Source organism: Amia ocellicauda, chromosome 22 (assembly GCF_036373705.1).
Source record: "Amia ocellicauda isolate fAmiCal2 chromosome 22, fAmiCal2.hap1, whole genome shotgun sequence".
Lineage (NCBI taxonomy): Eukaryota > Metazoa > Chordata > Actinopteri > Amiiformes > Amiidae > Amia > Amia ocellicauda.
The window spans coordinates 2,337,394-2,620,626 of NC_089871.1; the positions used below are offsets into that span (position 1 = coordinate 2,337,394).

The 283,233-nt window shown below is 45.5% G+C and overlaps 15 protein-coding genes across 19 annotated transcripts in view; 11 read left to right on the top strand and 4 right to left on the bottom strand.

Annotated features, from left to right (window-relative positions):
• Nucleotides 1–699: 699 nt before the first annotated feature.
• Nucleotides 700–18,322, bottom strand: LOC136718505 (multidrug and toxin extrusion protein 1-like). The gene is made up of 17 exons (XM_066696261.1): nt 18,164–18,322; nt 15,512–15,613; nt 10,544–10,612; nt 10,042–10,190; nt 9,658–9,700; nt 8,582–8,626; nt 7,917–8,014; nt 7,273–7,370; nt 7,037–7,150; nt 6,758–6,825; nt 5,633–5,741; nt 4,885–4,960; nt 3,585–3,654; nt 2,981–3,113; nt 2,590–2,684; nt 1,973–2,057; nt 700–1,373 (listed from the first exon to the last, which is right to left on the bottom strand). The coding sequence occupies exons 1-17, from the start codon at nt 18,320–18,322 to the stop codon at nt 1,144–1,146; spliced, it is 1,743 nt and encodes a 580-aa protein (XP_066552358.1). The 3' UTR covers nt 700–1,143.
• Nucleotides 18,323–23,622: 5,300 nt separating this feature from the next.
• LOC136718286 (multidrug and toxin extrusion protein 1-like) lies at nt 23,623–40,302 on the bottom strand. Its single transcript, XM_066695971.1, has 17 exons — nt 40,077–40,302; nt 38,889–38,990; nt 37,968–38,036; nt 37,469–37,617; nt 37,098–37,140; nt 36,023–36,067; nt 34,948–35,045; nt 34,304–34,401; nt 34,068–34,181; nt 33,801–33,868; nt 32,805–32,913; nt 32,034–32,109; nt 27,641–27,710; nt 27,036–27,168; nt 26,649–26,743; nt 24,744–24,828; nt 23,623–24,138 (listed from the first exon to the last, which is right to left on the bottom strand). Exons 1-17 carry the CDS (start codon nt 40,245–40,247, stop codon nt 23,909–23,911), a joined length of 1,755 nt encoding a protein of 584 aa, XP_066552068.1. The 5' UTR covers nt 40,248–40,302; the 3' UTR covers nt 23,623–23,908.
• Nucleotides 40,303–45,781: 5,479 nt separating this feature from the next.
• LOC136718340 (multidrug and toxin extrusion protein 1-like) lies at nt 45,782–57,994 on the bottom strand. Its single transcript, XM_066696042.1, has 17 exons — nt 57,760–57,994; nt 55,064–55,165; nt 54,712–54,780; nt 54,188–54,336; nt 53,797–53,839; nt 53,070–53,114; nt 52,681–52,778; nt 52,348–52,445; nt 52,112–52,225; nt 51,845–51,912; nt 50,849–50,957; nt 49,699–49,774; nt 48,632–48,701; nt 48,047–48,179; nt 47,660–47,754; nt 47,035–47,119; nt 45,782–46,435 (listed from the first exon to the last, which is right to left on the bottom strand). The coding sequence occupies exons 1-17, from the start codon at nt 57,928–57,930 to the stop codon at nt 46,206–46,208; spliced, it is 1,755 nt and encodes a 584-aa protein (XP_066552139.1). The 5' UTR covers nt 57,931–57,994; the 3' UTR covers nt 45,782–46,205.
• Nucleotides 57,995–65,836: 7,842 nt separating this feature from the next.
• nxn (nucleoredoxin) lies at nt 65,837–128,218 on the top strand. Its single transcript, XM_066696368.1, has 8 exons — nt 65,837–66,288; nt 111,660–111,777; nt 113,931–114,064; nt 116,378–116,478; nt 116,679–116,785; nt 118,547–118,726; nt 119,675–119,799; nt 125,337–128,218. The coding sequence occupies exons 1-8, from the start codon at nt 65,980–65,982 to the stop codon at nt 125,517–125,519; spliced, it is 1,257 nt and encodes a 418-aa protein (XP_066552465.1). The 5' UTR covers nt 65,837–65,979; the 3' UTR covers nt 125,520–128,218.
• An 89-nt stretch (nt 128,219–128,307) lies between these two features.
• Nucleotides 128,308–130,899, bottom strand: mrm3a (mitochondrial rRNA methyltransferase 3a). Its single transcript, XM_066696367.1, has 4 exons — nt 130,436–130,899; nt 129,542–129,786; nt 129,262–129,423; nt 128,308–129,017 (listed from the first exon to the last, which is right to left on the bottom strand). Exons 1-4 carry the CDS (start codon nt 130,873–130,875, stop codon nt 128,425–128,427), a joined length of 1,440 nt encoding a protein of 479 aa, XP_066552464.1. The 5' UTR covers nt 130,876–130,899; the 3' UTR covers nt 128,308–128,424.
• Nucleotides 130,900–131,300: 401 nt separating this feature from the next.
• On the top strand, nt 131,301–136,344 carry glod4 (glyoxalase domain containing 4). The gene is made up of 9 exons (XM_066696369.1): nt 131,301–131,457; nt 131,843–131,892; nt 132,371–132,491; nt 132,641–132,785; nt 133,536–133,672; nt 133,991–134,077; nt 134,656–134,769; nt 135,031–135,117; nt 135,828–136,344. The coding sequence occupies exons 1-9, from the start codon at nt 131,368–131,370 to the stop codon at nt 135,891–135,893; spliced, it is 897 nt and encodes a 298-aa protein (XP_066552466.1). The 5' UTR covers nt 131,301–131,367; the 3' UTR covers nt 135,894–136,344.
• A 1,156-nt stretch (nt 136,345–137,500) lies between these two features.
• On the top strand, nt 137,501–165,846 carry LOC136718452 (bridge-like lipid transfer protein family member 2). Of its 2 annotated transcripts, none has more exons than XM_066696199.1 (39): nt 137,501–138,983; nt 141,525–141,651; nt 142,189–142,238; nt 142,804–142,945; nt 143,149–143,267; nt 143,715–143,775; nt 144,173–144,365; nt 144,934–145,057; nt 145,257–145,381; nt 145,496–145,563; nt 145,746–145,882; nt 146,177–146,295; nt 146,998–147,191; nt 147,731–148,154; nt 148,378–148,583; nt 148,901–150,011; nt 150,193–150,384; nt 151,700–151,902; nt 152,352–152,470; nt 152,715–152,935; nt 153,062–153,252; nt 153,371–153,470; nt 153,636–153,835; nt 154,093–154,396; nt 155,558–155,715; nt 155,900–156,106; nt 156,270–156,369; nt 156,711–156,893; nt 157,044–157,165; nt 157,400–157,555; nt 157,792–157,913; nt 158,067–158,247; nt 158,777–158,863; nt 159,972–160,082; nt 160,175–160,310; nt 160,738–160,865; nt 161,500–161,601; nt 162,370–162,504; nt 162,908–165,846. In XM_066696199.1, exons 1-39 carry the CDS (start codon nt 138,919–138,921, stop codon nt 163,091–163,093), a joined length of 6,909 nt encoding a protein of 2,302 aa, XP_066552296.1. In that variant the 5' UTR covers nt 137,501–138,918; the 3' UTR covers nt 163,094–165,846. The 2 variants fall into 2 exon arrangements, with proteins under 2 accessions (XP_066552296.1, XP_066552297.1); XM_066696200.1 differs by having other exon boundaries at nt 147,836–148,154.
• A 2,264-nt stretch (nt 165,847–168,110) lies between these two features.
• Nucleotides 168,111–178,354, top strand: LOC136718178 (ribosomal protein S6 kinase-related protein). The gene is made up of 12 exons (XM_066695820.1): nt 168,111–168,334; nt 169,269–169,544; nt 170,178–170,261; nt 170,710–170,778; nt 171,473–171,542; nt 173,313–173,420; nt 173,605–173,645; nt 174,031–174,058; nt 174,420–174,509; nt 174,897–174,985; nt 175,344–175,454; nt 175,595–178,354. Exons 1-12 carry the CDS (start codon nt 168,308–168,310, stop codon nt 175,886–175,888), a joined length of 1,287 nt encoding a protein of 428 aa, XP_066551917.1. The 5' UTR covers nt 168,111–168,307; the 3' UTR covers nt 175,889–178,354.
• A 2,575-nt stretch (nt 178,355–180,929) lies between these two features.
• Nucleotides 180,930–192,612, top strand: spag5 (sperm associated antigen 5). 2 transcript variants are annotated; one of them, XM_066695704.1, is made up of 24 exons: nt 180,930–180,994; nt 181,433–181,503; nt 181,641–181,772; nt 182,096–184,341; nt 184,483–184,672; nt 184,824–184,943; nt 185,088–185,180; nt 185,376–185,510; nt 185,682–185,801; nt 186,063–186,155; nt 186,342–186,476; nt 186,630–186,723; nt 186,847–187,019; nt 187,254–187,387; nt 187,537–187,684; nt 187,931–188,075; nt 188,250–188,336; nt 188,426–188,552; nt 189,075–189,207; nt 189,652–189,732; nt 191,261–191,410; nt 191,890–191,964; nt 192,053–192,133; nt 192,462–192,612. In XM_066695704.1, the coding sequence occupies exons 2-24, from the start codon at nt 181,450–181,452 to the stop codon at nt 192,531–192,533; spliced, it is 4,818 nt and encodes a 1,605-aa protein (XP_066551801.1). In that variant the 5' UTR covers nt 180,930–180,994; nt 181,433–181,449; the 3' UTR covers nt 192,534–192,612. The 2 variants fall into 2 exon arrangements, with proteins under 2 accessions (XP_066551801.1, XP_066551800.1); XM_066695703.1 differs by lacking the exon at nt 180,930–180,994 and adding an exon at nt 181,003–181,098.
• Nucleotides 192,613–195,003: 2,391 nt separating this feature from the next.
• Nucleotides 195,004–206,341, top strand: LOC136717958 (fructose-bisphosphate aldolase C). The gene is made up of 9 exons (XM_066695539.1): nt 195,004–195,102; nt 201,669–201,802; nt 201,952–202,163; nt 203,151–203,205; nt 203,744–203,904; nt 204,173–204,256; nt 204,379–204,553; nt 204,738–204,937; nt 205,165–206,341. The coding sequence occupies exons 2-9, from the start codon at nt 201,691–201,693 to the stop codon at nt 205,258–205,260; spliced, it is 1,095 nt and encodes a 364-aa protein (XP_066551636.1). The 5' UTR covers nt 195,004–195,102; nt 201,669–201,690; the 3' UTR covers nt 205,261–206,341.
• A 1,771-nt stretch (nt 206,342–208,112) lies between these two features.
• pigs (phosphatidylinositol glycan anchor biosynthesis, class S) lies at nt 208,113–216,436 on the top strand. Its single transcript, XM_066695984.1, has 12 exons — nt 208,113–208,212; nt 210,604–210,743; nt 210,916–211,027; nt 211,250–211,339; nt 211,517–211,608; nt 211,838–212,072; nt 212,282–212,424; nt 212,841–212,955; nt 213,280–213,425; nt 213,657–213,757; nt 213,958–214,168; nt 214,296–216,436. The coding sequence occupies exons 1-12, from the start codon at nt 208,194–208,196 to the stop codon at nt 214,569–214,571; spliced, it is 1,680 nt and encodes a 559-aa protein (XP_066552081.1). The 5' UTR covers nt 208,113–208,193; the 3' UTR covers nt 214,572–216,436.
• A 362-nt stretch (nt 216,437–216,798) lies between these two features.
• srsf1a (serine and arginine rich splicing factor 1a) lies at nt 216,799–220,592 on the top strand. Its single transcript, XM_066695985.1, has 4 exons — nt 216,799–217,418; nt 218,282–218,463; nt 218,699–218,871; nt 219,816–220,592. Exons 1-4 carry the CDS (start codon nt 217,225–217,227, stop codon nt 220,008–220,010), a joined length of 744 nt encoding a protein of 247 aa, XP_066552082.1. The 5' UTR covers nt 216,799–217,224; the 3' UTR covers nt 220,011–220,592.
• Nucleotides 220,593–224,302: 3,710 nt separating this feature from the next.
• Nucleotides 224,303–229,946, top strand: dynll2a (dynein, light chain, LC8-type 2a). Its single transcript, XM_066695531.1, has 3 exons — nt 224,303–224,457; nt 227,825–227,961; nt 228,250–229,946. The coding sequence occupies exons 2-3, from the start codon at nt 227,830–227,832 to the stop codon at nt 228,385–228,387; spliced, it is 270 nt and encodes an 89-aa protein (XP_066551628.1). The 5' UTR covers nt 224,303–224,457; nt 227,825–227,829; the 3' UTR covers nt 228,388–229,946.
• A 1,557-nt stretch (nt 229,947–231,503) lies between these two features.
• Nucleotides 231,504–239,739, top strand: heatr6 (HEAT repeat containing 6). The gene is made up of 19 exons (XM_066695701.1): nt 231,504–231,774; nt 232,010–232,117; nt 232,657–232,797; nt 232,972–233,087; nt 233,349–233,463; nt 233,572–233,673; nt 234,078–234,221; nt 234,379–234,855; nt 234,965–235,171; nt 235,373–235,472; nt 235,642–236,000; nt 236,120–236,242; nt 236,371–236,457; nt 236,730–236,864; nt 236,972–237,094; nt 237,501–237,625; nt 238,001–238,097; nt 238,517–238,721; nt 238,808–239,739. Exons 1-19 carry the CDS (start codon nt 231,520–231,522, stop codon nt 239,350–239,352), a joined length of 3,564 nt encoding a protein of 1,187 aa, XP_066551798.1. The 5' UTR covers nt 231,504–231,519; the 3' UTR covers nt 239,353–239,739.
• Nucleotides 239,740–265,661: 25,922 nt separating this feature from the next.
• Nucleotides 265,662–283,233, top strand: part of LOC136718061 (hepatocyte nuclear factor 1-beta-A) — a 23,509-nt gene continuing 5,937 nt past the window's right edge. For 2 of the 3 annotated variants that reach the window (XM_066695681.1, XM_066695683.1), the window contains exons 1-7: nt 265,662–266,284; nt 270,102–270,301; nt 271,094–271,367; nt 271,623–271,861; nt 279,715–279,875; nt 282,144–282,285; nt 282,788–282,979. In XM_066695681.1, coding sequence (XP_066551778.1) covers nt 265,911–266,284; nt 270,102–270,301; nt 271,094–271,367; nt 271,623–271,861; nt 279,715–279,875; nt 282,144–282,285; nt 282,788–282,979 — 1,582 coding nt within the window. In that variant the 5' untranslated portion in view covers nt 265,662–265,910. The remainder of the gene's footprint in view (nt 266,285–270,101; nt 270,302–271,093; nt 271,368–271,622; nt 271,862–279,714; nt 279,876–282,143; nt 282,286–282,787; nt 282,980–283,233) is intronic. The other variant, XM_066695682.1, reaches the window with a different exon arrangement.

Sequence of the window (283,233 nt, forward strand, 5' to 3'; positions counted from 1 at the left end):
GGCTAGAAATTGCACACCACACTGAATTTTAATAATATAATTTTTGTATTGAAAATATGAAATATGAATGTTTATCAAATTCAAAATGTTCAATACAAAAAGAAACGGAAAATTGAACTGATAAGCGTTGCACGGGACCGCCTGGCGATGATCGTAAAGCAGCCCCACCGCAGTCATTTTATCCCCTAGCTGTATCAGTTCACTCCTTGGCCCCAAGGGACAGCAGTGTGACAGGGACTTTGTCTTCTGGGTCCTCAGCACAGTCCTGAAGGACCGATAAGTGGCTCATCTTCTGCTCCGTCTCCTCTGACATCTCCGGTTTCCCGAGGTCAATCTCAAGGAAGACGTCGGGATCCTGGCCAGCACTGACCGAGGCCTTCTGGTCTCCAGCCGCCGGGACCTCTTCCTCCCTCCCATTTCAACACACTCGCTAAGTAAACACATCCTAACAAGTTCGTGTTAACAGCTGAAGAGTTAGTGGTTGACAGGCCTGGCCTGCTGCAGGCATTTTATGGGCTGAGGGGGATGACGTCAGCATTGATGCGTAGTTACGTCATCATACAGTCATGATATTGGAATTATAGTTAAAATGTATCGCCTACTACTACCTATAGTTATAATATATGCAAATTATTATGCACATTAATCCTTTGGTTCAGAAACTTATTTCACATTGAACACATTACTCGTCTTTCTTGGGATAAATTGTTTATTCAAATATAGATTAATTAGACTTCAGTTGCTATCTTTATTTGATATGAAAAATATCTCTTCACATTTTTCTGCCCCAACTCCTGTTTACTTTCCTTAAAATCCTCCTAAATTAGAAACTCAGTTGTGATTGGAGTGTTCAGTCACACTGTGCTTATTTATTATAATCTCTCCGGGGCGGACAGAGTTCCATGTCATACTAAACTGTCCGAGATGTTTGCTTGTGCTTTTCAGTTCTGGTTTGCCTGCAGACTGAGCAGGTCCTTATGACTCTACAGGCTGAAGATGCTGCATCTGAGGACTTAGGGAAGTCAGGATATGAAGAGCTCAGCTGAGGCAGTGTGCCCCCCCTACTCTGCACCTGAAAGAGGTGGGACAAGCTGCTGGGGGTCTGATGGAGTGGCCCAATATGTCCATTTATCTGTCAGTCTCTCAGCCGAGGATGTTGGTCAACACAACGTTGATGATAACTCCGGCTGCCAGGATGAAGAGAGCGCAGCCCAGAGCCAACCCCCGGCGCAGGACCAGCGACCTGAAGGGCAGTGCCTCCCCCACGGTGCTGACAGATGTTCCTGCTGCCTGTCCCCTCTCATTCAGGCCCTCCAGCTCAGTGTGGCCCTTCAGTGGGTTGCGGTCCTCCACCTGCATCTGCTGCAAAGTGTCTGAACACACACAGACAAGCACAGCGTTACTCACCTCAACACACAGTCAGAGCTACACACATGGATTCTCACACTGATCTAAGCACACACTTGCACACAGTTTGTCCCTTATCACCCCTGAGCTCACCGTGAGACACGAAGGGAGTTTGTACTTGACCATGAATTCTGCATTTTGCTACGTCTGTCTTTTAATCACAAATTACTCACGCTAAGCTTTCAGATTGAAAGAGGAAGGAATCACATCTCTGTCCTCATGATAGTGAGGTTCAATAGTTTCCAGTGTACAAGACTAAGAAGCTCAACTTCAAATATATATAATATAGGAGTACCTAGCTTGTAAAATTAAAGGGGACGAGTGGTTTGGAATTATTCTCCACATCTTGTGGCACAAACTTGTATATCTACCATATTCATGATGTCACAGTCAAAACATTGAAGTGATTATGGCCTCTTTTTGACAATGTATCAGCCACGTTTATAAATCATGAATGTTCAGATTATTTTTATGTTGCTGTTTTATACCTGAGCAGACAACTGCATTTATTGACTGCAGTACACAGTGTGTGCAGTGTGTGGAGACACAGGTGAACGGTCTTTACCCTGTGAGGCGCTGGGGGTCTCGAGGCCATTCTCCATGCCGTGGTCTCTGTGGGGTGCGTTCTGTACCCCGGCTCTCAACAGCGCCTGCAAAACACACAGGTCAGCTCTGCTGCAACACCTGTCCCTCTGGGTTTTCTTACTACCTGAATTCCAGGTTTGTGTGAAGAGCATCCCTATTCATAGCTGACTGAGTGACCCAGCTTGGTCCTCCTGCACTTCACTGTTCTTTGGTATACACCCATGAGCCAGGTTTAAAATAGGTTTGCTTGTACTTTCTCCTTTGTTATCCTATACAGAGTGCAATATCAAATTCATGGGGGGAGGTGTATTACAATCCTTGTGAAATTGCATTCTTGGATTTTATAATTAAATCGTATACATTATACAGTCATTGTGTATTTAATCAAGTTGACTGAACTACAATCTCGTTCTTGTTTTTGAATTCTGAAGGCTCTGCTTTTAATACAGAACGTAAAAAGGCCCTGTTTGGTACCTCAGAGCCCATTTTGTTCCAACACTGTAAACTTTCTGCATATTGAAATGAAAAATAAATCCATTAAAAAAACTACTTATCTGAGTGGGCAAGCCCGTGTGAGCAAGAGGCCCAGGGACTCACCTCATCTGTGGCCTTGTTCCAGTTCATTTTGATGATGAAGACGATTAAGAAGCAGGACTGGAGCGCCACACAGATTAATAAACCTGTCCACAGCCCTGTGGAGAGGAAAAAAGTTTCAGAGAGTAAAATTGAGGGGGTGCTGCAGTCGGAGAGTGGATGAGGTAAACAGAGCCTTCACAACAGCACTTTCCGACCATTTCACCCTAATCCACCACATGTATCCACTACAACATCGATAATGAAAATGGCATGAGGTACACACAGTGTTGAAGTTGTACTTTGATAGTGATTAGTAACGGTCGCTGGCAGTCACAACAGCAGCCTGCGGTGATGAGCAATCGTGACATTATGGTAACTGGGCGTGTTGCTTCTGTCTTGGATCTTTCCTTACCAATGATTCCCATGTGCGCAGCAAACATTAGGGAAATTCCAATGGGAAGGCCGATAAAATAGTATCCCACCAGAACACCCATCGCTCCGATCTTCTGCTTGCCAGCCCCCCTCACCACTCCCGCGGTCACACACTGGAGAGAGGAGACGCACAATCACAACACTGACACTGTCACCCTGAGTACTGGGACACTGGGGAGATCTTTACATTCACCCTCTAAACTGAATGTAATTAGTGTATCAGTTTAACCTCAAACCTTTGACAAAGGGCTATTGCTGCTGTGTTGCTATGAGATATCGTGACAGAACAATCTTTAAAAACACAATGTATGTGGATTTTGTTTCCCAATATTTGTTTCTTTGTCTTGTTCGGTCCTTTGTTGTTGTTTTTTTTAAGGCAATTCGTCTTTGTCATCTATCACCCTGATGTACATAGATATAGTAAAGACCTGTGTTTTATTACATAGAGTTTTTCAATTTGTCAAGGATTTTATTAGGAAATGGCCCCAAGAAAATGGAGCTGATTTTACAGAGGACCTCTGTGAGATGTGAGGAAGCATAGAATCATGGATTAAAAACAACAAACAAGAACAAAGTTTCCTAACCGCTGTCCCGTCGAAGAAGTGGAACAGAGCGAACAGAACCATCACCTGCGAAACCCTCTCTCGAATCTCCCTGTGGACAGACAGACAGGCCCAGATTCAACCCAAACTGAGAGACATGCATCAAATACAAATTGTAAAGCTGGTATTTGTGGTCTGCTTCTTGTGTGCTAAAGCCTTCTTGCCTTGTCCCATTGGAACTCAGCCAACAAATACTGTACTGCACAAAGGAGTGGGTGGGTTAACAATTTAATGGAATCGGAGCGCTGTCACTGAGGCTGGGGAAAGGCTGGCCCTGCTTGTTCACCATCACATGGCCCAGATCAGACTCATTCGCATCATGTGGACTGAAGTTTCGGGCTCAGACCCCTGAACTGACTTCCTCAGTGGCAGAAGTTGAGCTCTAGCCTAGGGCCGAAAAGCTGGGAAGACTACAGACTATATACTGTAACAATGTATACACTGTTAGGAAAATGCTGATGTTTTTTAACAGAGCTCTTAATGCTAGATACACTATGGCACAAACCACAATTGTATGTCTCAAAAACAATAAAAAAGATCCCGTGCACTAAGAGTATGTTAACAAATACAGCCACAAAATACTGATTTAATTATTTTTATCTTGCATCTTCGCGTGCAAAGCATTGCTGTAGCGCTGCATTTTAAGTACCAAATTGGTACCACATTTTAGCGCCTTTTTGCAGAAACATTAAATGTTCATCAATGGCTTCAACGCCAAAATCAGTTAATTCAGATAAACAGTACCTTACACCACACACAAGTCATTACACTTGTTTAATTCATGTTTACTGACATTTCTGACTTCTTTGTGAGACTCTGAACACATGTGCAATCCTTTAGTCCATCTAGCCCAGAGTGTTTGTGTCTGTTCTTTTTTGGCGGATTAGCAGTTAGGGATCTGCACTCTGGATTAGAGTACTTTAGGTTCAAATTATAGGTGGGTAGACACAGTACTGATGTACCCTTTTGCAAGGTATTTTAATAATGAAAGGTACTGCTCTAACAAGTGGTTTGACAAATAAAATCAGTGAATATATACTGTTGTGCATTGCTGGTTGGGGCACAAAATAGCCACACAGAAGGTCACTGTAAATTATCACTTGGGAGCACCTGAGCTACAGGACTTCCCTGATTGGCCTCTGCAGCACTCCACAGTGCATAATAAATATCACTTCCCTTCAGTTTCCTAGACTCCGCCCAACCCTGAACAGTGCCACAAATATAATCTGGGTTAATCTGCTCTGCAGCTCCATGGAGAAGAGATGGCAATAAAATGACTCACAGGTCGTAAGTGAAGACATAGGCGATGACATCCTTTGTCCCCCCGATTATAGCAGCTACAAACACTGAGACCAGAACTGCAAGGCAAGGAGAACACTGACACGTAACAAACAGTCTATAACATGCAATGAGTAGGAATGTACAGCTTCTGGGGCTACAGTTCAGGTCCTTCTGAGATTATTAATTTGACCCTACAGATCCCATTGCTTTTCTCATTTTGATCTTAGAAACTTCATAGCATTGTACACCAATAAACCACTGGGAGATTTAGACATTAGAAACGAGTGACTTGTTTTGTACCAGTAGTGTCCTGCTGAAGAATATGCAGGCGTGTTTACTGTCTACAGTAAAGACCTGTATTCTTCAAGATCCAGTTGTGTCTGTCTGGAGAAAGTAGCGTTATTCATTGTGTGTTGTCACCACTGTAACCTCCCTGTGATTTCCATTGTTGCTGGTCACATCCTGATAAGCTTTTATGTACTGCATTATAATAGTTGGTGATTCTCTCACAGATGCAGGAGACCTCTGAAAAGACAGACCCAGTGTGTGAACACAAGCTGACATCTTGAGTGTGTGCTAAACACAGATGTGTAAAACAATACAGAAAATCACAACTAGTAGCAACACCTGGTGACAGATAAACCCTTGTCCACTAAACCCACAACTCGCTGTTTTCCCCTCTGTGTGTGTCTAAGGTTTGGACACCTAGTAGTGGATAATAAAGGAGTCCAGTAGCTCCACTCACTCACTTGCAGAAGCAATGCCTATTTTGGCCGACAGTTTTGCGTTCTCTTTGTTTCCAGCCCCCAGGGCATTGCCCACTCGCACGCTGACAGCCACACTGAAACCAAGAGGGAACTGCCAGGGGAACAGAAACACCAGTCAAGGTTAGGGTTTGGGCAGGTGATAAAAAATGCAACTTCATAAAACTGTGGAGTCAACCTTGCAGGCAGCAGGAAAATCCTCCCTGTCTGTAAAGGCTTGAAGTGTGAAAGAATGTGTTCTCTATGACTTCAGTGCATCATGTCTGCACTAATTAGAAGTAGGATGCATGACTTGTATTTTATATTAACTGTATATTTTACCTATGCACTTCTGTAATTGTTAAGCTGTAATTGTATTATGATTGATGTGTAATTTTGTAGTATTATTGACCTTTAGTATTAGGAAGTTTCCCTAGAAGACTAGAATGAGATGATCTGAGGTGACGGAGCACTGACGATGCACACTGTGGAACCATCACTGTCATGGAAATGGAAAACCTCTCCAAGGAAAGGGCCTTTAGCTGAGATCTGCTCCAATCTAGGTTAAAGTGCTCAGTGAGGCGTAATTAAAACTGAAACAAGTACCATCCAGACATATAGATCTTCATAATCTGTTTTCAGACTCGCTGCCCTTGTTTACACTTACTTTGTTCAATTTAAAACAAGGCTACAGAGTTCGATATACTAAACAATGTAGTAATCTGTGGCATCAATCCATATTAAGCTTAACTATGACCACGTACTGGATGCTTGGCAAAGCCTGAATGACCTGAAAGTGATATTTGTCTTCAGATTTGTATTTTGTATCACTGTGTGTTTGTCTTTGGGTCCTGGGATCACCAATACATTGACACAGATATGACCTTCCCCTGCAGGCAGCTGCCAAGGAACCAAGGCTTGTTTAAAGTGAGTATCGCTTTTATGTGCGTTTCTTGGGCTCTTGGCACATCTACACTTTTCATTTGGTTTTGCAATATAAGCACCCTGCTTAACACTAGCCTTGTCTGGTTTAAGAAAATGAGGAAAAAAAGCTAAGGTGAGCTCAGACAAAATCCTGTTCATTCCCAGTGTGATAGCGTACAGTTGAACCAAACATTCAAACTCACTTACTATGTATGCAGTGGTGGACAGATGGTGAAGGACAGACTGTGATCCCAACTCCACTTCGCTCACTAGTCCTGTGAAAGAGAAGGAATGATCAGAAAGCTCACAGACTGATGTACAGACCAGAAACCATGTATGGTCATGTGTCACAGAGTAGCTCAGTGATGTTATGCCATTTGCAAATACCTGCAATTGCACAGATGGGGTGGATGTTTTCTTTTAATTGTTTATTATTCAACAACAATCAAGAGAGACTATCAGCCTCAGTGAAGCATGCCTCCTGACCTGCCAGGAATCCTCCGAGCTCAAAGGTCCACCACTCCAGGCACATCATGAGCATACTGGGAATGGCCAGGTGGATGAAGGGACCCCATTCCTGCAAACACTCGGTGGACCAGCCTGCAGGGGGAGCCAGAGAGTCAGGGCCTCACAGAGCATGCAGAAAATGAGGGCTTTGGTTTTGAGTTAGATGCAGTACTGCCTTCACGCCAGTGTCTTTTCTAGATATGCATTTTCCTCACCGCCCCATGTTGCCTTGTGCAGTTTCTTCCAGATGATGTACGCATGCAGCAGGATTGTGAGGGAGTACTGGGAGAGAGTGTTGGCCGCCGCCGATCCGCTGCACAAAGGAAAAGTACTATTTAAATACAGCCGGATCTGTAATCCATTACATGTATGGTATATTAACACACCACTCCTATAAATAGACATTTGCAAATGGTTAAAATAAAGTTTTCCATTGTTTTTCATAAGAGCAGCAAATGCTCAAGCTACACAATATTTTGGGTTCTGTTAATATAATTTAATCTTGTTCTTGTACACAAGCCCCAGTGAGTATTCCAACGCCAAATGCCATCCAGACACTATCACCTCACGAATGGAAAAATCGGTCTTTGTCCAAATCTATACCAAGTTTGTATGCCCTTCTTAATAGTGTGCCTTGCGCAAATACTCACTGGAGGCATTTCTCACAGGGCTACAGAGTGTCTATGGAGCACGGTTTCCGAATCCTAGTACCGGAGACCCACTAACTTGCCTGGGGCTTTTACAAACTTCTCAAAATGAATCTGAACCTATATATTGTTTTGGGGGCGCACTGCTGTAGATTCCCAGTATCAATGAGAACAGAAACACAGATTCTGTCAAGCAGCTCGACAAAACTTACGGCACTCCCAGATCCAGCACATACAGAAAGACGTAATTTATAAGCGCGTTTAAAACATTGCCCACCACACCAGTGATAACCTGAGGCCAGATTATACCCTGGAAAATAAGAAAGAAAAGACATTCAATAGTCAAAAGACACATTTAGGTGTTACAATAGATGTTATGAGAATTAGCAATTTACTCAATTGTTACTCCACCTGTGTTGCCTACTACTGTTATAACTCTGCCTGTTACAAAAACATCACTGAGTGAAATAGCTGGCGTTGTTTGAGAACTAGCAGTAGGCACTGGTATCATTGCCCGGGCATCCACAGTATAAAGGTTACTGGGATCTAACTGAAGATTAGAAATTAGAATTATACAGTGCCCAGCTTGGAGCCAACAGTTAAGCATGGAGGAGGTTCAGGTCTGATAGCACATATGCTGTTTGAAAACTGACAGTGTCATGCTTTCTGCCCACAATACCCCAGTCTACCAGCAGAAGTCTTCGTCGTCTGAGTACTAACCAGTCAATCAACATTCCTCTACACTCCGTGCACTCGCTCTTCACCCTCTGCTCTCATTTGTCAATCAACCCCAGCCACTGTTATCTGCTTAATTTTCACCAAGTGGTTTGCTCGTTATTATACAGTGTAAAATCTCAAAATACCAAGTCCTTCTGACCTGATTCTGCAGGTATCTTGCTTGCAGTTGACTGAGAAATGCTGCCTGCAAAACAAATGTAAACATAAGGACAAATGGTGAGTTGAAATGGGTTTCCACACCCCCAGGCAAGAGCAGGTATACTGTATACTTGCTTAAGTCAACGAGTTAATTATCAAATGTGACATGCCAAAGTGCAGGGTTCCCTGGAGGCTCAGCTACTATGCTAGTGCACTATTGCACTAGTCTTTATAATAAATCAGTTACTCAAGTTTTTTAATACGCCCCGCCTGCCAGTTATGTTGTTTTGTGTGTAAACCAGTTCATTGTAATGAAGCTTTTAGATGATCATGACAAAACATCTTTCAACAACTTCTGCCTTCTGAGCAACAAGCTCTCTGACCAGTTCATAACTCTATTTTAATGTTAACATTAATTGTCTTGTAAAGTAATTATTAACAATGTTTATGACCAATATTTCTAGTAAGGTTGTCTCCCAGTGTAAATCAACAAATCTCCATTCCTAACAAGATTAGAAAATCTGTAAGGTTTAACTTTATACCAGGGCCATGGTCCTGAGTTGAAATGTTGTGATTGGGTGCACAGTACATGTTACTTTCAGAGCTTGATCAGTAACCAAATCAACAACAGTCCTTAAAATGAGTTAAACTGCATATTTTGGTAAATATGCATACTTGTATTGTAAATTACAAATGGCACTGTTAGTGTGTCATGGTGTTGATACAGATTGACAGCACCCTGCTGACATCTATTATTTGATCATCTATACCCAAGTGCTACTCAATGTTAATGTGAAGATTAAAACATCAGTATAAACAAAGCAATTACTTGTTTTTTTGTTTTAGTATTTTTAATCTTTAATACCGGTTTATTGTCATCAGTCAAATTGTCTTGAACTGTCAGAACTAATGACTCAGAATTAATTGAGCCAAATAGGTGACTCGAGCTGGGTGTGTCAAAGTCCCGATTTTGTATGACTCCTTACAACTCTGCTTGGTGAGTACCAAAAAGTGTCTAAAGAGCCCACAAGTCTGAACACAGTGTTTAGGGAATAGAGATTTCAGTATAGTACTCACTGGAAGAGCGGGCATAAATATCTTCACATAGAGCTGCGACAATCTGCAAGAGAAAAGATCAAAGGGCTTCAAGAGCAGATCAGATCCCATGAGAAGCTTTAATGTGTAACTAAGGCATGGGCTGTCCTGAAAGGCCTAAAGACGTCCGTGTGCTTCAGGAAAACTCAACAACTCTGTCTCTCGCTTTAGCTGTTCACGTTAAGTGCCTGTAATGGCTCTTTCCATTTGTCGCTTGCTGATGGGTGTTGAGGGGTTTTGGGAGATTGAAGTCTGAATCATTATTTCCCAGGCAATGTAATGGAGCCCGATGGTGATCTGAGCTAACTGATATAGATGGTGTGCACAGAGAGGGTCCCTCGAGCCCCAGCCCTGGCCTGAGCTGACCTGGCCACCTCGGGGCTCTGTTTCACAGCCAGCAGGATGGGCTCGGTGTTGATGAGAAGAGCCCAGCAAGGGAAGCAGGCCAGCAGCAAGATCAGCACCCCTCTCTGCAGGATGACCCCCACACGCTTCAGGTTACAGCCGCCGAAGGTCTGCAACACAAACAGGTCAAAGCAAGGGGTCAGGGGTGCCGTGTGATGCCGGTACACTCATGTGATCCATGGAGGTTTGTGCTTTTCATTAGTGGATCAGAGAAAAACGCATGCTATCTGTCTGTCTGTGCAGACGTATCCATTAATAATTGGAGGCGCTTGCAGAGGTGAGCTCAGAGCAGGCAGGATAGTTTTCTTGGTGGACAGGACAGGAACAATATATGTAAATAGGTAGCAGTACAGAGAGATAATTCAGTAATTCACATTTCTGGGTGGTAAACATTTTTTTAAAGATGATGGAAGAAATAATCGAATTTGATCAAAACACATTAAAGACATTAAAAGCCCCTTACCTGAGATATCAGTGTGTCACAGGCAGACGACAAGCCTGATCCAATGGAGATCCCTGTAACATTTATAACCTGGAAGACAGGATGAGGAGAGAAACGAGATGGCATTGTCCGCCAGACACAATACAGAATAGTCATTCACATGTGAATGTGTCTATACACCTCTACCCCGATATAATGCGAATTGGGAAGTAAGGCAGTAAAGCAAGAGTAGTTGATCCAAGCAAATGTATAGCATTTTTAATATTCCGATCTTCAATGCATTCAAAATTGGTTTGTCTGTAAGTCTTAAAAGTTATATTGTTGAGTTTAAATCAGTTGATTTGAAAATTTTAGCTTCACTTTTCTAAAAGTTTAAAGTCCCATCTCTAAAATGTTACAAACTATTAAATCAGTTAACAGTTCACATTACTTAATGTACATGTAACATAAGTGACAAGCAATATTGTTCACAGCAATTTGTGTAATTTATTAAAAGCGTTTTCTCATATTTTGTGAATTTTACATTTTACTAAGCATTGCACACAGACCTAACAATGAATGAACAACGAACATGAATGAAGCCTACCCCCCTTGCTTGCATTTGCCACTGTTTAGTATGTTGTTAATACACTGTACATTTTAAATACGCTCATACAATTAGTGTTGTAATTTAACAACCATTGTAGAACAGATTTATTTACTGCATACACCGTGTTAGCTCTATCAAAAATGATTTTCTGACTCTTATTAACGGAAAAGTTCGATATAACGCTGTTTCACCGATAACAGTAAGAGATTGGGCTCCAGAGCAGCGCGTTATATCAGAGCAGAGAGATTCTACACATTTCTGCTCAGTTTCATGTGACTGATATGTGTGGAAGCAGAGGCATGGAAGCGCTCTGTTACAGGTGGACTGTCTGCAAGTCATCCATTGTTATTGTTAACCTACTGTAACCCTGCTCCAAGCATAATCTATTTCACTGTTGACTTTCAAATCAAAAGACAGCCATTGCCGAATAGGAAGAGCCTTCTGACATGCCAATCAGTGAAAACATGTACCAAAGCTGCCCAATAGGGGCCCTGCTGGCAGGAGGAAGACAAGCCCCCGGCGTCTGTGAAAAGTCACCTCCTGACTGCAGCTGCCTACCGTTTCTTCTTTCACCTTGCCAGTGATACAGCTTTCAGTCTCGTTAGCTTGCATGCATACTAAAAGTTGGAGAAGTGTGCTCTCTTGCTCTTCGGAGTCTGATAACTATCTACTTGTGCTCTTCGGAGTTTATATCTTGGAGCTTTTCTTTTCTTCAGAGGTAAGTGTACAGCAGGAGTCTTGCTCGGAGACGGCTTCAGTCCCTCTATTGAAATCTGCCATTGCGATCATTACTTCCTGTACCATTTTTTTCCAGATTTGAGTGAAGGAAGGAGAAAGGAGTGAGAAAGCGAGGCTACTCCGGCTGGAGCAGTCTCCTGCAGTTTTGGTCGGCTGACCATCCTGACCGCTTCTCTTCCAATCTCCCGGTTGGGGAATCCACACATTGACTCGATCTCTGCCAGAGTTTAAACAGTTTGGGACATTGAGAGCAACACGACCGACCTCCCTTGACATCATCTGTCGACCTCTCGACCATTCTGTCAACATCTCGACCAGGCTGTCGAAACTCTCAACCAAACGCGTAAACCTTCTTGACCATTCCTCATCGACCTCGACCACCACTGTCAACCTCTCGACCATCCCTTGTCGACCTCGACCACTGCTGTCGACCTTCATCGACGTTTCGACCTTCCATAGACCTCCCGACGATTCTGTTGATGTCTCGACCCTCGACATTGACAACTTTGACCTTAATTTTGCTTAAACGGGTGTTTCCACTGGCTAAGCGTCTGGACGCATCCGTGTTTTGTGGATGGTTAACAATCTGGTGCTAGACGTGTCCGTCTCCGTCCCCACTGAGGACATGATTCGCTTTCAGAATTGGAGGTGTGTGTTTGACTTGCAGACACAGGGAAGAGATCAGATACATTGTGTCGGAAGATATAATCTCAAGTGCCGTGTGCGATCACGAAGAAATTGCAGTTTTATTAGCAGCATGGAGTGAAATCCACGTACAGAAACAATGACTGATTACAGTTAATATCCGAGTGTATTAAAAACGTGGATTTCACAGGACCGGTGCAGTGCCGTGATTAGTTAAAATAAACTGAAGGATAATAATTGGATCGGTAGCAGACGATGTTATTAATATTTTATGATTCAGCCACATCGCTGGGGAGTTTGTTCCAGATTGTGACAACCCTGTGTGAAGAAGTGTCTTCTGTTTTCTGTCTTGAATGCCTTGAAGCCCAAATTTGTGTCCCTGGGCGTGTGCGTCCCTGCTGATCTGTGGGAGATGTGGAGGAGCTGGAGCTTGTGTCTGCATATATGATGGATTTGTTGCGCGAGGGAGGGAAGCCATGGGGAGATCCCTCACAGCCATCTCAGGCTTCAGGCGGAGGAACATACAGCAGAGGTGATACGTCACATGACTGCACTAGGTCTCACAGTTCACATAGAGAAAAGCTCCCTTGAACCCGCACAGATGGTGGGCTTCTTGGGAATGAAGCTAGACTCTCGGGACATGCTTGCCTACCTGTCCAAAGATGAAGTGCCTCGCATCATTCAGAAGGGCATCGACTCTCCAACTGGTCAAGTTTCAAAAACTGTTGGGGCTGATGGCGGCCGCCTTGAATATTCTCCCCCTGGGACTCATGCACATGCGTTCATTACAACGCTGTGTAAATGCCCACAGGCTACACCCAGCGAGAGACAAAAGCCCCCCAGTGATCTCAACATGCTGGCAGGCACTGTCATGGTGGAGAGATGAAAACAATCTGTGCCTCGACTCCCCCCTCGGATGCCCACACAGATGGGAAGTCATCACCACAGACACCTCAGGTACAAAATGGGGTGCTGTCTGGAATGGGATGGGAGTCAGAGGGATGTGCAGCAGTCTCTGGTCATCCGCTCACATCAACGCACAGGAGCTGCAAGCAGTACGGCTGGCACTGCACCACTTTCGCCATGTTCTGACAGACAGGTATGTCCTGGTTTGGACAGACAACACGTCGGTGGTTGCCTACATCAACCACCAGGGGGGCCTACACTCTCTGCTCCGTGTCCAATACAGCAGCGGACATTCTCTCCAGGGGAGGTCCAGACTGCTCAGAGTGGAAACTGAATCCTCAGGTGGTGGGACAAATCTGGGGACAACCTCTTTGCCACATGGACAACGACCCACTGCCCTCTGTGGTTCTCCCTGGAAACAGGAGGTGGTCCCCTGGGCATGGATGCTTTTGCTCACCCATAGCCGCAGGAACTGACACTGGAGAGGATTCGCCAGGACGGAGCCCTAGTCCTCCTTATCACCCCAAGTCCTCCTGATCACAACTGTCTCGACCACTGGGGGGTGGTTTGCAACGCTGGCACAGATGATCAGCGTGGATTCATAGCAGCTTCCACTTCGACAGGACTTGCTGAGTCAAGCAGAAGGATTGCTATGGCACCCCAACCCAGCGGTTGTGGGTTTGGCCCCTGAAAGGCACCGCCTTTCTAGGGCTGCTTGATAATGTCGTGGAAACGCTGCAGTCGGCAAGGGCCCAATATACTTATAACAATATACTTTCTTATAAGTGGACAGCCTTCCAGCACTGGTGTCTAGCCAGACATGTGGATCTGGTGTTGTGCCCCATGTCGACCATTGTGTGCTTCCTGCAACAGCTGCTAGAAGACAGGAAATCTGCATTCACATTGAAGGTATATCTGGCTGCCATCTTGGCATGCCATGATAAGATTGACAATGTCTCCCCTGGAAACCCAATTTCTGAAGGGTATGAGACCACCAATAAAGGACACAATTCCAGCCTGGAACTTGGAATTAGTTCTGCAAGGACTTAGTGGTGCTCCCTTTGAGCCAATTTCCACAATAGAGTTTCACTTTCTCTCATGCAAGGCAGCCTTCCTTGTAGCAATAACAGGAGGATTAGGCAAGGAGGATGAGTGAAATTCACGCCTTGTTTTTGGTTAAAGCCCATCTGATCTTCTCAGGAAGCAATAACAGTGTTACTCTGAGGACGAACCCGGCCTTCCTACCTATCGTCATGTCGGCATTCCACATTAATCAACCGATTGTCCTGGAGTCTTTCCATCCCCCTCCATATACATTGGATGAGGATGAGACTACACACACTCTGCCCTGTCCGGACTTTGAATGCAATATGCAGAGGACTGTGCACAGCCACATATCCAACCAGCTGTTTGTCTACTACTGTTCCACCACCAGAGAGCGAGGGCGGTTTCAAAACAACAACTGGCACACTGAGTGGCGGACGTGATCTGGCTCACCTATGAGACTGCTAACGTTCCCATGCCTGAACACATCTCAGTGCACTCAACAAGGGGACAGGCCACATCATGGGCTCTCTTTCATGGAGACTTCAATGCTGCGACCTGGTCCAGTCAACAGACCTTCACGAGGTTCTACCGCCTCAGCGTGGTGGACTGGCTGTGCCCAAACTTGGGCACCCAGGTACTTCAAACAGCTGGTCCTCAGGTGCCGTGAGGCTCTGCTATGCTTGCCATGATGGGATTGGGACTTAAATCAGGTGTCAGGACTCAGGACTCTGTTATAGTCTTCCCATTCGGTAATGGCTGTCTTTTGATTTGAAAGGGAGGGATAGGTTATTATCATAACCCCGGTTCCCTGAAAAAGAAAGACAGCCATTACCCTTCAGGGGTCGCTCGGCCAGAAGACCTTCCTGATGAAGAAATGGCAGGGAGCTGCAGTCAGGATGAGACTTTTCACAGATGCCGTGGTGGGTTTTCTTCCTGCTAGCAGGGCCCCTATAGGGCAGCTTTGGTACATGCTTTCAATGACTGGCAGGTCAGAAGGTTCTTCCCATTCGATAATGTCTGTCTTCTTTTTCAGGGAACTGTGGTTATGATAATAATCTACTTACTGCAGTGGCCAGCGCAACAGCAGCTAGCTCGGTCTTGCCCAGATGGCCACAAAACACGGTGCTAACGAAGCTTATCATATAGACCATAAGCTGGGAGATGAACTGGGAAAAGGAGAAGGTTGTGAGACACCATACAACATCCATTTACAATACTTACAGCGAGTGCTTACCTAACTAAGGAGCAGTTCCCCTGAACTATAACTACTGGTCTACATTTTAAAATGCCTCTATGTAGGGAAACAGCCCGTGTTGGGATTGCTCCATAACCGTGGATGTAAATTGTAGCCTAGATATTTATGAATGCAAAATACATAAATTACACCCATACATAAATACAATCCAAATCTAGATCTTTGTAATAGTGCACAGAAGTGTCCTCTGGTCTGCAGATCGTGATTGTTACAGATTAAATCAAATGAAATCTTGAGTATTAAAATCCAATCTTGGAACAAGCTGTCAGCAAAATGTAACCAGCCGCTCTCGTAGAGTTTCAGTGGGAAAACATCATGATCCATAAGGCAGAGGTCAAAGTATTCACTGCCCAGCGTGAATCCCACAAAACATTTCTGCCGTTGGAGAAGAAACAATTCAATTGTTCAATTTCTTCTCATTTTTAACTAGACAATCTTCTTGTCTCCTCTGAGCAGCGCTACACTGGAGCCGGTAGATGTGACAGTAAATGTTGCGCTCCTGTCCTGTGTGCTGACTGTAGCTGTAGTTGGGATTTATGTAGAGCCACCATAACTGGATACTTCAACACAAACTGCATGCTTTCACGATAGTGAGATTTTATTTTAGGACACGAAGACCCACCATTTTAAGCTCAGCTATAGGTTGATATGTGATCTAAATAAATGTGGAGAGTGTTCAGTCTTACCACAGGTCCTGCTAATTTTACAATGTGGAGCAGCTCCTCTCTGTAGTTGATCGGTATTAAAGCTCGCAGATGACACAGGCAGCTGCTGGAAACCGTCCCAGCACTTGATCTCGATTTGGTTGAGGTTTTCTCAAAATGAAAACTGCCGTCTGAATCCATATTCTCGTCCATTTTCACAACCCGGTGTGGTGGAAAAATCTCTCCTCAAGACAAACGACAAGTGTCTCCTGACTTACTGCCATGAGATGAACCAGTTTGTCTGACCTCATGTGCTTATGAAGGGTACTTTATACTCAGGATCAAAAAGTTAATAGTTAATGGTGATGGCTCTTCTTGGCTTGGTGTATCCTCATGAGAAAGTGTCAGTTATTCCATGTAGGATTAATCATGTAGCCTTTATAGTGATCTGTGTGATTTTATACCATAGCCTTGGAGATATCTTGGTCTGATAGCAAAAATTTAACAAGTTAAAAAGTGGTCAGTGATGGTAAATGAAAAAGGAAAACCCATGCAGGAATAACATTTAAACTGTCCTGAATTGAAATTACACAGTAACAGAGTTAGGTAAGTAGTTTAAACAGAGTCATACTGGCCCAGTGACAGACAGACAGACAGACAGACAGACACGCATGGTTCACTTTCACTCACAAACTCTCAAAACAGTTACTCATTCTTCAGGTACCAGCAAAACTGGTTCCAAACAATTTGATGCAATGACAAAGTCATATTCAGCCCCTCGTCCCTGTCTCGGTCTCTCTCTCTCTCTCTGCCTTTATAGCAGAAAGTTGCTTTGATGCAAATGTCCAGTCTTGGATCAGCTTCTAGGTAATTCTGTGGGCACCTTGGTGAGATGAGGTCAGAACCAGAGGAAACCAGAGAATCTGCTTAGATGAACATGTGAATGAATGAATACACTATGTAACACAATTTTTGTTCCTGAGTAGTAAGTGTTATTTCCTAATTGCTTATGCCTCAAAAGTATAGAAAATGGCTATTATTCCACAATCTTTGCTTTTGTGACCTATTTCCAATGAGAAAATGGGTGAATTTGTGTCTTTTCGTTCACATAACGTCAGAAAGAAAATACATATGAATTCAAATTAACATGTATTTATACTAAAGTAATACAAAAATGACTACAAAAGATTTAGAAGTGAGTAGTTTTTCGAGATTTACGATTATACTGTAAATCACTTTCACGAATCAGCTCCCAAATGTAGTCTCCCATCATGTTCTCGTTACATGATAGCAGGCATTCAAAGTCCAGTATATCCTGATGGAAGTGCTCGCCTTGCTCCTCCGAGTACACTCCCATGTTCTCCTTGAATTTATCAAGATGAGCATCAAGGATATGGACTTTGAGGGACATCCTACAGCCCATTGTGTGAGCTTCTTGGGGAATTCATTGCACTCCAGGATCTTCTTTATCTGTGGTCCGACGAAGACAATGGCTTTGACATTTGCCTCAGACAGCTTAGGGAAGAAGTCTTGAAGGTACTTGAAGGCTGCCGACTCCTTATCTAGAGCTCTGACAAATTGTTTCATAAGGCCCAATTTGATGTGCAGTGGTGGCATCAGCACCTTCCGGGTGACCACCAGTGGCTCCCACTTGACGTTGTTCATCCCCACAGAGAACTAGGTCCGCTGTGGCCAGTCCCGCCTGTGGTAGTGAGCATGGTGTCCCTGCTGTCTCAAAGGCAAAGATAGCAGGGAAACTTGGTAAAACCGCCTTGGAGATCCATCAGGAATGCCACCATTTTTAAGTCTCCTATGACCTCCCAGCCGTACTCATCATACTTCAAGGCGTCCAGCAAGGTCTTGATGCTGTTGTCATCCTCTTTGAGGTGCACCAAGTGAGCCAGGGGAAGAGACGGGTACTTGTTACCATTATGGGGCAGCACGGCTTTGAAGCTCCTGGATGAGGTGCCACTCATTCTGGTTACAGGCGATTCTGATTGCCTTGAACAGACTGGTCACATTGAGGCAGAAGGAGAGCCCATCTTGACGTGTGAAGAAGCTGGGAAAAGGTTGGTGACACTTCCTCTGATCTGCGACTTGCACACTTTCATCCGACAAGATCCACTGCTTGAGCCTAGAGATCAAAAGCTTGGCATTGGACTTGGTCTTTTTGGTTGGGGTAGTATGGGTTTCTCTCCTCAGCTCCACCTTTGAAATTGTCATCTGGATTTACAACGTCTTCCTCGCTCTCTGACTTGCTGCTCTCTTCTAAAGATGGCTACTCTCTCCGGAGGCATGGGTACGGGGAGCCCATGGCAGTGTGGCACTGGGGCGATGGATGAAGGAAGGTCTGGATACGTGATAGCAGGGGCATTCTTGCCAGTCCGACGTTTGGAAGGGTCCACCATGCAGAAGTAGCAGTTGCTTGAGGTCAGTGGGTTCCCAAATTCTTGGGATAGTGAACTTCATGGCTCTCTTTTCCCCTCGCATTTTTTTCAATAACATTTTAAAATTGTAAAACATTTACAATTTTAAAAATTAACCAATTTTATAACATAAAATTCCATCCATCTTATTGTCCATCTTACACTCCAGAGTTTTTTTGCAGTGCTCGCAGGTGAAATGAGGTGCCCAGGGTTTGTCTTGATCCCTGACAGTCATGCCAAATATGCCTTGTAGGCCTCACACGTCTTAGCAGATGCTTCCACGGAGTACTTTTTTGCTCTTGTCTTGATAAATTGGCCGCAGACATAGCAAAATGCGTCTGCCAGATGCTTGCAGCCTCTTGATGCCATCTCAGAAAAATGCAGATATGTATCCACTTAGGCAGCAGGAACTAAACTGAACTGGTTGGCTTAAGGCCCCTGTATTTATACTACTATTTATATTACTGGAAAGTTCTAGAAAGTTCTAGAAGTACTCCAAGTTTTCTCAGCACTGAATCTATCTGGAATGTTCTGGAAAATGGGTACATTTCAAAATATCCCCGTCCTGGTCATAAAAGCAAAGTTTGTGGGGAATAATAGCCATAAGCAATTAGGAAATAACACTTACTACCCAGGAACCAAAAAAAAATTGTAGCATGGTGATATCATATCATATATCAATTTCATGAGTTTTTACCAATAAAAAATAATTGTTCGCCTTTCCCTAAAATGTATTTTTTAAATTGTTATGCGTTGTATACTAGTCTTTGCATCAGGCCACACTACCAAATACTACTGTGTTGGTGCGTTCTCTATTTTGTATGTGATAATGTGTCAAGTGGTATATTATCTCCCCACCATGTGTAATGGTTTCTTTTCTTGTATTGATTACACTTTTTGTTTGTCTGTTTTCAATCTGTAAAGCTCTGTTGCTATCCTGCATAGGACGGTATACGAAATACATTTTGATTTGATTTAATTGATTGATTAATTGATTTCTAGTCACAAATTTGTATATCTACCATATTAATGATGTCATTATCAATATTAAGTAAGCTTGTACTAGACTAAGAGGGTCAACTTAAAATATATATAATATAGGCCCTAGGTATTTCTTATTTTAACCTGGAAAAATAAAGGGGACAAGTGGTTTGGAATTATTCTCAAAACTTTGTACATCTACCATTACTTTTGTGCCGATCAACAATATTATCATATATGATGACAATGATCAGCATAATCTGTTTAATTTGCACTTTGCCTCTGTGATGGGGGAAGCACATTTTCCACCCAAATACTGCTTTTAAGTGCATTATGCATGCATACTACTTTCAGCTGAAGTTGATTTGAATACATAGCTATTAAAAACATTCATAGCAAAACCATGTAATTTATCAATTACAATGTAAAAGTCTCTCTTTCTCTGTCCTTTGTGTTCTGAGCAGTGCGCTCTGGAGCAGCGCGTCATCTGAAACCTGCCTTATCAGCTGAGAGTTCCAGGGCTTTCAGAGGGTCTTTGCATTGGCTAGATATCTGTAGAATCACGGTCTGTGATTGGGTAAAGAAATATAAGAATCAGAAAAAAATAAAATAATGTATTTTCCGGTTTAATGGGCTACAAGGACTCAAACTCAGAATGACACTTTATTGTCACAGTTCTTGCTCATGGAAGACCGTAATCTCAATTAGTGTATTTGACAGAAAATCCTTTACCCACATACGTTTTATAAATGTTTCAATATGTTGAAAAGTAAGAAGTAGCCTCACATAGTTTAACTGTCCACAGGTGATAGTGTTGCAGTGAGCTTCGTTCAGAGACAACCGAAACTAAATAAAAAACTAAATTGTTAGGATACTAAAACATGCACATTGTATATAATGTAAAAAAAAACTAATGTGTAAGCAGTGGATTTTACTTCCTCTTTTGTTAAATATACAGGCCTGGTCTAATTATGGTGAGTAAATCCGATACATGGTTGAGAATTGGGGTACATGTGATGTATCGAACGTTGTTGCTCATACACAAAATATCAATACTGTACAAAATAAAATAAATTCTCCTGGCAATAATACTATGATGACTAATTATTATTAACATTAACCAATGGTGTTAAGTAGCCTCCCCTGCTGCTTTGGTCCAGCCTGTTTCTGAGCCTTTTATTTCTCGGGTGGGACAGTGGGTGAAGTGTTTCTCATAATTTCAGTAGAAGTGAAAACATTGAAAGAATAGGCTAGAAATTGCACACCACACACTGCATTTTATTATAATTTAAATATGAATGTTTATTAAATTCAAAATGTTCAATTAAAAAAGAAACGGAAAAATGAAAATATGACCACCGCTTTTGCCATTTTTAAATTTTCCAGAACTTTATAAGAATTTAATTGATAAGCGTTGCAAGGATTTAACTGCCACGCCTGCAGGGAACCGCCTGGTGATATAAGGTAGATGTCTATGTTTTGTATGTATTGTATTTTTAATATTGTCCATAGCCCAGAATAAGACTAAGAACAGAAGTAACCAATAATTTCAGAATTATATTGAAAAATGTAACAGATTTATCAGACTCATGAGGATCTAACCATGAGGATCTTTAACTGTATACAGAGTGCCTCAGGCATCAGAAATAAGAAAGAAAGAATATGATTCTATTATAAGACAAATGTTAAAGTAATACAAAATATACATTGAATAAACAGATCAATACTAACAATAATAAATAAATAGTCATGGTGTCCCCACAGAAGAAAAATAATTTGTTTGTTAAACATCATGTTATGGACAAGTTCTGTAAAGTCAAATTAAAGGAAATGAAAGGCTAGAAGAGAGCCTAGTGCAGCCCTGACAGTCTGTGAAAACAGGAAATATGAGACAGACAGCCTGATGTAAAATCCAGACAGGAGAATGTTAACAGTTTAGTGACATATTATAGTCTTTCAGAAAATGTTTTTTTTTATTGGTACATAGCATATAACCACTTCTTAAGATTGCAGATGTGTGCCGACCTGAAGTATATAGCCACTTCCTTTTAAACTTTCAGGTGTTCTACTTGATGTTGGGTGTTTCCTATGGCTGTCCACATCAGACAGTCAAACCAACAGCACGCCCCGGATGATCTTGATCTACACGATAAACACAGATCACAGGATGAAAGGAACTTTCCATCAGATCACTGCAGCATATGGACAAGCATTAAATGTGTCAAAATGTTGGGTTTGTATGTATGTACCTACAGCGGTTGACAATGGTACCCCATTAATAGCACAACCTGTTGAGTGTGGCTTTACGCGGGTCATGACAGCATTTGGTGGACTTAGAGATAATCTTACCAAAGCCACCGGATATAAAACCACAAGAAATTCAACTTGGCCCATCCGCCTAACCAGCACTAGGACGGATAGGGGAGACGGTACACTCCCAAAGAGGAGAAGTACTCTTTGAAGCTAGCATATTCTCTCCCCTCTGATACCTGTATATGTCAGAATGCTTCCTGTAAGTGTATGCTAGGCTTTAGGTGGTGGCTATACGTACTGTCAGACCAATGAACCAGAAGTATGTGAAGATAGAAGTTTATTGCTATACAAGCAGCTGTTGGAAGAATGTGATCACGGAGGCGGTCTCTATGACAGCAGATTCTTAAATGCACTTTACACACACACACATATTTATATTTATATGATATAGTACATGACGTGACGGACTCTCTGCCAATCTCTTCAGACATGTCAATCTCTCTAGGACATATTACAGTATTACAGATCTAGTTGCTGGGCAGACAGGGAATTTGTCTCATAACACAAAGAGCAGTCCGAGAATGTTTTTGACAGTTTCTCTTGAGAACCACAGACAAAAACAACTCCTTGTATGGTACAGACAGTCTGGATACAGGCTCCATGAGGGTGGCATGAGGGACCGACGTCCTCTAGTGGAACCTGTGCTCACAGCCCTGCTCTGTGCAGCTCGATTGGCATTCGCCAGAGAACACCAGAATTGGCAGGTCCGCCATTGGCGCCCCGTTCTCTTCACAGATGAGAGCAGGTTCACACTGAGCACATGTGACAGACGTGAAAGAGGCTGGAGATGCCATGGTGAACGTTATGCTGCCTGCAACATCATCCAGCATGACCGGTTTGGCGGTGGGTCAGTGATGGTCTGGGGAGGCATATCCTTGGAGGGTCGCACAGACCTCCACATGCTAGCCAACTGTACCCTGACTGCTGTTAGGTACCGGGATGAAATCTTCAGACCCATTGTCAGACTATACACTGGTGCAGTGGGCCCTGGGTTCCACAATGTACAGTAAATATTTTGATCTTTAATATATTTTGTTCATCGAGATCCGATGTGTGATTTAAGTGAGGGATCGGAGATCGTGCGCATTCAGAAGTGGTTTTCGGCATTGCCCTTTATGCACTGAGATTTGACTGGATACCTTTAATCTTTTAGTTATATTGTGCACTGTAGAAGGTGAAATGCCCAAAATCCTACCAATTTGTCTTTGGGGAATGTTGTTCTCAAAGTGTTGGATTATTCGCTGACGTATCTGTTGGCAGATTGGCAACCCTTGACCCATCCTTGCTCTTGAAGGACTAGGCCTTTTTTGGAGGGTCCTTATATCCAATGATTACATGATTGCCTCACCTGTTTCACATTACCTTCTTATTTCAACTTGTCACATCGCTATTAGTCCTAAATTGCCCCTGTCCCAACTTTTTTAGAATGTGTTGCATGCATCAATTTCAAAATAAACGTTTACCTTCAAAAAACTATGCAGTTGATTAGGTAAAACATCAAATACCTTGTCTTTATATGTTTTTTGTTTAAATACAAGTCAAAGTACATTTACAAATTACTCCTCTTTGTTTTTATTAGCATTTTCCATACTGTCCCAACTTTTTCGGAATTGGGGTTGTACTAAACTGTTGGAGATTTTTGCTTGTGCTTTTCAGTTCTGGTTTGCCTGCAGACTGAGCAGCTCCTTATGACTCTACAGGCTGAAGATGCTGCATCTGAGGACTTAGGGAAGTCAGGATATGAAGAGCTCAGCTGAGGCAGTGTGCCCCCCCTACTCTGCCCCTGAAAGAGGTGGGACAAGCTGCTGGGGGTCTGATGGAGTGGCCCAACATGTCCGTGTCTCAGCCGAGGATGTTGGTCAACACCACGTTGATGATGACTCCGGCTGCCAGGATGAAGAGCGCACCACACAGAGCCAACCCCCGGCGCAGGACCAGCGACCTGAAGGGCAGCACCTCCCCCACAGTGCTGACAGACGTTCCTGCTGCCTGTCTCCCTTCGCCCAGGCCCTCCAGGTCAGTGTGGCCACCCAGAGGGTTGGGGTCCTCCACCTGCATCTGCTGCAAAGTGTCTGAACACACACAGATGAGCACAGCGTTACTCACCTCAACACACAGTCAGAGCTACACACATGGATTCTCACACTGATCTAAGCACACACTTGCATACAGTTTGTCCCTTATCACCCCTGAGCTCACCGTGAGACACGAGTTTGGGAGTTTGTACTTTACTATGAATTCTGCATTTTGCTACATGTCTGTCTTTTAATCACAACTTACTCACGCTAAGCTTTCAGATTGAAAGAGGAAGGAATCACATCTCTGTCCTCATGGTAGTGAGGTTCAATAGTTTCCAGTGTACAAGACTAAGAAGCTCAACTTCAAATATATATATAATATAGGAGTACCTAGCTTGTAAAATGAAATGGGACGAGTGGTTTGGAATTATTCTCCACATCTTGTGCCACAAACTTGTATATCTACCATATTCATGATGTCACAGTCAAAACATTGAAGTGATTATGGCCTCTTTTGACAATGTATCAGCCACGTTTATAAATCATGAATGTTCAGATTATTTTTATGTTGCTGTTTTATACCTGAGCAGACGACTGCATTCATTGACTGCAGTACACAGTGTGTGCAGTGTGTGGAGACACAGGTGAACGGTCTTTACCCTGTGAGGGGCTGGGGGTCTCGAGGCCATTCTCCATGCCGTCGTTTCTGTGGGGTGCGTTCTGTACCCCGGCTCTCAACAGCGCCTGCAAAACACACAGGTCAGCTCTGCTACAGCCACTCCAGTGCGACACGCCTACACTCGGATACAGGCAGGTCCGCACTTTATTAGAAAAGCACAACAGTACAACACCTGTCCCTCTGGGTTTTCTTAAAGGTGTGACCTAACTGACTGAATTCCAGGTTTGTGTGAAGAGCATCCCTATTCATAGCTGTCTGGGTGAGCCAGCTTGGTCCTCCTGCACTTCACTGTGCTTTGGTATACACCCATGAGCCAGGTTTAAAATAGGTTTGCTTATACTTTGTCCTTTGTCATCCTATCTAGAGTGCAACATCAAATTCATGGGGGGAGGTGTATTACCATCCTTGTGAAATTGCATTCTTGGATTTTATAATTAAATCTTAGACATTATACAGTCATTGTGTATTTAATAAGGGTGTAACGATTTAGATTCTAGTTCGAAAATCGAAAATTATTAGGTTCGATTTCGAACTGCAAAATGTATAAGGAGTTCGCGATTCTGTGATTAAGTGACCGCACATCATTGATTGTGACCAGCTGTTACCACCTCCAACATATCCATTCAACTGATCGTGTACGGAAAAGGTAAAGGAGTTGGCATTAAACTAATTTCACTCACAAAACTGTTAAAAGCAACTATACCGCTCTATACCTGCTGGCATATTATTTATTTAACTTCGGAAGAGTCGTTACTTTTAATAAGCTACTTTTTGTTTGCAGTCATTGAAAAAATAGATCCATGCTAACTTGCTACTCCCCCTGCACCCTCCATGTCTTTGCCTAGCGACTAAATAAGGCGCAGGCGCAGTGGGCGCACACATTCGCTTTTCTTGAAAATATGATGGCTGCATCAGGAGCAGGAGGTGAAACTATTGAGCTTGAGATGCCCCCTGCTTCTTTGAAATCTGCAGTATGGCAACATTTTGCATTTCTGGTGAGTTATGAGAACAATGTTCCTGTCGTTGATAAGAAAACTACAGTTTGCCGTGTTTGCTACACGTGGGTTGTCATACTCCGCCTCTAGTAACACATCAGACATGGCAGGTCATATGCAGAGGCATCACAAAGAAATTTATATAAGTGGAAAGAAAACAGTCACTTAACCTACTATCCCAGCTACATTTAGAGCCAAACTACCAATAAACTCTACTCGTGCCAAAGAAATAACGAATGCAATAGCGAAGTTTATGGCAATGGATCTGCAGCCTTTTTCAGTGGTGGAAAACATTGGGTGTAGTGCATTTCCAAATATATGCCAAGGTGTAAATAGTTATATTAAAATAGACAAGTGCTGGACATAGTTGCCACCAATTCAAAAAATGATACATTGTTATTGTTGTAATTGTCCTATTTTTGAGAGTTGTTCAAGTTTAAGTGTTAATTTAAATGTTCAACATTTTTGATATTTTTACATTGTATTTACATAAAAGTTGTTTTAATAAAAAGCAAGTGTTTTTTATTTATAAAACAGGGCCAGTAGTCTTAACAGCAGTGTAGTCAGCACTGAAAAAAAATATGTAGGTAATCGAAAATCGAGTCAAATCATGACCTAAATATCGAAAGTGAAATCGAGGATTTGGAGAATCGTTACACCTCTAGTATTTAGTTAAGTTGACTGAATTAAAATCTCGTTCTTATTTTTGAATTCTGAAGGCTCTGCTTTTAATACAAAAAGTAAAAAGGCCCTGTTTGGTACCTCAGAGCCCATTTTTTTCCAAGACTGTAAAGATAATTTTCTGCATATTGAAATGAAAAATAAATCCATTAAAAAAACTACTTATCTGAGTGGACAAGTCCGTGTGAGCAAGAGGCCCAGGGACTCACCTCATCTGTGGCCTTGTTCCAGTTCATTTTGATGACGAAGACGATTAAGAAGCAGGACTGGAGCGCCAAACAGATTAGAAAACCTGTCCACAGCCCTGTGGAGAGGAAAAAAGTTTCAGAGAGTAAAATTGAGGGGGTGCTGCAGTCGGAGAGTGGATGAGGTAAACAGAGCCTTCACAACAGCACTTTCCGACCATTTCACCCTGATCTCCCACATGTATCCACTACAACATCGATAATGAAAATGGCACGAGGTACACACAGTGTTGAAGTTGTACTTTGATAGTGAATAGTAACGCTGGCAGCCACAACAGCAGCCTGAGGTGATGAGCAATCGTGACATTATGGTAACTGGGCGTGTTGCTTCTGTCTTGGATCTTTCCTTACCAATGATTCCCATGTGCGCAGCAAACATTAGGGAAATTCCAATGGGAAGGCCGATAAAATAGTATCCCACCAGAAAACCAATTGCTCCGATCTTCTGCTTGCCAGCCCCCCTCACCACTCCTGCGGTCACACACTGGAGAGAGGAGACGCACAATCACAACACTGACACTGTCACCCTGAGTACTGGGACACTGGGGAGGTCTTTACATTCACCCTCTAAACTGAATGTAATTAGTGTATCAGTTTAACCTCAAGCCTTTGACAAAGGGCTATTGCTGCTGTGTTGCTATGAGATATCGTGACAGTACAATCTTTAAAAACACAATGTATGTGGATTTTGTTTCCCAATATTTGTTTCTTTGTCTTGTTCAGTCCTTTGCTGTTTCTTATGGCTATTAGTCTTTGGCATGATGTGTCACCCTGATGTGCATAGATATATAGTGATATATATTTTTTAAATATAGTTTGGCAATTTGTCTATGATTTTATCAGGAAATAGGGAAAAAAAACATAGAGCTGGTTTTACAGAGCAGCTCTGTGAGATGTGAGGAAAAGTAAAATTGATGATAAAATCAACAGATACAAGAATGGAAAGGTTATCTCACCACTGTCGCGTCGAGGAAGTGGTACGGAGCGAACAGAACCATCACCTGTGAAACCCTCTCTTGAATCTCCCTGTGGACATACAGACAGGCCCAGATTCAACCCAAACTGAGAGGCATGCGTTAAGTACAAATTGTAAACCTGGTATTTGAGGTTTGCTTCTAGTTTATTAAAGCCTTCTTGCCTTGTCCCATTGGAACTCAATGAGAACAGACTGAGACACACACCTTTCCATCTGAGCTTTTTTCTTGCAAGTTATTTCTGCAAACGTTATTTAAATTACGCAAAAGCCATTACACTTGTTTAGTTCATGTCTAGTGAAATTTCCAAATCCTGTGAGACGTTTATGACTGAACACATGTGCAATCCTTTAGTCCATCTAGCCCTGAGTGTTTGTGTCCATTCTGTTTTGGGCGGATTAGCAGTTAGGGATCTTCACTCTGGAATAGAGCATTGTGGGTTCAAATGATAGGTGGGTAGACACAAAGTACTGATGTACCCTTTTGCAAGGTATTTTAATAATGAAAGGTACTGCTCTAACAAGTGGTTTGACAAATAAAATCAGTGAATATATAGTACTGTGCAAAACTTTTAGGCAGTTGTGAAACAATGCTGTAAAGTAAGAATGCAATCAAAAATAGACATGTTAATAGATTATATTTATCAATTGACTAAATGCAAAGTTAGTGAACTGAAGAAAAATCTACATCAAATCCATAATCCATATCCATAAGGCTTTACCTTCAAAACAGCATCAATTCTTCTAGGTACACTTGCACACAGTCAGGGAATTTGTAGGCATATATTCAGGTGTGTGATTAAACAATTATACCAAACAGGTGCTAATGATCATCAATTCAATATGTAGGTTGAAACACGATCATTAACTGAAGCAGCAACAGCTGTGTAGGGGTTTCCAGATGTGCTGTCTAAGCTTGTTTGATGAAGCACGAAGAAACAGCCAACGTTGTGGACCGTAGACGCAGTGGTCGGCCAAGGAGACTTACTGCAGCAGATGAAAGACACATCATGCTTACTTCCCTTGTCCAGCAGTGCCATCAACTCAGAATTGGCAGAAAACAGTGGAACCCTGGTACACCCATCTACTGTCTGGAGAAGTCTTGTCAGAAGTGGCCTTCATGGAAGACTTGTGGCCAAAAAGCCATACCTCCGACGTGGAAACAAGGCCAAGCGACTCAACTATGCATGAAAACACAGAAACTGGGGTGCAGCAGGTGCTCTGGATTGATGAGTCAAGATTTGAAATATTTGGCTGTAGCAGAAGGCAGTTTGTTCACTGAAGGGTTGGAGAACGGTACAAGAATTAGTGTCTGCAGGCAACAGTGAAGCATGGTGCAGGTTCATTGCAAGTTTGTTGCTGCATTTCTGCAAATGGAGTTGGGGATTTGGTCAGAATTAATGGTCTCCTCAATGCTCAGATACTTATCCATCATGCAATACCATCAGGGAGGCATTTGATTGGCCCCAAATTTATTCTGCAGCATGACAACGACCCCAAACATACAGTGAATGTCATTAAGAACTGTCTTCAGCGTAAAGAACAAGGAGTCCTGGAAGTGATGATATGGCCCCCACAGAGCCCTGATCTCAACATCATCGAGTCTGTCTGGGATTACATGAAGAGAGAGAAGCAACTGAGGCTGCTAAATCCACAGAAGAGCTGTGGTTAGTTCTCCAAGATGTTTGGGTCAACCTACCTGCCAAGTTCCTTCAAAAACTGTGTGCAAGTGCACCTAGAAGAATTGATGCTGTTTTGAAGGCAAAGGGTGGTCACACCAAATATGGATTTGATTTAGATTTGTCTTCTGTTCACTCACTTTGCATTTAGTTAATTGATAAATGTAATTTATTAACAAGTAAATTTCTGAAAGCATTCTTACTTTACAGTATGTTTTCACACCTGCTTAAATCTTTTGCACAGTACTGTATATTGTGGCACAGTGCCAGGTGCGGTATGAAATGGCTGCCTTTAAGCACTTAGGAGCACCTGCACACTTTTCTGCAGAAAGGCAGGACTTCACACTGTATAATAAATATCACCTCCTTTCACCACATCCCTGCTGCATCCTAGACTCCACCGATATATCAAGCCCTGGCATCGTGCCCAACCCTGAGCGGTGCTACAATATATATATATATACACTCACCTAAAGGATTATTAGGAACACCATACTAATACTGTGTTTGACCACCTTTCGCCTTCAGAACTGCCTTAATTCTACGTGGCATTGATTCAACAAGGTGCTGAAAGCATTCTTTAGAAATGTTGGCCCATATTGATAGGATAGCATCTTGCAGTTGATGGAGATTTGTGGGATGCACATCCAGGGCACGAAGCTCCCGTTCCACCACATCCCAAAGATGCTCTATTGGGTTGAGATCTGGTGACTGTGGGGGCCAGTTTAGTACAGTGAACTCATTGTCATGTTCAAGAAACCAATTTGAAATGATTCGACCTTTGTGACATGGTGCATTATCCTGCTGGAAGTAGCCATCAGAGGATGGGTACATGGTGGTCATAAAGGGATGGACATGGTCAGAAACAATGCTCAGGTAGGCCGTGGCATTTAAACGATGCCCAATTGGCACTAAGGGGCCTAAAGTGTGCCAAGAAAACATCCCCCACACCATTACACCACCACCACCAGCCTGCACAGTGGTAACAAGGCATGATGGATCCATGTTCTCATTCTGTTTACGCCAAATTCTGACTCTACCATCTGAATGTCTCAACAGAAATCGAGACTCATCAGACCAGGCAACATTTTTCCAGTCTTCAACTGTCCAATTTTGGTGAGCTTGTGAAAATTGTAGCATCTTTTTCCTATTTGTAGTGGAGATGAGTGGTACCCGGTGGGGTCTTCTGCTGTTGTAGCCCATCCGCCTCAAGGTTGTACGTGTTGTGGCTTCACAAATGCTTTGCTGCATACCTCGGTTGTAACGAGTGGTTATTTCAGTCAAAGTTGCTCTTCTATCAGCTTGAATCAGTCGGCCCATTCTCCTCTGACCTCTAGCATCAAAAGGCATTTTCGCCCACAGGACTGCCGCATACTGGATGTTTTTCCCTTTTCACACCATTCTTTGTAAACCCTAGAAATGGTTGTGCGTGAAAATCCCAGTAACTGAGCAGATTGTGAAATACTCAGACCGGCCCGTCTGGCACCAACAACCATGCCACGCTCAAAATTGCTTAAATCACCTTTCTTTCCCATTCAGACATTCAGTTTGGAATTCAGGAAATTGACTTGACCAGGACCACACCCCTAAATGCATTGAAGCAACTGCCATGTGATTGGTTGATTAGATAATTGCATTAATGAGAAATTGAACAGGTGTTCCTAATAATCCTTTAGGTGAGTGTGTATACATATATATATATATATATATATATATATATATATATATATATATATATATATACACCAATCAGCCATAACATTATGACCACTGACAGGTGAAGTGAATAACACTGATAATCTCGTTATCATGGCACCTGTCAGTGCGTGGGATATATTAGGCAGCAAGTGAACATTTTGTCCTCAAAGTTGATGTGTTAGAAGCAGGAAAAACAGGCAAACGTAAGGATCTGAGCGACTTTGACAAGGGCCAAATTGTGATGGCTAGACGACTGGGTCAGAGCATCTCCAAAACTGCAGCTCTTGTGGGGTGTTCTCGGTCTGCAGTGGTCAGTACCTATCAAAAGTGTCTAAGGAAGGAAAAGTGGTGAACCGGCGACAGGGTCATGGGCGGCCAAGGCTCATTGATTCACATGGGGAGCGAAGGCTGACCCGTGTGGTCCGATCCAACAGACGAGCTACTGTAGCTAAAATTGCTGAAAAAGCGAATGCTGGTTCTGATAGAAAGGTGTCAGAACACACAGTGCATCGCAGTATGTTGCGTATGGGGCTGCGTAGCCGCAGACCAGTCAGGGTCCCCATGCTGCCCACTGTACACTGCCGAAAGCGCCTACAATGGGCACGTGAGCATCAGAACTGGACCATGGAGCAATGGAAGAAGGTGGCCTGGTCTGATGAATCACGAGTTCAAGGTGTTGACTTGGCCTCCAAATTCCCCAGATCTCAATCCAATTGAGCATCTGTGGGATGTGCTGGACAAACAAGTCCGATCCATGGAGGCCCAACCTCGCAACTTACAGGACTTAAAGGATCTGCTGCTAACGTCTTGGTGCCAGATACCACAGCACACCTTCAGAGGTCTAGTGGAGTCCATGCCTCGAAGGGGCAGGGCTGTTTTGGCGGCAAAAGTGGGAACTACACAATATTAGGCAGGTGGTCATAATGTTATGGCTGATCGGTGTATATATTGTGTGTGTGTGCAGCTTCATGGAGAAGAGAGAGTGATAAAGTTACTCACGGGTCGTTAGTGAAGACGTAAGCGATGACATCCTTTGTCCCCCCGATTATAGCAGCTACAAACGCTGAGACCAAAACTGAAAGGCAAGGAGAACACCGACACGTAACAAACAGTCTATAACATGCAATGAGTAGGAATGTACAGCTTCTGGGGCTACAGTTCAGGTCCTTCTGAGATTATTAATTTTACCCTACAGATCCCATTGCTTTTCTCATTTTGATCTTAGAAACTTCATAGCATTGTACACCAATAAACCACTGGGAGATTTGGACATTAGAAACGAGTGACTTGTTTTGTACCAGTAGTGTCCTGCTGAAGAATATGCAGGCGTGTTTACTGTCTACAGTAAAGACCTGTATTCTTCAAGATCCAGTTGTGTCTGTCTGGAGAAAGTAGCATTATTCATTGTGTGTTGTCACCACTGTAACCTCCCTGTGATTTCCATTGTTGCTGGTCACATCAAGACAGGCTTTTATGTACTGCATTATAATTTAGTTGGTATTTCTCTCGCAGCTGCAAGAGACCTCAGAAAAGACAGCCCCAGTGTGTGAACACAAGATGACTTGAGATGATCTTGAGTGTGTGCTAAACATATATGTGTTTAACAATACAGAAAATCACAAGCAAAATACCTAACTAGTAGCAACACCTGGTGACAGATAAACCCTTGTCCACTAAACCCACAACTCGCTGTTTTCCCCTCTGTGTGTGTCTAAGGTTTGGACACCTAGTAGTGGATAATAAAGGAGTCCAGTAGCTCCACTCACTCACTTGCAGAAGCAATGCCTATTTTGGCCGACAGTTTTGCTTTCTCTTTGTTTCCAGCCCCCAGGGCATTGCCCACTCGCACGCTGACAGCCACACTGAAACCAAGAGGGAACTGCCAGGGGAACAGAAACACCAGTCAAGGTTAGGGTTTGGGCAGGTGATAAAAAATGCAACTTCATAAAACTGTGGAGTCAACCTTGCAGGCAGCAGGAAAATCCTCCCTGTCTGTAAAGGCTTGAAGTGTGAAAGAATGTGTTCTCTATGACTTCAGTGCATCATGTCTGCACTAATTAGAAGTAGGATGCATGACTTGTATTTTATATTAACTGTATATTTTACCTATGCACTTCTGTAATTGTTAAGCTGTAATTGTATTTTGCTTGATGTGTAATTTTGTTGTATTATTGCACTTTAGTATTGCTCTTGTATCCTGGAAGTTGCCCTAGAAGACTAGAATGAGATGAGATGAGGTGACGGAGCACTGACGATGCACACTGTGGAACCATCACTGTCATGGAAATGGAAAACCTCTCCAAGGAAAGGGCCTTTAGCAGAGATCTGCTCCAATCTAGGTTAAAGTGCTCAGTGAGGCGTAATTAAAGCTGAAACAAGTACCATCCAGACATATAGATCTTCATAATCTGTTTTCAGATTCTTGCTGCCCTTGTTTACACTTACTTTGTTCAATTTAAAACAAGGCTACAGAGTTCGATATACAAAACAATGTAGTAATTTGTCTGAATGACCTGGAAGTGATATTTGTCTTCAGATTTGTACTTTGTATCACTGTGTGTTTGTCTTTGGGTCCTGGGATCACCAATACATTGACACAGATGTGACCTTCCCCTGCAGGCAGCTGCCAAGGAACCAAGGCTTGTTTAAAGTGAGTATCGCTTTTATGTGCGTTTCTTGGGCTCTTGGCACATCTGCACTTTTCATTTTGCCCTGCTTAACACTAGCCTTGTCTGGAGAAAGGATAAAAAATCCTTATTCACTTACCATGTATGCAATGCTGGCCAGTATGTAAATGACAGACTGCGATCCCAACTCCACTTCGCTCACCAGTCCTGCAAAAGAGAAGGAACCATCAGAAAGCTCACAGACTGATGTGTGGTCATGTGTCACAGAGTAGCTCAGTGATATTATGCCATTTCCAAATGCCTACAATTGCACAGCCGGGTGGATGTTTTATTTAATTTATTTCTTGTTTATTATTCAACAACAATCAAGAGAGACAATCAGCCTCAGTGAAGCATGCCTCCTGACCTGTCAGGAATCCTCCGAGCTCAAAGGTCCACCACTCCAGGCACATCATGAGTGTACTGGGAATGGCCAGGTGGATGAAGGGACCCCATTCCTGCAAACACTCGGTGGACCAGCCTGCAGGGGGAGCCAGAGAGTCAGGGCCTCACAGAGCATGCAGAAAATGAGAGCTTTGGTTTCGGGTTAGAGGCAGAACTGCCCTCACGCCAGTGTCTTTTCTAGATATGCATTTTCCTCACCGCCCCATGTCGCCTTGTGCAGTTTCTTCCAGATGATGTACGCATGCAGCAGGATTGTGAGGGAGTACTGGGAGAGAGTGTTGGCCGCCGCCGATCCACTGCACAAAGGAAAAGTACTATTTAAATACAGCCGGATCTGTAATCCATTACATGTATGGTATATTAACACACCGCTCCTATAAATAGACATTTGCAAATGGTTAATAGAAAGTTTTCCATTGTTTTTCATAAGAGCAGCAAATGCTCAATCTACACAATATTTTGGGTCCTGTTAATATAATTTAATCTCGTCCTTGTACACAAGCCCCAGTGAGTATTCAAACACCAAATGCCATCCAGACACTATCACCTCACGAATGGAAAAATCGGTCTTTGTCCAAATCTATACCAAGTTTGTATGCCCTTCTTAATAGTGTGCCTTGCGCAAATACTCACTGGAGGCATTTCTCACAGGGCTACAGAGTGTCTATGGAGCACGGTTTCCGAATCCTAGTACCGGAGACCCACTAACTTGCCTGGGGCTTTTACAAACTTCTCAAAATGAATCTGAACCTATATATTGTTTTGGGGGCGCACTGCTGTAGATTCCCAGCATCAATGAGAACAGGAACACAGATTCTGTCAAGCAGCTCGACAAAACTTACGGCACTCCCAGATTCAGCACATACAGAAAGACGTAATTTATAAGCGCGTTTAAAACATTGCCCACCACACCAGTGATAACCTGAGGCCAGATTATACCCTGGAAAATAAGAAAGAAAAGACATTCAATAGTCAAAAGACACATTTAGGTGTTACAATAGATGTTAAGAGAATTAGCAATTTACTCAATTGTTACTCCACCTGTGTTGCCTACTACTGTTATAACTCTGCCTGTTACAAAAACATCACTGAGTGAAATAGCTGGCGTTGTTTGAGAACTAACAGTAGGCACTGGTATCATTGCCCGGGCATCCACAGTATAAAGGTTACTGGGATCTAACTGAAGATTAGAAATTAGAATTATACAGTGCCCAGCTTGGAGCCAACAGTTAAGCATGGAGGAGGTTCAGGTCTGATAGCACATATGCTGTTTGAAAACTGACAGTGTCATGCTTTCTGCCCACAATACCCCAGTCTACCAGCAGAAGTCTTCGTCGTCTGAGTACTAACCAGTCAATCAACATTCCTCTACACTCCGTGCACTCGCTCTTCACCCTCTGCTCTCATTTGTCAATCAACCCCAGCCACTGTTATCTGCTTCCCTATGTTTCACTATATAAACCTCCTGGTCTCTTCCTTCAGCGATACATCTTGTATTCCTATGGTTTAATTTCAAAGCACTTCATTGTTCGTCTCTGTGCTGCCCCGTGATTGACCTACTGCTTACCTTATCGACATTGAGTACTGGACTGTCCATATTGCCCTGTTTACATGACCACGACCCTTCTTGGACCTGTCTGACACTCTGCACCTGGCTTCCTTCCCTTGGCTACCGGTAAATTACAGACGGTATAGTGACAGCAACAAGGTACATACACCTTTTAACCCATGGTGCTACCTTATTTGAATAAGACTCGCTGTTTCTTAAAGGTGCTTCTTGCATTGAGACAAAGTTTTAATTTACTTGTGCAACACAACACAAATGTCTTAAGACTCTTGCACAGGACTTTAATTTTCACCAAGTGGTTTGCTCGTTATTATACAGTGTAAAATATCAAAATACCAAGTCCTTCTGACCTGATTCTGCAGGTATCTTGCTTGCAGTTGACTGAGAAATGCTGCCTGCAAAACAAATGTAAACATAAGGACAAATGGTGAGTTGAAATGGGTTTCCACACCCCCAGGCAAGAGCAGGTATACTGTATACTTGCTTAAGTCAACGAGTTAATTATCAAATGTGACATGCCAAAGTGCAGGGTTCCCTGGAGGCTCAGCTACTATGCTAGTGCACTATTGCACTAGTCTTTATAATAAATCAGTTACTCAAGTTTTTTAATACGCCCCGCCTGCCAGTTATGTTGTTTTGTGTGTAAACCAGTTCATTGTAATGAAGCTTTTAGATGATCATGACAAAACATCTTTCAACAACTTCTGCCTTCTGAGCAACAAGCTCTCTGACCAGTTCATAACTCTATTTTAATGTTAACATTAATTGTCTTGTAAAGTAATTATTAACAATGTCTATGACCAATATCTCTAGTAAAGTTGTCTCCCAGTGTAAATCAACAAATCTCCATGCCTAACAAGATTAGAAAATCTGTAAGGTTTAACTTTATACCAGGGCCATGGTCCTGAGTTGAAATGTTGTGATTGGGTGCACAGTACATGTTACTTTCAGAGCTTGATGAGTAACCAAATCAACAACAGTCCTTAAAATGAGTTAAACTGCATATTTTGGTAAATATACATACTTGTATTGTAAATTACAAATGGCACTGTTAGTGTGTCATGGTGTTGATACAGATTGACAGCACCCTGCTGACATCTATTATTTGATCATCTATACCCAAGTGCTACTCAATGTTAATGTGAAGATTAAAACATCAGTATAAACAAAGCAATTACTTGTTTTTTTGTTTTAGTATTTTTAATCTTTAATACCGGTTTATTGTCATCAGTCAAATTGTCTTGAACTGTCAGAACTAATGACTCAGAATTACTTGAGCCAAATAGTGACTCGAGCTGGGTGTGTCAAAGTCCTGATTTTGTATGACTCCTTACAACTCTGCTTGGTGAGTACCAAAAAGTGTCTAAAGAGCCCACAAGTCTGAACACAGTGTTTAGGGAATAGAGATTTCAGTATAGTACTCACTGGAAGAGCGGGCATAAATATCTTCACATAGAGCTGTGACAATCTGCAAGAGAAAAGATCAAAGGGCTTCAAGAGCAGATCAGATCCCATGAGAAGCTTTAATGTGGGCTGTCCTGAAAGGCCTAAAGACGTCCGTGTGCTTCAGGAAAACTCAACAACTCTGCGTCTCGCTTTAGCTGTTCACGTTAAGTGCCTGTAATGGCTCTTTCCATTTGTCGCTTGCTGATGGGTGTTGAGGGGTTTTGGGAGATTGAAGTCTGAATCATTATTTCCCAGGCAATGTAATGGAGCCTGATGGTGATCTGAGCTAACTGATATAGATGGTGTGCACAGAGAGGGTACCTCGAGCCCCAGCCCTGGCCTGAGCTGACCTGGCCACCTCGGGGCTCTGCTTCACAGCCAGCAGGATGGGCTCGGTATTGATGAGAAGAGCCCAGCAAGGGAAGCAGGCCAGCAGCAAGATCAGCACCCCTCTCTGCAGGATGACCCCCACACGCTTCAGGTTACAGCCGCCGAAGGTCTGCAACACAAACAGGGTCAGTACAGGGTCAGCGGTGCCATGTGATGCCGGTACACTCATGTGATCTCCATGGAGGTTTTCATGAGTAAATCAGAGAAAAACGCATGCTATCTGCCTGTCTGTGCAGACGTATCTATTAATAATTGGAGGCGCTTGCAGAGGTGAGCTCAGAGCAGGCAGGACAGTTTTCTTGGGGGACAGGACATTAGAAAAACAATCTACATAAATAGGTAGCAGTACAGAGATATAATTCAGTAATTCACGTTTAAGGGTGGAAAACATTTGTTTTAAAGATGATGGAAGAAATAATCAAATTTGATCAAAACACATTAAAGACTTCAGCCCCTTACCTGAGATATCAGTGTGTCACAGACAGACGACAAGCCTAATCCAATGGAGATCCCTGTAACATTTATAACCTGGAAGACAGGATGAGGAGAGAAACGAGATGGCATTGTCCGCCAGACACAATACAGAATAGTCATTCACATGTGAATGTGTCTATACACCTCTACCCCGATATAATGCGAATTGGGAAGTAAAACAGTAAAGCAAGAATAGTTGAGCTGAGCAAATTTACAGAATTTTTAATTTTCTGATCTTCATTGCATTAAAAGTAGGTTTGTCTGCAAGTCTTAATTAAAGTTATATTGTTGAGTTTAAATCAGTTGATTTTATCTTTTTAGCTTCATTTTAACCTTTTCTAAAAGTTTAAACTCCCATCTCTAAAATGTTACGAACTATTAAATTAGTTAACAGCTCACATTACTTAATGTACGTATAAAATAGTTGGCTAAGTGACAAGTGATATTTTTCACAGCAATTTGTGTCATTTATTAAAAGCGTTTTCTGATATTTTATGTGAATTTTACATTTTCCTAAGCATTACACGAAGACCTAACAATTGATATACATGAATGAAGCCTACCTCCTTTGCTTGCTAGCTCTATCAAAAATGATTTGCTGACTATTATTAACGGAAATGCAAGTTCGATATAATGCCATTTCACTGATAACAGTGGGAGTTTGGGCCCCAGAGCAGCGCGTTATATCAGGGCAGAGAGATACTACACACTTGTGCTCAGTTTCGTGTGACTGATGTGTGTGGAGGCGGAGGCATGGAAGCGCTCTGTTACAGGTGGACTGTCTGCATGTCCCCCACTCTTACTGTTAACCCCCTTAACCCTGCTGTGTGCTTTCATGCCACGTATAGAACAAGCATCATCTATTTCACTGCTGACTGTGATCGAGGGAGACGGCTGATTACTTACTGCAGTGGCCAGCGCAACAGCAGATAGCTCGGTCTTGCCCAGATGGCCACAAAACACGGTGCTAACGAAGCTTATCATAAAGACCATAAGCTGGGAGATGAACTGGGAAAAGGAGAAGGTTGTGAGACACCATACAACATCCATTTACAATAGTTACGGCGAGTGCTTACCTAACTTAGGAGCAGTTCCCCTGAACTATAACTATTGGTCTACATTTTCAAATGCCTCCATGTAGGGATACAGCCCGTGTTGGGATTGATAACCGTGGATGTAAATTGTTGCCTAGATATTGTAGTGTGCCAGAGGGTAGTGTTGTGATCTTGAGCCTCTCTAAGGGGCCTGGGCCTTTTATTGATGTGGTAAGTGGATGCATTGTGGCGCGGGAGAACGGGGTTCGAGTCGTTACATTGGTGTCAGAAAGGGATGACGTAACCCATGTCAGTGTTCGGGCAGTGAGAGCCTGAGAGCCTCATCTGTGGCCCGATGATGGTGGAGTAGGGCAAGATGCTGAGAAGCCTCTGTGACAGAAGGGGGTAGTGTAGCGAACTTACCACATCACTAAAAGGCCCAGGCCCCTTAGCGAGGCTCGAGATCACTACACTACGCTCTGGCAAGCTGCAATATGTATGAATGCAAAATACATGAATTACACCCATACATCAATAAAATCCAAATCTAGATCTTTGTAATAGTTCACTGAAGTGTCCTCTGGTCCACAGATCATGATTGTTACAAATCTTCAGTATTAAAAGCCAATCTTGGAACCAGCTGTCAGCAAAATGTAACCAGCCGCTCTCGTATAGCGTTTCAGTGGGAAAACATCATGATCCATAAGGCAGAGGTGAAAATATTCACTGCCCAGTGTGAATCCCACAAAACATTTCTGACATTGGAGAAGAAACATGTTCAATTTCTTCTCATTTTTAACTAGACAATCTTCTCGTCTCCTCTGAGCAGCGCTACACTGGAGCCGGTAGATGTGACAGTAAATGTTGCGCTCCTGTCCTGTTTGCTGACTGGAGCTGTAGTCGGGCTTCACGTAGAGCCACCATAACTGGATACTTCAACACGAACTGCATGCTGTCATGATAGTGACATTTTATTTTTAGGACACGAAGACCCACCATTTTAAGCTCAGCTATAGGTTGATATGTGATCTAAATAAATGTGGAGAGTGTTCAGTCTTACCACAGGTCCTGCTAGTTTCCCAATGTGGAGCAGCTCCTCTCTGTAGTTGATCGGTATTAAAGCTCGCAGGCGTCGCAGGCAGCTGCTGCAAACCGTCCCGGCACAGGAGCCCGATTTACTGGAGGTTTTGTCAAAATGAAGACTGCCTTCTGAATCCATGTCCTCGACCATTTTCACAAACCAGTGTCATGGGGTAATCTCTCCTCAAGACAAACGACAAGTGTCTCCTGACTTACTGCCGTGAGATGAACCGGTTTGTCTGACCTCATGTGCTTATGAAGGGTACTTTATACTCAGGATAAAAAAGTTAATAGTTAATGGTGATGGCTCTTCTTGGCTTGGTGTATCCTCATGAGAAAGTGTCAGTTATTCCATGTAGGATTAATCATGTAGCCTTTATAGTGATCTGTGTGATTTTATACCATAGCCTTGGAGATATCTTGGTCTGATAGCAAAAATGTAACAAGTTAAAAAGTGGTCAGTGATGGTAAATGAAAAAAGAAAACCCATGCAGGAATAACATTTAAACTGTCCTGAATTTAAATTACACATTAACAGAGTTGGGTAAGTAGTTTAAACAGAGTCATACTGGCCCAGTGACAGACAGACAGACAGACAGACAGACACGCATGGTTCACTTTCACTCACAAACTCTCAAAACAGTTACTCATTCTTCAGGTACCAGCAAAACTGGTTCCAAACAATTTGATGCAATGACAAAGTCATATTCAGCCCCTCGTCCCTGTCTCGGTCTCTCTCTCTCTCTCTGCCTTTATAGCAGAAAGTTGCTTTGATGCAAATGTCCAGTCTTGGATCAGCTTCTAGGTAATTATGTGGGCACCTTGGTGAGATGAGGTGAGATGAGATGAGATTTTTCACATGTCAGTCATAGGAAACCAGAGAATCTGCTTGGATGAACGAGTGAATTAATGAATATCATATATCAATTTCATGAGTTTTTACCAATTAAAATACATTTTTCAGCTTTCCCTAAAACATATTTTTTAATCGTTATGCGTTGTATAGGAGCCTCTGCATCAGGCCACACTACCAAATACTACTGTGTTGGTGCGTTCTCTATTTTGTGTGTGAGAATGTGTCAAGTGGTATATTATCTCCCCACCATGTCTAATGGTTTATTTTCTTGTATTGATTACACTTTTTGTTTGTCTGTTTTCAATCTGTAAAGCTCTGTTGCTATCCTGACATTATACGAAATACATTTTGATTTAATTGATTGATTGATTTCTTGTCACAAATGTGTATATCTACCATATTAATGATGTTATTATCAATATTAAGTAAGCTTTCAAATTGAAAATGTACTAGACTAAGAGGGTCAACTTAAAATATATATGTTATAGGCCCTAGGTATTTCTTATTTTAACGTGGAAAAAGTGTTTTGGAATTATTCTCAACATATACAAACTTTGTACATCTACCATTACTTTTGTGCCGATCAAAGATTTTATTCTATATGATGACAATGATCAGCATAATCTGTTAAATTTGCACTTTGCCTCTGTGGTGGGGGAGCACATATTCCACCCAAATACAGTGAGGGAAAAAAGTATTTGATCCCCTGCTGATTTTGTATGTTTGCCCACTGACAAAGAAATGATCAGTCTATAATTTTAATGGTAGGTGTATTTTAACAGTGAGAGACAGAATAACAACAAAAAAATCCAGAAAAACGCATTTCAAAAATGTTATAAATTGATTTGACCCCTTCGACTTAGTACTTGGTGGCAAAACCCTTGTTGGCAATCACAGAGGTCAGACGTTTCTTGTAGTTGGCCACCAGGTTTGCACACATCTCAGGAGGGATTTTGTCCCACTCCTCTTTGCAGATCCTCTCCAAGTCATTAAGATTTCGAGGCTGACGTTTGGCAATTCGAACCTTCAGCTCCCTCCACAGATTTTCTATGGGATTATGGTCTGGAGACTGGCTAGGCCACTGCAGGACCTTAATGTGCTTCTTCTTGAGCCACTCCTTTGTTGCCTTGGCTGTGTGTTTTGGGTCATTGTCATGCTGGAATACCCATCCACGACCCATTTTCAATGCCCTGGCTGAGGGAAAGAGGTTCTCACCCAAGATTTGACGGTACATGGCCCCGTCCATCCTCCCTTTGATGCGGTGCAGTTGTCTTGTCCCCTTAGCAGAAAAACACCCCCAAAGCATAATGTTTCCACCTCCATGTTTGACAGTGGGGATGGTGTTCTTGGGGTCATTCCTCCTCCTCCAAACACGGCGAGTTGAGCTGATGCCAAAGAGCTCGATTTTGGTCTCATCTGAGCACAACACTTTCACCCAGTTCTCCTCTGAATCATTCAGATGTTCACTGGCAAACTTCAGACGGGCCTGTACATGTGCTTTCTTGAGCAGGGGGACCTTCTGCTGCAGGATTTCAGTCCTTTACGGCATAGTGTGTTACCAATTGTTTTCTTGGTGACTATGGTCCCAGCTGCCTTGAGATCATTAACAAGATCCTCCCGTGTAGTTCTGGGCTGATTCCTCACCGTTCTCATGATCATTGAAACTCCACGAGGTGAGATCTTGACCGATCAGACCGAGGGAGACTGACAGTTATTTTGTGTTTCTTCCATTTGCGAATAATCGCACCAACTGTTGTCACCTTCTCACCCAGCTGCTTGGCGATGGTCTTGTAGCCCATTCCAGCCTTGTGTAGGTCTACAATCTTGTCCCTGACATCCTTGGACAGCTCTTTGGTCTTGGCCATGGTGGAGAGTTTGGAATCTGATTGATTGATTGCTTCTGTGGACAGGTGTCTTTTATACAGGTAACGAGCTGAGATTAGGAGCACTCCCTTTAAGAGAGTGCTCCTAATCTCAGCTCGTTACCTGTATAAAAGACACCTGGGAGCCAGAAATCTTGCTGATTGATAGGGGATCAAATACTTATTTCCCTCATTAACATGCAAATCAATTTATAACTTTTTTGAAATGCGTTTTTCTGGATTTTTTTGTTGTTATTCTGCCTCTCACTGTTAAAATACACCTACCATTAAAATTATAGACTGATCATTTCTTTGTCAGTGGGCAAACGTACAAAATCAGCAGGGGATCAAATACTTTTTTCCCTCACTGTACTGCCTTTAAGTACATTATACATGCATACTACTTGCAGCTGAAGTTGATTTGAATACATAGCTATTAAACACATTCATAGCAAAACCATGTCGTTACATTGGTGTCAGAATGGGATGACGTAACTCACGTCGGTGTTCGGACTCAAGAAGAAAGGGGACGTCGTCTTGCGCGATTGCACCTGTCTATAATTGAGTCACGAGACTGTAAATTAGTGGTTGCTGTAAATGGTATTGTAATGAGCACAGCTTTTCCTGACTCTCGTTGCGGTTCCTCCACGCTGTGCAGCAATAACGGAGGAAGTGCAGGTTGCAAAACAAACAAAAGCTTTATTTAAGAACAGTCTTTTTCAGGCTGGAGCGACTTCGCTGGCTGACTATCACTCTAACTCTCGGACTCTGAACTACTGAACTGCTACTGGACTCTTCCTCAAACTACTACTCCAACTGCCACGTGGGGACCGGGCACCCCTATTTATTAGTTCACACCCTGTGACTGGCTCCCCCAATCACGGTGCGCGGGACCAACCCCTGACCCCCAGAAGTAACTCAGCACAAGTTACCTAAGCATAACAGGAAGAACACACACATACCCCAAATGACCTCCCCTGTCCCAGATCGCTACAGTATTTTAGCTTAGGAAATTGGGTTTTATTTCTTAACTTGTCTTCTTTCTTTATTTCTTGTTATTTTGGGTAGGTTTTTATTAGTTTTATTGCCTAGGTTTTTAAAGGCAGTTTTAGATTTAGGTTTTATACATTTTAGCTCCCCAATTCTTCATATTTTGTGTTCTGCTATGGTCTTCGTGCCCTGTCCTAGCTATACCAGAAATTATCCTTGTTGATGGTCCACTCGAGCCTGCCCAGGGAGAGAACTGGTGGGTGAACGAGGTCCTCTCTTGTCCAACAAAGGAGGTGGAGAGGTCACCCAGCATGTCGCCCCTAAACATCCAGTAGGCAGTGACATTGAAAAATAAGAAGTAACCCCACGTAGTTTAATTGTGCATAGGTGATTGTATCACAGTGAGGTTTGTTCAGAGACAGTTGCAATGTGTTGACGCTACAGCTGTGATGAACTTGACAAATACCTTGACCACTGTCTCACCGCAAACTGTTTCAGTTTCTAGCACAGCTTTATATTGAAGAAAGAAATGCAGATTCTGTCACCACACAAATATAAACAAATGTAGGCGCAACAACAATCCCCCGGTGGCTGCGCACCTGCGCAACACGCATCGACCCACCCCCCAGTGAGCCGATAATATCTGATATTGCGATGTTTGAACATCTATCATGGGAGATATGTAATTGTATGTAATCTACCATATTCATGATGTCACATCTACGCCTCATTCAGCTACCAAAGATCAACATCCCCTGAATTCGAATTGCTTTCACCCTTCCTCAGCTTCTTGTCCAATTATTCAATTAACATTCCACAACACCATGTGCACTTGTTTCTCTTGTCCTCCTTCCCATTTGTTCAGCACCCCCACCACTGGTATCCTGCTTCCCTCTCCACTGCATATAATCCCCCTGTGACTTCCATTCAATGCTCAGTCTTGTCTATCTTCTATAGCAATTCCTAGTGCTCCTTGTGATCCCGATCAATGGCCCTTGCCTGCTTCATCGAGCATTGTCTCCTGAATTGCCCGCTCTGTGTTGTTTGCCTGATCATCGACCCTTTGCCTGCCATATCGACTACGACTCTCGGATTTCCTTGGACACTCCCGTTTGCCAGCTTCGACCCCTGCCTGTTTCCAGGTTTTGTTCACATCTGCACTTGCGTTCCTCTTCCCTGTCAGTCTCCCCGTGACAATGTCACAGTCAAAATTGTATGAAGTGATTATGGCCTATTTTTGAAAATGTACCACCCACTTTTTTAAATCATTAATATTTCTGTTTCTCTGCAGACTCCATTGATTGTTTTTTGTTTTAGTTTTCTTTCATTTTGGAAAGAAGTATTCAAATTACATATCCTGAGCTTTTGCTAATTGAAATCTCCTTCAACAGGCAAAATACCTGTGTACAAATGTGATGAAACCCACCTCGCTGCTTGTATAGTAAATGCTCCAAAATACTTTATGTTTATATCTGCAGTCTGTGCAAGTTGTTCTGTAATTGTAGTTCTATGTAGTAGGATCTTGTAGGAGGTCTTAATGAGGGCAAACAATTTGAGCAAGTGGTAGACGTATCTGGACGTTATTAAACATACCTAATATCAGAAATTGGGAATTAAACAAAATACTATTAAACATAATGGTTATATTATGTAGCCTATATTTTATATATGGTCTACAACCGAAAGACATAATAATGAAAAAAACTAAATTGTTAGGATAATAAAACATGCACATTGTGTATAATGTAAAAAAAGTAACACTGCAGCTGCATAGCCTAATATGTAATACATATGGATACATCTACAACTTCCTCGAATTGTTTGCCTTCATTAAGTAGCCTGTATTGTTTTTAATATGGGAGTCAAAATAACGGGTCACTATCTCCAGCAGTTACGGTGTTCAATGTTGTGCATGTTATTATAAGAATGTGTAAGCAGTGGATTTTACTTCCTCTTTTGTTAAATATAATATAAATTGTTTATTCAAATATAGATTAATTAGACTTCATTTAATATGAAAAATATCTCTTCCCATTTTTCTGACCCCAACCCCTGTTTACTTTCTTTAAAATCCTCCTAAATGAGAAACTCAGTTGTGATTGGAGTGTTCAGTCACACTGTGCTTATTTACTAAAATCTCTCCGGGGCGGACAGAGTTCCATGTCATACTAAACTGTCCGAGATGTTTGCTTGTGCTTTTCAGTTCTGGTTTGCCTGCAGACTGAGCAGCTCCTTATGACTCTACAGGCTGAAGATGCTGCATCTGAGGACTTAGGGAAGTCAGGATATGAAGAGCTCAGCTGAGGCAGTGTGCCCCCCCTACTCTGCACCTGAAAGAGGTGGGACAAGCTGTTGGGGGTCTGATGGAGTGGCCCAACATGTCCATCCATCTGTCCGTGTCTCAGCCGAGGATGTTGGTCAACACCACGTTGATAATGACTCCAGCTGCCAGGATGAAGAGCGTGCCAAACAGAGCCAACCCCCGGCGCAGGACCAGCGACCTGAAGGGCAGCACCTTCCCCACAGTGCTGACAGACGTTCCTGCTGCCTGTCCCCCCTCGTTCAGGCCCTCCAGGTCAGTGTGGCCCCCCAGAGGGTTGGGGTCCTCCACCTGCATCTGCTGCAAAGTGTCTGAACACACACAGATGAGCACAGCGTTACTCACCTCAACACACAGTCAGAGCTACACACATGGATTCTCACACTGATCTAAGCACACACTTGCACACAGTTTGTCCCTTAGCACCCCTGAGCTCACCGAGAGACACGAAGGGAGTTTGTACTTGACCATGAATTCTGCATTTTGCTACGTCTGTCTTTTAATCACAAATTACTCACGCTAAGCTTTCAGATTGAAAGAGGAAGGAATCACATCTCTGTCCTCATGATAGTGAGGTTCAATAGTTTCCAGTGTACAAGACTAAGAAGCTCAACTTCAAATATATATAATATAGGAGTACCTAGCTTGTAAAATGAAAGGGGACGAGTGGTTTGGAATTATTCTCCACATATTGTGGCACAAACTTGTACATCTACCATATTCATGATGTCACAGTCAAAACATTGAAGTGATTATGGCCTCTTTTTGACAATGTATCAGCCACGTTTATAAATCATGAATGTTCAGATTATTTTTATGTTGCTGTTTTATACCTGAGCAGACGACTGCATTCATTGACTGCAGTACACAGTGTGTGCAGTGTGTGGAGACACAGGTGAACGGTCTTTACCCTGTGAGGGGCTGGGGGTCTCGAGGCCATTCTCCATGCCGTCGTCTCTGTGGGGTGCGTTCTGTACCCCGGCTCTCAACAGCGCCTGCAAAACACACAGGTCAGCTCTGCTGCAACACCTGTCCCTCTGGGTTTTCTTACTACCTGGGAGGGTGAATTCCAGGTTTGTGTGAAGAGCATCCCTATTCATAGCTGTCTGGGTGAGCCAGCTTGGTCCTCCTGCACTTCACTGTGCTTTGGTATACACCCATGAGCCAGGTTTAAAATAGGTTTGCTTGTACTTTCTCCTTTGTTATCCTATACAGAGTGCAATATCAAATTCATGGGGGGAGGTGTATTACAATCCTTGTGAAATTGCATTCTTGGATTTTATAATTAAATCATATACATTAAACAGTCATTGTGCATTTAATCAAGTTGACTGAATTACAATCTCGTTCTTGTTTTTGAATTCTGAAGGCTCTGCTTTTAATACAGAACGTAAAAAGGCCCTGTTTGGTACCTCAGAGCCCATTTTGTTCCAAGACTGTAAACTTTCTGCATATTGAAATGAAAAATAAATCCATTAAAAAAACTACTTATCTGAGTGGGCAAGCCCGTGTGAGCAAGAGGCCCAGGGACTCACCTCATCTGTGGCCTTGTTCCAGTTCATTTTGATGATGAAGACGATTAAGAAGCAGAACTGGAGCACCACACAGATTAATAAACCTGTCCACAGCCCTGTGGAGAGGAAAAAAGTTTCAGAGAGTAAAATTGAGGGGGTGCTGCAGTCGGAGAGTGGATGAGGTGAACAGAGCCTTCACAACAGCACTTTCCGACCATTTCACCCTGATCTCCCACATGTATCCACTACAACATTGATAATGAAAATGGCACGAGGTACACACAGTGTTGAAGTTGTACTTTGATAGTGAATAGTAACACTGGCAGCCACAACAGCAGCCTGAGGTGATGAGCAATCGTGACATTATGGTAACTGGGCGTGTTGCTTCTGTCTTGGATCTTTCCTTACCAATGATTCCCATGTGTGCAGCAAACATTAGGGAAATTCCAATGGGAAGGCCGATAAAATAGTATCCCACCAGAACACCCATCGCTCCGATCTTCTGCTTGCCAGCCCCCCTCACCACTCCCGCGGTCACACACTGGAGAGAGGAGACTCACAATCACAACACTGACACTGTCACCCTGAGTACTGGGACACTGGGGAGGTCTTTACATTCACCCTCTAAACTGAATGTAATTAGTGTATCAGTTTAACCTCAAGCCTTTGACAAAGGGCTATTGCTGCTGTGTTGCTATGAGATATCGTGACAGAACAATCTTTAAAAACATTTGTTTCCCAATATTTGTTTCTTTGTCTTGTTTGGTCCTTTGCTGTTTCTTTATGGCTATTAATCTTTGGCATGATGTGTCACCCTGATGTGCATAGATATAGTGATATTTTGTTTTAAATATAGTTTGGCATTTTGTCTAGGATTTTATTAGGAAATAGAAAAAACATAGAGCTGATTTTACAGAGCAGCTCTGTGAGATGTGAGGAAAAGTAGAATTGATGATAAAATCAAGAGATGTAAGAATGGAAAGGTTATCTCACCGCTGTCGTGTCTAAGAGGTGGAACGGAGCGAACAGAACCATCACCTGTGAAACCCTCTCTCGAATCTCCCTGTGGACAGACAGACAGGCCCAGATTCAACCCAAACTGAGAGGCATGCGTTAAGTACAAATTGTAAACCTGGTATTTGAGGTTTGCTTCTAGTTTACTAAAGCCTTCTTGCCTTGTCCCATTGGAACTCAATGAGAACAGACTGAGACACACACCTTTCCATCTGAGATTTTTTCTTGCAAGTTATTTCTGCAAAAGTTACTTAAATTGCACTTGTTTAGTTCATGTCTAGTGAAATTTCCAACTCCTGTGAGACATTTATGACTCTGAACACATGTGCAATCCTTTAGTCCATCTAGCCCTGAGTGTTTGTGTCCATTCTGTTTTGGGCGGATTAGCAGTTAGGGATCTTCACTCTGGAATAGAGCATTGTGGGTTCAAATGATAGGTGGGTAGACACAAAGTACTGATGTACCCTTTTGCAAGGTATTTTAATAATGAAAGGTACTGCTCTAACAAGTGGTTTGACAAATAAAATCAGTGAATATATAGTACTGTGCAAAACTTTTAGGCAGTTGTGAAAAAATGCTGTAAGTAAGAATGTGTTCACTCACTTTAGTTAATTGATAAATATAATCTATTCAAATGTCTATTTCTGAAAGCATTCTTATTTTACACTATTTTCTCACACCTGCCTAAATCTTTTGCACAATACTGTATATTGTGGCATGAAATGGCAACCCAGAAGGGCACTGTAAATAAGCACCTGCACACTTATCTGCAGAAAGGCAGGACTTCACACTGTATAATAAATGTCACCTCCTTTCACCACATCCCCACTGCATCCTAGATGCCACCAATATATTAAGCCCTGGCATCCTGCCCAACTCTGAACAGTGCTACAAGTATGTGTGTGTGTGTGTGTGTGTGTGTGTGTATATATATATATATATATAATCTGTTTTAATCTGCTCTGCTATTTTATATATATATAGTGTGTTTGTGTGTGTGTGTGTGTGTAGCTTCATGTAGAATAGAGAGCGATAAAGTGACTCACGAGTCGTTAGTGAAGACGTAAGCGATGACATCCTTTGTCCCCCCGATTATAGCCGTTACAAACACTGAGACCAAAACTGCAAGGCAAGGAGAACACCGACACGTAACAAACAGTCTATAACATGCAATGAGTAGGAATGTACAGCTTCTGGGGCTACAGTTCAGGTCCTTCTGAGATTATTAATTTTACCCTACAGATCCCATTGCTTTTCTCATTTTGATCTTAGAAACTTCATAGCATTGTACACCAATAAACCATTGGGACATTTGGACATTAGAAACGAGTGACTTGTTTTGTACCAGTAGTGTTCTGCTGAAGAATATGCAGGCGTGTTTACTGTCTACAGTAAAGACCTGTATTCTTCAAGATCCAGTTGTGTCTGTCTGGAGAAAGTAGCATTATTCATTGTGTGTTGTCATCACTGTAACCTCCCTGTGATTTCCATTGTTGCTGGTCACATCCTGACAAGCTTTTATATACTGCATTATAATTTAGTTGGTGTTTTTCTCGCAGATGCAGGTGTGGAAGGAAAGTTCGAAATTCTTTCTCTCATACCTGTTTTTCTCTCTTGTATACTTTAGTTTGATTTCTGTTCTAATTTACAATGAGAATCTTGAAGACAGTGTCAAACAGTATGATTGAAGTGCCTGCTCCCTAAATCCATGTGTTGATCTATGAACTCTGTCCTATAATGATATATATTCTGCTTAGCTAACTCTCTAAGATAATATAGTAATGATCTGATTATAACCAGATCTTTGATTTTGTGTATAAAAGCCTCTGACTGTTAAAATGAAGGCAGAGCGACTTTGGGATCTTCTTGATTCACTGTTCCTCTCCACGCTGCGTGTATTAAATGCATTGCAACTAACGTTCCAACCTGATTGAAGACTGTTCTTCTGCCACACAGGAGACCTCCGAAAAGAACTAGTGTGTGAACACAAGCTGACATCTTGAGTGTGTGCTAAACGCAGATGTGTAAAACAATACAGAAAATCACAAGCAAAATGCCTAACTAGTAGCAACACCTGGTGACAGATAAACCCTTGTCCACTAAACCCACAACTCGCTGTTTTCCCCTCTGTGTGTGTCTAAGGTTTGGACACCTAGTAGTGGATAATAAAGGAGTCCAGTAGCTCCACTCACTCACTTGCAGAAGCAATGCCTATTTTGGCCGACAGTTTTGCGTTCTCTTTGTTTCCAGCCCCCAGGGCATTGCCCACTCGCACGCTGACAGCCACACTGAAACCAAGAGGGAACTGCCAGGGGAACAGAAACACCAGTCAAGGTTAGGGTTTGGGCAGGTGATAAAAAATGCAACTTCATAAAACTGTGGAGTCAACCTTGCAGGCAGCAGGAAAATCCTCCCTGTCTGTAAAGGCTTGAAGTGTGAAAGAATGTGTTCTCTATGACTTCAGTGCATCATGTCTGCACTAATTAGAAGTAGGATGCATGACTTGTATTTTATATTAACTGTATATTTTACCTATGCACTTCTGTAATTGTTAAGCTGTAATTGTATTATGCTTGATGTGTAATTTTGTTGTATTATTGCACTTTTGTATTGCTCTTGTATCCTGGAAGTTGCCCTAGAAGACTAGAATGAGATGAGCTGAGGTGACGGAGCACTGACGATGCACACTGTGGAACCATCACTGTCATGGAAATGGAAAACCTCTCCAAGGAAAGGGCCTTTAGCTGAGATCTGCTCCAATCTAGGTTAAAGTGCTCAGTGAGGCATAATTAAAGCTGAAACAAGTACCATCAAGACATATAGATCTTCATAATCTGTTTTCAGACTCTTGCTGCCCTTGTTTACACTTACTTTGTTCAATTTAAAACAAGGCTACAGAGTTCGATATACTAAACAATGTAGTAATTTGTCTGAATGACCTGGAAGTGATATTTGTCTTCAGATTTGTACTTTGTATCACTGTGTGTTTGTCTTTGGGTCCTGGGATCACCAATACATTGACACAGATGTGACCTTCCCCTGCAGGCAGCTGCCAAGGAACCAAGGCTTGTTTAAAGTGAGTTTCGCTTTTATGTGTGTTTCTTGGGCTCTTGGCACATCTGCACTTTTCATTTTGCCCTGCTTAACACTAGCCTTGTCTGGAGAAAGGAAAAAAAATCCTTACTCACTTACCATGTATGCAATGCTGGCCAGTATGTAAATGACAGACTGCGATCCCAACTCCACTTCGCTCACCAGTCCTGCAAAAGAGAAGGAACCAACAGAAAGCTCACAGACTGATGTGTGGTCATGTGTCACAGAGTAGCTCAGTGATATTATGCCATTTCCAAATGCCTACAATTGCACAGCCGGGTGGATGTTTTATTTAATTTATTTCTTGTTTATTATTCAACAACAATCAAGAAAGACTATCAGCCTCAGTGAAGCATGCCTCCTGACCTGCCAGGAATCCTCCGAGCTCAAAGGTCCACCACTCCAGGCACATCATGAGCATACTGGGAATGGCCAGGTGGATGAAGGGACCCCATTCCTGCAAACACTCGGTGGACCAGCCTGCAGGGGGAGCCAGAGAGTCAGGGCCTCACAGAGCATTCAGAAAATGAGAGCTTTGGTTTCGGGTTAGAGGCAGTACTGCCCTCACGCCAGTGTCTTTTCTAGAGTCACATTTTCCTCACCGCCCCATGTCGCCTTGTGCAGTTTCTTCCAGATCATGTACGCATACAGCAAGATTGCGAGGGAGTACTGGGAGAGAGTGTTGGCCGTCGCCGATCCGCTGCACAAAGGAAAAATACTGTTTATGCCGCCGGCTCTGTAATCCATCACATGTATGGTATATAATCACACCACTCCTATAAATAGACAGTTGTATATGTTTAAAATAAAGCTTTCAGCAAATGCTCGGGCTAGACATTTCAGTTCCTGTTTCTATTGTTTCAACTCATCGATGAAGCCCCAGTCAAACACCACCTAGACACACAGATTCTGTCAAACAGCTCGACAATACTTACGGCACTCCCAGATTCAGCACAAACAGAAAGACGTAGTTTATAAGCGCATTTAAAATATTGCCCACCACACCAGTGATAACCTGAGGCCAGATTATACCCTGGAAAAAAAAAATACATTAAAAACTAATTAAAAACAGTGTGTCGGTACATCTAAAAGTAAAAGTGCAAAAGTCTTAGACACATTTAGGGGTTTACAATAGGTTAAATGAGCATTAGCAATTTACTCAATTGTTACTCAATGTGTGTTGCCTACTACTGTTATAAGTCTGCCTGACAGAAAAACTTCACTGCGTGAAATAGGTGGAATTGTTTGAGAATTATTAGGAGGCTCTGGTATCATTGCCCTGTCATCCACATTACAAAATCTCACAATACCAAGTCCTTCTGACCTGATTCTGCAGGTATCTTGCTTGCAGTTGACTGAGAAATGCTGCCTTGCAAAACAAATGTAAACATAAGGACAAATGGTGAGTTGAAATGGGTTTCCACACCCCCAGGCAAGAGCAGGTATTCTGTATATTTGTTTATGCCAATAGCTTCATTATCAAATGAGACATAACTGGCAGCGTGGCTCGCTCCAAAGTGCAGGATTACCTGGAGACTCTGGGATTCTGCTTGTGAATTGCACTGCTAGAGATGGGGAAGGAGTTATTGCTGTAGTAACAATCAACGCACTGTAGGACTTGTATAAACCTATCAATATAATATTAAATAGCTTTGATTACTTGCTGAGATCCCCCAATGACTGCATATGGTAAAAAAACAAGAAACAAAAAACAGACATATTTAGAAGGTAAATATAGTATATTTAGGCCTAGACGTGCTTGACTAAGGGAACAATGACCTGGCCATGAGGACAGGTACGTCAGAACCCCCCCACTAGGTAGTTGTAATGACTCCAGTGACTCGAGTCCCTACATGAAAAGACTCGAGTCCTTACATCTCTGCTTGGTAAGGGGGATGGCAGGTGTCAACCTCCTGCACTTCAGTTTAAAACTACATTTTTCCGCCTGTCATTTTGGTTGTGATCTGAACTCGCTCTTCATGAAAGTGCCAAAAGTGCCCTCAAGTCTGAACACAGTGTTTAGGGAATAGAGATTTCAGTATAGTACTCACTGGAAGAGCGGGCATAAATATCTTCACATAGAGCTGCGACAATCTGCAAGAGAAAAGATCAAAGGGCTTCAAGAGCAGATCAGATCCCATGAGAAGCTTTAATGTGTAACTAAGGCATGGGCTGTCCTGAAAGGCCTAAAGAAGTCTGTGTGCTTCAGGAAAACGCAACCTTGTACATCTCTGTGTCTTGCTTTAGCTGTTCACATTAAGTGCCTGTAATGGTTCTTTCCATTTGTCGCTTGCTGATCGGTGTTGAGGGGTTTTGGGAGATTGAAGTCTGAATCATTATTTCCCAGGCAATGTAATGGATCCCGATGGTGATCTGAGCTAACTGATATAGATGGTGTGCACAGAGAGGGTCCCTCGAGCCCCAGCCCTGGCCTGAGCTGACCTGGCCACCTCGGGGCTCTGCTTCACAGCCAGCAGGATGGGCTCGGTGTTGATGAGAAGAGCCCAGCAAGGGAAGCAGGCCAGCAGCAAGATCAGCACCCCTCTCTGCAGGATGACCCCCACACGCTTCAGGTTACAGCCGCCGAAGGTCTGCAACACAAACAGGTCAAAGCACGGGGTCAGGGGTGCCGTGTGATGCCGGTACACTCATGTGATCTCCATGGAGGTTTTTGTGAAGTGAATCAGAGTAAAACGCATGCTATCTGCCTGTCTGTCAGTCCCAGCACTGCCGTATCCATTAATAATTGGAGGCGCTTGCAGAGGTGAGCTCAGAGCAGGCAGGACAGTTTTCTTGGGGGACAGGACATTAGAGGAACAATCTACATAAATAGGTAGCAGTACAGAGATATCATTCACTTTGACTGACTAAAGACATTTACATTTCTGGGCAGTAAACGATTTTTAAAGATGATGGAAGAAATAATCGAATTTGATCAAAACACATTAAAGACTTCAGCCCCTTACCTGAGATATCAGTGTGTCACAGGTAGACGCTAAGCCTGATCCAATGGAGATCCCTGCAACATTTATAACCTGGAAGACAGGATGAGGAGAGTGGCATTGTCCGCCAGACACAATACGGAATAGTCACATGTATCCATATATCCATATACTACACAGTTCTGCTCAGTTTTCTGTGACTGATGTGTGTGGAGGCGGAGGCATGGAAGCGCTCTGTTACAGGTGGACTGTCTGCATGTCCCCCACTCTTACTGTTAACCCCCTTAACCCTGCTGTGTGCTTTCATGCCACGTATAGAACAAGCATCATCTATTTCACTGCTGACTGTGATCGAGGGAGACGGCTGATTACTTACTGCAGTGGCCAGCGCAACAGCAGATAGCTCGGTCTTGCCCAGATGGCCACAAAACACGGTGCTAACGAAGCTTATCATAAAGACCATAAGCTGGGAGATGAACTGGGAAAAGGAGAAGGGATTTAGACACTACACAACAATTTCTAATACCTAAGGAGCAGTTCTCCCGATGTACCTGTTACATACAGATCTACATTTTCAAATGTCTCAATACAGCCCCTTTTGAGAATGCTATGTAAATGTGAATGCAAATTGTGGCCTAGATATGTTTGAATGCAAAAAAACATCAATTAAACCCACAGCAGTAAATATGAACTATCTACCTATTTTTCACCAATCAGTCGCCACAGTAATGAAGTGGGGGTTCCAGCCACGGTGGGGATTCAAGCCCAAATCTCCCACGCCACAATACAGCGACCTTACCGCAACCCTAAAACACCAAGGCCCCTTAGCGAGGCTCAAGATTGCTAAGGGGCCTGGGTGTTTTAGTGATGCGGTAAGGTCGCTGTATTGTGGCGCTGTAGAGATTACTGATTACTCATACATAATTTACATTAAAGTGTACAAGTGTCAGGGAATTCGAAGAGTGAAGTATTTTTGCAATATTGTGTTTATGTACGGTCTGTGGCCAAAGAGCAGGAGATTTGGCACCATTCTGCAACAAGCAGCATAATGGAAGTTGCTAGTCAGCGATATCCCAGTGTCATGACTTCTGCTCAGCCTCCACCTGCAGATGTCACTCCTGACACAGCTGCTTATTGAATGATCTCCCTTCAATCATTGATCAATTACCACACTTGCCCCTCATTATCCTATTCAGTATTTAAACCCCTTTGTTCCCTTCCTTTCCTGCTAAGCCTTGTTTGCCACCAGTGTGACACTCCTGAGCCTGTATTCTTCCGTGATTGCCTTTCGTGTTCCCTGACCTCAACTTCCTGCTTTATTGACTTCGACTCCAGGGTCTCTTGTCTAGTTTTATTCGCCTGATCTCAGACCTTATGCCTGTTATTTTGACTAAGTCCCTGGATTGTCCCATTAACCTGTTTACTGGTCATTTACACCTAGGCCTGTTTTTTCTTCATTGTTGCCCCGCACTTGGGTCCTAAAATATCCCACCTGTCTCTCTGTGATAGTCCTGACACCCAGCCAGTAACACACAGCTCTACAACTGTAGCTGTTCTGGCAACATTGTGTGTTAGCAGGGATTTAACTTGTAGAAGTGCAGGCAATTGTTAACTTCCACAGAAAGAAAATGGAACAAATATTAACGTGCAATACAAGATGTGCCTATGGGGCAATGTACTGTCTGCTTCCGAGGACTAAACTAAAAATTGGAATATATTCTGATGTCCACCTGCCGAATTCATGCTGCCGCTGGGACTGATCAAGATGCAGTTTACCTTGTTTAAAAATGCATACACTACTACAAAATACAAAATATAAATAAGCAAGACAATTAAACTGAAATTACCATTTTAATTGAACTGTGGATACAAATAAACAATTTCAATCTGTCATCCATATTACAATGTGTAGTACATTTTGTTTCACTTACTGAACTCAGCTGTTTTTGTTTTCTAATAAAGAAAAAAAGTATTCCAAAAGTAATCTAAAAGTATTCTGATTAGTTACTGACTTGGAGTAATGTACTGGATTAGGTTACAGATTATTTTCAATACAAGGTAACCAGTATTCTGTAAGGGAATACTTTTTAAAAGTAACCCTCCCAACCCTGAATATCACTGCGCTCGTGGACGAAAATATAAATCATTTTGTGCTTCTGTGCTTTGTGTGCTGTGACCCTGGATGTTTCTGGCAAGTAACTGTTAATTTACCTGCATTCTTTCCGATAAATTATGAAGAACCTGTTTTTTTCTAAATTCTCAGTTACTCCTTTTTAGTTTATCAGCAGCTTACATTCTCTACTTGTTTCTTATTAAAGTTTAATTGTTTCAAACCTATCTTTGTTATCGGCAAATGACCTTCCAAATGTAGCTGCCAATTTAGAGGATAATATTTATTTTTCATGAGTAATAATTGTAATAATATTGATGAGATGGGTAGGCTTATTTTAGAATGCCAATTAAATTACTATCATAGTTATTTCGATGACCAATCAGACCAAACCCCTTGAAGTCCCAAAATGGGAATAAAAGCTATGTACTACTTTGGAAAAACAGCATTATACTTGTTTAATACTTTCTGTTGCTGTGGTCTGCTGTTTTTCCCGAAATAAACTCTGATTAGAACTGCCGACTCCTCCAGCACACTCTCTAACAGCGTGTTTCTGTGGGAAAACATGAACAATTATGAGAATTTACATTAAACCATCAGACTTTTAAGACAGAGGTCAAAGTATTCACTGCCCAGCGTGAATCCCACCATGCATGTCTGCCGTTGGAGAAGAAACATGTTCAATTTCTTCTCATTTTTAACTAGACAATCTTCTCGTCTCCTCTGAGCAGCGCTACACTGGAGCCGGTAGATGTGACAGTAAATGTTGCGCTCCTGTCCTGTGTGCTGACTGGAGCTGTAGTCGGGCTTCACGTAGAGCCACCATAACTGGATACTTCAACACGAACTGCATGCTGTCATGATAGTGACATTTTATTTTTAGGACACGAAGACCCACCATTTTAAGCTCAGCTATAGGTTGATATGTGATCTAAATAAATGTGGAGAGTGTTCAGTCTTACCACAGGTCCTGCTAGTTTCCCAATGTGGAGCAGCTCCTCTCTGTAGTTGATCAGTATTAAAGCTCGCAGGCGTCGCAGGCAGCTGCTGCAAACCGTCCCGGCACAGGAGCCCGATTTACTGGAGGTTTTGTCAAAATGAAGACTGCCTTCTGAATCCATGTCCTCGACCATTTTGTTGTGGGATAATCTCTCCTCAAGACAGACGACAAGGCAGTCTGTGAGCTTACTGCCGTGAGATGAGCCAGTTTGACATCATTTATAGGGGTACTTTATACTGAGCATGACAAATAGTTAATGGCTTGATGAACCTGCTTGACTTGATGTACCAGAGTATGCTTTACTTCGACCAGGGCCGTGGCATGGGCGCAATAGGCAAATTTAATTTTACTATTTCTTACTAATAACATTTTAATACTATTAATTCGAAATATTACAAAAAAGCAAAAGCCCCCACAACAACATAACTACAGAGCTTATTAGGCCATATTGTCTGTGTTGCCCCGGCCGGCGCATCAATCCCCCCCCACCTCTCATAGTCAGACTGATCTGATTGTGGGGGGGCAAGTTCAGGTATCTGAACACGAAATATGATGAATTAGCATCAGTAGCCACTTCAAACCATGTCAGAAAGACCAAAGCCCTCTGGTGCCCAGGGAAGAAAAGAAGAAGAGAAGAGGATGACAAACGAGATGAGGAAAGAGGTGATGATGTGATGAATGAGCAGTGTCTCTAATTGCACAGTTGTGCAGTGATACTACTCGCCAGCTTACTTTGGACAATAGTAGCGTTCGCTAATTTACATAGCTAGCTAGAGTCACTGTCAGTTACTTTTACCTTGAATTCATCAGGGAATGTTAGAAAGACTATTCAGGTGTTTGGGGAATAACCTAACCTATAACAATTTTGAGAAATACACTTTTTCTTTCAAGTGTGCTGCACGAACCATCCACTTATCTATAATTCGTTTTATGTCACTTGCTTCTTTAATACTGTTCTTATTTTGTGTGGGGGGGTTTGTTTCTAAAAAAAAGAAAATCTCAAAGACATAAAGCTGTGCAGTTTCTGTGTGAGTGTATGAACACAATGATCGGTGGTGGAATTGGCTGCGATGCAAGGGGCACCAGTTAAAATCTAGCCTAGGGCACCAAATTGGTCAGGGCCGGCCCTGGCTTCAACCATTCTTCCTAAATGTTCTTGAGTGGTGTGCTGATTCACAGAAAGTGGACACAGATGCCTGAGAGCAGGGGTCTCTGATATCAATAGCATATCAAAAGCTATTGATAAGGATTAGTGAGGAAACAGCCTGTCTAAATTGTTTTTGGGAGAGGTGCGGGTGAGGGGAACCAGAGTCTTTACCATGGCATGTGGGTGAGGGCTCTGTTGTCACCTGGTATGCTAATAGGCAGCTGCCACTGGCTACTCTTACGTCTTTGTATCAGTTTTGCCTTTGCTGTACCGGTGTACTGGTATGCTGTGATCTGTTTTGTTTTCTTCATTATTAAATGTATTTGAATGTTTCTACTATAGTACCAGTTATTTCTTACAAGTTTCATTCTTAAAGTGTAAAGTGTAAAGTATATACTCATGAGAAATTGACAGTTATTAATTTATTAAGTATTATTATTATTATTATTATTACTAAATTTCTTAGCAGACACCCTTATCCGGGGTTACATACAATTGTTACAAGATATGACATTTACATTTTACATTTACCCATTGATACAGCTGGGCATTTACTGGAGCAATCTAGGTAACAACAGCAGTGCCCCCACCTGGGATTGTGTAGACTTTATAGATTGAAAACTATCGCCCGAGAGAGATCTTGGGCTGATATCATAAATGGACCAAGATAAAAGGTGAGCAGTGATGGTGTATGAAAAAGGAAAACCCAAGCAGGAAACTGTCCTATTCAATATATCATATAAAATGAAATTACACAGCAGCAGTGTGGTGTAAATAGTTTAAGCAGTGAGAGTCATACTGGCCCAGTGACTGACAGACAGACAGACACATATGCTCCACGCTCACTCCTAATACAGTAACACATTCAGGTACCAGCAGAAACTGGTTCCAGACAATGTGATGCAATGTCAATGCAATATTCAGCCCCCCCTATGCCTTTTCAGCAAAAAGTTGCTTTGATGCAAATGTACACACTGAGCACCAAAACAATTCAGTTTTTTTTTGCCTTCCACTTGATATAAGATGTGCTCTACTGAGGGCTACTGGAAAATTACAATGTGAAATATTCTGTTTTGTTCTTTGTTGAATTACAAAATGTTCCTTGAATATGTGGCGAGAATGAAACACAAGGTGTTTTCCTTGAAATGAAACATCTCACAGATAGGCGAGGAAGTGTGAATTTACAGCACATATTCTGAATGTTACTGTTCATATATCAATTGTATCTAAACTTGTGTGTGCCAAGTTCCTGCACAAAGCACAATAGAAAGAGTGCAGCAGATAAATACGGGCAAGACCAGGGACGTGCACAGCCCTGTGGGGGGGCAGGGGCTCAGACACAAATAGGGGGGGGGTGGTGGTTTGGGCTGGAGGGGGGGGAGAGAAGTACAGTCCGGTGGGGCACGGTCGTGACAAATAAGGCACTTCAGAAGAAAAAAAGGGCAGGGGGGAATGGGGCAGTGGCCCCCTTGCACATCCCTGGGCAAGACATGTCAAAGGACAGAAATGAAGTCATTAACTAAAGACTGGACATTAGGATATAAGACTGGGAACTTCTCTCTCAAAACAGCTGACTCGAAGGGAAATTCTATCGGCACAGCTCGAGCTGTCCCAGGACTGACCCATGCCAGAGACAGCCACTTGCCCAGAGGAGGGTTTGGGTCATCTTTTGTCAAGCATTTGGGGCATTTCTATCCTGACCCTCTTGGTAGGAATAACTATGTACAGGTCTGTGAAAGAGGACAGAGTATAAACTGGGTGAGAAGAGGTAGTCAGACATATCTAGACTCCAAAGTAGATAGGATGCAATAGCGGTCCACCTGACCCTTACCTTGTCTCGCGCTTAGGGGCCAAAATGAGGGACTGAAGGGTTAATATGGATAGTCAATGCTTTTCTGAATACGTATAATCATGGCTTTTATTCTGTGTGTGAGATTAACTCTATTTCCATGCAAGGAGCAAGGAGCACACTGTCCGTTTGTTCAACTGAGAACCCACCAGATCTGGTTGGAATAAGATCTTGATACCACGGGCTGAGCAGCTCTTATGTCTTGGGACAAGATAACAGTTTCTAGTTTAAGACGTAAATGAGTTGTGGAATTTCCCCAGAATGTAACTATTATACAGAACTGTGCAACATTATATTGAAAACCAGAGAATCTGCTTGGTTGAACGAGCGAGTAAATGAAAGAATGAATGCATGCATATCATAGAGTGGAATTGTTCAAGTTCCCCAAAACAACTTTGTTTAAAACATTCTGCATTGTATAGGAGCCTCTGCATCAGGCCCACGCTACAAAATACTACTCGGTTGGTGCATTCTCTATTTTGTGTGTTGTAATGTGTCAAGGGATATATCACAAAGTCTAGTTTTAAAAGGTTTCAGATGGTTCTTTGTTAAACCGTTAAGATCATCAGTTGTGTTTAAGTGAGGCAAACCACTTTGAATGTCTTCAAAAGCGTCTGAACAGTACTACCAAATCTATACAAGAGGACAGAATCATATTAAGTTATTTATTGAATCTTTTGTTCTCAGCTTTTACACCTGAGATGCAGATCATATTAAAGATCGAGTCAGTATCACTGTCCCAGCACAACATGCAACATGTGAACACAGTGTAGAAGGAAACACATTTTACCATCCATGGGAACAAGAATCTCAAGACCATTAACTGTATCTGCAAAATTCACCAATATGATAAAATTGAATTTGACAGGAGGAAGTGGCCATGTGTAATTGGAATGGCCTTCCCTGGTATTAGTGTAATCTGATATGATGTGCAAATGATGCATATTGCTGCTGTGCTTATTGACTTGTGGTAGATGTTAAAACATGGCAGGTTTGCCTGGAGGTGCATTCTCACAGAGCGCTAATCAAGTTAGGGGTTTTCATTGACTGTGTTCAAATGTATTCAGGGCAGATCGATGACAATAGGGGGCCGCTGGCAGATCCCTGTTCAGTCTTTGTCTGTGCGTTACTTGCAGCTGGATCATGTTTCCAGCAGTATTAGCAATGTAAGAGTTAGCTGCATAATGTTATATATATATATATATATATATATATATATATATAAAACAGTTATATAAAGTGCAAAATGATTGGAGTGTTGCACAGCCCGGTTGAATAAGATGCTAAATATGGACGTGTATTACCTTCTGAAAGACGAAACAATACTAATATCTAATTACCCAGCGTTGCTAATCTGTGCTTACTTCAGTGTGACGGACTTTTCTCATTAGTCACTGGGAAGGCATGAGTAACGGCAGCGCAACAGTAGCGCGCAGGTATCACACGTTACACACAACAGGCAATGAGTACCTGACAGCACGCATGGGCAGTAACATCCAGGGTTGATGATGAAATACATTTTGTATTTAATGGTATTGTGTTGATGCACATCATTAGGCTTTCATCATCATTAGTTGATGATGATGATGATGATGATGATTACTACATTCTTAATAACTATTATTATTTATTATTGAAACTAATCAAATTCATATTGTTAACAACTATCTAAATCAACTGTGATGAGGCCAGTTGAAGGTATTGCGCACTTCTCAACTCCAGTATGCTTTGATGGTGTGAAAGAGTGAAAGTATATGATGCAAACGGTAGATGGAGCCCTTCATCCATTAACAAACCAAAAAAAAAGTCAGCTTGTCAGTTTTCATTTGATGTTCACAGTCCTTTGAACGTTTGATCTCATATTCACTTTCCAGTGATTGACCCAGATAATATATTTCTCCACATCTGAATCAAGATATGGTATAAAAAATGCGAAGTGGGTAATTAATATGATAGAACTGCATGTGGATCAGTGACCTCAGCACACTGAAATGATGATGATTTAGGAAATGTTAAAAATGAACACTGAACACTTCATGGTTAGAGTTAAACTAGGACCATGTGTAAGTAAGATGTGCTGAATTAATAAGAAAGATATGCATGAACAAATAAAACGGTTCACAGACCCATTCATAGCTTTCTATATTTCTTTGAAAATTATAAAATATGTAATTCTGGTAATATAAAGTAATTTTCCTAAAATTAAATAGTCAAGGGCTCTTATTGTACTTGAAAACTTCACAGGTGCTGGTAAGATTGTTTATTTATCTCTCATGTGTATTATGTATGTATGTTTGTATTTATACAGTAACTATATACATATTAATATTTAAAAAAAAACATGTTTACATTTTCAAAGAGTAGTATAGTGTGTTATTATTAGTACTACTATTTTGATAACGTATAGAACTATACTTTGAGGAAATGTACAACACCTTATATCAGTTAAAACACACACACACACACACACACACACACACACACACACACGGTGACAAATTAAAAGAAAAACCTGAATAAATTAGTGGAGGAACATTACGAATGCAGACGCCTCCAAACAGCTGTACTGCATGATACAATTAAGCAATTAACATCCTATCTGCTCTGTTGCATGTATAAAAATGCTGAGCAGGCCCAGTTGACCTTGATTCTGGAACAAGATGGCAAGAATATCTAAGTGCCTGTGAAAGAGGGTCATTATTGGGGCATGAATGGCAGGAGCTTCAGTCACACAGACGCTCAACTGGCTCGTGTTCTGGACAAGTGGGCGAGTGCATGTGTGGGACACCAAGAGAACGGGACAGGCCTGACTGCTGGACCCTACAGTGAGGGGGTCCGGAGGCTGTTATGCTGTAGGGGGCATTGTCCTGGCATGGTTTGGGTCCACTTGTCCCCTTAGAGGGAAGGGTCACTGCAAATCAGGACAAAGTTATTCTGAGTGATCACCTTTATCCTACGGTGACACATTTCTCTCCTGATGGGAGTCTCTCTTCCAGGATGACAATGCCCATCCACAGGGCACGAGGGTCACTGAATCGTGTGATGAGCATGAAAATGATGTGACTCCTATGCTCTGGCCTTCAGTCACCAGAGCTCAACCCAGTTGAACACCTGTGGGAGATTTTGGACTGACGTGTTAGACAGCGCTCTCCACCACCATCATCAAAACACCAAATGGGGGAATATCTTTTGGAAGAATGGTGTCCATCCCTCCAGTAGAGTTCAGGGACTCGTAGAATCTGTGCCAAGAGCATTGAAGCTGTTCTGGCGGCTCAACACCTCACTGAGACACTTTATGTTGGTTTGTCCTTTAATTTGTCACCTGTCTGTGTGTATATATATATATACACTCACCTAAAGGATTATTAGGAACACCATACTAATACTGTGTTTGACCCCCTTTCGCCTTCAGAACTGCCTTAATTCTATGTGGCATTGATTCAACAAGGTGCTGAAAGCATTCTTTAGAAATGTTGGCCCATATTGATAGGATAGCATCTTGCAGTTGATGGAGATTTGTGGGATGCACATCCAGGGCACGAAGCTCCCGTTCCACCACATCCCAAAGATGCTCTATTGGGTTGAGATCTGGTGACTGTGGGGGCCAGTTTAGTACAGTGAACTCATTGTCATGTTCAAGAAACCAATTTGAAATGATTCCACCTTTGTGAGATGGTGCATTATCCTGCTGGAAGTAGCCATCAGAGGATGGGTACATGGTGGTCATAAAGGGATGGACATGGTCAGAAACAATGCTCAGGTAGGCCGTGGCATTTAAACGATGCCCAATTGGCACTAAGGGGCCTAAAGTGTGCCAAGAAAACATCCCCCACACCATTACACCACCACCACCAGCCTGCACAGTGGTAACAAGGCATGATGGATCCATGTTCTCATTCTGTTTACGCCAAATTCTGACTCTACCATCTGAATGTCTCAACAGAAATCGAGACTCATCAGACCAGGCAACATTTTTCCAGTCTTCAACTGTCCAATTTTGGTGAGCTTGTGCAAATTGTAGCCTCTTTTTCCTATTTGTAGTGGAGATGAGTGGTACCCGGTGGGGTCTTCTGCTGTTGTAGCCCATCCGCCTCAAGGTTGTACGTGTTGTGGCTTCACAAATGCTTTGCTGCATACCTCGGTTGTAACGAGTGGTTATTTCAGTCAAAGTTGCTCTTCTATCAGCTTGAATCAGTCGGCCCATTCTCCTCTGACCTCTAGCATCAACAAGGCATTTTCGCCCACAGGACTGCCGCATACTGGATGTTTTTCCCTTTTCACACCATTCTTTGTAAACCCTAGAAATGGTTGTGCGTGAAAATCCCAGTAACTGAGCAGATTGTGAAATACTCAGACCGGCCCGTCTGGCACCAACAACCATGCCACGCTCAGAATTGCTTAAATCACCTTTCTTTCCCATTCAGACATTCAGTTTGGAGTTCAGGAGATTGTCTTGACCAGGACCACACCCCTAAATGCATTGAAGCAACTGCCATGTGATTGGTTGGTTAGATAATTGCATTAATGAGAAACTGAACAGGTGTTCCTAATAATCCTTTAGGTGAGTGTATATATATATTATATTGTTTTAGCAAAGCCGGGCTAATAAGTAGTTGACAGTCTTGTGGTTATTACAAAAGCAGATGCAATTAATGTATCGTATATAATATAACACAACACAACACATATGTAATGTCCATAAGTAAGCAAAGTATGTATACCTAATTGTGAATTATGAACGTAATTCCATTTGTGGGCAAACCTTGCAGCCGAGAAGAAATATAGAAACAGTTGACGGAATCAAATCAGGGGATCGGTTTACAAACAGATGATTAAATAAAAAAGGCGTATTTTGCAGTATTGTTGCATTTTAATGAATACCGTTACTAAACAGAGCCGTCTTGTACAATCAGCCTTTTTATGATTATGATTCGCTTTCGAGCCGCTAGGTGGCGGGAGAGGGCCGTGCGTGACGTGGGGGCCGGCAGCGCGGCGGGTCGCATTCCTCCACAGAGGCAGGCAGAGCGGCGGCGGCGGCGGCGGAGGCAGGCGGGCGCTCCGGGCAGCACACACGCACAGCACGCTCGGCTCTTCAGGGGGAAACCCAGAAAGAAGGCGCCCGGGTCTCGGAAAGCCCCCCGATTTCACGCACACGGGAATACTGGGATCTTCCCGGAGGAGACGAGATGTCGGAGTTTCTGGTGCATTTGCTGGGGGAGCGGCTCGTCAACGGCGAGAAAGCCGAGGTGGACGTGCAGGCGCTGGGCAGCAAGCTGTCGCTGGTCGGGCTCTACTTCGGCTGCAGCCTGAACGGCCCCTGCAAGCAGTTCAACGCCAGCCTGGGCGACTTCTACAGCAAGTTCAAGACATCCTCGGAGCACAAAGACAAGCTGGAGATCGTCTTCGTGTCGTCCGACCAGGACCAGAAACACTGGCAGGAGTTCCTGCAGGAGATGCAATGGCCGGCGCTGCCGTTCAAAGAGAGGCACAAGAAGGTAAGCGGCCAGTGGAAACATTGTGACAGCGAGACGCAACTTGTGCTGCAACATGTTTGCATTGCAGCCTTTGTGTGCGTGTGTGCGTCTCCGTGCGCTTGCTGTCCTCCCCGTCACTTTGGAGGAGCTGCACAGGTGTTGAACTGAAACCAGCCTCTCTTTCACACGCGTTTAATTGCGTTTCCGCACCGGCCCTGCGAAATCGGCGCTTTTTATTTCTAACGCCAAAGTGCAGATGCACATGCACACACTGCTAATTCATTTATGTCCGATTGCTTTTTTCATGTTGAGGTCTTGTTTGCCGTTTTCATGAGTATGTTACAGATTAGTACATGCAAACAGAACATTGTGCAATTCTCCACAGCAAATCCTGCGACTGAACAACTTTTGCGGGCTGCTGGTAATTGTTAATTGCGCAAACCGGCTCTCCGGAGCGTTTGATTGACAGGCGCAGAGAAAGGGTTTTCATATTTCTCTTGCACGACCCGGGCGGCAGCGCAACAATAATGAGGGAGGAATTTGTGCTGGTCAGATCAAATACATTGAGAAATGTTAGGTGATCTTTTCTCCCAAAAGACAGATCTGCAGGAATTCGTGATTTCAGAGTGGTTGGCATGGAAGCAGTGATTTCGTTTTCGGTCCGACGTGCTAATTGCTGAACTATATAAAACGCATATATTGGTTTATGCTCATATTGCAAGTAAAGGTCCGTTGAACGCAAATAACAGCGCAGTTATGATAAATGTGCTCAGATTAAATGTAATCGACATTTATCTCCAATCAGTGCAATTCATTTCTGGGAAGTGAACGAAAAATATATTGTTGCAGCTTGTGCAATAAAAACACTGTAGTTTAGTATAAAGGTGTTTTAAGCTTTCGTTTGGTTACCAAGTTAATGAAGTCAATAACTGTAAAACACTCATTTTAGGAAGCCTGTAAATAGTCCAATTATTTCAGTTTGAACTCCAACTTAAAATAAGGCCAATTGCAGCTAAGGCGAAATGAATCCTTCCTCAGGCCGTGTTTTAAAATCAAAGCCCTGGAACAGAGTGCAGAGTCTGAAATAAAATGAATGGTATTGATTATAAACGGTCTCTTAATGAGTGTCTTTCATATTGAAATGTGTTCACATCCTGGATGCGATGAGGAATTTGATTGCCATAATGGACGTGAAAGCCTCTCCTTAAGCCAGAGTTCATGTTTTACATATTATTTATAACCCTAGTTCCACCCGAAAACGAAATAATATCAAACAGGCCTACAACCTTAAAATCGTTATTTCATAAACCTATTTTATGTGCAACCGCTCCACAATTGAATTACTCTCAATGAGGACCTATTTGTCCAACACTGGTCTTGGAGGTATTCACAAATATTACAAATAAACCAACACCTACTGTGAAATACATCAGGCGATTTTCATTGATGCATCATTTTGAAATAAAATCGACACCCAATAAAGCTGAATGGCGTTCTGTTGCAAGAAAACGATTTTGAAGCATTATTATTGTTGTCATCTTTATTATTATGTCGGCAAGGTTTACATGTTTTTCATTCCTTTGTGTGCTTTTTAAATACAGGATCCTGCATTGTGGGGTGGTGAAAATGCCTAGGAAGATCATTGCGGAGGTGTAATAAATTTGGGATGTTTACAGGCTGCAGTGGAGGGCTGTGATTGATTGTCTGGCTCAGAAGGCAGCTGTATTGTATATTGGGGCCTAAGAGCTCACCTAAAATAGACAGCCTAATGAACTGAGAGGAGCTCACTGCACCAGCGCCGAGTTCATTCATTTGAGACCAGCTAACACCCTCTTATCGCAATATAAATCTTTTAATGATGATACCGGTGGCTGATGAATTTAGATATTTTATTGCGTGCATATTCTTAAAAATAGTCTATTATGATGGCTGGGGAAAGGTTTCTCTCGGCTCCAGTACAGTGCTTCACACAAATGGATGCATGAGAATTGCGGCTGCCCAGATATAATTCAGCTGTTTTTTCACAAGCGTTGGGGGAAATCCAGGGGTGTCCCCACTCATTCTAGCAAAGCTGTCCTGCTAATCAGATTACCATGTTGTCTTCAGTTTTGTATCCGAGATCCACGACCCTCTGAGTACTGCAGGAGAACTGATGAATCGTTAGAGAAGCTGGAAAGTCTGCTGTGACAGGCTGGGCAGGGTCCAGGCATCGGCGCTGTCTTGTACGGTTAACCGCACGAGCGTTTTTCAGATTTGTCACCCTTCTAATAAAGAAGACCTGCCCACCGCTGTCCAAGAGGCCGGGCAGAACGTGTGCCCCCCATGAGAGATGGCCAAGGCTTGATAGTCTAATAACGTAGGGGCTGTCTGGAAAGATTAAACGGGCTTGCATGTGCTTAGCTATGTTGTCACTTTTCCTGACAAGACAAGGCATCGAACATACAGGAAAGCCAGCAGGGGTAGAGTCTGAGGGCATTTTAAACACCACTAAATCACTGCACAAATTGGAGACGGCTCAAACGTCTCAGTATCTGGGATCTTGCTCTCATTCGTCATCTTTGGCCTCCTCAAACCTGCCAAGCATCAGTGCCCGTTTCAGTTTGTGCTTATGGTGGTGTTGTGTATTCGCTATCATTGCCAGGCCTTGCTTGATAGATGCAGCCGAGCCACAGGGTTCTGCAGTGTTGGTGCGTGCTCCGTTTTGTGCTTGGTGTTTTGTGCGCTGTGTGTATCAGGGTGGCTCGCTTGTGGGTGCCAGGTGCTGTGTCAGAGCTGTCGGCAGGCCGAGCCGGGCTTGGTGCTGCCGCCTGCCTGTCCTCGTTAATCACGGGAGCCGCTGTTAGCACCATGCGAAGAAGGCCCGGCCTGCTTTCATCTTGGGACAGCGAGGCACGGCAGCGTGGCGCAGTCCGGGCCGGCCGCACCCTCCTACGGTCGCGCGCTCTTTGAAGTCAGGACTAGCTGTGCATTATACCCCGAGCCCCCACGGGAAAAATCAAATCTCCCGAGCTGGACTGGAGCTGAACAAATGTATTGCATTCTCCTCTCAGGTATCTGTGAAACAATGTGTGCGGAGGATTTTCTTACAGGGCTGGAGGTGGACTCGGCTTAAAGTCTGACCTTATTTTTAAGCCCAAACCAGCTCTTGCTTGGTATCAGACGGACTATCCAGACGGGTCATATTACAAATGGGTGAGAATGTATAGAACACCTAAATACTTTTACAAATCAAATGCCTTTGTTTAATTATACGTATTTATGCATTATTTATATGTATATTACACGTGTTACATGTAAAGAAAATAATTCTCTAAACATGTCTGTGTATATGAGTGTGTCTGTACATGTGTAAACACTTAAAAAGTAAATGGAGTGTATTTCCCCCAGTCTCCTTGCTGGTTTAGAAAGGATGTGTATTGGCTTTGTAAAGGTCACGTGTCAGCGGTTTGATGTGGAAGTGGGCTTCCTTAAGAACTCCTTTGTTTCTCAGTAGAGCAGCGCTCTGCGTTTTATGACCGTGGCCTGATTTAAATTGAGCCGAGCCCTAATGTGTTGCAGATTGTCGGCGATGGTGTGCGATTCCCCTGGTTATGTAATGCAGTAGTGCGAAGGGGGCGAGTCGGCTGGCCGAGGCTGGGGACGGGGTGTGCGGCGTGCGCTCGGTCCCCCGTCGGGGATTCTCCAACCCCAGTTCCCGGCCCAGACTGGTGTGCAGTTGTCATAACTTGCCCCCGAACGATCGCTGCGGCTTCTTCAGTCGTCTCTGTGTGTGTGTGAGCCCAGGGTCTGTGTTGCAGCGTGAGCCTGTGCTTCTAATTGATTCCTAGCTTGCGTGGCAGGAGCGAGAGAGAGAGAGAGAGAGAGAGAGAGAGAGGGGGAACACAGAACAAAGAAATCCTCCAAGACAGACAGTAAGGACTTCAGCAGCTTCAAATACGGTCGTGCCTGTAGGAGTCCAACCCACCCAGGGGTCAGTCCTCTTGCAATCCTTCCATGTGAGAGTCAGAATCTTTGAGCAGATCCTCCAAAGCGTTGCCCGGCATGTGTCCTCTCTGCCGGTCTCTGTCCATGGCTAGAACTAATTATGTATCCATGGCTGTACACACATCGGTTTGAAATGCTGTCACACGTTCACTATGGACGAGACTGGATCCATTATTTTGAAGAGATGGGTGGTTCCTGTGCATCAGTTCAGTGATCGCCTTCGTGCGCTGGCCGTGTTGCTCGGTAAGCAACACTACGTCGTTACACTGGCATTTGTTTCTTCTCACCCTTTCATTATGTTGGTAACGCAGCTTTTTAGGAATGAGATCAATCCGTGGTGAAGGTGTTGTCAGGTCTTAAACATCTGACCATCAGTATATTGAGGCTTCTGAGCCAGGTATCTCTTGTTACCTGATAAAGAAAAGGCCTTTATTGGCTTTAGAAACATGTGTTGGATGTGAATGAAGGTCCCCCTCAGTGCTGCTATAATATGTACCAGCTGAAAATAAATTGTTTTCAAATCCCCACCCCCCTCGCTTTCAATCTATACATTCGGTATATGGCTTTCTAAATCTTCTCAGAGTTAAATGTGTGGTATGTACTGTGGGAGGTAAGTATGTATAATTAATCTGGTCCCAGTAGAGGATTGTGTAAGTTTCTGTTTGTTTAAATACATTTAGACATTTATGTACTTATATCTTAGGCCACAGTTGTATTTACATTACAAGTATATATTTTTGTAATGTAAACTAGTGGCCAGAGAGGAGTGGACTTTTCTCTGCAAAACCATGTTTCTAATTTATTGGTCCAAAACAACTGGAACACAACCCCCCCCACCCCTCTCACCTATCCCCCCCACCGTCTCTAACGCTCATCTGTCATCATCTGTCAGGCTGAGAGCAATAATAACCTCTTCTCACATCTCGGAGCGATAAGCTTTACACAGAAAACAAACGCCTCTGTGAACATGAAGGCGTTAAATCTTTATTGACTAGTTTTCGTCTTGATTTGCTAATCTAGGCCGACGCCATTGGCACTCAGGCTGTTGTATAAACCCCTGCCAGACGGACCAACTTTTTTACCACATCTAAGACATTGGCATAGCTGCGGCTACGAAGACCCTGAGCCAGGACTGCAGAAAAGGTTAAATTCATCACGGTTCTGTGATGCCATGCAGTATGGTAAAATACAAGACAAGACACCCCAATGTGCGCTACTGTGCAGGAGGATAGAAAGATATCAAAGCTCAGGAGAACGATGGGTTTCTGAGAGCTGACGGAGCCGGTTGTGTGGAGTCCAGGACACGGGCCGTGATCGCCAAGCGAGTCCCCGGCTCCCTCTCCCAGGACGCAGCCACAGCGGTGGAGGGCTGGGCGTCTGCAAGATCTCCACAGCAGCCTGGCTCCACTCTCCTGGCTGGCACCGCTGCCTTACAAGGAGAACGACAGGACAGGGCCGTAAAGCCATAAAAGCCACTGCCGAGCTGTCATAAACCGGCCTCTGCCAGGGCCATTAAGTAAACTCTTGCTTGCGCCGAGCCAGAATTGTTTGGAAGAACCTCCGTCTCTCTCTGAGGTTCTTGGGGCTCTGCTGCACACGTCTCACTGTCCAGACCGTCCCAGCCTGCAGTCTCTGTGCTGGCTCCTGTCACAATCAATCAAGGCCAATTGTGAGTGTAAGACTACATTATAGTGGAGTTACCCAAAACTCAAAGAAGCAGAACAGTGTAAGTTTTCTTCATAATGTATACCTTAGAACTGTATTTGTACATTTGCCATTACTTTACCTTTACATACATGTTCTTTCCTAACAAAGTTTCCTCACAGAGATTGGAATGTTGCTAAAAAAAAAAAAAAAAAAGAAAGAAGGAAAGAAAAAACAAAGTGGATGAGTTTACAACACAGTGCTGTAAACATCGGGAAGTAGTGCTGGAGAGAGTTCAGCGGTAAATGTCTGGCTTTGCTTTCACGCTGTTCTAGAATGTTCCTGGTTTGGTGTGGAATGGTAGCTGGTTGCTGGGAGCCGTGCCCGGCCGGCGTGGACTGACTCTGCAGCCTATTGTGCCGCAGCTGCGTTTGCCTGTTACTGTAAGGGTTATTTGACAAGAGATTAAGGCAGGAATGTGGGCAGACACCTGCTGGAGAGAGCAGGGGCTGGGCCCAGGAAACACGACCCTGCGCTTCAGGAAACTGTGAACAGCGTCTACAGAACGTTATTCCACATGTTGGTGTGTGTGTTTTCAGAGATTTTATTTTTATCTTACCCATATATGGAACTTAACCAGCAGTTTTCAGATAACACAGCGTGCGACTGTTATACATTGTTTCTGTATATTGCAGGCTCATCCCCAACAAGGAAATACTATAATCTCTACAATAATGCATTGTCCCTGGAGACTAAATACTGTATAGCAAATCTACAAATCTTGTAGTGATTATTCCTTAATATAAATGTGATTAACTTGGTTATTACCCCATATCAACGGAGCAAATGCTATAAAACTAGAATATTTTATCTTATAAAGACTACAGTCATAAACACTAGTGTAAACATTTAAATAAACTGAGTGTGAGTTTGGATAGAGATGTACTAAATCTGTGGTGATAATTCAGCTAAATAACCTTGTATCAATAAATTACAAATTGCTCTTTTGGAAGAGAGAATTTCAGTCTAGCTGGCCAGCTTGTTCCAGACCCCCACCACCCTTTGTGTAAAGCGCTTTCTATTTTCGCTCTCCTAAACCGCCCTCCTCTCAGTTTCCACTCGTGACCTCTGGCCTTCGTCTCGCTCTTAATCTTGCCGAGTTGTCCTGTGGGTTGACTCTTCAGCGCTTGGAAAATACTTGAATCGAATCCCCTTGTAACCTCATCTCCTCTTGGTTTTGGCTGGGGTTTCCAAGAACTGCAGTTGGAGAAGCCTTGCAGAAGACTCACTGACGGTGTCTTTGCATTCCTCTGGGGCGGAAGAGCGCCGGGAGCGAGTGACGCACAGTCTGCGCTGTGGGACCTGGTCCTGATGGCCAATCCACAAGCGCGGTTTTCTGCAGCAATTCTCCCAGAGCTGCTTACAGGAAAGTGGATGAGTCAGAGAATAGAATGACGTGTATGTTCCAGAACCCAGCGTTTTATTGGAAGTTCCTGTGTCCAAGGAATTTGCGTCTGTGCTGCAGAATTGACCATTAACATTGGCAAACAGTCCCCTGGGGTCCCAGAGGCGTATTCATACTAAAGAAAAGCGAAGTCAAGCTTCTGGTTTGCGAACACAAATGGAGAAACCCCACCCCCAAAAAAATCGCTTCTTAATTTCTACTTTGTCTGAACAGTCCAGTCGTGATGCACTTCTGTTTTGAGAAAAACGTTGTTCTGTTATTTTTTACTTAAAAGTATATACATTTGTTTTTAGGGCATTTAAAGAGTTAAGAATGTAGTTTGTTGCACATCTGATCCCCCCACCATGTTGTGCAGTCCTTGATTACCCTACACTGCCATCCTGCTTCACATTTTTCTCTATAATAACCTGCAGGGATGTGATTATTATGTGCTCATTTTTTTTTTTTTTTTTTCCTCTCTCTTCTCTACACAATTCAACATGTGATTTCTGATTTCCCCAGCGCTGCTTTCCAAGGAATAAACTGTTTACATAGAAAAGTCCAATAAAAACAAAACCACTTCAGTGTTCCAGGGTCCAGATGAGATTTCATAATCCAGTCCTCAGTGCCCTGTTCAGTGGAGAGGCAGGCAAGCAGAAGACGAGTCTTACTTTTTCTTTGATAGTGTGTACTTCAACTATAAATTGCATCTGTATCGATATATATTGTACCTTCAAAATGATCTTATCAGTCTAATTTAATTTATCTAATTTACGTTAGATCTTGCGTTTCAGCTCTTCGCAGCTCTAAAGCAGTAATAAAGAAGGAGGTACAGCCTGCACTGGTGTACACAAAGAAATCTCCACACAATATTAGACAGATACCACAAGACAGCTGTTCACAATGTGTTTAATAGGGGGTTGGCCCACCCTAGGCCTGAATGGCTGATACAGGCCAAAGTAAAACTCTGCCTTCCCTCCCATAGCAGAGTTGCGACTGCAGCCAGAGAAGTTGGTTTCTGAGGATTTGTCTTGTGGTTTGCTGTTCCAGTTCCTCCTAGAGATGTTGTATGGCGTTGAGATCAGGACACTTTGGGTCGGTGATTTTTATTCCAGATTTGACACTCCTTAGGTATTGTTACTCCTTAGTCTTAGGTAAGACCACAGATTGGTCCCAGCTTTGATACCTGAGGTGTAAAGGTCTTGGACTGCCCATTTCTGTTGCATGGACGTGGGGGGTGTGATGATGAAATATGATGTCATGTTCACCTCAGTGCACTTCATTGTCAGGATGGGCCTCTTTTATCATCCAGGGCATAAATCTGGGCAGTCATTAATGGGTAGAGTTGTGTGCAACAGATAGTGGTTTACAGGAAACAGGACGATGATGGGGCCAGATTTGCTGATCTCCACACTAAGTGCAAAGGTGGTTAAATTGGTAATTTGTAAAAAAAAAAAAAAAAAAAAGTTAACTAGAGAAGATTGTTAGAAGGCTTTTAGGAAAATTCTGTTTTATATTTGTACTAGACATGGTATTGGCCAGACTCTCAATACTTCTGTAACGCCTTGCACTGCTGTGCTAGGGGCCACACTGAGAATGTGTTCTCTTAATTTCCAGCTCTTTTTTCCCTCAAAAAAAGAGGGCAAAACAAGTAACTGACCCGAGACAATCCGATTGGAAGGTTTTCTCTTCCCGCTGGTGCTTTGAAATAGGCGTCTCAAAGATGCGAGCGACACTTGACAGCTGTGATCAGCCGAGGAATAAATGCCCCCAAAATATCTGAAGAAAAACAATTAACTTGGTCTGCTGGTGAGGCGTTTAGTGATCCGCAGTCTGCAGACGCCGTCACGGCTCGATCTCGGACTGGCTCCCAACTACGGGGGGGATCCGTCTCTCTCCCGTCTGTGCTTACAGACTGGCACTTCGCTGGCACAGGCTCCTGCGGGCCAAACCCGCTGTCTGGTTGCTAAGGATATGAGGCGTGTTTGGCGTGGAGTGCGGTAGGGACGCGGGAGCGGTGGCGTGGGTTTGCTGTGCTCTGGCCCTCTCTCCTCTCAGACAGAACCGTGACTTCCAGAGAGACAGGCCAAGTTTCTGACTGCAAGAACTGGATATTTTTCCATGAATCAAAATGCTAATCTATCCATCCAATAATCTGCTGTTGTACATTTGTGAAGTAATTGCTGATTTTGGTTGGATATAAATTTACTTTTTTTCTTTCTTTCTCCCTCCTTTCCCTGCCCTTATCAATCATATATTCTCTTCCTCACGTGTTAGGCAGTTCTGGCAATGCAGTCGTGAAAAACCTTGACTGTTTACAGCTAATCCTGGGCACATTAGGTCATTGGAAACGGGCCAAGCCCTATATTACAACACACGCTGGGAATGGAGCTTGTATAGATGACAGAGTGGTGATTTCTGGTTGGGCACACAACAACCGAGTACTGTACTGCAAATCCAGCTTTGATTTCTAAATTTGCTCTGGGTTTTTGGAAGTAAGAGGGAGTTGCTATAGCCAGGGTTAAGCTTGATAGCATGATAGGTCCCCATCGTTAGTCTGTAATATGGGTACATCTCTTGTTCTCGCTGGGCACGGACACCTCTGCACAGTGCTCCTTAGTAGTGGTGTGGACTTGAAATGATCTGGGGCACAAAGTTGCGTGAATGTTAACAAGCAGCAGAGCAATTGCAGGGACAAGTCTTAAACACTATGCCACAGATGCCACAACGTATAATGCTGTATTTGTAAAGCAAACCCACATCTTGCTCTGTAAGCTGTAGTCAGTGGCTCAGGGCAGGGACCTCCTGGGTTAGCTTGCTGGGCTGAGTCACAGACCAGAGCTTAAAATGATCTGCAATAGAAACTGCTGCTCAGTGTGGGGAAGACCGCCTGGGAGGGGGGGAGAGGGAGAGAGAGAGTGTGTCCAAACCACAGGCATTCATAGCATGGGGTGGATCACCTAGAGGACTGCTCCCATATATAGCCTGTGCTCCCGAAACGGGTGGCATGAACAAGCAAATTATCGGGTTCTGCGTTGCTTTAACCGTTTACACAACAAGGAGTTTGTAAACGTATAAATCAGATCTGTCCACTGCTATGGACAGTTGCCCTCGGTCTGCTTTTCTTCACGCTGGGAGTCCACGGGGTCTGGTGCAGCTCTCACTGATGACACAGAGGCGCTCGGTGAGATACAGGTATCACTGGGCCTGGCTCGACCTCCCACCATCCTGATAGCGGTCGCCCATGTTTTGCTGCCTGCCTCCTAGAGGATAATCTAAGTCACAGTGCGCTATGACACAGGCCAGATCTGAACCTGTCTGTACTATATAGTCCAACCGATATTGAGGGGAGGCTTTTACTGACTGAGCCATGCGTATCCTCATTTCAGCTTTAAGATGTTGTAAGGAGGCTGGGATGCCTGCTTCTGCTGTGTGGATCACCCTAGTTTGCTTTATTTTTACAAGCCCTGGCATCTGCTTATATGTGTGTGTATGCAGGTGCATGGCAGATCTTATCCCTACAAACTTGAGGATTACGGGCAATTCGCACCCTGAGTGCCATAAAGAGCTGCCATTGCCCCGTTTCCTCTGAACTTCCTGCCTCGGAGATGGTCGTTTAGTAGGGGCTTGACTCTACAAGTGGCTTTGAACCCCTGTGACCTGCTGCCTGCCTGCCTGTCTGCCTGCCTGTCTGCCTGCCTGCCTGCCTGCCTCCCACCCCACGATGCACTGCTGCGCCACACACACCGCCTATTACCCACTCTGCCTTACATGCCCGTCTCCCACTCTGGCAGGTTTATGATGGGAGCTGTATTGCTGACATGGAGGGTGCGGGCGGACTCAGACAGCAACAGCAATCTATGGCAAATGGGTAATAAGTTACTGGCAGAGACCCTTGTGTAATCATCTGATTGGATTATGATTGGATAAGTGCCTTATTAGAATTAGTAGTATTAGTATTATTTCTCCTTGTTCTTCGTCTGATCAGGTTGCGCCGTATTATTATGATTTCTAGTAGCAGTTCTCCTTGTTCCTCGTCTCCTCGTCCCTGGGATTTGGAAGGCATTCAAATCTCAGAGCATTGTGCGGCTGAAATGCTGCAGTGGACCCCGCATGCGTTTCTAGGCCAGCTTTCCTCGGTTTGTGAGAGGAGAGCTGGTGAACAGCAGTAGTTTCGACACTCGACTGATTCTGTGGCGGCGCTTCTGTGGTAAAACCGTGGGAGGTTAACGTTCTCGTCTCGCTCCCCAGGCAGCCGTTAGCCATCGGATGCGCAGGGCAGATTGTGCCCTTGAGCTTCTGCCAGGCCCGGGAGCAAATGACGGTGGCCGCTGAGCTCGGGTCAGCGTGGGTGACTGCAGGGCTGTAAAAGAGAGAAGCTTACAGACAGTCATCACACTGACACAGACACTGAATACTAAATGCACGGGCCACGTCAGGCCTGGCTCCTCTCTGTTACTGATCTGCAGACATTATCAGAAAGCACACAGCTGACTGGACCTCCACTGAAGGAGAAGCTGCAGGGGAAATCCTCAGCTGAACTGTGCTAGACAAGGCTGGGAGAAAATCTCTGGTTTTGCAAAATCATTTTACATAAAAATTCAACACATTTGCAAAAGCAGGGAAGATTTAATGTATTGCTTTTGAATTAAAGGTCTTTGGAAATGTGATATCTAATTTTGTACTGGCATTGCCTATCAATTGTTTCAGTGCGTTTTATTCAGCCGATCTTTCATTTGAATGCCAAGGCCGAGACAGGGCTGGAAATCGTCAGTAAGTGGAGCAGACTTTGTGAAGATTTGGATAAATAACTGTACACTGGTGCAAAAGAGGGAAAACTGGATAAGCTGGGGTGCTATCAGAAAGATGTTTGTATGCATGTGTATATATTTACATATATTTCTCATCTTGAATTGAGTATTTATTTCCTCTGCAGGAAATCTATTTTTGTAAATGCCTTTAGCAAAATAAATACATCCTTGTGCTGATAATCACAAATGAAATGTATATTCTTTCAACAAACATCTGTCTGTCTCCTGCTCCCTGCATTTGAAAGCCCGATGCGTTGCAGGTGCTTGTCACCGGCTGCGTTTGAGCACCCAGCCCACACAGCAGCATGCCGATGGCAGCTCTTGGATCTTCAGCATTTATATTTAAGGATTTAAAGGAAACAAACAAGAAGTGTTCCTTTATTTAGGACGATCGTGTGACGATGGGAAATGTGTGGGCTTACACTCTCTTGTTGTGCCTCAATCTTCTTGTATTCACTGTCGGAGATGGTGTCTACGGTCAAGTCTGTCTATCTCAAGTCTACGGTCCTGTTCACTGCAAGTATGCCTGACTGATGTCACACCCCAATAAATATTGCATTAGAAAGCAGATCCTCCTAAAATGTGTGACAGGATTTTAAAATACATTTATACAACAGCTTAATTTCATTACTTTAAGCCAGATGTACATCACGGTTTGTTTTTCTTTATGGTTTGTGTTTAATTCACTGGTGGCGTATGGCTTATTGATTTATTAATGTATGTGTTGGTTTACATATATATTTTGCTGACACCCTCCTGGGTGACTTGTCTACACACAACACAACTGCATTAAATGACTAATTATACTAGACTGCTGCCTGGCAGCGACTATTGCTCAATGTTTATTGTACCACCAAGCGGGGTGTTTAAACGTGGTTCTGTTTGGGGGGAAGTTTTGCCGAAGTAATGGTTTTATATTTTATGTTCTGGTTTGTGCTTTTAAGCATCTGTGCAGACTTCCAGATGCAGAGAGAGCAGTGGAGTCTGGGGACGGGCCTGGCAGTCTGTCTGATTGGTGAACATGGCATGCAAAATCCCAGAGCATCCAGGGCTAAAGCAGCAAACGCATGCAAAGAACACTTTGAGCAGCCCTTCACTCCAGTGCCCGGGAGTTAATGTTCTGCAGGTGGAGTTAAGCACTTTTGCCTGTGTGTCAGCTCCAGCTGTGCGAGGTTATTTTTTAATTTTGGGTGGTTTGTAATGAAAATGTTCTCTTTGCCGAGATCCTTGTGATTGGCACTATGTGCCATGGAAGTAATCTGCAGAATGCGCTCCTGTGTGGAAATAGAGATGGAGAGACAGATTTTTTAAAATTATTTTATAATTCTGTTTCCTGTATCCACACCCCTCACAGTGCTGGGTTATAATTGTATTTGGGACTGTATTTGGTCATGCAAATTAGGAGTTACAGTTTTGTGTTATTTGCTAAACAGCAAGATGACTTGTGTGAAGTGTAGACTTAGTGTCATAAGTAACGGCATCCTACATTGTTTTCATGTTGCAATATCTTCCAGCAGGTTTCACACACATTGACTTATCTGGCCTGAAATCTACATACCAACTTTACTGTCCGTTTTCGAGTCTGTTCGAGCAGAAAGTTGATGTAGTGCAAAGTTTATGTATATATTAATATATCAAGAGGTGTGCCTGTGCAGCTGTGAAGCCCATAATAATTACCAAAATTACAGAGCTCTGCTTTGTGAGAGAGACTTGACAGATTATGCAACTGCATTGCAATGCCAAGCACACAAGGGAGCAGACTCGGTGAGGGTCTGGTGACACGCATGCGCCTGCAGAAGGCTTGAAATGTATGTAATGACTGTAGGATTTGCCGCGGGGAAAAGTTTGCACTTTTATTGGCAAGTGTATTAATATTGGGAAGTTTTGATTTAATAAGGAGAAGGAGGCATTTTTCCTTCAGGTCATGCTGGTAGTGCCGCAGTGTCCTCCCCCCCCACCACTCCACCATCCCCTACCCCCTCCTGGGCTGTAGCTGCTGGGTGTCTGTGTCTCCGTGTCTGGGCTAATCTGTGGTTTGATCCCTCTTTATATCCATATTATTTTGGGCTCAGGGAGGAATTGAAATCGGGCCTTGTTAAATGAATAGGTTTAGCGCTAAGCTGCTTGTAAGGCCTCTGCCGGGGCTTTCAAACGGCATCGGGAGCCGCGCGAGTGTCCGGGCAATTAGAGCCGCCGGATCCTCAAAGGAAGATCAGGGGAGAAGACCGTGGCGGGCAGCCGGGAGTGGCGGGTGGGGGGTGGGGATGCTGGGAAATGCTAATCCAGGTAAGGATGCGCCACAGCTGGGATGTTGTAATAAAGTGAAGGAAGAGGGCTGGGCTGGGCTCTTCACAAACCCTCTGCTCAGACTCTTACAAGATCTTCTGATTGGATTGTACAGCCTTGTGGTTATTATTAGTAGCCTCCAAACAGCCACTGCAAGCAAAGAAGCCACTGATTTGTTTTTCTTGTCAATTTAATGATATTGGAGAAGAAGCATATTTTGATTGATACTATCATTATCATCAGACGCCTACCCTGATGTTCTTGCCTATCCACAATACTCAAGCTGTAGCGGTTAAACCAACATTTTTCTCTGGAAATACACTGGCTGGCATTGACTGAATGCGGTAGGAGGACATTAATGTGGAAATTACACTTGTAGAGATCATTGTTCTCCGTAACAGAAATTTGTGCAGAATTGTCTCCCAGTACTTGATGACTCTTGTTACAAACCTCAGTCTGCATGAGAACCTTGATTTAGTTACCAGGGCCTGTGTGTTTGTGTCGGCTCGGTTTTTGTGCTCAGTGTTTAGCTGCTGGTTTGGTTGTAGTGCATCTGTGTTGGTTAAAGCTGCTCAGTGTAATGTGTGTCCTATAGCTTTAAGAGCAGAGCTTGTGATTTGGAACAGCATAAAGACTGCCTGTTGACTCTTTTGCTTTCTCTCTCTCTCTCCCTTTAGTGAGAGAGAGAGCGCAAAAGGGAGAGGGGAAGGGGAAGGTTTCGTGTTTGGAATGCTAGGTTTGCTGCCAGGGATTTTTTTTTTTTTTTTTTAATAAACATTCATCTAATTAAGGGTTATGGTAAAGCTGGAAATAACACAGTAAAACAAAACAACTAGCGATTACAAAAGAGAGACAGAGTGAGCAAGAAGAAGTGTGGGGTGACCTAAACCATATCAGGAAGACAGGGCAGGCAGGGAGGGTGATGGGGGGAGAAAGACTGAACCAGCTGTCAATCATTGTGGCAAATCACCCAACACGGTTACACTCTGCCATCTGTGATTTACACCAAATTAGGTACTTGGGATTTCACTCAGACTCAAAAGCCAAATTTTGCATTTTTAAACACAACGATATGGGTCACAATTTATAGAGGGGTCTAAATATACAGCATCACTAGTCCTCCATAATCTTCAATCTTGTTGGGGGGGGATGTGTCATTTTATTGGAAAGGATTTTACACCTTAATAAAGTTTGACCTTTAATCTCAGGGCTGCAACTCTAAATATTTATAAATAAGTACAATTAATAAATATGATGCACTGAACATGTAAGGACATCTGCTTTGAGATGCAAAATGTCAGGAATGCAATCGGCTGTGGAATGAAAATGAAAACATTTAATTAGAACGGTTCTCGGACTGATTACAAGAAAAGTATAATTTAGCCTTGTGTTAGTTAGTTTCTCGGGGATTGCAGCAGCCTCAAGAGCCAAGGCCTATTGAAAACATAGAGAGCAGCTACCTTCCATATTTCGTCTGGTAATCTTATGGTAATCGTATGTTTTCCCGACTCCTCTGTGAGGTCCCATCCGTGTCACAACCCCACCGTCCTCCCTTACAGGGGGCCGGGTAAGAGTAAATGGAGAGACTGCGGCAGGCTACTGCCTTTCAAACTGGCTGTGACTGCGGGGAGCCCTTCATTATACATTACAGGGCCTGGCATCCGGGCCGTTTCAGCTGGAATTATGGGAAGCATTAACGACATGTAATCGCACCGCTAATGACTGAATTCCGTTAAAAGGTCTCGGCCACTGTGGGAGCCAAAATCCGAGCAGAAGAAACGGGAGGCATGCAAGCTAGGAGGGGGGGGGGGGGAGTTAATTGTTAGCTTGCGCCTTTTGGTAAGCATGTTTGTTTTAAATATGGGAGCTGCGGGAGAAAGTTCTGGAAAGCAATCTGTCAGTGCAAACAAAGCAATCCAATTCCTCTGGCCTGCTAACCTCCCCCACCCTGCACTAATATATATATATATTTTCCCAGCTGAAAAAAGGCAGCCAAACTAAGTATCTGGCCTGGACTCAGAATACAACTATTTCTGAGGGGAAAGCAACAACACATAAATGCAGGTCAGAGATAAGGAAAAGTACAATTGTGCCCCTCTGGTGCCAGTCACGGCAATTATAGGGCTGTTGTATTTTTTTTGGTTTCCTTTAATGCTACTGATTTCTAGAATATTCCAAGCATGGTCATGGTTCTATACTCTGTATTTTCAATAGTAATTAGACCTCAGAAAGATGCCTGTTCACAGTGTATTTAGTGCGGTTTAGGCCCCACCCTTGGTCTTAATGTTAGCTGCTTTCCTCCTGATCAACATCCAGAGGAAAACTTTTCCATTCCTTAAGGAGCACTGTTTCTACAGCAGTGAGGGAAGTTAATAATACAATAATAATAATAAAATCATATAGCACCTATACTGACTAGAAATGTTTATATTTTCTAATGTTATGTTTCATATGTGTAGTACATTGTATTTTCGTGTTCGAAAGAAACATGCAAGTTGCCTTGGATAAAGGCACATGCTACATACCTCTAAAATTGGGGGGTGGAAATAAAGGTCTGCAGTGTCTTCCTGATGTGTCCAGTTGATCCCAGATGTGTTCTATGGAACTGAGGTGAGGTCAGGTCCCTGGGCCTTGCCGAGCAGAGTTTTTAGGGCTAACATGCTTGAACCATTGTGTTACACTCCTGGCTTTGGGACGCAGTCCGTTATTGTGTGAGCCGTCACTCCGCTGTTGTCAATAATATCCCAATACTTTCTCGTGCTCATTGCATGCATATATTACATAACTGATGGTCCAGACTGCCACTGGCAGAGGGAGACTTGTCCTCAGCTAACACAGTGTACTCACTTGGGACACTTCTGTCTTATCTAAGAGGAAGCTTACATTGTGAAGCCGAGTCCGCTATCACTTCCCCAAACACTTTTCTTGTTTGTCACTGTGTCAGCTGCAGTGTTGGTTCTCGCAGCTCACGGTGAACATAAGAGCACAGAGCCAGGCCAGGCCATGAAGGCGCTGAGCAAATTATTGCCAAGCAAGCACACAATCTAATAAATATTAGTAAATATAAGCTTAATAGAGTAATAGGTTTTATTTTTCAAAAACATTATTTAATTAAGTGTGTTGGGGTCAGATACGCAGGGAGGTGTGTGACCCAGAATTGTCCTTTAAAGAGTCTTGTCTAAATAGAAATGTCTGGTTAAGGACCGGCTAAGTTAAAGTCCGCAAGTGTAATGGGGTTCACTTCTGGTTGCTCTGGAAAGGGTATTCTTGGTCCAGGTGTCAGAGGTCAGGCGTCGGAGGTTCAGGCACAGGAATGGTTTTCCCTGGAGGGCTAGATGGTTGGCATTTGGGAATCTCTGCTCTTGAGGAATGTACATCGTGCTTTGGCATGGGGGCCTTGAAAATAGAGCACACTGTCTGGAATGCCTCACTGTGCTATAAATGATTCAAGCAAACGTCCCAGGATGTTTGCTTAAATTAAGATGCTTTTTTGTGGTAATCTCAAAGATGCCTATAGCATCATTTGACAGTAGGGATGCAATACAAGCAGTACAGCAGATAATTGAATTTAACATATTTTACTGCCATTTGAATGGAAAGTCACTTTTTGAACTAAATGACAAATGCAATGTCTGCTCTCCCTTCAATCCACAATGCTCAGTTCCTCGAGTCCAACCCAATCCACCAGGCCGAACCAGTTCAGCAGGCCCTGCTCTAGTCTAACAGATGAGACCAAGAGAGACCACTGTACAAATGTCCCTCAATACAAAGCTGTGACACTCCTTCGGTCAGCTCTACATTCAAGTACAGACACGAAATTAATGATTTAGCAGATGCCTTTAATCCAAAGCAATTTATGGAACATTGTCAACCATGCTTTAAAAATAGAAAAAAAAACCTATTAAAATACTGCTGCAATAAAGTCACTGCTGGTAGGGTGTTGGTTTTAGATCACATTTGAAAGACGGTAGGGCTGGACTTGGGAAGTTCCTACTATCACACCATTTACCTTAACTAGTGGAGCAACCTCCCCAGAAAGAACTGTCTAGAATCGCTTCAAGTGTGAAATAAGTTCTCCTGCCTTAATGCTTCTCTGTGTCAGGCATGTTCTGCCCCCTTGTCGGTTCCATACAGATCTCACCCCGGGGCACAACAGGGCAACAACTCTCACTTAAATGATACAAAACACAAAAAAGCACCTTGACATTACAGCACACAATGCACAGAATAACATGCCATTCGTTTATTCAAGGGGGTTGTTCACATCTCGATTACGATTCTCTCCACATCAGCTCCAATGTTGAAAGATGGCTTAAATTGACAGTGTTTAGCGTCAGAACAGACAACATCTACAGGTTTCAACAACTAGTCGAAAGCTCTCATAACTGGGCTACGTTTTAATGCCGGTGGACTTTCAGCAGGCAGTGCTTCATCACCGCAAGGAAAAAATGAAAACACAATTTGCAAAGGTTTCTGAACAATGTGTACGATGTTGACACAGGTGCAAGCAATTGATCTGGGCAAGAAAATGAAGCAGGCAATCAGCTTATCAGACTCCAGTCAGTGATCTTTCAGCTATAGCCTCTTGTGTATACTGTTGCACAATTCAGCACTTTTCCCTTGTTTTCAGTACATTTCTATGGCCATGCATGTGAAGAAGATATCATGTTAAAAGGCGAGAGTGTGTTGCCCTGCTTTTGTCCATTAAAACCGATACAGATATGGAACCAGCCATACGTGGGTGGAAATTGTGTATTTTTCCCCTCCAGTTTATGAGCTGTTCAGTTCCTGGTTCAATGGGGAGGATATGAGCTCACTGATCAGGGGCTGGAGAGTTACCAGGCTTGGCGAGGTCCTGTCAGATGTGAAAGTGTCACCCGGTAAATAGTCATCCTTGCTGATGATCAACGACCCTGCGTGATCTCATGTGTAATTGATTTTATTGTGGAAAACATCTAAGCAGAGAAGAGGTAAAACTTCTGTTGCTGGGGAAGACCATATGTTAGTGCATCCCAAGGGCAGGGATTGGCCTGGGGGGGAAGAGATACTATGTGACGCATCACCGAACAGAACGGTGGAAAGTGGTGGACGAATGGCTCAAGCTCCTGCTTTGCCAGGAAACTGAATGCTCAATCTGAAATCTCATTGGACAAAAACCAAAAGAAAAGAACTAGGACTCGCACTGGCTTTTCATACATTAAATATCCTGGCATTTGCTAAAGATGTTGAAGAAACCTAAACCTCCATCCACTCTGTTACAGTTTTTAAAGGGGGGGAGTGCACTAAAAAGTAAATGTGCTGATCCAGACAAAGTATATCTTACTGTAAATATTTGAACAGTGCAAATCTTGTTTCCTTAAACGATTATATATATATATATATATATATATATATATATATATATATAAAAAAAAAAAAAAGTTGGGACACTTTGGAGAGCAAGGAAGGTAAAATCCAGGGGTCTTGTGTCAATATTTTCGAGGCAGGAAATGATGTAACTCGCAAGGCACACACAGGGGGACAGTGCATGTGATATGGGAAGGTGTGACCGCATCACATTTTCCTGGAGAGCTCCCAGTAAAGTCAACGTTTCAATACCAGTCTTTGTTTGGCTTCTCTTGTTCAGATTCCTCATGTGGGAGTTCCTCTTCCTCCCCCTGTTCCTAGGAGACCTTTTTTCTAAAATCAAAAATAAATACCCCAACCCCCCACTTGATTCAGTTTCCCTCCTTTCTTGGTATTTCCCTGGAGTTGATTTGGCCTTGAAAGCCAGGCACGATGTCCCAGAATGGTGCGTTAATTGGCTTGGCTTGCTCCTCTTTCTGTGACTTTCTAACTCTTTTCTAGGGTTTGTCAAGCCAACCTTAAACACACACACATCCTCTGGGAAATGAATATCAAAACTGAGTGGCAGTCAGCCGGGTGAGGGGGAGACAGCATCATTTTGGGATGGATCTTGCCACCTTTAACATGAAGTACAATAATTTATTTGCATTAATTGTATGATTTGTTTAGAAAAATGTGTTCGTATACACTGTCTGTTTTCATTTTATTTTGGGAATGTATAATTAGATTTTTGTATACTTGTCATAAGTCTTTTCGAATAGTGTTTCTCAGCTGTTGGTTTTCTCATTCTAACCTGTTAACAATCCTGCACATCTCATTGCCTGAAGATTTACAATTTGTGTTGCTCTTGTTGAAAGCTAACCACTGTGATGGGCCGAGACTCATGCAAATTACAGACGTGTTTTTATTAGGAAGTGCTAGGCCAGAAATGGGATAGTTTCCACGTTGTCTCAGTGTCTCAGTCTCAGAGTCCCTTTCTCCCAATTTTACTACCTTCTAATGTAGTTTCAGAATGGAAGCTTATGTAAAAGGGAGAAATATATAAAAAGTTGTCATTTTAGCTAGTAAGCTTCCTATCCCTGGACAGCTTAACAAACGACCGATTTGGTGGAACAAATGACTGTTACAATGTATCAAGCCCATTCTAATTAGGGTTAAATTGTCATTCTCTTTAGAAGAGGGGGATATTGGCATTTGCGATTGCCTGAAATGTCTGTTCAGTACATTTCACTTGTTTGGTTGCTGCTCACGTATTGATCAGAGACATTTATTAACCAGGAGGAGAAACCATTCTTCACACTCTCTCTTCCCCTCTCTTGTCTTTAAAAAACAAATATCATCAGGCCTCTGTATGTGATATAAATCTGTGGTCCTAACTCCCTCCTTTTGCTCTTTTTCTCATTCTCCCTCCCTCTCCCTTTCTCTCTCTCTGTTCCAGCATGAGGTGTCAGAGGGGGTCGGGGAACATTGTTCCACCCTGCAGGCCTGGCCCTCTTCCTTCCAGCGCAAATAAAAGCAGGAAAAATGACTTCCATTCAGCTTCCTCTTGCCCACTGCTGGATTAACCTCCCCCCCTCTCTCTCCTCTTCTCCTTTTCACTATAATTCAGTGGAATGAATACACCGCGGGCCCTGGGGGTACAGGCCTAGTATGCACTCACACATAGTCAGGGGAGCGATATGTGGATTAATACGGCCTGCCCTGGCTGGAGAGAGGGGAGGGGACTTGAGATGGGTAGAGGAGGGAATAGGGGGACTTCCCTGCATTCTTTCTCCATCGAAAACATTTTGTCTCCCCCCCCCCCTGCTGAAAAGGGACCGCTGTGGCATTTTTCAGGTCACCGATAGTCTGTGACAACACACAAGCAGCTTTGCATTTTAAATTGATATTCAGCAGAGGGCTCACCCCTGAAACTTTAAACTTAAAATTGTTAGTTTATGTAATTTGGCATTTTTGCTCAGTAATTTTCCCCAGTGTTTTTCCCCATGCATGTACTTTGCTTTGTGGTGGTCTTCCATGCTTTGTATCATGGTTTTACAATACTGGATCTCTCCTTAATTTGCATAATTTCAAGTGGATGTCCTATGTTATTTTCTACAATTAACTATTATGTGGGTTTTACTGACAGTTCTGCCATTTGTTGCCCTTCTCCTGACAGGGCTGTTGGACAGTGCAGGGAGTTGTTGGATTGCATAATTTGAAAAGCAGTTGTCACTGGTTTGTTTGTATTTGGAGCAGTGTGACCGGAAGTGCATCTGTCATGACCTCTCAAAGGTCACACAGAACAGCTTCTTTTTCTTTGGCAGTGTAGGATTTTAATAGTTTTTTGGCAGTAAATATGAATGGCCAGACTGAAGACACTTGGTGTTGATCTTATCATAAAACTGTATTTCAACTGCACTTAGATTGAATGAGCAAGCACTGGGGTCAGCATCATCTCTTCCCTTTAAAAACTGCAATCTGTGTCTGTCCTGATGTGTTGCAACAGTGCAAACTGATTGAAGGTTCTCTTCCATAATCCAATTGCATGGTGATAAGGAAACTGCGACCTGGTGGTCTGGTGTGGGTTGGCACTGTGCTAAGTTACCGCATGGTTCATAAACAGAATCAATAGTTGGTCCTGCAACAAAGATCTGCCCAGTACTGAAGTTCTGCAAATGTTCTGTCAGAATGGAAGTCTGTTTCTAGGTTAGGTGAAGAGTTGCAATATTATCACTGCTAAGGCAAAAACATTCAAATCCAGGTCAAAGCCAACAATTGTGAATGAGATCCTATTCTGCCGTGTTGATCCTTTTAATGTTTGCCTGGGGAAGTCGAAGGTCAACCCACCTGGGGCCATCTGTAAAAGCCATCCTGCCCTGCCACACAACAAGGAGCCGCTGGCTGTGGTCCGCATGCTGTGCCACAGAAGTGTCTTTCTGGTTCTGGTTACTCGGTGGGTGTAAGTGCTCCTGCTGGTTTCATAGCAAATCCCACACTCCAGCCTCTAGACTTCAGCAGTCTGTACAACAATGCAGGCCAATCTGCTGGCCCCTCTGATCCGCTCCCCTCCCCATACGTTTAGCTGGGGCTCTGCTCAGTCCAGCCCCAGACTCGAAAAAAGGTCTTGAAGTGTGTGTGTGTGTGTGTGTGTTTGGGTCCATGTTTGTGTGCTTATAAGTGGGTAGAGAGATGTACTGAGGTACTGATCTGCATTCAGAAATCTTGATTAGTTGGTAAGTGGAGAGAGACATTTATTGGGTGTTTTCTACCTTTCACCGCTATCCACTAATAACTTGTCCAAAATCATGTAGCCTAGCTGTTGGTTAAAAGCGTGTGTAGGGTTGTGTCTTAAAAGTTTGAAGATGCATGAAATGGTTTTAATTTAATGCAAAAAAATAAAGCTAGCCGTGCAAACCAGAGATCGATGCAAGCATAGGAGCTTGCGTTCTCTGCATCTCTCTCTCCCGCCCCCCCACACTCTCTCTTATAAAACTTGATTTACTGCTTCCTGCTCTTGTGTGATCCTGCCGTCTCTTGCCTCTCGTTTGCAAAGCGGATAGAAGAGGACAGTTCCCTAGACCCAGACGGCCTGGTTTGCATCCTGGCCAGAGCGCGTTCGCTTGGATGAGGCACCATTGGCTCGTATAAGATGTTATGAAACCTTGAATGGAACTCCTCATGGTGAATGTCAAGAGTCTAACCAAGTTATTAAGTGGGAGGACAGGGATGTATGGAGAATACTAATAATTAATTGCAGTACAGTCTTTACAGGGGTCTGCACAAGCCTGGTCCTGGAGAAATGCACTGTAGGGTCTTGTTCCGTTACATTGCAATGCAGCTTTCGGGAGTGAGATCGATCCAAACATTGGCTTGATTAACCCAGGTGGAAGTGATTTTTTGCTTCCAATTGATTTAGGGAGACCTTTGAACTAGAACTGAAACGTCCCAATCAAGTTCAGGGCTGCACATCAAGAGGTAAACCGATGATCTTCCAGCAGAACTGAGTGTTAACCTATTCACACGATGGGATTTAGTCTGTTGACCTGCCTGCACCCCTCATAGGCCTTTATCTCCTTATTTCTGTCCAGGGTTTATTCTAGCAAAGTATCTCCCAGGAAATCAGTCAAACCAGACGTAGAAAAGCTTCATAGACTGCAAAGCAAACAGTTCCTTCACAAGACTACAACTTGGTAACAATCTATTACAGCAGGTTCACGGCCAACTGTTTGCTGCCCAGCCCAGCAGAGGCAGCAGCTATGCGAAGTAAACTGTGCGCTTTACGAGGACAGCAAAACGGTTTAAACCCGGGTTTAAATGAACTAGCCCTGGGTGACGGACGAACAAAATGAGTGTTATCCTTCTCAAAGACACTTAAGCCCCAAAAAGTCTGTGTGCTTTGTATTCTCCCGCCACTACCCCCACTGTGCTAAAATGGAAGTTGCAGTTCACATATTGCAAAAAGCAAGCGCGAGGGTTAAGCTTTCTCCCTGCATGCTAATGTCTTCCCAATGTTACCAGATGACAGGTGTCAGGGATTAAAAAGTGCTTTTGAAATCAAGTGCTGTTTTTTTTTTTTTTATTCCCTGCCACCCCCCCCTCTTTCCCCGTGATCCTTTCAGCTCCATTCAACTTGTAATTATTCACCCATTATCCTGTTAAGCATTAAATTGCTTATTTTTCTCGTTGCTCTATTGCTGGCATTAGTTTATTATAGTTCTGCTGTTGAAGTGAATTGATATACAGATGAGTTCTTAATTCTATATATTTTAAGTTCACAATTGTTCCCATTCAAGGCAAGAGTCCTTTACACTGTAGCAATGCTTTCAAACTGTCAAGTGCCTGCAAAGTTCTTAACTATATCGTGGCAGGTTGATGCCTGGTTTTCTGTATTGCCTTTCCACATTTTCCAAGGGCATATCAGTTTATCAATGGCACACTCATCCCATTATAGCCATCAACGTGCAAAACAGTGTAAATACTGCTCGACACGCCACATGATTATCTGTGGTGCAATCCATTACCGGTGACAGGAAGCTTGTCTCATTTCTATTGGTAATCCATAAAATTTGCTTAAGCGTGGATTTGCTTGAAGGTTCATATTAACCCTAATTGGCTGGCTTAATTAGTCTTTAGAAATTAGGGGTCTATAGAAGTGACTGGACAGAGGTTCTTCAAGAGCAGGGTTGGTCACTGCTGGTCTGTGCAAATATGCATGTTTGACCTGAGACACCTAAACTTTCCTGCAGTATGAGTTCAGATTACTAACACTGACTCCACCCACTCCCTCTTCAAATAATACAATTGGACTTGGATATAATAGATATGAGGACATTTAATTTCCCTGTGTAGACCATAAGTCCCTTATTCGTTCCCCAGATCTTGGTGACGTGTTCAATCCCTACGATTTCCACACTTTCCACAGTCCTGCCGAAGACGGTAGAGAGCGTAAAAAGACTATTACTTCTCATGCTGTTCCAAATCTAAAGGTTTTCGACTTTCAAAGGCTCTACTTCAAAGGGACAATCAATCTTTGTGTTTGAGTTTTCTCCAGTACCTCCCAGAGACTGTCCAGCGAGATGCCCAGTTAATGATCGGCCCCTCCCCATAGAGCAGGATGTAAATTAATGCAGCGCTACCCAGCCACATCTTGGATTTACTCATGTTATTATTTATAATGTATCTTTATTTATTTTTAAGCCGGAGAAAAGCCGTCTTGTGTTTGCAGTGCCTTCGGCTAATGGAGCGCCTCACTGCAGCAATTTAATGGGATGTTTGGGCTAAACTGAATCAAGGGCAGACCGTCTCCCCTGCAGCCTCCAGCTAAAGGGACAAAAACGAGAAAAAGAACCTCCTATATTTCACATGTGCAGTGCTGCCTGATCCCTGGTCAAGTCTGGTGTTGGAGACCTTTGAAAACAATAGATCTATTCAGCCCATCTTGATCAATTAGTTTGACACGTGATCGATCGAAGAATTTCATCCAGCAGTTTCCTCTTAGAGAGTCGGCTTCGGACACAGCTTGATCCAGACCCCCTTTTATTAGATCGTATCGCAATATCATATCTACTGCATTCATGGTGTATCGCAGTCGGCTTATATCATGATATATTGGTATTCTCTCAACCCCATCACATTACCTCTCGATATGTGAAAATAATTTGCTCATTGAAGGACTCAATGATTAAAGGGTCAAGGATGTCTATGCCACTAAACCGTGTAAGACAACTCTGTTATCTGCGAGCCCCCTGTGTTTGCCTGCTCTGTTCTTCACTGTTGTGCCTCCCTGGATGGATTAAGGTGGCTTGAGTGATGTTAACATCTGGAATGCAACACAATTATACTTAAGTGAGCGGCCTGGACGCAGAATAATTAAGACCAAAGACCGCAAGCCAAAAGCGGGGTACCAACTGACAGCGCACCTGGTACCTTGGCCTTGAGGCAGATGTGGGTTTTACAGGAATGCTATTAAACTGTACATCCTCAACCACACACACAAATGGCATACTTCAAATGAGGGGTTTGTGTGCATTCAATTTAGCCTTGGTGCCTTTTGTGCTGGACAATAACGGTGCATTTTGTTTGGGTGGGGGGGTGAAGGCGTTTTGTATTTTTAGCCTTGGCCCGTCCAGCTCCCTATTGTTCGGGCTTGCGGTGCTTTGTTGCGACAGCGGTGGAAGATTAATAAGGCTTGTCTTTTGCTCGGGTGATTTCCTGTGGTTACTAAGTAACAGGAGGCCTTGGACAAACAATGTCCTCTGTAACGACACAAAAATACAGAATGGAATAAAGCCGCCAAGAAGGACTCGACACAGAGATTTATGGTTTTGTGTTCGAGAAATCCAGGCCCACGACCAAGATTGTCGATCTCTTAGGGGAGGTGTTTTTTTTTTACGTATGGGGTCTGTATTCATTCAGCAGTGAGCTAAAGGCTCTTGGGAGTTTTGTGAGCAGAGAAAAGAGTTTGCAAGGTAGCCTTTGCCCGGTGTGTGTGAGAGTCGTATTCAAGAAAAAGCTTTCCTTTTAGCACATCTGATTTCTCTGTAGACGCAGAGTGTGAAGATTACACCGAGAGGCAGTGCAAAGTGTACACACACACGCACACTTCTTTACAGTTCAGTTCCCCATAGAGTCAGTGTTGAACAAATTTTGAATCGGGACCAAGTGAAATTAAGTATACAGATAAGCTACAGCTATATATGATGTATATTTCTCATAATCCAGTGAGAACGGGTGAACTCTCAGACACGGCTCCGTTTTCTCTTCACACCAAGTCGTTGTTGCGAGTTTGTTGTTCTTGCGAGTTTGTTGTTGTGTTCAGTCATTTATGTACTTCATTGCCGGTGTCCTGATTAATGTTTGCGAGCTCATTAAAAAAGAATAATGGGGCCTTTCAGAGCTTTTAGCAGGGGTGGGGATCGGGATGGGATGTGGGAGGGCTTTGTAGATTGAGAGACAAAGTAAATCAGTCTACCGTTGTGCGGTGCTGAACCAGATTCTGTTCTGAAGTGGGCATTTAATAGCACGGCCCATCCACACACCACTGAGGGGCCACCCAGTAAGACTGAGCAACACAGTCGAAGACTGTATGCCACCACAGCCTCCCCCGCCCCCCAGTGAAAAACAAAAAGTTCCGTTTGATAAGAAGAATATGAGGCATTGATGTTTAATTGCTCCTCGGTATTTTGTGTGCTGGAGACGTGCTCCTGTCACACAGCGCCCAGCGGGGAATGCGAGTGGCAGAGTGGGCGGCTGATTTGGGGTGCCTTATGGACTCTTGTGCACCGCACTCAGTTGGGCCTCTTCCTATGTGCTTTTGTGAAGGAACACTGTTTAGGGGATGAGGTCCACTGTGTCTCAATGGACTCTGAGGCCATAGCGTTTAATCAGGGCTTACCCATCAGCCCTCTCGTCAGAAGCCTTGCACTGTACACCCAGCTAGGGGCAGGAGTTGTATGGTTTGTTTTTTTAATCAAATATATTCAGTTCAGATTATTAGTACAGCCTCAACAAGTTTCCGCATAGTGCTTTACACAGGATAGGAAAGAAAATGGATAACCAGGAGAGCAAGCCAAAAACACCTCTAGGGTAACCATCTGTTCTAGGAGAAAATAAATCTTTGGGGGTCCGTGACAATGACCCAGAATTCCAGCCACTTTCAGCAGGCGGTCAGTGTCCATTTTTAGCTGGTCAATAAAGTCCTGAGTGCATCCCACAAGCTGGTTGACTGCTTAGGTAGGTGGCCCAGACACTTTGTCACCCTGGAATAGCTGCTGTTGGGTTTTGACGCTTCTACATTTGAAGGCTCGTTCTTTAAATCTTTAAAATTTGTGACTCTCCAAGTAGAAGGTTAGGTTAGATCCTTTGATTATGAGTAAGTGAGCTTTGTAATATCCAAGAGTCAAGTGTTTATAGATACAATTTTGTGGGAGGGCAAGGAGTAGGCCTACCTCTCTCCAGGGCTCTTGGTCATTTGGATCCAGGCTTTATATTGGCAGAGGCAGTGGGGCCTGAAGGCATTTTCAGGACAAGACGACGCCCGGTGTCAGTGCCTACCGAGGACAATCGGCGAAGTGACACCCAGATGAAACCTCCTGAACCAGCTTTTCTTGTATTTGATTACTTTACTGATTTAATTGTAGTGCGTCTGTGGAGTTGGATTGTGTGTGTGTGAACTCCTCTACAACGACACGGCTGCTGCCTGGAGAGTCACAGGAAGAGAGGCTCCCGGAAGCCAGTGAAACGCGAACCATGAAAGGCTGACATGCGTGAGATGAAAGGAATAGCAAATTAAGCCACCAGAGTGTTTAGGAAAATAATGCAGGACACGAAGCATGGGATTACGCATTCAGATATTCAGGGCAGATTGACATCTCAGAGCTCATAGCTGAGGCATAGTCTCTGTATTATCTGTAGCTATTTGAATGTCTTTTTCCCTGCATTTGAGAGAGGCACTTGTTGAATGCAAATCCCGTTTCTTCTAGGAAATGTGCCTGTAGCTCCGCTCTCTATACGTTTACCCCTCGGTGCCACTCAAACTTGGAGGGAATGTTCTGGAATCTGCAAAGTTAATTCAATCTTGTTAAGTGGAACAGCGTTTAAATTGGATTCAGTTCACATGTCACAGATGGGCTTGAAGTTCTGTGTTAACAAAACGTTTCCTGAAACTCATCACTTCTGATTCAGATGATGGGCTTGTGTTTTTGTATAATAACCTCTAATAATATATAGAAATGAAAATGTAAAAAGCAACCTACCCTCCGATCTCAAGCCTATGTCGAATGCTCAAGCCGACGGCCGTCCTGGGCAGCGGAGAGGAAACGATGTTGACGTGAGCGTGGGCTGTTGCTGAAGCGATCTTTCATTTCAATTGTCAATTTCGTTGGCTTGCCAAGCCGGGCGGTTGGGGGAATACAAATGATGGGAATGTCAGCACCGGCAAATTATTAACCTTTATAGCATGTGGGAGCAGACTTTCTAAATACAAACTCAATGGACTAAATTTTGCAGTTCTGTCTCTCGGGTACAAAAAAAAAAAGTCTGATTTTCCTGCTGTTTGAATTGTCACTGCAGAGGCTGTTGGCTGTTAACACTGTGCCAGTCCATCTTCTGTATCCAGTTTCTCACATGATGACTTAATTTCATACACATATGCACAAACACACCGACACCTACAGTCCCTGCTCCCTCACTGACATCAGAGCAATCGGAGCAGGGGTAGGCCAGTCCAGTCCTGGGGGGCTTTCTGGTTTTCATTCCACCTTAGTTACTCAATTGCATTATTATATTAGCATAAGAAAATCAAATCACCGGTTTATTCCAGCTCTCAATCTGTTGATAATTGAAAGAGTGCTTTCCAGCCTTGGGCCGAGGGTTGTCATGATCCCAGACTGAGCTCTTGCAGACTGGGGTTCAGCCCATACCATGACCCTCCGCTAGGCCGCAGCAGCCTGGGCCCGGGGTTCAGCTCTGTGCTGCCGGACTGTGGTGCGGAGAGGGTTGGCTCTCGTTCAGCTGCAGTGATGGGATCAAGGTGGGGTAGTCTGTACTCTCGCTGCAGGAGAACATAAACCCTCACATTTGCTTTAGCCCTACCTTTTGTTGATGTTGATTACATTGTAATTACAATAATCCCTTAATAGCCACCTTTCTGTTTGTGACGTGTGGTCCCTGTGGATTTCTTATCCTTTTTGTTGTGGCCTTTGTCTGATTTTTGTTCCTGTTCTGTTAATGCTATAATGACTGAACACATGGTTGATTTCCCCGTTTCCTCTTTCAGGTGTGTGACGTATACGCACCTTTTGTCACAATACAGTATGTTTCTGTATTCTTCAAGCGATCTGTCTGGTTTTCAAACCACAGGTTGGAATTCAATACCGGACACCAGTGGAGCAAGGCAGGCCATTTGCCACCCTCTAGTGGGTAATCTTGCCCACATTGTGAAATATCATTTACGTCAGTCTCAACTTACTCGACCCCTTTTGTCCGCCCGCATGGGAAATGGTCTTACTCACATGTTCTCTCTGCTGTAACTTTAGTGGCACGTCGTCCCACTGTTTCTCCCGAATTCCCATAAACACACATTCCACACATGTTTTGTCAGAGCTCATTAGGCTGGGCACTGGACGGCAGGGGGGCAGGGAGAGAGGCCAGTGCGTTTACAAGTTTAGTTTAGATTATTTCACTTGTCCTCGACTTATGCAGTGATCTTGATTAGCCACTGTGTGCAGCTGCAGTTTTGCGGTCCGCGTCTTGTTCTTGGTTGTGCCCTGCGGTCGCCCACTGTTTGCCAGTATTTATGTTTGTTTGTCTCCTGACCACAGAACAGACTGCAGGGACTGAGAGCAGAAGGTTTTGTTGGTTTGTTTTTTAATTTACTTTACTTTACACTGTTTCACACAATACTTTCCCTGCTCTCTGTGCGTTACTCTGCTAATTACAAACAATGGAAAATGTGAATCACGAACTGGCCCTGTGCTTCAGGAGAACGTAGCTGTTGTCAGGGATCCTGCTAGTTTATACAGGCCCTCATTGCAGCTCTTCAGTTATTGCTCTTAATTTATTTCCCCTATCGGTGTTGCATCCATCTTTCAAAACCTAATGCAGTTCATAGGACGCATTAAGCAAATGCTTCATGCTGCCCACAACAGATCAGATCGCAAGCACCTTGTTTGTGCATGCTTGCTCATCAAGCATAGTGAATTCGCTGTGTCCTGTCCTGTTTCCCTCTACTGTATACTGTACAGCACTGTGTATTATACATTGATTTATATTTAGACGTAGATAAATCAAACCGTCCATACTTCAGTCATTCAGACAGTCCTATCAGCCGGATCTTATCGCTGATCTTATCGGTCAGTCAGTCAGCGTGGCAGTCGGGCATGAAGTCCGTTAGGGAGTCTGTAAGTCAGTCCACACAGTCAGGCCCATCATTCATGCCATCGAATGCACAAGTTGAGTCAGGCTGTCAATCAGCGGGCACAGCGGTCACCCTCCCTTCCTGTTTACTCTGTCTGAAACCACTAAAAGATGTCTCCAGGGTTTCTGTTTACAGAGAACTGCACTTAACCTCCCTAAATGTTTCTTTTAGTAGTTGTCGTTAGTTTATTTTTCCTTTTTCCTTCACTCTCCCCCTTAAAGGTCTTTGAAGGGAGATTGCCTCTGAGTGTAACCAGTGTGCCCACCTCGACCGACTCGCAGTGTGTATTGTGGACGCTTCGTGGCTTCTGTACTCTAACCATCCACAAATCTGCCAGTGAGACTCGAGCCGTCACCAGCCTGTGGCAACTCCCAGCTCAGTCTCCACAGACCTGACACAGGCCCCCTCTAGTTCAGTCACTGGGGACCCCGACTGGACTACCATTGCATTGCTGTCCATCCCAGATTTCTAGTCTCCCTTGTTGCACTGATCTCAATCTGGCTGGTAAGGAAGCTGTTTTGTTCTCGTTTCTGAAATGCTAAGGGTGACTTTGGGCTCCAGGCTCTACAACGTCTTGAGGGATTTTTTAATCTCATTAAAAACAAAAACCTATCTTTAATTCCGCCGTCTCCCATAATTCTCAATCTGTTTATTCTCATCTAGTGCAGTGCCTGGGGGAGGCTTGATATTAAAGCCTCCTAAAATAGATTGTAGTTTTGTTCTGTTTTGAATTTGGAATTGGTCATTTAGTTTTTTCTTTGGTATCTATTATCAGAGCACAGAGTTTTACTTTCTTGATTTAACTGAGGCTCTTGTATATAAGCCCACACCAGGTGTCTGGAATTTGCCTGTGACCTTATTTGGAGCTCATTTACATACACTGGACGTGACGCTGCTGTTTTTGCTTTCCTGTTCTTCACCACAGTTGGTACAAACTCGTAAAACTCGAAATGCATCAAACTGCTCTGGGATGGGAATGTGATTTGTAACTTTGAGCAATTGTGGAAACTCTGATGTGGGGAGCAGAGGAGTTCAACCAAGGCAACGAGGACTGTCAGGACATCAAACGAAAGGCTTTTAATGGATTTATTTCTGTTCACTGAGCTGACTGTCCCTCTTTCTATGGCTGTTTAGACCAACCGAGGAAAAGCAAAGCCACATCCTGAGAAGAGAAACAGTGCGACACAATTGTGATTCTAAACATAGTTGAACAGATAAAGCTGTTGTTTCTTGTTTCTTGGTGTTTTTTTTATTTTTCTTGAAGGTAGTTAAAAGTTTAAACATGGTCTCACATTATGGTTTTCCTGTCAAACGGGACTCTACCTACTTTAGCTTTTGGCAGCCCTTGAAAGTGTCTCGTTGTGTGCTGAAAGCACTGCACTCTCCTGCTTCTCACTTACACCAAACAGCTTGAATTGTTTAAAACTTCAGAACAGGAAAATAAACCGAATGACACATTAAGGAAAGAAAATAAGAGACTTCTGTGCTAGAATGCACATGACAAAACACGTCTCTGAGAACGTTTGATTTCTGTTGATTCGTTCCTTGCGTTTCCTTTGCCGTGGGTGAGCGGTGTTGGATGATTGTTCTGCCTGATCACGGATTCGTATGAATTGATTTATATTTTGCGTGGTTGCTAGTTAAGTGGATATAGCGATGGCTCATTCTGAACTAGGTGCTGTGGTGGTGACGGATCAGGCCTGTTTATCCAAAGGTTCCCAATTGAACCCCTGGCTGTGCTACTGACTGTGTCCCTGAGTGAGTCGCTGGGCTCCTGTGTGACTTAAGACTGAGGCACTATTGTCAGGGCCTCTGCAGCCGCAGTACAGCTGTTCGTACATAGATCACTCCCCTGTTCTCAGCGCTTGGATAAAAGGCTAAATTCTTCCTATTATTTTTATTGTGGAATCCTTGGTGTCATTTTTTGGCTAAGCACTATAGCAATGGTCTGGACAGTGGTGATCTTCATCCCAGGCCTTCCCCTATTAAACAGTCTTATCCGTCTTCTGTGGATCATTGTCTTGATCTTTCTGGTTGGCGTCACCCTGGAGCTATCGCACACGTCAGATGGACAGGAAGAAAGGATACGGCCCTTCGTTCTCTGGGCTTATTAACCCTCTTGGATGTGCAAAGGCTTTGAGCAACTCGTACCAGATGTGATCAGAGGGAAGGCCCAGCCAGGGCTGCAGTCGCATCCAAGTCTGACCTTTGATCCCGTGGCTGCGGGAGAGCTAGATAAGGCGCCAGAGCTGTGTCTGTAACGGGCAGGGCACAGAGTGTTTTTAATCTCCGCCACATTGACCTTGACTTGAGCACCAGTCGTGTATTCTCCCAGCCCGGTGCAAAAATGCAGCTAGTAAACTATGGCTGTGATGGCACAAGCCTCTTTAGGCCAGTAGTGGGTCATACCAGAGGCACCATTACCCCTAGCAGGTGATATTTTGGATAAGAGTATTCTGGTAGCATTGATGCAAGTACAACACAATAACGCCGTCACAAAGCTGGGAGTATAACACAGCGCTAAGAATAGCGTTGGAAACATTTAACTGCTCCTGATCTCGGTACCTTAATAGCACAACTCTGGGAAGGGATAAGCTGACACACACAATCATTTTAGTCTGAGCTTCATTCATATGAATAGAGAGATCATGGAAATGTACACTCTTCACACTACAATATTGTTTCATAGTGGAGTTTTGTCCGGTTTGGTTCTGTTAATATTTGGAGCAGATCTCGATCAGACTCGGACTCAGAGTCGGACTCCTGCTAAAAGACACGGCGGCGTCAGTGAGTTGGCGGAGACCTTCTCTACATGAGAAAAATATTGCCTGTCTGAAGAGAGCATGTGTGTTCTGTCTGTGTCCTCTGGAGTCTGACACAGAATCTGCTGATCACAGTTCTGGCTGGAGTTCTCCTCCTGTCACTGCACTGCACTGTGGGCCAGCTGGGGGGGAGGTTGATGGGAGCAGCAGGCTTTGAAGAAGTGGCCTGGTGTTTATTTAAAGTTAGTTTTTCTTGCAGCCACCTCCTCTTAAAGGTTTCATTTGATGAAGTGTGTTAGTGTGTGTGTGTGTGGGGGGGGTGCAAGGCCACATTCTTGAACTCTGACCTCTCCCCTCCTCGGTACTGCTCAGTACTGGGAGCCTGTCTGTCCCCCAGCTGTCTGTCGACTCCAAAGTGCCCACTCTCCAAACCAACCCTCGTCAGAGCACTCCCGGGGACTTCAAAGACTGCATCTGCCAGTCATAATTCAGACAGCCGTGCAGTTTGCACCCTTAAGAGGAGACTATTGCCGTGGCCCTCTTTGTATTTGCCATTAGTTCTTAACTAGGTTCCAGTTGGTTGAACTTCGTTGGGAGAGTTTAAACTTCAAACGCCTCAGCATTGATTCCTATGGAGCGCCTGTCTGCTCAGATTTACACACGCCATGCTTAAATAGTCTTTACTCCGTTCGCTCAGCAGGCATCTTCACAGTTTTTGGTATGCCGAATTAGTGATCAGCAAACTGTGGAGAGATACCATCATCAAATATGTAAAGTTCAATTAACAATATTCATTACGTTAAAACGAATCATTGTAGAACATTGTTTCCAGCGAATAACAGACTGTCAGCTGCAGCTGCATATAGTGGCTAATGAAAACCCAATGTGTGTGCAGACGTTTCAAAAAGCGCGTGATGAGAAATACTGGAAAACAGGACTGATTCCCTGTGCAAACACGCAGGAAACGGTGAACCTGTAATGGCTAAGAGGTGATTTTTAGTGCAGGGGGGTACTTCTGGGCTCTTTCCCAGTCTTTTAAACAGTGTTAGATGTTTAGATCACCTATAAAAAGTTTTGACTGCCCCCCCCCCCCCCACTTTACCAGCTGTCCGAGCAGATGGGAGTTGGAGCTTTAATGTGAGGAAGAGGAAAACAGACTTAATGGATGCAGACACTGACCGCTGTGTTGCCCGGCGTCATTTTCTTCTTAAAATTGTGCCTCCGGCAGCAAGACCCCTGCACTGCCCCTCTCTCTCTTTCTGTCGATACCTGACTTACAGGATCAGATTTATGTCCCACTTCTCACAAATCCCTTTAAAAAGGTTTGAAATGCAACTTTCTGTACCATGGGGTCAGTCTGTACTCAACCTGGCATGTGATCTGCTCAGCTTAGATTCATTAAAACCTGGCATGGAGTCAGTTATGGTTACGTTATGGAAAAAACACGTTTTCGTGGACGTGCCATGCGTGTGTACGTGCGTGTGTGTGTGCCTTTTCCCTTTGTGCAATGTGTATATATTTATATCGCCATCAGCAGGATTGTCATCTTTAGTCAGTCTGATGCTTAATGGAGGCCTTTCCTACATTCTCCCAACCATCATCTCTATTGCATTTATTTTATCCATTATTTCCTTCCTCCAAACGTACTTCCTTAAACTTCCCTGTGTGTCAAATCCCCTTGCTTTGTAGATCTATCTACTCCTTGCACATCCTCTTATGTGTATATTAACCATGCAAACTAACTTCTATAGAGTATGCAGCCCCACGAGGGGAATAGACAATCCTGAGAAGTTTCCCACAAGCCCCTCTCTTAACTCCTCTGGGTCTGAACTGTGAGTGTGTTTTTACTGTGCCAAGAGAGCTGCCCAGGGCTTCCTCTGTGTGCTTAGACTTTATTGGCTTATTATGCACTGTAACCCCAGTGCTTGTCACTGAGATTTATGAATGTCCGCCATGCACTGCACTGCTCTGCACAGATGCGTAGAGCAGGGCCGACTTGGGTAAGATTCATAGCTTGCGTGCTTCAGCTATAAATAAGTGAACTCGTATACATTGTTTTCTTGTCAGTGAGATCATGGGCAGTACTCGACTGGTAGCTCCCCATCATAAATGACGGATTCCTCGATTTAAGACATTGAACGCTACCTAAAAATGTAAATAATCCCTTTCGTTTCACCTGGAGCTTCAAACGATTACTCTTTAAACTGCAGGTCGTCTGAAGGCTGTGTTCTACGTCGTTTGATGTCCTGGGTAGTTTTTCCAAAGCTGTTCTGTTTATTTTTGCACATAATTGCACCAAAAAGGTTTTCTACTTTTTTTCTTTGTTTTGTTTGATTTGAATACTTGGCAAATCGTATGTAGCAGTACAGTCATATGGTAACCTAAAGACACCACTTCAAATCCTCAAGTACTCACTCCCCCCCCCCCCCCGTTCCCTGGTGTATAAAGACACTCAGGCACAAACTGTAACTCGCTCCTCTTCCTGGCTTGTAAAAGTCCCCGTCCAGCTGTGGGTCAGCGCTGGCCCGGGCTGTGTGTGGTCTGGTGTGTGGAGTGGCAAGGTCTTTAATGTCTGTGCGAGAAGATTTGACCTTTTGTGAGCGATGAAAGGACACCAAACCTCATTAAACACTATGGGGCAGCAGCTCTGAGGAGTCATAGGTGTGTATGGTAGATGCCATCATAAATCACATGATTGTTGGATTGGATCAAACTCCACGATCATGGTACCCCCTCCCCCCAGAGTCACTACACTGAACTGCAGCTCCTCAATGGCTGGGCTGTTCACAGAGTGGAGATCTGACAGGAACACCTCTCTCTCTTGTGGAAATACAAGTCAGTCTATTTATCATTGTGCTCATCCCACAAGCTCCGCAGGGCTTTCCTGTACATGAAATATCACTGGCACTGTGCAGGCCTAGGCGTTCCCAGACGATTGTCAACAGCGCCCCCCCGCCAGGTGCCCCGTGAGGGGTCAAGTGAAGGTCTGCGATGGGGGGTGAGGGAGGGATTGGGCCAATGTATATTCTCCCCATAAGGGACACAGTCTGGGACTTTTAACTCTTTTACACAGCAGTTTGAGATTCCCCGGTATTGAATCTTTTTATTTATCAAGCTAACTGATGGCCATGTATTAAAAACACAAAACATTTATGTTCCTGTTCTTGGTTTGCCTGAGACAGACCTGCCCCCCGAGGACAGCTTCATCAGTAACACACTGACAGTAATAGGAAGTCAGCGAGGGCCACATCCTTAAGCTATAAAGCTCTAAAAGATTATCTTTTGCCATTGCTTTAATCAAAACTGTGTGCCTTTCATGCAAATGTTGCTCATTTTTATGCTACTTGTGAACACGTGTGAATAAATCGATGAAAGTAAAACTACAAAAGCATGTTCATTACCCCCCTAAAAGTGTTTTTTTTGTTATTGTTTTTCTATTTTGTTTTTAAGTTTTGGCAATGAAAGGGTGCAATAGTCCCTCTCTCCTGACCGTTATCTATTGCTGTGACCGATCCTGGCCAAGCGAAAACAATGGCACATGAATTGTGACCAGACTCGTTTCTCTAGATCTCGGTTACTCCAGGGGCTGTATTTGACAATTCACCCTTGTGTCAGAGATCGGTGAGTGGTTTGTTGTGTATTCCCCCAGCAGTGAAGCAGCAGTGAGAGAGACCAGTACAGTCAGCCCTGGAGGGGGTCTTGAGGATTTTAAGAGCGGGGCGATCTAGAAGCTTTTAAGGACATCTGCCAAGAACCTCTCTGTACTGTATTAGATTACCTTTTCGTGAAAGACTGAGAGATAGAAATTATTTTTGGCAGATGCCGCGGAGAGTTTTTCCATGGGCAGTAAGTGGCGGCCCTGACTGGTCCATTGTTAGCTGGTGATGGCCAACTGAAGTGCCTCCTTGTGCCCATTTAGTCCAGGCAGGCCCTGTTGATGTTGTGCCAGTACAGCGTGTGTGGGCGTCCCAGTGGCACTACCAGGGGGTGAGGAACATCCGACTGCGCAGGGCAAGGGAAATGTTCGGCAAAAGCGATCATGGGTTATTTGCCAGTTTTACTTTACACGTAATTCATGTCGTAGGTAAGTCAATCTGCACATGCAGGGAGAAAAAGCAGTAAAACACATTTCAGAGCCCTAGTCAGACAATACTCTCTGCTGTTTTTTTCAGCACGCGGTGCAGTGATGTTCTTCCTGACTGTGAAGAACCTGATTTACAGGTTCCTTTAGGTAGTTTCTTTTTCATTTTATAACAGAACGTGAAAAAAACGTTTTTAATTCAACTTCGTATGGCAGGAATGATCAATATGGCCACAATCCCCCAGTAGCACCGAAAATATTCAATATCAAGATATTCACTTGGAGGTTATATCTGGATGGCCAAGATAAACAAGGGGTCAAAGGTTAGTATATTAAGGGGAAAAAAAACATACGATATATATATATTGTTTTTTCCCCATACATAATTTACCATTGACCTCTCTCTCTCTCTCATATATATATATATATATATATATATATATATATATATATATATATATATATATATATATAGAATGTCTTTTAAATTGACTGTAAGAGTGGGGGGTTGCTGCGCTCTTCACATTTGCAGTGGCAGGGCAGTCTGTGGTAACCGAGCCAGGACAGACTCCTGCCCCTCGGGGTTAAGGCAATTTCTTTCTCTCCGCCCCCAGTGGATGTGCCCTTTGACCTTGCAGGAGAGCCCTGGGGTGGCCACAGTCTGCCTGCTTCCCTGTGACACTGACACCATGAGCAGCACCCTGTCAACACCACAGCATTGTCCTTCCAGTCTCCTGCAAAGGATATAAAAGCAAAACCCAAACGGACTTCACAGAATCCCGGCTCCGGTCGTGCAGCCAGATTCCATCTATCTGCTCCGGCACAAACCCGCTGAGCCGATCTCTCCCCCTGCCTTACCCTCCTGGCTCCCCGCTACCTATTTGTTGCAAAACCATTAATTCCCCCCCGCCCCCCCAGCTTTATTAGCGCGACACCGCAGCGTTGCAGTGACACGGCCTGACCGGGGAGCGGGGCGGTTTCCATGGGAACGACCACATGGCAAAAAGCGATTTCGTTCTGTGCTCGGCGGTGCCTTCCACTAGCAGTGGCAGCTCTATGAATATTTTAGAAGATAAATATGAGATTTCTATAACATGCATAATGTTGGAAGTGAGGGTGGCGGGGGATCCCCTGCAGAGAAGGGTTTGCAGGATTTGTATAAAGAAAGTAATAGTACTTTCTTTATTTTCAAAATCCCCTTTTTTGTTTTGTTTGTTTTAATTTAAATGGCCTGTGGGATTTCGCACAGCCAGGGTGGGGGGTGTAATTGCCAGCCTAAGTGTGCTGAATATCTATCTGAACGCGAGGCCATAGAAGAGAGAGGGGCGTGCATCCCGGCCTGCGTTTCAGATGGTTCCCGTCGCAGCGTTCCCCGTGACTTGCAGACAGAAGTGGGGCAGATGAGTGACGCCCATTACAGCTGCCATTATTAACGCTCCCCAGTGAATACAAGCTGATTGCGATTTACCGATCTTCCCTCCCACCTGTTGAATACATGCATGACTTACGGGTGGTAATTAAATGCATCCATTTTGCAATTGTAGGGAGATCGCCACGTCTCCATAGTAAAGACGTGAAGAGTCCAGCATATTAAAATGTTTTTGGGAATTGCATCTCAGTCCCGCTCATGATGGATTATTCCCCCTGTGTGGCTTTATAAACAGGAGGGTCAACATTTGGATGCAGACGTACAATAATCATGCTGCTTTGGAATTGAATTAGAAACCGCCTGATTTTGGTTTGTCGCTGATGTTCTAACCCCAGCTGCTGGTGCTGAGGAGGATTACATGGCTTCAGCTCCACAGTCAAGTGGCACACTGTTGCCCAAACTTTGCTGGACAGGGATGGGTAGAGGTCAGCTGGGCAAGCACACCAGCACCTCCCTGTGGCGTCTTGGGCACCTGCAGGTTGAGATCACCAGTGGTCTCAAGCTGCATCAAATCCCCTGATTATTACTACAATTTATTTATTAGCAAACACCCTTCTCCAGGGTGACTTAGTTTATGTTGTAATAGAGGGAGCACATCATTTTTTGCAGTGGTGGATGGCATTCTGGAGGACGAATTCCTGTGGGCCCAAGGACTTTCGGTCTCTCTCTGTGAGTGCGTCTGTGCCGCTCGGCCGCCACTTATCGTAAGAAGAGACTTGGGAAATGAGCGGATCATTTCATCTGTAGTGGAGAGGGAGGAGGGAGAGGGGAAATGCAGGGGGGAGGGCGGACAGACATGGAGGGGGGTTTAGATGAATAATCACAAAAAATGAACCAGATGTGCGAGGGGCTGCAAGGCTGCTCTGCACTATAGGGGCTGCAGCAGTTCAACCCAGGGGGGCTCGCAGTCCTTAAAGTGCAATAACACTGGAGCATGAAAACAATTACAGCCAGAGAGTGGGGCGGTGTGGAGTTTTCCCTGATTCGGGACCCCTGAAAACAGGCCTGCTGTGTTAGAGAACCAAAACAAAGCAGACATTGGAAAACTAAATTATGAATGAGTGTACTGGTCAGAGCCACGCTGTTTCTGGCTCTGATCTGTCAACTGGATGTGGTGCACAGGTGTTGAATCGGCCAGTCACACAGCAGGACACTATGATACGAAACAGAGTGGTTTGGTACCTGATTCACAGTCTGGTCATTTAAACTGCACCAAATTTAAACTAAAATGTGTTGCTTAAGAACTGTAAAAAATGTATGAGTAAGTGAAATGGCGTGATGAATAACATAAATCTCCCTGTATGTGTATTCTATACTGCTGGTCTTTAATCGAGGCAGGAAGTCAGCTGTGTCATTTGTGTGGTGTGCGTCTGCAAGTGAGGAATATATCTGCGCACTACAGCAACCCCAGACCACCTAGTATAATCACATTACCATTAACTCTCTTAACCCCAGCTAAAATAGCAGCTCGACACTAAACAGACATGAGTTTCAGTTTATTTTTCCCAGCCTTAACTGGTTTATCTCCCTCAGGGGGGTGTACTTACTATATTTAATTTAAAAGTGCCGAAATCCAATCCCAAAATCCCCAGACTAATAACCCAGGACACTCGCTATCCCTTGTGTCCTGAAACTGTGGAATTCTGCTATCAAAGAAAAGGGAACCAATTTGTCCTTCCAAGTGTTCTGGAATATCATGAAATAATATTTTTTAGAACACTTTTTCTGCCAGGTAAACATACTTTCCCGAATATATTCTGACACTGTAAACTTTGACCTTCATTTCTTCTGGTCACCACTATATCTGGTGTAAAGTTCTCAGGTTTTACAGTGGAATTGGTACCAGAACATGAATTGTCCAATCCAGAACCCCCATTTTCAATTTGATTTTTTTCTAATGTAAACAGCTTGAGGTCCAGTATCTGACAGCTCAGGCAATGGGATGCACCCGATTTTTGCTTTATCTGTGTAATGTTAGTGTTAGTGAAGAAGGCTGCTTCGCTCTGTGTAGATCCCATGTCTGTGCAGGCAGAGTTGTGTGCGTTAGGGGGAAGGTTTCTCAGGCCAGACTGTAGTTTACACTGCCAAGGAAAAGCTCTTCAAAGGAACTATGCAAGCAATGCGGTCTGAGGCGAATCGTTACAAATGGGACTGTTTTACTTTCTTCTAAATATTTTTACAGTCCTTTGAAAGAAGTACACTCATCAAAATAGAAAAGTGCATTGTTGAGCTGCCCAAAGTGTGTGGTTGGATGCACTGAGAGCTGGAGAGGATCTGGGTTGGGGGCTTACTGGGTGCAGAGCAGAGTTTTTACACTCTTGCGCAAATCCTATTGTGATGTCTTTGGAGTTTAAACTCCATGTGCTGTCAGAATGGATCTGGGGCTGTTTTAAGTGGAAGCAAATGCTGGCTTTTAACATTCTTGACACTGCTTAATACCTCCCGTCATATTTAATGTGTTTAATGAGGGATGTGTTGGAGAATTCAACATGGTGCATCTTTGTAGCCATCTTGCATGGCTGTAGGTCTCCATACCCTGTCTTACAGCTGGGAATCCTGGGTTCCCAAGTACACTACAGCACTGCCGCCCAGTCCCAGCCCAATGAAGAAGCTCAGAACTCATTCTTAGTTCCACATGCTCCTCATTTAAGCATTGTGGGTCCAAACGCTGTGAATCTTGGCCTACAGAGGTCTGTTGTACATCTGACTACATTGTGCATTTGAAAGCTCTACATTGTGTAACTTTCTCACTGCATAGTTTTACAGGTTCTTGATTTTGATGCCTTTGAAGTCGCCGTGGATAAAGATATCATCTAGATAGCTCAGTTTTAATGTATGCAAATATGTTTTATGGTGGGCCCAGCTGCAGCCAAGCTGGAATGTAAGAGTGTATACATTTTTCAGGTGGGAGGAGTTTCTCTTCGTTGGCTGTACGGAGAGAGACGTCTGCAAATTGCCTTTGTGTTGCTGGAAGTCATTTATCCAATTGTTGTTGTTACAGAGCAAGCCGTGCTGGAACTGATCTAGTCTGATTTATACCGTTCTGGTCTCCCATCTGGTTCCACTGGTAATGAACTCTGCTTGAAGCCTAATTTGGGTGCTGTTGTCCAGACAGTGTTGGTTCCAGGCCCGGGTGCGTCATGGCTAACCGTGGCCGCTCTCCATTGGTCCAGGACTCGGTAGGCTTTGAGGTGGCCAAGCAAGAGCGCCCCCTGTGTCTCGGAAGGTGTGCTGATATTTTTGCTATGGACACACGATTTTAAATGTAAATAAAAAAAAAAAGTGGCCAATACAACCAACAAAGCAGTGATAATCAGAAAAATGAAAAAGTGCTTTCCATCCTGAGATTTGAAGGTGCTTTAAAACACCAGGTTGACATTCTCTAAGCCTATATTTTATTTATTTATTTATTTATTTATTTATTTTTCAGACCTTGCCGTTTTCTAATAATGCCCAGAATTCCTCACTCCCAACCCCAGAAACAGTGAGTTTTTGTACATGGCACGGCCCCAGACACCTGTCTGGTTTTACCATTACTGCTGAGAGCTCCTGTATTGAGTTCCTTTAGTAGGAGGCGGGGGTGGGTGGGAGGTTGGGGCTGTGTAACCTGACCTGTTTGTTGATAGTTTTCCAAGTCATCTGGATTAAGCGTCTCACCCTCAGTAATGGCTAGGGAACTCCTCCTGTCTCCCCTCTCCCGTCTTCCCTCGCCTGACCTATACTTCACTCCTTCATCTCTTTTCATCCTTTGCTTTCCTGGAAATTATAGAGGCAAATACCTTTACTAAATTAAAAAAAAAAAAAAAAAAAACACACACACACACAACATGCCCAGAAGCAGCAGGACTTAAACCACACCAGCATTCAGCTTTCCAGAGGAGGAACCTGATATGTACGGCATAATTATTAAAAGAAAACCTAAAAAATAAATTCAATAAAATATAAATTGCTGTAGTTTGCAAGACTGTTCTGCTGTTCAGGGTACCTTAACTGAAAAGTGTGGTGTAATTGTTGACCGTGGCAACCTGGAGCATTTGTGTTGGAATAGGGACAGTGATGTGAACAAGTCCAGTTGGTCTTGGCCCCACTCACACTTTCTCTCTCTTTCGTTTTTTCTTTCAGTCTCTCTCTCTCTTTCTCTGAGCCAGACTTTGAGACGGACAGAAGTGGTAAAGTTGCCAGGTTCCAGAGTGATGTCATGGTGTCTGACTGGGACTCGGACCCATGCCATCTTGAATTTTAGCTCCTGGCTTGGGTAGCTTGTCTCCCCACCCTCTCAGAGCTCGCTCTATCTAGCGGTGAACATTCTGCCATTGTAGCAAAGGGATCTGACTAACAGACAATCGGACAGACCTACAGATAGCCCATTCAGTTAGATATCGGTTAGTCGCAAAGATACAGCATGGCAGGATTCTGATTCTCGTCTTATTTCAGGATTGCCCATCAGTCTCTAGATTCGATTGCTGTTTTTGGGTAGAAATGTGGATGTTCTGTAAGACACTCTTGCATTTTGTAACCGAGTGTCCTACAGCAAATGGTAGATATTTGGAGTGTTTGAAACCGACAGCTGTGCCATCATACTTCTCAAACAGCAGTCCGACGCGTCTGTAGCAGTGATCTCTCCCCCTGCGCTCCGCCTGTTCCTCTGTGAATTATTTACACGTTTGTCCCGACAAGAGCATGAAAAGAACGCCCACAGAAATTGGGCCTTGGAGCGACGAGCAAAAAGCCTTTGTCAAATGTATTTTTTGTATTATATTTATTTATTTATTTATTTCCCCCTTCATTTATTATTGCTTTATGCTGTGTTCTTACAAAAGATGCTACCACGCTCAGATATTCTCTCAGAAGCTCCCTCCGCAGAGTCCCTCTCTTTAAACTGGAATCAAGCAACAGCGCAAACTCCTCTTCGCCTTCAGCAAATGCATTGAGGGCATTTCGGCAGAAAGAGAAAGCAGAATAGGGGTTGTAATTAGAGTTTGCTGAGGGATTTAACGAAACCACATGATTGTTAGGGACCAACTGGATGGTGTAGATGTATGACGGTCTGAAATACTACTTTATATCTAATATGGGACGTCTCCCTTCACCAGAACTGTGACCACCAGTGCATTTTGTGATAAAAGGACAGTTCGGTTGTCGGTACGGCCAGCAAAGATAGAAGTTGGTGAGGGCTCCTGTAACATACTATCAACTCAGATCAGAGGGCAAAAAAAACAACTCTCTCTGCAACTGCACTGTGGGATAATGGTACATTATTCCTTTGACTGACTAGGAAAAGCATTACAGCAGTACTACGTCCTTATTAAAAGCATTGTGAACAGCTGTCTTCTGGTACTTGTTTCTGGGCCAATGCTTGTGGCAATATGGAGTATAATGTATTGCTATTGCTGCACTATAATGAATGCTAGATTTGGTCTTTTGGCAGTCGCTGGAAAATGTGATTTTTGGACTTGCCACAGAGCCAGCTCTGGTTTCTAACATTCATGTTAACGGTTGCATCCAACCCATTTCCCAGCATGCTCTGTAAGAATCTCGGGCACGATCAGATCTCTTATCTCGGCAAGACATCACTCTTCTCTGCGTCTTGGTGTCTGCAGAAACGTCATGCAGTTTAAACCCACCCCCCTACCCTTCCCCCCATTCTAAAGCGGATTAATTGTGGTATCGTCCCATCTCCTGCTAAATGACTCTGAGGCAGAGCTGTTGAATTCAACATTTTCATGTGGTTGGGAGGAGAGCGATAGGGTGAGCGAGCGAGAGTATACGAGCGAATACCTGCTCAATCTGCCTGTCTGATTCAATGACCTTTCAGTCTCAAAGGCCGCTGCTAATGTATATAAATCACTTGATTGTATGTCTCTCATAATCCTGGGGTCCATTATGAGAGATCCATGCCTGTAAAAATGTCCTACAGTGCAGTATCACCAGTTCCATTTGATACATATTGGGCTCTCCCTGTTCAGTTTTGCTCCTATTCTTCCATGTCGATTGCTGTAATTGTATCTGCTGCTGCATTGTAGCAGACTGTTTTCCCAGGTATGTGTAGTGCATTGTACACTTTGAGACTTTTATTGCAAGTCACTCTGGACACAGGTGTCTGCAAGGTGAATGAATGAATATTGGGTTTCTCCTGCAGGTGTGCTCCTCTGTCCTTCAGTTTCCTGTGCATTCACGCTCTGTCCTTCTCTCCCCCCCTCTCCACAGATGAAGCTGTGGAATAAGTACAAGGTGACCAGTATCCCTTCCCTGGTGTTTGTGGACGCTGCCACGGGCAAGGTGGTGTGCCGGAATGGGCTGCTGGTGGTGAGAGATGACCCCAAAGGTGAGCATGGCTTTCATACCCTGATTCTTCCTGGTTTCAGCTAAGAATTACCCCCCCACACTTTTCCTGTTTCCGCACTTAACACTGCAGTGCTGTGAAAACAAAAAGGTTCTTGTCATGTGTAGCTTTGGTCATTCCCCAGCTGATTTGTGACACGGGGTTCAGGAATTGATGTCTCAAGCCGGTCTTAGTCGTGTGGAACATGATTGTTGAGAAACACGGATCACACGTTAAAGATCATGACTTCCTGCTCCCGAAGCTGATGAAGCCTCGATCACAGGACTGTCAGAGCCAGGGACGCTGTTCCTCCAGGCTCCTCCGCCAGATGTTTTCTCCCTGAGAATCTGCAGCTACAGATCCGCAGGACCGGGCTTGCAGTGATTACAAAGCAGGAGGCCTGAGCGTATCATTTCACATACAAAATCTTTTAACACCCTTTAACGTTGTATACTATTGAAAGGTGGAGAAAGGCTGGGAAAATGAAATATTTCATCTGGAAATGTTGAAATCAGTGCTAGGGTAGGATTTGAATAAATTACAACTTTGGATGAGAATGTATTCACTCTCTCTCAAGAAAGCACAACGGAGGTGCTGTTAGTATTTTACAGCAGAGGTTTCTAATTAAATGATGATATGCTTGCACTGTAAACAGACGCAACAAGGGAGAATAAGGCATCTATTCCAACATGTTTTTGCTTTTTGTCCTTTTTCTCCCAACTTTTTGTTTTTCATTTGATTCTTATTTTGTCACTTTTCTTTATTCGTTTGTTACTTATTCTGGTTTTTCAGTTTTCTTTTTGTCTGCCTGTGCCTCAAGCTGGGAGTTTACTACAGGCCCTGTTCATACACCCAGACCTACACATACATCTCACTGTAGGGAAATATACCGAATATCTTCCCTTGAGGAGGGTAACTAGTGACACAACAAGATCATTAGATTTGATCTCTGTTCTTGGGGTTACAGTAAGTCCCAGTGTAATACTATAGCAGATTCATGGGAGTAGCTAAGGTAGAAATGCCATTAAAACAAATGAAGTGTTACAATTTCATTTTAAATGGATAATAACGGGGTAGTTAATTCCAGACTGCCACAGCCCTCTGTGTGAAGAAGTGCCTCCTGTTTTCTGTTCTTGGGTTGTGTGTCACCAAATCCTCGTCTTTGTTGATCTGGAAGAGTGTCCTCTGGACGATACCCTTCATCAAATTGAATACCTGGCTGAAGAGATGTAAATGTCCGAATGCAATGCTGGTCTCGTCGCTCTCCTCCGCACTGCCTCCAGGGCGGCGCTATACCACTCATCGTGCGGTGCCCAGAAATGAATGCAGTTCTCCAGATGAGGTCTAACGAGTGCAGTGTAGAGTTTTAACAACGTCTCGTGTTTTAAATGCTACACTTTTAACAACATAGCCAAGCGTTTTATTTGCCTTTTTTACTGCTTCCCCTTTACCGTAGCACACTTTGCTACAGCCTTGGTTTTCTGTCTACAGTTCCTGGTGACGCTATAATTATGATTGTGTGTGTATTCCTGAATAGAAGCAAACTGTACACAGTGGCTTTTTTTTTTTTTTTTGTAACGCATAAATCACAGCTAAATGTACACTCAACAAATTCCAATTCAGCCAAGTAATACAATACTATTTGCATGATTCATTAGGCTCTGGCTGCTTCCTAGATATGTGCTACAGCAGATAGATTAATCTTTCCAAAGCTTGTACTGTGCGTGTCGGCAGAGGCGCGCGGCAGGGAGACCGCAGGGGATTGGGGGGGCACAAATCCAGTGCATTGCTCTGGGCAGATTTGACGAAATGCCCTGACATTCATTCCAGAGGATGGGTCTTATAATTACAGTAAACAAAATAATCACAAAAATAATAATAATTCAGAGGAAATGCCATGGAACGCCAATGACGTGCTGTGAGTGCGAAGTATGTAGAAAAAACTGTGGTATGACTGGCAAAATCCTTAAAGCCTCCTTTCCAATGCTTTAGTATTTTTATATATTTTAATAATTTATATGGGAATCTAAGTTAAGACGCATTAAGGTATGAGTTGCTAACTACTGGAGGGTCTCTCTTTGAGGGTGTTTCTCTCTCTCTCTCTCCATGTGTTGAGTGCAGTGATGATTGTTGCCCATGTTTGCTCTCTGTCCCAGGACTGGAGTTCCCCTGGGGGCCCAAGCCCTTTGCGGAGGTGGTGTCGGGGCCGCTGCTCAGGAACAACGGCCAGGCAACAGACAGCAGTGCGCTGGAGGGCTCCTACGTCGGGGTGTACTTCTCCGCACACTGGGTGAGTGACAACCTGGTGACCCAGACCTCAGAGGAGCAGCACAACCACAAGGGGGCCTCTAGATATTCAATGTGATAACTTTTATACGTCCCCCTGTTTTCATATACCTTGACTTCTACCCACACTGTCCCCCGGTGGCCCTCGGACAGTTGTGCACCCTCCACCCCAACCCCCACCCTAAATTCTCCCAGTTCTTACCAGCTACGGCGTGGCCGGGAATGGAGACCAGCTCAGTTCAGGGAGCTCGTGAGACCTGGGGGTTTCACTGGGTCCGCCATGTTGGAGTGTTGCGTCTCCAGAGACACCATGGTCTTCTTTTGTAACTGAGTTGGAGAGGTTGCTTCACGCCCTGCTTGAGAAACGGTGACTCTCTAATGATGGAGCGGACGATTTATTCGCTGCTTGTGGCGACACGATGGACAAAGGGTGCGACGTTACTTCGCTGCGTGACGCTGTAAGAGGCGGAGTGTCCATCAGCACTGGGAGTAACGGAGGAGCTGGAGGTACCCACAGACTGATGCACACACCCCATTGGAGGCAAGGGATTCCCAGCACAGTCGGTTCTCTCAGGGAGCGACTGATTTAGTGACGTGTTGAGTCCTCCTGTCCCTGCTCCAGCCAAGACTGGGGACTGGAGCCAGCCCAGCTCAGTTACCAGCCAGCGCCAGGGAATGGGAAACGGAGAGAAGCTTGGCTGCTTGTACTCAGTTGCAGGCTGTCTTGCAGACCCCTACTACTCTGTATCAAGACGCTTCTTCTATTTACAGACCTTTTGACTGACATTAGGCCCTCACTTTTGAGCTGGATGTAGTCTAGTGGGTTGACTTTGGCAGTAGCTTTAAGGATTTGGTCAATTTTAACCCAAGCACTACAGTTAGTGTTTGAACTCTTTGTTTGAGCTTCCTAACTTTGTCAACATGACCATGAATCAAGAAGAAGTCGAGAGACCGTTTGTACTGTGCATATGTATATCTGTAAGGCTGTGTTTAAATGCACATTTCAGTTGTGCCAGTAGTCAAGCTTTAGGTGTCCAATTGAAATGGCTACAGCTGAATTACAACAGTCGTGTAACATAGACCAGTCCTTAAAAGTTTTGTCCAGTTTAGGTCTAGCTGTAATTGTTAAGGATGGCGTTGTTCTCATAGCCCTGCTGTTGTCATGTGGGTTGCTATTGGAACGCTTTTCCAAATCATTACAAAACCACGTAAAGCAGGGCAGCACTGAACACGCGAACATGGCCAGAGAAGGAAACCAAAGAAAACAAACCTCATCATAAATTAGTATCATTATGTCTGCATTCAGTGTTTTCCAATTTAGTTTCGGTGGAAGCAGGCACTGTTCAAAGCACGGCGGGCTTCAGTTTCCCCTCAGAGCGGTATGGCAAGCACATCCGGACAAATATGGAAAGGCCTTGAACTTTAGCGTTTCCTATTTTAATTAGTCACTCGAAGGACGACTGTTGGCACAACAGGAACATGCATGTAATGCATCTGGAGAGGAGCAGCCCTGCCCGTCTATGAGGGGTCTGCAGCTTCAGGGAGAACGGAGATGGATGAAAACGCAGTGCGGTGGGAGCACAACTCCCGGCCCTGGTATTCGTCAGTCTCTCTTTCTTGGAAATGCAGCTCTGGATCGGGTTTCCACATCAGCCTGCTGCCTGCTCAGAGCGGGTTACATGCAAGGCGCTGTAAAGTTGGCAGTTTGTTGGCTGGCTCGCTTCATTGAGGCTAATAATCCTGCGGGGAAGGGGGGAGAGAAAAGAAAGAAGAAAAAAACAGGCCAGTACAAGACGTTATGAAATTTTGTCCGCCTGTGAAAAAACCTTGGAAGAAGAAACTAAACACAACAGCACCATAAATAAATAATAAATAAAAGGGTCTTATTTATTTGAATGCTCGAGCTTTGAGAGGCTTCATGTGGCTTTTCTTTTTGCGTGATTCAATGATCAGGAAGAAAAGGAATCGAATCAAGAATGAAACTGAAGCTCGGCTGAGGTTTCTGGGGTGGTTTGGGTGAATTTGTCGCAGTACCATTACACCCTGGAAACATGCGAGAGCCCCTGACCCCCTAATCTACCCGCCAGAGAGAGCTTGAATTCTCGGCTTCATGCTAATCAAGAACAAAGCGAGCTGGAGGGGATTAGCCTGGACTGTCTGATCCGTTTGTAATACAACTTCAGATGTCTTTGTATGTGTGTGTGTGTGTGTATAAAGTATATTACCAAACATACATTAATCTCAAACGCATACGCAGATGCATTGGTGTAACTCCTGGTGTAGTGGTGGTGTTAATGTGCCCCCTGTGTGTTGGCAGTGCCCACCGTGCCGCAGCCTGACGCGGGTGCTGGTGGAGTCGTACCGCACGGTGAAGGAGGCGGGGCAGAAGTTTGAGATCGTGTTTGTCAGCGCTGACAGGTGAGAACAACCCTCACACACACACACACACACACACGCGCATACATTCCATCCCCTTTTCAGATCATTAGCTACCTATATGCCCCTGTTAAATCTGAAAGCACTTCCTCCATCTAATTAACAAATGGCATTAAATGTGCGAACTATTTAGACCATCTATTTGTCTCTTCTGATGTTATATCTCGCTGTAACGCTTGCAGATCAGAAGATTCCTTCAAACAGTACTTCAGTGAGATGCCCTGGCTGGCCATCCCCTACGCAGACGAGGGTCGGCGATCGCGGCTCAACCGGCTGTACGGAATACAAGGTACGCTTTCCCATCGTGCTCTGCCACTGCTCTGGACGCCCACTTACGAAAGCTGTGTCTGAACAGTTACGGTTTCGGCTCTGTTGCTGAAGGAGACCCTGGACACGCTAGCCTGCTCAAAGCCTTCACATGAGATCAGTAGAACCTCGCCGATCTCCCGGCACAAATCACCGGATAAACTGTGAAATGTGAGCCCTGAACGCTGTGTTAAAGTGATGTGTGAAACTTAGTATGGAGTATGAGTTTCACTTGCTGGTAACTTAACGAATTAAGCCCCTAACTCGGCTACTGAAAGTGGATATGAGGGCTGGCTGGTGCTCCGTGTTTCTCCATGGCCCAGCCACGTGTGGAGAGTGGTAGCTGTACTGCTCCGAATCCCGGCCCTCTCTCCTGCCAAGAATGTATGGAATGCATTCGGGACGAGTCTGTACTCCTGCCCTACCCCCTCTCTTTTTCCTCTGTCGGCCCTGCCATTCAATATAGCACTGCTCCCACTGATTAAACATACACCACAGCGTGTCTGTTACTGATAAGGACTTTTTAAAACCAAATTGCTGCAGATCATTATCGCAAGGGAAGAGGGCGGAGGGGGTGGAAGGGAAGGAAAGAAAAAACAAAGGAATGGAAAGAAGAAAGTGGCAGCTTTGATTTCCACCTGGGAGTGGCGGTCTCTGAAAGCGACAGGTCACATCAAGGGCCCTGTGAACTGTCCGCGGCTCGGATCGTTTCACTGAAGGGAAAATAAACACTGCTGACGGACGTGGCGAGTGCAGGTGTTATGACCCACTCTATAGTTTCTATAACAGAGGAAGGGAAATGGGCCCAGGCAAGGTGTGACGATACAGTGTCTCCAGGTATTTTGTTGGTGTTCAAAGAAATAGCTGAGCTGACATCAGGTGAGTGGGGTGGCAGAGAGTGGAACAGGGGATTTGCGAGGCTAAAGAATAGAAACGGTAGAAACAAAAACAATATGGTAAAGTTATAGGTGATGTTAGGTCATTAGGCATATCTTTCCTGTCTGTCATATCCTGGTGCCTATAATCCCAGAGATCATCTAGAGTATGTCATTCCTTTGCTCGAGTGAGGGGCACAGACGGAATGAGCTTCCCAAGATTCTGCGGCCCTCTTCGGCTCCAGTCCCTGGCACCCCTGGTCTGCAGCCAAATTATCCCTGATCCTCCCCAAACCTCCTCTTCAGTACTCAATCCCTGGTGATGTGGCAATTCACACTGTGACTCAAGCAGCTTGCCCCCTGCACCCACCACTCTTGGTGCATACCGTCCCTGCTATGGCGAGAGAGAGCCTCCTGCCTTCCAGCTTGTGATTCTGCCACTAGTCCCTCGGCAGCACTCCGCCATGATGCCCTGGGAAACGCAAGCTGTGATGCTGTAGGCTGCGATTAATTAATTAGTTGTGCTTTTATCCTAAGCATCTTCATATCTGCACCCCCTGCTGTTTGCCGCTAATAGGTTTGAAGTCTCACCTATTAATAATAAGTCATCATATTTATATATATATATATATATATATATATATATATATATATATATATATATTATATAATAATAATCATATTTATTTCTTGGCAGACGCTCTTATCCAGGAAGACTTAGTTTATGCCGTTACAACAGTGCAGCAATGCAGTTTACATCAAAACAAACTCACCGCAGAGATGCCTTCAGATCTGAACTCCCTGACTGTGTCCCGGCCTCCGTTTTCCGATCTGGTTTTAATGCACTCCGTCCCCCTCCCCTTCCCCAGGTATCCCCACTCTGATCCTGCTGGACTCCGAGGGCCGGGTGGTCACGCGGCAGGGCCGGGTAGAGGTGCTGAACGACCCCGAGTGCCGCCACTTCCCCTGGCACCCACGGCCCGTGCTGGAGCTGAGCGAGTCCAACGCCGTGCAGCTGAACGAGGGGCCCTGCCTGGTGCTGTTTGTCGGTGAGTCGTGGGCAGGGCGGCGGAGCAAAGAAAAGGGTCTGATACGGCACAGTGCACTGAGGAGTGAAATACCGATGACGAGGCCAGGATGCGGCACATTGAAGGCACCGCGCACACAGGATTATCTGCCACACGGCTGCCTCCTATTCCTGCGAGAGTGTGATTTAAGTGTAGTGTTTAAGAGCTTTCTGATCTTCTTGCAGCTGTATCTGAGAATTAGGCAACCATTAGGCCTAGGCCTTAAGCCGTGGACCCCCCAGAGATTTATTTTCTCCTATAACAATCTGCCATCCTCTCCACTGTGCTTAATGGTTTATTTTATGGTTTATTTATTTTTTTTAGTTTCTGTTTTCAATCTGTAAGGTGCTACACTGTGAAGGGCACTATACTAAATAAAAATTGATTGGATGGATTGATACTCAATTGCCAGGATTTCTTGGCCTTTTATAACTTCTATAATTTTTTTGTCTTTTGCTTTTTATGTAACAGGTTGCCTGCAGTGTGAGTTCCTAGACTTACTCTGCCTCCAGTTAAAATATGACCTGATGCTGTTTTTTCTGTGTTAGCCCTTACAGCTTATTGAACACATCTTCCACGGGCTTTTGTGCCTTGATGTTCACTTGTGTTATTGCTCTCCCCTGAAGAGCCTAGTCACTTTGGAGAGATGGATGACCTTTTGTGATACATGCTTTATTTTTGATGTAGCAGAGCCTCAGTTGGGTTGTATAATCAATACGGCTTGTTTCATAGCTGGCCGGGACCAGGAGTTCCCAAGTGGCAGCCTGCAATTGACAACAATTGAGTGTTGTGGTAGTTGGGTGGTGAGTCGGCTAGGGTATCCTGCTCTTGTTGGGCAACTGTGACCCTTTTTGTCTGGCATCAAACTCCAGTATGTGGCAGTGATCTTTATGTGGGGAGCAATTATATTGAACTCTCGCTCTTTTCCAGACACTGAGGAAGAGGGGGAGCTTGAGCCGGCCAAGGAGCTCATCCAGCCAATCGCAGAGAAGATTATTGCGAAGTACAAGGCCAAGGAGGAGGAGACGCCACTCCTGTTTTTCGTTGCTGGGGAGGTGAGTGTTGGGAGGATGGGGGTGGGGGGCCTTACCATTCACTTCTCCGAGTGGCTCTGTCTGTCAAACACAATTTCACGCTGCTTTCTGTTCGGGCCTTCCCAGGACACAAACCCAAAACCACCTCTGTTCCAGTGTAGTGCAATCATTCAGTTCAGTGCATGTGGTCAGAGTATTTTAAAGCACCTGTTCTTTAATTTATAAGCCAGGATCCTGCCGGGAGGAGGCGGGTGCAGGGTCTGTACCCCGGAATACTGACATATCAACACAAATACAAACTGATAATTCTGAAACAAAAGCGTTCTGTGTGCTGGGGGAGGTGGAGGGGTGACTGTTCAGTCAGTGGAACAGCCTTCCTGTTTCCCTTCCACTCTCACAGCAGGGGTGTGCTGACCTGCCGGACTCCCCGCGGCGCAGCTGTTCCACTGCGCTGACGCTCGTGAATCTCCACCATCATCACAGACTCGCGTATGCACACACACGCACACACACTCACCTTCTGAAGAATGCGCTGTGGGCAATCCGCAGTGTTTACTGTAAGCGGTGCAGTAAGCGCAGTCCGGCTCTGGGATCGGGTTTCATGAGTCAGGATTCGTTTGGGCTGTTGCCTGGCAGAGGAGAACTACAGCCCTGAGATCCCCACCTGGTTCTGTTAATCATTTGTACAGAAAGGCATGATTTTTGTCTCCATCCTGGCAGAGTCGCTCAAGAACACGGAGCTGACATACATGTCTGTCAGTTTTTTTAAGTGTGGAAACTGTCTCTGTATCTTCAACACGTTTGGCAGGGGAGGGATTTTGAGACATGGACTGTGCCCTCCCTGATCTTTCAACACCCTTAGATTTCACAACCCAAATGCTCGTTTGTTTTTATTAATTTCTTTTTTTCTTTTTCTTCCCACTGATTGCTCTGGTCAGGGTTAGCAGAACGTATTGGAGGCGGATGTAGTTTAGGTGCTCACATCTTGAAAAGCTTACTGGATTGAAGGCCTAAACATCTGTTGCAAATGGGCGGAGGGGTTTTGCAGTCCTGGTCCTGCATGATTCATGTTTCTATTTAGTTTTGTTCTGTTTTTCGAACGGACTTGCTGAGTAAAGCTATAGAATCACTTCCCGGACTGGACACAGAGAGGTCCAGCACAGTAGCTCAGACTGGGGGGGGATTTACTGAGGATCAGGGCTAGAACAGGGAGCTTCCCGATGACCAGTCCTGATGCTTCAACCTTGGACCTCCTAGCCTACTGTCACATCCATGTTTTTCAGCTGATCGGACCTTTAGAGACCAGGAAAACAGCCTAACTTGTACAGATTGAGTTCAAATGATGGCGGCTCCGATTTGGGTGGTTTGGCGCAGAAACCCGAAACCCCCTCCCACTGTGTGAAACCAGGGAGGAGAGAAGAGATGAGAGGAACAGAGGGGATGGTCTTCAATTGATTCTCGGCCAGGCTTCCCGGGCAGCTACGTCTTTGTAGGCAGCTCAGGTTCCGCTTTAACTGTTGCTGGTTCAGCCGATATCACTAGCAAGGTTAAGAGGCCGGGGGAGGGTGGGGGGCACAGGTGGGACACTCTTAAGTTACCGGCCTTCTCCGATCTCCCAGAAACCCTCAGATCTCAGTGGGCAGCACCTGGCGGGGGCGGGAGATGGGGAGGTAGAGTCGGCGTCACCGGCTCTCAGCACCTGGACGCGGCCCGAGAGTTACAGCTCCCAGGGGCAAGCTCGGGGTTAGATCTTGTCATCGCCTTCGAGTTTGCCTGCATGTCTGCCCGGGACTGTTGTGGTCTTCAAGGGGTAGTTTTCTTAAGCCCTGACTGTTGTTAACACCTGCCTCCATCACGGCCAGCTCTGTGGAAAACACGCCAGCTGCTTAACCCTGTCCTGCCTGCCTTCACTCGAATGGCAATGTGATATATTAATGGTCTTCCTGCATGAACTTGGAGCTGATTTGGCAACTGTGGGGCGATCTGGCAGACTGTGAAGGAGTCTCTCTCGATTCCAGAGTTTTATGAATTCGCATGACCTCTTTGAACAAGACATCTCAAGGTCCAGGGCAAGAGTATAAGTTGGCCTTCCAGACCGTGCATTTTTTTCAGATGATTTCCAGGGTCACACAGGAAGATGTTTGTTTTCATCAGTCTGCACTGAATACACGAAAGGCACAGGAGACGCTTGTGCTACAGCTTAAGAAATATCAGTTAATGTGCATTTCGTACAGAGACTCTCATCGACCTATAGTAAGCGATGTCTGCTGTTGGTGACTCTCGAGTTGGGAAGGGAAGAGTTTACATGTCTAACCTATGCTTTAAAGCTTTCAGAGAAGATTCTCACTACATTATTTTTTCAGTTTAAAAGTTACCTTACATAATGCATGATTACATGAATTTCACATCCTATTGAATGCACATGCCGAGTGTGTACCCTTGATATTCCACACTGATTCACAGCGTTTCCCCCTCTTCAATGAATTCAATTCCCTCACTGAATGAACGCAGATCAGGGGCTGGGGCTGGGATGTGTGATCAGCAGCCGAACTCGCCAACGCACGCTCTGTTCAAACGCTGCTCCGGTCTGAACCGATTATGCTTTTGCAAGCTGCCTCGGAAACACCGGGAACCGCGCGTCTCGAGAGCCACTGTGTTTCTTGCCGTTTGTGCAGCTTCCCCCACAAAACTCCCCAGTGACAAACGCTCCACTCGGCAGCTCAAAGTCTCGGGTGACTGGCTGTGATGTTGCTTCTCGCAGTTTATCTTATGTATGGAGATGAAGGACTGAAATACAGCCACCTTGGGACTGCACTGCCTTCAGGGGTTGCTCTTGCACTTTACTACCAAACAATCATGGAGCCGGCGTCCCCCTGGGTGTGATGGATGGTGCCAGAGTTCATGTGTTAGGGTTTTGTGACCCCCAGCGGGTCTCGTGATATATTGTGGACAGCAGACGACTCCAGCTGCTGAGATTTAATGACCAGGCTGTCCTGCTGCAGCAGTGTTATTACGGAACGCATTTCCAAAAGATGCCAAAGACCAGCAGACACCTTGATATACAAGAACATCAAGCATCAAATTGAACTTGGCAAGACTGGCGTATCAAGCTATACCTACTAGTCGCAAAGCCCCCCAGATGCTGGCTAATCAGAGGTTCTCGTCAGGCCAATCAGCATAGCCCTTTCGCCAGCACCAGCCAATCGGATCTCTCTCCTCCGCGGCGGGGCTTATCTGATGGCTGGTGTCAATGGAATGATAGTGACACAAAGGGTTGAATAAACACGACACTGTACCTCCTCCACCAGCTCTCTAACCACAGCGCTTATCTCGATCTGGACTTGGCTGCTGTTTGTGCTCCCGGTCTTTGTTCAGAGCCGGCTCTGGGAGGCTGGGGTCGGTGTGCTTCAATGGTAGGCTGCTGTGCCTCATCAAGAACAGTTTACACAAGGTTAGTTGCCACACAAAGGGGGCGCTCTGGGCTCCTCCAAAGAGACAGCTGGGAGATTCCAATCAGATTCTTATCTTGTTCTGAACTCGTTCCATCAGAGGTGTGCTGATTTCACTTGTTCGCAAGTTCAATTCACCAGCTATTTTCTTCACTCCTGTTAGGTGTGATGTTGTTTTATTATTGTAGCTGCTCTGGGAACATTCGCCAAAAAAAGACCACACCAGGGCCTCCAAGCATTCGAGTTGTGACCTGTGCATTACTATAAAACTGTTTTGTCCCCATATCCCATGCATCCTTGCCATAGGGACATTCACTCAGTAGCACAGTGAATTATTGTGGTGTACAATGAGATACCAAAGCTAAATTCCTTTTGAGTCCCGCTCGTTCTGCCCAGAGTACTTTCTCAACAGTCAGGATGGGAAGCAATTATAAGCAGTGCTGAGGGCTGATTCACAAATAGTGCTGCCAAGTTTAGAGGACTTTCATGCGGACACCAATGAAATCCTTTAATGACTGTTCTCGGGAGGGGTGGGTTATCCAGGGTCATGTAGAAAGGAGAACTGAACTGGCTGGGGAGGGCTGCAAAAGGAGAAGCCAGCTGTTCAGAGAGAGTGTGCATCATCGTTGCGAGTCTGACTCCACGGCCGATTTAACAGCAAACGGCACTAGGGAACGAGGCAGACAGTCAATTTAGACCCCATCGCCAGCGCACCGAAATTCCACTTCCATAGCAAGAATACTCTAACCCAGATCAAATTGGGAGTTAAAGGGTTAAATCATAAAAAAACATTCAAATGAAGAAAACTCTGCACTGCCTGTGCAGCAGTGCCACCGACTGGTCTCCAGTGGTATTTATTACTTTCATTGTGCAGAAAATTCCTTACTGGGAGAGATGTTCTCCAAAACAATATATTCAAAGTCTTTCTCGGGAGGGTTGTATGTAGAAAAATAAAGAGATAATAAAAATATGTTCTGAGTGTAAGAGCGGCTCTTCGGGCAGCAGTGGGGTCTTGGCCCAGTTACAGTTGGACTCAATGAACAGCACTGCGGTACATAAATTCACTCTCTCTCTCGCTCTCTCTCTCATAATAACTGATGATGCAGCACCTAATACTGTTGGGGCTTGACTTGTTAAGTTCGTCAAACGGGGAGTGTGAATTTTCAAAGAGAAATAAAACCTGGTACTATTTTCATCCCATGGAAATGTGTATGTAGGTTTAGTGACCAATTCATATTATTTTTGCTTCTCTTTTTGGTGGAATTGTACAGGCCATGAATCTTAGATCGTAGATGGCCGGGTGGATGTTCCTTGCATGTTACCAGCTTGATTTTGAAAATCAAGTTCATTTTGGATGTGCTCTGGTTCCAGTCTGGCCAGTATTGTTGCCAACTATTGACCAGAATCCACCTAATGAACCAATTGGCGCTGCCTAATTTTGGATGGCTCGAATCGGCCAGGCTTTCTCGGCACTCAACAGTGCCCCCTGTGCCCAACTGGGCCGCCTTTGTGCTCTGCAAGGTAGAGCGCTATGCCAGTTCTCCCTACAGCGCTCTGGGTCTGCTGTTTGCACTGTGGACTGACAGTGTGAAAAAGAAAGACTGATAAAACTTTTCAGAGGTTAAGCAGTCTATTGTAAATTGTTGCATCTCTCCTGTTTTACTATCAGGGATGTAGCAGTCGATACAGATATTTAAGGAAAACAATTAACACCCACCCACACACACTCTCTCTCCCTCTCCCTCTCTCTCCTGGTCTCTTTGGCTTTCCTCTCTCACACGCTCTGTAGAGTGGAAACAGATGACGCTGTTAAAGCGTCCCAACGGGAAGAGAGCAGGGAAATGGCTCTCAATCATCCAAAAATATGGGAACATTAATAAGAGATTTCCTGGAGTCACTGCGGGGTTGTTGGATTTAGTGTGCCATTTTATATGCTTTCATATGATTGTGTATTTGATGTTTCTATATTTTGTATTGCAATAGATCTTGAAATAGATCTTAACTTACCCTGAAGGCTAAAAGTTCCCTTCATTTGACCCAGCGATGTAAGGACGTGTGTCGTGGCTCCTGCTGCATCTCACCCGTCTGTGTCTGTCTCTCTCGCTGCAGGATGACATGAGCGACTCCCTGCGTGATTACACCAACCTGCCCGAGGCGGCGCCGCTGCTCACCATCCTGGACATGTCGGCCCGCGCCAAGTACGTGCGCGACGTGGAGGAGATCACGGCCGCCGTGGTGGAGCAGTTTGTGGGGGACTTCCTGGCAGAGAAGCTCAAGCCAGAGCCCATCTAGAGAGAGCAGCTTGGGCTGGACTGAACCCTGATCCCCAACCCCTCCATCCCCACTGACACCATCCCCTCCTCCAGCTCTGGCTCACCTCCCTGCTCTACCCAACCCCACCGCCAGACTGTTAGAGCAGAGCCTTGCTTTTACTTTTTTATTTTAAACCGTGTTCCATCTTGACGTCTCCTCCATCTCCCGTCGTGCCTTTCGTTGACTACGGCGCCCACTTCTGTTTAGCTACTTTTTTCTTTCAATGTCAAGGAGTAGCCCGTTATTTTATCACTAGGATGTTGTCTTCTCCCCTTTAGCTTGCATTGTAATGATAACTTCATGACTGCAAGAACAACTGCTACCCCCTGGACTGGACGGGACTGGACTGGGCTTTGACTTTGGTTTCTCTTCTTTTCTTACCAAGGACACTTTTTTTTCTTTCTCCCCTTTTCTTTTATAAAAGATCTGACTTGCCAACAAATATTACATAAAAGAAAAATGACAAAAAAAAAATTTAAACAATAATAAAAAAAAAAAAAAAGTATTAAATAAGCTGTGTTTCATAAGAATATACTGTGCTGAAGAAGTGACCCGTCTTGGAGTGAATCTGTTCGATGATGTGGACTCTTTTCTTCAGGGTGAGATTGAGTGAACGGGGGCGACAGTATGGATTGTGTGAGGGATGCACATTTATCGTGCTTTACAGTAAATGGCTCAGACACAGGAGAAGGAACCCGCAGATCTTTAAATCTGTGGGCTACCCTAAGGGAATTAATTGTTTAGTTTTTTCAACTTTGCTTTCTCTATGTAGGACCCTAATAACAGCAGTTAATTTATGGCCCAATTTTATACTAGCATTACCCCTCCCCCAGCCCTGCTCCCTGCAGCTGGAATGCATACGAGGTGTTGTACAATGTCTGAACACTCAATAAAGGGGGATGAGCTGAGCCGGGTGTTTTCAATGTGCAGTGGGAGGTCAAGGCCCACAGCTGTGTTAGAGCCTGGAGTGGTAATTCATTATTGGTTAATGAGTGGGGGGGTGGCTTCTGGCACTGCCTGCTGGTCAAAAGTAGGTATTGTGAGAGATGTATTTATTTTTACACTGCATTTTAAAAGATGTAAATTCAAATTCATGCCACTGCTGTCAGTACTTGCAGTATAAATTCTCATACCTATTTGGCATATTTGGATCCAAATGCCTTTTTAAATGCCCCCCTGTACAGTATGTCTGTGTTGTGCAGTGGTATTACTTACTACAATGTGCAGTTGAATCATTTAATCACCAGATAGTAAGAACTGCCCCCTCCACCCAGCTGAATCAGCCATTGAAATGTCCCATTGGAGGTGGTCAGCGTGTACCTACTCTGACAATCTATGCGTGAAGCATCAGCTATACCAGCTATACCACCCTTTCCCCAAATAACAAAACCCAACCAGAGGACCACGATGCCTCTATAGACACCTGAGCCAGGAAATGACACGGCAAAACTGCAAACAAAGCAGCAGCTGGCAGGATCCAACATCTGCGTCGGTTTGCAGGTGCAGTCAAGCCCTGGAAAGCTATAGATTCCAAGCTAATCCTCCTGCAGGACCCTGATCCGCGTCTCCCCTCCCATTCTATGGCCGGGATCCAGCGGACTCGGGTCACTTGGAGAGAGCTGGGTCTTGGCAGTGACTCCCCTGGTTCGTGTTTCTCAGATCCCCGAGTAACACCTCTTTCGAATCGCTCTCCCCCCGCATGTGGCTTCTGCTGCTGGTTAGAGACTCGTAAAACACTCCCCCACTCTTTCCCTGCTTCTCACCCCCGGAGCCAGAATCCCCACCCCTGGCTACAGTCCCTGTGTTTCAGTCTAAACTCTGACTGCCCCGGGCTGGTGGGAGTCTCGTTGGTGGGTGGGGTGGGCTGGCTGAGAGAAGCGCATAGCGTGGACCCCAGGAAGAGTAGCTGCCGCAGTAGCAACAGCTAATGGAGATCCTAATAAACTAAACTAAAAGTGAGGGAAGCCGAGGGAGGAGTGAGAATCCAGATTTCCTCTGGTAGCTCCACGCTTCGCACTGAAACTGCAACCAGACCTGAAAGGAATGCATTGCTGCTGGAACACGCAGGCATGTAAATTCATGTGGGTTTCCTTTTCTTTCTTTTTTGTTGTCTCCCCCCCGCCCGTCTCCTTTAATGTGGTCCTGACAAATTAACCGACAGTCTGCGCTGGTCTGCGATGGACTTATAACCTCCTCTAATTGTCCAAACCCAGTCCAAGTCTACTCCACCACTTCCAGGGAGAAGGAATCCAAGTCACTAGTTTATATTGGCACAAAGCAAGGACGCGGTGGTTGGGTGGTGAAGTACAAAGTGCTCCAGTGCTTAATGAAACTGGTGGCTCTTTGAAACCTCCCCCAGAACTGGAAACTGCCCTGACTGATGCTGCAGTGGTGCGGGTGGAAGGGAGCGCAGTTTCACAGTCTTCTCTGGGAGCAGGGGCAGTTACGAATGACTACACCTTGCTTACCTCTGTTGGAAGCGCACATGCTTTTCTCAACAGTGTGAGCAAGACTGAGCGCATCGCTCCACCGCCACAACAGAGGAAGCAAGATCAATTAACAAATAAAAACGTCTGATTTAATGATCTATTGCGAATTCTGTGTATATGTTGGTGGCTAACCAGAGCGGAAGTCATATGAATAACTGATTAAACAAAACCCCTTCCAATTCAAGCATGCTTTCACGAGCAGGGATGTTTTCTTTGTGGTGTATTGTGTTGATGTGTGGTTTTCTAAAGCTACAGTGATGAACGAATGAACCGATCACTCTCAATCATGTGTTATTTATTCAGCAATAACTTCAATCACCAGGTCCGTACTGGGCTGGAGCCAGGTCAAGAACAGCACCGTGTCAGTCCAGTCAGAGTGTCGCTAGGCCGTGGATTTAGCCTTGCTTCCAGCCTGCCTGCCTGCCTCTCTCGGTCAGTTGCCTCTTGGCCTCGAATACCAGGATGCTGGCGGCCATAGCGGAGTTCAGACTGTCCACTCCCTCCACCATGGGAACCAACAGCCTCCGCCCATCGGTCTTCTCGGCCAACAGCAGCGCCTCCAGGCTTAGTCCATGGGTCTCCCCACCAATCACGAGCGCAGTGTGGCCCCCGGTCCAGTCCTGGTGGTACAGATGGGACTCCACTGCGGGGAGAGTGAGCCTGGCACCCCTGTCCTCCTCTTCCGAGTCAGAGTCAGAGTCTGAATCCGAATCAGATTCCATGGCGTACTCCTCATAGCGAGACCTCCTGGGATTCGGCCGGTTGCTCACCCAGCCGTAGTCCCCTGCCTTGCGAGGCGGGGCGGGGGGCTTCTCTGCCTCTTTGGGGCCCTCAGGGGCGGTGCTGCAGTTGTCGGCCAGGTGGACGGTGGTCGTCTCGGAGAGGTAGTTGGGAACCTCCTCCCAGTGCAGGCTGGGAACGATGGGCACGCGGAAGTGGGCGCCCATGGCGGCTCGCAGCACTTTGGGCTCCCAGACATCCACACAGCCTGCGGGGGAGAGACAGGACTGAGACGCTTTCCTGAAGCGGGCACCTCTACAATAGCCCCCACAGTCCAGTATTAACCCCCGTTCTGCACTGTACTGGCACCCCTTGGTGGAGTATTTTGTCCTATTATTCTGTAATATTCCACTGCTATATTTGCCCCTGATATATAATTTCGCTGTACAATATTTACCCTTGTTGCATGTACCCTCGTGGCACAGTATTTACCCCTGTGGCACAGAGCTTACCCCGAGTGAGCAGCACTCTCTGACAGCCGGCGGCAGCAGCGCAGCGCAGGATGGTGCCCACGTTGCCCGGGTCGCGGATGTTGTCGCAGATCAGAGAGAGGGGCAGCGGCTCCTGCTGCTGGGGGAACACCAGCTTGCCCACCTCTGGACGGGAGAAGATGGCTGTGGAACAACAGGCACCGTCAGGGGGGAAATGTTATCACACAGGGGGCTAGTTTCCCCATTTTCAATAATGGTTTGCTTTTTAATGCATTTGAACAACTGAATCATAACTCCTCACCGATCACGCCCTGCGGGGTCACCAGGTCAGACCAGATCTTAATGTCTTCGAACTTGACTTTGACAAAGGAGGCGCGCCTCAGCTTGTCCAGCGGCAACGTCCTCAGCTGGTCCACGGAGCTGAAAAACAGCGTCTGGGGCAGCGCGCCCGCCGCCAGCGCGTCGCAGATCAGCCGCCGGCCCTCCAGCAGCACCTTGCCCTGCTTCTCTCGAAACGTGCGGGAGCGTGCCACGCACACCACCCTCCTGGAAGGAAGATGGCAGCTGGTCAAATTCAGGTACCATAACTGATCAGGAAGGCCCCCAGTGGAGAACACTTGGAGACAGGACAGGTTTTTTAGAATGGAATACTTTTGCAAGTTTTGCACCAAGGTTACTAATTTGGGAGGTGACATCGGGGCCTATTTTAACGATAGAGGTGACATCCTCACCACAATTAAAATGATCAAGCAAGAATATGATCGCACTGTGCCATAAGGGACACTGAAAATGCTGAATGGGTCTTTGCAAGGGAATGCAAGCTCCCTAACTATAAGCATACCTGATTAAAACCATGACTTTAACTTGGTATCCTGCAACCCAGCAGTTTTCTGGGATGCTGATCCATCAACCACGAAGTAGTAAAGGAGTAACAGACTCCTATTGCACAGTATTTTGAGCCACTCCAGGTCTTACTGTGAGCCAGTGGTTCTGTACAGCAGCCCAGACCAGCTGTGCTTTTTAAATCTTACATTTACATGAAAAGCCTTGACTAAAAAACATACATACATATGGCTTCTTATTAAAATGTTTTTAAGAAGGCAAACTAGTGGTACGTCTACATGCAATTGAAATACTGTCACTGCAGGATCGACAGATTACGCGCAGCCATGGAGCTGAAAAGCAGAGCCCTCACGCCAGTCTCTTGTCTCCAGGGAAAGCCTTCTCGTATCGCAGCCCGTCCAGCTCGTCCCCGGGGTCTGCAGCGCCGGCCACCGCGCTGCTCCGCACATGCTCCGCCGGGGGGAGTCGCTCTCCAGCTCGGAGGCCAGCTTGACTGTGAGCCCCGTGTCTGGGGACGGAGCTGCCCTGGCTTTGCGGTTTCTCTCTCTTCGCCCCCCGGCCGGTGTTTTTCCCGCTGTCTGTGGCGGGTGGGTGCCCCCGGTCCCTGGGCTTGCCCGCTGATTTCAGTAGCTGATCGGTATCATTTCCCGGGTACAGCACCTTGACGGGGTTGCGTCTCAGCGCCCTCACGTATCGCTTGACATCGACAAGGGCTTTCTCTCGCCCCGCCAGAAAGGTCCTTGACTCCGCAGCCAGGACTCGGAGACTCACGCTTCTCACCAGCGCCGCCATGTTTACTGTGACTCTGGCATCCGGGTGTTTCATTGGCTCTTCGTCACCTGTGACGTCAATAGTCCAGGAAGTGTAGTTGTATCAAGAGCCGTCGAGCTGCGACCAGGCTCGTCATTTGACTCTAACAGGTCAGTATTTACTACTATCATAATGTATTCAAACCATAACTGTGCAAAAGTTTGAATGGGCATGTGTATTAATTATGAAAATACATGTATTGATTTACTAGTGCTTTACTATTACAATGAAATAGTTATATATCTATACACATTAAATACATTTGGAATAACACACTATGCCGGGAGTTTAGAAATACTATCACTGCATTGCTATGGATATGTCATTGTGCTGATTTTATTTTTATTTCCGGCATCTAAGTTGATTAGGAGGCCTTGATCGAACGGAAATGACGTAGTGGCTAGCCAGCTGTGACGCAAGTGAAAAGGCTCTATCGGTGCCGCAGGGAGGGAGAGGGGTGCGCTGGTGGCTGTCATGGCTCTCAGACGGGCTCTGCACTTTGTGTTTAAAGTCGGAGACAGACGCAAGACCGCCGCTTTCTATCGGGATGTGCTGGGAATGAAAGTAATGTGAATTTCCACATAGTTTAGGAAAGATAACAACCCAGGGGAAGTTGCATTATAAAAACACATTTTCATTGCATAACAGAAACTTTCAATGCAAATCTAATCTCTCTGCTCCGGTGCATTGTGCAATTATCACAAGGTCTGTGCATTGGTGCCGATTATGCTTGTGTCATGCACTTGTGTTTTGGACTAGAAGTCACCACGTTTACCCACATTTAAAACGATAACATTTGTATTATTATTATTATTATTATAGCGCTTATGTCATTGTCAAGTACGTATATATTTTTAAAGGCAGCGTATTCATGCATTTGTGTGTGTATGTATTGCTGTTATGAATTATTTTAGTCTTCTAATGAAATACTAATTTAACTGTATTGTAGATCCTGCGTCATGAGGAGTTTGAAGAGGGATGCAAAGCCACTTGCAATGGGTAAGACATTCTGGCAGCTCGTTATCATTGCTGCCTTCCCCACATTGCCAATACTGCGGAGGTCTGATTATGTTTCTTTAAAAATAAAAGCGATTGCCAAACTTATTGCATCACCATAGCATTGCAGCTAGTGTTAAGGGTCCAAAACCTGTATTTTTAGTAGTTAAGAGCGCTGTCTCTTTTCTTTCCACCGTGCAATGCTTTATAACTGTTTTTAAAGTAATTAAATTATTAAGAACCTGGCATGTCATGTACAGAGGTCTGGTAAATTGACATTATATATTTAATGTTTGTGTTATATAAGTCACACTGTGTTCTTGAGGATTAATATATCCTCAGGAAAGGGGGTTAGAAACACGCAATGCTTACAGAATGCCACTCTCAGTCTGCCACGTTGTAGTCCAAGATTAGGCCTGGCAATGTGTCTGTCTGTACCCCCTGCCTTTGTGTGAATGTCGGTGTCCGTTTGGTCTGGCAGTCCATACGATGGGAAGTGGAGTAAGACCATGGTAGGGTTTGGCCCTGAGGACGATCACTTTGTGGCGGAGCTGACCTACAACTACGGCGTGGGAGAGTACCGGCCGGGCAACGACTTCCTGGTGAGTGAATCCCCTGCGTTCCTGGCTCCCCGACCTGATTGAGCTCTTCACTTACTAAGGCCAATAAAATCCTTTAAATGCACAGTTTTTGTGCTTGTCGCTTGTGACAGGAGTTTTATGCAGTGTGACAATAAAACCTGTCGTTCCAGGGCTTCACTGTGCAGTCCAGGCAGGCAGTGAACAACGCCAGGCGGCTGGGCTGGCCCCTCACCGAGGCGGGGGATGGCATCTTCATCACAGAGGCTCCAGGCGGGTACCGCTTCACCCTGCTGGACCAGGACCAGCCCGAGACAGGTGGGCACCTCCACTCGGCTCACAGCCACGGATGTAAAGGGAGAAACACCCTTCTTTCCTTCTGCACTATGGCTGGGTTTGCGATTTCTGCTAATAGTAAGGCAGGGAGGCCCGGGTTGGTCTTTGGCAATCGAGTGTCTTTGGTTTGGGTCTGTGTTCCAGCTGAGCTCTCAGTTGGGGGAATTAACTAATAATTTGGTTAGTTAATTTTTAATTAGCTTTGTAATGGTTTTCACTGCCTAAAAAGCTGCAGATTTTAAGCTACATCTGTCTTTTTATAGGTGGCTTGATCTCCTCAACTGTTTTCAGAGCTAATTAGTTCAATCGAAATCCTCACTGAAGTAACAGAGCTCAGCTGGGATGAAAAGCAGGAAACGCTTGGAATTCCCTACGCTGTGGCATTATTTCCATTTTCAAGTACTTTACACTTCACGGCATTATAGTTGTGCTGCAGGCGGGAGGGTGAATAATATCCTGGAACAATATTCACGACACAAGCGAGCAGATGTTGTTTACAGCATATTTTAAAGGTCTTGAACCAATAGTGATTAGTTCCAATTACAAGACGCATTGGCAAGATGTAAAGGTCCCTCAAACGCTGCTTTCAAGCTCCTAGTACAGCGGAGCCTATTTTTTATTTGAGGCTTTGATGTAACCGTGTAACGCTCTTGCCTGTGCTTGTGCTGAGCACCAGCTTCAGTGTTGTGTGTGTGTTCAGCAGCAGTGTCAGTGTGGTGGTGTTTTTTGCAGACCCTGTGCAGAAGGTGACGCTGGCTGTGTCGGACCTGCAGCGCTCCACTGCGTACTGGAGCTCCCTGCTGGGCATGCAGGTGTTTGAGAGGGACGAGGGGAGGAGGACGGTGCTGCTGGGCTTTTCAGACACGCAGGTGGAGTTTGAGACTTGAGTATTGATTCTAATTATAATTTTTTTAATTATGCACTTGGAATCGCCAATCCCTGAATCAAGGTTTGCCACTTTGAGTCCTCCTAAACATGTGCTGGCAGCCTGGGAGTCGACACAGCGCAGCAGAGGTACTGCGCAGGGGTGAGGACGGATGCAGCTGAGACCACTAAAGAGCTCACAGCTGCCTGCTAAGCCACAGGGGGGCGCAGTTGTGTGATGTTTGCCTGAGCTGAGGCTTTTTGTGTAACTATGGAATGTGTGAGTACATGTGTATATGTGATATATGATTATGTGTTCACAGTGCAAACTGGAGCTGCATGACATCGGTGGGCCAGTGGATCATGGGACGGCCTTCGGGAGAATCGCCTTCTCCTGCCCCAGAGAGCAGGTCAGGGGTTACAGACAGGGGGCAATGGGGAGGCAATGGGGAGGCATCCACATAGGAGAGGACCTCGGGGCTAGAGTGAGCAGAATCACAACCCTGGGTCTGCCTACTATCTCCATGGAGAGAGGAGAGAAGTGCCTCCTTAATCAACAAAGTGCCTTTACAGAGAAATGGCCTTGTTTGCATAAATCTTCACGAGACCCTAGGAAGCTTTAGAACTGTGTTTGGCAACTGAGGGAATAAATAACAGGCATTTTTTTAACAAAACAAGGAAGTAACAGGGCAGCCTGCTTCCTCTTTCTCTCTATTCTGGGGGTTTGTGTGTTTTCAGCCCTTCTCCTGGAGCACCCTGCAGCCTGCTGGCTTTGTTCCAGCTCACATCTTGGTTACCCAATTGATATACCCAATGTTAACAGTGACATTGACTTGACTTTTACTTGAGTTGGAAGCACCTTCATTGATTAATTAGAGGGATTTACAAATAAATGTGCTGGACAGTGCAGTGTTGCTGGAGTGAGTGGGGAGCTGCGTTGTGTGGAGTGTGTGTCCTGACCTAGCGGCCTGGGCTGTGGTCTCTCCAGCTGCCGGGAATCGAAGCTCAGATGAAGAAGGAGAGCCAGAAGATCCTCACGCCTCTGGTCAGCCTGGACACCCCCGGGAAGGCCACAGTGGAAGTGGTGATCCTGGTTGATCCCGTGAGTGCTGGGAAATACCAAACACAATCCGGGGGTTGACAGGAGGTGAAAACTAGGGGAAGGGGGACCCAAGTACTATGAAATCCATATTGTTATAACCTAAAATGAATTAATTTTAAGAGACTCAGCCATGTCCACTGAGTGGTTGGATTAATTACATTAATACTGATTTAACATAATTCCATATTAGACTGAAATCTAGGCCAAAGAAACAAAACGGTGTTCAAATTGAATTGGGTTAATTTCTCTTCTGCTCTTCAGGATGGCCACGAGATCTGCTTTGTGGGGGATGAGGCATTCAGAGAGCTGTCCAGGATGGACCCCGGTGCCAACACCCTGCTGGATGCGGTGAGTGCAGCGTCCAGAACGCCTTTAATAACATGACAAGAAGTCTGTGCTCGCAATTAATCTACGTTCAATCTTCAGTGTTAAGGAAGCCTATAGGAGAAATGTCTTGTTTTTTTGCTCAACACCTTTCTTTAATGTTTATCATTTAATCAATTATGCATTGATTCTCTTGAGTTTGGACCAATATTCATATTTAAAAACAAAAATGGTCTATGCGCTGTAATATATCTTGATTCAGTTTGGTCATAGAGGCCTGTTTTGTTTCCTCTATAAAAATATAAAGGAATAAAAACCCATAGTACTTACATATTTCTCTAAAACTGACCACAAAGTAGGGATCTGGGAGACCAAGCGAGAAGACAATCGAATAACAAGCATCTTCATATTTCCAGAACCCAGATTCAGTCCACAGGCTGCACTTACACAGGGGTACAGAGGTGCACCTCATAGAAAGTGCTAGAAAAAACATTGCCTTGCCCCATCCATACCCTTAAAATCAGTCCTATCGATCCGATATTTCTTTGGTGCTTAGAGATGCAGCTTTCCATCATTGTGTGTGTTTATATTCATATGATTAGCCTGAAATTGGTGGAAGGGCTTTTTTAAATCAGCAGAATATAGATTTTCAGATACTTTTAAGAAAAGTCTCATTGCCAGAGAGGTGCTTGGTGTGTAGTGCTAATGGGCGCTGTGTGTTGCTGGCTTGGCAGGCGATGACCGCGGACAAAAGCGATGAATGGTTTGCCAAGCGCAACAAGCAGAAGGCCTCAGCCTGAAGCTGTGGTGGGGGCGGCTGGACACGGACTTTCCTGACGGGTCTTGGGAGGCTCTGCTGGACCTGCAGGGAGGATCCAGAGTGATCCACAACATTCCTTGTCAAAAACTATCCTGTAGGCTTCTCTTCATTGCTTTCCCCCTCTTTCTCTCCCCACCAGGCTCCTCCTCCAAGTCACCTTCTGGAGACACTGAGTTTTATTATAATTTATTATGGGTTGGGTTAGGACTGTTGAGATTTATTCCCATTCCTCAGAAGTTGACACAGGATTACTCTTTACAGTTAATCAGTCCACAGGCCTTTTACTATAAAGTGTGGCACCAGGCAACTATTATTTACTTCAAATCAGTGCAAAGCTCTTGTACATGATGTCGAAGGGGCTACCTCTCGTGTGCTGTATAACCTTCAAAAAGCTGACTGTTTCCCACTGAATAAAAGACTGAGAATCCTGATTTTCTACTGTGGTCACTTCACTGGGTTTGGGGGAGAGTGACCAGTTTCTTCTGGCTGATTTGGACAGTGGGGTTTGATAATGGATGTTTTCTGCCATGAGATGCAGGTATGTGGACAGACTTTAGACCAGGAGGCACTAGTTGAGGCTGAACCCACACTCACAGGTCACTTCCTACTGGAATGTGTTCACAGATCTCTGGCAACACGTTCTCCAGCCACAGGGTGAGCGGTGTCATGTGATTGAATATGATGGTACCACAAGGTCTGTCATATGACCTGTTCCTTGTTTACAACAATAACAGGAACAAAACTTGTCATCTTATACCGCAGATTGTCTACACCTGCTTCATACAGATCAATATGGGTTAGCCTTGATCTTTAGATAGGAACATATAGGAACCTTGATTATCTAACTGCATCAAAAAGGTGATTAAATTATGAAACTGAGTAAAAAAAAAAAAAAGTAAAGTGTCTGGTTCATAATCACCACCAGTGTCTTTAAAATAATAAAAACTGCTGGGTCCATCTTGTTTTTGTTTTATGAACTAATTTGCTCTTAAGGTAAGGGGAGACAGGGTTCAAAGTCTGGTTTTGTTCGGTAAGCAGTAAAGACGGGCTTATTATAGGGAATTGTGGGAAATAAAGTTGTGGCTTAAGATACTTGGTAAAAGTCACGCTGAAGGGTATAAAAGGTGATGACATCAGATGCGAAAAACTGATACAATAAATACCTGATACTTAAAACCAACCCCAAGACCCCACAAATGCCCCACATTTCATCATTATTTTGAGGTGTTACAGTAGGTTATTCCTGAGTTACTGTAACTCCTCAAAATCCTTCTCTGCCTTATCTTGCATTATAAAATGCAGTCCCATATTCCGTGGCCTAAATGCACTGTGGAAATTAATTGTTGTGCACTGACCATCTATATAAACAAACAAATGTCTAAATAAAACTATTCAAACTGGATATTTTTATCCAGTGGGTGGAGGGAGGGGGGGCTTGGCTGTCACCAGGAGCCTGCAGACGAATCCACTGTGAGCCAGGCGACTGCAGGTTAATCCAGCTGGGATCTTTGGTAAGAAGGGGCTGGGCCACTGACTCCTTTCAAGGACACCTAAGCAGGTCCAGGCCTCCATGACCAAATTATGATTCCAGCACACATCCAGTGCTGTGAGACGGGGCAATAGCAGCTGCCCACACACACAACAAACACTAGCTTGTTTTCTCAGTTTTTTATTTTCTTAAATCTGTATTTCCATCAACAAACTATCTTCCAATGGATAAACAAAATGTACTTATTTTGAAGTGTTACTTTTCATACCTTCACTTTGTTTTACTATATTAGCGAGCAATTAAAAATGTAATTTATTAGTAAAGAAAGCTTATGAGGAAGGGCGGATATTAAACTCTGGGGAAGTACACGGTAGGCCGCGCCACTTCTGCTTGTTTCTAACGCTGAACTCCGGGATAGTTCACGCTCGGCTGGAAAGCGGAGCGCGTCGCTGTGCTGCCCGCCGTGTAAAACAACAAGCCCAGCGCACGACTGGGGGTCCAACTCCGAAATTTGCAGGCTGGACCCTTGAGGAGATACAAGACACAAGAAAACCCGCTGGTCGGGACCGGGGGAAGTGAGATATTTAAGTGGGTCGGGGGAAGGGAAGAGCCGTAGTGCTGCTGCTGGTAGTAATACAGCAGCGACGGGACTCTGATTTGACGAGGACTGGCTGCCGTAGCCTCCAGCTCAGGCGAAGCTGTCAAAAAGACCCGGGGAGTTGCACTCCAGAGAAGCGGGCTGTCTGGCACAGCAGCCCCGGCTGTGCAGTGAAGTGACACGAAACCAAGCCAAACCAGTAGTATCCACACCCCGGTCTCCCTCATCATGTATCGGCGGATCGGAGGTGTGTGGCACGGGCAGTACGGGTAGACGTAACGTGAGGGAGAAACGGCGGAGCAGCCAGGGTCACTGCACCCGAGACATGCAATCCGGATAGATCTGCTGCTTTTGGGGGTGGGCAGGTGTGCACGTCGGAGGGGAGAAGGTGATTCAGTTCAGATATCGTGCACTAATGTGGAAAAGCCACGTAGCCGGATAAGTGTTAGGATTGGAGCCTAACCCAAGACGCGTACGTCTAAAGTATATCGTTGCTCTATATGAAGATACATATTCACGCTACACAATGTTCTGGGTTTCATTTGTATTATGATTTAGTATTTATATGAGGTATTTTATATTGCATTAAAACGCGACTGGTGGGAGTGACTTTTTATATATACACGTATCTTTCACATTTATCGATATCAATGACGCTGAAGTGTAGCTTGATTAAGTGAAATCGCTTACTTTGCATCAGATCAGTCACCAGGGTGGTCTAGGCGAGGAAGATCGATTGTGTGGTCTATATGGTGCAGTACAGACCCTATATTATATCTATATATTAGCTGTATTATTGCCCCGCGGGTTGGCAGCGCTTGCAGGTGTCCTGACGGGACGTGCTTACGTCACTTTGCGGGGTCACATTCCTTCCTGGGACACCGTGTGGGCTGAATGCGGGAAATGTGACCCTCCAACATGTCTACTATCCTGTTGATCTTGCTGGCCCTGCTGTTGCTGGCGCTTGGTATCGTCGTTTTCAGGTAAGATCTACTTTTCTTGCCTTCAACTGTGTTTTGCTATTGCTTTATTTTGCCAAAAGTCCATATTCGAAGTCTAGGAGTGTTTGAAGTGGCTGTATCAATGTCCTGGTATATTCCCATACTTCCACTCACAAAAACACTGTCCTTACTGCATTTGATATAAAGCCGCCTCCTTACAACTTCATGTTAGTGTGTGGCAAATAAGGACTATTTTACTTGTGACATGTGCAAACGGATTTCTTCCACTTCGTCAGTAAAGAGGGTGGGAGGAAAAGCAGAGCAAACCTTCCTGTACCTGTTTTCAGGGTGTGAACGCAAACACAGAGTTGAACTGTAAAGTTGAGCTATATGCAGTGGGACTCAAAACTTCTTCAAACAACCAAGTAAACAAACAATCTTCAAAAGCAACATTGAAGTTGCAGCACAGCACTTCTGAAAAGCAATGATTCTGGACAGTTTATTTCTGCATTGTGTAATGATCTGTGGTTGCAAACCTAGTTTTTCCTACCTAAACACTTTTGTTGTCAGAAGGTGGTTTGTGAAAAGACTTGTGTGTTTGGCTAAATAAACTCAAGTAGATCTTTCATCTATATATTCATTGTGTAATCATTTCTGGAAGTGTGCCTATTTATACCTCATTACTCAACAATACCCATTCATAGTCAGAAGGTCAGAGACAGGGGGAAGTCGTGTCTTATTATTTTTAAGACACTTGTTGGTTTCATGCAATTGTTATGTATATTTGTTCATGTTTTTTTTGGATGCATGCCTGTGTATACTTTATTAATTTGATGCATAGATAAAAGATTCTATACAAGTACTGTAAGTATTTGCTTTCCTTGCATACAAGAAAGATGGAAGAAAAAGACCTTTAAACTTAGTTGGCAATTAAATCCTACAGGTGGCGTTGCTTTAATTCCAGAGTTCAACCCTTATTTAGTAGGAACTGCCTTCACGGTCTGTCCAGAAACACAGATTATCATTTTGTTTGATGGTTTGTATAGTAAGCATCAGATAATTATTCCCCAACTTGTGCTAACCTCTGTAGTCAGCGATGCAGCTCGGCAGAGGTCTCTTGTTTCGGGTGCTGCAGATTCCATCAGCGCAGGCTTCGTTTTTCAGCGGCCTGTGTTGCTGTGAAAGCCAGCACAATAGGGCAGCTTTGTTCACAGTCACAAGTGTTGACTTGTCTAAACAGACAATTGAATGTGCATCAAGAGAAAGAGAGAGGGGGAAAAAAATAAAAATTAGCCATTCTCCGACTCTCTTCAAGTGATGCCATAATAGCTAGCCGGACCTGAGCTGTGGCTCTGTGTAGTATTTCTAGCTGTCACATCTTGTCGGCGTCGGAGCACAGTTGAAAAATTTAAACGAGGGGGGAAAAAGTACTGGAGTCGCACATTTGTCCACAGTCTGTAGGGCTCTTACAGTAATATGAGATATCACTAATATAAGATGATTCTATTGCAGTCTTTGACAGAAATACTTAATGCATTTTCCTGTATGCTTACCTGGATGTACAAATGGTTTTTGCTAGTTTTAATGGATGATACACATTCACACCTCAAGTACAGACAAAGCTCAGTATGTGTTGTGTCTGTAGCCCTTCACATCTCACATAATCTCACTTTGAGCCGAGCATCTTCGTTCAATAACTGCAGCACAGAAACGGGCAGCGTCTCTAGTGGCACATCAGATTACGTAAGAAGACTTTGTGTTTTTTCTGAAGGGCAGCTTCCAGAGGCCTAGTTCTTGGCGTGTAAAGTGAATTGCCCACTTCTGTCTATCAGCTGCCTGTCCTATGAGTCAAACCTGTATCCACCCTTGTCCACTCTCCTGAACAATTTTAAACAGCCTGCCTTTTCTACTCCAGTCTTTGTTAACCCATTAGGCCACTACAATTTCCCACAATTCCCCGTTTGACTTTAAACCAAGTACACTTGCATTCATTCTCTTTTGTTGAGTCTCTTCTCCTCCTTCTCCTCTACCCTTTCTGTAGCCTGGTGAGTTGCCTGCGAAGCTTTGACCAACGTTTGTTCAGCTGTAGTTAGACCAGGCCACAGTAAACCATAGTGAAAGCCAAGGTTTTGCTGTTACATGGTTGACGGTGCACAATGAATAATGCCTGGACATGTCAATGCAATAAATGAAGAGGTGCAGGCAGGGACAACGATACGGCCCATTCTTGCGATGTTAGGAATCACTGGGTTAGACAAGTGATTCTCCTCCCTTGTCCTGGAGTCACCCGGTGTCGTTATTGAGTAAAATGTATGAATCACAGTTTTTTTTTTTTTTAATTATCTGCTGTTAAAAAGTTAACTTGAGACTTGGTAATAAAAGCCACATTCCTGTTATATTGGGAGGTATATATACATTATATTACCCCAGATTGACAATTTCTAATGACTGAGCATACACATTAGCCATTGATCTGTTCAGCACCTGAGGGAACTGGATTAGACTGCATGCTGTCCCTACACCTAATACCCAACCTTCCCAGCACTGACGTACCCATCCCCTTCCCTCTCCTCCTCCCTGCAGATGGTTTGTTTGTCGCCTGGCTGTGCGCTTCTTCCGCAGCAGGCTCAATGCGGACCTCAAGATCAAGTCGGTGGGCTTCTTCTCCGTCCGCGGGATCAGCCTGCAGTTCCACCCACAGCAGACGCTGGTAGGTGCCACACAAGCCAAGATCTCTGCGTTTGTGAACCCGGCCAGCTCGGGGCCGGTCTCCACCATCTTACAGTGAGGTCAAGTTCAAACCCACCCCGTGTTTTTCTACTGCAGCGGTTTTGTAGCGCTGAAACCTTTGCACTGTCAGGCACTGCGCTTGCTTCGTTTGACCATTTGATGGTGCTCAAATACTTTATAAACACTGTAAAAAAATGTTTAAAAAAAGCCTGAGTCACTAACTATACTGGAATGAGGCCAGACCATTACCTCTGAAAAATCTAAATCTTTAAATTCTCAGGGTCCTGTGTCAGAACACATTTGTACAATAATCATTGCCTTTTTTTTCAAATCGGTACAGGATAACTGCTAACTGTGTCTGTTCTACATTAACCCAGTCAATGATTGTCTGATCACATGTTTCAGAAATACCTTTTCTTTTATTATTTTAGTGTTGTTGCTTTTCTTTTGTTGCCCAGATTTTACTGCCACTGCTCCTCCGTCTCAGACAACCGCTGTTGCTATTTCTACTTCACAGGAAATCGACAGGATCTGGCTCTCCAGCTCTCTCTTCAATCAGGACTTGCCGTGAGTGCAGCTGTGAAACGGTGGATGGAGGAGGTCTCAGGATGTCAAGCAGGGAGGCATCCTGCTTTTGTTTCCAAGGCTCTTCAGAGTCTGCTACTGTCTACCTTGCCTTGACTTGCTTGCCAGCTGCTTTAGTGGAGTCAGTGTAGTCTGAGGTTTCACGTACGCTGTTTGGGTCCCCGTAGGCAAAGTTTAGCTTCATAATACATCAGTATTCATCCCCATACCCTTTAGTCTATCCTGTGGTGTGAATAATGTAGGAAGACCAAGTGAAATTGTGGTAAATCATGAAGAAGTATAGAAAATCTTGACAAAAAACAGGAACAGTGCCCAAATTTATACTGGTAATCTTTCTAAGGGTTCCCGGTGCTTTAGGTAAAAAGCAAAAAGTACCAGCATTCTTTTTTTAATATTTCTTCAAACCATTGTGTTTTTCACACCTACCACTGAAGAATAGGAAAGCCAGATCTTTTATTTTGTATTTTTCAAAGATTCATTTCCTACAGACTTTAAGTTGAACAAATCCCTGTAGCCCACATAGTAACCATGAGCTTTTCTCTCTCAGCCGCTACCTGGCGCTGTGTGTGGGCGAGACGCGCATCCGAGTGGATCTGCAGGAGCCCCTGGTGCGCCCAGAGGTCAGAGGTCATGAGTCGGGTCCAGGGAAGCTGCCAGTCAGCCCCTCTGTGCTGCGTTTCCTGTCTCAGGTACCAAGGAGTGCACAGACACGGGATACCATTCTGATACAGTGCAATGCAATCCTGTGCTGGTCGTTATTTCCTATGAGTGTCCTCAGTGGTAGGAGTTCACAAATGAATACTGCGCTGTTTTGGCGATGCAATCTGGGGGGGCGTATTTAAAGTGACCGGTGGCCCTTGCTGATCTCTGCGCGTCTCCTCCTGCTCTCCAGTTGTTCTCTCTGCACGTGGACTCTGTGAACGTGATGGTGCTGCATCTGGCCTTGCCCGAGTCCCTGTGGCACATGACCGTGACCACCATCGCCCTGCTGCTGGACCACGACGGGAAAAGGTGAGCAGGGCAGAGCGCCACACACACCACCTGCCCCTCGTTTTGGCGCTGGTCTGAATTTGTCCTGTTGTCACTTGTCATTTTTAGTGGATGTGGTTATCAAAAGCGTTTTGCAGCCTTCTGTGCAGCAGACTAAACAGCAGCCACTGCTGCCTTACAGAGTCGCATATAATTATAAGATGTTTTCTGTGTGCTTCACTGTGTATATTGCATGCTTTTATTCAATTATAAACACCCCTGGCTGCAGTCCTTCTGAAAAGCAGTGATGGGAAGCAATTTCATCCCTGTTGAGTCTAGTCTGTTATGATTCAGAAAATGTGCATTGTACCATCACAGTAGGAGAGCTCATCCGCCTGATCTGTAATCAATTGAGGAAGGAAATTATTTTACTTTGCCGATGCCCACGCACTGTCCTCTCTCAGCCCGTCTGTCCCTTCTAACCTATAGGCTGGCGTGGGAGTTTTCCGTGGGCCAGCTGAGCAGCAAAGTGCTGAAGAGCAGCCGACTGGTGAGTCTGCCACTGAGCGAACAGGGGCCAGAGCACAGGGTCAGTGGCCATAGTGTGGGCAGTGATATTAGTTTCCTGCTAATTTGTTTTGCTTTTTTACATATCTATTTTTACATAATGTAACCATTACTCCCATCAGGCCTGAACTTTGCTGAAAACTGTATAATTTCACCCCAGTGCGGGGACACACTTTGAATGACCCCAGTTTTCACAAAGTGAAGTGGAATTGATCACCCACAAAGATTCTCACTACGGCAATTCCAATTCCATGTTCTATAATTCTGACCTTTGCCCACCTAGCAGGAGAAGGTGTGCATGTATGCGTCAGTGGGGGGCTCTGAGCAGCAGTCAAACTATCCTGATTCCCCCGGGCGCTTGCCTTGTCTCCCGACTGCAGCAGGACTCCTGCCTGGCGGAGGTGTCTCTGAGCCTGGGGCTGACCGGGGACCTGTGGCTGCCGGAGCTGCGGCCGGGTAGGCTGGGCCTGGCCATGCGCACCCTGCAGGCCGAACTGCATGAGGGTCTCTTCCACAGCCAGCTGCTCCTGACTGGTGCCTCCCCAGTGCACGCTGCGCAACTCTCGGAAACAGGTGAACACTTCAGCCTCAGCACTGTGTTGCGCTGTACGCCAGTCTGGCTCTGTTGTGGTCTTGGAGGGCTGAAGTTCAGTAGGCCGCTATGAAACAGCAGTGAAAGATTAAAGTCCAAATGAGCAAATTATTATTTACAATTAAAGAAATGAAAGCTTACATGGAATGAAAAACCAATGCTTCTGTAGCCTATCAAGGCCTGGAGTCTGTGCCTGCCTGCTGTATATCATTGTGATTGTGTTTTCTTGGCTGTGTTGGCTGTGGCGGCCATTGTCTCTCCCTTCTGTCCTCTGGAGTGCAAGGTTGTTTCAGTAATAGGACCAGAGTACCCTTGAGATTAATCGCAGTGGTAGTGGATTCGAGGAAGAGGCTGTAGAGGTGATGTTTGGGGAAATTTGGGAAAGCCCTGACAAGCCTCACACTGACAGTCGACATGCTGAAAATTCTCCCGGATACATTATTTAAACTTCATTTGACTTCCGTTTAGGGCCTAAAAACATTGCAGCAAAAGCGCAGTAGCGTCCTCTTGACACGGTTTGTGTTGTCTTGTTTTTCGGACTCGCTTCAGAAAATGAACAGGAGTGCTATGTCCAGTCTGCAGCTGTGGAGCGGTTTCATCAGCTGGTCCCACAGAAGGTCAACGTGGAACTTGAGAACACCAACGTCACCCTGTCCATGCACAGCCAGAAGAGGTAACCTTAGTCCAGTGGCCCTGCGCACACCCAGGCTTATACACTGGGGTTGCCTGTCATTGTAGTTCAGTCCAAACTAGGTCATCATCCCCGTTCGCAGTTGACCATGACTCTCCGTGTGATAGAGTCCAGGATGGCGTGGCAGGATCTGTTCTCACTTGCAGCTGCTGTGATGTCTTTTCTCTCCTCTCCTCCCCAGGCACTTGAACTGGACCCTGAAGTCCCTGCAGCTGCTGTACAGTCGTGAGGATGAGCAGCTGCCTCTGAGGAGCTTCACTCCGGAGCTCAGCTTCCCACAGAGCACCATGGAGCTCCTGCTGGAAGGTCAGTGGGGCATCTTTAGGCACTATGGGGGCACCCGAGGGGTACTATGGAACAGTGTGTCACTTTATGGCACAGCGGATCCCTGTGTTAACTGCTCTTCCTGTTTGTGTGCAGATGGGCTGCTGCTGTCTCAGAGCCGCCAGCGAATCATCTGTCTCAACACGCTCAGGACGGTCCTGCAGGTGGGACGCGCGTTCATTCCTACATTCCTAATAGCTAAAAGCAGCCTAACAGTAATGCAGCAGCTTTTTGAGTGTGGATGAGTCTTTGCCACTAAAGACATGGTGGAAATGTACTCCACCCTCGTCGAAATGCATATGGTGTGTTTGGTTTTATGGGTCTCTCTCCCCTCTCCTGTCCTCAGGTGACCTCCGTGGACGTGTCCGGCTCGATCACAGTCAACACCTGCATCATTCATTACCGCCACCAGGAATTCTCCCACTGGCTGGCTTTGTTGCCCTGGAAAAGGCTACTGCGTAAAAAGGCTGCCCGCAAGAAGAAGTAAGACTCCCTTTTCCTTCTGCGGCTGAGAGGGATGGTGATCATAGCCCTCAGGTCATCGTTGGGGCTTTGCACTGGAAGATGCTTCACATCTAGCGCTGCATGGAGCGAGAGCTGCAGGAGCTAATATTGCTGAGTCCGCTCTGTGTGTGGGGGAAGTTTGAGTAGTTCCCTGGGACCCTGTAAGGGGTTTGCCTAATTGCCTTCCATCTTATAAGCATTTCTTATTGCCCCTCTATGATGTTTGTTTCTCTTAAACGCATTGGTTTCCTGTTCTCTCTGTCTGTCCTGCAGGCGTTTCCCCCAGCTGGATGCCCCGGTCATGGTCAACTGCTCGGTTTCCAACGTCAACGTGTCGGTGCAGCTGGGTGACACGCCACCCTTCGCCCTGGGTTTCCTCTCAGCCAGCACAGGTAGGACGGCACAGCCAGGGCACAGGGCACTACCACAGGGTCGTGTAAGGCCGGTGAGAACGGCTAGCATACCAACCTGAACTGTGAAACATCTTTATACCAAACTAGGTTAATCATTATTCTGGATACCTTAAAGCCAACAAAGAAAACACACACTATAGTCTTATTCAGAGATTTTGGCTGCACCTAAAACACAAAGCCTGGGAATCTTCCCATCAATATCACGTTACAAATTATTACAGATTTGGACATTTCTCAGGTTTTGCAGCGCTTTCTTTGTTCACTCCGCATTGCCAATGAGAATGTGAACCATACCGAAATTCATTAGAAGCTCCAGGATTATTTATTAATAGTTGCACGGTCAAACCTCCTTTGCAAACAAACCAAGCCAAACGCAGCCTGATTAGATAACTGCGCCGCTGACTAACAATGGGCTTTTGTTAATGGGAAAGTAGATAAGGTACAACATTAATTCAGTCAGTGCAAAAAAACAATCGTAAAACATTGTGTAACATCATTGTAGTACTTCCTCTACACACCAGCACTTTTACAAGCACAGACAAGGTGTAGTACCTGGGGGCTAGTTTACCAAAAGCGTGCAGCTTGTAACACCTGACACGTCTCTAACCTCAAGTGCGCTGGCAGCGTTGTGTCCCTCCCTGCGGTGTGTAACAACCTTGCCCTGTCCCGTCCCGTCCTCAGAGCTCCAGCACCTGATGGACATCTCCACCGACCCCCAGAGCCTGAGGACCCAGAGTCTGCACCGACGCACCTCGCTCTCGCTGGACCACTTCTGGTGGCGTGTGGGCCAGGGCTCCCACATCCAGCAGGCTCCCCACCCCCCCGGAAAGCACGTCTGGGGGGAGGCCCTGATCCTGGACTCCCTCACCCTGCAGGTAGCGCCCCCTCCCTCACCCTCTCAGATGCCATCTTTGAGTTTTGCATTATTTTGTAACAAGACTAGACTCATGTCTGCAGAGAAAAGGCAAAGTCATCAGTGTGCTGTAGGCCAGAGGTAGACAACACCAGGCCTCGAGGGACAAACAGGGATTTTGTTTGTCTACGTACATCAGGTCTTAATAACTTAATTGCAGTTGTATTACAAGGAGAAGTCAAATCACCCTGTTAATTCTAGGTCTTAATCAGTTGCTAATTGAAAGATACTTCTGAAACCCTTGAGGACTGGAACTGCCTACCCTTGCTGTATGTAAATTAAGTCTTTGGCATTTTATATGGCATAGGCCCCTCACTGTCCTACTAAAAGACATGGAAGGCAAGAGAAAACCAAATGACCAAAACAGCCATTATGTTCTCCTTCCCAACAAACCATCTATCTGTGTTTGTGTGTGCTCACTATCAGACTTGCATCCCAGTGCATTTCCTCTCCAGGAGAAGATTGTTTGAGTGTGTCAGGTGTTAACTTGCAGTTTCTCAGCTCCAGATCTGGGGCCCCTCTATAAGGAACCGGGATGTGGGGAGAATGCTGCACCGCACTCCGGCACGGGAGCTGGGCCCTGATTGTGGCTCTGTCCTTTTCCAGGGCAGCTGCAATATTCCCCAGCTGGAGTCCAGCAGCCAGTCCGAGACGGTCTTCCTGGAGTCCTGCCTCAAGGGGCTGCAGGTAGAGGTTTCGGAGACCTGCGCTCAGTGTCTGTCCCACCTGGTGTCCTTGCTGTCCCGAGACATTGAGCAGAAGCCTTTGGGGCCGGAGGACCCCCAGGCCCAGCCCCTGCCGGAGCCTCTCCCTGAGGGCAGGGAGCAACCCGCCGCTGCCCACCCCACTCACCCCCCACCTGTGCTCTTCAGACTGGAGTGCAGTTTTGAGGATGTCAATATGTTCTCTCTCTCCAACGTGGCAGGTGATTGACCGTGGCCCTCGCGCTCTTTTTCGCTCGCTGTCCTGTGTTCCCTACTCCTACTACTGCCATGCACTTTTTCTTCTCATCACTCTTTCTCTCACGTCTCGCTTCTCTGTTGGTCTCCCATTGTGCGTTTGTGCAGATTATTTTTTTTTAAGATGGTTGAACTGTGAGCGCTTTCTAACTCTGCTGCTCTGTCTCTGTCCCCGGTGCCCCGTGCTAGGAGCTGTGTCTCTGCGTGTGGACACGGTGACGGTGGCGGGCACAGCGGAGAGCGCCCGGCTGTCTTTGCGGGGGGTGTCGCTGTCCGTAGTGAAGTCGCTCACGGAGACCATGCAGCCGTGCTGCCCGGCGGTTGAGACCCCCAGCCCCCTCCTCACCCTGGCCGCGCTCACCACCTACTACCATGCCAGCACATGGGCCCTGGAGGTATGCATATACACCTGCTTCCACAGAGCAGGGCACTCTTGGCTATCTGTCTGTTTAACTACATACCATGACCTAACAACATATTACAGTGAGCTATCCCAAAAATCAAGCATTTGTTGGATTTTCACATAATCCCTTGTTCTATGACCCTGCAGGATGCGTCTGTGTTGGTGTGTGCTCTGATTTGTGCTTGGTGTTTGCATGCTGTCGAGTGTAGTTTGGTATTTTTAACTTAGATGGCCTTGTATTCAGATTCTAAAATAAAATGAAAGCGTCAGTGCTTTGTTCTTTTTTTATATCTCTTTTCCTAATTTTAGATCAAGTGTGAGGAGGAGCTGGGGTTGCAGTGGACTCCAGTAGATCACATGTTCCTGTACCATCATTTTATGGAGTGCAGGGGCTGCTGGGACACTCTGGCCAGCACCCTGGGCCGGGGCAATCAGGAAGACCAGGGTGCTCAGGGGCAGGAGCAGGAGCAGGAGCAGGAATGTGTGGAGCAGCAGACCATGGCCGAGAGCTGGGCGGCAGCAGCGGCGCACAGGAAGATCCTGAGTGTCCACCTGCAGCTAGGGAGCACCGTGCTGACGGCCTTTGTGACTGAGGACAACTACATCCGCCTGCGCGCCGACCGGCTGACCGTGACACGGCACGGGAGCGCGGTGCACCTGCAGGCCCCGCACCTGGTCCTCAACTTCGATGGCAATGACATCTTCACCTTCACAGGGGCTGAGGTGCAGATGCTGCCTGAGCTGGAGGAGATGATCCTACACCGCAACCGCTTCCCCTTCCTGACCACCCAGCACAACCGCACCTGGGTGTTCACCGTGCCCAGCCTGGCGGCGGAGTTCCCCTACCAGTACGACTTCTCCAACACCTTCGACAAGGCCATCAACGTGCAGAAGTGGCTGAAGACCTTGCACCGCCGCTCCCCGGCCGCCACGCAGCCCGAGCCCTTGCCCCCAGACCTGGTGTTAAAGATCAGACAGTTCTCCTTCGTTTTCCTGGACGACGTTTTCGAGATCAAGCTCCGCGACAACTACGAGCTGATGAAGGACGAGAGCAAGGAGAGTGCCAAGAGGCTGCAGCTGCTGGACAAGAAGGTGTCGGACCTCCGCAAGCAGCATGGGGAGCTGCTGCCTGCCCGCAAGATCGAGGAGCTGTACACCTCGCTGGAGCGCAAGCACATCGAGATCTACATCCAGCGCTCCCGCCGTCTCTACACCAACACTCCCATGAGGAAGTCCCTGCTCACCTGGACCATGTCCGACCTGGAGGTGGTGGCGCTGGCTGACCAGTCCCTCCACGGGCCCGAGCAAGTCAAGGAGCAGATGAGGGACATCGACAGAGTCAGCCCCTTCCCCCGCGACGGCCTGCCGCTCGTGGTACAGTGGTGCCGCGCCGTCCACTTCAAGGTCACTGCCTTCCTGGGTGAGTGAAGCAGGGGCTGAGAGGGGGTTGTGATGGGGAAACGGTCCCTGGGTCTTAAAGTCTTTCACGTCCTCTCTGTCCACACAGTCTCTCTTCGTGGGTCTGTCTCTGATCTTTCCCTGCCTTTTTTTACACTGTGTTCCTCTCCCTCTGTGTTCATGGTCCCAATGTGTCTATGCAGTGCGCATCCGGGACTATCCCCGCTACTTGTTCGAGATCCGGGACTGGGAGCTGTGGGGGCGACTGATCGGGACGGAGCAGGATGGGCACCCCCGGGCGCGGCGCCGGCAGACCGTGAAGCTGGGACAGCCCTGGGGGGACGTGACGGTGGAGAGGAACATGCCCCCCCTCAAATTCTACTACGACTTCCACTGTGAGTGCAGCAGCAACTTGGGGCCCTGAGAGCAGTTTCCCATATTGTGTTCCCAAGAGAGGGCCATTCTCACACTGAGATCATCCCTACCTGTTCAAGACCGATCCGTAGGAAAATAACTAATTCACTCACTTTGGCTTTAGTCACAGCAGTCTTTCTAGTTGTGTATCTAGCATGTTGCAACTCCAAACTTGAGATCTAGATTGGGAAGTTGTAGGGGGGAGATGGCTTACAGTCTCCCATTTGAAAGTGCCAGGCCAAGTTTTTATGATACACAGCTTGCAAGGCTCTCTTTTATAACTAGGGTTCCTGAAAATTTCAAAGAAATCATGAAGTTGACTGCTTCCCGTGAATTTACTATTATTGTTTTGGTTACTTGATATTTTTTCACATGACAAACACTGCTGTTTGAGGCACTATGTCAGAATCAGCAAAGATACCATTTTCTTTAGATAGAGGATCTTTGGTGTCAGTCTCCTGAATTTTCTTACTACAGCAACAAGTTAAAAAACCCATCCCGGAAATTAGGCTGGGATGCCGTGTCAATCACCAGCAGCAGTTTGTACTGATTGAAGCTGTTATGTATTTTTTATCCACAGCAACTCTCCGTCTTTGCCACTGGGTACCATCCCCATTTTCGCTTACAATTGCACAGCAGAAATCAATACATACAAACATGCTGCTGAAAAAAGATTTTATTTGAATGCAATGTCATCTAAGACTAATTTACAATGTTTGCTTAACAATTAAAGTTTAGTATTTATTGTTCACTGTATCCAAAATGTAGCTTTGTAAATTCCCTTTTTTTGGTAGCGATTGTTCAACATATTTAAAAACACTTCTAGCTTAACAATGTTTAGTTGGAAGTTACAGGGATGTTAAAATGTTTCAATTCTGAACGATGCTTTGGTATCAGAGTGATGTTCATGACCTATACAAAAATATTAAATAACTTCCTTCAAATTTTGTGACACTCCGTGTAATTGCTTGGCTCTGTGATCATTTGCAGCAGAGCAAGTGGACGTTTTTTCCTAGGCCTCCATAAAGCAAGAATGATCACAGATAAATTATATTTTTTGAAAAAACCCACTGTTTGAACACATGATCCTCTGAGCAGATGTGTATCTGTGTTACTATCAATTATGTAAAAGCTAGGTGAAGTACCTTGCAAAACTGTATGACAGGGTTTGTACCTGCGTCCGAGAGTCTTTGTATACGACTGCGTGCATGTTGATGTGTGCATGTCTGTTCCTACACGCAACTTGTCATTCGTGTCCTGACCCATTGAATGCCTTGCTTCCCTCTCCCCCCGCAGCGGAAATCTCCTTGTACACCATTGTGTGGGGCCCCTGCTGGGACCCAGCCTGGACTCTGATCGGCCAGGCGGTGGACCTGCTGTCGAAGCCCACGGCCGACCCGAGCCCCCCGCTGACCTGGTGGGACAAGAGCAGGCTGCTGCTGCACGGACGCTGGGTCATGGACATCGACCAGGCCAACCTGCACCAGCTGGCAACCGAGGTCTCTGCCTCCCACTGCCCTGTACTTAGTCACAGGCCCCTGTCTTAGTAAATGGGAGCAGCCTTGGCAGAGAGAGAGATAGTAATAAGCCTATGGCGGAGGGCCAAGGAGACTCACAAAGACAGTGCTGTGTGGTGGCTGGGCCATGTCGACAGCAGCCCTGGTCTGATGCTGAACTTCACGGACAGATCTGCATGTCGTAGCTGCAGTCTTGTGGGGAGACTGGGAACTGGCACAATGTTTGAGGCTGCAGAGTTTAATTTGGCAAGCCTATAGGTCTTTCTAGATGAATCTTTGCATCTGTATTTGATCTCTATTACAGTAACGATGCTTGATCTGATAGAATTACACTAGAGGGACTTCAGTGTTAGGACTCTACCTTTTTATTGGGATTTCTACCTGCAGGTGGCATTCATTAAAGCTGACTCTGTGCATGCTCTGTGTTGCAGGACCCCTATAACACCACGGAGAACATGCACTGGGAGTGGAATAAGCTGAACTTCGACTGGAATCCCGGCCAGTTTGTGTTCAAGGGAGACATGGACGTCAATGTCAGGACTGCTTCCAAGTACGGGAGTACAGCAGGGGGCTAGACTGGGAAAGGGGCTGCGATTCTGAAGCTGGAAAGGGGACAAGTGCTGGGTTCAGTGAACATTTATCTGCCCTGATTCTCCCTTCCTGTCAGTGCAGTGTTGTAGAAGAAAACCACACTTTCCCTTTATTTTGATATCAAAATCTAATGTCATTAGTTTGACAGGACTATTTTTCCAGGTTCGTGTTCCTGAATTGTCTGTACCGTCTCTGCTCTCCAGGTACGATGACTGCTGCTTCCTGCACCTGCCCAACCTGTGCATGACCCTTGACCTGCACTGGCTGTGTCACGGCAACCCGCACGACCACCACGCCGTGATGCTGTGCTCGGCCGAGAGCGTGGGGGAGGTCACCTCGGGGCAGCCCCACGACTCCTACAGGGCCTTCCGCTCTGAGAACCTCAACCTCTCTATCACCATGGACCTCAACCAGCACCGCGGAGGTGAGGGGGGGTGGGGATGAGACTCAAACTGGGGGACGGGGGCAATGTCGAGGGTTGAGGAGGTTGGCCGTGTTGAGTGAGAGTCCGTGCTCCGTGTTAACGCTGTGCTGTGTTTTGGTCCCCCAGAGCCCTGCCAGCCCCGGATCCTGCTTTACAGCAGCACTCTGCGCTGGATGCAGAACTTCTGGGCCACCTGGACCAGCGTGTCGCGGCCCATCTGCCGCGGAAAGCTCTTCAACAACCTGAGGCCGAGCCGAAAGAAGCTGGGACAGCACTACAAGCAGATGTCCTACACGGCCTGCTTCCCACATCTGCAGGTGAACTGCCACAATCACAATCTGTCACATCTGTATCTCATCACCAGCGCATTCCACATCTGCCACAGTTATTATACTCCTAAGCATCAGACAACATCTGTGTATTGTTTCCTCACAGGTGCATTACTGGGCGTCCTTCGCTCAGCAGCGGGGCATCCAGGTGGAGTGCAGCAAAGGGCACGTCTTCACCCGCGGCACCCAGAGACTCATCCCACAGGGTGAGGGGGTTACTACTGAGACAACGGCCAGAGTTCATTAAACTGATTTAATGAAATCATCTTGTCTGATACACAAGACGCTGCAGCTCACAACATTTGAGAAGCAATTCAGTAGGAGTCATAATGCTGTCCCTGACTTTGTCCCTGTCCCTCCCTGCCCCCCAGCTGGCACAGTGATGCGCCGCCTGATCTCAGAGTGGAACGTCACCCAGATGGTCAGCGAGCTCTCCCTGGTCACCGTCCACCTCATGGCCTCCACCTGGGACGAGACAGCCGACCACCAGCTCAACGCTCAAGTGAAGAAGACCCACCTGCTGAGCCTGTCCTCGCTCAGCTACCAGCGCCAGAGCAACCGCATGGAGGAGGTACCGTCCCGGGGCCACGCAGTGGGTGGAAGGGGGGCAGCTCTATGACTTTTTGCTCATCAATCAGTATTTTAACTTAAGTAAGGAGTTGCCAAACTAATTCCTTTGAGGGCCTTTAATGTCATCTGTTCGACGTTGAGCACAATTAGTTGCTTAATTCAGTGTTTTCTCCAGCACCATTCTTGGAGATTAACCTTCCAGCCATGGTCTGACTTCCAGGCCTCACCATTAACTTTAAAATTATCACTGCCTTGCAGGATGTGTCAGCCAAGGAGGAGGGCAGTGCCTTCTACACCCACAAGCTGTGCCTGGTGGACCTGCGCGCCTCCTGGACCACCACCAACCGCAACATCGCGTTCGGCCTCTACGACGGCTACAAGAAGGCGGCCGTGCTCAAGAGGAACCTGTCCACCGAGGCGCTCAAGGGGCTGCGCATCGACACCCAGCTCCAGTCCAAGAAACTCAAGCGCACGCTGTCCAACTACACCTCCAACCCCACCAACCCCGTCCCCGTCACGCCCGCCGTTGCTGCCAGCCGGGCGGAGAAGAGCCAGAATGAGGGTAGGTGTCCACGGCCTCCGCCCACCTTTCCTAAGGTTCAAAGGTCATGAGGGGAGTAAGGTGAAAAAGCTTGAACAGACTAGCTTGCTGTGTGTCTTTAGGCCGGTCTTTAACTCAGTGTAAGTCTGACTTTAAAGGGGTCAGGAACTGAGAAATCAAAGTTCCCTTGATCTTTTGACATATAAGAGGTAATTGTACTATAAAAACATCCTGTAAGTTTCAGAACTCAAAACTTTCTCGTTAGTCTAAAAACAGCATATATTGAAGCCAATCTGCAAAAACGACAGGATGTGGAATGTGCCACTATTACGTAATAGTGTGGCTAAACCCCGCCTCCGCAGAAGATCAACGCCTGCTTCTACATTACTGCCTGCTTAGCCCCGCCCACCGATTCACGCATATAGTAGGTAAATAACGACAGAGGCAAACGCAGGTCTATGCAGAAACCAAACGATAAAGATGCTCCGAAGACAACAATTGACAAGTTTTTTACTTTAATGAAAATGATGGACAATGAAAATAAGAACGACAGCCTGACAAACGATGGTACATTCATTTATACTTCGTTTACATGAAGCAGCATAAATTATCCTTTGTCAGATATAACTGTATTAACGCCTAGTATCTAAACTTTATATGCAACAACCAATGAAATTATAAAACGTGTAATATGCATAAATGTTAACAACATAACGACACAAACCGTGTCTTCGGCTAAACTCTAATATAATGTAATAGGCTAACTACCTCACAAATACATAAAGTATAAATCTAAATAAAGATTATTATTTCCCATGCTGTCACAGGCTGTAGTATCCTCGCCATTTGAGGTGCAGGTTCGTTGTCTTGTGATTCGGGATCAGACTCTGGATCAAACATGTTTGGCTGAATTTCACCGGCTGCCATTTCTCAACATCGGAAATTTTCTAAACAATTCCACACGTGTACTGACGGGGAGTTGAAAATGTTTAAATATGCAAAACTGTTAGCAAACTGTTAGCCTATTCAAACAGTGTGTTCCGATTAAGGGGGTCAAAACAGGACAGAAGATAGCCTATTACTTCTAAATTATGATGTTTTTCGATGTAAAAATCTTGATAACAGTATAAGTGGACCTCGGAGGCAGTTCATGACCCCTTTAACATGCCGGTGTCTGCACAGGGACCTCCATGCTGCAGAAGCTGATCGAAGAGACGGACAAGTTTGTGGTGTTCTCCGAGGAGGACGCCGGCGTGAGCGACCAGCTGTGTGGCATCGCGGCCTGCCAGACCGACGACGTCTACAACCGCAACTGGCTGATCGAGCTGGTCAACTGTCAGGTGTGTCACGCACTCACAGGCACGCGTGCACACACTCACAAATACACACGGTTGCCTCTGCTTGCCACATCATTTTTATAAACTGTATGCCATATTCAGACAATTGACCATAGTTGCGCACTGATTCATGGTGAGTTGGGTTGCGATCACGGCGAGTTAATGGGTATGCATCTGTGCTCATCAGATGATGCTGCGGGGCACAGAGACGGCGGGCTGCGTCCTGGTGTCGGCTGCCAAGGCCCAGCTGCTGCAGTGCGAGCACCACCCTGCCTGGTACGGAGACACACTCAAGCAGAAGACCACCTGGACCTGCCTACTGGACGGCATGCAGTACTTCGCCACCATGGAGCCCAACCCCTCGGAGCAAGAGGACTGGCAGCTCTGGCTGGAGGTCTGACCCACTGTCTCTTCATGTTATCCAACTGCTCTCTGTCTCTCTACTGGTCATGTGTCTGTCCTGCCTCTGTCAACCCCCCGCGCTCTCTCTCGCTCTCGCTCTTTCTGTCGCTATCGCTCTCGCTGTCTGACCTCCCGCTCTGCTGTGCCACCCACAGGTGAAGAACATCGAGGAGCATCGGCAGCGGAACATGGACTCTGTGCTGGAGCTGATGGAGAGCGGCCAGGCGGTGGGTGGCATGGTCAGCACCACCACAGGTGAGACTGGGGCCAGAGCTCTCACTGAGTGGCACATGGACATCTTAAATAATGGCCAGTTGAGTGTGATTGAATGCACAATGAAGTCCATATGATTGGGGAGGGGGGTAAAATAGAATTAATTGTTCTCCAGATGTTCTATAAATTATACCATCAAGCTCCAATGAGAGAAAAAAAACAAAAGGTGGAAGTTACAAATCTAGTTTTTCTTCCAAAATCCGGTTCCATCCCCTTCACTGATCTCTTATCTTGGCGAGTGTGGATATTGCTGGGAGAGCCTGACCGTTATTGAGAGCCCGTGCCGGCCTGTTAAGCTGCCCCTCTCTGTGCCGTGTCCCCAGACTGGAACCAGCCATCTCAGGTGCAGCCCACGCCGCAGGTCCAGCGCATCATCTCCCGCTGCAGCTGCCGCATGTACTACATCAGCTACAGCCACGACATCGACCCCGAGCTGGCCACACAGATCAAACCACCCGAGTTCAACAACTGCCATGAGAAGGAGGACCTGCTCAAGAAACAGGACGGTGAGAGCATCTGCCAGCCCTCCACCAGACCCCTAGTCTCCTATCCCCACCCCCCACCCTCAGCTCAGTTTTGACAAGGCCTTCCCCTGGGGCCGGAGAGTAGTCTTCCCTGGTGAGTGATGCCAGTGTGTGGCTGTCTGTGCTTCGCAGGCGCCGTCGACACCTTCACCCTCATCCACCACGACCTGGAGATCTCCACCAATCCCGTGCAGTACGCCATGATCCTGGACATCGTCAACAACCTGCTGCTGCATGTGGAGCCCAAGCGCAAGGTGAGGCCCAGTAATTAATTAAGCCATTGAATGTCCTTTAATCCGATGACCGCTGCGTGAGATCTTTCTCTCAGTGGGCCATGTCAGGATCAATTCCTCTCTTTTGTGTTGGTCTAGATGGTGTTTCTCCACCATCTGACCATGCCTGACCAACATCTCCCTGTCTCTTCTGTACTGTCCTGTCCCTTCCTCTTCTGATATGTCTCGTACCTTGTGCGTGTTGTGTGTGTCCAGGAGCACAGTGAGAAGAAGCAGCGGGTGCGCTTCCAGCTGGAGATCTCCAGTAACCCTGAGGAGCAGCGCAGTAGCATCCTCCACCTGCAGGAGGCAGTACGCCAGCATGTGGCCCAGATCCGCCGGCTGGAGAAGCAGATGTACTCCAACATGAGGGTACGGGCCGGCACCGCAGCACAGAACACCCATCACCCCCCAGCACAGACCAGCCAGCCCCCTATAAACCCCTCTCACTCACAGTACAGACCACCATCCGTGCTGTAGCCCACTGTACACTCACAGTACTCCCCCTGCTCTGTATGAGCAGCCCTGGCCACTTAACGCCCAGGAACAGGGAGGTGTGGGCAGCGCTGGTTGCCCCTCTGTGACTCTGTCCCGTGCTGTGCTCTCAGTTCCTGCAGGACGAGGTGAGGACCGAGGAGCTCTCCGACATCAACCTAAAGCTGCAGAACCAGCTGAACCAGGAGAAGACAGACATGCAGATGAAGAGTGAGGAGCTCAACATCCTGATCAGGTGAGATGGATGTCTCTCATTTTAAAGTGTGATGTTGTGCAAATAGAGCTCATTTTGAATTTGAATTTGAAGTACAGTTCATCCTCATCATATTCTCATGCTCAGACTATCTTGTTTCTCATCCTCTCCCTCTCCTTCCTCCCCTGTTCTCAGGTGCTTCAAGGACTTCCAGCTGCAGCGTGCCAACAAGCTGGAGCTGCGCAAGCCCCCGGAGGATGTGAGCGTGGTGCGGCGTACGGAGATCTGCTTCGCCCAGGCCCGCTGGCGGCTCACTGAGGAGGACGGGCAGCTGGGCATCGCCGAGTTGGAGCTGCAGAGGTTCATGTACAGCAAGGTGAGCCAGGGCTGGGGAAGGGAGGGGGCAGCGATTTAGTTTAGAGATTTGAACTGGATATTTATCCATCAACTCCCATAAGTCCCACAACTATTGCTTCAGACATAATGTGACCACAGCCCCCCAGGACCACCCACTGCTGCCCAAGTGGGCTTCCAGTTTCAATCCCAGCTGAGCTACTGCAATCGGATCATCCGTTTACTTCATTAGTCAAAATTGCCATGGTCTCTTGCTCTCAATCTGCAGTTATTATTTACAGATGCCTCTTAGAGCAGCAGGCCGGGGCCTCAACAGAGATGGGACTGACAACGATTTCCCTGATCACGGCTTATTAGATAATCGTAAACAGCTGGAGATTTCAACTTACACAAAATAGTTTGAAGCACTTGCATTCTCTCATTGTTTTTGTGAGTTAGACCACTGAAAAAGGCCAGGGCTGAGATCCACTGTTTTAAAAGATCAATTCCAGTCTCAAGTATTAGTATACTGGTGTGTTAAAATAACCTAATTTTGCGTCCCTCTTCCGCAGCTGAACAAATCAGACGACACGGCAGAGCACCTTCTGGAGCTGGGCTGGTTTACCATGAACAACCTTCTCCCCAACGCAGCCTACAAGGTACTGCGGCCGGGCCCTCCGAGCTCCCCTAGAGCACGCTTAGCTGGAATTGTGCTCACAGTAACCCCAGTTTTAATGGCTCTGAAACGCAGGCGAGTGTAAATGTTCACATAGTCCCGAGGGATTTCCTGTGGATCTGTTCAGTTCAGAAGCAGTAGCATTCACTGTCAGTCTCTTAAGTGTCTAGAGAAACTTACACTCTACCTGCAGCTAAATTACATTTGTGTCTTAGGGCTTCAGACAGCCGAAGGGACGTCTGATTAGGATGTGAATGTGATTTTGATGTGCTTCCTAGCAGCTGTTGGATGGCAATGTCAGAAACCCAATTCACTGAGTGGGAGAATGCCTTTGTGTGGGGATTGGTACTTATACCTGTGTCGGTTCCCGCAGCCCCACGAGTGTTTGTTTAATTTCTATTTGCTTGGTTTCCCTTGTGCAGCATGTGCGGGTATGTATGGACTCGGTATCTGTCTGTACTGTCCGCCTGCCACCGTTCACCTCACCTCCTGGATCACCCCCCGCTCTCCGTTGCTTCTGTATCCATCTCTCTCTCTCTTCTCTCGCGCCAGTCTCCCTCATCTACATCTCACTGCCCTTAGCCAGACTGTTTGTCCATAACCATAGTTCTGCTTTCTGGTAGTCGGCCCTTCATTCACACAGCGCCGCATGTCGCCATCCTGCACTGTCACTGTGTTTTGTTTTTCGGAACATTTCTGTTCATGGATTCAGTTCGAGACTGAATCGGGAAGTAAGCCTTTAAAATTGGCCTCTTTTATATTGAGATGCACAGCCGTTTGTAATTCAGTGATCGTCCCGGGATGAGCGACACTGTTGTGGCTCTGCTGGGAGTAATTGCCTCATCATTCACCTCATCTCCTGATGCTGTGCAAGAAGTTGGCTGCAGACACATTTAAGATTCTTGTAAGCATGCCCACAAAGAGGAGTTGGAAGTCACTGGCATCCCTCCTCTCCTTTAACCCCTAAGCATCCGAACAGCATCACAGAGGTTCCAGCGTAGAGCACGGTGAGGGTTTCTCTCGCTGCTGCTGTGTAGGAGTGGCGCTGTGTGCTCGGTGGCCTGAAGGGCGGCGCTGTGTTGTATTTGCAGGTGGTGCTGCGGCCCCAGAGCCCCTGCCAGTCGGGACGGCAGCTGGCCCTCCGCATCTTCAGCAAGGTGCGCCCCCCAGTGGGAGGGATCTCTGTCAAGGAGCACTTTGAGGTGAGTCAACCTCCTGCCCAGAACGTGTCTCTCTCTCTGTCTCTCTCTGTGTGTCTGTCTCATCATGTTACAAAGTGTTCCTGTCCCTCCAGGTGAATGTGGTGCCGCTCACCATCCAGCTGATGTACCAGTTCTTCAAGAGGATGATGGGATTCTTCTTCCCAGGGCGCAACGTGGAGGAGGAGGATGTGGGAGACGAGGAAGACAAATCCCGGATGGTCACCACAGGTACGCCACATCAGTGCAACCCTGAGGCCCCTCATCCCTTCATTCCCACAGCTGCCTTATTTATTTATTTTTATTTTGAATGTCTTTTCACTTCAGTAGACGAGCACGTGTGGAACCTAAACTCTCCAAATGGAAAACCAAGCAGTTAGAGGAGATGAGGTCTAAATGACAGTGATACCCAGTTGTTGTTTTCATCGTAATGTTTTCCGACCTCCTATTCTATCTCTTCCAGAATGCAAATAGATAGCCTGAAAATAGGTCTGTCACGTGGTCCCCAGCACTGCGGATAGTCTGCTGTGTCCTTGGGAGTAGGACACGTCAGCCAGCTGTAGGTCGTGAATGAGTGCGAGCGCTGCGGTGCTGTGTGGTGTGTGATCCGTGTGTTCAGCTGTGCTGATGCCCGCTGTGACCCCTCCTCTTTCGCCAGGGGTGCCCGTGGTGAAGCCGCGCCAGCTCTCCGAGGACTCGGTGAGCGCCCTGGGACCCAGCAAGGGGGTCGCGCAGGGGTTAAACCGCACCGCCGGGGTCAGGAGGTCGTTCCGCAAGCCCCCCGAGGTACAGCCACCCACCCTTCATCTCCACTCCCTGCCCTGGAGGAACCTGTCAATTCACAATTCCTATCAATCTCCCCTACATACGTGCATACACTATTAGTGCGGACTAATGGGACGTATTGATAACACTGAGCGTGATGGGATATTTGTTAGAATCAAAGCCATAAAACCTCCCAGGCAGTCTGTGTCTCTGTGAGATTGATTTTTATTTTTTGAACACAAACATCAGGCAGAACACAGACCAGAGGAGGGCTGCGGTCCACCTTGTTAGCATTGTTTTCTCGGTAGTGAATCGGCCCGGGTTGACGTGCAGCCATTTCTTGACGTTACCCACAGAGTCCATTTTAAACACGTGGCTGCTTCCAGACAGGACCCCTGCAACTCTTTGTGTAAAGGCACACTCCCCTATTTTTCGATTCCTCCTGCCTCTAGGATGATGGCATGGGTTGACTTTGTCTGTGCCCTTTAACTCCAAAATCAGTGCGACTTAGAGTTTGTGATGAATTTGGTACTGGTTTGTGTTCTGCATGCCTGAGCCCTGTTAAATAAGGATCAAACATAGCAGAGTTCACACTGGTTCGTTATTTTTATTCAGGCACAGTAACAGCCTCAACGGGTCTCCCTTCTCTCCTCAGCACCCTGTGGACGATATTGACAAGATGAAGGAGCGAGCCGCCATGAACAACTCCTTCATCTACATCAAGATCCCGCAGGTCCCTCTGTGCGTCAGCTACAAGGTCAGTGTGCGCGGCTGGGATCGCCTCTGTACATCACTATTATCATCTTCAGCAAGCCGATATAAAAGCAAAAACGTTCTCCTGTGTAATGATAAGTAGCGTGAATGGATTTGGATCCAGTACATTAATTTAATCGGCACTAATAAAAAGATATCTGTATTTCCCTGTCTGTAATAGTGGGATTGGTTACCTCTGTGTCTGATTAAATGGATATATTACCGGGTTCAAGTGAGGGTTAACGTGTCCATTTCAAGCTTAATTGGAGTTTTAATGTTGATCCCTAACAGCTTACAGATTTTTTTTTTTAAACCAATGAATGACGAGTCTTGAGGTCAGGGTGGAGTGTGCAGGGAACAGGGCGTCTTCTCCAGACCACACGCCTCCCCTCCCATTGCGGCCGGAGCGGATAAACATCTGGCAGGGAGGGGATCAAAATCGGTGCGCTAAGCTGCCCTGGCACCCACCCTCGGCCGCTCAATCCCCCCCACGCCACATGTGAATCTTTTCAGCCTGATTAGATTGCAGATCGGCAGTCCCTCTGGAATCATCCTCCCCCAGCTAACAGGATCATCGGCTCACTGCTCAAACATTGTACTTTTGATTGTTGTTATTATTCCTGCTATAAAGCTGCATCTGTCCTTCCAAACCATTACGTAAACACACACACAGACCTGAACATCCTCAGCCTGACTTGAGGCCTGACAGAATCTGTGCGTCCGTGTTTGTCTGTCTGTTTAAACCTGTCTGTGTCCCTCCGTGCATGTACAGGGTGAGAAGAGCAGCGTGGACTGGAAGGACCTGAACCTGGTGCTGCCTTGCCTGGAGTATCACAACAACACCTGGACCTGGCTGGACTTCGCCATGGCCGTCAAGAGGGACAGCCGCAAAGCGCTGGTGGCACAGGTAAGCTGGCACCTACCACTGGCACTCTGTGTAAAAGCTTGTAAGCCTGTATAAACCTCACCACGTGTACATTCCCTGTGAAACTGAGCGTCGTCAGCTCCTCAACCATCTCAATCCAGACCCATAAAAAGCAGGCCATCATAGCCCTCTGGGTGCTGCTGACCATCGTGACACCTGGACACAGCCGGACACGGAGAAGGGAGTCCATTCCATCAGCAGTATTGTACTTCAGTGGTCTCAAGTCCTTGTCCTTGTCTCTCTCTCTCGCTGTCCCTCAGCTGTATCTAATGGTGGCTAGCTCGCTCTCCCTCTCTCTCTCAGGTCACTGAGATTTGACCGAACTCTTGCATCCCAGTTCTATTCCTAATATTGGTTTACCTGTGCTCCCTTCCCCCCTCGACAGATGATTAAAGAGAAGTTGAGGCTGAAGCCGGCGTCCGGATCGGAGTCCAAGGGCAAGGCGCTGGACGGCAAGTCTGACACCACCCTGCAGCAGCAAGAGGAGGACGAGAAGGCCAGGCTGCTGATCGGCCTCAGCACCGCAGACAAGGGCTCCAGCAAGAAGAGCATCTTCAGCCGGCGGAAGTGACTCTCGCAGCATCGGGGCTGCCCGGAGCTGACCTAGTGGAGGGGACGAGAGGTGAGAGAGGAAGAGTGGTTTTTTTGGATAGACATTTGTCACACTGGAAAAAGTTAAATGCCCCCCCCCACACAAACACACACACACAGCTCTCCCTCCATCCTGTGGCCTTCAGGAAAGGCTGTGGAAATTATGACCGTCAGTCCGGCAGTGATTTAATGCTGAAATCTGTACTACCAGCTGGTCGATTTATTTCAAGGGAAAGTGGGATGGGATGGGGAGTGAATATGCTGAGCAGAAGCATGTCCCTTGCCATTTTTCTATTCTTTTTTTTTTTTCTTCTCTCCTTTGCTGGTGTAAATGCAGAAGGCAGTGTGCGCATAGTGACTCTATATCTCGCTCTATCAGAGTACCGCTTGGTGTTGTCGTTTGGAATGGGTCTGTACTGCAGGATTGTACTGGATCGGCTGGGTTCAAGACATTTCACTGCTGGGGACATGTTTCTCAGTTTGTTTTTGGTTCTGTTTTGTTTACAATTTTATATGTTGATTCTTTGATCAAATCTTAATACTGTTTTGGGAGATCGGTACCAGAGTTTGAGGGCGAAGTCACCACTCCTCTCCGGGATTTACAGCTCATTAGTCGGCCTTGGAGTCTTCGTATCGGACTCCTGAGAAATAGCTCGTTAAAGTGTACTAGGGCTCACAGCTGTGATTTCTTTTGTTTTCTTCCCCCAGATGGCGAATAGTTCTCGTTTAGTCCAGCTTTGGGGTGATTCCAAATTAAACCACAGTAAAATACAGTATTAGTGGGCTTTAGAGAAAATGGGGGTTTGTTTTCATAGAATTGGAGACTGGGATGGTATTGTGAGTATTAACCCGAGATAGTCTGCAGATTTGGTACCATGCATCAGAACTTCCTTTAAATATTAACCAAGGCTCTGATCGGTCAAACACTGTTTACAAGCCTTTATAGACAGAACGCATGCCTAGAGTGAGTGAGGTGAATATGGAGGGTGACACAGAGGAGGAAGGTCGTGGTGGAGTCCCTGTGTTACGTTCTTTCCTTGCATGAAGTCTTGGCAGGGACTAGTTCTGCACATTAACATGCCCACCCCGGTGACCCCCGGACCCCAGTGTGGCACTATCAATCCCCTCATGCCCGCCTCGCACCGAACATCAATCGTGTTTTCTGGATTGACAGTGGCGTGTTGAAACTTGTTTGGGTATGGGTGCTGTATATAAATTAAGCTTGATTAATTAATAACATATATATATATATATAACTTTTTAATATTTTTTTCTTACTACTGTTAGTCACCTGACCTGATAAGAGGGTCTTGGAAGAGTCCTGTTTTCAGGGGGTTGCATTCTGATAAAGTCTTTTTATTTATTATTCACCGAAGCATTTCAGTAAAATGAAAACAATCAGTACATGCCTAATTATTTATTTAGTAGAAGCACCAGAACCACATGGACACTTCTGTCCTCAATGCCAAACGTGTCCAATATCTCCTCTTGACATAGCGAAGGTTGAATATTGAAATTCAGACCTTGTGTTGCAAACCTAGCTTCCTAATCTCTACATCAAGTCTCCTAAAATTTCAGTTCCAAGACTGCAGTGTTAGAAAAATATAAGAAACCGAAATGGTTGGTGTTTGTGTGCATTTGGCTGGACCTGGGATTCACTCTCATCCACTCCCTTTATTTCGTGGCTAGGAGGTCTTCACTGACCAGTAACTCTGAACTGTTGGAGATATTGATGTGGAACATAAACGCATATCTCACAGTCATGTATCAGGTAATTGCAAGAGAATTTATTTAAAAATTTGGCGCAAAACAATGGCAACTATCATTCAGTGTCTTCTGGGCTGTTAAGCCTAAAGTGGAGCAGTGCGCTGTACCCCAGAATAAGTTGTATTGTGTCTCAGTGCCGTGTCTCATAACATTTGGGTGCAAGAAGTGGAAACAAGTCTGGTAATTTGCATTTTCCTCCACCCCCTTCAACGTGGCTGTTCACAGTTTTAATGTAGCCTCACAATGCTTTATGGTGTTGTCTCCCGTGGGTTTAGTAACATCACTTACGTACTGGTGTACTTGTTACTTAACACTGCTGTTCGTGAAATTGAAAAGAGAGATGTTAACTGTTACAAAGCACATGTCTGAGTACTTTACGTGTGATAACTCCAAACACAAATGCTTTAGGTTTACTGCTGTATGCCATTGTAGTGGAATATGATTCTTATCCCCCTGTGTGCAATATTTAAAGATGAAATAAAAACTCTACTGCAAAGATCATTTAGAGCATTGTGTGGAAAAAATTGTCTGATTCTTATTTATGAGACTTGTGTTCTGGCAATATCAGTGGTCACAGTGAAAAAGGCTGTCTTGGAGCAAGTCTGAATGATGTTTTGTAACTTTAACACTATGGCACTTTTTAAGCAAAGTATTTTAAAATATTTTTGTAACCATGGTGTCTGTTTCTTTATAAATTCTGTACATTTTCAGGTGCTGTTTATTTTTATTTGTTATTTTCTAGCATTGCTAAAGAAAAGGTGCAAAGATTTTGGTTTCAGCCGTTTCAACATTTCAAAGATATCATTTGGAAAAGTAAATGATTTTTTTGATTTCTTAAATGCTACCTGGGTTGTAATTTTTAATTTTGTAATGCTTAATTTCTAGTTTGTAATGGAGGGAAGGATGCCTGTCACCATGCATGTAATCACAACTGTCTTTGTCAATAAAATAGTACCTGTATTCACACTGCAGATTCACTTTCTTCCAGTAAACTCTTTATTTGTGGGATGTTGCGGACCCAGGGTCAGATGTTATAATGCAGGGAACAAGTAGGACCAGATAGACTGTTCATCTTTTTGGAAGACAAGAAACTAAAATAAAGTTTGTTTATTTGTTCTCAAAAAGAATGATCGCAACAAACCTATTACTTCCCACAGAGAAAACCAAACTCCTGAGAACAGGTAAAACAGAGCTACCCTGATTAAATGAAAATAATGGCAGGGCGCTATACATTAGTTATTTAGTTAATACCATAAAGAAAAACAAGAAAACATTAGTACAAAGAAAATAAAACATTGCACAACCCCTTTTCTACAACCACTTGAACACTTCCCTTCTGCCCAGAGAATTAGGAGCGACTACCTTAATAGAATGAATATGGTAATGGCCAAGCATATACTGCACTTCTCCATAATGGCCTTTGTAACTACCATGTCCTTCACCAACATGGCTGCTCACACACCAATGTCAGCAACTCCAGTTCAGTTCCTCGTTTCCCTCCACAACAGGTAAGTTCATAAGTGATTTATTAATTCCAACCCTGCCCCTTTTTTAAATATATTTTTCCCTTTTTTATATACAATAAATTACTACCATTAATACCATTTAAAAAGGTGTTTTCCTAACTACAAACACTGAATCAAACAAAACCAGTAACATGAGAATATAAACAAATCTTAGCAGGTAATTCACCCCATCGTGCCTGTGTGGTTCCTGTTAACTAAGAATTGCCATTGATGAAGGGAACCCAGAAAGTCTGCCTCAAATTTGTGACTGAGTAGCTTGTTCCAGACCCCCACAACTCTCTATGTAAAGTTTTCCATCCTAAGCAAGCAAGGCAGAGAGATTTCTTAACAGCTCTGTCTCTGTTGCTTTGGTTCCTTCAGCTTCCTTCTTTTGTATTTCTCTTTATTTTAAACTGACTTATTATTTTAGAAATCAGCAAAATCACAATAGGGTTGGCCAAGACCTCAAAACATGGGCAATGACTTATCTGTAGACAGCGTATGATATATGAGCAATATCCAAGATGGATATTTTTGCAGGGAAGACTTCACCTATTGTATAAATACAGGCCACCATGATCCATTTTAACAGAAGAGCCAAAAGGAATGCAGGTTATGGCACTAATGGAGGGCAGGCTGTTTCCAGTAGTGCTGTGAGATGGTGCTGACACTTGAGCATTGAAGGCCTGAGTGTGTCAGTCTGGCACTATAAACTCTCAACCCTTCTATAATGAAATGTACAATGTTTGTTTTTTCCTGTTATGGCAAAAGTTGGTGCACTGCCGCTCTGTGTGCCCCAGATGCCGACAGACGACAGATGCCCAAGCATACGATCCCTGGCCAGAACTCCCCTAATACAATTAAAGATTGTCTAAACAGTGAGCAGTTTAGCTGTCCTGGCCAGTGCTGGTGTCCATTTCCTTAAGAGTAACTGGGCATAGAGAGCGAGAGGGAGAGACAGAGAGACACCTGTTTATTGTCATGGAACTGCGACATCACAGGACTTTCACAAGGCTAGTTTGAAGTCTAGTTAGTGCACTTTTCAATACTAAATGTATTTAAAATATGGTATAGCGACTCTAAGCTTGTCTTTTTGTCCTGCACAAATGTGTATCAGTGTTCCTGACCCTGGCACCCTAAGCAACTGTCTGAGGTCTCCTACTGTGCCAGGCTGACAGTCGTGCACAATTAAATGACGCACAGGGTGAGCGGCAAGTTAATGCAGTAGTACTGGTGCACGGGACAGAGATATAAAGAATATGGGATTTCCACAGCCCGGGCACTAGACTAGACTGAGTGCATTAGCAGCCCTGCCCAGCCTGGAAAATTGGGATTTTAATATAAATCTGCAAATCAAAAAATCAATCTCCCCTCCCTCTGTCTTTCATTGATCTGTTTTTTTTTTATAATTTATTTGAAAGATGATTGGATTGTAATTGTTTAAAAGTGCAAGATAACCATTTTCTACCCATTCCCATGACTCTCTGCGATCAATTAATGATACCCTGCATCTTTGGCCTGCGAGGTAAGCGCTTTCTTGCTCTCAGTGAATAATACAAAAGACAGGAGCAGAGAGGACAGAAAGCAGGCCGGGCTGGGGTGAACATGTTGGTGTGGGCGGGTATATGTTAATTAGGTGGGCGTGTCTGTCTGGCTGAGCCGTCTGGGTCTATGTTAATGAGGTGGGCGGGGCTGTCTGGAGCTACGTCATCCAAAGCGGGCAGATTATGTGTTTGTATAAATAGCAGCGGAGGCGCCTGAAAACAACACGACGTCCCGGGCCGTTAAAGCGGCAGGATGTTTCTGACGGTTCTGTATAAAACCAGCTTCATACCCATATCGGCAAAAGATCAAAAAAAGATGTCCCTGGCTATAACAGCGGAATAAAGACCTGAAAAAGGACGCATTGATTATAATCCGAGATGGGAGCTGACGTCAGTAAACACAAGGTAAGGGAGCCCAGTACACTGAGATACTATTTCACTGTGCATTGAACCCTTTCCAAACGTGCTGTGTCTTTGTATGTATTATTGCTCCTGGAGCTCTTCTGGGGGTCCTGCCTGTGAAGCCCCTCCTGTGGGGGCTGTTTCTCGGACGGGACCACAGGCTATGAGCGCCGCCTCACATCAATGAGACGCACTTTGCTGTCTTTTGCGGCGTGATTTTAGGAAACCGTCATGCATTTGAGTCTCTTAGGCTATAATTATATTTGAAACATGACCTACAAACACTGGCCGGCCTTAATATCACCAGAGCGATGAAATGCATGTGTATGTAAATAATCCGCCTGCAATCACGTGTATAACCTCTTACTTACGGCACTGTTACCGTATCTCTCCATGACATGTGGTCGTTGTCGTCTTCATGCACTGGGGCCAGTACTGCCAGTGGCCCACTATCTTAAGCACATATTTTCTTCCACATAACTTCAAATACTATTTTATACTTACTGATGTAATTTCAGTACAGTACGGAAGGTGTGCTGATTAGTGGGACACCGGGAGAAATAATACTAATCAACTTAATTGTGTTTTCTCAGTACTTATTTACAACATATAGACAGCTTTCCATCTCCAAGTTAATGTCATAGAATATACATTTTAAATGTATGCATTATAATGAAACTGGATATCCTCCCTGCAGTGTTTTTATAACTGCCTTTCAGATTCTTGAATAGAAACGTTTGGCTTTTGAAATTGGGGATGAACTGTACATTTTCTGGTCGAGTTTTCCTTTTTACCATCATCAGCCGTTAGTAAGCTTTTCTAGAATCTACAATATTAATATTTTTTTTAAAAGTGCTGCTTATTTCTAAATGTAAAATATAATAACATTATTATGTTGGCGGTTGATTTTGAGTTAATTTCTGGCTCACTGTTGCAGAGGGAGCCCCTGCTGGAAGAGAGCAGCCGTGTGTCGGGCTGGCGGGGCCTGCTGTCCAGCGTGGGCCTGTCCCTCCCGGCGGGCCTGTGCCAGTTTGGGGCGCTGCGCTTCACCCGCCGCATGATCCGGGACAAGAAGCACCAGCCGGCGCTCGAGCCGCTGCTGTCCCCACCCAGCCCCGAGAAGACCTTCTTGGAGTGGCCTCTGCCTGGATTCATCTCCCTCTTCCTACCTGAGTTCCCCCACCGCAGCTTGCCTGGGAAGGAGCAGTTCCAGGTGTGTCCCTCATCTTCTCCTCTGATCAACGTCCGGTCCTGTACAGTCCAGCCTCCATATCAGAGTTAGATAGAATCTGGATTATGTCCTTGCCAGCGGCCAGTGTGACCATCCAGCAGTGACTCCTATGTCTTTAAGTGCCTGTGAGCTCTACAGTGCTATTGGTGAGAGCTGCATCAGTTGGGCAGTGACCGGCACACGTTATACAAGTTAATACAAAAATAAAACGTAGAAGAAATCTTAGGGAAATGTAGGCATTGTAGATAAGAACATAAGAAAGTTTACAATCGAGAGGAGGCCATTCGACCCATCGTGCTCGTTTGGTGTCCATTAATAACTAAGTGATCCAAGGATCCTATCCAGTCTATTTTTAATTGTTCCCAAATTTTCAGCATCTACCGCATAACTGGGGAGTTTGTTCCAGTTTGTGACGCCTCTCTGTGTGAAGAAGTGTCTCCTGTTAGAAGCAACTCCTCTAATCGACACCCTCTGTTTCCTATACATCAACCAGTTCATAATCCATCTACTTACATTACCCTGAATGCCTACAGCTTCCAATTTGAGGATCAGTCTTTGGTACCCTTGGAGAGTTTGTAAGCAGTGTGAAATGCTGAACCCCGGCCTCTCTTTCAGATCCTGGGCTACATCGCCAAAGGCTCCTATGGACCCATTCTGAAGGTGAAGGACCGGACCAAGCAGAAGACATATGCGGTGAAGGTGAGCTGAGATTCAGAACTCCCGTCTCCCCTCACTTGGGTACCAGTTCATTTGCCAGCTGTGCGAACCCTGAGGGACTTCTAGGTGCAGGGCTACTATGTGTTGTTTATAAAGAATGAACCATCGTCCAAGGAGAAGACAACTCATGTCAAGAATCAGCTTCTATCAAAATTAGACTTGAATTCCACGTGTATGCACTGTCAGTCTGAATTAGCAGCACACAGCCTGGCTTCACTTGGCGTCTAAACACGGATGATATGCCATGTGCTGATGCAGCCAGCAGGATTCACAACTTCTCATGGCTAACCACCCTCTCCCACGGCACTGATGTACATTACTGAGCAGCAAGTTCCACCTGCACAAACGAGCTGCAGCATGTGGTGCATATGTTTGAGCTTAATATATTGTTGGATTTGTATTTATTTATTTAACCCCTGTCTCTTTGAAGGTTTTGCCCAAATCGGAGATACTTCGACATGGTGTGCTGGAGCAGTCCAAGGAGGAGGTCATTATTCAGGTACTGCTGACTTGAACCACTAGCTGGCTATTGCTGTGGTGAAAGAGGGCCGGTGACAGATCTCCGCTCTGCCTTTAACATTTAATTATGCAAACTAAGTGAAATCCATCTTCCCCCTGTTGCAACTCCTGCAGTCATATTGTTTTATCCACTCTCTTCCATCTGAATCAATGCCAACTCCCTATCTTCAGCTTAATGCAAGCTCGTCACCGCCAGGTCTTGGACTTGGCAAAGCCCAGCAGTTAAAATGATAGTTTTGGATTACTCCATAGCATATATTTAGATATAATCCACTGTGTGTTTATTATAGTGGCTTTAAGTGTTCATTAGAAGAAACCTTTGCTGCTCTATTAAAACGCACAGCAGCCATTCCCTCGTCCTTAAGGCCCAATCTCGTCCAGCTGCTCCACCCGTGACAGCTGCTTGTTTAGGAGGATCTTCTTGCATCCTGAAGAAGCATGTCTTGTCGTGTCAGTGATAATATGGAGAAAAAAAAACGTATACCTATATAAAGCAGGCCCTCCTTTATTATTCATAGGGGCTCGATTCATAACAGTTCGAATATTTATTCAATCATGCTGGCGTCATAGCACAGGGGATGCGTTTCCTGCCATTTCCCCAGCCTCGGTGGGGCGGCCCCTCTGCCAGTGCGTCGTCCTCAGCATTGTTGTTGTTGTTAACTCTTGCCTTGCAGCGGCAGGTTCGCCACCCTTTCCTCCACGACCTGCAGGACTGCTGGCAGACACAGCGTCACCTCTTCATTAGTGAGTGACTCCACACACACAGACTAGCTCCCTGTGTCTCTGTGAGGGGATGGGGGAGGGATTCACTCCAGGACCAGGGCGGAGACTGCCTGACTCACACTAGTGCCCACCAGGAAGGCCGACCTTCAGCTCAGGCTGCTATATAAGCAGGGAGGCCGTGCTTTCACCTGGAAGTGTGTACTGATGTCCAGCAGTCTCCCCAAGAGCTGCTTGGGCTCGGATGAATACATCAGATGTGAATGTGGGCTCTAGTGTGGGTCAGCTGGCCGCGCTGTGTTCCAGTGGAATCCAGCCTGAGATCGATTCAATCAAGCCAAGCAGCAGTGATTGAACCTTTTTGGTTTTATTTTTTTGCTCCCTTGTTTTGTTTCCAACGTAAAGCAACTCTTATTTCCTGCTTCAGAACAGTACACCTAGGGTTCCCATTCAAAAGACAGGCCTGCATCGATCTGACAGGGCTGTGTGCTCTGCAGGCACGCAAGGAGACCTTTGCAATGCATTGTGTACAATACTAGGTCCACAACGAGCTCCTCAGACCAATCAAGGGGCAGCGATGATGTCCCTGTGTTCTTCTCGTTAGCTCATGCCATGCTGGGCAATTGGCAGGTGATTGACATGCTCTTTGATATGGTGGCTGAGATCAAAATTATAAATAAATCAATCAATAAGCCTTGGTATATTTTGCGTGCATTACCTTGCAATCCAACCTCCAGGGCCTGTCCGAAAGGGCAGATTGGAACTGGGAACACGAACGACCCATCTGAAAGGGACAAGAGTTGCTTTGAAACTTTTTCTAGTGTGGGTAGGGTCTGTCCAGGCCTCCCCCAGCCCTGAGCACTCCTCTCCTGCTCCTCCCCCTCAAACCTCAAGCCCACCTCCTTCTCCTTCTCCCCTCCAGCTGACACCAACCCTCCCCAACTCTGAAGCACCTGTATAGAAAGCCTGCTCCCTGTAGAGCTCTGAATCCCCTCCACAACAGGACTTGGCCCCAGCTGAAGCACCCTTCCTCCCTCCTCGCTCCCTCTGTGTGAACGACAAGAACCACCTTTTACACCAGGCTGATTCGCTAGCGGTTTATCAATGGAGCCGTTTCTTCCAGGATCCCGGGTGAATCCCAGAACTCAGTCGTGTGCTCCCTGCTCCTGCTAAATCCGTAGTTCAGAAACGGGAGCGGTCTGGCCTGCAGCAGTTCCTGTTGTCTCTTATTCGTTGCCGCCCCTGTTGGCTTCGGGCTTTTGTGAGTCACAGCCTAATTTGGGAACAGGCAGAAAGGCACAAATGGAGAATTCTGTTTTTTGAAGCGGCGGACTGTGCACAGAAGCCTGCATATTAAGCCCCTTACATTTTTATGAACTTCGAAAGGCAATGCCTAATGAGGCACAGAAGAAAACCCAAGGTTGAAAATGGGGCTCGTCAGACAGAGGATAAAGATTTATGTTGATGTTCTAGTGATTTCCGGGTAGGCATAGGAAAACCATTCTATAGCAGATTGTTTTTTTGTCTCCATGAGCTGAAAGCTTGATCTGTTGATGAGGACAGCCTGTGGGGGTCCTGGTGACATTGAGAATAGGATAGGAGCCCAGGCTGTGCCCATCTGGTCCATGGCTTTCTGTGCGTGAGGCTCCCAGGCCTTGGGAGGCAGTGATCCGGGGGTGGGCGTGCCCCGCAGTGTAAACGGTGGTTGTTGGCGACGGTTTGTGTGTTTGAGTGCGAATGGGCCTTCTGGCGGGGAACAGGATAGTGACTGTGCCGTCTCCTCTCCCCCCCCAGTGTGTGAGTACTGCAGCAGCGGAGACCTGTACACCTACTGGACCATGATAGGGCAGTTCGGGGAGGACGCGGTGCGGGTGTTTGCGGCTGAGCTGGGCTCTGCGCTGGGTGAGTAGCTCCCCACTCTGCACTACATGTAATGGTTAGGTTGTGTAATTGTTTTGTGTTCAGGTTGGGTTCTGGGGTTATAATGCTTATGACGTAATCTAAAAAATATTCTTGACTTTATTCCTCTGCTGCTGTGTGCCCTCTGTAAACATGGCTTCTGCCCCTTTGTCATTGTCACTGGCAGGGTTTCTCCATGACTTTGGGATCATTCACCGAGATGTGAAGGTGAGGGCTTTTGCTCGGTCTGAAGTGAAACTGGTTTAAATGGTCCGGTGAAATGTGCAACACAGGGACCAGTGAACTGTATAAAACATGCAAATACCTTTTTCAGTTTATTTCAGTACCATTGTATGACTGATTTACTATCTACAAATGCTGGCTTGTTCTAAACATGCACTGCATTATCACAAGCAAACACAATCTGGAAGGAGACGTGCCTCCCCCTGGCAGTAGAGGCTGGGGATTGTGTAAATGGCACCAGTGCATTTCATGGTATTGCAGACACCAGTGTGCACTCAATTACATTGAGGGCTTGTACAACTGCTTCGTATAGAAATGCAACCCTAGTGTGAGTATTAATCTGTGCTGTGTTTATCTGGTTCTTTTTTAGATGGAGAATGTCCTGCTTAATGACCAAGGTAAGGAAGGAGGTTGGGAGATGAGCATGGTATTTTGACATACTGTTAAGGTACAAACTTCCCAATTCCCCTCTACCCCAACCCATGACTCTCTCAATCATCCTTTATCGGGTAGAACCTCATCAGCTGGTCTTGTTGCTGTATTACTGGAAAGCCACACTAGATGGCGCCGCAGATCAGCTGACCAAGATGAAAAATGCGAGTGACATTGGAAGCTTTGTTTTGAGTCCAGCAGCTACATATCAAAGCATCTTGTTTTCGACCTTTACTGTGGCCCTGTTTGATCAACGTTCACTCTGAAGATCTCGGAGATGGTACTTGGTAGGAACAGAGTGTGATTGAAATTGTCGATTTGGTTCAGGACACCTGAGGCTGGCAGATTTCGGGCTGTCTCGGCGCCTGGAGCGAGGAGGGAGGGCCTACACTATCTGTGGCACAATACAGTACATGGGTGAGAGACCTGGGTCAGACGGGGACTCCTCGAATACTGTCTGTCAAAATAGATTGAGGCAATCTGTTCTTTTTCTCATTCTTAATTTCTTTTGCCGTGGGGACTTGCATTTCAAGTGCAAAGGCATTATAAATTGATAAGAGCTACAGAGAGTAACAAAACATGCAGTGTACATCACAAGTTATACCATGCAGTGGAATATAGTACAGAGTTCATGAAGTACAGCGAAGGAGATTTAATGATTACACGCCCTTGTAAAACATTATTTCAGTAGATGTTTCTGGACTGCAGCTGTTTGAAAATATACAAAAACCGATATCTGCGTAGTATCTGTGACTCCACCTGTCCTGACTTTAACGGCTCTGTTTGTCCCCTGCTGACTGACAGCTCCGGAGGTCCTGAGCGGGGGTCCCTACAACCATGCAGCTGATTGGTGGTCTCTGGGGATACTGTTGTTCTCATTGGCTACTGGAAAGGTGAGGTCATGATCTATCTTATTCTTACCTTCTAGATAAAGAGATGAGGACATCAGTTCTGGCAGTGCTTTTTATTTTTCTGATCAACCATGTGACAACACTGTCCACAGAAAGCTAATTTATAATAAGCAACCAAGTGCATTTTGGGTAGGTCTTTTTTATAACATGAGTGCAACGTATGCAGCCTAAGCAATCTAAATCCTATATTGATTCCTGTACTAATTAATTGTGGATATTTTATGTGGATAAACTACGCTTGTACAATGTGCACCCTGATGGGAAAAGCCTTACTCTCCTTTGCTGTGTGTGGGAGTGTGTGTCTGTGTGTCTGCAGTGCTCACAGTGTCATCTTCCACAGTTCCCTGTGCCTCCCGAGCCCGACCACCGCTCCATGCTGAGGCAAGTGAGGAGCTGTCAGTATGCCATGCCTCTGTCCTTCAGCTCCGCGCTCGCCCTGCTGCTCACCGAGGTACTGCACGTTCCCCAGAACAGACATTCATTCACTCTCCTGCTCTTCATTTTTTTTTTTCTGCCTGGGATCCTAGAGATCTGCTCATCTGATCCTTTTTCCTGCTTTTCTTCTGTGCCCTCTCTCTGTCTCTCTGGCAGCTGCTGTGCAAGAACCCGATGCGCCGCCTGCGCCTCCTAGAACGCTTCAAGAAGCAGCCCTTCTTTCGCGGCATGACCTTCGACACCCAGCTCCTGCAGAAAACGCCCATGGATCTGATTCTGGAGCTGAAGCAGCGGCCTGACCGCCCCTCCCGCGCCGGACGGGGCCTGACCCTCGACCCCTTCAAGACCTTCGACTGTGACCTGTCCCGCACCCTGGCTGCCACCGACCTCTCCCCCACTCTAACCAACATTGACCTGAGCAGAGCCATCACGCAGGGTGGCACCAGCTGAGCAGGGCCTGAGAACAAGGGGCGCTCGCACCCCAACTGAACAAACTCTTAAAGAAATGCCCTTCAGCTGCTCAGTATGCATCCTCAAGGTCGATCAGGCAGGGGTGATCAATTTGAGGTTCCAGGATCAGTGGTTTTGTAACAAACTGGATGAGAATGTTGGACAACTAAGTATCATCTGATTGGAGACCTTTTCCTGTATTCTTGTGACCTAATGTACCCCCTTTCTTATTTGTGGTGATCCACAAATGGGGACACCTCTCTGTTAGAGCCAATCAGCTGGAGAACCCAGCCAGACCAGCAGCTGGGACAGGAGAAGAGCCTGCTCTCACGGAAGACTTTAAACCACGACATGCCTCTGGCTCTGACCACAGTTCGCTTGGACGGACTGCACTGTGACTGACCCAGGCTTGGTGACCCCTGGGGGGTTGGGTTAGATTGTGATTTATGGTGCCTCCCATGGGGGTTGAGCATTTTTCTAGCTTTTTGTGCTCTCGCGTGCCTGTGGCCACAGCTGTGGAGCCAGAGATTAGACGAGGTGTTTTGATCGGTGCAGCTCAGACCCCAGCCAATGATAATGTGAGGGAGGTAAAAGTAAAAATGAGTATCTGTTGCTTGTACTGTTTTCCTGCTGGGCCTCTTCACTCCGCAGGTGTCTATGCCTGCTGGAGCCACCGCGCTTTACACGGAGAACAGTGAAGGTGCACTTAAAGAAATCCTCTCTGAATGATTCCAGTGCGTATAGATCGCTCTGGCATGAAGCTGGAATCCTCCTGCTGGCTGCACTGAGTATTTCTCTATGGAAGGACAAGCTCTTCACTGGCTTATGGAGACAATCTCTCCTCCAGCCTTTTAAGCTTTGCAGTGCTGAGCCTGGGAGATCAGAGATGCAGTTTAGTGTAGCGGTGTAGTTCAGAAGCGTGTGTGAAGCTCGAACATTTTCCTTCCCCAGCAAAATACAAAGTCATAGGATAGTGTGTTAGCCATGAGCCTTGGCCTACCACGTCAGGTAGTTTAAATAGAGTGAGAAAGCAAATGGAAATCGACAGAGGCGCCTGCAGGCCAGCCCAGATCTCCTGCCTGTTTCTCACTTTCATCTCTCGAGCGACTCATTTGTACAGCACTGTGACATCTGATCGATGTCCTGATTTTTCCCTGGCGATCCACACAATATGTTTTCTCGCACAAGCCCATGCCTTGTGTGGCAGTGATTTTGTGAAACGCCACAGCTGCCGGCATAGAGTTTAGTAAAGCAGAGTACTGCCATCTCGCACAGTCTTCACATCAGAGACCCAATCACACATTCCTGTGGAAGGCCTGGGGGTAAAATGTCTGATTTGCAGGAAAATGGCCTAAAGTGGATGTGGGGTCAGAGGTTCCTTAATCATGTTTACATGTCTGTTCTGCTATGCACAGAGCACAGGCATCCAAGTGAGGAATTGTTAATCCTGATAAAAGTGTTCTAGTTTGTGAAATTAGCCTTGTCAACAGTGTCCTATTTTATAAAGCTTATAAACACGTTTTGTATGGGAATCGATACAGGTTAGGGAGCTGAACTGAGCCCATTTAGTGTTAAAAACACAGCTGTGGGTTACCTGGTTATATTTTCGCCTCCTGCTTAAAATGTTTTGCCTTTCCGTGTGTTTATGGGATGTACTCTTCCCAGTCAGGGCTGATGGAGCTTAATCAGGCGAAGTCACTGTGAAAGCTGAATAGGGCTTCGATAAATGTAGCCAGTGGGGTGACAAGCCATCGTTGTAATGATGCCAAAGTAGACAGCGTTCGCAATTGCTGGAGGGTCTTTTTACTGAGATATTAAAAGGAAAACCCCCACCCTACTGTCCGAACTCCAGAGGTTTTGATCCTTCTGTATACTTTAATACTAAAAGCAATATTATGCAATGCAGACGTTTAGCATTTGGTTATTTTATATGCTTTCAGATATTCTGCTTCTAAGTGTCATGTTCTTGTGTTGTAGAGCTGTTCACTAAATGTACATCATGGTAGCCACAAAAGGAATTAATTACATATATATATATTTTTTGGTAGGGATGTATTTTCAGAACTGTAATTACCAGCTATGCATTTTGTACCCGATAATCAGGAAAGTCTATATTTGTACTGTTATGATGTAATTAGATGGAATGCTGAAGTGATTTGGAAATCCTCTTTGATTTGTTTCAACATGCTGCTTGTTTGATGTGCACGTTGATCAGGGTGTACTTCCTACATCTTTGTGTCTGGGTTGTTGTATTTAGTTAAGTTTCCAAACATTTCCTTAATAGATTAATTTGTAAACAAATATAACCATTAATTGTTTCAAGTGTGTCTGCTTTATATGTAACCACACTTTTTTTCATATATAATACTGTACAGCATTTTATCAACGCTTCATGCATTTATGCATACACTGCACAAATCAGAATGCTGGCATATATTCACAGCAAAAATAAAATCTTACAATAGATCTCAGAATTCTTGATAGTTTTATTACAGATCCATCAGCGTTTACAGGTTACATACATAACTAAATGCTTGATTTGTACATGAATTCACCTGTTTCAACCCACTGTTTAACCCACTGTTTTCCCTGTGAGTAGGGCCAGTGCTGCGACTGTGGCTGTTGAAGGTCAGCATACTTCAATGCTGTCTCTCTTGCCTTGGTCGAGCGTTCGACGCACAGGTCAACAGAAACCCCAAATGTCTGTCCAGGCGTGATCGGCACATCAAGCAGAATAGTCTTCTCTGCGTCGACTAGCTTGGCCTGTGTGAGCCACAGATCACGTCTAGCCACTACCATAGCCGCCAGAGATCTCCCCATGGCCTTGCCTCCTTCGTGCAGGAGGTCCGTCATGTAGGCCGAGACGAGCTCCATCTCCTCCACTTCAGCTGTGGAGGGGACGCTCCCTCTGCCGCCGGGCTAGGTGTCCAAGGTATGACACCAGGATAGGTTGTGCGTTTGCCGCCCTGACCGCTAATGTCTCGGCTGCATATGCCGTTTTTAGCATGTTGTTGGTTGTACGGCACTGCTTATTCGGGCAGAGGGGTTCCTTGCCCAGTCGCGTATTGGGCTGAACCAACGTGGCAACTGCGTCTCCAATGGGGGGGAAGGCTCCCAGGCCCTTTTCTTCGGCGCCTGCAGTCGCGCACATCACGTCCACCTGATGAGACGTCGCGGGTGCGGAGGCAGGCCGTGTCCACGAGGATTGTACCATCTCAACAAAATCCTGAAATAGCAGCAAGGTCTCTGTCTTCACTGGTCTTTCCCGCATCAACGGTTCTTGGGCGTCTCCTCACAGGGGGACCAAGGGATGCTAACGGCCTCCGCTGACCTGTGCATTAGGGCCAGAAATTCAGTGTTGGGACCCAGAAAGGGCTCCACCACAGACCCTGCCTCCGCTGTCTCCCCTGTGAACGAAGGAAGCTCTGAGATATCGGAGTGAGACGCTGTGAAAGAGAGTGTCTCCTCCTGTAGGGGCGGTGGCGAGGGGCTCGGTGATGGAGGGGCCTCCTGTTGGTCTCGTGCCAACTCCATCTTAGCACACACAGTATCAAGCATTTAGCTTTGGGTGGCTAAGGCTGCTTCCATCTCTCCAACCCACGTCCCGGGGCGTCGTCGTTCGTGATGGCGAGGCAGGGACGGAGATGAGTCCACGACCCGCAACACAGGTGCTCAGCCATGGAGAACAGCACACATGCAGGATTTCACTCTGGAAAGAAGGTGCAAAGAGGCTGTTACACAGTTCATCCCTTTGGGGAGCCGGAGCCAGCTCTAGACGCGGCACTACGACAGCACCGCTTACCTGCGCGCTGCTCCGATTCCTTTCCTCGAAGGATCAAATTCTCACACAAGAGCAGCTCACTCTCGCAGACACAGAAAGAAAACATGGCGGACTACTGTTGTGGGGAGGAGCCGAGTCACACACACGGGGGCGGGATTCCGCTCCTAGCAGGGCCCCTATTGGGCAGCTTTGGTAACGTTTTCATATGATTGGCAGGTCAGAAGGCTCTTCCTGTTCTGACCTGCCAATCATATGAAAACTTGCTACAATCACAATGCTGCAGTATGGAGAGTGTTGTGCTCATGAGGTACAGCAATATCCATTACTGTATCATTGGAAATGGAAGGACAAACCCAGAAAAGTACTGGGTGAACTTCAATGACAGCTGTCTATAAAAGATACAGTATCCATATGCATAATTAAATGCACATTTTAAAAGGTCCCAAAATCATGGTGATGTTTACACTTCACAGCCTATGAAAAACAAGTTTTTTAAATGGCAGGGATTATAAGATGCGAGCACTGCAGGGGTGCATATGTGTATTGTCTATTCTGGTTTGTGTTTTAATGTACTCTGCGATACCTGTGTGTGAGTGAGTTGCGGTAAGAAAACTGAAAATAAACTATTATATAAATGACAGGTTTTCCATTATCTCAGCCCATAATCTGATTTGGTGATACACTTCTGTGTTGATCACCCAGCGTCACCCTTTGTTAATACTGAATACACATGAAAGTCATTTCCAGAACTGTGCCTAAATACAATTTATTTTTGGTGGATGTGTTTTTCTTCAAGATAAAACAGAGGAACCCTACAACTACCTTGATAATATCATGTATTTTTGGATGTAATCATCAAATAAATCTCCTGTGTGCCCCTCACACACAAACGGGCACATTTGCTTTTCTACAATCTCAATATTTACTATTGGTACTTGAGTACACTTGAAAGTAGATTCCCTTTTTTTTAAGTACTGTTTGAATGGGAGACATTTTTACAGCTCTCATGTAGTGTATAATGCCAAATCTTTCCCGTTATTGCGAGAAATATACATAAGACAATCAGTAGTACATTTATGAAAGAAGATTGGGATGTTTGCTGATTATTTCTAATTGAATATGTGCTTGTTTTTACATAGTCAAAGCATTGTGTTCAATGTGCGCGCAACCGCCTTTCTGTTGAACTGTGCGTGCGCGTTCGCGAGAAGATGGGGACGCATGCGTGCTTACGAGTGACGTTGACCAGGAGCTGTCCAATCACGTTTGAGCTTGAGATGTTTTGAATCGACTTTCAGCGGTTGCAGTTTTCCGTATTAGTGCTGCTGGTGAGTGGTGGTTTTATTTAGTATTAATATAACATCTTGAATTATATAGACGGAACAATATAAGTCGGATGAGTTTATTTGTTTGCCGTGTGCAGGTGGTTTAGGTAAGACTGCGTGCCGTGTTAGTACAATTCAGCGCCACATTGTTTATCTGCTTTTCGTCTAACCGAGCCTGTAATAAACACAATATCAGCGAAACACTTCATATTAAATGGATAACGATATAAACCACAATCTACTTCTGTACTCGAGTTGTTGTCTTACCTAAATGGAAGTTAAGTTTCAGTAATGCATTGATTTAACAGGAAATGTTGACACTTGTGTTGCTTATTGAATTATTATTATTATTAAAAATAACTTGCAGATTTACACACATTCATGCATTATGAATGAACTATAGAGTTTGGATAAGTTTGGTCATTTCAATATTTTTTACAGATGCCAAAAACCCCAACATGTCTACCTGGAGGCGATCATTAGTCAGTGTTTCGGAGAGTGATAACCTTGATGTGAGTACATTTGTGTGACTGGACTGGATCAGAGCATTCATTCAGAGTAACTCTCAATATATCGGTCTAATTCCTTTAGCAAAGGTGGCCGGCGCTCACCAGACCTGTGTGTAAATGTTTGTTTCTAATGTTCGCAGCCCAGAGGAAAACCAGTGAGAAGGTCAACTGGAAGGACTCCATTGAAAAGCCTTCAGAATGAAGTGTTTGGCCTGCAGTTGTCCACCCCTCCATCCATGCCAACACCTGTGTTGGGCAGTCTCAGAGTCAAGGTATTCCTCGTTGGTTAACCTGTTACTATCCGTGACTTAAATTGCTGTCAATGGATCTGCTTACACTGCAAAAAATAATATTATGGAGTTATAATGATCCTCACTGGTTAGTTTCCCTTGCTTTATGCTAATATAAGTGGAATACAATCCTTTCAAAGGAGGCAGAATTGTTTAACTACTGAAAGATTTTTTTTCCCCTACCACACCTCTTAAATCTTAAATAAATACAGTTCTGAAATAATACACGATTAAGTGTCTCCTGTAGAGACCCAATCTATTCATAGTGGCGATGTTAATGCGTGTGTTTTTCGATGTTTTTGTAGGATGAAGAGGTTAACTCGCATCACAGTTGCCCTGCTTCGAGAGGCATCTCTGTCATTGTGGATGCCAAAAAATGCACTCCCTTTAAGTCTCGCTTACTGCCTCCAACACAAGAAGGATTTCTGAAGGAGAATGTCGGTGCTTTGAAATTGATGAAAGATGACGATGCATTTTCCTTCGACATCCCTGTCCCCAGTCCCCTCTCGGGAGTGCGGACGGATGAGACCACAGCCCTCCAGCCTGATGTGACGGCTGTGCCTGAAACCATACATCCTGAAGCTGACATCCCTCAGACGGAGACAGAAAGCACTGAACACATGTCAGACACTGGTGCTGCGGGGCTGGACAATATCCCAGATGAGCCCTCGGGTGCCGGTGTGCCCGATGGAAGTGAAACCGCAACTCCTTACAATACAGAGGGTGCCGAGCGAGAAGACTACTCAAATGAGGACGGCGCGTATTCTGCTGCGTCAGTGGGTGAGGGCGTCGAAGAGCCAAACGGTGAGTGCAGTGTAGGTGACTTGGCCTTCAAAACCTTTCGTGTCGATGGAGAAGAAATCGAAATCCGACATGTCCTTGAGCATTCCAAAGCAGAAGCCCCAGAGTCCACAGAGGGACCGATTATGGAGAGCTCTTGTGTCTCAGAAGCCAGTGTCTCTGAAGCCGATGTCCCTGAGAGCATGGGGGCCTTGCAACAATTGTCTCCCCTGCATTCCAGCATGTTCCACAGAGAACTGGTTGATACGTTGAGAAGCCTTTGCAGCAATGCAGAACAAGACACGGCTAATTACTCCGAGATTTTAGAAAACCACACCAGCTTCTCCACCAATGAACTGTCTCTTGGGCTTCCATGTGAGGCCTGCACTGTGCCAACCCCTTGCATGGGGAACGCTGAGGGTTCGGAGACGAGAGTACCTGCGTGTGACTCGAGCCCTGGAGCTGAAGAAACTCTTCAGGCTTCCCCAGAAAGTGAACCAGGGCATTTAGAAACCCAGCAGAGTGAAGACCGTGAAAGATCATCTATGCCTTTGGAGATCCCCACAGATTCACATTCTGCAAATACTGGTGTCGCTGAAGCTGTAGCTGTTCAGGAGACATCTGAGCAGACTCCCACTGCTGACCTACACTATGAGCCGGTGTCAGCGGAACTTAGTCTGCAGGAGGGTGTACAGAGAGAGATTGTGATGCACCCTGAAATGGCTCCAATGCTTAATGCTTCAAAATTGCAGTCTCTGGATGAGAGTGTGATTGGACTGGCTCTCCTGGATGCTGAGAAGGGCTCTGCTTCTTTGGCAGAAGACAGCGAGTCCATGAAAGTTCAAGAGAGAGGCTTGCGAAGTGAATCCCTCCATGAGGCCGTAGCTGTAGACTGTGTGTTACCGGTGGAAGTGAAAGCAAAGCCTCACCATACAGTCTTAATTCAGAATCTGTCGACATGGGGTTTAGAATCTGAAAGCCGTTTGGCATTTGAGGAGAAATCTTTGGCCTTCCTGCCAGACTCTTCCTTCGGGGGATCTTTTTCCAAGTCTTTCCTGAATGTCCTCTCTACTCCGGTGCAGAGGGCCCCGATTCTGAGCAAAAGCCTCCTCTTGAAGATGGCAGATGGGGATTCTGCTGACAAACGGGACATTTCCACCTCTGGGGTTGAAACCGGCAGCATCTGTGATGCAACGGATAAGGATGACCGGCTGCTGAGCCCACGGACTGATTCGCTCTGTGACTTCCTTCGGAGTGGCAAGAGGGAACTTGGGAGCCCTTGTGTTAGCAGCATGTCCAAGCTGTGGAGAGGGAGCCAGCAGAGCCCCCTCCTCCAGCCGCCGCTCAATTCGACGGTGGCCAGTCCTGCCTCCAGAGAAGACTGGGATATCAGCGTGCTCTCATCCTTGGACGAGAAGTCCCTGCTGAACAGCCACGAGAATCCGACAGTTGCAACGATTGCTGCCCAGGAGCCTGATGACAAGGTGCTGCCCGGTCCAGGATCTCCCTCCGCTAGAAAACCAGGCCTGTGCAGTTTGTCTCAGACCAAGGCCCGGGCTCTGCAGCAGCAGCTTCTGCAGATGGCTGAGATCCTGATGTTCCCCCTGCCTGCGGGAAATGGAGCCACCCCCGCGGAGCGTCACTCGGCGGGCACCTGGACCACCCCCGTTCAGCTGGCTGAGCACGGCGTCAACACCTCAGAGCTGTTTGAGAGGAAGAGGGAGTTCTCGGTGGCCGAAATGGGGACCAATACGGATTCTTTGCTTTGGAAGTAAGCACTGTTTTCCTAATTTGTTTGTATGCTGTTGGATAAGCAGGAGGTAAAATGCCTGGGTCTGCTGTGTGTCGGTGTGTATCCTGATGTGAGTAATTAGATCAGTGCGATTGACCTGACCGTGTGTGTTTCTGGCAGCCTGGCCCCCGGCAGTCTGGCCTCGGTCCCCCGGGCTGAGCTGGAGTCTCGGCTGACCTCGGCGCTCATCGTGGCCGAGGCGCTCTCCCAGCAGCTGGCCGCAGGCAGGGTCCACAGTACCCAGAATCGCCTGGGACCCTCTGACCTCCGAGTTAAGTTTGTCCAGACTGATCACACTGAATTCAACCAGGTAGGATACAACCCAAAACAAATGCACAATTGAAAAATGTATAGTGTATTTGTTTCCTTGGCTTAAAGACCAGTTGCCAGAATGAGTACACACTTGTGTATTGTGTACTCATTCTGGCAACTGATGCGTTCCTGCTGGGTTGCCTCGACAGGGTGAGCAGCAGTACAGACAGCTGTTTGCCAGAGCTGTGGAGCGCAACCAGTCCTTGGAGCTCCAGCACGAAGAGCTACAGACACTCTTCCAGAGGATGCTGGACACGAGGGTGGGGGTGGTAAGTCCTCTTTATTGGTTTCCTTTCCCTAAAGAGACTGACTGTTGTCCTAGTGAGATAGTGAACACTGTCCTGTTATGTTATGTCCTGCTGGCAGTCGGCCTGTCTGGCCCATTGCTGATTCCACTGTATTGATCACGACAGGTCTCCATGAGCACAGATGCAGCTGATGCCCTCTCAGTGGCTAATGAAATCTTCAGTCATGCCAGAGAGGATCAGGAAGCTAACGTCAAGCAGGTGAGCCATTTCTCTTGCATTCACACATCACGCTCTGGTGGAGAGATTAAACTGTCGGCTGCCCTTATTAAACGGCTCGATTTGTGACTCTAATTTGCTGCACCGAAGCACAGACTTTGAAAACTCTGTGGTGTGGGCTCTAGGCTTACGTAGGGAATAATACAATTTTTGTATTTATTTTTGTATTTCCTGCAGATGTCTCGGATGCGACAGCTGCAGGCACAGAGCTTGGAGGTGCTGAGGAAGATGAAGGAGCGGACCCAGGAGAGCCTGAGAGAGAGGGATGACATGAGGCGGCTGATGGAGGACGCGCTTCGAGTCAAAGAAGCGGTAATTGTATAGTTTTTCCCTTCTGAAGGACCTGCCCCACTGAGAAGCGGGGCATGTGGCTGGCTAGATATGAAAGGCCATCTTAGAGGGATTGAAGGCATTTCCTCTCCTCTCGTACACTTATTGTGTGTGTTGTATAGAGCGGTCTAACGTCTCTACTTGCCTGCCCAGGCCTACGGTGTTGTGGACAACGTGAGGTCTCACGCTGCTGCCCGGATCAGGGAGCTGGAGCTGTCACTGGGCTCCCACCAGGACATCACTGCGGCCCTAACACTGGCCTGCCAGCAGCAGGTAACTCCAGCTCCGCCTGCACCCACTGCCTCTTTCAGCACTTTCTCGCTAATGCATCCGACACCGGTTTGACACTGCGGTTGTGTCCAACAGGCCTGGGGTCAGGCTACAGTGGTCTTTAAATTTGCTGCGGCTTGCAGTCCTGTACTGTGTTGAACTGAAGAGCGTAGGTGTACTGATAATGTTGACCTTCTTTTATACCTTGTGGCGTCCTACCAATATAATTCCCACCCCCCCTTTATTATTTTTACTTTTCCTTAGGTCGCTCTGAATAAGGAGTATGTTGAATCATTCCAAACCACCGAAGAGCTCTACAAAGACATGGAGTGCGATCGATTAGAAATGGATCAGAAAGTGAGTGTCTCTTTAGGTTGTGGCATCCTGTTGACCGTACACATGGGACAAGTAATGTTTTGTATAGAAGGCGAAAGACCTGTGACTACACTGATTTATAGCATACACTGTAGATGGAGGTTTGCATTGAACATTTTTCTTTAACACTGAGCTGAAAGCATAATGTAATTTTGTTTTCTCTTGTAGCTGAGTAAGGCTACCAGTGTCCTTCGGCAGACCTTCCCAGTTCTGTCAGCGCTGCGTGCGGAGGCTGAGTTTGCCCTCCGTGAGAAGGAGCATATGAGGGTGGAACTGGACCGAGCAGCTGAAGAGAGAAATAGGGTGAGAGTGCAGAGTCCTTACCAGCTCCGTGTTCCTTCTTTCCGTGCTTAAATACTTGGTCTCATTGTATTCAAGCTGCACGTCCCCGTCGTCTGTTGCTTAACATATATGTCCGATGAAACGCTAGTAACTTGAATAACACCCTTTTTGCAGGTCCAACATGAACTGGCGCAGTCTGAGTGTAATCTGAACAATGCAATAAAAGAGATTGGAGACCTCCGACTGCACGTCACCATCATGAATTCAGGTCAGTCTTTATGATTTTGGTGATTTTACAGATTTTTCTGAATTGAGATTGAATTCTGAAGCCTCCAGCGGCTGTTTGAGTTCTCCCATGTGAGCTCTGTCTTGTGTCTTCGCTGTGTTTCAGAGGTGGGCGTTCTGCGGGAGCGGCTGGGGCAGGCTGAGGGGGAGTGCGCCCGGCTGCAGCACCGTAACCAGGAGCTCTCCGCAGCCGAGAGAGAGCTGCATGAATGCACCCTGCAGCTCCAGCATGCAGCAGAGCTGCAGACACGGCTCTCCTCCGTGACGGAGTTAAACGAGGTGGGGTATAAGCAGCTCGTTGAATGGCACTCCTTTAAGCTGGGGGGGCATTGACATGGTTCAGTGTTAGATTCTTGATTGTCGGACGTGTGTGTGCAGTCCTCGAATGAAATGACCAAGCATTCAAACACAGCCATGTAGGCAACGTGCAGCTTGAAGCAAATCTAGGACGTTAGCTGCATGTAGAATTAATAGAAACATCTGACCGGCCTCTTTGTGCTTCTCTGTGGACAGTTCCTTCAGGAGGAGAACACCCTGACCAGGGAACAGGCATTGGAGAACGAGGCCCTGGTCAAGACCCACCTTCAAGCCCTGAGGGAGCGCAACCTCGAGTGTGAGGACCTGAAACAGGCCGTGTCTGAGCTCAGGTAGGGGTTGCTAATGTCGGCTGTGAAAGAGAGCACATCACCACCTCTCTGCACGCACACACACATACACACACATGCATCCCGCACGTGTCAGAGTTGCAGCGTCACTGTGGAGGGCCGTATGGTTACAGCGTGTTGTCTCCCCGCAGGCGAGAGCTGGACAGCACCCGGGGGCGAGCGCGCAGCATGCTGTTGAGCATGGGGGAGCAGCTCAGCCAGTCGTCCCTTCAGGTCCGCCAGCTCGACCGCCAGCTGCGGGGCCTCGCTGCCACAATCCTGGACACGCGCGGTGCACGGGTAGGACGCCAGATAAAGGCTCAAAACCCTCATTTCACAATTGCATACAAACCTTACAATTGCCCAAAAAATGGTCTTCATTCAGATTAAATCAAATTAGATTTTTTGTATAGCATTAATAACTACATTGTAATGGTACATTAAACTGACCCATCTGGTATTGAATGTAGGAATTGGCCCAGTAAGGCTACAGTTCTTAAATTTCTAGGGTCCCAAACCTTGTGCTGAAATTCTTTCCTTGTTCAGGACCCGAGCTCCCCCTTTAAGGAAGACGCCCCCTGTCCAGCTCTGCAGACCCCCCGCCACGGCCCCGGCTCTTTTGTGGGCACGGTCCTCGATGCCCTCACCACGGAGCTGCCGGAGGAGGGTGATGACCGGCACACAGACACGGGTACGACGGCACTGCAGGGTCCAAGGCAGCTCAGTCACAAATCGATCTCCTAATGGAAATATCAACCTATTGGAGAGAGGGGCGGGAAAAATCTAAATTTTAGATGAACGATACGGGAAATAAGTCTTGTGAGAGCTTTCTAAAGGGTATTCCAAAATCATATTTCCACTATAGGTCCAGAGGAGAAACCAGCGGACGGACTGGGAAGTGGATGCAGTGCTTTTACTCGCGTCGTCCACACCGCCCCACCCAAGACTGCCGGTATACAGCCTGCATTTCAATTACGACTACAGAATAAAATTGACACACATGCGTTGGTCACTACTTGACAAGCTCATGGTGTTTTTCAGAGGGGACCGAGGTCAATCTAGTGGACATGCTGTCCGGCCTGAGAGAGACGGTGTCTGAACTCTGCTCCTCCCTCCCGGAGCTCCGGGCCACCGAGGCGGCAGAGAAGAAGGAGCTGCGACGGACGGTGTAAGGAGGGTCGGCAGGCTGGGGGTGTTTCTGTACCACAATGAGCTTTGATCCCTTTTCCATCTTTGGCTTGGTTTACTTTGACTGTGTTTGTCTGCCACTAAACTAAGGAATAGTCAAATCTAATCCAATATGGGTATCAAAAATGTGTGCCTGCATTGTTTGCAAGTTTGCTGTACAACTGAATTTGGATTCTATAATTATGTCAAGCTATCTAAAAAAATTATAAAAAAGACACAATCTCCCATGACTGGTCTTAATGTGACCTATTTTATTAGATTGAGAATCCCAGAAGGGAGTAGCCTTAATAGATTTGAGAATTGAAGACCATTTATTGCTTTAAAAAAAATGTAATTAGGTAGCGTGCAATTATTCTCCTTTGGTGAAATGGTAAAATCAGGGGGGGTCTCCATAGTTTTCAGACCTAGATTCCTGAACCTCTGTAGTATTGAACAAGTAATTGAATTTTAGTGTCCAGTGGGTCTGTCCTGCGACCCGGTTAGCAAGTTCTCTCTGTTCCAGGGCCGAGCTGCAGGAGAAGAACAGTGCTCTGACCTGGAAGTATGACGCCGATGTTGAAAACCTCCGAGAACAGCTCCATGCCCTCCGAGCCCAGGCGGAAAAGGACCAGGTGATCCTGCAGCAAAAAATTGAGGTGAGCTTGTCCAATACAGATGTGAACTTTTCTGACCTTGGTTCCTATTGATCACGGCAGATCTTGGCTCCAGTTCATGGCTGTGTTGCTATATTTGCATCCTGCCCTGCCTTCACAAAGTGCACTTAGAATAAAAGCTTCTGGTTTTATGAGAATCAATGTGTATTTGTTTACTGCATGTTGTGGTTGAATTTTATTCTGGTGTTGGGGTCTCAGATTAGTTTTACTTTGGCCTGACATAGTTTAATAATTCCTCTCGCACTCCGCCTCAGGAAATAATTTTCAGAGAGCGCGACACACATTAGTTCAGGTCGGTAATTAAGTTTTCTACTGCCTTCTTGTGTTGCTGGTTATTTTGAGATCTCTGTGCCGTTTAACAGAAGGAACCTGCATAGTGTTTTTCCGCAGTAGCTAAATCTCTGCTCCTTTCTTCTTGTGTCACAGGAAGAAAAAAGGCTGAAGAAAGCCTGCAAAGAAATGGAGGAATACACCGAGCTCTTTCAGCAGCAGAGATTGGAAAACACAGTAAGGAATTGTGCCCGATATTCCCAATCCTGCCCTATTTTCACCCTGTTCCCATTACAGTAATTGGTTCAGGAAGCACTTCTTAAAATTAAGTTTTGAAGGACAATCTCCCCTGCTCCCTTTCTTTTTTCACTGGTTGGGGTGACATCTTTTGGCATGAGTTTGGTTCAGTTTCAATCCTTGCTGCCATATTCCTGTCAATTATAAATGCTTATATTTTTATTATCTGTGAGACCGATCAGGTGACTTTTTAAAAATGCATTTTAAGGTTTGTTCATTGTAGTCCCTGTACTAAAATCAAGCAGCCATGACTTCAGTTGTTAGCCGACCGGGAGAGCTGTCTTGTTTTCTCCACTGCAGTGACTCGGCAAGAACTGAAGTAGAAAGTTAATCAAAGGCAGTAAGTGTTAGTGGCTCTCTGCTTGGTTTTCTCGCCAATCTAGCTTAAATTGGGGAAAAGTAGCCTAACTTGACCAGTAATTCTTCGTGTAGCCTGCAGACTATTAATGAATAATGAAATGAACATTACATTTGTTTTTGGCACTGGAAGATCGATGGACATTAGATCAGCTGCTTTGCTTTGTGTGGAAAAACCTTTAGATTCTCTTCTGTCTGCTAACCCCTATTCTGATTTGTTCCCATCTTATGACCTTTTTTGTGCCCTTGAAAATAGATCTCTTTAATCTGCCAAGATGGCATCCATTTTCCGATCTTTCTGTGTCTCTAAAACCCAGGGCAAGGATTGATCAGGGAGAAACTGAGATTACAGAGAGCTCTTAAGTAATGTCTGGAACTTGCCTCCAACAGATCTGGACTAATTAGGAGACGACCTGGAATAGAGTATTTTAATGGTGATAGAAGATCAGAGTGTGCACATTCTTCTCTATTTATATTATTCAGCCCTCTTGTTTTTTTTAAAACTCCTATTTGTAGTCATCACAAAATGCCTGCAGGTATATTTTAAAAGTGTTTTAGTGGAGCAGCAGTCCAAAGTGTACAACCCGCTTCAGTCATCCGGATCCTTAGACACCGACTCAGACTGGCGAAAAATGACAAACTCTGAAAGTGTAATAAATATATTTTAATGAACAATTGCAGTGATTAACTCCTTCTGCTCAACTGTACCTACAGGAACAATTGCATACAGCAGTGGCAGAAGATCGCTGGTCTTCTCAATGTCAGCAGGCAGATTTGACAGGGGCTTAGCAAAATGTTCTGGAAGTTATATAAAAGCGTACATTTTAAAATCAGCCAGCATCTTCAGAATGTCCTCTATTTAGAAGTAAATAAGGGGTCCAATATTTATTTTAAAGATATTATGGCCTTAATATAACCTTTATTTGCATTGATCTGAAATGTATGTTGATCCAGGTAATTCCAAGATCTTTGCAAGAATGAGTTTCTCACCTGAGCGTTGCTTCCGTTGAGCAAATGTTCTCATTATCAAAGCCACTGCTTTTTTTTTTTTAACTTGGCATTGGTTTTGCTGGGGCGCACAAGTGCTATAAAGAGGTGCTGTGTGTTGCAGGTGCTGCGCACGGAGCTGGCGGGGGTGAAGCACTCTCTGCAGCAGGCCCAGGTGGAGGCACGCACCCTGAGGGAGGAGATGCTCAGCAGCGCCGGTCACACAGGACAGGGGCTCTCTTCTGTGGATGAAAAAATTCTTCTGCGCAAGGAGGTACAGCTTTTCACACGCAGACTGCAATGAACTCCTTACCTGCCCCACTTTCCCCCAGAGGGCCGGGTGCTTCGCAGATACTGTTCCTAATCCAGGTGGTATATGCCAGTGTTCTTCGAATCGAGTCCTGGAGGACCTCGCTATGGCACGTTTTGTAGGTCTTTCAATTTACATGACCTAGAAAATGGCTTTAATTAGTTCAATTAACTAATTTAGTTAAGGTGGAATGAAGGACAGAAGCGCTCTGGCCCTTGAGGACCATTTTTGAACAGAACAGTATGGTATAGGCCATTGCTACACTTAATTTTTTTTTATATATATACCAACTAGATCAAATTTGTATTACTCTGAATTTCATTTGCTTAGTTTCCGTCAAAGTTTTGAAATCTATAATGTCAGTCAATTTGACATTTTTGGATCCTGTAAAACTGCCATTTGCAGTGAAGTTGTTTTAAAGGTCCTCTCCCTCTCCCTCCCAGCTGGAGAACCTGAAGCGGTATGCGATGGAGATGGAGGAGAGCAGGAGCAAGCTTCTGGACAGAGCCAAGAGACATGTGAGTTTGGCACCGCCTCTCTGCAGGTCCGATTCAGTTTCACATCCCCTCTAATAACTAATGCATGTCCTTCCTCCACGGGTTTTAGCGCTCCGTGTATGAAGAGAACCAAAGGAAAATGGAGCAGGAGCTGCACTGTCTGGATGACATGATTGAAACTGTGAGAAAGGTGGGTGAAGAGACACCGCTGGGCACTGCTCGTTTTAGCACGAGTCTCCTCGTTTGCATGTATCCACAGTCACATGGAGTCTTGACCGTATACAGATGCCTACGTCCAGTTGTAGGAATTGCTGTTGTATGTGGAGCCGCCAGTATGTTCTATAAGCACTATAGTCTGCTTTCCTCACGAAGTATTTGTTTCACTGCGGCACATTCGGTTCAAGGCATGGAGAGACCCGACTCTGTTTAGGCCTGGTCTGTGTTCGTCCCATAGTTGCTTACTTTCTCATTTAATTCTCTGGTTTGAAGATCTGTTTCTTTTTGTTTTTGTTTTTTAGACTCTGTCCTCCATTCCAAGTGTTGTTGACGGCTGTCCGGAGCTCCAGGAACTGAAATGTTATGTGAACTAACTTTGCACCTGTTTATATTTGTTCTTAATATATTTTTTTATTTAAAATGTTCAATAAAATGTTTCTAATTTTCACAGCACAGATGCATATGTGTGTGTGTGTGTGTGTGTGTGTGTGTGTGTGTATATATGTGTGTGTGTATATATATATATATATAAATATATATATATACACTCACCTAAAGGATTATTAGGAACACCTGTTCAATTTCTCATTAATGCAATTATCTAACCAACCAATCACATGGCAGTTGCTTCAATGCATTTAGGGGTGTGGTCCTGGTCAAGACAATCTCCTGAACTCCAAACTGAATGTCTGAATGGGAAAGAAAGGTGATTTAAGCCATTTTGAGCGTGGCATGGTTGTTGGTGCCAGACGGGCCGGTCTGAGTATTTCACAATCTGCTCAGTTACTGGGATTTTCACGCACAACCATTTCTAGGGTTTACAAAGAATGGTGTGAAAAGGGAAAAACATCCAGTATGTGGCAGTCCTGTGGGCGAAAATGCCTTGTTGATGCTAGAGGTCAGAGGAGAATGGGCCGACTGATTCAAGCTGATAGAAGAGCAACTTTGACTGAAATAACCACTCGTTACAACCGAGGTATGCAGCAAAGCATTTGTGAAGCCACAACACGTACAACCTTGAGGCGGATGGGCTACAACAGCAGAAGACCCCACCGGGTACCACTCATCTCCACTACAAATAGGAAAAAGAGGCTACAATTTGCACAAGCTCACCAAAATTGGACAGTTGAAGACTGGAAAAATGTTGCCTGGTCTGATGAGTCTCGATTTCTGTTGAGACATTCAGATGGTAGAGTCAGAATTTGGCGTAAACAGAATGAGAACATGGATCCATCATGCCTTGTTACCACTGTGCAGGCTGGTGGTGGTGGTGTAATGGTGTGGGGGATGTTTTCTTGGCACACTTTAGGCCCCTTAGTGCCAATTGGGCATCGTTTAAATGCCACGGCCTACCTGAGCATTGTTTCTGACCATGTCCATCCCTTTATGACCACCATGTACCCATCCTCTGATGGCTACTTCCAGCAGGATAATGCACCATGTCACAAAGGTCCAATCATTTCAAATTGGTTTCTTGAACATGACAATGAGTTCACTGTACTAAACTGGCCCCCACAGTCACCAGATCTCAACCCAATAGAGCATCTTTGGGATGTGGTGGAACGGGAGCTTTGTGCCCTGGATGTGCATCCCACAAATCTCCATCAACTGCAAGATGCTATCCTATCAATATGGGCCAACATTTCTAAAGAATGCTTTCAGCACCTTGTTGAATCAATGCCACGTAGAATTAAGGCAGTTCTGAAGGCGAAAGGGGGTCAAACACAGTATTAGTATGGTGTTCCTAATAATCCTTTAGGTGAGTGTGTATGTATGTATATATATATATATATATATATATGGTGTCCTTGAATTGAAGGTTGTTTTGGTTTTCCAGATAAAAATAACCATGTATAAGGTTTAATAAACCATTAAAATCGTACACTAGTTTTAAAAATCTATACTCCAAAAGTCTTAAAAGGTATTAACAACTGCCTTTTTGCCCATTTTGGTTCCTGTAAAATCCCAGGTGTGCCACAGAAGGACACTAACACTACAGAGCATCTAAATAAGGGACTGTGCCGGCATATGCATTTTTAGGGTTTAGGGTGACCAAACATTCAACAAAATTGAGACCCTCGAAAAGCAGTCTGGGAGCAGAAAGCCCCCTGTGTATTTCAGCTATAGGCTGTTCATTTACTGTTGATCTTGAAAGTTAATTACTTAACTGTTGCCCCCCCCTCCTGCAGAATGGCCTGTCGTTGTCGTGATGCGCCCCTTCCTGTGGAAAATATGCCCCCCCCCATCTTTTGTACAATGCATTAAATGTCATATGCTGCTGATCCTGGTAGCAAGGAAAACTGGTCCAGAAAATGAAGTTTAGCCCAAATTTAAAAAAGGCATTCAGGCCATTCAAGAACCTGAAAGGGTAGTTATAAAAAAAATACATTGCGGGAGCATATTCAGTCTAGTTGTATTGCATTCATGTAAAATGTCTATGCTCCATATAACTTCCAATGCTGTACTATGTGTTTGTGAACTGGCTGTTTTACATAAGTGGGGAATAAATTTAAATGAACCTGCAGATTGAAAGCTGTGAGTATCAGTCTGCAAGAGACCAGTAACTGAAGGAACATCCTACTTCCATGTATATATAAGCTTGGATTTTAAACCTCTGCAGGTATATGGATTCCGTGCGATTAAAAACCTTTAACCTGATTGAAGAATGCATTCTATGGTAGCTCAAAAACATCAAACAACCCATTTGTTGAAATGCATCCCGCACTCCTCCTTTCCAGTCTCCTCCGTGACCTTAATATTATAGATCCGTGACGTATGTGTCCGATGACGTCGTGAGCTCCCTGGGTATGAATATTCAGCCGTGACGTCAGGCCCCGCCCCGCCGGAGCTGCTCTTCAGAGCCGGCACGTAGCGCTGCGGCATTAAAGCATCCCGGCGTCCCGCAGCAGCACCGCTCCGCTCCCGCTCCATCCACTCACACAGGTAAGCACCCTGAGCTCGGATATTGTTTAAGGCATGGGGGTTATCCACATCTTGTTTCTGAAACTTCTGTTCATATGTGTCAATTGATTTAAAAAGCTGTTTTTGTATGGGGTTTTGGTTACATTTCGCGATATTTCTTTGGCAGGTTGTTTAGAGTAACTAATGCGAAAACGCATAGATGATGAAATCAATGAAAAGGAAGGTTTTGGTGAGAGACTGGTGCAGGCTGTATGAATGGGAAAAAATGATGTATTTATATTTAAATGGCCATCATGAAAGCCTTAAAACCAAGAGCCGGCCCTTTTTAAAATGAAGATGAGGGGAGGAGTTTTAATTGATCGACGATATTAGTTTGCTGTGGCGCCGGAGTCGCCGGTAACGTCTCGTACTGTCACTGTAACAAACCCGGACAGTGAGGCGCTCCAGTAACAATGTTTCATTTCTGTTTGTGTGGCGCACTTCGCTTAAACATTAATCAACAGACCACGACATACATTAACCATTTAGAAAAGAAACGGCACCAGTACGCTTCCATAGGAGCGCATGACAAAACGCATCTAAGCCCGGGCTGTGGTTTTGAGCCGTCGTGTAACGTCTGGACAGCTGCAGTGCATAACGATTTATACTGGTCTCGCAGCCATCGTGTCTCGGCATTACTGGTAATGAGTGGTGAGGGAGGGATGGAGGGAGGGCGAGATGGTTTCTTGCGGCTGCACGTACGCACTTCCTTTTTTAGTAACGTTTGAAACCGGCGTCTGCTGGATTTGTCATTACACTTCATTGCCATCGTCTTACTCATGATGAGAAGAGGATCCCACTGCCGGGTTTCCCCCTCCGTTTCTGATGCAAGTACAACCTCTTTGGGGAAAGAGGGGAGGACTGTTAATGCGATGTAGACGCGGATTGAGTGCCCAACTGTGTGTGTGTGTTACTACATATGCAATGCAGGGGTCTTTTATCTGTGTGTGCATTGACGCGAAGGTGCAGGTGACCTGTTTTCGCTACAGACTGAACGGGAAATCGCATGGTGGCACCAGGCCTGTTGCAGGTCGATGGACAGCAATTCGGGGATGGCAGCTGGAAGTGGGTTTTTAGAGGACAGGCTACTGAGGGTTGTCCTTGACCTGACCGACCCTGGGAGAAGGAGAGCAGGATGTCGCAGCAGATTGATGGTGGCGCAGCGCGCTGTTCTTGAGTCCCCAGCTCGCCACTGCGACGCACTGCTGTCCACAGACACTGGTCAGCAAGAATAGCCAATTCCCCACCACCATATCATTAGTCTATTAAATCATCTGTTGGGAAAAATATGGAACTAGTGCACAGACCCACAAAGGTTACACATGAATGGACATGTTTCAGGAAAAATGATGGAGGCAGACGACAGTGCGTAGTGTCTGTAGTTGTGCGCCACACCGACGCGACGTCGTTTAACACCTTTTATTTTATTCAAGGTTTACTGACGTATCATTTCATATAGTACCCAAATCAGTATTTCTGTAATTATTCTTATCCTTTAATGATTATTTATAGCCTAATTGCAATAACCTCATACATCTCTAAAACATCCCCTCAAATAATTCATTTTTGGAATGAGGTTCTAATTACAGGATTATTATTTATTTGTTTTGATAGTTTTTGGTTAAATTTAAGCCTTCCCTTTGCATACTTAATTATATGCATATTTCAGTGAACTAAATGTGGTTATGGTCAGCTGTGTGTTGTTGTGGATGATTAAACCCGTATGTTTTGCAGCATAAACGGGTGTAATGTAAGAACCTTAGATTTCATATAACTTTAAAATAATTAAGTTATACTGAAAAGCAAAATTGAGAAAGTGACCTTTCCTCCTGAAGCTTTTAAAAACGGTTTCTTCCATCTGTGCATTGCAGGATATTTTGCGCAATCAACCCCTCAACAAAAGAGATTTTGAATGTTTCTTAAAATATGTATTTTCTTAGTAATTATTTACTACAGCATATTATGTGTATTTTAAATGTCTTATGTTCATGATATCTATATTTCATATCCGTTCCAAATAGAAGGCCCATGTGCAAAATAAATCAATCTGTAAACAGTTCAGTATTAATGTTCCTTTTTCTATGTGTAGTGAAAAATAGGTGTCATTTGACGCTTGAAAAATAGTCCTGTTGCATATATTTTGCACATACAGCTTGAAAGTAACTGCAGTGCCCCTCAGTCTGCATAGTAACCAGGTTTATATTAGAGCACCAGGTTGCCTTTGTTAAAATATTAAAGAGAGCTACCTTTTTTAACCGAGACAGAAATGGCCGCTGGTTGCTTCAAAATGCCTAGACATCCATCACCTGTTGGACTGTGGCCCCCCAGAGCTGCAGTGGTGTGACACTGCTGTAGTTTATCACCGATGATGGAGTCCCACCCCCACAACCCATTAGTGTCCAGCCCCTCCCTGGTGGGGTGTGCGCAATGCAGACCTTATATTTATAAGGCTTTATTGGGTTATATTTCACAAGTCATCCCCGATTCACCACTGTGTAAAGACTTGGTAATGTTGCACTCATCGGTTAAGCGGGCGATTCGGTAATTTGGGACAAACTCTGCCTATTCCTCAGTCCACAAGGATCACGTTTGCCCCAATCAAACAAGTGCCTTGGTTAATGTATCAACAACTAACGCATATCGGACCAGTCTTTAGAAACTGATTTTAGAGGTGACCTAGAAAACACCATCCGATGACTGAAGCCATCTGGGACCAGGGTTGGACCCCACTGCAGCGGTATCTAATTTGAGCAGCCTAGTACCGCAGGGTAGATATGTATGGCTGACAGTTGTAGGGAGTACTTCATTCCAGTTATGGCTGCTGTGTTCTGGGAGGACCTGAATCAGAGCAGGGCAGTGGTCTACCTGATTTAGGCTTTCTCCCTGTGATCCCAATGAATGGTTCTGCATGTGCCCGAGCCCTGGCTGCTGGGCAGATGAGCCACTGAGCTGCCGTTGCGGCTACACACAGGGCTGGATGTCATACTCTGCCTTCTCTGTGCGAGTAAAACCCAACTGGGCTTCCAGGGGCTATGCTGTCTGAGGAGTCCTCTTTACTACAGTAACAACATCATTCTATTGAACTCAAACTGTAGTGCAAAGTAAATGCTTTCTTTCCATCCTTGAACTGTGAAATGCTTTGGGTGTTTTATCAGCGGTCTTCAGTATTGGAAGATGATGTCCAAGATGGTTTCCGCACTGCATCTTTTGAAAGCATCAGGTGGCAAATCATAATCTGAATCATAGCCCGGGTGTTCAATTTATTCCCCATTACCAATGGCAGGGCTTGCTTCTGCCGTCAAATAAACACTCCCTGCTTTTTATGCAGGTTTGAAATTATGAAAATATACAGCTATTTAAATTTGTCTTCCAAAGAAACGGAAGGGAAAAATTAGGTGCCACCTCCAGGATATTCTACCAGTAATTGAAGGTCTTGGTCATTCTGAAAGTTGTTTGCAGATCGATCCCAGCTGACACGAATGCAATGCCATTATCAATGAGGTATCTGCTTGGCCTTGCTTCCAGAATGATAAAATCGCTCTTTCGATAAAAACAATTCAAAAATCGAACTGAATCCATCTATTCCCTCATTTTGTCGTTGGGGGTTCCTTGACAATACTGCTGCCAAGACACTCTAATGTAATAGAGAACCTTATCTTATCTACTAGGATATACTTCTAAAACCAGAAATAGACCTTTGCTGGTTTCCATACTAGTACTGTTACTACCTGTACATATTTTGGTTTTTGAAATTTGAATAATAATTTAAAGAGTCTGCAAACGATAAGTGTTGTCAATCTACAAGTCCTTAAAAGCCTCACATTCATATTTCATAATGATTATTTTCAGGGTGATTACTTTCTGGCAACATGCATCCACTAATAGGTTTTACCAAATCAATTATTCACTCGTCAGATTGAAGTTGACTTTCTCTTCCCTTTAAAAGGTCACTCTGCTATTGAGAAGTGCTTTACAGCATGTCATACAAGTATGTGGAGGCCGGTATACCCATTAGCCACAGTCATGTTCCAGTCTTTCTTCCTGGACAAACACTTGAGGCACGGTTAGTGCTGGGTTCAGCTCACCTGTGTATTTGGTCACCAGCCCTGAGAGGCTAGTGTCTTGACAACAGTGTGTTCGTGAGCAGTGTGTAAATAATTCTGCGACATTGTAATAAGGTCAAGCTTTTCTGTTTTACAGGTCGAAGGCTTCTGTGTCAATTGTACATGATTAAGCCAACATCTATTTGTATTGTCTGTGTGCATTTACTTTCATTGCAAAGTCTAATTTCTAAGTTGGCATATGTGTGCATCCCTGAAGTAATTTCTATATTTCTAATGTGTATTTAAGTCATGGTGGCAGTGGTTTTCCTCCAGTGCAGTCCAGGTTTGCATCCCAAGCTCTCTAGGCGTTGATCGTTGGAGGGTTTGGCACAGCAGAGCATGGTGTTATGGCCGGTGTACAGGGTTAGGGGCATAATCCAAGGTTGGATTTGCCCTAATGAAAGGCCAGACTCTGATCGTCTCTGACAGGGGGGAGGAGAGAGTGAGATACCAGCGGGAGAGATAAACGAGGCTCTCTGCTGCGCCCCTAAGTGTTGTTTTGATGGAAATTTCCACGTCATTGTCAGCCAGCCAAGCAAGACTAGTTGTTAATGTGGATGTAGGGGAAGGTAAGTTTGTGAAATGGGATCAACTCCATTGATGAGTGTAGGGCAGCAACCTCCATAGTGCTGGGGACAGGGGCATCATCCGATTCCCAGAGAGTGAGAGTTGGCCATGGTGTGTATACATCCAAACTCCCTCTCAGTCCTCTGTGCACTAGTGGAGCATCACCACAATGGCATCATGGGTCTCGGCATCCAACTTAATGTTAACATCGAAATATAGTTCTCCATCTCCACCTACACTAAAAACCTTAGTCTTAACAACACGGCCGTGCTCTGTGAGTCTGGGCATTTGCAATGAAATGAAAATTCCTCAAGTTAGGCTAAGGGATTACTGGCCACTGTCCCATACTGTGCCCACCTCTCAGGGATGGCTCCGTGCCCAGGGTTTCCAGGGTGATGGCAGCATGTTCTGTTGAACGGGCCCCTCTGTGTGGCTCTTTGTTCCCTCCAAGAGCCGAGCGTGGGAGATGGAATGGGCTGAGGGCAGTGAATTGCAAGGGATCGGAAGGCAACATAATTGAGCTCCTCAGCTGCAGCAGAGCTGGTGAAAGCAAGGCAACCATACACTGCCAGTCTTGGAGAGGAGACAAGGGCATTCACTGTCTGCCTCCAGAAATGTCCTCTTCCAATAGGTAATCATTTAACAGCTTTCCTGCAATTAAGTCATTTGTGGCTGGGTGTCCACTAGGTTTATTTTCACCTCCTTGGACATGTGACTGTGTCCTTTTCAATCATGATTTTATGATTGCTGTAATTATATTTTGCTGTATACAATAGCATTGTTTTGTATGGGTGCTTTTTTTCCTTTTTAGTAGAAGAAATACAGTAGTCAATTTGTCCCTTTTAAAATAAGGATTCCCATTTACTGAGAGGGGAGGGATCTGAGCCTCTGTGAGGGTTTGGGTTTTGTTTTTTAAGGTGAAGTTGAGAGACTGACTTGGCAGAACAAATGGCCGCCTGACTAAGGGCGGTGGTGAATGGTGTGCTATTGGAAATGGCTGTCTGGGCCCCAGGCTTCAGAGTCGGAGCGAGGCACAGAAGGAGAGATGTAGCTGCCCAGCCTCATCCTCGCTTCTCTCGGCTCAGCTGTGCTCTCTGACAGAGTTGAATCCGGGACAGTTATATAAGCTGCGTCTCTGCTAATCCCCTTGACTACAGGGCCCTGAACATTGGTTTTGTCGCTGTTGTTACATAACGCAGTTGTTATTGTAATGCAGGGCTGTCAGGCAGTGAGGAGAGAGCTCTGAAGGCAGTTTTCTTTATTAGCATTTCATTTTTACTCGTACTATTTAATGTCTTTTTTAATTATCATTACCAAGTGCAAGAAATATTGCATGGCAGCCATTTTAAAAAGGCTGTGTCAGACAGGAAAATACACTAACAGCCTCCTGCTGCTGTTGTATGGAGCTTTTGTTTTTGTTTTAATTATTTACAATTACGGCAGGATCGTATTTCTGGAATAAAGCCAGTGCATCTCATTACAAGGATCTGGCCAGCCGAATGCTACACTCCTATTGATACATTAGTTCTCTGGAGTGAAACTGCCATTCTTCCCCAACCACCAGTGATCAGTTGTTTTACTTGATGCTCCAATACTTTGGGTAATATACAGTTTCTTTTTTTATAAATTTATAACTTTTTTGAAATGCGTTTTTCTGGATGTTTTTGTTGTTATTGTCTCTCACTGTTAAAATAAACCTGCCATTAAAATTATAGACTGATCATTTCTTTGTCAGTGGGCAAACATACAAAATCAGCAGGGGATCAAATACTTTTTTCCCCACTGTAAGCCTGTATTTGTGAAAAAAAAAAAAGTGTCAAATGTCACATCTTGTTTACAATCTTCAGATTCGATCTTTGTGATGGATTTGTGTTGCAGGCCTTTCTGAGAACCAGTGAAGATGACGCACCAGTACCCCGCCCTGACCTCCGAGCAGAAGAAGGAGCTGGCTGACATCGCCCAGCGCATCGTGGCCCCCGGGAAAGGCATCCTGGCTGCTGATGAGTCTGTTGGTCAGTAGGGGGCGATGTCCAGTGTACAGGGGGTGTGGGTGGATGTGTACCTGCATAACCTCATGTGAACAGCGTGGACAACATATCTGGAGACCAAATAAACGTACGTGTGTGTTAATCTTTGCCTTTGGGTGTCTGTGCGTTCACAGGCAGCATGGCCAAGCGTCTGAACCAGATTGGTGTTGAGAACACCGAGGAGAACCGGCGCCTGTACCGCCAGCTTCTGTTCAGCGCAGACGAGCGCATCAACAGCTGCATCGGGGGGGTCATCTTCTTCCACGAGACGCTGTACCAGAACGCCGACGATGGCACACCATTCGTCAAAATGATCAAGGACAAGGGCATCGTCGTGGGCATCAAGGTATGGCTGGCTTTCACTGTTCTGCTCTGCTCTAATTCAAGGGGTTATTATACAGGCAGGCAGCACAGTGGATTAGTGGTTAGGGCTCTGGACTCATGACTCATCCCGGGTGGGGCAGTGCTGTTGTACCCTTGAGCAGGTACTTCACTTAGATTGCTCCAGTAAAATGCCCAGCTGTATAAATGGGTGCAAATGTAAGGGTGTCGCCCTGGATAAGAGATCGTCAGCTAAATGACAAAAAATAATAAAACAGCTCTAACCCTGGGAGGTAGGTGAGTGTTTGGGGCTGGTAGATATCTAGTAGACGTCATCCCAGGACCAACAGAACTGTGTTAAGTTATTAATTAGCTGAGCATAAGCCAATAAAAAGTTGATCAATACCTTCCAAGCTTGGAGTTGTGCCATATTGGTTTAGACATTGACTGGAGCTCCTGTCTCCTGTTACAGCCCTACTGTGAAAGAGCTCCACATTCAGCAGAAATCAATCGCAGGGCCGTCGATCAGGCCCCTCACGGCTACACAGCGGCCCTATTCGCATCACTGCCCCTGGGGGACATCCAGGTCAAAGCCCTGGGTTACTTTAGTGCTATAAATAGGTATAATGGCCAGAGATTAGCCAGCATAAAGGCTCTGTGAGGGGATAAAGAAGTGAAATAGGATCTGGGAGCAGCTTAACTCTGTGTTGTGCCTTGTTGTCATGCCTCTCTCCGTAGATACCTGAGCAGGGGCTTATTGTAGAGGAATGGGCCTTTGGGGGCGGAAGTTATTCCTGTCATTTTGTTTCATTTAAATCTGCAGCCTTATGCGGCCATGCAAATACTACCATGAATTCCGGTTCAGTTTCTGAAGGCAGTGCCTCCCAGTGCATTATTACAAAAATATTCAGCGAAACAAGAGCTGATCTAGATCTGGAATTGTGTCTTGGGTGTGTGACTGTTAATTTTCTCTCTCTTTCTCTTCCCTTTGCCACTGCCCACCTCCATCTAGGTTGACAAGGGTGTTGTCCCCCTGGCGGGCACTAACGGAGAATCCACCACCCAGGGTAAGGGAGCCCCATAAACAGGAGCCAAAGAAACACCCCTCTCCCTCCTCATTCTTTCACAGCAACAGTCCACTCATAGCCACTCCTGTGATTTCAGGAAGCTATAGCTTATGACAGTGTGTCTTAATGGGATTTATCTGCAAACCCCATCTTGTTTATATGGCATGTGTGTACAGGTGTGTTTGGAAGGGAAGGCGTGTCATCACATTGAATTGCAGTAATGGTAATATCTGTGGGAAGCAGGCACCCTTGGGTTCCTTCTCCTCCCTGACTTCCTCCTCTTTCTACACTGACTGAAATGTATCGGTTACTCAAACGAATGCCAGTTCATGTCGGTACAATATGAATAGTCAGTCACAGGGGATTTGCAGTTAAAATATCTGTTTGTGTAACATTGGGCTCTGTTCGGTTGTCGGTCCCATATCAGGGTTGGCTGGTTCACTCAGGTTGGCTCTGTTTTGAGGCAAGGGCTTATAGGAAGTGCAGTTGCCCTACAGTCCTCAGCATTGTTGTTCTTGCCGTTGTTGCTCCCCCATAGGGTTGGACGGCCTGTCAGAGCGCTGTGCCCAGTACAAGAAAGACGGCGCTGACTTCGCCAAGTGGCGCTGCGTCCTGAAGATCAGTGAGACCACCCCCTCCCAACTCTCCATCCTGGAAAACGCCAACGTCCTGGCACGCTACGCCAGCATCTGCCAGCAGGTGAGGCTACACACAGGCCCATGCTCCCCACTACTGCATGCAGTGGTCCTCACCAAAGCCAGACTTATCTTATCCCTGGACAGTTTCACAGACCTCCATTAGCACTACCCTACCTAAAATAACGGTGTGGTCCCAGACTGGAGTTCACCTGCCCCTGCTGAGCCAGGCCTTGATGTCAAAATTCTCAGGTTACAGAGAACGGCAGCTCGATCTCGTCCCTAGACCAACCCATGCTATCTGATTTTGAACTCTCCTTTTTCAATTCCAGAATGGCATTGTGCCCATTGTGGAGCCCGAGATCCTGCCCGACGGAGACCACGATCTGAAACGCTGTCAGTACGTCACAGAGAAGGTGAGAACCCCCCCCCCCCCCAACACAAACGCTTACACACACATCACGTAATGTCCAACGGCCATCAACTCTCCCCAACTCTCCCCATAGTGCTCTGATGTGTGTCTGTGTGTATCCGTCAGGTACTGGCTGCGGTCTACAAGGCCCTGTCTGACCACCATGTGTACCTGGAGGGCACTCTGCTCAAGCCCAACATGGTGACCCCCGGCCACGCCTGCCCCACCAAGTACAGCGCTGAGGAGATTGCCATGGCCACCGTCACCGCCCTGCGCCGCACCGTGCCCCCTGCCGTGACCGGTACACCCAGCTACCAATATCCACCATCAGTATTAGTCACAGCTGTGGTGCAATGAGTTGCTTTAGTAGAGTATCTAACATTACTAATGGCAATAGGTTAGAAGATAAAAGCTTACCCAGGTACTGTTGAATGCCTGTTCCCGGTGCTGCTCCTGATTTTGCTCTGCTGTTGTGCTGTGTCCAGGCGTGACTTTCCTGTCCGGGGGTCAGAGTGAGGAGGAGGCCTCCATCAACTTGAACGCCATCAACACGTGCCCTTTGGGCCGGCCCTGGGCGCTCACCTTCTCATACGGACGCGCCCTGCAGGCCTCTGCCCTCAACGCCTGGCGTGGACAGAAGGAGAACGAGACTGCTGCCACCGAGGAGTTCATCAAGCGTGCGGAGGTAGGCATGTCCCCTCACACACACACGCACACAAACGCCCCTTCTCAGTCGCACACACAGACATTGTACAAATTATTCAAAATCTGCACCTGTGCAAAGATGTACATATGTGGTTCTATTGCATATTTTAACTGCAATTCTAGTTGCACAAAATTCATACCCTTTACTACAAATTAGGTTTAGATTGATAATTGCTGATTTTTGTTTTGTTTTTCTCTCTCTCTCAGGTGAATGGCTTGGCAGCACAGGGAAAGTATGAAGCCAACCAAGATGGCAGTGGTGCCGCCTCCCAGTCCCTATTTGTGGCCAACCACGCCTACTGAACACCCACTGACACCCACATTCCAGCTTTTCGCCGACCAATAGGATCTTCCACTACTGCTACCTTCCATATCACCAACCAATCACAGGCCTGCGCTGTCTTCTGTACTTTAGGATTAAAAAATTATATATGTATATCAAAAATCATCAATCAATACGGTAAATAAAAGGCAAGAGGTTTCTGGGGAGTAGAGATGCTTGTGAGAAATAGGGGCATTACAGCTGAAATAGTATGTGTAAAGTTTCACATATTTAAAGTAGAATGAAGTCAAGCTAAAATCCGTTTTCAAGGTGAAGAGTTGCCTTGGATGAGGGAGGCTGGTGGTGGTGGGTGATATTTTAGTCTCGTTGCCGAAGTGTTTAAATCCACCGTCTGCGATACGAGACCAGTTCAATCTGAGAGCCCTACTCTGTGTTCAATTTATTGTCCTTTCTTTCTTTTAGTTGGTAAAACCCTAGAACCTTAATCTCCCTTTTTTATGTATTTATTTATTTTATTTTATTTTTTCTTGGAAAATGATCTTACAGCCATTCCAGTATAACAACAAAAGGCCTTGCTCTCTGACCAGGGGTTCTTCTGCACAGGCAGTGGAGGGGATACACAACATGCCCTTATGTGTTACATCGAATCGGAGACAGCTGTTACACATGGAGGGTACATTTGCCGTAGAAACAAATATATTAATATCTTACTGCTAAAACTACCAGACTTATTGTTTCTCACCCATCCAATGACCTATTTGGGGAATGTGTGTTGATGTGAATTAGTCATCTGACCAAAAACAAATATTTTAGTCTGTGCACCTTTATGTGTGAAGTTTTAGTGTTTATATGTGCTGCTTGTGTGCTGCTCTCCTCCACCCCCCCGCCCCTCTCCCCGGAAGCAGTGAGATGGCGGCTGTGTGATCGTGTGCAAGACAACAGACCCTGAACATGGCAGCTGGGGATTCAGGGGAACAGTCTCTGCTATGTGGGAAATTGTATTTTTGTGATATTAGTGTTGTTCTCTATGCACCTGATGTACCAAATAGTGTAAAAATAAAAGAAACTTAATATTAATTAAATAAACGTGTAGAACCAAAACCAATGTGTGCTGGCATTTGTGTGGCTGTTGGGAGGAAGAGAGGAGATCAAGGGTGGGGAAGGGGAGTGAAAGTTGTAGTGTGGGGGTCTAACAAATCCTCTTATATCAATCTTTGTTCTTTACACTGATTACCAGACTGTGTCTCTATATATGACTGTCACACACCTGAAAAAAACCTAGCTTTAGTTAACCTAGCATTTTAAGAGTGTCAGAGTACTAGAAACACTGATCCCAATTCACTGCTTACGGGTAGGCTGCTGGAAAGCTACTCTACTAAAGTTATTCAATTCTAAAGGAAATTTGTACAATTGACTTTTGGTTTTTAGGGTCATAACAAGGATAGTTAGTACTCCGTGGCTCCAGAAACAGCCACTTAATCTGATGTCAAACTCAAAGCAGCGCAATAAATCTTGCCCATAACTGCGTATGGAATATATTGTCACTATCTTTGGTATGTGGATTCCTGCTTTTGTGAACATCTTCTGTATTATTGCTCTTATTTTGTAAGTCACCCTGGACAAGGGCGTCTGCTAAGAAATAAATAATGAGGCCGGCAAGCGGTCATAATAGTGATAACTTGGAACATTGAATTGGATGCTTGTGTTTAAGGCATCGAGTCATTGTGATCGGTCCATTTTAGCAATACCGTAAAGTCAGGCCCTTAGGATGAGATTCAGATACAGCAAGGAGAAGATTATGCAGCTTATAGCAAGTGTAAATGTTATTGGAGCTGCTGAGAGACATTTCTTTCCAGACCATACAGCTAAAATTAGGCAAGCATGCCAGCCTGCACTGATGATAATGCACACTGGGCCATTGAGTTGAAGTGCCTATCAGCCTGCACTCAGCTGCGCTTCCCTCTTGGTTTCCTGCCTGTCAGATACCACTGCTCTGCACCTCGGGCGCTGCTCTGCTCTGTGCATCGCCTGCTGTTACAATCTGCCTTGGCTGCGACCCAACAGAGTACTGCCAAGCATTCATTAAACAGCTAATATACACCCTGTCTGGCATGTTCAAACAAGCCCAGACACACATAAACTATACATGAGATTGCAAATGAAAACAAGACCCGTTAGAATAGGCACTGCTGAGCTCTGCAAAACAGTGGCAAATGCAATGATTCTTTGTCATTCATATTTCTGTTTCGCCTAGGGTGTATGTATTGTTAACCCCTGCGGGTTTTGTGTTTGTTTTGCACATAGACTACAGCAGCCAGCGTCTACAATGCTGTGATGACAATCCCCATCCCCATCCCTTTCTCCAGTATGTTTCCAAACATCGCAGCCCTCCCCCTAGTGGCGATATAGTAAAGTACATCATCTTCTTCTTGTGGCCATGTTTAAGACGCTGTCCTGCACATGGGAACAGGTGAATTTTGTATGAATAGACGCAAGAGATTTATTAGACTATCACAATCTTATTCATATAGCAATAAGCAAACAATATGGGGCGCACACGCCTGTGTTTGTGAATTTCAAAATTATAATTAGGAAAATCAAATTATGTTTGACAGTGTTTATTTTGCCATATATACGTGTCTGTAAAAAAATCGTTAAATCGAGAGAACTAAAAATGGAGTCAAAATCATCGCAATCAATAAGCATTTCATAGATGCAGGGATGCTAATTCGCTCGTATATTAGCGTTTAAAAACTACACGAACGTCTATTTTGTGCTTCCTCCCTCGCCGTAGCACACAGGTTGTCTTTTTACATCCGTAATGGGAAGCCGCACAAGAAAGACCCGCCCTTTGCATGTTTATGATGTTTTGATTGGAGAAGAGCCGCAAAGCTCGCCCGCTGATTGGACGAGTCTGCAACCAATCAGTCCCGCTGTCATTATTCATTGAATAATGGCTGCAACGATAGTGGGTGAGTCTGATTATTTCATTTAACTTCTCTCTTTAATAGAAAAACCCAGATAAATATAGTTTAAAACAGCATTTGTAATATTAGCTTTCGGTATCAGACAAACGGTATTCTAGTCAGGATATAATGTTGTTGAAGCCGCTGTAGCCACAGCCCGTACATGAACGTTTCGTCAGTTTTGCAGGTACTTACTATAACTGATAGGTATTGGCTACGGCCAGGCGACGTTAATTAGAAGATCTACTTTTATAATACACATACAATACTGTAAACTGCTTTAGCATACTGTAAAGAAAATATTGCACTGAAATATACAGTGAAGCACAAATGCATTGCGAAGTGCAGCAACACAATGCGGATTACAACCCAACCCGTCTGAATAACGAAGATGTGTCTCTTTTGTATGGGAACCTACAGGGTTAATGAAAGCCTGCAGATTTGACACCCCACAGGGTGCCGGGTGCCGGGTGCAGGGTGCAGGGTGCAGGGTGCAGGGTGCAGGGTGCAGTAGCGCAGTGCTGCTGGGAACAGATGAGTTGCATTACAAAGGCGGCAGTGGTGGCTGCTGGGTACACTAGATAGATATCGCACAAGGGAGAATTGCCTTTTCTGTGGATTCTTGTAATGAGACACAGATCTGCATCGGAACTGAGTTTGCAGCAATTATATATCATTAGTATAAGACTGTCGTATACATTGAAATGAGTGTTGACTTTAGTAATCGCTATACGTGTCTACTGTAATACTGTCACCCCTGTCAGAATTTAAGGACGTGGCTCTTCCACTGCAGTGCACTATACGTAATTGTCGCTGCTGCTGAAAATCGCTTTCATCAGGGAGAAGTGCAGTGCAGTAGGGTGGCAGAGAGGCGTGCAGTAGGGTGGCAGAGAGGCGTGCAGTGCAGTAGGGTGGCAGAGAGGCGTGCAGTGCAGTAGGGTGGCAGAGAGGCGTGCAGTGCAGTAGGGTGGCAGAGAGGCGTGCAGTAGGGTGGCAGAGAGGCGTGCAGTGCAGTAGGGTGGCAGAGAGGCGTGCAGTAGGGTGGCAGAGAGGCGTGCAGTGCAGTAGGGTGGCAGAGAGGCGTGCAGTGCAGTAGGGTGGCAGAGAGACATGCAGTAGGGTGGCAGAGAGGCGTGCAGTGCAGTAGGGTGGCAGAGAGACATGCAGTGCAGTAGGGTGGCAGAGAGACATGCAGTAGGGTGGCAGAGAGGCGTGCAGTAGGGTGGCAGAGAGGCGTGCAGTGCAGTAGGGTGGCAGAGAGGCGTGCAGTGCAGTAGGGTGGCAGAGAGACGTGCAGTGCAGTGCAGTAGGGTGGCAGAGAGACGTGCAGTAGGGTGGCAGAGAGGCGTGCAGTGCAGTAGGGTGGCAGAGAGGCGTGCAGTGCAGTAGGGTGGCAGAGAGGCGTGCAGTGCAGTAGGGTGGCAGAGAGGCGTGCAGTAGGGTGGCAGAGAGGCGTGCAGTGCAGTAGGGTGGCAGAGAGGCGTGCAGTGCAGTAGGGTGGCAGAGAGACATGCAGTAGGGTGGCAGAGAGGCGTGCAGTGCAGTAGGGTGGCAGAGAGGCGTGCAGTGCAGTAGGGTGGCAGAGAGACGTGCAGTGCAGTGCAGTAGGGTGGCAGAGAGACGTGCAGTAGGGTGGCAGAGAGGCGTGCAGTGCAGTAGGGTGGCAGAGAGGCGTGCAGTGCAGTAGGGTGGCAGAGAGGCGTGCAGTAGGGTGGCAGAGAGGCGTGCAGTGCAGTAGGGTGGCAGAGAGACGTGCAGTAGGGTGGCAGAGAGGCGTGCAGTGCAGTAGGGTGGCAGAGAGGCGTGCAGTAGGGTGGCAGAGAGGCGTGCAGTGCAGTAGGGTGGCAGAGAGGCGTGCAGTAGGGTGGCAGAGAGGCGTGCAGTGCAGTAGGGTGGCAGAGAGACGTGCAGTGCAGTGCAGTAGGGTGGCAGAGAGACGTGCAGTAGGGTGGCAGAGAGGCGTGCAGTGCAGTAGGGTGGCAGAGAGGCGTGCAGTGCAGTAGGGTGGCAGAGAGGCGTGCAGTGCAGTAGGGTGGCAGAGAGGCGTGCAGTAGGGTGGCAGAGAGGCGTGCAGTGCAGTAGGGTGGCAGAGAGACGTGCAGTAGGGTGGCAGAGAGGCGTGCAGTGCAGTAGGGTGGCAGAGAGGCGTGCAGTAGGGTGGCAGAGAGGCGTGCAGTGCAGTAGGGTGGCAGAGAGGCGTGCAGTAGGGTGGCAGAGAGGCGTGCAGTGCAGTAGGGTGGCAGAGAGGCGTGCAGTAGGGTGGCAGAGAGGCGTGCAGTAGGGTGGCAGAGAGGCGTGCAGTGCAGTAGGGTGGCAGAGAGGCGTGCAGTGCAGTAGGGTGGCAGAGAGACGTGCAGTGGGGTGGAAGATTGAATGACTGGGTTGTGTCGCCCGCAGAGAAGTGGCGGGGGCGGAACGCGGCGCTGGCCATCGCCGCAGTGGTCATTATTATCGGGATCCCTCTATGGTGGAAAACCACAGAGACCTACCGCGCCGGCCTGCCCTACTCCGAGATCAGCCAGCTGGAGAACCTGCAGGTAATACACCGCCTCTCTGCCGCTCCCATTGCCATTGTTCTTTCTTTCTGTGCAGTACTGTTTCTGGGTGCCTCTGTGCGATTATAACTGCATACACCAAGTCCTGGAAAATGCATAGCTCCAGTTATGTGTATGTGTGTGTTAGACCAGTGTGTGTGACGGTGTGTTTCAGCTCCAGCTGACTGTGGCTGTGGAGGTGGTGTTCTCCAGGGGCACACTGACCCCTGAGCAGCAGAAGAAAGTCCCACTGACAGACACCCATGAAAAGGAGCACAGTGTGGATGGTGAGGGCCGGGTTGGCGTGGACAGGGACATACACAGTTGTAGATTTAAGTATTCACATTTGCATCCTGCTTTTAAAGTTTAAGCCATATCGATCATTAAACTATAGGCTACTTTTATGATCAATGATATGTTTTCAGAGTTTGTTGTACACTCCTTCAGCTTAGAGGAAGCTGTCAAGATTGTAGTTGTCTGTGAGATAATTTTGGTGTTGTTCTGTCCAGGGAAAACCAACCTGAAATACAGATATGAGACCAAATACCGCACTGCCACTGTGATGGAGGAGGATGCCCTGACCATGCCAACTCCTGAAGGTGGGACCATGTTGTTGTTGTTCTCCTTCTCCTCAAGGGTTACATTTATACGATTAGAGTCTGCGTTTGTTTGTAGTCTTTAAATATTAGGACAGGGATCGCTCTAAACACAGCGTAAGGGGTGATTTAATCCCAGGTAAAAAGTTTGATTAATTTTTGTCTTCCTTGTCCCCATAGAGGCTGACCTGTCTCTGTTCAGGCTGAGTGAAAGCCCGTGTGGCTCAGTGGTTGTGTATGTGATCCCGGAGTCGTCCACACTGCTGCCGGAGGTAAGTGCGGACAACACAAGCGCTTTACAGATGTGTGAGCCGGTGACTGTGACTTATTCCATGCCTAGCTGGCTGTGTGTGTGCCGGTGTGTGTGTGCGGAGTCCCTCGGGTTTGGCATGTACTGCACTATTGGTGAAGATTAGAGGCGCCGAATTTAAATCTAACATCAGTCTGGTTGGTGCTCGGCTCCACATCGAGACTCGCACTGTTCCCCCTCACCGTCCATAGGGCGCCAGCGCGTACGTGGGGAAGCGGCGCACGGCGGTGCTGCGCGGGGGCCGGGGCCGGCCGGGGGGGCTGGCGGCGGTGCTGGAGGCGTTGGGTCCAGCGCTGGAGCAGGTGGTGCAGACCATGTCCTTCACACACCAGGACATCACTGCCGCGCTCACCGACCGAGTCCCTCTCGGCAAGACCAACAGGGAGGGACGAGCTGACGGCATGAGGGCCTTCAAATCCAGCCCGGGTGCGTCCCTGTCTCCCTGTCTCTGTGTCTCCCTTTCCCTGTCTATATCTCTCTCTCCTTTTCTTTCTGTTATTAATTATTAATCTGTCCGCTGGCACTGCTCTTGTATTCCAGCACCACTATTTCTGGAATGTGTTTATAAGGTGCTATAGATCAGGGCATTCTGATTGGTTCATGCTCCATGTCTGGGTACGCTCTCCTTTCTCTAGGATATGAAATCACATTCAGTCTCTTGAACCCGGACCCCAAGTCCCACGACCTGCACTGGGACATAGAGGGCGCTGTGAAGGGCTACATACAGCCCCTGTTGGATAAGCTGACACCTATTGCCAACTTCTCTGTGGATTCCCAGGTATTGCGTGATTGACAGGGCCTTTGCAAAATGTCTTTCACTGTCATATAATCTACCATATGCATTAAAAAAACAGCATGATACACAGTTGGTCGACCAGGTGAGGTCACGGGTGGGTAGAACTCAACTGGGCAGTGGTTGGTTCACTGTACACCAGCGCCTCCCTGTGGCTTCTCAAGGCACCTGCAGGTTCAGACTGTGAGCAGATTGATGTAATAGCCCAGGCAGGGGTGCATTCTGGGTACACAGCATGAGAAAGTGTGCGCCAGAGCTGGGCTGAGGTGGCTAACTGCGGACTCCACATTGGGAGAAATAAAGGGAATCCTACATGTGGATTCTGTAAAATAAAATAAATGTTTCTAGTCTGGGTAGGGTGGTTGACGTGCTGGCGGGTGCTGGGTGTCTCTTGCTGGCAGATCCTGTACTACGCCATCCTGGGAGTGAGTCCCCGCCATGACGCCAGCATCGATGGCTACACGCTCAGCGCAGACAGCCTGCCGCACGTCATCAACCCTGTGGAGGCCCGGCTGGGTGAGACCGCGCTGTTTCTGTCTCTCCGTCTTCCTGTTCACCCTCCCTCCCTCCCTCTCTCTCTCTCTCTCACACTCAGTCTCTCGATTGCTCTCAATCCTGTTCAAAGCTAATATTAAAATCAAGCTGTAAATTTGCGTCACATTGTTCCTAGTTTATTCAAAGCCTGTTTAAGCTCCACACTTTAACACCAACACACAACCCTCTGCTCTCCTCCCCAACATCTTTACAGTGAGAACAGGAACCTCTAGGTCAATTTTTCCTTTAATGTATTTCCTCTTTTTCCTTTTCTGTATATTCTCTCTCTCTCTCTCTCTTTCTCAGGCTCCAACGCCGCTTCCTCCTTCCCAGTACTGAACTTCCTGCTGTATGTCCCGGACGCCCCCCACTCGCCCCTGTACATCCGGGACCACAGCGGCAAGACGGTGCCCACCAATGCCTTCCACAGCCCACGATGGGGGGGCATCATGGTACTGCCCCTCATACCACTGCACAGGGAGGGGGCAGGGGGCAGGGTATGGGCTGGAGATCTGGAGTCCTGCCATGTTGAAATCGGCCTTTGTCAGGGACTCCTGCAAAAAATCTTCTCCCCCCTGAGTGCTGTAGTGCTGTCTAGGCAGCTTGGGATAGATTGAACTGTGCCGGGTGATCCTCGGCTCTCCGCTCACCAGCGCCCGCCTGTGATCTTGTCCCCCGCCCAGGTGTTCAATGTGCAGGAGCACTACGGAGAGGAGCCACGCTTCCCTGTGCACATCAACATCGACATGGTGCGCGTGATGGGCGTCTTCCTGGCCCAGCTGAGGTGAGGTGCCCGAACTCCACTCTCTCTCTCTCTCCCCTCTGTTCTCCATCTGTCTGTGTCCTGTGCTGTGAGTTCAGTGTGTGTGTGTCTTGAAGAGGTAGGTGCTTGAGTGCCGACTGTGTTAAAGGCCTGCTGAGCAGTATTTAATAAAGACGGATGATTGCTTAGTGCTCAGTGTCTCTGTGCCATGCTGTGTGCAGGCTGCTGCTGGGCATCCAACAGGTGCAGGCACCCCCAGGCTTCCTGCTGCAGAGCCCAGGTAACGAGGGGGTGACCGACTGGGAGCTGGACCGACTGCTGTGGGCCCGCACCGCCGAGAACATCGCCACGGCCACCACCACCCTCACCTCCCTGGCGCAGCTGCTGGACGAGATCGGCAACATCGTCATCAACGACAACATCGCCGAGCAGGTGGGCGGGCTGGCGTGACTCACAATTGCGTAGGCTTGTGGCATCCCTTTGATTGAGGTCCAGGCACAGACTGAGGTAACGTCCCTGTAGCTGCCCCCTGCTGACCCGTCTGTGGTGCCGATTGCAGGTGTACAGCGCCGTGGTCTCGCTGCAGTTGGCGGTGGCGGAGCTGGAAGCCGGGAACCTGGCCTTCGCGTTCCAGGCCAGCAAGGAAGCCATCCTGTCCTCGGAGAGAGCGTTCTTCGACCCCTCCCTGCTGCACCTCCTCTACTTCCCCGATGACCAGAAGTTCGCCATCTACATCCCGCTCTTCCTGCCCATGTCGGTGCCCATCCTGCTGTCGCTGCTCAAGATCGCGGGGGAGTACCGGAAGAGGCGCAGCGAGCGGGTCAAGACGGACTGACCACTTCGAGGCCGGCACTGCTGGACACCGAGGCCCACTCTCGCCCCTGGACTGTTTTTTTTTTTTTTTTTCTTGTAGTTTTTATTTCACATTTAATTTTTTACCCCCACTTTTCCTTCCATAGAGGCATTTTTGTTTAAATTAGTTCTCCTTTTCTTGTCTTACAGTCTGTTCCCTCACAGAACTGTTGTTCCAGCTAAACCCTTAATTCCTCTGTGCAGATTAGCAATTATGCTGATGCTAAATGAGCTGTTTAATTGAATTAAGGAGACGTCTGTAAAAGGACTGAGAAGTGGTGCTGTATTTGCCATTTGTACTTTTTTTTGTACCCCTTTTTGTCCTAGAGACTCCTAACCCCCCCAAAGAAAAAAAAAAACAAAATGTACCCAGTAATCTGTCTTCTGCCACCAGGGTGTATTGTGTGGAGTTTAAAGAGGGAATTGAACGTCTCAGTTTTATCTACTTTGTGCTGAAAAACAGCAGTTTTTGATCAGGGAAGATGTTTTCAATGTATACTAGGTTAAAAAATGTCAGTGTGGAAGCAGGTAGAGGGTGAGTGAGTTTGCATTAAACATCTATTTATTTATTCTGGGTATAAAGCACTCTGTATACTTGGAATCTGTAGTCATAGTTTTGGAGATATAGGAGAAATTCTGGACCTAAACAATGCAGAAACTAAATATAATGCAAGGGACTGTATATTCTCGAAAGGCCACGCCCAACCTATAGACTGTGTATATATTATCATCTCTGCTGAGGAGACTGCACTACTCTGTAGCATGCTGGCAAACTTTCACAAACCCTTTCCCTATATGTAGAGGATGCGTTGTGTAACTGCACATGGCTGAAGTATTGTTCAGAGTAGCTGGCAGTTACACTTTGTTTTAAACACTGTAATGATCATCGGGTGACACAACCGGCCTCTGTGACACAAACCCCATACTGCTGCCTTTCTGCTGTGGCCAGGTGGGAAACAAAGGAATTAAAGAAACAAAAGCAGCGAAGCTGGTTTAGTGAGAGCAGATGCGGTCTGGAGTGCAGTGTGAAAGAATCTGTGGATGGGTTTGGGGGAGGGATGGGGGTTCAGTAAAACATTCAACTTCGAGAATAGTGTCAGGAATGCTATCCCAGGTGTCATTCTGACAAGACTGCTAAGGAGGTGTTTGTCAATCTGAACCCCCCAGTGGGCCACTTGCAGTTCATTTGTGTTTGTGGCAGCTAACCTAGGCCATGTTTCACCACAAATGTGACCTTTCCAAACGAATGAAAGCAAAGTGAGCTGCAGTGTTTTGATACAGGTTAGTTTTAATTGCAGTGGCCAAGCATTTGGTCCGAGGTTTGGAACGGTTTAGTTATGTTTTTGCTTATGAAGAAACTAAGCAGGACAGCATATGAATTGCTAGGAATAAACAGTGTATATAATTTGCAATGATTAATTTGAGATGGTTGAGTGTCATTTGGGTTTAAATATAAAAGGAAACTCACTTTTGTTTGGCAACTAATCGCTTTGTATGTAAGGGGATGTTATGTTTTTCTTGTTTTTGGATGCTTTCATTAATTGAATTATGTATTAATTATTTCCATTTGCACTGTGAGCAGGATACTAGGTGAGGATGGGAGTGAAATATTCAGCTGTTTTCAACTCATCGTGAATGTTTACTATTTAACCATGTCCTGAAACAGTTTATACCCGAACCTAAAGGAATTCTCTCTTCCACTAAAACACAAAGCTTCCCAAAGCTAACCATAATAAAACATTTTGTTTTTGTTAATTGTATTTTTTATATATTTTACTTTTTTAAGCAGGGAGGTATGTCACTAAATCTTTATATTCAGGACGTAAAATTAAATAATAAAGAAACGAATACGAGTGTGCCTTCTTATTTGTCTAGCAGTGTACCTTTAGAGTGGAGTCGGCTAGTTTCCCCCTCCCCAGTTCCTCCAGAAGTGAAGTTCGTATAAGCCATAAATGTATATTGTATGCAAAATACATTTATTTTGTCAATATTTATGTGTATTATTAGTGTTTTTGAACAGTATTTCAGTTGTCCATATTACGCTTAACAATAAAGTATCATCCATGGGTCTCGTTGTAGGAGCGCAGATTTCCGCAGCTCTGCACAGATCTGCACTTTTCTTGTCGTGCATTTGTCTGTAACCCGAGCTGCTGCGGGCCGGCCGGAAACACGTCACAGCGGCAGTCCCGCCCTCCGCATAAAGGTTCACAGTTCACTCCTCCGCCATCAAACGAGGTTGTTTTCAAATAGTTCAAGCAAGGGAAGGATACCTTGGCGCTGGAATCGCGGTTACGGTGATATTTCCTGTACTGGGCTTCTGCGCTGCTGCTCGGACACAGCCGTCCGTTGGCAATAAAGCCGGACTAGATCGCGAGTCGGAGGAGCACTTTCCTCAGGCGTGGAGAAATCTCGGTTCCTGGTGTTCCTCCGCGCAGCGCACGGCGGTTCAAAAAAGGAGGACGGCGGCGCCATTTTGAAGGAGGTTGGAAGGAAGCGAGAGGAATAAGAAAACGAAAACAAATAAAAGCGGCGGAGCTCGTCAGTCAGCAGCGGGAGGATTTTAATAGTGAAGTTCGAGTTTATTTTGTTCACGCCTTTTTAAGCGCCATACTATCCAGCTTTCGTTTCTTCTAACCATGTCTGGTGGCGGTGTGATCCGAGGCCCTGCTGGCAACAACGACTGCCGAATCTACGTGGGGAACCTGCCCCCCGACATCCGCACCAAGGACATCGAGGACGTCTTCTACAAGTACGGGGCGATCCGGGATATCGACCTGAAAAACCGACGCGGAGGACCGCCGTTCGCCTTCGTGGAGTTCGAGGATCCCAGGTGAGGCAGGGCAGCCCGGGCGCCGCGCCGACCGCAGGCGAGGCTTGAGGCCTGCTGTGTCCGCGCTAACGGCATGGCCGGGGAGCAGCTCGGTTTGAAGACCCGCCTCCGCTGTAGATCTGTGCAGGGCTTCACTGTGTCTTTGCTAAATGTATATTAATGTTGGTAGACCTGTGTGTGTGTGTGTTTTTATATATATATATATACATATATATATACACGCACGTTAAGGCACATTGTCCATTTATTCCAGTAAGAGAGCATATTGTGGTCTATGAACTGGACACAGGACGGGTTTTGACGGGGGGTATGAACTCACGCCAGTTGGCTGTAGTGGTGTGCGGGGTGTGAAGACCAGGCTGCCGAGGCCCGTTTTGGCGGTAGTTGTGCGGTGGCCGGACGGCACGCTGGGGGGGCGGCGCGGGAAAGCGCGCGGTTTCCAGTACTAGCCTATTATACAACCCAGAGAGAGAGAGAGACAGACAGACAGACACTCACTGTCCAGCACAGCTCACAGACGATCCCTCCAGTGGCTGATATTGTACAACAGTTGGCGTTTCTTTAGGGATTCATGTGAGTTTTCGTGTTTACTGCTGTATGCCTGCTCGCCATGCGGTCGCCCCCTCCCTCTTTGTTGTAACTTCGGGGCGGCGCGACGTGGTCTTGTCCGGGCCAGTGAAACTCATGCCGGCTTGTTTAGGATGTTATTCCGTCTCGGAGTTCTGGTGGGTTCCGTCCCGTCCCGCGGTGTGTACGTGCAGGTCCGGCCTGTCGGGATCCATGGCATCTTGAGTGTGCTTAGCCCGGTCCCGGCCGCACCGGCCCGCTGCTGGGGAAGAGGCTGAGCGCTGTGTGTGTTGCAGGGACGCCGAGGACGCGGTGTACGGACGGGATGGCTATGACTATGACGGATACCGCCTGCGAGTCGAGTTCCCCAGAAGCGGCCGGGGCACAGGGAGAGGAGGCGGCGGGGGCGGTGTGGGCGCCCCCCGGGGCAGGTATGGGCCCCCCTCCAGACGCTCCGAGTACAGAGTCATAGTTTCAGGTGAGGCAACTGCACTACCTGGACACATGCATGCGATGCACCAGAACGTTTTTCATGTCATAAATTGATCTGGATGTTTTTTTTGTTTTTCTCATTCCTGAACCTGTCAAGTCTGGTCTAGAAAGTGTGCAATGAATGTCTGAATTGTAGTTTTAAGTCCTCCATTGATGCCCTGCAAGTACAGTTTGTATGAAATGGAGTGCTTTTGCTGACGGCTCTTGTAACATCCTCACAGGGCTTCCTCCAAGCGGGAGCTGGCAGGATTTGAAGGATCACATGCGTGAAGCAGGTGATGTATGTTATGCTGACGTTTTCCGAGATGGAACTGGTGTTGTGGAGTTTGTTCGCAAAGAAGATATGACCTACGCTGTACGAAAACTGGATAACACTAAATTCAGATCTCATGAGGTAGGTTTGAGATTTTCTAACTGGACGCCATTGGATACACAGGGCATAACTATTGGATTTTTCTTTTAAGGTAAGCAAATGAGCTGCATACGAAGGCATTCACTGGGACCTTCTTGTAAACAAGATGTCTCAATGAATGAGTCTTGCAGGTGGGAGTGTAAGCAATATAGGGTAGTATAGGTCAAGTTTGTGCTTCTCCTCTGGTGCTGACTTGGTTACATTTTGCAGTACCGAGCAGCAGTGAATTCCTCCCATCCCTTATGCAGTCGTACAATTCCTCCAGATCTGAGCATTCAAATTGACAGTTTGACAGTGCAAACATATACTGCAAAGCATTTTTGTAATACTTAGTATTACAGCACTGCCTTGAGGAATTAGTTCTTAACTTTTATTTAAAGAGGTGAGTTGAGATAAATGTAGAGGCATGTTTGAGCCCTGGGCCAAGCTTTTGGCACCAGAAAACCTATACAGTTTAGCATGGGGTACTAATTGCTTCACACCTTCCCAGATCTGAAATGCTTACCAGTGAAAGTTGCCTTTGATGTATGGGCTTGAGTGCATTGCAGCATATGAAGATTGTGAAGAATCGTTTTGTGCCGCCTGATTTACTTAAATTGCATGATTGAGATGCGGCTTGGAAAACGTGGGGTTTTGTGAACCTGAAAGTTCAAGTCAAACTGGATAAAGCCCATGCTCTGAAGAAGAAGAAACGATTAAATCTGTGAACCTGTTCTGGTTTAGCAGTGTTTTCTGACAGATGCAGGGATTCTTATCAGATGGGGAATCATGGCGCTTGCAATACTGTATCGGGCCTGAAATGAAAACCCAGTTGTTTGTAGTAGATGGAAGGGGACAGGATGAAAGGAAAGAAATGGTAAGTGTGACTATGGAAAGGCTCAGCAGGGGTGGTTTTTTCATTAGAAAGTTCTTTTCGTGTCCGCCAGGGAGAGACTGCGTACATCCGTGTGAAAGTCGACGGCCCCCGGAGCCCCAGCTATGGAAGATCGCGCTCTCGCAGCCGCAGCCGCAGCCGGAGCCGCAGCCGAAGCAACAGCCGCAGTCGCAGCTATTCCCCGCGGCGCAGCCGAGGATCACCGCGCTACTCGCCGCGCCACAGCCGCTCCCGCTCTCGTACCTAAACTCAGCCGCCTCCCATGTGTTGTTCTCTGGAGGAATCCCTTTGTTGTAGTACATAATTTCTTTTCCTTTATTTTTTTAATTTTTTTTTTCTCTCCCTGTTTTATTAAAGTTTGCTACGGATTTTGAATATTGCATTTCATTATTTGCTGGTAACCTAGTTCATTATATAAATTGGTTTGTGGGTGTGTCCCTGTCCCCCCCACCCCACCCTCCTCTTCCCTCCCACTCCCCTGTTGTCATTTTCCTCTTTTTGTGACCTGCATAAACTGTATTTTAACTGACTTGTACAGTCATGTTTTTTTGTTTTGTTTTTTATATACACAAAACTGAAGGTTGGATACCATTCAAATGGATTGAGCTTCTAAAAGTAAATCTGTGGTATTGCTTTGTGTGTTCATGACTTTGAAATTGGGTTAATGACCTGTGTTTGGGGAGGGGGGGTGGGTTGACAAGGTAGGCTTAACTTGCTTTTGTTGGAGCAAAATTGTGGGAATCATTACAAAAATGTATTTTATTTTACCTTTTCATGTGTCTTTCTATAGACATCTGAAGAGCAGGATTAAAGAATGCTTTGGAATAAAGGATTGTGAAGCACAGTTCATTCATATTAGGATAATCAGAGCGTGTCTAATTGGAGGAGGAGCAGTCAGATCAATAATGGAGGCAATGGTATGACACCAAGTGCTTCAGTCACCTTTAAAAACTTGGCAGTATTGAGTTTGAAGAGACCGTACCCTGGTTCTTTGTCTAAGTGCATAATGCCATAACTCACATGTAGACTGTAAACGTTTTTTTGTGTAGCTCTGCTTTGCCATTTTTATTTTGTCACCCCCCCCCCTCACCTTTTTTCTCATTGATCAGTACTGCTAAGCTTGCATGTCCTCTTGTCTGACTGAATGTAGCGATGTTTGTGCACCATATCAGGCAAGGATTTTTTGTTTTTATTTTTTTGTTTTTAAACCCAAGTCCACTTTCTGTTTGAATCTAACAAGCTCATGGTTGTGCAGGATTTGTGTAACTATTTAAAGACCCTAGCATGACATTGAACAGTAAATGTAACAAGTCTGTTGATGTGCGTTACCCAAAACCCTCGTAATGACCCTTAACATAGCGCTCATGTCACTCCCCTCACTTAAAAGAGTCAGTTCTGAAATACACGAGCTGTGGCTTTGGTAACATCCTGTACGAGTAGATCTACAGATGGGCCCAGTGTGATGAAAACATTTGCTTATGTGCTGTGCCATTGACTTGCCTGGGGAGCTGATCATTGTCTGGCATCCTGCATTACAGTTGTTTAGAAAAACCTTTATTTGAATTGATTACCAGCCATATGATCTCCTCCTAGGTGCATATTTTTTTTAAAGAGAAAAAAAAAATAGCTGTTTGATTACAGTCCTGATTCTAACTTGTTGCCTCCTTTTTTTTGGTTTTGCTGGTATTTGAAGGTTTGGATTGGAGCAGGGGCTCACTGGATCCCAATCCTTGGAGCCGGATCATTGGATCAGTTCATAATCAGGATAGGATAGGGAAGGATGGATTCATGGAGCGGGATCAATTTACCGGGAACCGTAGGAGTGGATTCCCCCCACCAAACCGCATTATCGTGGAATTCAAAACCAACTTTAAGAATTAAAAAACAAAAAATATATATATTTATACAAAAATTGGCTATTCAAAATTTTTATTTTTTATTTTTTGGAGCCCCAAAGATGCACAGTCATGGGATTTGGCTTTATATATTTTTTATTTTTTGTATAAGAGGAGCAAAGCGAGGACCAGGAGGCTGGATCAATCTCCTTGGATGGAATCCGCATGAGGAGTTTGGTAAATAGGGAATACAGTGGGAGGGCTGGGTGGGGGTGTGGGTGGTTTGTCCAGGTTAAAAGAAAATACTTTTCAGTTTGGCTGTGGCCGTTATCTTGGTGAGAACAGGTCTGCAATTGGTTTAATACTTTTTTCTCCCCCCTCCCCCCTTTTAGTTTGTAGTGTTTTTTTTTTTGTTTTGTTTGTTTTTGTTTTTTTTTTTTCACAATAAAAATGTAAAAAGAAACCTGGGAGTTTTCCTTGTTGTTTTTCCATAATACACAAACTTCCTCTGACAGAGATAAGAAAATAATCCCTTTTTCAGTCCCTAAAATGAAATCGATTGATCTTCTGGTTGTTTGAAGTTACTTTGTTGCTCTGCAGTGTTACCAACTTCCAGATTTTATATACATTTTATGCTTCATCACAAAATGGATGTTGACAAGCAGAACTCTTTATTTATTGCAGTTTAGGGGCCCTGACTAAGTGAGCGTCTGTCTCATCCTTCCAACCCTCTTGTCTTGGGTTCTGGAGTGGTGTTTGTCTTTTTAATTCCCCTGTCAACAATGCAAATCTAAGTTAATCCATTTACCGCTAAGAATACATGACAAACCACAAGCATGAGATTTTAAATACACAAACTTAGTTCTGGTAATTGGGACAGTTCTTCTGAAGTGCATTAGTTTTGTGTTCAACAGTAAGCTATTATTACTTGAGCTTAATGGATTTGGTCGTTTGTTTAATTCATGGTTAGAAGTGTGAGCTGTCATTTCGGTTAGCTTGTGTAAATCAGTATCATTAAAGACTTGAGAAATTGGCCCAGAACTCTGTTTGCCACTTAAGTTATATTTATAGCAACTTAATAAGCATCTGTCTTTCACTTCTTTATACCTTAATGACTATATGAATTGGTGTCAAATAATTAGCTTATATACTTTAGTCAAATATTCCCCCCCAAAGCAGGTTTATAGTACATCTAATGTTTACTGTGAAACTCAAGTGTTTATATAGATAATTTCTGCTCATACAGGGTTTGTAAAAAGGTCCAGAAATACAGTTCTCCTCCAGGGAGGCATTTACTATTGCAAAGGAGAGAGCATCAATCACGGCCAGGGACCAAGCTCTCCCAAGTGCTTCAGAAGCAAGATAACCCTTAGCTCTTTTAGCTCTTGCTTCACAGAAAAGTTGGAAGAGGAATAAATACTTTTTTCCCTTGAATTTCTTCCATACTTGAAGCTAAATCTAACAACACTTACAGTCAGTCGCAATGTAAATAAACGTATCTCGGCAAGCTCCACATATAAATGAATGACCCCTCAGTATGGTAATGTAACGATATTTAGATGTTGCTTAATGTAACTGATGCATTCCAAGGGGACCACAAGCAGGTCCTCTTAAACCACTACAATCGGGAAGATACAAAAGAAACTAATCCCAGATACAGGGCTCTGTACAAAATATAATCTGCGGCCCATCTCAGTTCACTGGTGTTTCTCATCAATTATAAATTACACGGAAAGCCAGAGGGATGGGCAGCAGCTGGCATTACATAAGGGCACCGTGATTTGAACTGGTGGATAGATGAGGCTGTTTGCATTGTGTTTACATTGTGAAGTGGACAAGTCGGAGAAGGAGTGCTTAACATTGTATGATCCGTTCAACACCATGAAAAGAAGACTACAGCCTTTTCTATGCAACCTTGGAAGCAAAATACAGATTCTTATTTTATTTTAGGTGCTATATTATGTATATTTTTAATTTGGCCCAAGAAAGGAGTGTTTCAAACCAAGGAACCCATAAGACATTACAGTTTGGGAGCTTGTCCAACAATAGCAGTTCAATAAATCACCAGTTGCTCAAGCAGCCTGTGGACTGGATTTAGCATTTTCACTACACATGCCCCAGCCATGAGAATTACAATTGCTCACTGTGTGTTGACATCTTTCAGCTCTGAGTCACTTCTGTCAAGTGAAAGGGAATGAAAGATCTGTCAGACTTTGTATATGAATTAATATACCGTACTTGAAGACTGGGATGCAGACCGACCTGAAACTAAGTTGTAAAACTAAAGCACAGGGTGTGAAAATTAGTCTTTGTAGAATTATTTTTTTAATGAATGGGAAACTAGAAACTGCCTTAGTATGACATCACACATAAAATCTGTGTCATTTAAGCTCTTTATTTTTAGCCATGCCAGAATACAAAAAAGTGACAGGTGTGTGTGTGTGTGTTTTAATGACTTTACACAGCACTTGATGAAAAACTCCTCATACTGGGGGCCACAAGGGCTACCCCAGAGGTTTTCACTTGCAATGCAAAATAACTCACCTTTTTCACACACACACACACTCACCCCAGCTATGGCTCGATGCATTGTGGGTGGAAATAAGATGCGGGCAGAGAGGAGCTAGTGGAAAATGCTTGCAGCTCCCGGGGAGAGGCCGCCGCTCAGCCAATGGCAGCCGCTGCGGCGTGCGGCAGTGCGGAGGGCGGGGGAGGTATTTTAGCGGGGCAGATACCCGCAGATGAGCTACGAGCAAATCTGTACAGAGAGCAAACCGCAAAGCCGCTCAGCGAACCAGCAAAGCAGGCGAGCAGGACAGGGTTTTGTGGACCGTAAATCCTAAAATAACGTCAACCAAGGTGAGCGACTTTTCCCCTTCCCAGAATAGAACGTTGTGTTCGGAATGGATGACGTTCTAGTAAAGCCCGTTCCACCAGCATGCAGCGGCACCGGACTTCTGCCTCTATTTATGTGTTGGAGATGCTGGCGGAGAGAACTGGATGTATAGATGTTTTAAAAATCTATATGTATGAGTGGGGGGGTTTATATGCGTTTAAATCTGCTGGACCCGATCTGTCCTCTGCTGTGGAGTGGCGTGCTACGTAAGGAGCAGTCCCATGTGTATTGAGGATGTTTTTGTTGTTGCAATTGTTTGATCTAATTGGATCCCTGTTTTAACCCCGTGGCTGTGTGCTCCCCATCGCTCACGGGGTGTCCTGGTCTGGTTGGGTGCAGATCTTTGCTACAGGGAGGCAGCTGGGGTCTGCGCTTATGTCAGGGCTGTTTTTTTATGTTATGGTGTTGGTTATATCCCATATCCGTCTGATCGGGGAGGAAGGCGCTCGGCTGTAGAGCCAGTTCAAATAAGTCGGGTGGGAGAAGGAGGGGAGGTGGGGGGGGTTATGTAATTTCGGTGAATGAATTAAAACTATACTTGGCGCTGCGTCGCGGTTGGGATGTGGTGACGGGTTTGGGGAGCCGTGTGGCTGATAACACGCGTGTCCAGCGTCGGTGCATCGCAATCTGGGTTTGCGATCGTGAGTCAAACTGCAAGGACGCTGTAAATACGCCAACAGCCCACTGACGAGCCCCCTGGCATCGCATGGCGCTGAATCGTGCTTTTGTTAGGGGGTGTGTTAGCGCCATTGTGACGGGCACACGCGTGCGGTGGAATTCGAACGTGACCTTCCATTCCCCAGCGCGAGGGTCCGTGACCGGGCCGGTGCGCGCGCAGCCGGGGTGGGGGGGGGAGTGTTGAACACGGTAATGGGCGACCGGCGGTACACGGGGACACCGTTTGACTGGTGGTTCCGGAGTGTGTTGGAGGGTGTGTGTCGGTGCTCCATACTGGGAGGCTGGACGCGCTGCACAGTCATTGTGCGATTGGTATCGATCCGCCGCATGTGGACACCACTCCTTCACACTGACCCCCCCCTGTTACTTTAAATGCACTTCAATAACGCACCCCTGCATTTGTATGCAGGTAAGAATCCCAAAGGTAGAGGAATTGTTGGCCACTGATTACTGCCCTTGAACAGTCGAAGGCAGTAATCCGTGGCCATCCTGTCACTAAGGTCCGACAACCCCAAACTTCCTTACAGCCGCGTCCTGTTCAGTGCATTGGCCCACGTCTTGCATTGGCAGTCTCCTGGGGTTTGCAGTTCTTGTGCACATGACCTGAAGTTCAGTGTTTTGAAGTAGAGTTTGAGTTAAATCCTGATCCTAGTCTTATCTCCCCTCCAGAAAATGTGCTCCTTTATTATGTGGTGGAGAACGTTAAACTAAAGGTTGCTTCTGTCCAGGTAGTGTAACCATCCTTTGTTGTAGGACTTTCCATGCATTCTTTGCCTGTAATTTTCCATGTGTAAATGGAGCCTGTAGTCCCTCATCACTTTCACCTGACCCGGGGTATGTGTGAGGCTGCAATAGAGTGGATAATCTCCTCGGGAAGCCTGTGACAGGATCAGGTGCCAGTGTCCTCGAAGAGCTCATTTAAAACGTGCTCTGAATGAGATCCGCTCTGCAGCCCGTAACAAGTCTTGCTGGATTTGGAAGATGTCCCCTTATGAAACTACATTTGTGAGTAGAAACTCTTTTCCCCCAAAATGTAATTGGCATTGTTGCCTCTTGGGGGAATCGTGTGGCTAGTTAATTTGTAGATCTTGAGTTTTACCCATGTATTGCAGCACCTTTTGCATTCCAGGTTGTAGTTTTTTGGCCCTGCGGTCCAGGTGCCATGCTCCGAAGGAGCTGAAGAACTGCTCTTTCTTGCTCTCGGTAGTAGTGCCTGTGCAAATGCATGTGTACAAACACCCTATTAATCTTGTTCCTTAAAAGCTCGCTAGGCAGGAATATTGTTTTATTTTGCCCCTTCGTCTCTGCTTTGGCATTCTAATCCATTGGGTGAATTCGGGCAAGAATTAAGCTGGCTATGGCAAAACACAGCTCGTCGCAATCGGCAGACTTGCAGATGAGTTTTAGCCATCTGTAGGCTGTTCGTGTTTTCTGAGCACTGCGATCCACTGGGGGACTGCAATTTAAGTGGTTTGATTCCAGATGTGTGGGATTTGCCTTGATGGGATTGGCAATTTTGTATTTGATTTTCATCTTTAAAAGCTCAATGGCAAAGTATAAATGTCCGCCTTTTGGTTTTAGTTAAGTAGTAAGAGGGTAGTTAAGTTTAAGACCTATGGTTAAATCTCCATAATTCCGGCATCTATAAAACCGGTCTTCGTTTGCAGATGTCGGCCCCTTTTGTATAGGCCCTGATGACCTGGGGTGTCTTGGGAGGAACTCTTTGGCCGGCGGGATCGGTGCTTCTGGATGTCACTTCAGGAATGCCTCCGCTGGCTTGAACAGGGGGCAACTCCCTCACTTCGCAGGGAGGTGACTTGCCGTGAACTGCCTCTGCTTATAACCAGTTTTACAGCACTGCTCGAGGAATTGTTCCTTTGTTCAGAAGTGGTCATTGCGAGTCTCGGTGGCGGTTTCTGGACCTGGGACGGGTGTGCAGTGCTGTGGCTGGAATGTGCCCGACAGGATGCCTGTGTGGCTGCTGCTACACCCCCCTTCCCCCCCGCAGTCTCCCGAGGCCTTCACCAATTTAATCCGCCTCGGGGCTGGAAGATGAAATAGGAGACGAAGACTCTGTGCAGCCCAGAGCCCTTCTTCACATCAAAGAGAAGCTAATGTTCCAGCATAACCCACCTCCAGGGCTGCCTCCAACCACACACACACACCTCCAAGTCCCCTTTTGCCCCCTCCCCGTCCTCCTGTTCATGTAGAAACCCTTAGTCATTCCAACTTGAGACCTGAACGGCTGCATTTCCTGGCAGGCGGCTTCGGAGTGGTGATTGATGGTTGTGTGCCGGGCCTGCAGTGGCGCTCTGGGTTACACCCTCGGCGCAGTGGAGCGGCTTTGAGGCTCTCCGAGCGCGGCCGCTCTGCCTGCAGGGGAGGGCAATGGGGAAAGCCAACGGTATCATGGTAGCTTGAGTGGGCTACAAAAGGCACCCTCCATTCAGAGTCCGTAGGATTGCAAGTGAAAGTACAGGATGTGCACTTGATGGCTTTTCAGATGGGTGGAGTAGAGGTGAGGAGGTGGCTTGCAGTGTGAGTCTTGTGTAACCAGCTTACTAGGGAAGTCCTAATGAGACGGCATGCTTGACTTTTCTTTAAATCGGTGCGGTTAACCTCTTGTCCATCTCCCCCTCTGTGTGTATACAGGCACGATGTCTGACAGGAAGGCTGTGATCAAGAATGCTGACATGTCTGAGGACATGCAGCAGGATGCAGTGGACTGTGCCACCCAGGCCATGGAGAAGTACAATATTGAGAAGGACATTGCTGCCTACATCAAAAAGGTGAGCTGAGGGGGGCTTGGTAACTTAAAACTAATGAGCAAGCTATTGACGGGCAACTCCTTTTCTCCAGGTGTCGCTTTGCTTAAACGTGGGGCAATTTGGCACACTAGTTCCATTCATGTACGGGGTTGTATTCTAAAAGCAAGGGTCTGAGACTGGGAGGAATCTGCCCAAAAATGTCTCCCAAACTGGGTTTTGTAACATGTAAGCATAATGGAAAGCTGGTATTTGACCCTAGAACTAAATTTTTAAGATCAAGGTTTATTTAACAATTAACTTGCCTCGCAGGAGTTCGACAAGAAGTACAACCCCACCTGGCACTGCATCGTGGGTAGGAACTTCGGCAGCTATGTGACACATGAGACGAAGCACTTCATCTACTTCTATCTGGGACAGGTGGCCATCCTCCTCTTCAAGTCTGGCTGAGCCGTGCCTTGCCGGCGAGAGAACCACTGGACTGTAATGCACTGATGGCTGATGCCACACCTCCCCACACACTTCAGAAATTATAAAACAAAAAAAAAACAAGCGAATACAAAACTGGCTGTGCGCGACTGCATGGACTGTATACAATATTTAATGTGTATATGTTGCAGTAAAAATCTTACTTTTCTTTAGTTGCCTGGAAGAAAATGTGAAGCAACAGGAAGAGATTTTTTTGTTAATGCTTTTATTATTTTTGTTATTGCACTGAAGTTGTAAAAAAATAAATAAAAAAATATATATATAAAATTTGCTTTAACGGTGGCCTTTAAGTGAAAATAAAGAATAGTTCTAAAGTTAAAAGAATGTGTTAAGTCTACTAAACCTGAGGATCTGAGTGGAGTATAGAAAGGTGCATTATTCAGTGTTGAAGGTTTTGCTAGTACTGTCACTTAATCTTCCTCTGTTTTGTGATGTCTTGTCTTTGCAAAACGCAGCCATTCTGGTATTTTTAAAGCCGAAAAAAGAAATCTCAACTGGAATCTCATGCCTGTACAATGCATTTTAAAGCCGGTGGGGGAGAGTCATTGCTAGTCGTGAAAATTCTGCACATGTTGAAAATCTGCACAAATGTCAGGTTATTGTGGAATTTCGTTTTCAAACGGAGCGGTTATCTTGTCGCCGCAAGTCAGCAAGACGCTACACATTCTTGCTCAACCATTGTCAAGTGTACTTTTTGATCTCCTGAAAATGGCTTAGATTTAGGATTTTGATTATTTTTTTGTATCCAAGATTGCGAACTTCAGACTTCCAGAATTTAGAAATGGGTGTCCCAGTGCAGTACAAAAGAGCCTTGTAGTTTAGTGTGGGTTCAAATATTTTTCCCCTGCTTTGTCCTGAAGGCAGACATTTATGGAACAATTTAATTGGCATTTTGACTGAAATATGTGTGTGGGTTCCAGCTGTTACTCCTGGTGCATAGCGAAAAGGCTCACTTGTGAAAAAGGGAGGATGGTGGAAGTACTTCAATACTTTAACTAAGTTGCACGCAGTAAATGTATGCTTCGCAAACCCCACATGCCCGAGTTTATTCCAGGATAGGGGTAAAACCCTGACACCTGAACGCTTGGCTTACCTCCATCACAAAATGTATACATCTAACATGTATGAATGTGAAATGTTAACTTGTTCTAATAGGAGCCAGACATTGAATGCATAAATATCAAATTATTGTCATTAATTGCTGCTCTGGTCACTTCTGTTGTAGTTTTGATATTTATTTAGCGGTATTTTTATTTTGTGTGCAAGATTCTATAGGTTCAATGGAGTGACGAACTTGTTTATCCCTTCGGAACAAATTGCTATCTATGAATGACATGTTTTACAAACTGAAGTATAATACCTCGTTTGGAATTCAGTTCTACACCTGGGGGTGGGGGTGTGTTTTGTATATTTAAAAAAAGATGTCAGCCACTGCCCATTTCAGACGATCCTGTACAGATTTCTGTCTTGACCCTATTCACATTCATTAAACAATGTGTGATCAACATTATTAAAAGCCACAGGCTTTGTGTTTCATTTTTTGACTGAGTGGTGTGATCTGAATTACACAAAGACCCCATGTTAGTTGGTGTCTGTCTTCATGGGAGAGGTGAACTAGTGGGTTTGCCTCTGGGGAAAAAGAGGTTTAATTTGGAAACTATGTAATTCACACACACCTTTGGGGTGGGGAAGGAGAATTAAAATCACTTTTTTTGTTCAATAATGACCCAAGGTTTAGGGTACAGTATGGGACTAGTAGGACATATTGTACAATTTATTCAATTTAAGTACTGTCAATCATTTTAATGCATCTGTAGCTATAAATCCCTGCTCCTGTTTATAAGATTACATACATCACCCTTTATCAAGCCACTGCTGGGTTCAATATAGCATCTCGTTCCAGGTCACGCCAGCAAAGCTGATTTGATCCTATATTTTATGTGGTCTTCCTCTAGATCTTTTTTTTCCATTGGAGTCCGCTCTACAGCTTCTTTTATCCATCCAATCCAGCCCATTGCCATTTTAACATTTTCACTCTACACAATATAACTTAATTTTGTTCTCCAGATCCATTTATTTGTATACATTAATCAAATACTTTTCTCTTCATGCATATGGGTAGATTTCCTTTCAATAGTTCACACTTCTTTCAAATGTACTCCTTTGCAAATCTTGATCTTGCCAGTGTCCTGGTGGAGTCTGAGAGTCTGATTTTTAAGATATATTTAATAAGACTCCTGCTGGGTTCCTCAATGTTTTCATATTTTAAGAGCACAGATGACTGAAACAAATGGTTTCACATAGTCGACCACACCCAGGTACAGTGGAAACTCATATTCTCTACATCTTTGTAATACTCCTCAGACACGTGGATAAGATCCTTTGTGTTATTTCCACTTGTGAATCCAGGTTGTCTGAAAGGCCATATTTTAATACATTTTTAAATAGTTTGTATACAATGAGAAGTAGACTAATGGGCCTATAGTTCTTCCAATCTTTGTCTCTTTCCTTGTGAAGGAGGGTGACAGCAGCATTGTTCAATTTTTCTGGGATTTGTTTAATTCTGAGACAAGAATCTTCTCAATTTCTTCTTCAGCTACTTTTAGGATCTCCACTGTTTCCATCATCTCAAGGTGCTTTTCTATTTTTCATCCTGTTAATGGCATAAAATCCTAGGGAATCACATCTGGCATTTCGCTTGTGTTCAAGGCAACTTCTGTAGAATTCTTCCTTTGTTTTTTATTATTATGCCATCATAATTTGTCAGGGCAATGATTTGATACTAGCCTATTAGAAACTGTGATTTGCATGATTAATCTTTACATTATTTTCAATGGTTTATTTCAGTTATTGTTAATCTTTCTTACATCTCTCTATATATTTTGTGTAAACAGAGACATAGGCTATATATAGTATCGTGTGTAAAGCTATTTTGTCGCAATCTACAGTGCATCAGTCCTGCAGTAACCAGACACGGTAGCAGCTCTGGGTCCATGCGGAAGTGCACAGGAAGTGGTTATTGGCCCCGCCCCCTGACCCCGGATGTAGTTATGTGTCTCCATAGCAAACCCCCTCCGCTCTTCCGTCACTGTCATGGCTGCCCAAACGGTGCTGCCGGGCCCGGTGCTGCCACCTCTTCACGCCGACAACTGCGACCCCCGGCCCGCAGGCCTCTGCTCGGACCCGGGCGACTCCAGCAGCCAGTTCAGCCGCTGCTACTCCAAGCTGCGCTCCCTCCGGCCCGCCGACGGCGAGAGCTGCAGGACCGAGATCAACCTGCTGTTCGACCAGCTGATCTCCGACAACTACAGCCACCCCTACGCGGGCAGCAGCAGCATCCGGCCGGAGGTACTGGAGACGCGACCGCGGGGCAGCCGTGGTGCTGAGCAGTAGTGACTTATTCTGTCCCGAGTGTCAGGAAGGATAGGGTGTCCATAGCTGTCCAGCAGTTAATGGAGAAGGCTGGGGCCGGCGACGTGGGCGTAGGAGCGTAGTGACTGACGTTGTGCCTCTCCCTCCCCTCTCTTCTCTCTCTCTCTCCCTCTCCCCCCCTCCTCTCTATCTGTCTCTTGTCTCTCTCCAGGATGTGTGCGCTCTTCTCGTACAGGCCAGCCGGCTTGTCCAGTTTAGCCAGGAGCATCTCGTCAGCAAACTGTGCCAGCTCATCCACCACCTCCTCAACAGGCTGCAGGTACCAGCTTGGAAGTCCTCTGGGACGAGTGCAGAATAACCGCTGGATTCAGTGCTATTATTACTCGCATTCAGGAAATGAAATGCCTCATAAATCCCATCTACTGTACAGCTATGTGCATCCAAAAGCGGTGTAACCCATTGCTGTAGAATGCAACATGACACAATAAGTTATAATTTGGTGGATGATTTGTATAAAGAAAATACAACTATGTATTTGTAACACTTACATATTACGGTGGTGAATGATTCCAGAAGAGGCTGCACAGTAACTTCATTTATGCAGACAATTACTGAAAACTATTCTGCAGTTTTGTACTTGACGGCACATTAAGAATAACCAGTATCTATTACCAATACACTCACAAACCCGTTCCTGCTCGCCTCAGTGGGAAAAGTGTCCCAGTTTGTCGATCCGTATCTGCCCATCCGCTTAGCATTCATCTCCCACCCTGTCCGAGACAACGGTTCCTGCTCAGTAGAGTACGAGGCCCAGCGACACCACAGTTAGATTTGCCAAGTGTTGGTCTCCCCTCACAGGTGATTGTGGACGACCAGAGTCTGGACTCGCTGGTGTCGTATGCTATCCAGGCCCTGCGAAGCTGCAACTGCTGGACCCACAGCGAGATCCTCCAGGCGTTGGCTGCCCTGGTCTACGGCAATGGGCCGAAGTGCCAGAGGGTATGGGCTTAATTGAGTCACCCAATCTACTCATTAATCCATGTCTTTGCTCGGTTTAATATTTTAATATTAAACGCAACACAAGACTTGCTTACAATGTGATGTAATCAAATTAGCCTTGATTACAGGATGTCCGTGTCCTTAACATGACACTGTGTGTGCATTCTCTCCCAGCATCTCCCTGACCTGCTGGGCCGAGATGGCATCCTACTGTGCTACAGCGACCTTGGCCAGCCGGACGTTGAACTGCGCCGATCTGCCATACACTGCATGGCCAACCTGTGCCTGGGGTAAGGGCCTGAAACACTTCGGTGGGCATTGGCCGTTTAATGTTGTGCTGCTTATGAACGCTTGAGAGTGTTGAGGTGACTGTTTAGCATTCTTATGATCCACAAAAGTTTATTCTTGGCACGGTGGGAAAGGTCTTGTGAATATTGCCCTCACACACTTTGCTCCCTGATTGGTGTCAGTGGTTTGACAGTAAAGGGCTAGGGAGGATTGTAGTGGGTGTGATTGGCACTGCCCTGCTCACCTCCTCTGTCTGCTGTCAGTATGCCAGGGCAGCCTTATCTGGAAGAGCCCTATCGTGGCGTCTGCTTCCGGACCTTCCTGCAGATGCTTCAGTCCCCCAAACCTCTCGGCGTGGACGACATCATCTTTTGCACGGTGAGAAAAATGTGCTTTTCTGGGAGTGACACTATATAGCAAGAAAAAATCTTTACCCTAGTCACCAACTTGTCAGTATACAAAAAACTTGTCCACTCTCTCCCACAGCTGCTGGCGAACGCTCTGAAGGGAGTGCAGTGTTTTCTGAACGGAGGGAAGGTCAAGATGGGTCCCGACGAGCAGCTCGGCTCTCTGCTGGCCGTACTGAAGGTGTGTGCGCTTATAGAGTTCACGACGGCACAGATCCATGCACGCTTCCAGAGGATTTGAATTCGGTATTGGAATAGCATCGAATACCCCCTTCAGCCTCTGGAGATCATAAATGGCAGGATGTCTTTAAAAGTGAACTAAGTAAGAAATTAATAATGTAGAACATACCATGATTTACTCTCAAATCTCTTCACAGCAGTAACCCATCTCTAGAAATCAAGGCTGCTCTGTTTTGCATTGCTAAAAAAATCACTTCCATACACATGACACTGTTTCCTGAGGTGCCCAGAATGAAGCCAGCCAATCTTGCCATGTCAACCTATTGTGTTTTGGGTTAGCATGAGTTACTGGGCACTTCTTTTCTTTCATTCTCACTAGACTGTAACATGTCTTTTGTGGGCTAGAAATATATGTTCTACGGTCTGCCTGGGATGACCTTGGAGATGCCGGCCGTCCTGTACCCCGCGCCCCTCCCGCAGTATGAGGGGACGACCGCAGTGAAGCCCGAACTGCCACGGGACGTCCAGAGCACATCAAAACCCACAGGGGTACGTATTGTAGCCCGGCACTCTAGTTTGAAGCGGTTTCACAGTGACTGCGAGTGCAAACAGCCACACACACGATAAGTTACACAGTGAAGTTACAATGCAGAGCTAGGTGTTGTTTTAACGTATGCTTGCTTAACTGCCTGTGCGCATTTCCCAGAATAAGAAGCGGAAGTCCCGCGGGCGGGGCCGTAAGGCGGGGTCGGAGGGCAGGCAGGATGAGGACCCTGAGGAGCCATTGCAGGAGGCGGCGTCGTGGGCCGGACTCTCGCCTCTAAAGGCAGGTGGAGGGGTAGAAGATTCTCGGAACCGCCCCAGTTGGACTGCCCTCCGCCCCCAGGGCCACCCAGCGGGGCGGGACAGAGACGGCGCCGCCCCCCTGTATCCGCACTGGAAGAAGATCAGCAGCTCTGACTCCGAGTTCTCCGACCCCGAGGGTGGCGTGCAGGGCAAGCTCAGGCTGTACCAGGCCAGGGTACGGCAGGGCGCTCTGCACTGCTTCCTGTCCTTGGTGAAGTGTGTGGAGAAGAGGGTGCTGTACGGATACTGGTCCTCATTCATCCCCGATGCCCCCGGGACCGGCGGCCCACCGTCCCTCACCCTGCTCACCATCGTGCTGAAGGACCCCTCCCCCAAGGTCAGTGACGCCTCTCTGCTTAAAACACCAAGTCCGTACGGTCGCTAGTTGCGCCATTGTCATGAATGCATGAATGACCTGTGATTCTGCCTGGTGCTGCTGTGCTCAGGCGCGCGCCGGTGCCCTGCAGGTGTTGTCCGCACTGCTGGAGGGCTCCCGGCAGTTCCTGTCAGCAGCGGAGGACACCAGCGAGCCACGGCGGGCCTTCACGCCGCTCTCCGCCACGCTGGCCGCCAGCCTCAGAGAGCTGCACCGCTGCCTCCTCCTGGCCCTGCTGGCCGAGTCCTCCTCACAGACGCTCACGCAGGTCATCAAGGTACGCTGAGCACACACACACACACACACACACACACACACACACACACACACACACACACACACACAGCCCCTCGTCTGCAGCCTGAAAATAACATCCAGTCCTGGGGCACTGGGGCAAAATTGGTCTGCTTTGAAGCCAGGGAATGTGTTCTCTAGGTTGCTGTGTGACTGACCTCCCCTTCTTTGTTGCGTGTTTCAGTGCCTGGCCAACCTGGTGTCCAACGTGCCTTACAGCCGCCTACGGCCCGGCCTGCTCAGCCCGCTGTGGAGGCAGATCAAACCCTACGTCCGCCATAGAGGTACCCTGTCCACCCAACCGGGATGCCCAGTCCCAGCTCTACCAGGGCGAAACTCCCTTCCAACTCATCCTAGATTTACCGTTTACATACTGTAAAAAACAAAGTGACTGATGTTACAGGAATACCTGTAGTGATAAAAGTGATGTGACCCGGTCCCTCTTTGTTGTAGATGTGAATGTCCGGGTGTCCAGTCTGACGCTGCTGGGGGCCATCCTGTCGGCCCAGCCTCCCCAATCTGAGGTGGAATTGCTGTTGCGGCAGCCAGGGTCTGGGGGGGGCAGTGGCGTGTTGACGCCCCAGGAGCTCCGTAGCACCGACAACTGGCGGAAGCCCAACCCAGGCCTACCCCACGCCAGGAGGGAGTCTCCCCCAGAGTCGCGGGACGCCCCCGGGGAGCCCTGCTGGCTGCTTCGCCTGTGTGTTTCGCTGGTCACTCTGCCCCGCGAGGACCCCTACTCCGACAGCGACACGGGCACCGCGCCGGGCAGCCCCTTCGAGCCCTCGCCTGTGCGGTTAGAGGCCCTGCAGGTCAGAGAAGGAATCTCGGCGTCCCATGCTATTTTAATGTGCAGTTTGAAATATTTTTCTTATTCCCAGTTGCGGGCTGTTCTTTTACAACACTGGTCTGTCTCTGCGTCTGTCCTCAGGTTCTGGCTCACCTGGTGAAGGGCTATTTCTCCATCGCTCAGGCCTCCCTGCTGGAGCTGGGGGAGGTCAGTGCCAGCTGCCTGAGGGAGGCCGACCCCTCCATCCAACTGCATGGGGCCAAGGTGAGAGGCCGACTGCCCACCCTGTCTTGTACTGCCCCCTGCCAGACAAAGAGTCCTATATAGTCCCCAGCTCAACACAGATGGTGTTGTTCAACTCAATGAGGTTTGTTTCTGTCTCTCTCTCTCAGCTGTTGGAGGAACTGGGATCAGGAATCATCCAGCAACACAAGTCTGATTCCCCTGTACCACCAGACGGCAGAGTTCCTGTCAGCCAGGTGAGAAACTAGCTGCTGCGGCCTTAATCTTAATTGCTAAATAACAACCCACTTGTCACCTCCGGACATTTTGAATCCAGGCCATTTCTCAGCAGCCTAGATCTTAAAATATATTGTCATGACTACAAATATTCCTAGCCCCCTCCACTGGTTGCAGTTTTGGTCCATAAGTGTGTGTCTGCTGATTAGCCCACTTGGGGTCTGCCTCTCCATGCGTCTGATTGGCTCTGCCCCTCTCAGTGTGCGTCTGATTGGCCCTGTCTGTCCCGCAGGTCGTTCAGTTCTGGACGGAAGTGCTGGGCGGCCCACTGACCGGAGCCCTGCAGAGTGAGCAGCACCCCACCCTGCAGACCAGCGCCTGTGACACCCTCTCCTCCATCCTGCCACAGGCCTTCAGCTGCCTGCCGGTTAGAGACCAACCTTTATCTACCACCGGGGACGTTTCTGTGCCTTTATTCTACCCCCTTTGCAAACTAGTGACTACACTGCTCTGTGTGTTTGTGTGCTTGTGCAGGATAAGAGCCAGGTGTTGTGCATCACCGTGCTGCTGGGCCTGACGTACAGCGAAAACTCCCTGGTGAAAGCGGCTGCGGTGCGAGCGCTGGGCGTCTACATTCTCTTCCCCTGTCTCCGAGAGGTCAACCTGTCTTCTGTTATTAGACCATAAGAACATAAGAAAGTGTCCAGTCGAGAGGAGGCCATTTGCCCCATCGTGCTCGTTTGGTGTCCATTAATAACTAAGTGATCAAGGATCCTATCCAGTCTGTTTCTGAATGTTCCCAAATTGTCTCTTCAGCCACATCGCTGGGGAGTTTGTTCAGATTGTGACGCCTCTCTGTGTGAAGAAGTGTCTCCTGTTTTCTGTCTTGAATGCCTTGAAGCCCAATTTCCATTTGTGTCCCGGGTGCGTGTGTCCCTGCTGATCTGGAAAAGACTTGGATCAAGTCCCCACGTAATCTCCTCTGTTCCAGAATGGAGCTGGACGTGACGTGTTCGGCCTCATATGAACTTTCCTTCTCTCTCCTCCCTCTTCCTCCCTGCAGGACGTGATGTTTGTGGCAGACACGGCCAATGCCATCCTCACCTCCCTGGATGACCGCTCTCCAAATGTGCGCGCCAAGGCAGCCTGGTCTCTGGGCAACCTCACCGACACGCTCATTGTCAACATGTGAGTCCCTGCCCACTCGTCCGGCCGGCTCCAGTTACCGAGAGCTCCTTCTCGTATATGGTCTCACAGCGGTGGACGGATGTCTTCACTCACACACATGAAACTGTGTTTAGATATTTAGATGTAGATATGAACACCGAAGCGGCCTCCAGTATGCAGTCAGATAGCTGTACACACACACACGCCCACACAAACAGTCACACACGCGCACAGTTTCTGTCGCTCCAATTTCATCTCTGTACTGATGCGCCTCTCTCTGTTTCACTAGGTTTTATTGGCATGACAACAGTGTACTTGTATTGCCAAAGCTTTTTTATGTTGTAACAAAACAAATGATGTAACCAGCATAAGGTCCCTCTGCCCCTCTGTCCTCAGGGAGTCCGTGGGCCAGGATTTCCAGGAGGAGTTTTCGGACCTGCTGCTGCTCAAGATGTTGAAATCGGCAACCCAGGCCTCCAATGACAAAGACAGGGTGGGGCACCATTTGATTTTGATTTTTAAATCCCCACTCCCCTCCCCCACGCACTGAGATAGGGAGTTTTGTTTTGCCATTTTAAGGGAAGGAGAAAAAAACCCCCGACTTATTAGCATGAAATGGCTGCCTGAATATAGTGTTCAGTTCTGTGTCAATAAGTGCTGCGTGGGAGTGCTATTTATAGAGGAGCTGAGCCGTAGGGGGGCACGGGGTCCTGTTACAGTGCCATACGAGTGCGTACATAACAAAGACTTCCATTGCGCAGCAGTTCGATCCAAATCTGGGGGGAGGTTTGAGCTGCGAGGCTGTGTTATTTTAAGTTGTTGCACACTGGCTGGTTTGTGTGCTTGGAGAAGCCGGTGTGTGTCTGTGAGAAGGATTTGTGTGACGGTACGTCTCTCTCCGCCCCCTGGCAGGTAAAGAGCAATGCCGTGCGCGCCCTGGGCAACCTCCTGCACTTCCTGCAGCCCCAGCACCTGGAGCGGCCCAGCTTCGGCCCTCCGCTGGGGGAGGCGGTGCGGGCGCTGATCGGCACGGTCCGCGGAGAGGCCACCATGAAGGTGCGCTGGAACGCCTGCTATGCCCTGGGCAATGCCTTCCGCAACCCTGCCCTGCCGCTCGGTGAGAAAAGTGTGCGAGCGTCTGTACAGGGTCACTGTGTGAAATACAGGCCGTCAGCTTGACTTCATCTTCTCCCTCTGTTCCAGGCACGGCCCCCTGGACCTCCGAAGCCTACTCTGCCCTGACCTGCGTGGTGAAATCCTGCAAGAACTTCAAGGTGCGCATCAAGTCTGCCATGGCGCTGGCGGTGCCGGCCAGCAGGGAGTGCTATGGGGACCCGGCGCAGTTCGGGGAGGTGTGGGCCGCCCTGGCGCAGGCCTTGGAGAGGAGCGAGGACACTGAGGACTTCCTGGAGTACAGGTACTGCGCCAGCCTGCGGGCGCAGCTCTGCCGGGCCCTGCTGCACCTGCTCGGTCTGGCCCGCCCCGAAGACCTGCCTGGCGTCCAGGCCTCCATGAGCGAGAGGGGCGAGGCCATGCGGGGCTACCTGGTGCGCTACCACAGCGGAGGGGGCGAGGGGGACGAGCCCGGCGATTGTCCGGAGCCCCGGGAGAGGCTGCAGGGGCTGGAGGAGACGCTGGGGCATCTTCGGGGCCTGGAGGGAGACTGCGACCCCCCGGGGCCCCTGCTGCGGGTGCTGCAGTTCCTGGAGGGCATCCAGAAGAGCTGCCAGGAACTGCAGGCCGCCTGAGTGTGAGGAAGAAAAGCCCCCATCTGGGAAGGACTGTGCAGATTCCTCCCCTGCTGACACCACCGGCCTTTGAGAGCTCCTGTGCCATTGGGAGAGAGTTGTATTCCCTCTGTTTTGGAGAGTGATAGGGCTCTGTCCTTCCTGTTGCATTGGGGGTCCTGCACTTTTTATAAGGTGGAAGCCTACCAAGAGTTGCAGACCCCCATATTTAATTTATACTGAATTTTATCTTTTATCGCCAAGGTCTGAAAGTGCCGTACAATGGAAACGCCAATGAAAGCTTGTGGTTAACCATGCCCGAAACAGTCGATCAGATTGGAGGGCCATGCAGAAATGTACTGGATATATCCAAAGAAAAATAAACTGATAAAAGTGTTTGATTTATAACCCTGTCTCCAGTGTTTTCGGATATGGAAACAATTGTCTCCAAATCTGCATGCAAAACTGATTGGTGGCCAGTAGAGGTTGCTGTTGTATTACAATCGGTTCATTAGCGGATGTGTGTTTGTACAAATCTGATGGGGACTTTGTAGCAGAAACCAGGACGAGAGGTTATTTGCCTACATTTCAAAGGAGCAAGGCTCTAGATTTACAGACAGTGTTTTGAAGGAGCAATTGCCAAAATTTGACGGGCTTTTAAAGCAACAAAAAGTGGTTCCTGACTTGCTGCAGCTTGGACAGTGAGCACCGAGGGGAGACCAAGGCTGCAGAGGGCACAGTGTGCTTCAGAGATTAGTGGTACCTGAAAAGATCCAGGATAGAAAAGCATTTGAATTGTCTTTTTACTAAATTGAAGTCCACCATGTCTTTGGAGAGTCTTATAAGATGTCTGAAATCTTACAGCTTTGTTAAATGTCCTTTTTAAAAAAATAATTCATCCTATAAATTCAGTTTTTCTGTTTAAACAAAGTAATGTATACAAGTTTGTTTAATCACATTTTATGTCATTGAGGTGACTATTTATGGGTATTAGGTATTTTATGGGTGACACTATAGTATAGTTTCCCTTGGAAATGGTTGCCCTTGCCTCCTCGGCCTGTTCTGTAACCCCCTGTTTTGTTTATAGTGTGTATGCCTTTGCGCAGTTAAGTTACTGCTTCCAACATGATAAGGGGAGGGAAGAAGGGCATTTCTCAACACTATAAAATCATAAAAAGTGCGACGATTTCTGGTCATAAACATGCCGATAATTTGCAGTTGTTGGCCATAAAAATTGGCAGTGAGCTCGGGACCCTTTCTTGGCCACATTCTTGCTGTCCTGACAATTTGCACATGTTGACACTCAGCGGCTTCTTGAAGTCCAAATCAGGTACTGTTTCTTGATGGTGGCAGCTGGCCGGGGATCAGATTTGGGGAGAGAGTGACTGTCGGGTGCTGAAAATGTGGGTGTCTGTATCCTCTGACCCCATTACCCTCTATCTAATCATGGCTCTTCAGATACTAATAGCGCTGCAGGAACAAGAGCCTTTTGGTTTCTTTTACAGCCCTGATGTGAGATAAGATGTGCCCTTTATTTTTTCCTCTCATTATTGCTTTTTTTTTTTAATTGCACAACCCCAGAGCTATGAGAGTTCACAGCAATGGAGACACCGCTGCCATCTCTTGTATCATCCATCGCAGGAGTCCTCTGTGCCTGGGATGAGTGATGAGTTGTCTCCAGTGTGTGGTGCTGTCATTGTCTCATTACAGGAATAAGAAACCCACTCAAATACATGATCTCTTAATAATAATTAAGAACTTTATCTCACAGCTAGCTAGTTTCATATGTGATATTTGCTTCTTTGGGCTTTGTGTCATCTTCCACAGAAAAATTCCTGTGGTTTATTAGTAGTATTTCTTTATACTTTTTGTCCGAGGCATCTGATATTCCACAGAGAAGTGAGTGTTTTTTTGTTTTTGTTTTTAATAAAACAAGGCAATACAAAATGTAAAGGAGCAGCGAGAGCTAGCAATGAAATGCACGATTGCAGTAGACGTAAACAGCGAACCTGTGCAATGGAGATGCAAACAGACACGGCTGTTCTGTGTCGTAGTCCATTGGCCGTTGCTACATGCTCCTGGGATTGTAGTTTCAGTTACTGTATCCACAGATCTCACGCTCTGACCGAGGTACTGTGAAGAGGAGTTGGAGGGCGGGCTGTCATTTTAAAACTTCCTTAAAATCCCAGAGCAGAGAGCTGGGCAGCCCTGCAGGCAGACTGTAGCCATTTACTGGGCTTATCAGATCCTAGGAGCTAACACAAACCCCTGTAGTTAATATTGGAGACCAGGAACCAAGTGTGGTTCATCATTAGCAGCCAAACAGGGAATCCCCGAGACCAGACTGCAGTTAAAAATTACCCATAACTTCCTATTAATGGAGTGCTATAGGTGCTGATACTACAGCAGTCTGGCGGCGGGGCGGGGGGGAGCAGTGTGTCCCTGTAGCTCATTGTGACTTCTATGCAGTCCTCTGGATTTTAATTGGACTTCCATTCTTGGGTTTGTGTTCTACCCTTTTATTTTTGATTAGTTTTGCGTTATTTTTTTCCCTCCTTCTGTATTACTTGTTTTCCTTCCTGCCTAGTTTAATTGCTTAGTCTAATGAACTGGGTCAATGGAATATTTTCACCAGGGATCATTTTTGATTGGCCCATTGTCCAGAATGTTTGTTATACATATGACAGGCCTTGGGGGTAAGTCTGTTCATTGATGCATTGATTCTGTACGTTAAGGGATTGAGGAGGGTAGACGTAGTGAACTCCAGGAGAGGCCGAGACCCCCTGCTCTCAGGATAAGATTTAAGCGGTTAAATGGCCTGTACCAGCTTTTTGGTTGCAGAGAAACTTAGCCCAATTGGGCCTTCATAAAAACTAAAGGGACACACAAATGCACAGTCGTGTCCTGGGCTGCTGTGTGGTGATCTCTTTCTCGTCTTTAACTTTTCTCTCTCTCTCCCTCCCTTTGCAGTTTAAGGAGGAGAAATTCCTGCTTCTTAATGACGGTACTCCAGGACAGCTTGGCTGGGGGCATGTGATGCATTTCCACGTGTAACACCAACCGAGAGCTGCCTAGTGGTCCAGCTGTTTGGTAACGGCCATTAGCGAGGGGCTGGGCTGGGCACTGGTGTGTCACGATCGCTGTGGTAGGGTGCTCTGCAACTTTCTAATGCCCTAGCACAGGCAATGGCCCCAGGAGCAATCTACGACTGCTTACATTGGACTGACATTAGGTGTATAATTCACATTTCTTTATGGTGTTTCCGAAATGCAATAAGGGGCCATATAACACTGCAGTCTTATACTCTGTGTAGCTCTCCCAGGAATCCTTAGAAAGATAAAAAATAAAACTTAGGTAGCTTGTTCTCAGATTTCTGAATAAAGGGCAGGCAGGCTGCTGATAAAGCCTTTTTTTTTTTGTTTTAATGACCTCACGATAATAAAAGATGTATATCTATAAAAAAAAAAAAAGAAAGCAAATAAAATAAATGCATAAAGACATAACTAAATGGGGCAGTAAAAAAAAAAAAATGACTGAAATGGGTTACAAGGAATTTCAAAATGCCCCGTTGGCCAATCCGGGGAGGTCTTTGGTCACATGAGGAGCAGGTTAAAGTTCAGCAGCAGACATACACACAAAGTGGGCCCAGTGAGATGGCTCTGCTTTGACACAGACGGGCAGGGACTGAGCCAGGAACACTGTAGGTGTGCTGATGGTCACCTCAGTGCTACATGTGAGAAAGAGTGGTATCCCATAGCCCAGTATAGGCCAACATATACCATATAAGTATGTTTCTTAGGTTACATGTTTGGCCTAAGAGAGCTAACAGACCAATCAGCAGTTAGATTGTGTGTTGTCCGGGTGAGGTGATCTAGCTAAAAGACAGTAAGTTGTAACAGTAATATTCGGGTTTACATTGGCATAGACAGATGTGTGGTTGAAATAATATGAAAAATTACCAAATCTCTGTTACAGAAATGTGGAGTCAGTGAAGGAACCTTACCTCCATCTCTGCCGAGTGCATCTCCTGTGCCAGCCCCACACATTGCCTCCCTCAGAGGCGACAGTGGGATCGGTGCCAGATCCAGCCAAGGAGCTTTATCACTGTGGCTTTCTGGGCCAGCCAGTTTACAACCTTTTCCCCCTGCGAGCTGTTCTCAAGGAGAATGCAATTACCCACTCATAAAACCTGCCTGATTTATAGAGCCCCTGCAAGTGACAAGGCCTGTGTGCAGCTGAGGACTTGTCCTTTGGTTTGTGCGACATTCAGCCTAGCAACTCCTCGGGTGTGTGAAGGCGTGCCCCGGTGCAGAGTTGGCATTGAAAAGATGAACAGCACAGAGAGAGAGAGAGAGAGAGAGAGAGAAACACGACACCACAGACTCGTGTGGAGGCGGAAATAAATACAAGAATATAAAAGCACCGATTTGTAATCCACTGACCTTTCTCAGGATGGCGGGGCAGGTTGGGTTCTGGATTGCTCTGTGGCTGCAGGAGAGGGCAGATGCTAAGCAGCAGCTCCAAGCAAGGTGGACATTTTCTTTCTTTCTTATTTTTTATTTTTCCCACCCTCTGTTCTGTACAGTGTTAAGTGGGGAGAAGACTAATTGAACAGATGGACTCATGAAGCCTCTCGGTTAATGGCCCGGCCAAATAATTGCATCACTAACGAATTTAGCAGCGCAATCTCCATTATGTCTGTGGAACCCACCCCTTTCCCACTCGCTCACACGCGCACACACACTACAGCGATTTTCACACACCCAGCCCTTTTAAAAAACAGCCTTATCTGAGGAAATAATATCTAAGTTCTATGGCCATGTAACGTTAAGCAATCGAGTCATAAATTGGTACACCTTCAGGATGACAACACACACACAAACAGACCTGGCCTACCTCTGTCTCCATTGTCTGTGCGCTGCCGGCATGCCTGCCCTGAGCCTCGCGGTCACAATCGGTGCCCATCCCTGTGCGTTCGACACTCCTGCCCATGTATTTACTTTATTTTATTTTAATTCATTTATTTACCTAATCTGTATATATTTCCTTATTTGCTTGCTTGCGACATAATTTATACAGTTCCTCCTTCAGACCGCTATCAAAGCTCCTAACTCCCCAGCCATCCTGTGCCAACGAGTGACAAACCCAGGGCCCTCATATCCGGCCCCACGGTGCACTGGGCCGCATTCTCAAGCACCCAGGGCAGTGACGTCTCTGTGACGGACTCGCATGGCTTGTTAATTCATAAGGCTGCCTTCTGGGAACACTGGCTGCGCTCGTATATCTACCCCTGTCACTAGTCGGGCATGGTATACTCCTTTTGCTTGCATCAGAACATGGGAAATGATGGGAGACACAGGAGGAGGTATTTTTTGCCCAAGTATCGTATTGATCCCACAAATCCACCCAACCATTTCTCGAAGGAACCTAGAGAGTCTGCTTCCACTGCATGTCAGGGATAGCTTGTTCCAGGCCCCTGCCACTCTTTGTGTGAAGCCGTGTCCCCTGTTTTCAATAAACAGAAATATAACTGTCCATCTGAGGCATGCGAGAAAGCATCTTTAGTAGAAATATGAAGGGCAGATGAAGGACTTTTCTTCTCAGCTGCAGTCCGAGATCTATTTGTGTATGTTTGCATGTATGTATACGTGTGTATATAAAACAGAGAGAGAGAGACAGAGAACGGGACACATGACTCTCTCACTGACACTACCTCATGCCATCACAGATAACCTATCTGCAGCAAATTACTCTGTGCATATTGTAAAGGCTGCTGTAAAACTCCTTCTTTATCTCTGAGAGGTGTTGAGGTGGGGATTCTTCTAACCCTGACTTCCCTCAAGGTTAGTTTGACCGCAGGGGAGTGGAGAGTGTGTGGCGGGGCAGGTCAGTCGGGGGGCATGTAACCATGCACAAGGACACTTGACTCACCCTGCACCGGTGTGCGTGATGAAGGATTCTAATTGCGGTTAGTGTAGCTCGGCTGAACAAAACCATATCTCCCTGCCAGATTTTTCCTCAAAAAGGGGGTCTTGCCAGGAAGTATCCACTGCTACCATGTGCCCCTCAACCCTCCATGCAACCTTTCCACCTGCTCCATACACCCTGGGCAGCAGTGTGCTTGTGCTGGGCATCACGCTGAGTGGGTTAAAATGCACGCGATGCTTATGAAGCATCCCACAGGCTGGATTGAGCTGGATTCCAGTCCCGGGGACATCATCGCCACAGGGAGGTGGCTCCCACCTGGCCGGGAACCAAGTGGGCTGGGGGATAACTCAACTGTCTCATCCTCATTTCAACACTCACCAGCACCTCCCCCAGGCTTCTCGGGGCTGTGGTTGCATCACATCTTTCCGATTGGTGGAAGAGCTGGGAGCCACGGAAGGGGGCACTCTTCTGACACTGGGAACAACAGCAGACGGATTTAATTGCGGGAGTCTGGCATGCCTGCTTTGTCTTGTCGCTCCTGCTGAAGTGGGAATCATGGCGGTAGAGTTTAGTCACCAGCTATCATGTCACAGTGTGGCGTAGAATGGGGTGGGGGATTATTTGAAGATCCCAAATTGAATACATAGAAAAATACAGGTGGAACTGCACGGTTAGGAAGAGAGAGAGATATCACCTCACAGCAGCCCAGAACATGATTATTTTTGAGAGAGAGAGAGAGAGAGAGAGAGAGGGAGGGACAGCAGGGGTGTGACAGATAGGAGGTCAAGCGATTTGGCTTTACGATTGACTTTTTAATGTCTGTTTTCCAGCAGGATGCATCAGTATGACAGGGTTAATGTGGCATCTGCCCCGAGGATGTGTCCATGAATTCATTGTTGTGTGCTGGTGCTCAGGAAGCGTGGAGAGACAGCGCTTCAGGGCAGAGTCCGCTCTGGGGGGGGCGAGCGCTGAGGAGAATCTTGCTGAGGTGGGCACCTCGCCGGGCACTCACCCTCATCCAGGGCAATTAAACCAGCCAACGCCACGACCCCCCCCTCCCAGTGCCCAGGCCCCAGCATTCTTCGTGGGCACGGGGGCACTGAACCGAGACAGACTGGCTCAGACGTGGAGGTGATAGAAAAGTTAAGGAAGGGACAAAATATCCAGTGCCAGCTCTATGTTATGACCTTTCTCAATTGTTTTTTATTTGTTTCCGCCTTCTTTTTTCACATAAAGGTCAGACTTTCTTGTCTGTTTGTCACTTGACTCCAGCTGCACACCAAACGTTATCTTGAAGGATCTTATCCCAGCTGGCAGCCTGTTCCCAACACCTACAACTCTTGATGTAATATGCCTCCTTCATTTACAAAGATTCAGTGAGGTACTTCTCTATAATGATCACATACTTGCGTAGGTCTCATACTCCAATCTAAGGTCTGTGTAAGATCTTTGTAAACAGTGACAGGCCAGATATCCCACATTTTTAAGACCAGATGTATAATGTAAAGGAGACCGTATACAACTTTATTACTCCGTATAATGGGATGCATCTCCTTCCTGTTCCATAAGATTCCATAAGAGACCACATGCTGTTGAGATGTTACTGTACATGGTGTCTTGGGATATTCTAGACAACCAAAATAATAGACCACACAAACCAAATACAACAGACTCTCCTAATTACGGTGTTATCCTAATAAAGCCATCCACCTCCAGTTATTAAATATTAACTATTGTATATTGCTATGTGTTTGTCTGTGATGTAATTGTTACAGTCTATAATTAGGGTAAATATTTGTACGTTGTAGTTTTAAGCTGATAATTAACAAAGATAAACTCAGACAAGTGGGTATACAAACGCTGGAACGGATAGCGGACAGCTCTGAACTGCTTTACAATTCAAATAGACCCGCTCCCCAGCCACCAACGCGAACCGTCATGATTTCATATGATTACTTTAGTTTATCAAACCTTTCCTATTACTCTGAACAAAATTATTTATTTACTAGAAGTAACGGCGTACAGATGAAATACAGTCATCGAGGTCAAACCCAGCTGATACGTCCTCCTCTATGTGAAATTGTCAGTGTTGAAGGATTAAATGTTTGTGATGTACAGTGTTTGCGATGATGGGTCTGCCTCTCTTCATTCTGGGCAGGTGTTTTTTTCCCAGACGTTTCATCAAAGTTGAACTGGAAAGTCTTTCAGAGAGGGCACTTCTGTCCTTCCATCGTTCAAGAACTTTGATGACTTCTATTGTCAAGTACCACTGAGCCTCCATGGTTTTCGGTGGCCATTAGGGGCTAGTTGTGGATGGGCATGGTTCATATTGGGGATTGCAGGCCTAAGAACCCGAGAGGCTGGGTGGGCTGACGGGGAAGCGCCCGCCGGGTCTCGGGTGTGAGTCACAGTCTTCCCACCTCATAATAAACAGCTCTGTTGGTGTCAAAAGTGAATGTGCTGATTCTGAAAGTGGCCGTTATTCATTAACAGTTGAAATCGAGAAGGAAAAAAAAGGTTTCAGAGTCTGGACGAGATAACGGGCTACTGTTGCCTTGTCAGAGGTGGGAAATAAATTGCTTACCAGGAGATAGACGGGGAAGAAAAAAAAATATATATTTTACACACAGGTGGGCCTGGCTGCTGTCAGTCATTTCTTCTTTACAGACTTTTTTTAAATAGAGGGAATAAAAACCCCCACTTTGATGAGGCAATTTTCCAGGAAGAGTGTTTGGGTTCACTTCTTGGAAATTTGTTTCTCAGTCCCTGCACTGCAGTCTCTGCCCTTATGGTACAGGACCCAGGGGTGGGTACACAACCTGGTAGGTCAAGAGGTTCCCTGAATTCTTCCAGCAGCTGAAATGGGGTGTCATAGTGAGGTCAGTGGCCACCACACACAAAACAAAATGTCAGCCAAGAGTTGATTAGGTATGTGGCACATTTGAGCGAAAACTTAATTTAATGAATTAATTAAATAATCTTTAATTTTGAATACCTTGTGAACCCAGCTCATGCAACAGGGACTTTCAAAACTTTCTGCTTGGGGGATTAAACATACCCCCACTTAATTTTTCACTTTGTGAGTTTGTGATAGCAGTGGGGGGGGGTCCTCCGTGGGAGCTGCCCCCTCAGAGTGACACATCCTAACATCAACAAGGCGCTGCAGTGGCGAGTATTGTTTTAAAGAAATGGTGTTCACTAGACCTGTAAGAGCTGGAGCGACTGAAAGAGCGATTTTGTTTTCTACATTTATGAAATAATAATGAAATAAATGCCATAAACAAATGCCTGGGTGCCACTGAGCCGGAAAAAGTCGTGAGGTGTGGTATTAATGGCCGGAAATGGCCTCACCTGCAGAGTGGCCGCTACGGCACAGACCTCAGACACTGGCGAGGGGGACGGCTGCAGTACATTAGCCCTGAATGCGTGCGGAGCTTCATAAATAATTCATGGCCTTTTATGAAGCAGACAAAACCCCCATCAGAGGTGCCTACCTACAAATAGGTGCTTTTCAGAAGTTTATGGTTTGTTTCATAGGCAAGGAAAACACGTCTATTAAAAACAATTGGATAAGTCATGCTTTTGAGGCCGGTCTAGCAGCAGTGAGGACAGAGCTCAGATTGTTCTTAATGGGCCGGTCTGTAAGCGTGACTCGATAGGGGATAGCAGACAAAGACCCAAGTGGACGGTTTTCCATCACGGGGTTAACGGGCTGCAGCCCTCCCACACTGGGACTTAACGACTTCCTGGGGGGGTGGGGGACAGGGATACTGTGCCGTTCCCGCTGGTCTGTAGAGTGCAGTTTCTTGTTCTCACTGGGTGACACTCCCAGATTAGAACACCCCTGGGATGAGCTAGAAGCATGAAGAGATGGCAGAGATCAGTCTCTTTGTGTTCTGAGACCATGAGTCCATAATTTCTAGGGAGGGGTGGAATCCTACCTAAAGACAATGTGGACATTTGTCTTTTGTATATTGTCACTTTAGTAATACCACAATAAAGGGGTAGCACATCTAGACGTAGGGTCACCAGAAGCAAAAATAGTTCAAGATCCGAGTGTTTTGTTTGAGAAAGTAAAAGTACAGCATGGACAACACCCCTCCACTGCACTGCTCCCTCCCTGCCGTGGGACATCTCCATTTCACCTCATAACAATACAGCAATATTTCAAGCGCCGGTCATTGCACGCCTTGCAGTTGAAGCAGGCAGTCTGGGACAGCCGAGGCTGGGAGCCCTGTGATTAGTACATTTTGCTAAAGTTTAATAAGAAAAACAAAAATAAGAAGCAGCAGCGATGGAAGACTTTATGTTCAGCAGTGGTATGATTTATTTCTTTGTTTTTCATAGCGACTGTTTCATAACCTGCCACACACTCCCTGGTTTTCTGAAGCTGTTTTTTTTTGTTTCGTTCTGTGTGTGTGTGTGTGTGTTTGTTCTGCAGGTCTGGACACCCATTCTCAGAGAAATTCCACTTCTCATGCCTGTTATGGCCCCATGGCGTGCCTGTGCATTAATGAGGCTTCTGCAGCCTGACTCTAATCTGAAGGAAACCATGCAGGTAATTGCCTTTGAATTTTTAATCAAGGGTGGGGGGGTTGATGGAGGGAGAAGGTGAGGGTGGGTAGGTGGGTCATGGGTGATAGAGGTGGGGGTGGGGGGGGATCAAAGTCACTCGTACTCCAGGTTTCGAGTGCAGCCCACCCTGCTTCACTAACACACCTCACCGCCCTGGCCAATCACAGCGCTTGTCTTGGAACTGGCTAGGGTTGGAGCTCTGTGATATGTAGGCTTGTTGTGTGTGTGTGAGTGAGTGATTTTTATTTTTTATATGGACAGTTGAGGTGGTGGGGAGGATTTTATTTCAGCGGTGACACCTGTTTCAGAGTCTGTTCTGGGAGAGTGAACTCCCGAGTCGCCCCCTACTCCCCCGCTGTCCTCTTCCTCAGCGTCTCCCCCTGATCGCGTTATGCAAATCCCACCAAACAGGAAATTTGTTTAGACGCAAACAGTGGCCTCTTTCATCGCTGTCATGGCCGGCATAACTGTGGCCAGAGAACCATGTACTGCCCGGGCCCTCTGCACCGGAGCGCCACTAAAGCAATATGGGGATGCGGCTCATTCCCTGTTTGATCACAAAGTAACAATATATTTTGCAGGAGGTTTCGATGCAGGAACCCTCTGGAAAGTTGACCAATTGACCTACCTGTGTGTAGTCAATCACGCTGTTATCACTGGCACAGTATAGGTGAACCACAGTGTTACTACAAGCTTGTCATTGGTGTGTATTGTGTTGCTGGTTGTCTTCTGATATTAATAATAATGTTGTGTGGACGTACGCTCTCCTTCCTCCATCTTGTTTTCATGAGCTGCTGCACCAGTTCTCAGTGTGTAGTCCTCTAGCGTTTCAGCTCCAAACCATGATGTGTAGTCACCAAACCACACATGATCTTTATACTAATGAGGAGTCGTTAGTGTTAATATTGATTGTGTTGTGAAATGCTGCTTAACAGACCTTTGCAGAAAGCATCTTGGTAGCGTATCAACTGGCGTCACGCATTCCACATCGCTTAAAACCTTTTACACTGAGGTTTCCATGCTCCTGTATTGTCGTAGTGGATTTACTCAGAGATACATATATATATATATATATATTATTTTTGTGTGTGTGCACCCCCACATTTATTTCCTGGGTCTTGTATAGTCCAGTGTGTTATAAACTACCACACCTTTCTTTACTTTGCCTATTCTTTGCCAAACTTTGAAGCATAAGAGAGCCAGTGTTTATTTTTTTATTTTTCCTTTTCCTTTTTTTCCCCCGCAAGCTTTTATTTTCTGTTTCTTTTTTTCTTCTGGCAGGATTCCCGTACATTTTGGCGTCGTGACCCTCCTAACCGAGGTTTGAAAGAACAGGCTGATGGATGGCCTGTCAGTTTTAGGCCTGGCTGAATTTGGCTAGGTTTTGTTACAGCTGATTTGCTGGGGTCACTGTTTGTGTGAAATGGCAGGTGTTTTGCATGGATTCCCGTGCTTGTTTAGGTATTCATTAAATTAACGGATTTTGAACATTTTCTGGAGGTGCCCTAATGTTGGTTCTCAGGTCTGCAGGGGGATTTGAGGAATTGATGACCCTTCCTTTGATCATGCTATACCTGGCTGGCAACAGTAGATGGTGCCGCGACAGCACCAGCAACAGGGGCGCAAGGTCAACTCAAGTGGGCCGCCCACAAAACAAGCGTGGGTTGTCTGTACTGCGCCCGAAAACACTTTGCATTGAACCAGTGTGGCCTTCCAAAATCAAATAAATAAATAGAGATTTGAACATGGGGGTGAAAATACAGTAGAAGAGTCTCTTGCATGACTAAACTAGTAGAAGATGTCCTTTAGGTTGCATCTAGCTGGTCTCCAATCCTGGCCCTCTGGACTAGACCAGGTTGATGTCTGTGAAGGTACTGCTCAGGACGTTATGTTTCCAGTCCTGGGCTCAGTTCCCTTCACCCTAGTTCCCATTCCCCCTCAATTAAGGCAACTCCAGTTCTGTAAAGCTGTCACATTTTTCCATGACAATTCCAATTCCAATGCCAAATCCTATTCCCAGTAACTGAGATAGATTGGAATCGGGATTGACCCTTCATCTCAGCTTGTTTGTAATGCAAACAAATTTTGTCCCTATTTGTTTTTTCCGGTTTTTTTATTTGTTTAGTTTTGCTGGAAATCTGTAACACCTGAATGTAGCCTGTGCATCCAGACCCCTGACATGGACGTGAACAAAAGTGACTCTGTGATTCCCAGGTAGCACCAGCTGTTATGAAACCAACGAGTCTAGGACACCCAGCCCAGCGGTATGCAAATGTCCCCAACAGAAGAGTGTGTCAGTGGCATTAATCTCTAACTGGCCATTAATAGAGGCTTTCTGTAACAGGGAGAGATGTGTGTCCTTCCTCACACCCTGTGTACCAGCGGTGCAGCGCAGTATTGATCAGGTGTTAGAACAGCTCTCTTCATTGTGTCCACAAACAGACACACACACACACATACATACTCACAGACAGAAAAATGGCACTGATGCGATTACCAGACTGAATACCTTTCACCCCCTGTGTGTACTAATCCAGAATTCAAAACTACTTGTATATATTTTACTGAGGGTCTTCTTTTGCCTAATGGGTTATGGCTAAAATAATGTTTCAAATAGGACAACCGAAATTGATTTTCACACGTTTCTCAGGAAAGAAAACTCCATACTTTACAATACTTTAAAATACTTTTTATTATCTCGGTACAACCAGAACTCACATTGAGTTTAATAGTAAACATTTACAGCTGGGGTCTGCAAACCTCGTTCTGGAGAGTTAGTTTTATAGGTCACCTTTAAATCACCAATTCTCTGTCACAAGATCACATTAACCCCTTTTTAGATGCCAACGGTCAGCTGGGCAAAGCTCCTGCAGTGAATATAAATGGCAAAGCTCAGATTAATGGCTTGTGGTGTGAATCTGGCACTGAAGACAACAAGGAGATAAAACACAGGAGACAGAGAGGTTTATAAGTCATCTGAGCTTCACGTCTGGGCAGCGGAGTTAGTGAAATCTTTATTGTTTCAATCTAGTCCACTGCCAGCTTGTGGTACACGTAGTTCTCTTATCTGCAAAACAGAATTAATGATCTATTACACCCAAGAACATAAAGCTTAGTATCAGATGCTGGGATTTAATCAATCGCACACTTTCTTCGGTGATGGCAGAGTCTGCTTCAGCAACATGACGGGATTGCGAGTTCCAGACCCCCGCCACTCTCGATGTAAAGTAAAGAAGTGTCTGCTGTTTTCAGTCCTAAAAAGTCCCGTTTCTATTTTCTACATGTAACCCTCCTGCCCTTCGTGTTCTAGTTGTTTTCGATGGACAGGGACCAAGACTGGGTCAAATCCTGTCCCGGAATGCACTGCCAGAGAGTTTGGACAGCTTTGCATAACTGTGTCCTGTAGCTGTAGGTGTTCCAGAGGGTGGAGGGAAAAAGTCCCAGTATTGAATGTGGAATGTGCAGTTCTCATAAAGAGCCATTAAGTTCAGTGTTGTGACTTCCTTATCGAGACACATAGTTTAGCATTGAAGTCATAATGAAATACCGAAGCCACTAAGAGCCAAGCAACAACCTAGAAAAAAACCCAACCTCGTTTATTAAAATTAACCTTTAGCAGAGACAGGGCCCACTTCTGCTTTACTGGAAAAAGAATGCAGTCACTCGCTGGAGGTGACATTCACCTTGATTGTTTTGCAGTGAAGTCAAATCTCAGAGTTGCTGGTCACATCCTGGTTATATTACAAACATATTTCTAGGGTTTGGCCCTGGCGTTATTGTGAGTGAAATGTTGTATTAACAACGGGCAGCTTTAAATATAGAAACCTTTTCATTCATGTCACAAGTTTTTTTTTTTTTGTATCAAATAAACATAAACGCTTGATAAAGTGAGCCTGCTTTCTATCTTTCCAATCACTTTAAATCAACATGAAAGAAAATCCCAAACATTACAGAGAGCACATCCTCATTGCAGTTGTTATTAGTATTATTATTATCATTATTATGCAGCTGCCCAAGAAGTTATGCCTTCAATCAATACAAGATATGACATATGTAATAAAGAGCTTGCAGGATTGTTTGCGTAGTGCATTGACAAGGTGTCGAGCTTTGCCTTACCTGGTACACATTTTTCTCTTTACATTTCGCTGCCTGAGACTGATCACTACCCTATCTTTAGATGAGGTCTGCAGAGGAGCTTCGTATGATGGGGTGTTTAGAACATAGCCAGGGATTTGGGGATCAGAGACCGTGTGGTTGTTGTGAGGAGACTCTGTCTCCTCTTTGGGAGGTATCTCCCCTTTCAGCAGTGCTGGGCTGGAGCTCACCGGGGTGTTGACACCTGGAGCGGTGCTTGGGCGGCCACCTCCGTGGTGTCCGAGTGACGGCATCAATCCCTGAGTCAATATTGACAGCGCTGGGTGCCAGAGAAGGAACAGACGGCCTGCAGCTGGAGCCAAGGAGAGCGTCTCAGAGGCCCTGTTTATGTTGAACAAGTCCCAGCTATCTCCTCTTATAAAGCCGGGCCGAGATACGTAGCTGAACGCTCCAATGCCGAGAGCAACGGGACTGTGACTTTCTGTTAGTCCTGGGCTCTACCAGAGTCCTGTGTGGTGTCGGCGTTTGGTGTTTGCCAAGGGGGTGCTATGGCTCTCCGCCATGTAGGGTGATGTTTGGGTAATGGTGTTATGGCGCATGGTTTCTGCACATCTCTCGACACCATAGACACGATCTGTTACAGAGCTGGGAGAGTAACGTCCAGGGTTTAATGAGAACATTCCACAATCCTGTAGGTAGAACACCTCTGGGATGATCTGGCACAGCCTATTGGGAAGGGGCCGCCGGGGTGCACCTTTCTCTTGTGGTTGTAGAAATGGGTCCACCCTCTAGGGAGGAATAATCCCGGATGGCAGCAGTCATTAAGGGAGGGCCAAAGAATGCTGATATTTTTTTTGTTGCGTGCCCCCAATACTTTTGATAAGATATCCTGATGGCATTTGAACATCAGTTGTGATATTTTCTTGAATTCAGACTATGACAACAGCGGTCAATGTTTAACAGGTGTGTGTGTGTGAGAGAGAGACAGAACACTCTGTGTGCTGGAGGTCTGTGTCTGGCAGTGGCAGTGTAGGGTACAGGTGTAGGGGCCAGGCACAGTGTCGTGACTTGTCACTGGTTCAGGTTCAGGGTCGCAGTGCCCTGAAGAGCATGGGCAGAGCGGCTAAACTGAGCTGTTCTCACTGTGGGCAGCCTGACACCAGCTCCAGCTCACAGCTCGCCCTGGCCTTTCCACTCCCTTCACTTCCTGTTATGCTTCATGAGCGCAGGGGTTGGTTGCCAGTTGTCGGGTATTAGAAGAGGAACTCGTTGGTGCTTTCTGCTGGAAGCTCGGTGGTCTAATAGTTAAGGGTTACATGTTTACAGCTCAAGCTCTGCAGTGGTCTTGAGTGAGTCACTATAGTGTACCATACTGGACTTCCTTGTGCTGATGGTGTGATGTTGACCCAAGGTTTGTAAGGGTGGTTCTTCCTGATGTGAAGTTCAGCCGCTTGTCTCTGGGAGTTACTGAGAATTGACTACTGTCTGAATACTCACTGGAGCTACAGATCATTTCCTGTTCCCGGGTCACGCAGGTTTCTGTTGTACAATTGGAACAAAGAGATATGTGACACGGGTCAGTCAGTCTCCCCGCTCCGGAGTTCTGCTCAGTCGTCTGTTCAGGATGCAGTCCGTTTGGTACCCATGAGTATATGTTGGTAAAAAAGGTGATGAATTATTCACGCTTGCTGCAATATTTTTTTGCAGGTAATTTGAATCACATTAATTACAGTTGTCTTCACTAATAAGCCAGACTTCTAGGGGTTTCACAAGAGGAGCAAACCGGCTCTTGAGGGAGGCCCAGCAAATCAGGGCACTGGCTCAGGTTTATCTGCTTTGCGTTTTCTTTTCTCCCAAGTCCAGGTCAGATTCCTTTTTTTTAACTGAGAAGCTAGAAGACATTGGACAAAATACATGAATCAGTTAAATAAATGGGCCCGTTAATTGTGGTTAATTCAGACATAGACCAGTTTCCCAAACTGTCCTGGCCCCACACTGAATCCCATTTGAAGTATGTAGAAAAACCACAGGAGATTCCGGAGCCAAGTTTTATGATCTGACAAAACTAAAATGGCAATTTTGACCTAAATGCAAAGAATTACGTTTGGCGCAAACTTGACACAGTGATTCACACAAAGAACAATATCCTTACTGTGAAGCATGGTGATGGTGGTAGCATCATATTATGGGAATGTTTCTCATCGTGGGGGACTGGAGCATTTATCAGGATAGAAGTGAAAATAAACGGGGCAAAGTACAGCAAAGTCCTGAGTTTGACAAAGACGGTAAATGTGCTTGAGCGGCCCAGTCAAAGCCCAGACCATCAAACATTAATGGCATGACTTGAAGATTGTCGTCTATCAAGGCTCCCCAGGAAACGTGATAGATCTTGAATCATTTTGTAACGAAAAATGTATATGTATTTTTTCACGATAAAAACATTCCCCCCTGAACAGTGTGTAGATAAATGTGAAAAAATCCTAATTTACCTGAAACTTTTATGCAGTGACACAGCAAAATATGAAAAAAGATAAATGGGGTGTAGACTTTCTAAAGGCACTGTATATATGTGTGTAAATATATATATATGTGTGTGTGTGTATTTTTTTAATTCTAGAACCAGTGCATATGAAAGAGGCGTACATGTCGATATGCACAATCGTGCTGGAAGGATAAAAAAAAAAAAAAACTTCACCGCTAGCCATTAGAGGACTACCTTGCTCTACAATCGCTGTCATAAAGGACAGGGGGCAGTTTCTGCTCAGAAAGTGTGCAGAGAGTGGGGCAGTTGGCTATTCACACACTGGCTCTGTGTCTCTCGTCCCTATGAAGCCTGGACTGATAGGAATTGTAATTTAAATGTGCGAACATCCCTCTTGCGAGCTCACACCACAAAAGGCACTTTCATGTTGTGAGTAAAAGCACACGTTGACAGAGCTAACACTGGTGCTGTCAGACTCCCTGCTCCCTTGCACTGCCAAGGCACATGGGCCCTGCTTCCCTGCCCTCCAGGTGAGCCCAAGATCATCTGCAGGTTATGTTTAAGAAGGGGGAAGGAGGCCCTGGAATACAGAGTCTTACGTCAACCCTCCTACCTGCCCCCTCACCTTGATCTCTCCCCTCCCCTCCTCGCCTCTGTCCACAATAGTCAAACAGTCCTCTGTGCAGAGAAAAACAAAACCGCCCATCATTGGAAACTGTACAGAATAGTGCTCAGACAGAGGTTGACTGCAGTGATAATGAGTTGGCAAAGACCTTGGTCTGTCCTAATGTTGTTTTAAGGGTGAGGCTTGTCTGTGGAAAGTAATTTGGCCAGCACCTGGGTTGCTTGACAGATGATGCTGGTGGGGGCTAATGCAGACATACAAGGCATTGCAATCCCATAATCCTCTGTAGAGGCTATTGTAGTTAAACCATTGTGTTCTTCAGCAGAAGATCGAATCAGCCTCTTTCATATTGAATACTGAGATCAGTTACCCTTTTGGAGTCAGCCCTCTGTTTGGAAATTAGACAAAGTGAAGGTGTATATTGGAGCTCCACACCCATCCTCTCCCCACCTCCTTCCTCCTCTGTTATGGAGTCAATGGGAGAGGGGGTGTGGAAACAGGTGAGTGCAGTGGAAGAGCGGCTGATTGCAAGGAGACAAGTGGCCCAGAAAGGCAACCGCCCCAGTGTCTTCTGGGAGAAGTGGGGCGACCAATGAAGCTTAGAGAGCAGAGGGCAGTGGGAAATAGGGAAACTTGGCTAACACTAATGAGCTAGAGAGAAGGGGGGAATGAGCTGTTGTAAATGTTTCATTGCCCAAATCGTGGAAGCAGAGATCAAATTCCTAGAAAATACAATTGAGAAATGAAAAGGCCCTTTTTGTCATAGCTGTCTTTAACTGGACGTGGCATAAAGGTGGACAAATAAATTACATTTTTCATGAATGCTTTGAAAGACATCTGTAAGATTAGTTGTTTTGGTGTTCTGCTGGTTAAAATACAACACTAATTATGAAAGGACTTTGACTTTATCTTTGATGTCGTCGTCCACCACAATGTACCACTAAACAAGCCGTATCTGCCTTGTCCTGTCTGTATCAACCCTTGCTTTTGTCCTGTCATCTTTTTCTTCCCCAAGCAGGCTTCTTCAATGTTTTCATGCAGTGAACTGTCCTGTTAAAAACTCTAAAATGCTGAGCAGTGTTGGATCAATCTAAATCTCTTGTCCACTGATGGACGCAAAGATGAAATATGAACTGGAGAAAATGGACAGACCCAAGCACAGCCCAAAAAGTTGGATTGATTTGAAAGCATTTTCCCATACGGTCATAACAGGAACTAGGGAGAAGTGTAAAGAAGAGAAGGGGGTAGAAAGAAGTGTAATCAGTGAAAGGGTGAGAGTGCTGTGTGCAGAGAGACGGAGAGCAATGTCCAAATCACTGTGTGGAACAAGACACTGTTCCCAAGATGTGACTGGAATCTTTACAGTGTGGCCACACGTTTATTGCTCCCTTGCAAAGTACTTTCAAAGTGTACTTTCCGGTCTTTGACTCAAACTGTGACTGTTTTTCTTATGGGGGGGTCATCCTTTGCTTCACATGATGAGTGAGGGGGTGTTGGGTTGCCCGGTTCGGGTCACTACACTTGCTTTCAGCCTAATTCCAGTCTCTGGACTCATTGATCTTTGATTTAGAAAGAAGAAGAAGAAAAAAACTAGCATTCTGGAGTGAACTGGTTAAGAACTGTGGCTCTGCAAAGCAAGGGGACTTGGCACCTGATCTACTTCCCTGCCATGTTTGCGGTCAGATGTATGTTTTCTGAGCGCAGGATTATATCGCTTGACCCCCGGGTTGCCCAATGAAAACAAAATTTTGGAAGATGGATAAATCCTGCCAGGGTGGATTTAATGCCATAATTGTGCATTGTCATCAGTCCAGTTTTCTTTCTTTTTCTCTCTCATTGATCAGATGAAATGCTTTGGGGGACAGAGGTTGTGCGTAAGGGCTAGACAGGACATGTCTGCAGCTAAAGAGGTACTGCTCAGTCCCATTGTGATCCGTCTCTCTTTATCTGGGAGATTTGCTTATCAGAACTCTGAGTGATTCATTCTTATCCAATTCCCTTTAAAGTGGGAAAACAATGGGGCGGAGGAGCTGCAGCAGGTACATAGAGACTGAGGGATCTGGGGGGAAGTGGGGGACGATCGGCTCGGTCCTTTACAGACTCTGGGATGTGTCCGTGTCTCGTTCGTGAATGGCTTTGGGGTCCTCACACGCTCGTTTACCAAGAATTGGCAAAGCAAAGGAACTGTTTGAAATACAGTGCAGACCTTTGTTTCGGTCCATGCTACTGAAACTCCCTGCTTTGAGACAGGGAGCGTTATCACTTTGGGGAGGTGTATAGGCTTTGAAATTGTATCAGTGCTATCAATACCCATTCTAGCTGATCAAAGTGGCCTTTACAAACACTAACCTCTGCATAGCACATAGGCTCTGGTCCAAACCGACAGTAGCAGAGACTTTCTTGTCGCGTTACCGCTTAGCAAACACAGAGAATTTAATATTAGTATTATCCTTCCATGTCCCGGTGTCTATTTTAACACACGTGTGTTGAAGTAAGTTTAAATCTTTCGTCAGTTGTCAAGTTGTCATTATCATTATTATTTTTAATGTAGATTTGTTCTTTTGGCTGGAGCCCAGAGAACTGACAATAAGAGATTGTCTTCTGTGACTCATGTTTTGCAATCCAGTTGCTTGTGTCCAGGGAAGCTTGTTGTCTTAGTCTATCTGGCTGTGTCTTGGATGTAGCAATTTGGGGGCATGTGATAAGTCCCTGTGGCCGTCCCTTCTAGAAGCACCCTCCCCATTGTTATTGTGACCCAAGCCTGGTTTAGGACTCGTTCCTTGATCTATGACTCTATATCTTTGTAGGGCCATTTAGTGTTGCATTAGCTGTAGCTTCCATGGATTCATACCGCACAGTTTTCTCCAGCCCTGGTCCGGTGTTACCCACAACACCTGCTTAAAGGCTCCCAATGTAGTAGTGCCATGCCTGCAGACCCTTGATATGACATGGCTTTCTGTCTAAAGGTCTTCAAAAAGCCTTTGTCCCCCAGAAAAGTGTGCCACTGTCTGGCAGTCCATGTTTTGCAGCACAACCACATCTCTCCACCACAGGCAGAGGGGAGACAGATGCCAGTGATGTCAGTAATCAGTAATGGCAAGGGGGGACTTTGGTGACCACAAGTATTCTTCTATCACCCAAAAACAAAACCGAACAACCTAGAAACAATTGCAGGGTCGGGACTTTGGAGATAGTCAGAGGAGGCTGTGATGAATTCTGCTTCTCTTCCGCCTCCTCCTCCCTGTCAGTGTTGCCCAACTTGTCCTATCCTGCTAATTCATGTGAGAATCGCCTCTCCTGTCCGTGTCCTTGCCGCGCTTGAGTGGGCCGCAGCTTTCACAACCCCAGCAGAGGGGCGACGGGGTTCTGGAAAAATGCTCCTTCTGGCCTGTTTGTTGTTAATGGTTGACAGGGCGCAGGGGTCTCGATGGGGTGGCACGTGACAGGGAGACGCGTCCAGCCCTGTGCCCGGGGATCGTCTTCATCCGCCTGGGCTGTGTGCTCCTGTACTGGCTTTAGTGCTTTGGGAGAAATTATACATCCAGGTTCAAGTAGTGGGCCCAGTGTGTGTGTGTTTATATATACTGTCTACGTGTCTATCAGCCTCTCTTGTATTCACTTTATTGGTTTTGGACAATATACAAAATACAAGCTGTTCACAATGTCTTTAATTGGCCTTAATAGCTGCCACAGTCCTTTTTGATATCTACCCAGAGGAATACTGTGCCCATTGTTACGCACAGTACAGTGTGGTTTCTCGCGCCCTGAGAGAGGTTGAGATCCCTTCCCCATTCGACCTTCCAGCTCATCCCATAGGTGTTCTGAGAGCATTGAGGTTGGGAACCTGAGCAGGGCCTTGAAATGCTATTTACTTATTGTGTTACACTCCCATCTTTGTGACAGGGTGTTACATTGTGGGTAGCGGTCCAGTACACTCATAAAACTCACTTTAACGACAACAGTAAAATGTACTGTTGTCCAAAGCATCATAACATATACTGGCTGGTAACTATTGTACCTTTAAGAATTACCCACCTCTGCCCGTTATAAGTTTTTGCGCATTACTTTTTAGTAGTCTATCAGGGTCCTTCACCTATCTGTGTATGTGGTCTCTCTCTTGTCTGCCCTCTTCTATATTTCTGTGATAGGAGAATGTTTTCTGCGTGTATAACCAGTAGCAATTGACACAATCCCTACAACCCAGTCCTGCTGTGCAGTGCGGCGAGATTACTCACACCATCCCTCAGAAACTCCAGTGCCCAAAAGACAAACAGGGAGCACTATCAGATCAGCAAAACGCCGATACATTCAAGGCGAGGCTGACGACATTAGATGATTGGCTTTGATTTCATTCAGAGATGTCAAAGACAAACAGCGCAATTGTCAGGCACTGGAGAGGGGCAGCAGCCAGGGAGGTGCAGCGGCGGCCGTGAGCTGGAGCCCGTAGCGGCCATCGGTGACCTGCCATTAGCCTGGATAAGAGTCTGCACCACTAACCAGCAGCTACTGCATATTATTATTATTATTATTATTATTATTATTATTATTATTATTATCATCATCATCAGTTCTGTCATAAAGTGAGAAACTGAAAAACGTGTTAAAATTCGGAACCTTTTCAAATATTATAAAATAAACACATATAAACACCTATAATTTTAGGTTTCCGTTACATAATCATTATTATTAGCCTATTCCTTTTCAAATTAATATTATTATTCGAAAAAGGACACATGATCAGCACTTCATGTGATTTAAAAGTGTTTGTAACGTTTTGCAAAAGGTTTAAGGTGTTCAGTTTACTACTCTTTTACACGCGATGAGTTTAATGGACAGCACATGTGTTGGTAGTGACGCAGTGTAATGAAATATGTTTGAATAGGATTTACATACAAATGTAGAAACAACTTGTTTTAATCACAAATTAAACCGTATACTGTCAAACACGCCGTTCATCTTCATCTTCCTAACAGACACACGTGTGGATAGTTTAAATCGTTTTTTGACATATTTGTCTTGGGACAAAGACAGGATCCTACACAATATGCACAAACACACAATGGTTCAGCACACAGCTTCAGTAGAATTTAAACGCGTCTCGTTTTAAGCTATTGAGCAGGAAAACCACCTGTTTCGACTTACTCTGAATGCTAAATTATTGATCTAATTGTGAAAATAATTAACTATTCTAACACCAAGTCTACTGCAAATATATTGTTTGAAGTTTAACCAGAAAACGAATTGAAATAGTGGAAAGACTCATTAATAGGTTATTGAGCCCTAATTAAGTAATTACTGGATACTTAATGAATCGCCGACACCTTTAACTGTATACAGATATGTTGTGGCATGTTGCCGCTGGCTGTTGAACTGTCATTTTCCTCATACTCTTCATTGTACAAATATGTGAAATACTGACAACTTTTGTAAAGCTTTTTGCCTAATCCAGGATAGTGCCAGCACAGTGCAAAATAAAGAAAAAACAGGGGTTGTCCTTAATCACGCTCAGTAATATGTAAAAAGAACGACATAGTATGATTTTTTCACACTTTTTTTAGTCTGTCTGTTTTTTTATGAGGTATTTTGTTAGATTGCGAAGGAAAACGTGTACAAGTTAGAAATATGAAGTATCTGCGGTCCATGCGTTATTGATGATCTGTGTATTTATTCGCAGCGGTGCAGCCAGAGGTACAGATTTTATCTACAGCAAATCCCTAAACCCATATGTGATTCAAGTGGCATATATATATATATATATATATATATATATATATATATATATATATATATATATATATATATATATTCCCATTCCATACATTTCATGTGACTTAGATGTTGTCAGTAGGTCAGCTCTCGGCTGTTGGTACCAACTTTTAAAAGTGGAGGCGATGTGTTTTAATACAGAGGTTTATAGGAGGTGAGGGCTTGTATTGTTCATAAAAGCCTACAGTGTTTAGATGGAGATGTTTTCTGTGTATCAAAGAGTATCCCACTTTTAGATCAATGTAAGTCCGTGGTAAAACGACAACAGCATATATGTTCTTTTTTATATTAATAGTGTGTGTTTCTGGTGTCAAATGCAGTGTTATTATTACATTTGGACATATTATTATTAGGCTATTCTTGTTATTATTATAATTGTTATTTAAAGCCTATACCCGTAAGCGAACACCATATACAGTTATTTGAAAGGCAGATGTTTTACTGTGTCTGTGGCTCTTGCCAGTAGCTGTGCTTTTTCCACTGACTCCGGGCGTTTTTATGGTTTCAGTCGTTTGCCGCTGTTTGCTGGAGGACTGAGCCCATGAGGAGGCGCAGAAATACAGGACACCATTGTGCAACTTACAACCATCTAATTACCCATGGAATTGCTTTGATTATTGTTAAAATCAATTAAATAAATACATACATTAATTAATGCATTAATTCAATGAGTTGCTCTTATCACAAATACCATTGTATTACTTTAATAATGAATTACTTCGTCTGAAAACCCTATTGCTTTATTTTTTAATTTTATTTTTTAACGCATTTAAATAACTCAATTCCCCAAATACACAATGTAAATATATCTATGATGGGAGGCGCTGAGGGTGATTAATCTCCGGCTCTGTCCTGTAATGTATTACTGTATCGACAGCTCCCTGGTTATCGTCTGCTCTAATGTTAATTTCCGATGTTAATTCCCTCTAAGGCATGTTAGCTGATACCACAGAGGCATGACCAACTGAAAACGGAATGCAGGCCCCATCTCCATAAATGCATAACTAAAAATATTATATTTTATAACTACATTTTAAAGGTCCATTTAAAGGTCCAGTTCGTTTTTTGCAAGGATAACTGCTAGGCTTTGTGGGCTACAGCCCCAGAGTGAACTTGGCTTTTTTACTTTCTCTGCCCTGCTTGGCACAGACGCTGCCCGGCAGTGGCGGCTCCTCCGGCCCACGCTGCTGAAGCTGCGCCGATCACAGATGTGTGCCCAGATAGCGGTGTCCCACACGGTTATTCGCATACACACCTGTTTCTTTCCTCCTAAAAATACATAATAGGCCTAATATGTTTCTTTTTAAAACATTTGAAACAGTTTTGTGTTTGTTATTTCAATGTGGGGCTATTATTATTATTATTATTATTATTATTATTATTATTATTATTATTATTTTATTATTATATCGCACAAGAGTCGTTGGTGCCTTGTGCACCATCCTTACTCTGAGGATATATAGTGACCAGAAACAATACATTTCGTTGCCAACGGATACATTTTAATAAGAAAAACAATAATAATAATACGAGTGTGTTTTCTTTTCACAAATCGTGTTTTATTGTTTAATATTTGACTTTAAAACACACCTACGACAAACATAATAAAGTTGATTGAAGTCGTCTGGATTTTAATTATTCAAATTCTTTGTAAACATCTAATAGAGTGTGTTTGCTGTAATCATATGTAATATGTAATGTAGCATATTTACCTCTGCACCTCCACACTGTGCGACAGGTTTCGCAAAGCTAAGTGAAGTGATAGCCTAGAAAAAGATCCACGCACTTTTATTAACTTTTCGTTGAATTTCACTTACTATTTGTCCATGTTCATTTTCTGTTTGGACTTTATTTACTTGCTAGTATGAACTCCATATTTATGAATGGGATTAATGAATTGCATTATTTTAGTAATTTGAGGAGCGAAGGTGTTGGAAATAGTTGTATATCAACTGTATTTTTTAAAATTGTTATAGTATTATTATTATCTCTTTAATATATTTAAATCGGTAGTTTAACATAAATTAGAAAAGTTCGTTTGCTTCTTCTGTTTTTCTGTATAGATTTGGAGAAGGGAAACCCTCTGAAACGAAACGTCTTTTGTTTCACAATCCACTGTTGTGTTATTTTCTATTTGTTCTCCAACGAGAAAGCTGCCAAACAGTGGGTGATATAATTGAGCATGATGCATTTAATGATTAATAAAGACAGGCTTATTCAATTAAGCCCGAAAGAATGGACGGGGGCCGCCCAACATAATTACATTAATCGTGATCAAGGACACTCAGAGGAGATAAAGGCATTTACCTCGGAGTATCTTTGCAATACTCCCAGTCTTTAGTTCTTTGGTTTTGATCTGCGGAGATAGGACTCAAGATTAAAGAGGCCGGGCTTTCATATTTCCGCAAAAACTGCTGCGCCCTTGTTTAATGATATCGAGATCTGTGCAATTAATCCGATTACTCTTGCCTTGCGAGGTGTGTATTGCGCCTGTTTACATCCACATGCGCTATTGTTATTACTGTGATCATATTATCTACTCACAGTGGCGCTGCACCGCAATACGGAGCTGTGTTTCCACAAACCTCAATACAGGACAAGCTGTGTTAATGCCATACAAGTCTGTTTGATTTCTAATGAAGGGGGCATGCATATTCTTATAAAACATGATGATGATGATGATATTAGACATTCGCATCCAAGCCGTCTGGTGTGTGATGTGATTTCATTTCACAACAACAAATCAACACCATCAACAGCACATTTCCATGCCCTCCCCTTTTACCCAGCGCAGGTCCAAAGTTCACCTGAAGTTGGGCCGATAACCGCAGCCCATAAAGCGCCGGTGAAACAGTGTCAACAGAGGGACTCAGTCTACCTGCCGCTCGGTCAACACGCCCGCTCTCCGCCATTTGCATGCGGACCCGCCCCCAGCCCCTCCATTAGCATATTTTATATCGCCTTCCCTGGGCATCATGGCCAATTAAACCATTCTGCGCTGCAGGGAGACGCACCAGCAGCTTCTCCGAGCAGGTGTCTGACGGGATCCGCACACGACGCATTTCCCTTCTTTCTTTCCTTCTTCTTTCTTTTTCCCTTCTTTTATTGATGTTTGCGAACATGGTGTCCAAGTTGACCACTCTGCAGCAGGAACTTCTAAGCGCCTTGCTCAGTTCTGGAGTTACCAAAGACGTGCTGATCCAAGCCCTGGATGACATGGACCCCAGCCCGGGGGGCTTCGGGATTAAGCTGGAGACCCTGCAGATGTCGCCGCCCAGCGCCAAGATGAGCGGCGGCGATGGGGACCCCAAGCCCGTCTTCCACACGCTCACCAACGGGCACGGCAAGGGCGCCAAGCTGTCCGGGGACGAGGGCTCGGAGGACGGGGACGACTTCGACACTCCGCCGATCCTGAAGGAGCTGCAGTCGCTCAACACGGAGGAGGCGGCGGAGCAGAGGGCGGAGGTGGACCGCATGCTGAAGTGAGTCTGCGGTTACACACTTCATATCGGCCGGGGATCCTTGTTTCTTTAGGGAGAATTTGTTCAGATTTTTATTTCAGTACTTCACCGGTGCATGCATGTGGACTAGCTCAATGACTGTGGTCCGTCAGAAGTGTCACACATTTATTTATTCCTTTTAAATTTATATATACACATCAACATTACCTAAACTCGTTTTCTCTTTACCTTGTTTAATGTATATTTTATATATTTATTCTGCAAACACGCCTGGACTCTGGATTATCAGGACTCGAGAAGTTCTGAATCTTTCAAACGGGCCTGTTATTATTAACACTTACAGTTACTATCGAAAACACATGCATTCAATATTATATTCGTTACAAAGTTTTCTAATCCAATGGCACGAACAAGTACAATATGTTTTTCTAGTTGACAAGGCGGCTCAACTTAATTTTCGTTCCTGTCAGACTTGTAAACGTTTCCTGAAAACGGTTATAAACTGCGTTAAACACACACACACTTAGATTAAGTCGATGCAAAAACGAAACAATCGCGCAATGTATGTATTTATAATTATATATATATATGAAATAAAAGAAAAAAATATCTGTCATATTCTAGCTTTCTAAATGCTACGGGATTATAGATACTTACTGCTCTCCAATGCAGTTGATAAAGTTTGGTGAGGCCCGTAAATGAAATAAATAAGAAACTAAATTAATAAATGATCTGCCAGGGACTGACACAAGCGTTTTCACAAAATATTCACTTGCGTGTTTACAATTTTAAAACCACCCGCCAGTATTTGTACTTTCACATGCTGGTTACTAATTATCCAAAAAGTTTATTATTTCTTTACCTTAGCGAAATATCAACTAAATAAGATCTACCCAATTTATTATTAACTACTACTGCTACTCGCCTTATGCAAAAAAAAAAAAAAATGAAACCAGACAGATAAAACCCAATCACTGCAGCTTCCGTTAACCTTAATAATAATAATAATAATAATAATAATAATAATAATAATAATATTATTATTATTATTATTATTATTATTATTATTATTATTATTTTGGGTAGATTTTATTGACATTATTACTATAAAAATAATTAAAATCTATCGAATAAGTATTTTCATATTTATTTTCCAGAATATTATTGATATTCTTCTTAAAGTTATGGCGTGAAGTTTTAGTTAAACGTATACATTATTTTTTAATAATAATAATGTGTGTAGCCTTTGTAAAATATATTTGTTATGCATATATATATAATCACTGTATATAGTTATTTAATGATAACATTACCAACATGTATATTATTATATATTATTATTATTGCATATACATAATACTAATAATAATAATAATAATAATACTTCACGAGCATATTATTTTCTAAATAATGAGATGGTAAGAAATAATTCCAGTAGATAGTCTCGTACTTGTTTTTTTCTACGGGATGAATTGTTCCGTTTTGAATTACTTTGGTGCGACAGATCCCGTACTTGTATCACTATTTCAATTTGACTCGTCTCTGAACCGCGATGGACTCGACTGGGAGGAAACGACGGAGGGAGAAAAGAAAACTAAAGCACGTGTAGTTAAGTTGTTATTAATTTTATTCTATAAATCATCAACAGAAAGATACACAATAGCGTATGATTAGGGTGAATGGGGATCTGGTTATTCATTGTCGAAAGTTATAAACCAACATCTAAACCTGTAGTCTTATATGTTGGCATTCTCCAAAACAAACACTTCTGTCTGGGTTTGCAATCGCCTAGAACCGACGTGAATGCAGAGCTTAATCTGAACTTGACGGGAGGTGAGTGTCGGCTTCACTGTAAATGTTACAGATTTATCCTGTGCTGGTCGGCGGGTGGGGAGGACCGGTCGCTGTACAATACGCTGGCGAATATCAATTCATTTTCCATGACAAATAGGCACTTATCATTGCTAAATGGATCGGTGTGATATTTAAACAGGCCCGCTGGGGCTATATGAAGAAATAGGCCAAGTTAATACACAGCACCAATCTCGTTTATTTATTTATGTATTTATTTAGTAGCGTTCATTAAAATCAGCTAGTCGTACGTTTTATTATTAATAATAGTACAATTATTATCATGCTATTATTATTATTATTATTATTATTATTATTATTATTATTATTATTATTATTATTATTATTATCGTAGTATATAATATTCTCAGTAAGAATGAAGACTCGGTTTACATGTGGAATGATTGATGTCCTCGTTTTTATATTGAATCCTAATGTATATGGAAGCCATACACCAGGGTAACTATTTTAACTATAAGGTTTAATAAACTGATATCTGTTTGCACAATATTTAATATCAGAACAGCAAAATTAGACAAGTGTAGCCTTTCAACTGGATATTATTAAATGGGATTTTGTAGAAATACAAATACATAAATACATATTTTTTCTAATGACCAATTATAGGAGCGCAGAATTAGAACATTTTAGATTTAAGACTATTATTATTATTATTATTATTATTATTATTATTATTATTTGACACTACTATAGCCAGCACTATGTATAAAATGGAATATAAAAGCGCTTTATTAATTCTAAAAATGCATTCTTCCAATTCGCAATCACGTCTTCCTGTATTTTATAATTCTTGGTTTTAGCAACCAAACAAAGCATTTTTTAAATCAAGAAATTAGAAAAATCGTTTGAAAAATCTCGCTGTGCTAAATTCTACAAAAATGAAAGAGCAAAATATCAAAAGTAATACATAATCCCTATTATGTGCGGTTCGCAATAACACAGTAGTATTTCTAGTCTGTAAGTCTGTAATTGATCATCAGATTGCTCATTCGGTATAGAGAAGTTGGCGTTTTAAAATTGTAAATAAGCCACTAATATAGAAAACTGTAATATTGCATTCGATTTAGTGCGTTGGGTTCGAGAAGGGTTTTGACACTCGGCATTAAAATAAACACTATAACATACAAACATATCATAATTTGTTCAATTATTCTTTTGTGGAAGTGTGCGTGTATATATATATATATATATATAGTTTGAAATGCGTGCTGTTTTGCTGATTGGGCGCAAACTGTTGGTTACAGTGAGTCCAGCCGTGAGCGTTGGCGGCCGGTGCAGGTGTCGCTCTGTTTGCGGGTCGAAGGTTTACTGTGTTTTTGAATAAAAAAGCAGGCCTGTGTCCGAGCCCGGTGAACAGCACCCAGACAGGACTTCAACACAGTGCCACAGGTTCTGCTTTCTGCTGGGATTGACTGGCTCCCTGAATACAAAGCTTCACGGCCGGCTATTTATTAGGGTACTTAAGGACCCCTTATACAGCCCCTTTAAGCAATAGGTCAAAGCTTGTGAATTAAAAGCACAAATCACACTGATATTCCTTAGATCCAGAATTCATAATAGAAATAATAATAATAATAATAATAATAATAATAATAGAAAGAAGAGGAATTGAAATGCTATGTTATTTTTGTATTAAACTGATAACAATAGACATACATTTCAATACGCGGTAGGTCAATCACATTTTAACATTTAGTTCTTTTCTATGCCTTTTATTAATATTGTTACTTTTACTACTACCACTAGTAATAATAATAATAATACACTTTCTGTTCTAAAATATTCCAATTCGAATAATGCAGCAGTAACAGTAGCAACCATAATACCATGTGGAACAGAAAGTGTATTATCTTTGTTGTTATTATCATTAGTAGTGGTGGTGGTGGCGGTGGTGGTAATGAACAACGCAGGTGAATGCATACATGCCTCGGCCATGACGATGACTGTCAGTGATCTTAATCCGCAGCGAGGACCCGTGGCGAGCGGCGCGGATGATCAAGGGCTACATGCAGCAGCACAACATCCCGCAGCGGGAGGTGGTGGACGTCACCGGCCTCAACCAGTCGCACCTGTCGCAGCACCTGAACAAGGGCACGCCCATGAAGACGCAGAAGCGGGCGGCGCTCTACACCTGGTACGTCAGGAAGCAGCGAGAGATCCTGCGACGTAAGTCAATATTTGTGTTTTCTTCACGTTGGGCTTAATGTGCGTGTTTTGGTGGTTTAATCGGCTATTTCAGGGAGGTGTGGTAGGGAGAGGAGAGCCAGGCTTGCAATTGGGTCTAGATTAAGGAAAACGCCCTCAGAGCAACTACTGATGAATTGAACTTGTGCAGAAAACAGGCATTTTTTACCCTGGAATCGCATCCAGTTTTCAGTGTTGTCCTCTTCACAACTGAACAGCGACTTTTATGACAAATAACTCCTTTCAGGCAGATCAGGCTGTGCACTTCGAATTAAAAGCACTATGCAAGGGTTTTAAATAAATAAGTATTTATGTAGCCTATTTGGTTGTTTGTTTATGTCTACTGTAGGTAATCAATTGAATGTATTGTTCTTTATTCTCTCACTCCTACAGGTTTACTTAGTTTTCAAAAATGGCTAAAATCAGTTAACTTTTTGCTTAAAACAATGCTGTCCCATCCCTTGTTTAAGATCAGAGCTTGATCTCTATGAAGCATAGAAATGTATGTTTAAATCGCTGTCATTTGTACAGTTCAGGATTGCTACAAGCATTCCAGCAATTCATCATATCTGAGTATATAGTAGTGTGTGGGTGGGTAGAAAATCTGTTCTGGTTATAGTGTTTGATTGATGTGAAGTAAATTATTGTTTTTGTGAGCCTAGCAATGCATCACATCTATCTGTGCTGTTGTTTTCTCCCCCATGTCATATTTTCTATGTCATATCGCTGCCCCCTCTGTGACACGGAGCAAATGTTGCCTTCTTTATCTTTCAGAGTTCAACCAGGCAGTGCAAGGGTCTGGCAGCAATATGACAGACAAAGGCAATCAGGATCAGGTGCTGTTTTTTTTCCCAGAGTTCAGTCAGCCAGGGCAGGGGCCGGCCGGGGGAGCGCCGGACGAGGTGGGCGCCGAACCCGCTTGCAAGAAAATGAGGCGCAACCGGTTCAAATGGGGGCCTGCTTCCCAACAGATCCTCTACCAGGCCTATGAGAGGCAGAAAAACCCCAGCAAAGAGGAGAGGGAGGCCCTGGTGGAGGAGTGCAACAGGTGGGTGTGGCGGTGGTGGTGGGTGGGTGTGAAGTGTATGAATTATTTTTACTTTTTGGGCTTCACGGTTGGGCTCCTTGGAGAAGATCATCTCTGTCCTTGCGTAGCTAACTTACTGTTTCCATCCTTCGATCCTGTTCCCACCACTCTGGTCTGCTCTGTGCCGTGCCATTCCTGTCCGTTTGCGAATATACACCTGCTTTCTCCAGCTTCTCGTGATCTCACTGGATCTTTTCTTCTTGATTCCCGGAACAGAGCCGAGTGTCTCCAGAGGGGCGTCTCTCCCTCGAAGGCCCACGGTCTGGGCTCGAACCTGGTCACGGAGGTGCGGGTCTACAACTGGTTTGCCAACCGACGAAAAGAAGAAGCCTTCCGACAGAAACTGGCAATGGACGCCTACTCCGGAGCCCCAACCCACGGCATGAACCCCCTCCTGTCTCACAGCTCGCCGCACCAGCCCCAGACCAGCGCTTCCCCACCCAGTAAGATGCCAGGTTCGTGCACATTCCTCCTGGAGATGATGCACCTAATTTTCCATACCTTCTCATTGGTACATGTAGCGTTTCTGTTCCGGTCATCTTCCGGTTGGGGTGTTTTGGTGGCAAAGGTCACCGACCTCACAACCAAACTCAACGTGTTTTCTAGTTTTACCCCCCATAGGGTTCTTTAGAGTCAATCTAGCACTCTGCTGTTGAAGGTTACGCCACAGAAATTGATCGAGAAAATTATGGATCGTTACTTGACTATGCTGATGAAGTTAGTTTGAATGTTTACATGTATTATGTTTCCAGTTGTGCTTCACAGGTTTTGTTTGCATGGTTTGCTACGGTAGTGCTAAGTCAACTGCGACACCAGACGTACCTTTTTTCTGCTTAAAAGAATAAATAAAACAAGTACTTAAACAGAAACTAGGGACTGGGTGACAGCCTATAAACCAGGTGGTGTTCCAGCTTTGCAAGTGAAGTCAGGTCTTCCTACAGAGAGAGAGGTTGAGATGGAGGCCTATTTTTTGACTTCTCTGTTGCTCTTCATGTTGTCTGTAAGATCAGAGGCAGTGTCAGTGATTTATTATAAACCCCAGTGTTGTGGACAGAAATCTGGAAGTGATAGTTCAGTAAAAGTATTACTATAACAGAAAGTAGGACACATTTTGCAGGAGTTTGAGAGAGTCACTGTTAGTCTTCTGAAGAGGGAACGCAATCCCGTGTTATCAGTGCTGACTGGAACGAAGCACCCAGTAAATCATTTTGCAACATGGAAATAATTCTGTCTTAAAGCAGCAGAACAAAGCTTGAGAACATGATGGTGGCGTTGAGCATATGGTTTGAGTATTTTTATTCTGAAGGCGAGCACTTGGAAGGGAGAAAACAACAAACAACCCCCTTCAAATTGGAAACAAAAAAAGAAAGTTTTTGAAAACGTAGAAGGATCAGAGAGAGTGAAAGAGCCCTAATCAATAAGGGAGTATATGAGTGAGTGAGTGAGTGAGCTGAGCAAAAGCCATTGTGATTCTGAGGGGGGCCTTTGAAAACACGCAGAGAACAATCCACATTGTACCTGCAATCTACACTCCAAAGTCAGCAGGCTCCAGAGCCAAACAAAGGCCAGCAGCGCTTTGACAAGCTCTGGGGTCAGCCCAGGGTCGGCCTGGGGTCAGCAGGCAGAGAAAAGGCTTCCCCACCGCAGGCTTCGGTACACTGAGAGAGACACACCTAGGGTCACAGCTAGACTGACCACACAGCGTAACACAGGACTGGATAGTCAGTGTTGTTTAATTTAATTTAATTAATCTATTGGTCAGTCAGAAAAGGCAGTATATGCACGCATTCCTGTTGGAATAATATGGAATATTCTAGATTTCTGAAAAGATGGAGCTCAGGATTTTGTCTGATGGAACATGTTGTTTTGGTCTGGAGGATTTAATGATTTGCTTTATTTTCTTAACTGCAAACAAATTGAAAATAACATATATATTCTATCCGACTGAAACCAGTCATTGTCTCGGCATGGTAATGAATGAAGAACTGCCTTTTTTTTTTTTTTTTAGTTTTTACTTGCTTTCACTTTTACATATACTTGCTTGTTCTGATTGAGCCCTAGCGCTATTGTATAGTCATGTTTATTTCTGGGCACAGAGAATGAGTTGTTCCCAAAACACGCCTTTTCTATCCACTGAGCCCTGCCCTTTATAGACTGAGTGCTTCCTATCAGACCAATTAGTTTCAGGCTATTTGCTCAAAATTGAGTTAAGGGGAAAGGTGAATATGTATTTGAGTGGCTTACATCCGGCATAAGCACTCTGTACTTTTCCCCGGGAAAAGGTGCTATGTAGAAAGGGGAGATTGGGATGGGTGTGTGTGGGGGGGTTGAAAGCAGAAGATCTTTTGCTCTCTTGCGCTCTCACTCTGTCACGGCCTGCTTGCTTACAAGGTGTCCTGCCAGCATCCCGCCGGCAGCATCAGCTGTTTTCCAATGTCGGACCCCCGCCTCACAATAGTGCCCCAGCAGGCTGCCCATTGCGTTGCTATGGCGTTGTCTGCATTATGCATGCTTAATTGACAATTAAAATCCCTGGCTACTACATCTCCCTGGCCTTTGATTAGGGGCTCCCCTGGCTTCTCCACACTACTCCCCCCCACGGGTTGCCATTGTCTCGGACGTATTAGAACACTGCAATGACTGTTACCCAGGTTCATTTATCTCCGCTGGGCCAGGGAGGGCAGAGCACCAGGCCCCGTGCCTTTATGGGCCACAATACAGACACTGAGGCTGAGAGCAGACCTGAGCAGTAGGAGCTGTCTGCTACTATATTGGCTCTATTCTGGCCAGACAGGACTGATGACCCCATTGCTTCATATGCTTCTGGGACCTCAACCCCCCCATTTTCTCTGAAACACAAGAGTGCTAGTTTTGCAGAAGGGGTCATTACGGGGTCGGATGTAGGAAAACTCCTGCAGTAAGATGTTTTCCTTGATGGTGAGGTTTCTGTTGATGAGCGTGACGCACCAGGGCTTTTGCAATGCAGTTAATGTGGGCACAGGTAGAAGGACGCTGCTTTCTTTGCAGCTGTGCCTGTTGTTTGATGCATTTGGAAGTGGGTTTTGCTCGCGTGCAAATATATAGATTCACGCTTCCCCATCTGTGACGTAGTGCATCTTGCATGGCGCCATTTCCAATTTAAATATGATCATTTTCATTTACATTGTGATATCGCCTGCTTACAGCCTTAAAATAATGTTGTATTTGAACACAGAATCTGTATGTGAATAATCGGACCAAAAATGTGCTCATGAGAATGAATACGTCTGTGATTTTTGATCAGTTCAAATTCCTTTAGGCTGTCGATGTATACCAGGCAGCAGGCGTTCCATGTCTGGCAGCTTAAGTGTTAATACCTGGTCATCCATTATCAATCAATGCATAGTTCAAAATCTGGATTAAAATACAGAAATACTTGATTTTATGTGTTTATTTGTTCAACTATTAACATTTTAAAGATGCATCTTTGTGACAAAAGTTACACTCAGATTTGCAGTTTTGGAAAGCGTTGCGTTTCAGTTCATAAAACAGCTGAACTCCTAAGAGTAGTGACCGGCACTTAATACCCATCTCTTTTTTTTTTTTCGCCATGGATTAACAACATCCTCACATTCTGCATTTCCCTGCCTCCCTTGCTCAGGTATTCAGGTTTACTCTGAGCCGTGCCTGTTTGTGTTATGGCTTCGCTTGTAGTCTAGTTTGTCTTCAGTGTTTCTAGACCAGGAATATTTGTTCAGTTAACAGAATCAGCTGCACCTTAGTAATGTCAACCCTGGCTCTGGCAGAGGTTCATTGAGATGTCTGTGCTGCTAAAACATATCATGCTTGAATGCTTTATTGCAAAGGTCATATGTTGATGTATCTTTTTTTTTTACAGTACCTTGCTGAGCATGTGCAGCCATGTGACAAAAATAATTTGACAATCTCTGCCGGCCTTTTTAGGGCACTGGAGTGATTTTAAAACAAACAAACAAGCGGGGAAATGAAAACCAAACTAATGGAATTGGGGGGGGGAGTTGGTGAACATGGCTAAGAAAACATTACAGAAGAGGAAGAAAAACTCCCCCCCCCCCCCCCCCCCCCTCATAGCAGAGGTCAAGGCCCCTGCATCAGACCCAGTCACCAGTGTATTTGTTGGTTGTGTGGAACATTTTGTCCGTCAGTGGAGAGCAATAAGAGAGCCGTTGTTTCTCTTTTCTCACTTGTGTTTCGGGGAAGCGCTGTCTGCTTTAACCTTCCCTGTTTGGGAGCAGTCAGCGATGCGTTTCCTGCACACAAGATACAATGATCTCAAAAAGCATTCTTCTTCTTTTATATTTAGCAGTGTTAATGTTTATTTCATTATTAGAAGCTGGCATTGGTTTTGTGTCCATCGGCCTACTGTCACTGTCATCGGGAAGCTTGAATCTGCATCCTTATGATCATAGTACAGTTATAGAAGTGGGGTTAAAAAATGTATTCATCTGCTGTTCAGAAAAGCAGATTGTCTACTCTTTGTCTGGTGCATAATAAAGCAGATTGGTTCAGTCACTCAGCAGCAGATTAACATTAGATGTTCCTGCTGATATATGCATACAGATACAACCCTTAGATGAGGTATGATCCATGTAGGCAAGCTTTCAAGTGGAAGGAGTCACAGTTTGATAGAGAGAGAGAGCGAGAGAGAGAGCATGCAGCATCGCTCCCTCTCTCAGCCTCAGGCCAAGCGGTGCATGAGAACAGAGAGAGCTGCCTCTTCCCTGACCATCTACCTGCCGCTCTGCAGAAAAGAGGCACAAAGCAAAGCTACACCCTGCCGAGAGTGGGAGGGCTGGGATATGCAGCAGGGCCCACTAGAATGAGCTCTGCCTGGGGATGGCAATGATGGTAATCAGTCCTTTGATATTACATGGGTCCTACAGAGTCTCTGAAGGGTTAAAAAACCTGCCAACCACCCCCTCTCCAGTTCCCACTCCCACTCCCCAGCTTCTCTCCCTGCCCCCCAGGTAGGAATGCGCTGTAATGGGTTTTCTGTTCGACGTGGGCTCCCCAGCTTGGTATTGTAATGGTCCATTGTGGCGTCCACACGGCGGTAATTAATCCTGCCATATGCTCTGGCTGTGTTCAAAGCGTCCTGGCTGGAACCTGGGCATGAGCCAGGGCACATACAGGTGAACTCTGGGACGTGTGCAACCCGCTCCAGCTCACAGCAGCCTGAGATCGTATTGCAAAGGGAAGAAGAGAGGTTATTTGGGCAGAGCTTGCACACAGAAAGGGTGTGAATGAAAGGAATTTGAATCTGAGTTTGCTGTGTTTTCAGGTTAGTTTTTTGTGTATAGAATAGTTTCAGAATTTACAGCAGCCTTATATAGTTGGCATCCTTGTTATGGCACAGTTAAGTAAGTTATACAGTGGAGTAATGTACAATCCAATACACAGCAGACTAACTGCAAGAGAGTAGCATGCATGAACACTGGGTTGCATCATGGTGTGTACGCCGTCTGAAGTGGCAGCTCTTAGTGCTTTGTGTTTTTAACAGCAGCCATTTTATCGTTGCTGAGGTCCCCCCGCCCCCACCCCCTTGGGTTAGCAGACGCTCCTGCCAGGCTCTCCGGCTCTGAGATGAGGGGGGGGGCGCAGCCGTGAATTACAGCCCAACCGAAAGCGCTCTGAATAGTGCGCCTCTTCTCTGACACTTTTACAAGCGAAACGGCTATAAAATAAAAGTCTGTTTATGAGCCCTTGGCCATTGTTTGGCCACCGGGTCAGAGGACCGATGAAGTGTTTTACGGTGGTCTTAACTGGTGTTTACAAGGAGCAGGAGAGTGTCGGGGTTCGGGGGACAAGTCAATGTCTGCGGCCATGCGCAGTGATCTTGCGTGAAAACAAGGCCTTCGACTTGATCTCGGGTTGAATGGGCAGCCTGCAGCTTTATATATAGGCTTCTCTGACACTTTCATTAAGCGAGTTCCACTTCCTGCAATGTGCTATCATTTTTGAGCACTTCACGTAAAAAGCTCAGCCTGCAAAGCTAGGGCAAGGGCAGTGCCGCCCGTAAACCATTTTCCTAGTGGTGCCAGGAGGTTGGGACCTTGGCAGTGTCTGCGTTTGAGACGGGCAGAGGTTTGGAAAGCCCCCTCTTGGGCCTCCCTCCTACTCTGTATAAACAGCGTGTCCTTCTGTCTGTGTCCGTCTGACAGGAGGAACCAGTGCAGGAGTCTCTCTGCGTGAGGTTAGGAATACAGGATAAGAATGTGTTTGACATTGGTTGTAATTGTGTAATGTTTACTCTGCTTGTATCATGCCGGCCTGGAGATTGGCAAACATCCATTTCATTTAAAGGGGCAATGCACGATTCCCGAGGCCAGAAGCCCAGGGGAGACGCGGAGTGGACTGCACTCGCCCAGCGTAAGAGATAAGGAGAGAAAGGGAAGGAACGTGTTAGAGTGGACAGGGAAATGCAGCTGGATTTATATGAACAAAGAAAATGTGATGTTGAAGATTCATAAAACACCGGTGGACATGACCCTGCACTTGTCCCGTTGTTTGCTTTCTCAGGGGGAAGGTGTTTAGCGTCTCGCCAAGCAGACAAACTTGTCAATGTGAGATTTATGAAGCTGAAGCTGGTTTCAGATTCAGATTCCAAATCATCTGAGGATTTTTGATATACATATAGTTCTGGATATAGAAACAATGCTCAGGATTTGCGTTTGGTAATTTATATTGTATGTGTTAAATTGTTATTTATAAATTAATAAGTAAAAATAAAAGATCTTTGTGTGTGATCCAAAACCAAAAAGCTCAGGGTTATTGCAGATTTCTGAAAAGGGGAACAGAAGGTTGCTGGTAGCTGGTGATTTATCGCCCCGGGTTCTCTGGTCCGAGGAGACTTCAATAAACCTCAGCTCCATTTCTCAGGAGCCGTGCCTGACAGGCTCTGACAGGGCCTCCTCCCAGAACGAGACGGGGATACGGCAGCTTTTCAACAGTAGTTGTACAGGGAGGCATAATCAGGAGATCACACATGTTATATAGTAATATAGTACCAAGAAAACCCCAAACGTCTACCTCTGTGAAACGCACTGTTCTGTGATTTTTCCCAATCGTGAGCAGAAGGGTAAAAGGGAAATTTAGTGTGGAAACATTTCAACATCGCTTGAATGTTGACCAAACCTTGAATCTCATTGACGGTTTCTAAATGCTGCTTTGGTATCTTACTGGCATAACAACTGATTACTCTAATTTCATGGAAATCCCAGGAACTTGAAAAACATATAAATGCTATGTTATTCGATTGCGTTTTCAACCAGGGAATTTGGTCAATCAAATATTACAATCCTCAAACTGGATCACATTTTGTTTTTATTCTGGCCTATTTTGTGAAATAAATAAATCGACGAACTGTTATAAATCATAAAGCAGCGTGTTTTAAATCCCACGGCGGTGGGTCTATAGGTTATCAGGAGCAGTAGATTTTCCCAGTCTCCACCCGCAGTTTATCTTCTTTTGCTTGGTGTCTTGGCGTATTTACCCATGTTGTTATAGCTGCCCTCTCTCCTTTACCTCGCCGCCGCCGGCTCCGGCCTGGCTTTATAACTGATGGAACTGGCTTGACCTGAGAAGTGAGGGCAGGCTGCTGTGGCCTTGGCTGTGTTTATGTCCCTCTCCCCGTCTGATCCGAGCCGAGCAGGAGGCACTGACAGCCCCGAACCCCTTTGAACTGTGTGTGTGCCCACCTGTCAGGGCAGACTGTGTACCTGCAGCACATTCCCATACTCGCAAAGGGGGGAAAGCAGATAAGACTCTTGTTGCGTAGCAGTTTGACCAATTTCAGGGCTCTTTCATGAGCTGCTCAACGCCAGGAACTGGGCCTTTGATGTTGGCACAGACATTAGTATAACGGGTAATGTGTGACCTTGAAAGGGTTTATATAAACTGTGTAAAAATTGCCCTCCGGAATGCAATCTTTTTGGGAAACGCGATCAAATCATTTCCAGTCATATGGATGTCCTGTAAAGCAAGGCAAGGTCTTTCCTGTCACATCTACATCGAGTATATTCTAATACAGGATCTCCCATCTGTAAAGGCCCTGTGAATCCCTCCTCGTTGGGATGTTAGTACAGTCTGTTACTTTTGGGAAGGTCAGGCAGCCAGGAGACCCGTTTCTTATCTTTAGAATGATTGAAACTGAAGAATCTTAAAGCCCGTTCTGCCTCCTCATAACGTTGATGTCATGTTTGGAACTGCCATTACCAAACAGGGCCTAATACTTTGTTTTTTGATTTTTATTTCCCCTCTCCTTTTCCTCCCACCCCTCCCTTCTCTGCAGGAGTCAGATACAGCCAACAGGGAGCCAGCGAGGTCACTTCCTCCACAACCATCAGTCACCACAGCAACAACGCCATGGCCAATAGCCAGACGGTTTTACAGCAGGTGTCCCCCGGCGGCCTGGACCCCAGCCACAGCCTGCTGTCACCTGACGCCAAAATGGTGAGCACACCTGGGCCCACTGAGAGGGGCTGATAAGATAACACGGGCCTCCCAGTGGCCCCTTTAACAGCCGTACAACAGGCCCAGTGCAGTGTAGAGCCTCTCTCTCTCTCCCTCTCACACACACAATGAGCGTATTGTGTTAGAGGCCGGTGCAGAAACCGGCAGCGTAGCCCAGAGAGGGGAACAGGCTGCAGCCTTCACCGCAGCCAAACGGGCCACATGTAGCTATAAAGCCAATAAACCTGACAAAGGAACATTCTCGCTTTATTGATTAAATACCTTGTAAAGAGCACGGGGTGGGTGGAGCGCTATTTGTTTTTCCTCTGTAATGACAGCAGAGGTCGATAATGTGGTGCTTAGTTTAGAGAGAGAAAAGAAGTTTTTTTGAGGTGGTGGTAACACTTTTAAACAGTGTGCTGCCTCCCCCCACTATTTTATTACTTTCTATAGCAAGGCAAGCACACAATGGGATGTTTTGGGGTTTTGGGATTGCCTGCTTGAACAGGAATGAAGTATTCAACAAGTTTTTTGGGAAAAAAACATACTATTTATCCTTCATTTTTGTATAGTTTTTTATACACGTTGATGCACAATAAAACTCTATTGTATTCTGACTGTGCAAGGGCCTGTAAACGGTTACACAGTGCAGATGTTACACAGTGTGCAACAAAACACAAAGCTCACCAGCATAATTAAGTAGTAGAGTTAAGTAGTGAACTAAAATATTCTGTATAGCAAATACGGCAACTCAAATTGCAGGACTGTGTTTGAATCAGGACAGTTACAGAAAAGGGCATTATTGAGCTTAATATTGAACATCATACATTTTCTTTGCGTTGGTCACATGTTTTCATATGACATCGGCAGATCCTGCAGGTCATTTTCTCACAGTCATAGGCTGCAGTTTCCAGACGGGCAGGGCTCAGTCTCCGTGATGGTCACTAGTTCTGACCGTTTCCCATGACGGAGATCCTCTGGGCAGTAAAGATCTGATCTGAGCTGCATTGCACCATAAAGTCATGGGCATGTTAAGAGTTGGATAGAGAAATTTTCCACTTAACCAGTGTATTGGCCTCAGTGTGTTAAGATACCTGGTGCCGACACCCCTACGATCAAGGAGGGAAAAACTTCACTTCAGTTGTTTTGTGTATCTGGTCTGCTGTAGATGCTGGTGGCCTTCAGAGCTACATAGCACTGACAGCTGTTTATGTTAAAGACCATGCTTGTTTCCAATCTGGCCTATTGTCTTGCACTGCCACCCATGTCATGGCAGCTGCTGCATATTTAATCAGGCCCATATCTATGGTGTGCTTAGCTGTAGTCTCCTGGTCTTTGATAAGTTCTGCATACAGTGTGCCTACTAGAGCAGCACCTGCAAAAATCCTGGAGCCGGGGCTGCTGTTTTGTTGACTCTGTCTCTCACACACACACACACACTCGCTCCCACACAGGGGGGATGGGGGAGTAAAAGGTTCTCACACAAAGTATTCGGAAGGTAAACAGACCAGACGCGAGTAAACACTTCGCTTTCGCTTTGTGGGGCCGTAGGTATTAAATATGACGCAAAGGAGCTGGACGTTTGGACTTCAGGTTACGTGTTCGCTCTGTCAGGGCGACTCAACAAAAAACTCGGTCTGAAATCAGTGAGAGCTCAGTGCTGGAGTTGTGAATGTACATTCCCAGCATTCATTGTGGTCCACCAGCAAGAAAAAACAATCAACAAAACAAACGTCTAGATCGTGACTAACGGCCGGGTGATATTGAGCCCGCTCCTTTGTGATGCTTTATTTATTTTGTTCAAGGGCAGAAATTACCTCACCAATAGAAGTTCATTGTGTTGCCGAAACTCACTCCTGCTACACATTAGTTGTGGCCTGGAAGGAGGAAGTTTTACTGTTGGATTTCATACAGTAACTCTCAATGAATTCGCTATTAATCTGTGTCAATCCCAAAGGCCCCACTTAATCGCATTTTTCTGTACAGGGGAATTGGGGAAAGCCTGGAGCCATAGGAACACTTTCAGCATGAATCTTAACCCCCCCAGCAGAGCAAGTAGCTTTCAACAGTTTTAGAAATGTCTCACGTATTCAGATGTGAATACAGTTGATCTGTTTAAATTAACATTTTAAGAGAAATACTTTCGTAATTTGTACACTTGAGGAAACTTAAACCTCTCCTGAGGACACACGGACCAATGTATATTGGGCCTGCATTGTAGTAGAGCCAGTGTGTAATCCCCACCCTTGCCTGCGTCTCTCTCCCCAGATCTCGGTGTCAGGAGGTGGGTTGCCCCCTGTCAGCACCCTGACCAACATCCACAGCCTGTCGCAGTCCTCGCACCACGGACACCAGCAGACACAGAACCTCATCATGGCGCCGCTGTCCGGAGTCATGGCCATCGCACAGAGTAAGCTTGTTAATCCCCCTGCCATGCCCACGCCACGCAGCCCTGTCTGGCAGTTGACCACGTCTCTCTGGCAGCTCTTGTGTTATCCCCTAGGGGCTCAGACCCAGATCCAGTAGGTCTCGGTCATCCTCTGGGTTATCTGTCCTGAGTATCATCCCTGTGTTAAAGTGGTTTGATGTGGTGTGGTTTGATAAAAAATAATTAAATCACTTTTATTTAATAAAAAAAGAAGTGTTATTTGTGTTTACAAGACCAAAATCGCTTTAATATCAAGTCAATCCAGTTCGAACCAGGCTAGGTTAATCTTTTCAATCTAACTATAAACTATTTATTTCTCTGCTGGCATTCACAAAGTTGGGCCAAATGATAACTGTATGTGTGCAAATCCGTCTAGCCATCGATAGATATGCAGCAAGGGCACCGATGGATGTAACCGAGAACAGCACTTTGCCCGCAGGTATCCTATCGCTCAAATGATTCAGTGCAGTCTTCCCCTTCCCAGGTCTGAACTCGTCGCAGGCGCAGAGCGTGCCGGTGATCAACAGCGTGGCGGGCAGCCTGGCCGCCCTGCAGCCTGTGCAGTTCCCCCAGCAGCTGCACAGCCCCCACCAGCAGAGTCTGATGCAGCAGTCGCCCGGACACATGGGCCAGCAGCCCTTCATGGCCACCGTCACACAGCTGCAGAACTCGCACAGTGAGTCCGGCGCCGCCCGCACTTACACACTACTGCCACTGTCAACAGCTCTGCCCACACCGCACACTGCAGTGGCAATAAACACTGTGGCCCCTCAGTGTCCCATACAGTCCCCAAGCGCATAGGAACTCTGACCCATATGAGACATCTTGTAGCTGGTAAATGATCTATTCGAAAGTGGGGCCAGACAGTGGTTTGAATTCAGTTTTTCAAATTAAGATCATTGATAGGGGGGGCTTTTATATTATTTAAAT

Bases quoted from the DNA above. Each gene is read 5' to 3' on its own strand.
- LOC136718505 (XM_066696261.1), bottom strand. From the start codon at position 18,322: ATGAGTGGCACCTCATCCAGGAGCTTCAAAGCCGTGCTGCCCCATAAT. The intron at 10,191-10,543 runs GTAAGGGGCTTT...TTTGTGTTGCAG, and splicing joins GTGACACACTGATATCTCAG to ACCTTCGGCGGCTGTAACCT. The intron at 5,742-6,757 runs GTAAGTGAGTTT...TTCCCCTGGCAG, and splicing joins TGTCCACCACTGCATACATA to TTCCCTCTTGGTTTCAGTGT.
- LOC136718286 (XM_066695971.1), bottom strand. From the start codon at position 40,247: ATGGTCGAGGACATGGATTCAGAAGGCAGTCTTCATTTTGACAAAACC. The intron at 38,991-40,076 runs GTAAGACTGAAC...TCCTTTTCCCAG, and splicing joins GGAAACTAGCAGGACCTGTG to TTCATCTCCCAGCTTATGGT. The intron at 38,037-38,888 runs GTAAGTAATCAG...CCTGTCTTCCAG, and splicing joins CTGTTGCGCTGGCCACTGCA to GTTATAAATGTTACAGGGAT.
- LOC136718340 (XM_066696042.1), bottom strand. From the start codon at position 57,930: ATGGTCGAGGACATGGATTCAGAAGGCAGTCTTCATTTTGACAAAACC. The intron at 52,779-53,069 runs GTCAGAAGGACT...TTTTTTTTCCAG, and splicing joins CAAGATACCTGCAGAATCAG to GGTATAATCTGGCCTCAGGT. The intron at 47,755-48,046 runs GTAAGGAAAGAT...TCCTCTCCACAG, and splicing joins TGCACACATGGGAATCATTG to GGCTGTGGACAGGTTTATTA.
- nxn (XM_066696368.1), top strand. From the start codon at position 65,980: ATGTCGGAGTTTCTGGTGCATTTGCTGGGGGAGCGGCTCGTCAACGGC. The intron at 111,778-113,930 runs GTGAGCATGGCT...TCTCTGTCCCAG, and splicing joins GGTGAGAGATGACCCCAAAG to GACTGGAGTTCCCCTGGGGG. The intron at 114,065-116,377 runs GTGAGTGACAAC...GTGTGTTGGCAG, and splicing joins TGTACTTCTCCGCACACTGG to TGCCCACCGTGCCGCAGCCT.
- mrm3a (XM_066696367.1), bottom strand. From the start codon at position 130,875: ATGGCGGCGCTGGTGAGAAGCGTGAGTCTCCGAGTCCTGGCTGCGGAG. The intron at 129,787-130,435 runs GTGAGGGCTCTG...TCTTCCTTCCAG, and splicing joins CCTGGAGACAAGAGACTGGC to GAGGGTGGTGTGCGTGGCAC. The intron at 129,424-129,541 runs GTGAGGAGTTAT...GTTGTTCCACAG, and splicing joins GACCCCGCAGGGCGTGATCG to CCATCTTCTCCCGTCCAGAG.
- glod4 (XM_066696369.1), top strand. From the start codon at position 131,368: ATGGCTCTCAGACGGGCTCTGCACTTTGTGTTTAAAGTCGGAGACAGA. The intron at 133,673-133,990 runs GTGGAGTTTGAG...ATGTGTTCACAG, and splicing joins TGGGCTTTTCAGACACGCAG to TGCAAACTGGAGCTGCATGA. The intron at 134,770-135,030 runs GTGAGTGCTGGG...TCTGCTCTTCAG, and splicing joins TGGTGATCCTGGTTGATCCC to GATGGCCACGAGATCTGCTT.
- LOC136718452 (XM_066696199.1), top strand. From the start codon at position 138,919: ATGTCTACTATCCTGTTGATCTTGCTGGCCCTGCTGTTGCTGGCGCTT. The intron at 142,946-143,148 runs GTACCAAGGAGT...CCTGCTCTCCAG, and splicing joins TGCTGCGTTTCCTGTCTCAG to TTGTTCTCTCTGCACGTGGA. The intron at 152,936-153,061 runs GTGAGGGGGGGT...TTGGTCCCCCAG, and splicing joins CCTCAACCAGCACCGCGGAG to AGCCCTGCCAGCCCCGGATC.
- LOC136718178 (XM_066695820.1), top strand. From the start codon at position 168,308: ATGGGAGCTGACGTCAGTAAACACAAG. The intron at 174,510-174,896 runs GTGAGAGACCTG...GCTGACTGACAG, and splicing joins TGGCACAATACAGTACATGG to CTCCGGAGGTCCTGAGCGGG. The intron at 175,455-175,594 runs GTACTGCACGTT...TCTCTCTGGCAG, and splicing joins TCGCCCTGCTGCTCACCGAG to CTGCTGTGCAAGAACCCGAT.
- spag5 (XM_066695704.1), top strand. From the start codon at position 181,450: ATGTCTACCTGGAGGCGATCATTAGTCAGTGTTTCGGAGAGTGATAAC. The intron at 184,342-184,482 runs GTAAGCACTGTT...TGTTTCTGGCAG, and splicing joins ACGGATTCTTTGCTTTGGAA to CCTGGCCCCCGGCAGTCTGG. The intron at 186,477-186,629 runs GTGAGAGTGCAG...CCCTTTTTGCAG, and splicing joins CAGCTGAAGAGAGAAATAGG to GTCCAACATGAACTGGCGCA.
- LOC136717958 (XM_066695539.1), top strand. From the start codon at position 201,691: ATGACGCACCAGTACCCCGCCCTGACCTCCGAGCAGAAGAAGGAGCTG. The intron at 201,803-201,951 runs GTCAGTAGGGGG...GTGCGTTCACAG, and splicing joins GGCTGCTGATGAGTCTGTTG to GCAGCATGGCCAAGCGTCTG. The intron at 203,206-203,743 runs GTAAGGGAGCCC...GCTCCCCCATAG, and splicing joins CGGAGAATCCACCACCCAGG to GGTTGGACGGCCTGTCAGAG.
- pigs (XM_066695984.1), top strand. The intron at 211,028-211,249 runs GTGAGGGCCGGG...TGTTCTGTCCAG, and splicing joins AAAGGAGCACAGTGTGGATG to GGAAAACCAACCTGAAATAC. The intron at 211,340-211,516 runs GTGGGACCATGT...TTGTCCCCATAG, and splicing joins GACCATGCCAACTCCTGAAG to AGGCTGACCTGTCTCTGTTC.
- srsf1a (XM_066695985.1), top strand. From the start codon at position 217,225: ATGTCTGGTGGCGGTGTGATCCGAGGCCCTGCTGGCAACAACGACTGC. The intron at 217,419-218,281 runs GTGAGGCAGGGC...TGTGTGTTGCAG, and splicing joins GTGGAGTTCGAGGATCCCAG to GGACGCCGAGGACGCGGTGT. The intron at 218,464-218,698 runs GTGAGGCAACTG...ACATCCTCACAG, and splicing joins GTACAGAGTCATAGTTTCAG to GGCTTCCTCCAAGCGGGAGC.
- dynll2a (XM_066695531.1), top strand. From the start codon at position 227,830: ATGTCTGACAGGAAGGCTGTGATCAAGAATGCTGACATGTCTGAGGAC. The intron at 227,962-228,249 runs GTGAGCTGAGGG...CTTGCCTCGCAG, and splicing joins TTGCTGCCTACATCAAAAAG to GAGTTCGACAAGAAGTACAA.
- heatr6 (XM_066695701.1), top strand. From the start codon at position 231,520: ATGGCTGCCCAAACGGTGCTGCCGGGCCCGGTGCTGCCACCTCTTCAC. The intron at 236,001-236,119 runs GTCAGAGAAGGA...GTCTGTCCTCAG, and splicing joins TGCGGTTAGAGGCCCTGCAG to GTTCTGGCTCACCTGGTGAA. The intron at 236,243-236,370 runs GTGAGAGGCCGA...TCTCTCTCTCAG, and splicing joins TCCAACTGCATGGGGCCAAG to CTGTTGGAGGAACTGGGATC.